Raw genomic sequence first — 288,358 nt, 5'->3', positions numbered from 1 at the left:
TGTAAGCAAGAGCAATGTCAGTCAACATGAGCGACACCACACACGTACATGGACACACGCTACACGCACACACACACACACACACACATAACCAGTGTTGGGTAAGTTACTCTCAAAAAGTAATAAATTACTAGTTACTAATTACATATTCAATAGTGTAATTAGATTACTGTACAAATTACTCTCTCCAAAAAGTATTTAGTTACTTATTACTAATTACTTTCTATATCCTTTATATCAACCTTGATTAGTTAAGTGATTCAAGGATAGACATGAAAGGGCTCGTTTAATTCATTCAAATAAATAATATTAAACTACATAAAGTTCTCTTATTAACTGACCAAAGTATTACAAATGTGAGAATAATATATTAAAGCGCAGATTTTAAAGTTAGACTCTGAATTTTGATGTCAATTCCACTATTGCACACACATACAGTATATTACACAAAGTATTTAGTTTAATTACATCACAAGTAACTAATTAAATTACTGAAAAAATAAGAGTAATCCCTTACTTTACTTTTTCAAGGGAAAAGTAATTAAATTACAGTAACTAATTACTTAGTAACTAGTTACACCCAACACTGCACATAACACAGTGCAGTCGACACGTCAGATTAAATCATTCAAAAATATGTGCAAGATTTTTAAGCACAGGTATATTCATATTCATAAAACACTTGTATATGATTGTCATTGTTTTGTTTAGCAACATATCATCTACAATATTACAGTTATTCATGTAATTTGTTTATATCATTTATATCATACTAAGAAGGTGACTCCTTCTTATTTCGTTTTAAATGTCCTGTAATCTTTACCCCTTTAGTCTTGTGTCTGGTCTCGTCCTCCAGGTGGTTTATGGCTGGTTTTGGGATTCTGGTTTGATCTGAAGCGGTGAGGACTGGAGAGGGTGTGGAGGAGACGGGGCTTGACTTTCCTTTTCCATTGACCGAACCATTCAGTCCTGTTTTTACAAATACACACTAGGTTATGATACAAAACCAACACATTTAAAATTTGAGTTCCGAAGGCTGTCTACGGAAAATATTTGAAGGCATAATTGCATTACAGTGAATCTGTGGAATTTAAGATATTGAACTATAGTAATGTTGTTCTGCATAGCAGCCTTGTGAATGAAACAATGTGCATAAAGAAAAGAACTAGCCTATATACACAAAACTGAATTAAATAAATCGAAAACTACAAGTGTGTAATGTTTCTGTTTACTGTATGTGGGTGGGACACGTGAATGCAGCTTATTAGATTTTGAAACAATTTTTCAGATTTCCCAAATTGGAAAACATTAATGTGAGTGTGACATGTCTGTGAAACCTGTGAGAAGTTCATTTCACGGGCACAACAGAGGTGTAAATTGATGTCTGCATGTAATTGACAAAAACAAATGTGGTCATGAACGTGTCAAAAATAATGACACCGGGAACCGAGTTATTATAATTTTGATTTGAGTTTTATTTAGTTTTATTAATATTTTCAATTAGCTTTTATTTTTAGATTTTTTGTTTTTATGTTAATTGAAGTTTTAGCAATTTTGGTATATGCTTTTGTCCTTTTATTTGAGGTTTATTTATTTGATTATTTTTATGTTGCTATATAAGATTAATTCATTTTTATTTTAGCTTTTGTTTATTATTATCATTTTAGTGCTTTAAACTTATTTCAGTTTATTTTTGAGGCAACATTTAAATTTTTCATTTAATTTAAGTTTTTCCAATCATTTTTAGGTCAACATTTTAATGGATTTTAATGAACAGAAGCGTTTTCAAAGTTTTAATTTTAGTAAACTAAAATAACCTTGACCGGGAAGAGTAAATACTGTGAAATACCAGCAGGCTTTTTCTGTTCTGAGGTGATACAGTATCACAACAGTTCACTATGAATGCTTTACTATAGATACAGTATCAGATGTCATACATTTATTCAGTTCAAATGAAACCAAAAGTACAGAATTAGTTATGTAGTTTTCAACATTTGGAGCACACCTCTAAATAAAACTTAAAAAGGTTATTCACAAGGATGCCACAGAAGAACCATTTTTGGTTCCCCTAAGAACCTTCAGTCACAGGTTTTTTCTTAACTTTTTATAGTCTGAAGAACCTCTAAAGAACCTTTACAAAAATATTCTTCATGAAACATCTTGTAGGATGTTTTAAAATGCTTTCTATGAGAGATTCTTCATGCACCTTGAGCAGGAGTAAATGTGTTCTTACTGGGAGCTCTGGACTGGATGAGATTCTGCTCCTGGTTTAGTGACGGCATGCTAAACAAAGCTGGCAGACCCAGAAGATGAGGAAATAAAACAGCTGACCCTTGACCCTGAGCATCTGCAAAACGCCAGCAATCTAAGAAAAGAGAGCAGCACAGAAGTGTGTGTGTGTGTGTAATTCGTACCAGTGCTTCCTTGCAGACTTTCATTATAAACATACTGAAGACGGTAAATCACACCACACATTATTTCCACAAGAGCTCGTCCCCTGTGTGCGCCTCCCACATACAAGACACACAGCTGCACAAACAAGACTCTAAATAACCATTTTATGACAAATAATAAACCTTCCGTGCCCTAGAACACACATGTAAGTGCAAATACATATAACAACCTCAGAAGCGTCACTTTTAGGCATCAAAACTGTCAACCGTTTTTCACTGTTTTCAAGTGTTGGTTGTCACAAAGTGTTTACAGAGGTGCGTGTGTGGCTCAAACTGAAGTTTCAGGCTTTTATAAATGTCACAGCGTCAGTGTGCGCCGTCGGCCTGATGGAGTGTGCACTAAAGGTGAATCATGCCACTCCAGTGAGTTTACAGGAAGAGTTCAAAATAAACGACAGAAGGAAAAACTTCAACGTGAAGAAATCAAGCTTACCAGTGTAACCTTTTTTTAAAGAGCCAAATCTAAAAACTGTTAATAAATACATAAATGAATAAAATATGAAAATTAACCAAAAATAAATAAAAACAAGTAGATAAAAACTTTACAGGAATATTGCTGTTGAGCAGAAATCTCTATATTTCATGATTTCAATTTTTTTTATAAATGTGACCCTGGACAACAAAACCAGTCTTATGGGTAAATATTTCAAAACTCAGATTTATACTTCGTCTAAAGGCTGAATACCTAAGCTTTCCATTGATGTATGATTTGTTAGGATCGAACAATATTCGGCCGAGATACAACTGTTTAAAACTCTTGAATCTGAGGGTGCCAAAAATCGGAATACTAAGAAAATCGCCTTTGAAGTTGTCCAAATGAAGTCCTTAGCATAGCATATTACGCACAAAAATAAAGTTTTGATATATTTAGGGTAGGAAATTTACAAAATATCTGGTAGCACTTTATTTTACAGTCCTGTTTCCCATTTACATACTGTGTAATAACTGTGTAATAACTAGGTACTAACCCTGAACCTACCCCTAAACTTACCATGTAGTTACCTTATATTACGCAGTACTTTCTTAGGTAAGTACACTGTAAGTACACTATACTGTAGGATATACACGTACTGTAAAATAAAGTGCAACCAAATATCTTCATGGAACATGATCTTTACTTTATATCCTAATGATTTTTGGCATAAAAGAAAAATCGATCATTTTGACCCATACAATGTTAAAAAAATTCCCGTGCTACTTATGACTGGTTTTGTGGTCCAGGGTCACAAATAATTATTATTGGTCACATTTCATGTTTGTGTTTGGTCAATTTATAATCAATGAAAATAATTAAAAAGACTTCGACAACACTGTGTTTAAATAAAAAAATTAAAAAACTTTTGGAGATATAAGGTCCAACAGCAACAATTATTCTAAACATATGACCATTTTTTCTACACCTGAACACAAAATTCTGTTAACCCCATTCTTGCATTCCTAGTGTCTCATTTTGAATGGTATTGAATGGTATTTGTGCCATTACCATGGTAAAACTACTGTAACTTGCATGATCTTGTGGCTCATCACTTTAACTTATTACACTTTAATGGTACCAAACCTGCAGGGAGAGACTGTGTCTAGGTTTTTAAATGTCTAAGCAGACTTTACCTGGTAAAGCTCCGAGCTGAGACCGAGCGGCCAGAGCCAAGGACATCCCCAGAGTTCCCAGACCTCCAAACTCAGATCGGACGGGAGCAGAGGAGTGATGCATCATGGGAAAAACCCCAGAAACTGAAGAAACTCCCAAGCCGTGATTGCCAAGCATTCCAAACAAATGCCCTGAGAAACATTTACCAAAAATCACAAGAATCACATCATGCGTGAATCACTGATAAAGCCCATCGAGAAATGTTCATTAGGGGCTGTCCATCAATTAAAAAACTACATAAAATGAATTACTTGATATGCAAATTAATGTACCGCATGAATGGCATCTGAATATTTGCTGTTAAAAATGAGACAATATTGAAGCAGACAACAATACTAAATAGACACAGAACACACAAAAGTGGGAAATTCAGAGGGCTGTGGTGTTTAAGGAGGCATTACTTTACAAAGAACATCTTTCTATACATTACCGATTTATTCTTAATTCACTTTCTAAATTAAAAACAGATCAGTTATCTTATCACTATATTATTGGGTTGTGCATCACTTCTTTAAAGCACACGCATAAATCTGAAGCTCTTTACAAACACTAAAGTCTCTGCTGAAGAGGACTGATGGCTTTTTTTTTTAAAGTCATTTACTGTTAAAGCTCCCGCGGGATTCGCTGAGGATAGAGGAAGACAAAAGCAGAACGCAGGAAAAACTCTCTTCAGGTTCCCAACAACCGTTACACAAAACACAAGAATTTGAATGTCATTCTAATGAGCTGCATATTTAGCGTCAGCTCCTCTGAGGCCCGGCCCGTCGACACAGGACGAGACGCTGAATATAAATGGTTGAAAAGATCCGCAGAAAGGCTGGTTAACAACCTCAAACCCCCCCCCCCCCACACCGCCGATGACATCTGCAAATAGCCTTTAAATATTAATGCACTCCACTCTTCAGAATAATCAAATCCGCCCGGCCGTCCAAGAGGTTCGAGAAATAAAACAAAGACTTTCACAAGATGCTTTTGTCTGTCATTAACTCAAAATGAGATTTAAAATTGTTCAAAAATCATGTTTTTTTATTATGTTATCATGTTTTGATTGTGTTTTATTGTGTTAGGTAGCTGTATTTTTTGAGTTATTATGTCTTAAATCAAAACAAACCAATTGCAGTTTGATTGATATTAATTGGAATGCACCAAAAAAACATTTTTAGTTATCTCATTTTGGAAATAAACTCTTCATTTGTTTAAAGTAATAATTCATGACAAATCTTACAACATCTTTCCATTCTGTCTTCCAATAAATGCGCTAATTTAATTACATCAACTGAAAATTCCAATAAACGTCAAACTTTCCATGCACGTCAGTATATTTTCTTAAATAATTACAATAATAAAAGTGTGAAGTTAAAAACTAACATAAAGACACAGACCTGTAAACTTGTAAGTCTTAATCCAAATATTATTTCCAAAGTTTACAAATGATGGAGCACACCTCCCTTACAAAAAATGACCATGGGTTTACAACAGTAACCATATTTTAACACGGTTATACAAATAGTAATCAATCTGCCAATTACAACATGTTAAATTTTCCTAAGCGCTCCGGTTAAATTAGGATACCTAGGTCATAAAATATCTTTGTGTATGTGTGTGTGTAGTGAATGAGTCAAATCCATAATTCATGAACGATGAACAAAACCTCTAACCGCTTTTTTTTTGCTCTAATAGAAAAAACCTCTCTTGACATTTCTTATCATGAGAGAGAACAAAGACGCAGGGAGCCCAAAAAAGCACAAATTGCAATTTATAAATTTGCATATTATTTTTTGGTCATGCTAATCTGACAGCGTGTGCGTTGACAGCAGATCTCCTCCCGCCTGGAAGATAATGACTGACCAGGATGAGTTCAGAATAAAAGGACATCACAGGGCTAAACAAGAGCAAAAGCTTGTCAGCAGATGTACGAGTCTGTTTAATTCTTGTTTATTAATGAAGCGGCTCGTGAATTTTTTTGCTGCACTGTCAGAAAAGCGCGAGACAGCTGCATTTAAGATTCACACAGCGTAGTATTGCTGCTTTCTAATAAGGTGTGTGTGTTTTTGAAAATAATAGACAGAAATAATAATAGACAGTATTTGTAGATAGAAATCTTCGGTACATTCCTTTATGTTATTCTGTAAATGTCGTCCAGATGTGTTTTCATACCTTTCTTATTGTTTGTGGTTGGTGAGGAGTCTCTGGGCTTCTCTTTGGATCTGATGGGGGTCTGACCAACGGTTGAGCGTTCCAGTCTCTCTGCAGACTCCATATCTGACAAACAAAAGATGCAAAATTGATCAGTAATCTATATTTATCAATGATCATTTTAATGGGCTTCAGTGAGGAGATAAGAGCATCTGTGATGTTGAGATGCCGCTGTTGTATTATGTGTTCATGTCAGTTCAGTAAATCAAAGTGTGAGCGTTGCAGACATGCACATCTATCACACGTGTCTTGCGTTCTGGTATCAGTGCACAACTAAACACCAGAATGACCCTGATGAAGGACACGTCTGCGGGAGAGAATCAGACGCATGATTTACATGAGAGACAAATCAGACCAGAGACACACACACTGTATTCAACCTGTCAACTCCGACAGTTACAGTACATTAGCTTTGGCTATAGTTTAAAATCCAAGAAAAAGTGACTGCATAGTGAATACATGACTTGTGAACATATACACTGATTATTGTCAAATCCAGTTCTTTCACTTACAGCCACAGGAAAAAATAAGGGACCGTTCCTAACTCAAGATGTATTGTGTCTGTTGAATTTCCACAAAATAAATCCTCAAGAGTGACATAAAGTCATCCAACAGCAATGTGAACGACTGACAGCATGAGAAGACACATGAAAACTGTGATCAAAATCGAGGTTAGCATATATAAAAAAAATATTTTGACCTTTTCCTAAATACATGTAAAAGTATTACTGTTGTATTGCTTAAAAGTGAATGTGAACTTGCTTTCTTTGCAGTATTTGGGGTCTTAAAGAAATACACAGCATCTCTTTTCTGTTATTTTCACCTGTTTCTCCAAATAAAATGCAAATAAATGCAAACAACAGAAACAATATTTTTATTTGAAATTTGGGAGAAATAGTTCTAAGAATGAAACAAAAATGATCATTTTGCCTAAACACATACCTATAAATAGCATATTTAGAAAAATTCAAATAATTTTGAAAGGGTCTGTTAATTTTTTCTGGGGTGAAATGTGACGTGGACATGCTTTCGTGAAAATCACCCATAAAGAGAAACTGAATGAAACCTGACGAATAATACATGAGAACATTCCGCTCAGCTTGTTTACAAACACATTTACATTATTCCTGCACTTCTTCTGTCCCTGGTGACATCACACCATCATGTGTGTGACAAGCAAATATGAAGATCCAAATTAAGGTCCTGAAACAAGACACAAACATCTCATTTATTTTTCATCTAATGCAGAAAGTGCACGAGAATTCAGCTTAGCTGTGTCTCTGGTGAATTTAACGGGCGGGGAATGAGTACACAGATATTAACACATTTTTGTGAGATTACAGCCTTTGCCAAAGTCATTAGAGTAAGCAGTCTAAATTACAGACATAAGGATATTAAAAATAAAAATGCTCAATCCTTCATTGAGAGACTCCTAATGATCTTCTACATTGTAACCAACCATCGTAATCAGAAAACAGTCAACACATTTCATTAAAAACAGAGCAGCGCTTCTATGCATGGATTTATTTGCATCATGTAAACAGGTGAGTGTTGGAAAATAAGCGGCAGAAGGGCGAGTTTTAAAGCTCAGAGGTTCACAAATGTTTTGAGATCGGACAAATGATTTTACAAAGAGCTAACATTTACCCAACCAAAATAAAAAACAAAATTTATTAATACCATAATTCATTAATGTTCAGCCAAAAATTACAATTCTTTCATCATTTACTCACTGTCATGTCATTCCAAACCCGTACGACTTTCAACGGTTTGCAGACCGTTGATAACCAAACAACACTGACCAATATTGACTTCATTATATCTGACCCTGGACAACCAAACCAGTCTGAAGGTTCAGTTTTTCGAAATTTAGATTTTTACATCACCTGAAAGCTGAATAAATAAGATTTCCATTGATGTAGGGTTTGTTAGAATAAGACGATATTTGGTTGAGACACAACTATTTGAAAATCTGGAATCCACGAGTGCAATCTAAATATTGACAAAATCGCCTTTAAAGTTGTCCAAATTAAGTCCTCAGCATAGCACTCACAAAAATAAAGTTTTGATAAATTTACGGTAGGAAATAACAGTCAGTTCTGGTCCTTGTTTCTGATTGGTTGAGCCGTGTTCTAAGCCGTTATCAAATACCCAGTAACCCACTGCTTATTGGGGCTTATTGCTTTATTTTAACTCACCCTTCGTGGCTCAAGGATTAAGGTGTTGCCAATAAATTTTCAAAAGAAGGTCAAAACCTCATAAAGACTTGCACTTGGCAACAGATTCAAATCCCAGAAGAATATGAGCCTGATCTGTGGAAATTAGTTTTGATAAAAAAAACGGCACATGCAAAAACATTTACCCTTGGGTAAAAGATCAAATGAGACTTGAGAAATCGCCCCATTTCTCCCATCAAAACAATTACACACAACCAACTTTTGTGTTGTTTCAAAGTTCTGATAAGTGTTGCAAACAGCAGGAAAAAACACAGCAAATACAAATAATGAAAAGAACATCCGATTCAAAATCCAAGTGCTTTAAATCAATAACAACAAAGCACAGAGGTCTTGAAATGTCTTTAAAGAAAGTAAAACCGCAAAAGAGTTTTGTTTTATATATTATTCATCTTTCATTATTGCAAATTGACCTAAATATCGACTCGTTATTTATTCTTTTTTTGTTCTCTATAGAATATTAAATTCTTAACAGACAATTTCAACAAACAGCACAACTCATATTCTTTGTTTTAATACAAATGTCAAACAAAATCCTCTTCTGTCATCAATTCAATGTATTCCAGTAAACCACGTACCACAGCACTGTGAATGTTAATGAACAAATGATTTTGTTAAAGTAATCAAAAATCATCAAGTATACTGTGCTAATGCCACCGGCCAACACACATTCATCTTTAAAGAGAAGAGACAACAACCAACTACTTTAAACACAAATGACTGTATTTAAAAGAAATATACAGTAGCTTTAAAAACAAGTGAAGACAACACAGAACGTGTCACTACATGGGTCCCTGTAGGCCATTTCTCATTATAAATTCAATATGATGCAAATGTGAACAGCAGCATTATTTTCAAATATTACAACATGAGATACAATTCCCAGGACGCATCTCACCAATTCTACATATGAGGAGTGTGTCTGAGGTGATCTATATACATTTATAAGAGACCTGATTAGTGTGTGTGCGTGTGTGTGTGTGTGTGTGTGTGTGTGTGTGTGTGTGGGTGTGTAAGTGTGTGTGTGTGCGTGCGTGTAGGTGTGTGTGAATGTGTAGGTGTGTGATGGTGTGCGTGTGTTCATGTTTGTATATCCCGGTGGGGACCTAAACCTGAATACACACCAACTCAAGGGGGACTCGTGTCACCGTGGGGACCAAAATTGAGGCCCCCATGGGCAAAAAAAGCTTATAAATTGTACAGAACGATATTTTTTAAAAATCTAAAAGTGCAAAAAGTTTTCTATGATCTTTAGGGTTAGGGATAGAGGATAAAATATACAGTTTGTACAGTATAAAAAACATTACGCCTATGGACTGTCCCCACGGAGATAATAAACCAGACATGGGCGTGTGTGTGCGTGCGTGCGTGCGTGTAGGTGTGTGTGTGAATGTGTGTAGGTGTGTGTGTGTGTGTGTGTGTGTGTAGGTGTGTGTGAAGGCATGTAGGTGTGTGTGTGTGTGTGTGTGTGTAGGTGCGTGTGTGTGTGTGTAGGTGTGTGTGGGTGTGTGTAGGTGCGTGTGTGCAGGTGTGTGTGTGTGTGTGTGTGTGGATGTGTGGATGTGTGTGTTGGTGTGTAGGTGTGTGTGTGTACTAGATGTGTGTGGGGGTGTGTAGGTGTGTGTGAAGGCATGTAGGTGTGTGTGTGTGTGTGTGTGTGTGTAGGTGCGTGTGTGTGTAGGTGTGTGTTGGTGTGTGTGTGTAGGTGTGTGTTGGTGTGTGTGTGTAGGTGTACTGGGTGTGTGGGGGCGTGTAGGTGCGTGTGAATGTGTAGGTGTGTGTGTGTGTGTGTATAGGTGTGTGTGTGTACTAGGTGTGCGTGCGTGTGTAATTTATACACAGTTTTTTAACAAGATACACTCTTACATTTACTTCTTCACACATCCTCTCTGCACAGCTAAATTCATAATATAATATTGTGTAGAATATATTTTTATTAAAAAAGAAACTATACCTCTGGTTATTGCAATAATTACACACCGCAGTACGACAGTGTGCATTCTGCTGCAGAAAGACACATCACGCATGTCAATGAGCCACGCCAATAAAAATCAACCGGAAACACATGCAAGTTACAACAGAACCTACATGTCCCTTTTCTGTACAATAACTTCCCTTTCTGAGCAAAAACACTCATGTCAGAGGAATTAGAGCTAATATACAGTAGAAGTCAAATGTGCAAAATCAGAGAACGTGTGTTATGTGTTTAAAGAGTGAGAGCTGGCTCACCATTGAACAGACTGTACAATACATCATTAGTTAATCCTTTAAATATCTCATTTAAAGATCAGGACGCTTTAGTCGCATTAATTATCCTAATTGTCAAACAAGATAAACAACAGGCGCAAACAAATTGCCTTTCAATTTCTTTAAAATATATTGTGAAGGATTTGGTTAACATAAAAGATTTGTACTGCTTATGATTGGGTACATGTTTGTTTGGTGAATTACACATGAACATAGGCTATAGTAAACAAGTGTAATTGTGTCGCATTAAATACGCGTGCGCGAGTAAAGTTTTATGAATCAGATGCAGTTGTTTGTTTCATTGCAATAGCATCACCTCTCCGGAGTCCTGACAATATGAATGTTGATCATTTTCCATGTCTCTTGTCAATAAAGCAAGGACAGTAATTGATCAGATCAGTCATGCAGGATTCTCCTGAGCGAGGAAGGTCATCTCTGCTCGTGCCCGCCAGCGTGAGGCCGATGGGGGGCGAATCAGCAGCGCTTCTTTCCGCCCGCCATTTTTCTTCGCTGACAAAGGCTCCATCTGCCACCGAGCCATTTGCAGCCTGAGAGTCAGAATATCAATGATTTCCAACCCTTCTGCACGTCTGTCTTCACCTTCATGTGATCTTCAGAGGCTCAATAAAGAGCTGACAGAGAGATTCTCTCCCTCACTCTCATCCCACTAAGTGCCATATGCGATGCTCAGAGACAAAGTGTTATTTTTGTGCTGATGCTGACATTTTGACTGCTGGTCTGTGCGGATGCAAAATTGACCAACAGATTCACCAACAGAGAAAAAGAAAGCACTCCCTGTTACAGGTACGTGCACAAAACTGCTGTCCAGACGCCGACTGACCAGACAGCGAGGCAGCAGTCTTCGGTTTGAACAAAACAGTAGCCAAAGAGCGGAAGTCATCTCTGATACTACAGCATGAACTCTGAGCATGGCCATTCGTTTTCTCTGACCTCAGACATATTCTCTCATGATGACTGTGTGTGCAAGTGCCGAGTTTGTCATCACTTTCTTCAGCGAGCGAAGCTTTACATCAGAACAAGGAATTCTCCCTTTTTGACTCCCACTCACAAAAACACTTTTTGCCCAGTCAAATATTTTTATTTAACTAGAAAAAAGTTTATTCATTTTAAAAGTTGCCATATTATAAGAAATATATTGTTTTTTAGTTTTTTCAATGCACATTTTGTCTAGTTTTAGTCATCTCGTGGCCCCCTTAGAAGTCAGCTGGGGCCCCCTTGTGGGCCCCGGCCCCCCTGTTGAGAACCACTGGTATAAAATATATTCAAAAGTTTTCACTTACTGTTGGTGACAGGCCTTTACTTTAGGTGTGTGACATCACTGTGACATCATCACTCAAGAGCCTGCAATCAACGCATGAAAAACAATTTTAGTGGTCTCTAAAAATCAAAATCAAGAGCTTTTCTTACACTGCTGGTAAATTGGCAATCGCTGTTTTCCTAATGTAAGCACAAACCTCAAAAAAGGCTGATTTGTGAAAAGAAAAAGATCTTTGCCATTTTACAATCAAAATGTTTGATCTAGTTTAGACATTTTACTAGACAAACAGGAAAAATATTAAGAAAATATTTTTAGCAGTGCTTTTATTTCTCTCATTCATTATAAATCAGATCATCCTGTTATATTGTATCAGTGAATACTGTCACATGTACAACTTGTCCCACATGTCCTGGACATCCTGCCAGTTTCTAATATTATCATATTAAATATCACCACACAGGAGTGTTTAGTAGAAGTGTTAAAGGAAATGAAGCCAAATGTCCTCCATCACATCTGCTATTGATTTCTCATACACACATTCATATATTTTCATCCTATCCATTAAAGAAAAAAACAAAGTATATACAAATAAAAAACAAACGTGTAATACCCTAATTTTCAACATTCACAATGTGTCCACAGTATGGAAGGTAAATCCTGCCAAATTTAAATAAATAAATTAAATGATGAAAATGAAAACCAGATGAACTATTTCATTATGCATAACTGCATGCACAATATGTGCCAAAATGAAAAATAAAATGAAATTATTTTATTTTCATTTTTATACTGACAATGAGTTGTCCCTGTCAAATTGAAAAAGAAAATGCAATTGGTGATTTGACATAAAATCTTGAGGTAAGACTGCCAATATGAAAATGAAAAGGCAAATGTGAACAAGCGCCTAACAAGGTCATTCGTATGGTTTGTTTTCCCCCACGGCATAGACAACAGATATGACGTTTTTGTGGGCGTTCCCAGTAAGGCAGACGCTCATCCACATCCACTGATTAACATGTAATTTGCATGACTTTGAAAAATGAAAATAATAATGAAAATCAAATAAAAGAGAAAATCAAATGAAAATAATAATGAAAATCAAATAAAAGAGAAAATCAAATGAAAATCAAACGTCACATTTTTATTTAAATTGTGTCAGCATTATTGCGTGAGCAACAAATGTTTTTGCAATTTCTATTTCACATTTGCCTTTTCATTTTCATCTCGTCTTGCCTCAAGATTTAAGTGAAAATGAAATGTCAAATCACCAATTTCAATTTATTTTTCATTTTGGCACATATTGTTCGGGCAGTTATGTATAATGAAATTGTTAACCTGGTCTTCCTCTTCATTTTCATTATTTAATTTAATTATTTAAATTTGGCAGGATTTACCTTCCATACACATGAGGTTATAATAAAATAGAAAATAACTCCATTGTGAATTGAATTAATGCTCCACAAAATGTCACTGATGTAAAAAACGTTATATGAGTAAATGCATGATAAAGAGACAACATTTTCAAACAGCAACATGGATACCTGTATTAATTATATTGGACTATTCGTTAAGGTGGATTAAATGGACCAACTAAATGGTCCAGTCTGTTACTGTGTGGTTTGATACTATTTGAAGAAAACCGCAAATACTGAGGTTTAATACCAAAGCAGCAATGCAAGACTGCAAAGTGTTTACAATGTTGGACACATTGGCGACGTGTTGGCTATCACACATTTGTGTACTTGTGTGTATACTGTTACTGTCCTAGGTCACTGCATACAATACTTGAAATCACTGCATGAAACCACAGGCCTGAATTTCCTTTCATTCAGCTCCAGACAGCACACTCTCAAATTACACATCATCATATGGAACAATCTGACTATATAGACCACAGACAGGGGGAAAGACAGGTAGGGAATAAGCATGCAGATGAAGTCAAGTCGTTCCGTATGGAATCTCGCTGCTCTGACATTTATGGAAATCACCACCAGATGAAGAAAACAGCCGAGGAAAGAAACAGATTGTGCTGCTGGGAAAGTGATTTTGAGTAATATTAATCAACCTGAAGGGTAAAAATCCTCCTGGAAAACCTACAGCAGACATGTTCATACGCCGCATTCTCCACGAGTGAGCAAACAAAAATGCTGAACGCGAATAAAATGTGCATTTACAAGTGTCGACATACATCTGTGAGAACGCTGAAGAAATAATAATGAGAAAATGTTCCGTTTTAGATGATCCACTTCTTAAACCTCCAGGGTTTGCATGCAAAGTGGTGCCGCAACGCTACATTATACATTTACATTTGTGCCGCATTGGGGGTCTAAATGCCGTCTTCAAGACCCCCAAACAGCTCAACAGAAGACAGACCACTCGAATCGCCCTGCAGGAGCTTGGCATTCTGATTAATGAGCGTAAGACTGTGAAGAGAGAACCAGAGGAAATATGATGGATGATAAAGTGAGGACGCATCACTAATACAGACAACCCTAAGCTTAATTTGCTTTAAACACTCCCAACAAAATACAGATTTTTTCTCCTTTCATCGCTGAAAGATTTAGATGGAACGGAGCGCTTACAGGGGGACCTCGCAGAAGAGCTACAAACTTGCCAATATTGCCAAAACACATCGCCAGGTATCCAAAACCCTGTACATCTCATCCAAAATAAAAACAGCAGCAAACCACCAGAATGTGACGCAGGGAATACTCTCAGATCCAAAAATAATGGACACATACATAAATTCTTCTAAGTTGGTTCAACTTTTTTTTAAAAAAGTTAACTGGTTGCTTTAAAATGTTGAGTTAATTCAACTTAAAAATATGAGTCAACATAACGAGTTTGCATCAAATTCATTGAGTTAACTAATATTTTTAGAGCAACCAGGTAACTTTTTTATTTATTTGAACCAACAATTGTTGTAGCATACAAGCTAATTCATGAAGGTTAAACAGCAACTTATAAACAGCCTAACAAGCAATAACCTTTATAAACAAAATGCATTATTTATTGAGCATGACTGTTTTATATTACTGTTGTCCTAATGGAACAACCAGTGTAACATGGATTGTTGCTTGATTTAAGCAAAGCTAAGCTGTTAACATTGGCTAATAGTCTCTATATCCACTCGACCATGAGCATCTGTATTCAAAGTGAATCTGTTCGGCACGCGAGTAACGTTCTCAATAATCAGGATCCGACTAGTGATGCTGTTAGCATTTAAAACTGCTGTTTCAAGCACTATTAACGTAACCTTGAGCTTCTTTCTGCCCGCTGAGAGAACAGCACCACATTCAAACGGCACCGTGATATTTTTCATCACATGCAAATAACCAATAACTGCAGGGTGTGTTTGCATGTGCTGCTGTTTTCAAGGATGAAAGTTTTAAATGAATCAATCTTGACCTTCTGACGAGTCTCTGGACAGATGCATTCACAGCATGCCATCACTGTAATCGCATATAAACATTTACTGTAAGAGCAGACGAATCCCAACTGCTTCTTTATATCACTGAAGGCTTGTTCAGGCCATGTTTAAACCATGTTTTTATTTCAATGGCAGAATGAAGGAAGACATCTGTAAGCGCTTTCATCGGATGAGATATTACACTACATTCATTTGCTTTGCTTTACAACATAAGTTTGAGGGAATTTTGTTTCATCTCCAAGTGTCTCTAGGTGTATATTGTTTCAAATGTTTCGGGGGAAGAATTAGGGCAATGAAATCTCACGTGATTATGTGAGCAGGATGCTGTTGCAAACAGATCGAATGCATCAGATTCATTCACAGCTGAGGTTTAACCTCATTTCACGGATCTCTCGTGGCTTTACAGAATAATGTCACGCTGGTAGAAGGACGCTGGGCACTCTCGCGTCTTCGGTTCAGACAGCGTCACCCAAACGGGCTGAGCATTTCCAGAGAGAAAGAAAAGCAGAGCGAGAGACCAGCTTGTGAATCTCACGAGAGAAAACACATGCCAAGTCCTATTTCATCCCATCAAAAGAGAAAAAAATCATATATTAAATATTTAAGTTTGGATAAAATGTATAAATAATAATAATAAATTATTTATAAAAATATATTAAATTTTTATTTTATATATTAAATATAAGATGCTGTAATTTGCTCAAATAAAATGAAGCCTGTATCAGGACTATTAAGGTTTTTTGCTTTCAATTATGTTCTTTGGATAAAATTTACAATTTCATGCAACTTCTGATATACACTACAGTAAACCTTTTTTTCCATTAGAAACGTGTGACAAAAATCCTGTCACAATGCAAAAAACCTAGTAGTCCTAAAAATAGGCTTTTGTTTTTTATACGAACTAGAATTTAGCTTATTCTATTATTTTGAATACTTTTGTGTTAAATTGTGACACGGACATGTCTTTTTCTTCATTTCTACATATATGCAGGTACGTACAGTATACTGTATAGAAGGGGAAACACATGTAATCGATTGCACATCACAAAAATGTCCAAAAACGTTCATTGTCATCTATGACAAATAAAAATGTATGGCCATGACAGCAGTGTTTTTTACTGTATTAAATCAAATGTCATCCTACAGGTGTGCTATGAGAGTCACTGGTGCACCTGTCACTCTGTTGGGGTCTCAGATCAGATCCTGATCAAATGCAGAAACCTATCAACCTCATTACAATCCACCAAAACTATACACACAACTACCTCAAAATGTACGAGTTCAATATTTCATCATACAGGGATAAACAACCAAGGTGATGTGATTGCTCAAGATGGCGTTTAAAGGGGAGAGAAAAATGGAGTATGCTGTCATGAAAATTAATAGGTCCATTTAAAACACACAAACAGCCAGTTAAACTCTCAGAAATGCTGGTTTTCAAAACATGTCTTTTCAGCTGGCTCTTTAAATATGCTTCATTTGAACCTTTGGGTGCATTCATTAACAAATCTCAATGTTTCAACTTCATAACAAGAATAGTATTCTAATGATCTATTCGGAGAGGGCTTCGCATACACTACGTGCGAGTTCAGTTAAAAACATGACATCAAGAGGACCCTCAGGGTCAAAGGTAACTGCCCACTGTCCTCACAATGCTGTGGAAAGCTTTACATGTAAAACGTAAATAATAAATGCTATTGTTAAATATTCAGAGAACGCGTGTGCGTTTACTGTATCATACAGAGTGTCTAATAATGACACAATGAATTGTCTTTACACAGAACTCAATGAAATCCAAACTTTGACACAAAACGCAAAAGTAGTATGGCTGAAGGTTGCGCAAACATGAAACGCTTTGGTGGTTTTGTTTCCTGTCCACAGAAAGCAATAAGTGTTTTCTCTCATAACTGTTTACAACAACAAACAGAGATACTCTGAAGCGTCACACCACAGACATCAAACAGCAGAGCTCGCGCACAAACAAACGCGTCGCGTTACAGAACATCTGCGCTGAAATGAATCAAACTCACCTTCAGCTTCACTCTAAATAATGTTTCTCATCCAGCGAGTTCATGAATGATAACCGATTAAATCCGATCCAATGAGTCCGACAGCTTTAGTGAGAGATGATACACGTCGATGAGCTGATCTGTGTGCGCGTGAATCTGTTAGTAAGACTGAAGTCTCTCTCTCTCTCTCACCTTCTGCGTGTGTGTGTGCGTAAATCCGTTAATACGACTGAATCTCTCTCTCTCAATGAAAAGTAGGCTGTGGAAACATTGCTCAGGTTAGTGTGGTAAAGGGTAAATTGATTGGTGCATGTTTCTGTATTTTGTTTTATTTGTTTATTTATGGAGGAATTAGTCTGATTGCATTATTTAGGGGGGTTATGCAATGGCTGTGTGTTGAAAATCAATCTCTCTTTCTTTCTGTCTGTCGGTCTTTGTAGGTACTGGTTGGTGTGTAAAGGTGTGTCTATTGCAGGGACCAGGTAGTAAAACCTGACATCCACCTGCACTGGAAATTGATTATTAAACCTACAAATGCACATTTGAAAATGTTAAAATGCCTAAATGTATCTGTGAGGTTTAGGTTTGGGGGTGTGGTCAGGGCGGGGATAGAAAATTAACATTAGGTCATTATAAAAAACAATAGAAGTCTATGGTAAGTCCCCACAAAGATGCCAAAAAAACATTCGTGTGTTTATATATTGTGAGGACCAAATGCCTCCACAATGATGGGGACCGGCACGTGATACCCACATTTCAATTCGTTTGTTAAACACACTACACGATGATTATTTGAAAACGTAAACGCAGGAAGGTTTCTGTGATGATTAGGTTTAGAGATGAAATGAGGTTACCCAACAAACAAGTGAATTCATAAAATTGTGTCATAGTATTTTTACAAAACACTAAACATTAGGCTCCTTAAAACCAGGTAAGTACATAAATCCACAGGGCTTGTGATTTCACTCTCTGCTCGTGTGTAGGAGACCAATATACTGACAAAGTCACTCCTGAATTAAAGATGTGAAAAATACCCTTATTCAGCTTCCAGAATTTAAAACAGGTTAGCTTGGCCGTTGACAGTCCTGAGAGCACATTGATTTTTACCCTCATATTCCTTTCACGAGCTGGTCTGTTTCTGCACCGCCGTTCAGATGGCGCATGGGACCAGCCTGTTTCTTTCATCAAACGCATTTGTCACCCACAGCAGTGAGATGCTGTGATTTTAATTGTATCGGGGAATCTTGATTGGGAAAAGCAGAGGGGGCAGAGCTCAAAGCAAATTCATTACCGCAGAGCCCGAGCTCTCGTCTGCATGCCGTGAAAATGTCAAGCTCACCTCGGTCATTTGTAAAGTAATAAACGCAAGCACAATGATGGCAAAGCTCGGCAGCGCTATACGGGGGGAGGGTAAATCTGCCCGTCTCCTTAAAAAGGAATTTAAAAAGAGTCTTGATTAGAAAGTATAATGAGGCCGTGAAGAACAGTGCAGAGGCTGATGGAAAACAAATTAATGCTGCCATTTCGTTTTAATTGCTATTTTTGCACATTAGTCCGCAGTGCATCCTGAGTAATGCTTGTCATTATCGTCCACAGGGCTCAGCTCAGAGTTATTGATTTTTACAAGACACATCAAGGGAATGCAGAGAGGAATCATTTTTTCCCTCAGTAAACACAAGAACCTTCTAGCACTTACACAAAAACGACAGAAGAAGACTAAAGGAAACATTTGATAGATGGAGTTCCGATCCTAGACGTCTGGGGGGCCCTAAGCAAACCTGTGAGGGGCCCTTGTACTAATAGTTAAAATGACATATAAACAACTGTAAACTATAAGAACTAAAAAAATACATCAATTAACACACTTAAACAAACGAAGACTAAAAGACAAAAAACAAAATGACTATAAACGATTAAGTATAAAATTTAATTTTGATTGACATGTAAATAATTCTTAACCTAAAGTAACGCGTGGCTCTGGAACCATCTAGCTTTCAAAAAACGAAACACTATAAAGCATGATAAATACAGTTTGCTCAAGAAAGCGAAGCATACAAAAACGCATCAATATGGCACAAACTGAAAAAATCATATTACGAAGTACAGTGGACAAATACAAAATGTGTAAATCTGTAAGCTACTTGTTTTTAAGTAATTCATTGCATAATTTGGTAAAACTAAAAAAGACTTTAAAATTGATATCAGCGTATCATGTCATAACCTGCCGGCCACTGCATGATATCCGAGTATGTAATTAAGTAAATGAAGTATTAAAAAGACATTTCGAAATAATTCCTCTAAAGTTGAATCTGCAAGTTATAAAACTAGCATCTTGTTTACAATAGTGTTTTTGATTCGGTACTCAAGGGGGCCCCCTGGTGTTGCAGGGCCCTATGCAATTTGCCTAGTCTGCGTATAGGAAGGATCGGCTCTGGACAGATGAGTCGTTTTCTGTTCTGTGGATACGTTTCGAACTCCGTGACTTCGCAGAAACAATGAAAAGAAAGATTCTGGTCAAGCTCAGGCCTTTTTTTATAATGGGACGAAGTTAAACACACAATGGAGGCATTTGTTATCTGTAATGATTTACATTAAGGTATCTCTGGTTTTGTCTCTCTGGTTAAATGTTCTCTTAATCAGGCGAATTGCTCTTTTAATGCTGATGAAACCAACAGAGGAATTCATTACTGTCAGATACAGTGCATCGAGATGGAGACATGGAAAATGTATTCAAACATTCAGACGATTCATCTCTCAATGGAGGTTTTGTGTTTGTAGTTTTAAATAATGAATGGCCTTTTAATTCATTGCACAATTTACATGTGCATATTAATAAATAATGCATTTGACCGAATGGAAAGGAGTGTTCAATGAGAGAATCTGATTTTGTGTGTCACCTGTTAATGTTGACTAAAATGGCGTTAAAAAACATTATTTTTATGCATGAAAATATTGAGCAAAAGTGTCAACTGTTTCTATGTCAAGTCACTACTTTTCTTTTCATCTTTTTAATGAAACACGATATAGATAGAAATTACAATACTTTCATCATTTACATAATCACACATTTCAATACATATAGAACCATGTGAACAGATCAATGGCTTTTTGGTGCTGTTTTGGTGCAGACACATTTCTTTGATTTATTCATCAAATATCAACACACACAGAAAACTCTGAGAACGAGGACAGTTATTGAGAGCAAAAATCTGGTTCGTGTGGAGATATTAAAGTGTTATCACATGACACCAGAAAACCTCTCCGCTTCTCTCATTACACATTAAGATGCAGGAGCAATATTCCATTAAAAAACACATACCGTCCAGTATGTAGACACAGCGTGTTGATGTGACATGATGAATGAATATGAATCACAGGACGTGAATTACCCAGAATTCTCTTGGGACAGTGTTGTAGTAGCTGCATCTTCTGAGGCTCTGTTAATTGGGAATCAGAGATGAAGATCACGCAGGAAACAGTGAAGCACAAGCAGAACACTAAAGGAAAATGAAGCTCTATTGTTAAACAATAATGAGTTTGACTAACTAAAGAAATGGAAAGGAACAGAAAAAAGCATACAACCAATTAACTGTTTATAATGTCTGGAGATTTCAATGTTTCCTGCATGATGGATGTTCTTGTCCCTCTGAAGGACCGGTAAATTTAATACAAACCCTGAGAGAATATCCATATGCTTCATAAAAGGTGTTTCATAAATCAATAAGCTGCAGGAATCTGTTTCATACTGTGATATTACTACATGTGAGACTATATATGTGTGTGTGTGTGTGTGCAATAATTGAAATGAATGAAAATACAATGTGTAAAACATGTTAAATAAATAGTTCAATTTATCCTTTTTTTATTTTTTTTATTTTAACAAATATAAATGTAATATTATGGTGGATGCCTTTCAGTTCTATGAATAATGTAAAAACTGTGCTATTAAACACCCAGTTAGAATGATATTGATACTTACCCTTTTGAATCAAACATAAACGGCAATACACTGAAAAATACAAAGCAAATGCTTAAATTTTTCATTTTGCAATTCCTTGCATGTGATTAATTAACCGTGTATTATATATTTTTTCAAATATATAAAATGATTTATTATGTTGACAGTTAAAACACAGGAAAATATATTTTCTGTGTGTAAGGGTTACATACTTACCAACTGAAAGCTCATGGAAGAGGTCTGTCTTGAATGGTTGATGTGTAAAAATGAATGTCTCTGCGTAGGAAACAAACCAGAGTTTTACTTTCAGATGCAAACACAAAGACGACACAAAAACGTCAAGTAGATTTTTTTTAGAATTCTTGTACATTTTTGCTTTTTTGTACGTTTATTTTTGTGTACATAGCAGTGATGATTAAAGTATTCTGTCTTGTCCGTGGAGAAACAATCAAGAAAGTTTTTTCATTGTATTCCTGACAAAGCACTTTGAGTTCGGCCGTGATCTTTTCATGAGTCACAGCGTTCTCTAGTGGTCAGCAGTGGCATCTCCAGGACATTTTTATCAGGGTGGTCAGATGGGGACGGTGAATGATTGATGGATGGCACATCAATAAGAGTGTAGCACAGCTGAAACTGTATAGCAGCAAGTTGATGAGAAAATTTGGCATACAAATGTAAAATTCCAAAACTTGCATGAATGGCATAGAATAAAAAAATCGGTAGCACTTTACAATACGGTTCTATTTGTTGACAATTAGTTAATGCATTAGCTAACATGAACTAACAATGAACTTTTCTTCTACAGCATTTATTAATCTTAGTTCATGTTAATTTCAGTATTTACTAATACATGTTTAAAATCCAAAGTTGTATCTGTTAACATTAGTTAATGCACCATGAACTAACATGAATAATTGTATAATTAATAACATTAACAAGGATTAATAAATGCTGGAAAAACTATTGTTCATTGTTAGTTAATGCATTTACTATTATTAACAAATATCTTATAAAAACCGTATTGTAAAGTGTTACCAAAGAAATCTAAGTAAAATATATAATAAATATATAATAATATCCTAGTGGGCAGTGCTCCGACATGTGGCGCGGTTGCGCATCGGGCGACGCTGGTTCGATTCCCGTCTCGTGGTCCTTTCCCGAACCCACCCCCTCCTCTCTCCCACTTCTCTTACTGTCCTCTCTATCAATAAGCTGTACAATTAAAGGCAAAACGCCAAAAACAAATCTTTAAAAAAAAATATGGACCAGGCAAAGCAGCCTGAGATGCATTGGGAAATTGACATTTTGAGGGTAGAACAATGACAGCGATCTATAAAAAGCTCAGCGGATAATGAATCTGTCCTCAATTAGCTGTTCCACTTCATCATCTGTCTGTCACTACACATGAAACACAAAGATTCAATAGGAAGAAACAGAACGTGATGAACATCTTCTCGTTGGTTCTAGAACACACAAGTCTTTATTCAGTCTTTATTAGTTTTAAAATGATCATTTTTATTAGCTTATCCCTCTAAGAAATGGCTTGTCGTTCATATATGGAAAAATAAAGATTTATTTAATGTTTACAGAATTTCATTAATAGATACAGAACACTATTGGTGGCAGATCCAAACTTTCAACAACAAAAACGTGCTTGGCAATCAAAACGCACAGCATTCATTATGAAGTGCTAACAGATACAATTTATCATGTTATATTTTCTGCTAAGAAAACTATTGAGACAGACAGAAAATGATTTGACTGTACAAGATAAATCTACTGTGAACAAACCTCCCATTTTAATTTCGTAACATATTTGGCACTCGCAACATAAACATGAGGCATTAAAGCTCAGTTAGTTCTGCAGCAGAGGAGAAATATTATTGGCTGTAATAATGTTCCTCATCCTTGTAGAAGCTTGACAGATGTGGCCTTTCTATACTATTATTGTATGGAAAATGTACAAGTTATTAGAAAACTGCCATGAGAATAATAGTACAACAGTATGTAAGTTTAAAATGACATCAGAATGACAAAATAACGGCAGCCTTTTTATTTTTAATAAACTATTCTTTACAGTAATAGGGACTAATTCCTCTAGTGTTATCGGATGACTTGACAGGTTTTGTCTAATCCGACTGTAGACAGTGTTTTTCTTTGTAGGACATAGCTGTGGAGCTCCCAGTGAAGGTGAAAAAGATCATAATCTTTCATACAGTCCTGCTGTGTCTTCTAACCTGGGCATGGCTATAAACAGAGATTTGAGCTCTTAAGGGATATCTTCGATTTCTTCGGCTTCCACTAAGCAGGTCTGATCAGCGGACGGAGATCCGAAGGGGGGGTGATACTCGGTGAGGTTGAGGATGGATGAGCCCGGGTTGTGCCTCTGCTGTAGAAACCAAACCACGGCAGAGACCACGAGAATCAACACCACACTGATGATGACCAGAGTTGAGAGGAGAGGACTACTCTCTACACAGCAGAAAGAGAGAAAACAAAACTGTGCTTAAAATTAAACACTGAAAATGTTTTTTTTTATCTTTCAGAATGTGTTAGCATTAAGGATATCTATAAACTAGTGTGCACCAAAAACAGCGACAAAAATCACATTTAGATAAAACAAATTCAAAAAAGTCCACCAATACATGTCAACAATCTTTATGACATCATTCTGCACTTTAGCTTCTTATTAAATTCCAGGCAGTAAGGTAAATTAAACACTACTGGGTATTTTAAAAGGGGAGGAGCCACGGTCACGATTATTTAATCGTCTCATCGCGATTGTTTGACCTCATCGTGCTGGTTTCAGATTATCGCAATTATTGCACATCTCTATAGAAGACACAAGGGGGAGCTGCAGTGCATCTGCATATTGCATATTTTAGTGTATATATTGTAACTTAAGTATGATAATACTGGTAAAATGTTCCAATAATCACTTAAAAAAAACCTTTAAAGCACATACCATAAAAAACTGTAGTACAATTTAATATTATTTAAAATAATCTCAATGTGAAAAACCAGCCTACCAAAATTTCATTAACATAGTAAAATTGTATTGTAGTCTTGCAAGTGAGAAAAGCTATTCTATGACTGATAGCATATTAATGGTGGCTTCAATTCACTCCTGATTGAACTCGTTTTACACGTATTTGGCGGCTGTATTATTGACATGTAAAAGCTTAGACCTTAAATATATGATGACCACATTTTTTAACAGAAAGTAAAACATAGGCTTATGTTCATAACAATATGGTCATTTCAAAGCCGAATCAAAAATGTATGAGAATTAAATGTCAAAGCCCTAAAACAGACAATTAATAGTCATAATCGTCAAAACCCTAAAACAGACAATAAATCGTCATAATCGCATCAGTGGATCTTTAAATGTCATCAATATTACAAAGTGATGCCATATCAATGAATTTGATTGGTTTTTGACATAAACACCACAAGAGACGACAAGAGCAGTGTTGTAAGTACTTACTTGGTGTGCTTGTCCAGGCGGCCTCTGAAAAACAAAAGAGCGAAAAACTTTGAAACTTTAGAAAGCGTTGCTTCTTAAAACACAACTAGGATTTATAGAATCGCATTTCTGCCAGGTCCTAATATTATTGGTAGATCTCAAGGAACACACAAGATCTATAAAAGTATGAGGTTTTATTACTAAGCTTTTATTCATTTGGCCATTTGGCAACAACTCTCAGTTTGGAAAATATAGCATTAACAGAAATACAAAAAACAATTTCAGATTGTGAATATGAATGTATTGTATGAAAAATGAAAAATCTATGTGTATGAGCATTGAACCTGAAAGATAATCTTACTCGTCTGACACACGACGCCATTCTCTGGCTCATCTGAGCAGCTGATATTTTCCCATTTTCCCGTGCTGGAGTGAAGAGCAACACACGTGTCCATGAGAGGAAGATCCATGTCATCTGAACCTCCAGCTTCCCAGTTTTTATACAGCAAAACACTGTCATCGTCATTCCACCTGAACACATCATCTACAGAAGATCAAGAAAGAGAATAAGGGAATGTTCTGCTTGTAACAAAACATGTTACAAACAAACAACAAAAAAAGAAAATATAGTGAAAACGCAGAATTAGCACCATTAGCATGTGACAGTCCTGTAAATGAACCCTAAGCATTCTCACACTCCTCATTTCTGAGCCCTGATTCACATCAAAGTTCACATTGTCTCCTGCTTCATTCTTCAGCGAGTCTTTCATCACGCAGCCAAAATAATCAGGTCTGATGCAAACATGTGGCGTGTAGAAGACCTTTCTGTAGTTTTCAAGGATCAGTGTGTTGTGTTGTTTCAATCTATAACCCCTTACGATCGGCCTCTAAAAAACAGGATTTCCGTGTGTTGTGAGGAGACGTGTGAAAATCGAGCTATGGGAAAACAGTTGGAAAGTTCATGTGCGGCCGTGTGTACAATATGACCATCTTTAAACAATAACATACTGAGCGACCATGTTGATATACTCAATTCAAATGGTTTTAACATTTAAAACCAAGCAATATATAGAAGAACATTCAAACTGTCAACTAATAAGACTGACTAGGCAACAGTCTGGTAAACAAGCCAAGGCCCCTGCCTCCAACAGATTAGTCACGTTCAGCTACATTCCAGAGAACAAAAACTGAACCAAATCCAATAATGTTCTTAACCGTCTACAGGTCACATTGGTGTTTGTCATTGAGAAAAATATATGACATCTTATGGAGCATTTGACGTCTCTACAAACGAGTTATTTTTGCAGTTCCTCTTTGGATCACTACAGACACAGAATAGATGCCCATACAGATGTCCAGACAGCTGTTCCGGTCTATGGAAAATCCACTTGACACAAATCTATTTAGTGGTAGACTCTGCACACGCATGCGTTGGAATGATAAACAAACTCACCGTCGCTGTCATAGTGCATTCCAAGCCAAATATTTACATTGCCCTTCCACACATTAGGGCTGTAATTGACAATGTAGTCATTTTCCTGAGCACTTTTAACCGTCAAGAGATCTAAAAACAAAAGTTAATGGGGTGTTAGATTGGCCACGCTGTCGTGTACAGTAAAATATTTCTATAGCCTATAATTTTGTGTTCTATACACCAGGAATAATTTACCATATCCTCCGCACACGAGCTTTGCAGCGTCAAAAGAATAGGTTTTGGCCACGTCCTCTGCTCCATGCACAAAGTGATAACAGTTCACACCAAATGGCAGCCATGTGCGCCCATCTGCTGGACAGTCTGTGTAGATATGACTGTATTAGATAACATCTCAAAAGATTTTGGTAAACAACACTGATGAAACTTGTTCAAAGACATTACAGACCTGAAAAAACATCAGTTATTGGTATTACAATCACATTGTGGATTCAACCCTTTCTTAAGGTTAAAGGGATACGTCACCCAACTACTATGGTAGTCAATGGGGGGCGAAATCTGTTTGGTTATAAGCATTCTTCCAAATATCTTTCTCTGTGATCATAAGAAGAAAGACATTTATACAGATTTGGAACAACTGGAAGGTGAGTAAATGATGACAGAATTTTCAATTTTGCGTGAAGTATCCCTTTAAGGATTAAACACATTTTAACAATTCATTTTTGAAATATTTTAAAGCAGAGCATAACCACAAAATGTATATTTTACACTATTTCAGTAGTGAGTATAAGGTTAGTACCATGGTAAATCTAAGATTTAGGGCTAGTACGTGCTTCTTGTGGGGAATAAAAAGCGAAAGATTACAGTTTTTCTCGATTGCTTAAACACATTTCTTGAAATTATGCCTCGTATTCTCAAAACAGTAAGTACAAATCCAAAACATCTCACCCAATTCCCCAAACATCCCATTTTCAGTTCAAAATGAAGCTCTCTTCTCAAAACCATTCAACCTTGCTGAAAAACCAAACTTTTCCCCCAGATATGACACACAAGCCCTCAAAAACACCCCCACTACAACATAGTCTTAGACACAGGTGAGATCAATTCAAAACACCCTTACTAAAATCTCTTATTGGGATTCAAGAATAATTTGACAGCTTAGAATATACAACATAAAAGAGTGCAGATAGAGCAAAATGCAAGAATGAGCTTTAGGAAAAAATAAAAAATTACACTACTGTAAAGTAGATGAAAATGATCTTACAAGACAAGAAAAGTTCAAAAACCAAAGAACAATATGAACTGGTCATGCAACACAATACAGTACACAACTGCACAAATTACATTTACATTCAGACATTTAGCAGATGCTTTTATCCAAAGCGACTTACAGAGAAGATAAAGGAAACAATACAGTAAAGCGATTTGTCAATAGGAGGCATTGTAAAAAATATGGCATCCTCTGCACCTTTGGCCCAATTTGGTAAAAGTATACTATTTTCTGCAAAAATACAGAACAGGTAAAAAGGCTACAAATGCACATTTGTAAACTTGACAATCACAAATTTGAGGGTGTACCCGTGCTACAGTTTACTGGATACAGAATAGTGAAATTTCTCTCATATAAAGTGTGTACTGTGATTATACTGTATGTTTACAGTAAGTAGTATAAAGCCCGGTAGATGATTCTAGGATGCACAATTACCTGTGCTCCTATTAATATTATCCTGAGATTCTGATTGGTGTGTCATCAGTTTTGCTACTGAATGTTTACTGATGGACAAATGTGTGCTATTTGAATTTACATCTTGACACTTCAGTTCATTATATTGTGTGTTTGTGTTTTCTGAATGAGAACATGGTTTTAAACCTTTGCAAAATGAGGCTGTTTTTGTGTGGGGTTTGTACAAGTTTGTGTATTGTTCTGAGAATGTGTTTATAGTTGTCAGAAAATGGTGAATTGTTTCATGAATTGTGTGTTAGCAATCGAGAAAAACTGTAACGTCGCAACTTCCTCTTTGATGTACGGCTGAAGTGGACCAGTATTTACCAGTCTATCGAACCCACTAAAGCTCGTGACAGGCAGCAGCACGTCACTTGAACTTGACTTTCAAACTTTCAAACACAATGTAGCTACAACAAATGTAACAAACAAGCTGTAAGTGTAACAAACTGTAACAAATAAGCTGTAACTGTAACAAACTGTAGTTGTGACAGTAGTGCTACAAATAAGTGCATGAATAAATTCACCCCTACTCCTAGTTCACTTACGCATTTACAACGCTGTTCGCATCGCCATTAAAACCAACTTAAGGATAGTCACGAGATTCGCGTTTCTCTCTTGACAAATGAAAAAATTACAAATGTAAAGTGTGACAAAAGTCACCGAACTCACCAGCATTTTCCTGTCCTCGCGTTAAATGAGAGGTTAAGAAAAGAAGAACGATGTTAAACAACGCATAGGAATGGCAATCCCTGTACGACACCATGTTTTCAGTGCAGTCCGAATATCATGGCTGCGTCACACGCGCGCGCACCCACACAAACAAAACACAACCAACCCTGATTTATGAGCATTACAAATAGTGAGGGTCACTTCAAATGTCCTCACAACTCTGTGTCTCCTAATCCTACTGGAAAAAAACAACTGAAACCATCAGAGAAATTCTATTGAATTTAATGATTAACTGTAACTGTAATGTTCTCTGTGGATCTCTACTGGTAATGTGTAGGGTTCTGGGGATGGGAACCAGAAGTGGGAAACAGCTGTATTATTATAGTATTTGTAATGGAAACCACTAGAATTATATACTTTTGTTCAGCAGATATGCCTCATAAACATTTTTAAACGTTGGTCCTTACAAGAGCAAAAATTGCAAGTAAGCTACATATAAAACTACAGCCCGTGCCTTGATTTGCAGTAAATGATTACACATAATAGATTCATGATAATGATTAGTCACAACAAAATAAGTTTTACTTCTGAAAACTAAACAAGACATGTGACGGAGAGTCTTATAACTATTAGTCTTGAGTCTGGCATATATTTAACTTGATTGGAGGAAATTTAAATCACATTGGAATTCATATACGTGACCAGCGACCCGTGTCTTGATATTATAATCCATGGCCGTTAGGTGGCGCAATGCTGGAGGTAAAGATCAGACGTTGACGTTTAGCAGCACCTGCTGGTAGATGCTGGAACTACACCATCTGATCCTTTCTGATTATATTTCTAGTAAAACTATGGTAATACAAATGGTAATCAATGCATCAAAACATGGTTAAATTGTTTTACAATAACAAAACCAAGGTCAATCTTAGTAAAAGCATAGCATTGTTAAGAATTACCTTTAAAAACTAAACATCTTAAGACATAGAATACAAAATGCAAATAATATGAATGATATTAGATATTTCAATTAAAAAATATGTTCATAAGTCATTGTCATATTTAACACAGAATAAAGAAGCACCACAATGAGTAATAATGTGTATTTTATGTTGTTTGGTAAACATTGCTACCTTACGTGCTATTGTCAGTATTAACACAGTTCTTTATAAAGTAATAAATGTAATGCAGTATCAAACAGCCTTTTTAATTATTAGAAAAATTTAATCTCAGTTTAGAAAAAACATTGGCAGTTTTGAGATGTAACTGTTACACGAAGATTTACATGTGATATGACCACTCTTCTCCAAACAGGAATGCTGGTAATATTACTGAAATGCTTACTAACAGCACAATATTCAGTAACAGTAAATAACGTTTATATTAAAACAAAGAACCAGAGTAACACGGAATGTACAATTGCTTGTATTATCGTAAAACTGAACAATTTCCAGGTATCCCGGAATAGAACTGGACCCAACACTCAGTCCAGGGCACCTCAGAGGCGCAAGGGGGGCATGGGCATGGTCACGTCCCGGAAGAACCGATGAACCAGGGCGTTTTTGGCAGAGATCCTCTTGTTGGGATCATAGTTCAGCATTTGGCCAAGGAGGTCTCTGCCGTCCTCATCCAGGGGTGGCACCACTTTAGACAGCTCCTGCCGTGCCCACTTCGGAAAGGAGGGTTTGTAGTCTGGCATCGTGGTGACCCCGGGCCACACAGACTCGTCTGGGGTGCCCAAGGTCCGGAAAATCCTGAAGAGCTGGTCTATTTCAGAATCCCCGGGAAACAATGCCCTTCTGGTGATCATTTCGGCAAAGATACAGCCCAGACTCCATATGTCAACCGCCGTGGAGTAATATTTACATCCCAGGAGGATCTCCGGAGCCCTGTACCACAAAGTCACCACCTCGTGCGTGTAAGTGCGCACTGGCACCCCAAACGCCCTCGCCAGCCCGAAGTCAGCCAGTTTGATCTCGCCCTGGGCGTTGATGAGCAGATTTTGAGGTTTGAGGTCCCTGTGGAGAACCCGATGAGAGTGACAGAAAGCCAAGCCTTGGAGCAACTGGAACAGGTAGCTCTTCACGAGCGCGAGGGATATGCCGGTGACGGAGGAGTCCATGAACCTCTTCAGGTCCTGGTGGAGGAACTCAAACACCAGGTAAAGTTTGTTTTCTGTGTGGATCACGTCGCGCAGCTTGACTATGTTGGGATGGTTGAGCTCCTTCAGCAGGGAAATCTCACGGATGGCGGTGCTCGGGACGCCTTCGGTCTCCGTGTCCAGTCTGATCTTCTTCAGCGCGACGGTCTCTCCGGTGATCTTGTTCTTGGCTTTATAAACCACCCCGTACGTTCCCTCGCCGATTTTCTCCACTTTCTGAAAAGATTCCATGTCAAACTTCTTATTCTAGTTAAAACAACGCGCACGACGCCTGTGCGTATTTTCAGTAGCACTCAGAAACATTAAAAACGTTGAGCAAATCGATAAAATGACAGGCGGATCGAGCTCATATCACAACAACGAACTGTCCCGCCAATTCTCCTTACGACGTCTGAGAGGACGTCATCTTTCTGCGGCGGTGCCGCGAGTCACGTGACGACTGCCGCCAGGATGACGGTTTTGACTAGAAGGGATACAGCTACATCCACTGGCATGCGCAATTCAATACTGCATAATTTTGGTCACGCTGAAAACAGATGATTCATATTTCTTTATTATTATAAGGTTAGGTTTAGGGTTGTGGTAGGTGTAAGCGTTAGCTAATGTAATTTATTGTAATTATATGGCGAGATTTTTCACCACTTCCGGCTGTAGCTGTATCCCTTCTAGCAACAGGATGACGCTGCTTTCTTTTTGACCACGCACAGATGTAATAAAAGCCTTCACGCATAATCATTTATTTTGCCCAAGTTACATTTTAAGCGTTGATTAGCAAAAACAGATAACTCCGTTTTTAAAAGATTTCAAAAATTATGTTTTTATTATGTGATCGTGTTTTTATAGTTTTATTGGGTCAAGTTAAAAAAAGTTTTTGCGAATGAACTTGCGAATGAATAAATTTTTTAAGAGAACTTAAAACATACTATTTACAAATAAAAGTTTAGATTTTGTGTTAATTTTGTATAAGCGGATGCTAAAATATTTATTATTTGATTGTGATAAAAAGTGTGTGTGGCACTATAGCATGTGCCGTTTATTTAAGAAAATCCAAAATAGCATTTGCGCAGAGGTTGACAAAAAGTATAAAAACTATTTCTCATTAACCCTTATCTAAATAATAATAACAATCAAATATTCGTTTTATAAGCTCTAATATTCAAATTCAGTAGCCTATTATTGAGAAAACAATTCGTTTTATTTTATTTGCAACATTATTTTCAAACAATGAGAAGGTAATTAGAAACATTTTTATTACAAATATTTGTAGTTGTTATTTATTTACTTCTTATTTATGTTAATCACAATTCATTTTATATTAAAATAAATATGAATTTTGCCTAAAAAAAACATCTTTATTTATTAATTAATTTAATCTGTATAGGAGGGGCGCAATCTTAAATCTTGCCTAGGTCACCAACAGAGGCTGGGCCGGCCCTGGCTGCAGTTACAGTCCAGTAGGGTGGCATCACCATAGACATGTATTTATTATGTCTATGTGCATCACACACAGCCCTTACTTCACACGCACGCACGCACGCACACACACGCAATGATACCACCTCGATATGTCTGTACCATGTTGACCATGCGATGCTGCAAAAACTTGAAAGTTTCTGAGAAATATCGTGTTTCATATACAAATTTTTCTTTTTTCAGTGACTATGTCTACTATTTTTTTTTAAGTTGTTTTAATATAATATGTTATAGATGTCACTAAAACTCGTCTTGTTTAGTTGCAGTAAGAAACCAGTTTCAGAAAATATCCACACTTCTGGGGCAATAAAATTCCCTCAAATCCTTTTTAATGTCTGGATAAGGATATTTTTGAATAAAAGACTCACAAAAACCTATTTCTATTTCAGATCTGAGAACGAGAAATCTATGAGCAATAGACAAAAACAGGTTTTGTAATGGCTGATGCACCAATATGCTTCCACAGTCCCAGAGGTTTAGAGACCACAAGAATGACAACAAGAATAAAACAAAAATTGTGTTTTTATTCAAAAGTCCTCAAAGAAATAAACAAAGCTTTATTAATCTACTCAAAACAAAGGGGGAAAGTTTTTTGGCTTAACCAAACACTCCAGAAAGAAAAAGAAAAATACAGAGGAAGGTTTCTAATAAACCAAACATACAAGTTACCACTGGCAAGCGTGTGGCACATGTAAAACACACACAGGAAAAAAATTACAAAATTAACTCTCATATAGATATCTCTATGAAAATCTTTTTCATTGTTTTCATTTTTCAAACAGTCTGTACAAAACTTCTCTCTTCATAAATTATTACTTTGTCATATAACTTAATGGCTGTCTAGTACATGGTTTTCCTATTCTTGAGCATTTCTCTCCGCACATGTACTTTCCAACCCTTTTGAGCCCGACGCAGATTGGCACTTTGGATTCAGATGTTACTAGCAGCATGACCCACACAAGAACTCCACAGTGACTCTCAGACGGTACCACAGACACACGCACACACGCTTCAAGAGCGGACGCGGTTGTGAGCTGAGCACCGTGGATTACACCGCATATGGAAAAACAGCAACGTCTCTGGAGCACAAAGTCTATGACTGACCTGTCATTTCAAACCCACACGCTGGTGTCTTTACTGTGAAACACAAAATGAGAATCTTCACACAGCACTGTTACATGGTGATCCCATCTGTCAAACTCTAGTAAACTTAAAGCACCATTAATGGGACAGTTCACCCTCAAATGAAAATTCATTGTTATGCTAAACCTGTGCGACTTTCTTCCGAACACAAAAGAAGATATTTCGAAGAACGTTGGTAACCAAACAACACTAGACCCCCTTGACTTGAGCAATGCGATTAGAAGGAAATCGACTGGTCTCCAGCTTCTCAGTTTTTCTCATGCAAAAAAAATTATCTAGTGCCTGTCCTGTAGTTTCAGAAGAGATCTCAACAATGTCTCAAAAATGTAGAAAGTTAGATTTGAAATTTCTCAAACATTTTCAGTAAAACTAGTTTAGTGACACATTAACACTAACACATTAGTCTTCTTTATTTTAACTTACTTATTTAAGTCGGAGCCGTCAGCCTTGTGGTTAGTGCTCCGACATATGGCGCTGTTGTGCTCCGGGCGACCCGAGTTCGAGTCCTGGCTCGTGGTACTATCCCGACCCCACCCCCTCTCTCACCCACTTCACTTCTTGTCCTGTCTCTCTTACTTCACTAATAAAGGCAAAAAGGCCAAAAAAACTTTTCGTGTCTTAAATTTTAGGAGAAAAATCTATATCTTTTTAAAAAGACACGACGGTGAATAAGTGATGACAACATGTTTATTTTGGGGTGAACTTCCCCTTTAAGTGGTCCATGTGCTAGGGTGCTATATTCCACAAGCTCCTCAGCCATTCGTCAGGTTTGTGTGTAAAATTTAGGCTCATGGGAAAAACACACCCTCCTCTTTTGTGTTCCACTGTAAAAATAACATTGATGGATTTGGAAAAACACGCGGTACTAAATATAACAACAGAACGTTCACGTGTAGACAAATGAACCTGTCACTCTCTCATTCTTACTTTCTTTTGCTATGGACTTCATGAACTACTGGAATATTCTGTGGTGAACAAGCAGCAGTTTTTGCTTCGAAACCATGAATCTGTATGATAGACCACACTAAAACACGTTCAACGCACAACGTTCCTTATAACGATAACGATAATAAAAAAAGTTTTTCTGAGAAAGAATAAGAGCATCAAAGTATTAAAAAAAAAACCTGAAAGAAATCAAGTGTATCTGGACAGCTCCTGAGCTGTCGTTTGGTCTGGAGGGGCGGGCTGAACCTGCTAGCCCGACCAATCAAAACAGAGGAGAACAAAACTCTGAGGTAGATAATGGTCAACAAGACCATCAGGTCAAAACACAGTCTTTTGGAAGACAACTTAATCAATAAAGTCCTGCTAAATGTATATTGTGATAAAAAAAATTCCTGTCAAACAATGTTTTTGCTGTGATCTACATGTGTATTGTTTCCAAGGCTCCGTTTCAAAACATAGTGAGCGGCCTGTATAGACAGCATTTTAAGGCATCACATGCGTGCTGTCCACTTTAAAAACGTTAAGTCATGGGATGAGCCTCTCGTTTATAAGGTCAGGTTGTTACCCACGTAGAGTGTTCGGATGCTGCCTTAGAAGACAGCAAGGTAGCCCACTAGGTTTCTAAACAGAGCCATACCTTCAACCCCGTCCGCTTTGCGTCTTCTAGTTTCACTTGTCTCCACTCTGTAGTGATGTTTTCATTAGATTGTGGCACTTGCTGGATCCGTCCTTCGTGCTATCCCCGTCAACACCTGAACAACTAAAGACAGCTGAATGCATATGTACAAAGAAGGCACGTTCTTCAAACCGCAATCTCGTCAGTTAAAAAGTCTCAGCATGGCCCGCCTTGAGAGAATATGACGTTATATCCTTGATTTTGCACGATTCGCTAGCTGACTGTCTTTGGTGAAGTAAACTGGAAAGTGCCGAGTTTTATTTATCTCCTAGAAACGAGCACTAAAACCTACACGTTCACCCCAACCCCCCCCCCTCCCCCGAGACCCTCCCTTAAAAGCCGTCATGGGAGGTTTACGAGAAACGCTCGCCCGCATCTGAACGTATACAACACACGATGTTCGGTCTTGACTGACAGGCCACACCCCCTCCCCAACAACTGGAATAAAAGTCAAAGGAATTCCCCATCCACGCAAGTTCAAGCTAAACTACAACACCAAGGTTTTTTTTCCAACAAAAACAAAGGCATTTCTCAAAAAACGTGATCGTTCAGCAGATTTTCTACCACATTCAAACAACCAAAGGATCATTACCTCTGATTATAAAAACATTAAATCCTATTAAAACGCCATCGATTTTATCACTCGAAACAGTTTGTACTCTAAAAGCAGATCAGAAAAAAAGCAAAACACCAAAATCCAAGCACAGCGGAAATTTTCATTTGCTAGATGCTAAAAAAGCCCTATTCATCAGCTGATTTACAAGGCATTAGCTGGCGTCTTGTCGCGCTCCTCTTAATCTACTGTACGGGAAAATTTAAGGCAAATTGTAAAAGACGAACCGATCGGTCAGACCGTCGGGATGTAGCACACGACAGAAAACACATCACCGACACTCACACGTCTGCCTCAGGATGTCCCTCAAAACAAACTAAAAGTGTTTCAGTACAAAAGAAAACAGAGAGAAAAAACACAAATCTGAAATAAAAGAATTACAATGGACATCTCATTAAGTTTCTTGGTAGAAAATAAGCATGGTTTCCTTACTAAAATAAAACTTTTCCCCCTATTTCATTGTTTTGTTTTGTCTTTGAGAGCTAGCGTCCTTTGATGAAACAAATCACTTATTTGCACCTAATGGAACCTATACCAAAATAGTTGAAGTAGTTTTATTACAAAACCGAGGAACTCATTGTAGGATCTGTGCAAATGTTGATTCATGGGTGGAGCCGGTCCTTCAGATGAAGGCGTTACTGATTCAGAGGTCGCTCTCGCTCACAATCCTGAAGAATCCTACGAGGCAAATGAAAGTAAATGAACTTTGAAGGAACAGTTCATACTAACACCACTCACTGTATGTTCCAGCTGTCCAGAATTGGGTAAAAATGTTTCTATGAAATGAAGGTTCGTGGTACCTCTGCATCACTTGTTTTGTTGATAGGGATACGGTGAATGATCGCTGCTGGATTCCACCTGGGATTGTGGACTGTTCTCCTAAAACACGTCAAGAAATGTTGAGATGCAAATTCACACGCCAACCCACTGCAACCACCGAGCGTATATCATGCATTTGATTGAAATGACTTGAGTTTGATCTTTTAGTGGTTACTCTAAAGCATTTCATGGAAGGTAAATCCTATGTGCTACATAAACAAAAAATGGTTAAAATACAGTTCGTAGTTCTATGTTTTGTGACATCACGTGTGTTTTTAGTTAAATATTAACAAACAAGTTAAAACAGCATTACATTGACATTCATTCATATAGCAGACACTTTGATTGTACAACAACAATGATTGTAGTTTACAAAGTTTTTTTCTAATACATTAAACAGAGCTACACTATGTTGTTTATTTCAGTACAGTATTGAGAAACATTTACTAGGCCTAATTAAATGCAAACATATATAACAGTTCTGGTTTTGGGGTGACTTTTGGTCTGCACATTTTATGAGATTCACTTGAGAAGATTTAAGGGCAGCTCCTCAGACAGCATCATCTCCTCCTGAACGCTTCTCCATTTATGGAGTTTCTGTCAGAAGGAAATACTTCAGGCTGGAGACGCAAGAAAATCAACACAAACCCACCTCGACAGAGACTCCAGGAGTCTGCATGTGTGTGTATGGGGTGATGTACGGACCCTGGAGAGCTGGACTAGCTGCCATAAACTACAACAGAGAGAGAGAGAAATAGTCACATGAAACCTGAACATGTGCTGACACAAACTGCTGTTGTGCGTTTTGTGTTGTTAAAAATAGAGCAAAATCATTTTCATGCCTTCAGCATTTTTTATTAGGTTATTTTGTGTATTTCTGCTAAGATCATCTTGACTTGGAATCCCTCTGTGTGCATAAATATTGATGCTGCAGAGTGCGAGTATAACACAAGTTTTATTATTGCATTTCTCACATATTGTCCTATACTATTCACAGAGTAAATTCTTCCATATGTTGGCTTTTAATTTTACAATTCACCACTAGATGACAACACGCTGCCAAAATCAGTCTCACATGAACTCCAACAATTGATAAATATAATTTTTTTCTGTTACTTCAGCAATAAAGTTATTATTTCTTAGTTGCATTGCAAGAACTAGTAGCTTTATATTTTGTGGAAAACTGGTAAATATGTTCTAGATATGAATGTGGTGTTCTACATCTTCACATGATTTAGTAATTGCTGTTAGCTAATATATATTATCCCGTGAGAGGAATGCAATTTAAGCTAAAATAGTTTATTTCCAATATTTCTATTTTTTCCTTCGACCATTTGTAAAAGTGAGTTGTTAGTGTGTGCTCAGCCTTCGGACAAAAACTCAGACATCAAAGTGAAATTCAAATAAGTTAAGCAAAGGATCAAAAATAGAATGAAATATAAAACAATAAAGTATATGTTAATAAAAATGGACTTAAATACAAGCAATAAAAAAAGGAGTAAATATTAAAAATAACATTTTAAGCAGAAGTTAATGAAGTTTATACTTTATCACGGTTAGGACACAAAATGCAAAAAACATGAGTGTTGAGCACTGAGTGATAATACTCACAGCTCCTGTGCTGCCCAATGAGAGGTGACTCATCTGCTGAGAGAGAGGACCCATCATGGACGTGGGCTGCAGTGACATGGATGGGTCTATGGAGGGCGATAGCACAGCTCCCTATGAAAGAACAGCAGCCATTACAGTCAACGAGCGGTTGGTACTGAAAATGTTTGTTGCCAATGAATTCACAACTTTTACTAAAGGTACTTTAAAGGTACGCATTCCCCTGCTGAAAAAAACCGAGAAACAATGGCAACATTACTGTATATGCTTTAATTCAAGCTGATCTACTGTTGATGTACTCAATTTCAGATAAGCCTGTATGAAAATGCCTTGGTGGTTGTGTGATTGTTTGTCATATAAAGGTAAAAACAAACTCTAATTGGTCAATACTTAAAATAAGCTGCAAACTAGCACAGATTTTATGCTGATTTTACGCACGCACACACACACACATCAGTACTTCCTCAGTTAAGATGACGTTCAGCTGGATGTCTCCCACACAAACACTGCTGAAGACTAGCATGAAAAACAGGAAACAAACACGCAGCACAGAACAAAGAGAAACTATAAAGACTTACCGGATGTTGTACGATGTATGGCTGATGGGTGACCCAGGACGGATTCTGTACCTGAACACAAACACACATACGGGTCAAGGAACAGAGGTCATTTATTCACCCTCATGTTATTGTATTTAATATTATTACTACAATAATACATATCATAATATACAATTATATCTAAAATTCACATTCTGTTTCACAAAAGAACGTCACAGAGGTTTACATCACAAGGAGCGATTTTTAATTTTCAGCTAAAAATTACCTTAAGATAAAACCTTAAAACAGCGTAATCTGAATTGGACGTTATGTTACCTGGTATGTGGACATAGGTGAGATGTATGGAGACATTGGAGTCTGTGTGATCATTCTGTTTGCAATACTGTAGGCGGTCGGATAGAATCTGCAGAGACAGAGAGTCAGTGAAAGGAAGCACATTAAATAAGATTATATGTATAGACCGCTTCATCGGATGCACGCGCCGGGACTGCACTTAACTTCCGGTCTGTGTTTGGCTAGTGTCTAATAAAATAACTATTTTTATTTTATGTATGTTAATATTAATTTGTATTATTTTATTTGTTTTGATTCATTGAATTTTGTTGTATGTTCATTTTATTAATTAAACAATTTGTTGAATGGGTCCTGCATGTACAGTAGTTTGGTTGCATTTAAAGGTGCAGTGAACTAGGACCACAATTTTAACCCGAGCTTTTAACGCCCTTGTTACTGAAATAACAACTGTTATTGACACGAGGCTCAGCGAACGGCAGGTCCTGGAATGCACCTTGAACACCGCCTCCACAGAAGAATATCAATGCCTACTTCTCGAGCCCTGCCCACTGGTTCGAGCATGACAGTACTGAACACAAGCTGCGCGAGTGTAAGCATCATGCCGTTAAAGATTGCAAAATATTGTGCAGTGCCTGGTTGTGGAAGAACACAGTCGCTGCATAACCTTCCTTCGGATTCCGACAGTAGGAATGCGTGGTTGAAGTTCATTTTTAAAGACGTTCCAGCTCACGTGGGGAAAACATTGAGCGTTTGTTCGCTTCATTTCAACGCGGATTCCTTGAACAAGTCTTTGCGGAGAGACTAAAATTAAAAAGCAGTGCTGTGCCGTCAATATTGGATCCGATAGGAATGGCGCAGCAATCTTATGTGAGTAAAACATATTTGTACCATGCGTCACTATTGCTTTGTTAGAGATCGCTTGATATGCCCTGATAGTATTACCTGGGGACCTCTAGTCATTTGTAATAATTGTAATCGGCATCTCTGTGATTGGGCGGGCTCATATATCATTTTTCAAGGCTTTATCCACCGTTTGCGAATAATGGAGTCTGTTTTGAAGTGTTTTGATATTATTTCTGGTGCTGGGTCATTTTGGCCGGGAGTCTACCGTTCGTTTATTTATCATGAAAACTATAACATTTGAGACCCGCGATCGCGGTGATCTTCTGTCCGGTTCGCGGGTCTTAAATGCTGACATGTACGGTCATATATCACTAAACACCATACAACTATAGGCTATACAAACTATACGCAAAGCCTTGCCATCACATCCGGGAAATAAGTCCGTAAATTTGAGTAAAATCAAGTTGCGTAACGTTACGTGTCTAACCAAATTCACAGAAGGCTCCAACTAAGTCAACTACGCAAGCTGCTATCCAATCATAGCAGTGGGCGTTTACTCCCAAGTCTTCTATGCGGCCCGCTCTTAAAAACCGAGCGTTTCTCCAGCCAGCCTCAAAACCCGTGTAGAAAGTAGCCTATCACTTATTGATTTTGATGTTTTCGAATGTAAAAACCATGCGGACGTCATAAGTAGACATCAGACAATAGTATAAAACAATAAAAACGGCCGGTTCACTGCACCTTTAAAGAAACCGTATGGTGCGTTGACATCTAGCGGTTGAGCTTGGTATCGCAGTCTAAATTCAAAATATTGAAGAGACAAGTTTGGCCAAGTAATGGTTCTTCTCGGTTTCTTTTGCTTGTTATCAGAAATAATCTACAGGCACTCTATTGTTTGTGAATGTGTACCGGAAGTTAAGGGCAGTCCACAAACGCGCGCATGCGCAGTAGCGTTTGTTTATGTTGTCACTTTGAAACCGTCTATAAGTAGAAAGGCTGTACATTGTGAATACAGATAAACACACATGTAAAGCTGCAAAGTGACTATATTCAGCCTATTTCCATCATAAAAATACAGTTTTAATTACAGTATTAAAAATACAATAATGATAAATGGCTTTAAGCGCCATGTGTCCATTAGAGGATATAGCAGGTGTGTTCCCGACATAAAGGCTATTTTGAAAGACATCTTTAAAAAGACCTTATAGCCAATATCTAAGACTAAGATAAGACTACTAAATATTTTTGTAGTTGGTTATGTGCAGTGATATAGACTAAAACATCTGTTCATCTAGCACCTCTTTATGAATTGTGTAATCATCATCTTAAGCAGTATTATGATGATACTAGCATTGTAAATCTGTTGATGTGGATTTTATATTAAAGTTGTCTCGTACCCATTTTGCATTGCAGCTGCGGTAGGGTCATATGTGAGGGTCATTCCAGTCTGTAAGAGAAAAACAGATCATTCCGATGAGTCAGAGCCGTGTTTCCATCTCCACACACAAACATACATACATACACAAACATACAGAATCCCTTACTTTTTCCAAAAGATCCATAATTTCAACCAAAGGGTCATTGTTACCAAGCAGCACATCAAAAATGTTTACACTTATGTATAAAATTAAATTTAAAGTTAAATGCCTAAAACTTTAAAACAAAAATAAAAACAAAGCTACAAGTTACTACAACATTCCAGGCTGTTTTTCTAGTTTTAAGTTTGCAGCCAAAAATTTTAAGTTGTCACGGTCATTTGCATATCAACAAATCTTTCAGCTCTGGTGTGTGGAAAAGAGTGAAGATGTGTGTTTAGCGTAGACAGAAACCTACATTTCTGTTTATTCAAGTGCTTTGATCTCCCTAGAATATTGTGAAATAATTTCTTTTTCATTGGTCTCATAACAGTGAACCCTGAACACAGTCCGTTTTGCACATATTACAGTAACTCAATTCCAAATCCTGTTGAAAGTCATCCCAAAATGCATTGTGACTGGAGTTTGCATTTCAGTGAAAATATCCATCCAATATAGTGGATGAAGAGAGAAATGTTGATGATAAATAAAATAAATTCAAAAGTAAAAATATAATATTTTAGCATATTAATAACTTATTTTTTCATTTTTAAATGCACTACATGCTGATGTCAAACCCAAAACTTCAAAATCAGACATCTACCATATATTTAGTACAAGCGCTATTTGTATGACACATGGAGTTGGTGTCTATGTAGTGCACTACAGATCGGCCAGTTATAATGTTCCATTTCATCTTTATAATGCAGCTGTCTACCTAGGCAGTAGACAGTTAGGCAGCTCTCTAGGTTTTACACCACAGACATAAACTGTGTTTTGATGGATAACACCAGGTGACAGTTTACACGCACGTCTCAGTATAACTCAGTGTTACAAACACTACATGACTGTATAATTGTAGCTTGTGTAAATACGCCCACCGACAGCAGACCGTGTTAGATCCCTGCTGTCTCTGTGCTAACGAGCTGTGGCAGGTAAAATATGGCCGCCGATATGAAGAAACACACAGCGCTAAAAAGCAACACTCACGAGTCTCGCCTCGCCGTCTCTCGCCCATCCTCGACCGTTCTGAATGTATTTATTGTGACTCTGCCGCTTCTTCTGTCCTCCATCTGCAAACTTACACAGCAACGGCTCTGACGGAGCTGAGACAAAGATAAAAAGAAAGAGAAATATGTCAAAAAAAAAAACACTATGTCTAAAACAAGTTCAGAAATAATCGAATATACTTTTCCCGTTTATATTTAGATTTATTTCATTCTAAAGAGTCAAGGGAAATAATATGTGCCAACTATCCGCCTGACTCTCCCACAGTGCCTGGAGAACAGACATCTCATTTGGAAGCTGTCCTCATATAATCCCCTTTCTTTCCTTTCTGACATGGTCAGTGGAGACTATTTCAGGCTAATAATCCAATTAAAATGCTTAGAGATGCCACGGCAGGCCGATATTCCCCTCAAACACACACACACACACACACACGCACACGCACACGCACACACACACACGCACGCACGCACACGCACGCACGCACATACACGCGCACACACACACGCACACACACACGCACACGCACACACACACGCACACACACACACACACACAGAGAGACAATGACAAACTAAACTCTTACTGATACATCGTCACTGTGTAGGATCTCACAGCATTTATCAATTCATCATTTTATGCAGCCGGTCTGAATCTATCCATCTACAGTGCACTAGATGTTCGGTACGGCTGAATGCCTCCGCCTCGTGACCGAAAGCTTGTTTCCATTTAGCCTCCGTCCAAGGCGAATCATTAGCAGGAAATGAATGAATGTGCTCGAACAAACAGTTAAAGACATTAGGCACATATACACACACACTTACCCATTACTCCGGCTGGAGTTTTGAGAAATTTCCCATTGAAGTGTGAGATGACAGCTTCACATTTCTCTGTTGACTCCATCCTACAGAAACATACAATGTTGTACATAAATGTATATTTATTAAAAATATATTTATAATGGGTGTATACAAATGGCTGCAGGTTAGTATTAATGCTGCTTTTTTAACCCAATCTGTGACTTCCGTCAATGCTCTGAAACAATGAAAATGAAAATTCTCTCATTATCTATCTACACACCGTTATGTCATTTCAACCTGTATGACTTTCTTCTGCAGAACACAAAAGAAAAAAATACAGGTTTTGAACAACATGACGGTGAATGAATGATAATAGAATTTTGATTTTGGTGAACTATATACAGTATATAGAGACCATTGTGATTGTTATAGATCATTGTGTTTATTAAGTGTGATAGCCTGGACATGTCTGGGCTAAATGTAACTACTGTAGATGTCTTACAGCATTTTAGTTCTTGTATTATTTTCAATCAACTTGGCAACTCTGGATGTTAAACTTGCCCCCTGTTCAATCTGATAAAACTGATAAATCAGATAAAGCTTCTGATTGCTCAAGATATTTTTCATTCAAGTGTGCTGAGGTTAGTACACTCCGTTTTTTACAGGCATGTAAATGCCATAAATTTACCAGGAGTTCAGTAAGAGTTTACTGGCTTTATTGTGTTGATTTGTCAGATACGCAGACGTGACTGGCATTCAGAATATGGAGCTTTCAGGGGTTTTACAGTAAATCTTATACAAACACACACAGACCCCCCCACACACACCTTACTACACCATTTACTAAACTGAACTATCCTTATTTTATTGCAGGATACATTTCCTACACTTAAAAGTTTCCTACACAATAAAAAGTTGAAATATTTAATAGACAGCAGGGCTGTACGTTAACTTTTTTTGCACATATCACCGGTGGTTTAAAGTTTTGTAGCACAAGCCAAACAGTTGTAACACAAGTATACGTCTGTTATCATGAAAAAAAACACATGTGCAGAACATCACATTAATAAACAGGTAAACAGGTAAAAAGGACATTAACGTTATACAAATGGATAAATTAGGGCCAAATAATTTTTAGTTTTTCCCAAATTCGTTTTTTCCCTTTTAATTTTTCTGACTTCTGTATTTTCAATGCTTTACTATACAGTAGTAAATACATTTGTCCATAATAGTATTTACTAAATTAGACTGCAGTAAAATTCTTGTGTACTATAGTTTATTTGAACCTTACTATAGTAAATGTTAAAGTATATTTTAGTGTTTACTACTGTTTATACATTTACAATTTAATTATTTTATCATATGGTTCAAATTAAGCATACTTTTATTTTGGCAGGTTGTTTGACAGTAGCTTCACTCAAACAGTGAAATGCTCGTAAAATAAACTTAGAACAACTCTGTGGATGAAGTTCATATGTTCATGTCCTCGTATAGTAAGATACAGACAATTCCACGAGTGTCACGCTTGTAACATGCTAAAGTGTGCAACTCGTTCACTCATTGACATGCAGAACAAGCAGAGGACATATTTAAATAAAGTAGTAGAATTCCGCTTTCGTGATTCCTTCCATATTTTCCCACAGATCATAGGGCTCTAGATCAATGTACTCGATGCAGCCAGAGAGATGGACTCGATTGCACTTCACACAAACATACATGTCACACTCTACAGCCCTGCACAGAATAATGTACTTATAACAATAAAGGCAGGTGTCACATGTACTAAATCAAGCTTTTTTTTAGCTAGTTGGACGTCACCCTAACAAACAGAATGAACGAGGTTACGTGAGATCTGGATGAGTTGATCTCAGATCGGACACAAGGACCGAGGAAGCCTCACCTTGCAAAACCGACCCCTCGGCTGGCCCCGTTGCTGTCTCGCAGGATGCGTGTGGACACGACCTGTCCGAAAGACTTCAGTATACCCTCCAACTCTTGCTCATCCATGGATAGCGGTAGGTTTGATATATATAGGTTAGTAGGGTCCTGTTCCTGTTGCTGTGGACAGAGAGAAAAAAAAAATATTATTTCTAACATCTAAAGCTTTCTAAGGTGTGAATTTGTTTTTGGTTGGTTAATCTTTCGGTTGTGTGTTACTGACGTGAGTGCAGTTTGCTCTTAGTAAACATCCCTTTTTCTGGTATCCAAAGTTACCAGCTTTACCTGTGATACGTGGTCATGACATTGAAGTTGAGAGATTAGATATAACAGCATACAGACAAGGTCAGTATCACACTAGCCTTTTGTTAACACACAACATGCGTACAAATAATGTGATTGTTTCCAATAATCAGAGTAAGGACTTAATCGCAGTAACATGTTTACATGACATGAGAACACCTCTTTGCTCCCGTTTACATGAAAGTTTTATTAGTCTGATTATTTGCTAAAATACACAGCACAAACAATGCTCTTAGGTACAGTAGGTGTGTTACTGGCTATCCTTTTAATATATTCGCGTCAAATGCTAAACGCCTTCATCCGGATTTGTTTCATAGTTATTCTGCTGTGATAAATATATAAACATGATGAAAATGCATCTGCAGCGTTTGTGTACGCTGTCATCACGTTCGCGCTGTTTGTGTATGAAGATAAGGAAAAGAGACTGCTGACAGCAAGTTGTGTTGACGGTAAAACTTCAGACTGTTTACCATGAATTTGCGCTTAAGGTGCATGACAGAAGCACATGCACACCTTGATCAGAGCAGCATAATGCGATTAAGGTGTTTACATGCCTTCATATTGTGATTAAAATCGGCGTATGCCACATATGTTACTTTGATTGTGCTTACTGCGATTATGAGCTTAATCGCATTATTTAGATCGAATGATTGCATTTCCATGAGGAAAAGTGTAATCGCAATATTGCCAAAATCCTATTATAATCGCATTATGAGGGTGCATGTAAACGTAGTCAATGTTAAAGTTCTGTCTATATGATTCAGGGCTTGACATTAAGCATTGTCACGTGGTTGTCCTTCGGACAATTAAATTTGTCATTCACTTGTCACTTGTTGACACACAGAACAGCCAGATGATGTATTTAATGTAAATAACATGATTCCGTGTCCGCATCTATGAACTCAATGCGGTGCACCATTGATTATTGTCACACACAAACGCAATTCCTAAAAACACACAGCTCCGTCTAATGCACCTATTCTTATTATTCTTAGCACAGGCTGATTTTTTCGTAGCACTGTTATTTTTACTAAAATTCTCTTTCACTTGCCCATACAAAACATTCACTTGTTCCGGACAGTCGGACAACTGTTAATGTCGAGCCCTGAATATGTTTGGATATATGCATTTAAAACGTTTGGTATCGCATTGTATCGTGTACTTCCATCATAAATGCCTTGATGTAAACAGAAAACCTAAAACCATTTTCTGTGATAATCCACATTATGCCACATAAACTTCTCTTGAACCCAGAACATGTACGCAAGAATAATCTCTTGATACGGTATGGCAGGTGTACAGCTATAGTCTGAACGGGTGCAAATGGTCACACCTGAGTTACAAACCTGCAAAAAGACCACAGACCCTTAAATCTTATCATACCGGTATTCAGTTTATTCACACACTGCTGGAGCTGCTCTCACAATGTACACACACCTTTATCAGATAACAGCAACACACCTGGGGCTCTGAAACCACAGGCCCTGTGCACCTGTCTGTCTGCGTGTGTTACAGTACAGCTGAACCTGTCTAATAATGACACAAGATTCCTCAAAAATGCTGAAAAAGCATTCAAGTACTTAGAAAGTACAGGTATCTTAAACACATAAGAAAAAAATCTCCAGAATCTCAAGCTAATAAACTGTCAGCATTAATATTGATGAGCTGATTTGCATGCGGCTCTCGGCCGGCCCCCATCCAAACGCTGAAGCATCAACTCATTTCCTGCTGTAGTTTCCCTTCCATCAGCAGAAAAGACAGAGAGAGAGAGAGAGAGAGACACTCCCCGGGGACAAAAGGGCCATTACATTAATATTCATTAACATCCAACTGAGCTCAATCTCCGGCAGAAAGAGATGAAAAAACAACATACAGGCACAACTCATACGCTGCCAGAAGATCAGCACAGACAGCACTACAAAGAAAAAAACAATGAGCACCGTTACCCAGAAGGCCACTGGCCATCACAGTCAACAGTCAGAAGAGGAAATGAGGGGGTGGAGATCCTGAGGAACTATCAAACTCATAACACATGCGAGATAGTGAATGACAATGTCTTTAAACGCAGGAGGACAGAGCAAACAGATCTAATGGATGGTGTTTTAAGGGCCTGTTTTTGAATAGCAAATAGATTCATGATGTGCATGGGTCGCTTCAGGGGAGTAACTCAAATGCTGCCATGCTTTTTAATTAACTTATCCTAACCAAAATCTAATTCCAGTGCCAGTGCTTTCCCTTATCGTCAGGGTACGGCTGCCCCTTTTCTTTCTTTTAAAGAGGCTGTAAACAACAGCTAGCCCAGGTTAGCACAAAAATAAAACACAACATATAATATTGCATCTTTGTAAACTCAAGTGAAATATCACACGGGTATCTTTTTTTTAATACAATAGACCAGAATATTTTTTCAACTTTGAGATGTCTTGACATTTAGCTCCATCAGACTTGCTGTGAACAGACCTTTAGGAAAGCAAAAGTCTGGCTAAATAAACTTGAGTGTGTATGTTTGTGTCAGCGGTTCCTACAGGACAACATTTGCTCTAATTGCCTCTGTTTTAGTTTAACAGGCTGAGACAACAACACTACAGGTAAACCATTCATGGGTTGATTTCCCCCAAAAGTAAAAACATGCCGACGGCGGCTTCCATCATGTGTCACTGCTAGCATTTTACTATCACGTGACTTGGGTAAAACAACACGTGTGGGTGTGTCAGACACAGATGACCTATAAGAGAAAGTGAGAGAACAGAATGTATATATTGTACATACTGTATGTGTGAAGAAATACATGGCTCTGCGTATGTACAGAGAAGACTAAATAAATCTCATTCTTCGATTGCAATGCCATAGTTTTTTTTACACAAAATTAGTTTAAATTAAAATGCTAAACAACTGATTTTACAATAAGACAACCGCACACCCCCGCTGCTCATTTTACAACAATATAGCATACTATGACGCATGATAATGCATTCTATGTCACACACTAGCGTTTAAAACACTAGTAAGTTGTCAGTCTTCAGTAAGCAGTAAGAGCTAGTGTTTCATTACAAACACGGCCAGACTGTGAGAGCAGGGGTCAGGTGTTACCAGGGGACTCTAGGGACATCCTGTCTGAGATATTGATGTCCACACATCTGTTAATATCATCAACAAGGTGAAAGATATATACATCCAAGGACATGCTGAGATGTGGAGGCCACAGAATGAGTGTATGAAAAACAACCGCCTCACACAGAACACACAAATCCACATCTGATTTACGTCAGTTCAGTCCGATTTCTTTACATTGACAGCACCAAGACACATTTGCAGTAAACAGATCAATATAAAACATGCAATCTAGTCTAGGCGTTTAAAGAAAAATGTATCAAACCCACAGGACTTTCTTTCATATGTGGTACAAAAAGTTAATTAATTCAGGAAAAACTCATCTCTTTCATAATATAAAAGTGAATCAGGATGGGGCCAAATAGCTCCAAAATTATAAAAAAAATCATAGATGGAGTCCATATGACTCGTGTGGTGCCAAAAGCTTTGTCACTAGGGCACAAAGAAAAGCAAACTCATTATTCACAGAATATCCGACGCAATTCTCAAATCAAAAACTGTATATTGTCTTCACACAAGCTATTGATTTTGGCGTGTCTCACGACCAAACATTATTGGCACCAGTCCTCATTCACTCATACTGTATTGAAACCAGTGATCCACGAATTAAATTCATACAGGTCAATTTTAATCATTTGTAAACTATTCCTATATAGAGGAGCCATATACAATTAACATTGTTGTGCTTTTGAAAAGATCTCAAGCGAGCACGATCTTCAGCCACATGGAAATAGTCTCAATATAATACAGTATCATAACATAACCATTCAATCTCTGAGTGCTGCAAATGTATTCCCGACACTACTTATGAAACATATAGTAATGAAGTATAAGACCAGAGAATGCCAACCAAAGCAGTTTAAATAAAACACCTAGATTGGCTTAGTTTACTGCGACATAATAGCATGAAAAGTGTTTTTAAGTCAGAGGAAGTGACGGCATTGAACCTGACAGTGTGTCCAAATTTACAACAATCTCCCTCCTGTAACAAAAGTCAGCATTAAACTCAAGATACATTCAACTAAACATCTTCAAACACAACAGGAAATGAAACAAGGTGTTAAAAACTGTGTTAACAGAAGTCACAAAAGAGCTGACTTGAAGAGCCTCGTGAAATCAAACTAAAGCTTTGTGACTTTTAGTCCATGTGTATCTTTGTGCTAGTGCACTTTAAAAAGTATGAAATATACTCTGACCAAACTTCATTCACTAGGAAATATACCACAGAAAAAAAGAAATAGGCTTGAAATATGGTCAATTCAGAATGACACGTTGACTTGACGCATGACCCTGTAATGTGTCACAGGAAATGAAGCCAACAGTGTCCCAATTAGTGGATCAAGGCCATTTCTGGCACCTAATCTAGTGAGCCTAATACACTGACTCGCGTCACAGACAACTAGGGCGTGGAATGAAACACACCTTGAGCGAGTTTCACATTTTTCAGGACTGGAGCCTCCAGGTTTCAAAAGCTGTTACCATGACAACGGACATTATTTACTTCCTTTTCTTTAGAGCAGAAATGTAAACCACCTTGATCTCCGGGTGCTGAGAAAGCCAGACAACACAATACTCAGCCAATTCATGGTCAGAGATGTTCAAATTTGGACATTTATGCAAGCAAATCTCATGAAAAAAAAGTACATTTTTCATAAAGAAAATGAAGCCCCCAAATGATTATTACTGTACCTAAACAAAATTATACAGTAAAAAATAAACATATAAATAAACAAAATATATTTGCTTAAATCTCAGGTGACCCTGAAATATTTTTGACCAGTTTCTTTCTCTTTATTTTTTTCAAGTTCAAGTGCATCTTTATCTTTACACTTTGTTGTCTGCTTGTGACGGTTCACATGTGATGCTGTGACTGACAAACATCACACAGTCACACTCACACTCACACTGACGTCACATGATCACAATGTGAAATGTGCATTCAGTCTGCCGCAGGTGTCCAGAAGAAGAGGTGTGCACGTGGTCTCTTACCTTTGCCATCTGAGCCTGTACTCCACTGGTCTTGAGCGCACTGACAGCTTTTTGAGCCGCGGCGGGGCTGTCGAAGTCCACAAAGCCATAACCTATGAAAGACAACCACAAAACTAACTTACATACACCTTCAAAAGAACAACATGCTCTCTAGACACACCCTGAGGTCAACAAAACACATTTTCCTAAAATGACTGTGTGAAACCTACAGTAAGTGTACTCAAATACAATGTTTTCCTGAGATCCTCCCCAATAATCCATGAAAAATCATTATTGAAAAAACAGTCAAACTGTTATACAGTATTTATATAATACATCTATTATGGCTTAAACTGTACATTAAAAGGCACACCGTGCACAGCACCCACCCTAATGTGACATAACCTTTACAAGAAAATGATTAAATCCAGAACATTTTGAAATGCTCTTATCTCAGATGATCTTAAAAGATACCAAAACATTTATGTAGCATTGACCTTGCGAGTTATTCTGTGTAGCTGACGCACAAACACGCAATTGTCAATGCATAAATGAGCACGTGTATTTAGAAAGCATGACGTGTGTATTGTGTGGAAATGCAAGTGGTTGTGGGCGGGGCCAATTTACAGGGTGGGGTTCTGGTTTAGGGGCCTTGAGTGTATCTTATCTAAACCTGTAAAACAAAGTGTGGGGTCAGTTATATATCAAAGAGCCCAGAGTGAAAGAACAGGACCACTGTCAGCGTTTGCGTCCTTTAACACGAACAATTAAACCTACACGGAAGCTGATCCAAGATCAGATCAGACTCTGCTTTCATGCTCCTCTGCCACAGCCGGTTGCTATATTTAATCAGCGAACAGGTCAAACCACAAACACAGTTTAAAACATCCTGATTTATAGCCATAATACACATGTGACGCACAAGACAGAAATATGTTCACAAAGCACGGCTAAAATAAAGGGAGGTGCCATTACAAACATTTGATAGCTGCTGCTGAGATAGCAGATCAAAACTGAATGACACAGTCTCTAATTCTCTCATTTAAAGGGGTCATATGGCACGATTACATGTTTTTCTGTGTCTTTGGTGTGTTATAAGTTGCCCATACATGTATTAGACACGTAAAATTGCAAAAATGAAAGTGTCGGAACAAAATATGCATTCTATCTAAAAGCAAATGCTCACCCAGACCTGCCTGAAACGCCTCGTGCAACCACACCCCCACAAATCTACATCAGTTCGTGGCATGATTTGACTGAGACTGCCCAAATGTATACGCAAGTAAGATGGGCGTACCTGTCAGTACAATTGAAGAGGAACCTGATGTTCCAAATATGGTAAGAGGCGTTACATTTCCATCACACGCTTGCAGTATTCGACCAATCACTACGCACTGGTTAACTGGCCAATCATAGCACACCTCGCTTTTCAGAGCCATGAGCTTTGTCAAAAATCTGCGTGTTTCAGAGAGGCGGGGCAAAGAGATACAAACATGCACGGTATGTGGAAAATACAGCGTTTTTGAACCTTAAATCGTGTATACACATTGCATTACATCTAAAACAACCGATAAATATTCGTTTTAGCAGTGACATATGACTCCTTTAATTCTCTCAATTTTTTAAGTAAATCTTATAACATTTTTCTACAATAAACTCTCTTTAAAACTGAAGTTTAAATCAGAGACGCTATAAAAAAAATCTATGTCAACACTCTCATACTCATAGGAGGTTGTGAAATTAAAATAATTTTCAAGAAACGTGATCACCAAATAAAAAGAGCATTTAAAATAAACAAAATATTGCTTCATTTTACATTACCCGCTAAATCATCACAAATATAAGGTGAACATCCAAACATCACCCAGTTTGAGAGTTTAGCAGTTTTATGTGAAAGTGAAAGTTTGGTTTAGCTGGTTTGACTGTGGGTTGTATCTTCTGTCACAAGTAGAATATTTGCATTTCTGTGTGTTTCTGATATTTCGCTTAACATTTTGTATTTGACTTCTGGTGACATTCATGCAGGGTAGACAGTGCTGAACTGCAGGAATCTAAGATGTGTAGCAAATTCCACAAACGCTCTCCTCGGTCTTGGCTGAAATTACTCGGCCCATAAATAATCCAGAGCGCTTTGACTAAGCCACGCGGGCCCTGAGGTGCCAGGCCCAGGAACAGAGCCAGATACACCGACCTTACAGTCCCTCAGGATCAAAACCTTCCCTGGAACAAACCCAACAATGCTAAAACTCACTCTCTTGAATGCTATTTTTGTCTGTAATTAACTGAACCTCCTTAAAACAAGTTACATTACATGTACATGATAAGCAAGACCTTTCAAGAGAATATATCTTTGTTTAAATTACTCTGTTATTTTTTTAAGTAAAATCTATTTACAAAAAAAGCACCAAAAATATGATGATATACTCTCTAAAAATAGGTTTTATTATTTACTTCTTGTTTGAACTTCTGTTATTTTTATGGGAAATTGTAAAATACTGATGAAAACTAGTGTGACGCTGTGCAGACATCACACTCAAGACATCAAAGGGAGGTCTGGAAACCAGCACCAGACAGACTGAATATCTGCTTCCGGATACAGACACCAGCATAGCTGTTCGATGACGCAATGCAGGTCACACACACTCAATGCAAACATGCTTGCATAAGCACTCACATATCAGATAAAGTGTGCTTAAAGATCACAGACTTGCATTTGTTTCAGTTTTGTAAATGAGTCAAATGGTAATCTGTTCATTTCAATCAAGTCAATATTGATGATTACTTTATAGAAACTTTAAGTGATAGTTCACCCAAAAATGGAAATTCTGTCATCATTTACTCACCCTTTTGTCATTTCAAACCTTTCTGACTTTCTTTCTCCAACAGAACACAAAAGAAAATATTTTGAACAAAGTTGGTAACCGAACAGCACTGAACCCCATTCACTTCTATTGTATGGACACAAAACCAATGCAAATGAATGGGGTCCAGTTAACAACATCTTTCAAAATATCTTATTTTGTGTTCTGTTGAAGAAAGAAAGTCATACTGGTTTGAAATGACAAGAGCGTGAGTAAATGATGACAGATTTTTTATTTTTGGGTGAACTAGCCCTTTAACAACCACATATCATGACTAAGAAACGTTCACAGAAGTCTCCTTACTAGCATTTTACATGCTTTTTAAGCAGGTAAATGCTGCTGTCTATTAGTGTGTATTGAATTTGTGCACAAAAATAAAGAAAATGAACAGGTGAGTGTGACATGCATTGCTCACAAAACCAGATGACCAGATTAAACCTGTGTGACCAGTAAAAATCGCAATGCAAACCCTTATGCATGCTGAAATGCATACTAGCATTTGCATGTAAAATGAAGTAAAAAATTGATATATGAGAGCATGTGCCTTTGTTATACATGTCTCATAGTAGGAAAATTACTTAATCTTTTTTTTTGTTCTGATAAACACAAAAGAAGACATTTTGAAGAATGTAGGACAACAAACAGTTCTGGGGCACTTTTGACTAGCATTGTATTTTTCCTACTATGGTAGTCAATGGGGGGAATCTGTCTGGTTATAAGCATTATTCCAAATATCTTTCTCTGTGTTCATCAGAACAAAGAAATTAATACAGATTTGGAAAAACTCGAAGGTGAGTAACTGATGACAGAATTTTCATATTTGGGTGAAGTATCCCTTTAATAAACACTGTGACGCCAGCATGACGCAAACACATTCTTCCTTCACCACAGCCAAAACTAATAAAAATGTCTGGAATTTGTTTCACTTAACAGATGCTGGTGTACAGTTCTGTTCAGTGTCACGATTCACAGGAAATCATTTCATCTGTCTGAGTATTACATTGAAACACATACTAAAGTAAAATTTTAGATAAAAGATTCTGAGCTGCACTAATAAAGAAACAGAACATACACCTACCTTTGCATTTGTTTGTGGTCTTGTCTAAGATGGCCTTGGTTGATACAATTTTTCCATACCTGTAAAAGAAACAGACAAATGTTTTACAAATTTTTAAACATCTACACAAACACCCACACACACAAGCCATTTTCTTGATAAAAATTATGGCTGGGAAAGGACAACATTTTCTCTCTACTGCCAAGCTAGAAATGAACTGTGAATCTGTGGAGGAAATATGCGGGCAATGTGATTGATTTATGAGGAGGTTATAAAAACTGCAGTGGAATGCTGCACGGCACGTGGATGAAAACATGACCTCTGACCTCAAGAGGAAAGACCAGTGTGACCTCACAAGCAAAGACTGCATGAGCAGACAAAAAAGGGTCATTAAGCTCATTCAAATAATAACCAAACATGAACGCGGATGACTGCTAAAGCCCGTGCCACTCTCCTTGGGACTGTGGTGACCTCATGTTCTCCTTCTCCTGAGGATGGAGGGTTTTCCACCGATTGACCTAATATTAATCAATTACGAGGATCTCGACTGCTAACTCCCCTTCTCCCTCATCGCCCTCGACCTGAGCAGCTTATGGATGCCGTGCTTCAATCAAACGCTTTGGGGTGTTGCGTGGTGAAAAAAAAGTAATTACTGTAAAGAGTGGCGCGAGGGCGGAGCTGCAATGACTGACAGATTGCAAACTGGCGTTCAAATCTTTCACCTTTTAACGATCCAATCAGTTGTCGGAGGATGAAATCAAGTCCTGCCCTAAAAAAAATTCTCATTTCAGAAGTCATTTAATTCGGGTATATGTCACGATACAGAAAAAAGTCAATCGCTACTTCCGTTTCATGCCGACTTTAAAGAAATAGTAATCACAAACTGAATGAAACACAAATAAGATTTGCAGACAGAGCAAATATGTTATGAAAAGACAACTGTCATACAGAGAGAACAGCACCATGGCGTTTACGGGTCTTTTTATGTGCCACACCGTCTGGTTTACTGGAAAACGATGAGGCCATCAGAAGGAAAAACACGTCCTATAAGACTGCTTCTCCATTAGCTTTTGCTGAAAATCTATTACAATTGAATTTCAGTGGCCAGACGATGCAGAGGAGGTAGGGAGACGGATAGAATATCGCTCCGGAGAGGAGGGAGGCTCACAACAATGTGACTGCCGTTTCACCTGCCATTTCAAGCCCAGTCCTGATCCCATTATAGAGTCTGCCTACAGCTCAGGTTACCCATCCAGCAGCCGTGTATTGATCTCTATAGTAGGAGTGCTGGACGATGCTTCATGAGCCAGCTTAAAGCCTAAAATTTTAGATTCGCGAATGTGTTGTTATAATTTTTTGTGACGTGTATGAAAAACATAGGCCTATTCTTCAAAAGATTTGTAATGATTTTTTTCTTTACTTACTACAGCTGCGAAATTCAGAAAAAGACAGAGAAGGGGTTTTGCAAGGCATTTCCTCTGCTTTCACGGAAATATGACTTACATGTACTGACATCAACTAGATGTTTTTTAAGAGTAACGAGGACATTTTTAAAGCATTTTCTTTAGCAAACATCAACCTAGCAGAATGAAATAAAAACTTTTAAACAACAGAAAACCACACCCTGATGAATGTATCAACACTAAACTTGCATTTCCTGAAATAAACACCAAATTTGAGCTAAGCCTCAGCTTCGGTTCCAAGAAACAAAATCCATCAAAGCTGTTTTTCCACTGCCATGACAATCTGGAGGCACATCAGCAAGCCCTTTCTATCTCTGCCCTGATATGATTCCTAGAGAAGTGCCCTGGAAAGGTCAAAGGACAAATAGCTTTAGGCTTAGGATGTTATTAGGCTAAATACAGCAAGGGGGTGAGATGATCATCACATCACTGAGTCACTCGTGTGTAAAACCAACAGTAATCCAGACTGTGAAACCGTCACAGCGTCCACAGATGAACTGTGTTGTTCTTCACATCGCAGGACACACATCTGACATCTACGCCGGGCATTCACTAAGTGGATGTCTTAAAGAAGTAAATGACACTTTTGATCAAACAATTGTGCAAGTTTGTTAAAAAGACACAATAGATTTAGGACACTAAATATTACGGCCAGCTATTGTGGCATAGATTCACATTACATGGCACAAGTTAAGACTGAAACCCAGTAAGACTAAGAGGCCATTGTTTTTCTATGTAAAAACGCATTTAACGGACGTGCATGACCGTTACACTCGCGTCTTTTGAAGCCCCTCGCACACGAGCGCCGCGTTTTTAAGACGCTGTCAAATTTAAAAAAATTAAACTTTTACATGCAGCGCTGCTCATCAATGTCAGTTCCAAAAGCAATGAACCAATCAAAAGAATTTGGAGATGGGGCAAACGTTGGCATGACAACTGTTTTAATTGACGGCAACATGGCGGAGGAGGCGCATAGTGGTTGTGTCCGGAAACCCGCGTCTCGAAACCCTCGCGTTCTAGGCTGTGCTTTTTAAAAAAACATATCTGAGCGCTTCGTCTCTTGCGTTTTTAGACATCTGAATGGCCCATAAGAATAAGACATGAATAGTTCAACATGTAAAATCTGATAAGTCCCATTTGAAGTTATTGTAATACAGCTGATACATGTATATACATACAGTATATGAGGAGTTTAATTCCAAAATGAGATAACTCCGTTTTTACATTGATTTTAAAATCATGTTTTTTTATTGTGCATTCCACTTAATATCAATCAAACTGCAGTTGGTTTGTTTTGATTTAAGCCATAATAACTCAAAAAATACAGCTAACTAACACAATAAAACCCAATAAAAACATGATAACATAATAAAAATTAAAAAAATTCTCTCATTTTGGAAACAAACTCTTCATATGTTTCCACATTACACTGTGTTCCCTCATTAGTCTAATCCATGTACTGCAAATAATGTAAAACCGTGTGCCCACTAATAGCAAAATATATCTACCATGATTTAAATGATATAGCAGAATCTCTACTAGTTGGCACATGCGTACTAAGCATCCTAACACCCAGCACACCTAAAAGAGACTACATGCTTTCTGTGACGTGACAATGACAAATGGAAATTCAGCCTTCTGCCCCTTAACAGACTGTGAATGTTTTCCTAATGAATAGAGAGACCGAATGAGCAGCAAAGTCAACATTTGTATGTGTGTGTGTGTGCCTGTTTGTGTAGGAGGAAGTTGAATGTCGGGCTCGGAGGAGGAAAATGAGATTTCAAAGTCACCTCAGTGGTCTTTCATCCAGACGCCATCAGCGATTCAGTAACACGATAATTCAGTTCTCTGATGGAGCCTGTTCTCTACAGTGAGGTGCCACAACAAACCTTGTGGTTCTGTGAAATCATCCATCTCTTACGTTGCATCTTTGTCCTTGAAGGTACTGCTGGACAGTATGACGGCAGAGATGTGTTAACCCATAGACATTGATGTACTGCTTATATGACGGTAGATACGTGGCTATCAGTGGTCTAAGTTACGCTAACAAAAATATTTGTATCGTGATATATTATAGTTACCATGAGATAAAATTATTCATACCAAAGCAAATCTCCACTTGCCGTCCTGAATAGCTTTTACTTTCTCACATGGTTTGTAACGTTCTGAAGTGTCATTTTTCTCTGTGGCGATGCAGTGTAATCTGTCAATCTCTTTACTATCTTCATTCACTGGAGACCTCTGAGGGCCGATTCTGTTCGAAAATCGCTTAAAATGACCCAATAGACTCAAAGTGCTCCGGCATATGCTTCATGTTTTATTGATAGCTCTCATCACAGAGGGGAATATCGCTAGTTTCTCCATAGAGAGTGCCTGAAATATGAAAGTTTATTCAGACAGAGTCAGGCTGTGATTACAATACTAAGACCAATGATGCTTTCTTTACTCATCAACAGAGGTCCCGTTAACTGAAAATTCTCTGGATTTTTTATACCAGTGACGGAAAAATCTGAAGGCTGTCTGTCATTTTGACGGATTACAATGAGGGCAGTTTGAAACTCCCCTTTTTGTCGAGTTGGTAGCATCCAATAATTTCTTTTCATCAGAACGTGAGTGCGGTGCGGAGCAAGGGGCGTGTACAATAGACTATGACGGCCTGCCACTGTCTAATTTTTTTCACCATAGTTTCAAAACGAACTGAAAATCTTTTTACACTTTTTATAATAACACAGCATCTCTAAAGTTATTTGTGGCGTTGTTTCTGGATCCGATTCTCCAAGGCTAGCATGCTGTCACTCAATCAGACGCCCGCGTCGCGTGCTCTCATATACACACACTGTGAGTTCCAAACGGGATATATCGTCCTCCGAAGGGCCCTTCGGGAAGGGGACACCACACAAAATGTCGCTCCAAATAAAGAGAAGATGATGTCGTTTTTATTGCTCCTTTTGCCAAGTGAATTTAAAACAGACACAATAAGAGATACAATTTTTCCCTCTAGAGTAGGGCATAGGGATGATCACTTCGAAATGGAACGCAGGGACAGGCACGCACAAACCAGTCGTGCGGTGTTTACAGTCTTTTTTCCTTCGGAGAGTGATAGTGACTAGCGTCATTTTGGATAAACCTTAACTGTGGAAAAATGTCTCTCTGTGTCTTCTCCGTTCATGACCAAACAGCAGCTTAGTTACTTGTAAGTGAATGAATGAATGACTGTCATTGTTACTGACTGGACATATGAACATAAACATTTGTCTGTAATTATTATTTTATGTCTGACAACAGAAACATTAAATATGTAAACTACTTTGGCATTATTGGGTATTCAGTTGTATTAAAACACAGTAAGTTCAGAGAGTAAACGCATGTACGTCGCGATGACGTCACAAACATGCTAATTAACACATAACATCACCTTGTACCATAGTGAAGGGTAAAAATAGATTATGACGGATTGTTTACTCTATCATCAGTATTTTTGGCATAATGGCGATTATTACCACAGAAAAAAAACATTTGCACAATCTGTTGTAATCCACACTATGATGCAAAACCTGTTAATATCTACTGCACACAAAACAGGACCCTTAACTTAAGACATTAAAACACAGTCTCAATTTCCAATCGTATCAGACTGACCTTAGATCTGACCAAGCAGACTCTACATCATTCATCAATCAATAAACTACACATGCTTTCATAAAGAAACTGAAAACGGACTGCGAGTGTGACCCTGTAAGCAACAATGTGAGTCTTGATCCAGTGGACACGGTCATCGATCTTCCGCAGCAGAACTTGGTTTAATGAGACACATCCAGAGAATGAGAGCGGCACGGCCCTGGTGTTCAGCACAGCCAATAAAAACCTCTCACAGCTTTACATCTAACTCTTGTGTTTTCTAATAGGACAATTCACCCAAAAATGAAGTGCTTTATCAGTTTACCCTCCTCTAGTCTGTGCTTCAAACAAAATCATCTCATGACTTCAGACGTCTTTGAATATAGCGCATAAAGCAATGTGTAATGGTGGTTTTTTTTGACAGAATCTGTCCGCATTTACTTTCTTCATATTGCATAGAGATGTGTTGATGTATTCACCACTAATATGACTTAACAGTATCAAATGAACAGTACCAGCAATTGCAGAGAAGCATAAAAATGGGAGGTGTTTAAGATTATTTTGTTTTGGAGTTTCAGATAAGTCATTATGAAATAGATATCAGCTCAGATTTTGGGTGTGAATCAGTCAGTAGGTAAATGATGAGAGAATTTTCATTTTTGGGTGAACTAATCCTTTAATTCGTGAAGCGCATTCACACACACACACACACACACACACACACACACACACACACACACACACACACACACACACACACACACACACACACACACACACACACACNCACACACACACACACACACACACACACACACACACACACACACACACACACACACACACACACACACACACACACACACACACACGCACGCACACATCCTTTAGCAATCTGAAGGTAAAGGGGATAAATCAATATCCAATCAATATCTCCAGTAATGAATGGTACTCACGGCTGGCAGAGCTTGACCAGGTCATGGTCGGTAGTTGACGGTGGCAAGCCTCGAATGTAAAGGTTCGTTTTGCTGAGCTGTTCCCATCCGGCTGTGCTGCTGCTACTGCTGCTGTGATTGGTGCTGTTGGTTCCAGGACTGGGCGGAGCCATTGGGTAGGAAGTAGGGCCAACAGGGGGCTACAAGAAGACACAAGATTTGGTCGGTCGGAAAATGTCAAACAAAACAGCCAAATAAAAAGTAAACAGTGATACGCTCTATGGTACTAGGGAGGAAATACACAAAAAACTAAGTATTTTCAAAAATCTAATTTATTCTACAAAACAAAGTGTAACTAAATCAGGGACATTGCGTTGCAAAATACATTTACATTTGACCTTTCTACATGTAAACGTTTCGATTTGACTTGGTTACTAAAACCATAAAGTACTGTAAATGAAATTTACATTTAATTTAAAGTGACAGTGCAATATTAACCTATGATTCATAGTCCTTAATTCTTAAACAATGACTATACGTTTGAAATATTCACATATATAAGGAAAAGGACTTGATTACATACTTCTTTAAGTGATTAAAGCTAATAGCTAAAACCAGGTGAGTTGTTATGACATTAGGACACGCCTTGTGAAACTGGGATTGTCCTGGGTAAACAGGGACAATGAGTTACCCGACTATTCACAGTCGTGAGATTACAGGATCTGAATGAGGAGTGTCACAGAGACAGTTAATCCCCTTTACACTGCAGCATTTATCGTAAGGATTAAGACGTTCTGGAACCAGCAATTTAGCTTTATTTATACCGTGCATTTCACATTGACAACAAAGAATGAATCAAACCAAAAGAACAGACAAAACAACAGTCTACCAATACGGCACATCATACATGTAACGCATTTAAACCCATTTCAAAAATGTTCAACGAAAATGCAGAAAAGTGCCGAAAATGCATGTTCTTAGTACCTCTTAATATTAAACATCTATTATAACCTAAAAGAACAAACACCAAGAGCCTTGCTTCCAACCAATGCTTCAAAATAGCACAAACAAAACCAGCAAAGAATGCTGTAGCTCTGATAAATCTGGCCCAGAAGCAAGTGTGCGTACAGAGGATCTTCTTCGTTCGGACATATTTGTCAGTGGTAGGTATCTGTCCACTGTAAGGATGAATATCTGGCAGCGCTTTGATCCATATCTGCAGTGCAGCCACAGCTCCTACAGAAAGCAGCTGTCAGCATAAAGTGGGTCCACAGGGGCCTAGAGTCTCTAACCCAGGAGCACAGCTAACGGAGAGGACGCTTCGAGAATCTTAAGGAAGTGTACGTGGCGCATAAAGCCGAAGAGTGAGCTATTTCTGAACACTTTTTTTATAAGAGTTTCATTTTGGACATTGTCACCTTCGCTGTAAAACAGGCTGGATATGTCCAAGCCCTCAATTGAAACTCGATATTTAATGCAGGTAAAACCTGAATGCTGAATCTATAATTCTGTAGAATAACCGAGCTCTATTGAACATTTACTCTACAGCCATTTCAAAAGCATCATTAGGAATACAGTGTAACTAAAGGATTAGTGGAACTTTTTATTCCAGTGGTGAACTTTGCATGCATGAGGGCTAATTGCATTTTGTGTAATTATGGGATGGATGGTTGCCTAGCAGCAAGCAGTTCAATTTGCAACATCCATTATGTAAGCACTGCTCATTTGACTTGGAGACTTAAAATTTCACAGGCGAGTCTCTTTCCTCATGGGAAATAGGCCTCAAGGACCAATAAGCTCAGACAAGGAATATTTCAGTATATGACAGTTTGGGTAAAGCTTTATTACTTTAAATAACTCATTCTCATGAACTGCTCATACAACAGGCCTCATGCAGGAAAAACAAGCCAGCGAATTTCTGTGCAAATCATTGATACATTCATTGATTTATGTTGAAATGGACTTGGACAAGAACGTAATCTCTTTCTGTGCCATGAACTAGGCATATTTTTGCATATCATCTTAAACGTGGCTTTTATATGTTTATTTTAACCAATGCAGGTGCATAAACAGAACATCAAAAACTTATATGAGTTACACCGTTTTTGTTTATTTCTAACACAAAATGTCTTCTGTGTCTGAGTGCTACAAATATAAAACTTCTATTTTATCAAAAGAACTTCAGCGGACCACAAGCCCAACACCATTAAAAGTCTTTGGGGAATTTTCGAACAGGCTGCATATCTGTTGAGGTCAATGATTCCCTGGCTTGATTCTTCGTACCATAAAAGAACTCTTGTGTGGCAATGACATCTCACTTCCGTTCTGCTTGTATGGACACAGATGTTTGGAGCTGTGGAGGTCTTCCTGCTCAAGTGCCCTCGGTGTTTAACAGTGATCATCAGTCGCACTCTTTTGTGGAAGTAACAAGGAGGAGGAAACGTTCGGAATCTGTGGAATGCTGCAGTTGCACAGTCCGCTAGACGAGCTCCAAAGAACGGAAAAGTGCCTTTCACAGTCTCTTCATTTACGCAACATCTTCACCACAAAATGAACAGAAAGTTAATTGTTCGCATACATTCCTTTGTTTAACTATCATTTGTTTTGAGTTTCCAATCAATGAATAGTTCACATAGGCTCATTGTTTCATAGGTGTGAACGACAAAAAAAACTCGTCACCTTTCCAGAAACAAGGAAGAAGCTGAGCTAAAGTGTGTCATTTTGGCTACATTAGCATCAGAAATGATGCACGAACCCTCCTCAAAAGAAGACTTGAATATGTGCAGCACACAAAACATTTTTTTTTTTTACTTTTTTTAATGGTTGATAGTATAAATCGCTGCCCGTGGCTCAGTTCAAAGCTCTGATATTTGGCTAAAGAAAAAAAATATTTTGTGTAACATACATAAAGTAAAACAACAAGGATCTGAATGACACCAGGTTGAGTAAAGGATCACAAAACATTCATTTTGGCTGAACTCTTTCTTTAATTCCCACACAGAGCAGAGACAGCACTGAAACCACTCATGATTGGCAGGTGCTGAAAAGCACAGATCTGAGCTCAATGCTGAACAGAATATCATTTTATTAAAGGCTACACACAAAGGGAGCATTTACGGCTCGGGACAAAGCCGGTGTCTAATTGAAATGACCTGACAACCCTGTGGCTACTCCTTCTGCCTTTGTCTAAACACATGGCATGATAAATGAGACCTGAGCTCAATAAACGTGCGAGTTATCGAAGGAATAGTTTTTCCAAAAAACGTATTTACTCATTTCTCTTGTCAATTATTTTTCCCATGGAAAACAATAGCAATTTTTAATCTTTAGAAAGATAGTTTCCATACAGCGACTTCATTTGTTGCTTTATGGAAAGGAAAACAAAATCAAACTTTAAACACAGTAAAAACACCATAAGACTCCATGAGTCATGCACTATAAGTCTGCTGAACCCACAGGCCATTTTAAATGTTAAAGTTGTTACTTCAATGCAAAACATTTTCCGCAATTACAAAGTTCTTTTGTAAATTGTAAATGTTTTTTACTCTTAAAAACATATATAACGTTATGGAAAATATATTACTAAAACATAATTTTGTTTTGTTGGTACAGGTTTCCCCACCGCCAACTCCTCAAGGAATTATTGGCACTACTAAAAATGTGTCTGTTTTTACTATGGAGTAAAATAAAGCTATTATCCTGTCAATTCAGGCGTTACAGCAGGACACGGTGGAAAAAGCACAGTGAGTCACGTTGTCGGTCAAACAGGAAGTCCTTGAAGCGTGCTAATCTCTTTAAACACTCACAGAATGAAGCGTTTAAAAGCATCACGTTTTGACCTGCCAAACTGCTCTTCATAAAGATGTTCGGCCAAAATTAAGGTTTCACAAATCTCTTGTAGGATACTGTGGGATATTTTGTCAACTTTTCTTCTTTCGGCCAGGATACTGGGACACATTTACATTTCGCACACAAAACAATTATGTATTTTTTTAAACTACATCATAACATGCAAGTCCGAGAAAACAAACATCTATTTATCATGTCTAAAGACTGTTTACAGACAGACCTCTCCAAAACCAAGACAAAACAGCTCATCTGATCACTGCGCTGCTGAACAGCCATTCCAAACAGGAAATGAGGCACCAACCGGGCTTACATGCAGACAAAGAACATCTTTGAGGACGAGAAACCAGTGTTTCCCCTGTAAGGTCCTCTGCCCTGACGAAACCCACACATTCCCAGAGTGGAACTGGCTTTTCTTAGGAACTAAAAACCTGTTTGTGTCTCACATCTGTTCGACTATTCCGCTCTGCGGGGAGAGACTGGCTTCTTATCAGAGCACCCCAGACCTACTCAGCCCATCATATCCGTGCTGGAAACACGCTGAACTTCCAGTAACCGCCCTCGCCCAGCAAGAGATCCTGCTCGGCTGCTAAACAGGGCTATGAATATCTGTATAATCCTCTTGAGTGGCTCCACATCGTTTTGCTCACCCACCCCCTCTTCTATTAAAAAATGTCAATCTCGTGTTGCTGATATTTCATCATTAGGAGATGCACTAAAAGTACACGACTGGCAACACACAAATTACAAAGGCTTCCGCAGCTGCTACAGCGACACTATCTAATTTCATTGTGAGTCACTGGGGTCACAATGTCACCGATTCCCATCCACACTGACCTCAGCATTACCTGTAATGGGGATCCCACAAAAAACATGCCACGCTCACATTTCAACCCCAAATAAAAAATAAGAAATTATACATTGCAACAAGATGCACACACCATGCATATTTGTTTTAGACTCATTTCCATTTTTGCCATTTAGCTAATATTTTTTATTATGCACATTCCCCCTGCCAAAAAATCTCATTACAGTAATACATCTGGACATTTCTCTTTCCAGTTTATTATTCCCAGTGTTAGTTATTAACACAGTATTTTATTTACTGCATCAAAATACAAAATACGGTTTAATTTTAAAAAGTCTACATTAAATGTAGAACAAGTATCATTATGAAAAATAACATTATTTTTCGCATTACAAATTCATAACGAGAATTCTGATGGGATCGTGTGCATAATTATGATGAAATGCAAAATATAATGTATTATTTCTTTAATCTGACAGGGACGTGAGATTCACCCAAAGGGAAATGGTGCAGGTCAAATGCATGCATGCATGGAGTCAGATTAGAGGAGACTTCAATGAAATACATCATACCAGACCACACACACACACACACACACACACACACACACACAAGAACACAGAGACACAATTAATTCACTGTGACTTCTGACCATTACAGTAAAGCAGATTAACATTTGAAGAGATGGGCAGGGCTGTGAATTTATATTCCCATCCCAATGTTGTGACGTGCACGAGACGCGTAAAAACTTGATTAAATACAGGCCTATTTTTAAACTCGTGGGACGGGTTTGATGGGGAGGGTGAAAGGGGTGTGCTAAAACTGCGAATGAGAACCAGCGCTGCACACACAATAAAATTAGAAGCTAACATAAGAAAACACACCCATCTGAGAGGGGAAATGACAGTTTTTCTTCACGGATTAGTTTCACGGCGCGAGGCTTTGGACACAAGTAGCCCTTCAGCTGTCAATCAAGCACAAGTCTCGCCTCAGACGTTGCGTGTATCTCCTACGTCGTTGTTTTACACCGAAAGTGCATTAGTGACACCGATATAGTTACCACAAACTACTGTCACCTCAAACCAACACTTTTACAGGTAAAAAATATAAGATTTTACCTGTTTACGGTTATACGACGTCCTCACTGTGTGGCCGGAATGGGCAAAAATCATTGTCAGCCCGCGGGTCTCCGCCGACGGATGAGTAGATTTCTAACAAATGCTTCTGTGATCAGATCACAGATCAGAGGGTAAAGTTGTATATCTGGCTCTATAAAACATAAGAGACCGAACGACGAAAAAATACAGTCGCACTTTCACGTTTCTTTAAGACCTAAGGGGAAATTTGCGAAGGGGAAGGGTGCGCAGCTAGTATCCCAGTGACTCTCGATGCTTTCGGCTCGCCCAAGCCCGTCTGTTCCGCTCAGTTCATTGATCTGCGGTGACTTCTCCAGAGAACTACACCTCCCACTATGGGCGCAACCATTGCGCACTTAACATGGGGGATCATGGTGATCCGCGGTGTAGATTTACACCCAGACAGCCTCTTCCTAAAAACATTACGACAGATTCTGTTAAGTTTATGTTTGTGCACTATGTCGTTGGTACAACAATATAGGTTTTGAATGAGTGGAGAAGACATTACATGATCGCCTCCCCCTCGGTTGGGTTTGGTTTCCTTTGACTTGCATGCTTCGCATTCCTGAGTGAGGCCATCAGGCACTGTGGTTTTACAAATTGATATGAGCTGTAGAGAGTAGGGACTGATTTTACACTGTGAAAGTGTAACTGAGATGAAAGTGTACCAATATATACAGATGGACCATTTTGGATGTGGCATTAAAAAGTAATGCCTATTTCATATTTGTTTACAGCCTTTTTGTGTGCAAATCTATTTTTAAAAGATATATATACTGTATATATAAATGGAAGAATAGAATATTAGTGACATCATCAAAACTTGTAAATAAATAACCCAAATGAAAATATGCAAATTATGTTATGAACATCAAAACAAATAAAACAAAGAAAAAAGACTTTTGAGAGCTCTGCACATTCAGATCATTTTCTCAGCTTACATGAGGTGCATGCTGGGATGCATTTTAAACAGCTTTGAAGGAGCTCTCTGGACACTTGATGGTTGCTTTCCCTTCGCTATCCAATCCAATCCACATCCAAATCCATCTTTTTATGTTTGAAGAACAAATTATACATAGGCAAAATTTATATTAACCATCAAAACTAATTTCATGCGTTTAATACCAATAAATAAAAATCATCAGTTTAGTCAAGTGTGTTTTAGACCAGCAGTGTATATTAATTTCCTCCCTCGCTCTGTCTCTTGGGCTATGATGAACTTAAAGTGCATCCTCAAATCTAAACACTCGACTTCCTGTTGTCTTCTAAAATAACTTCCCCTGAGCTCATCAGTTTTCGATTTCAGTTCGCCGTTTCGAGTATGAATTTGATCTTGGCAACACAGAAAACACATTGTGGTATCAATAATCCCCAGCTATGCCCGAGCGTGCTGAGACAGCACTTTATGTCAGATGGTTAAAATGTAAATAGGTCATTTACAATCCCGCAGAGAGCATGGAATCAGATCTTTGCCCTTGGAAAACATCCCCTGCTTTCTCAACAAAATCAGACTGGAAAACACCTGCTCTTTAAAACACATCAAACATGGGTAATACCAACACCATGCAGCCAAACTTCAGATCACTGAAGAAGTAATCAAATACTGGTGGTGGTGGTTGAGGAGAGACCCCCTCATATGATTGTAAAGCGCTTTGGGTGTACAGCAATACACAATAAAGCGCTATATAAATGCTTCATTCAAATAAATATTTGCTTTGTTGAATTACACTCAGAATATTTATCATCAACATCAAAGCAAGGTAAGACATTAACCAGGATTCTGGGTAAAAATGCCCTAATTATTCAAATGCATGGGTATAAAGGCCTCCTGTAGTGTATTTAATCTGTTATTTCACCCTAGACATATTTTATAATATTCTACTTAAGTTACAGGTTTAATGTTTGTGCAGACACTTTAGTGACCTAGACCTGCAGATCTCCATTCGCTGTGCCAGAGTTCTGGTTTTGTGAAGAAAAGTTGCTTTCGGATAAATTTATAAAAATATAAATGTAAGATTGTTCAAGAACATGGAAATAATATGAAGTGATGCATGACATTAAAAACTAAATTTAGGTACAAAAATATCCAGGAAAAACAAAAATTACATTGGAATGAAAAAGATGGTAAAAGGTATGGATCTGCATTAACAAACAAGCAGCTGCCAATTGAAAAGGATGTTTTTTGTGTTACAATTTTTTGCATAATACAAAGCTATATTATAGCCATTATTGCATAGATTGAGAATGCATTTAAATGAAACGACTCAGTGAAAGTGCTGGTCTTGGACTGTATTTTATATGGATTGAAAAAGGCACTCATAAAGTTGGCAAATGCCTCTGACAATCAATTCCACAAGAAACATACTGCCACTTAAAAAAGGTCATTTTAACACTACATTGAAAGCGTTTTGCCTCTAGTCATGATCTGCCTTGCTTTGCCACTTTGCCTTCTCTGTCACACACTTGGACGTTTTAAAATGGCCTAATTGATATAAAGTAGTAGATATGTTTTCCATCATTTGGGTATGTGGCGTGTGGATTAATGCGGCGTTTACAGTCAACGGACGTTTGGGGTTGTGATGGTGAACTGTTGCATGTGTGTGTGTGTGTGTGTGTGTGTGTGTGTGTGTGTGTGTGTGTGTGTGTGTGTGTGTGTGTGTGGCTGCCGACAGCGTGTTACAGGCAAATAAAGGAATAAAACGGCCTGAATCAGCAAAAGCGGAAGGTCAGAGTGCAAAATCAAATAATAGGTTTAATAGGAGTGGGTAGAAACTTGAAATCAGAAATATTTTTCTTGTGGATTGTTGCCTTAAAAATGGGCTGCAGGTCCGTTCTGGGAAAATTAGCCTAAATGCAATAATATGCAATAATTCATATAATCGTAAAAATAAGAGCTTCACGTTGTCTTTTGTTGCTTATTTCCTTGGTGCAAATTCATGTGTTGTTTGGAAAAAGCTGCCACTATTGACAGGTGTGTCATGCTCTCATTCTGAAACTACACAAGGTATAAAAATATGACTCCAGCTACTGTATATCAAATTTGCCTTCACTTTTTCCATCAACCACAATTTGTTTTGTGGGTGAAGAGCTTTTTTGTGGGTGAATTGAGATTTAGAAGACGTTCAATAACCACAGTCGAGTTGGCTATGGAGCATGTGACTCATTTGGTAAATTGTTGTGTCAATGCAGTCCATATTAATATGGATACATTCTATCGGTTGACTTTATTTCGTTAAATTTATTCTTTATTTGCTGTAATTGATGTCTACTGTAAAATGTGGGTCGTGCAGCAAAGCCAGTTGTGAATGCTGGTTTGTAAAATCAGAGATGTTTAACAAAACCTAGACAGCTTTAAACCTACATGGCAGCTCAGGAGGAAAGCAGACCACAAATCAGTCGTAAAGCAGATCTGCTAGACATGTTACAGCTGTCCGTGCTGAATACGCAGGGAAAACAAATGAAGACCGAAGCTGTAGCCTCCCCCACAGGCTATCAGAGTCGCCATATATCACACTCTACCCTGCCAACATGCGAACATACACAAGCGTGTGCATAAATCTGTGCACGCATGTATATTCACTGGCACATGCATGCTTTGCTATATCCTTCCTTCTCTTACCCCAATGTTTTCACAGAGCTTTTGCCCTACAACGAGGCAGGAGGGCGCAGGAAACAGGAGAACTCTGCTGCAACTCTGCTGCGTCTGAAGCACGTTTAAAGTCAGTACGCAACTGGCCCAGACCGCATTCTCCACATTCTCTTTGCCCTCGACTGTAATGGAGAACGTTTCAGCCTGTGACTTTCTCACACAGTTTTGTCTCGGCCCATTTGCGACGTGTAAAGAAAATGTTGCCATTTCTGTCCTGTTGAAACAGTGCTACACAACCTACCTTTCTGAATCTGCTGTCTCGCTCTAAACGAAGGCCCCATCTTCTCGGTGGAGGCCACATCGCAGTCGTCAACAGTGACAGCTTTAAATTTATCACGCGGTACGAAGCAGCATGTGTTTACTTGCGTGTGCGTGTCTGTCGCACAGGAAGACGCTCTCTCTTTCTCTCACAGCTAATCAGAGAGAGAGGGCGAGAGAGCGATGGAAAGAGAGAGAGCGAAGGAGAGTATAGCTGTTTGTGTTGATGTGTGAACGGAATGAAACTCTTGCTTAAATCACAGCCCAGTATCACGTGAAATATCAAGTGAAACACACTGTTTCACAATAAATCAAGCAGCACTGCTCTACAAAGAAAAGATGGCAAAAAAGTTTTTTCATATAAATCTTCAGCAACAAAATATCAATTTTGTAAAAAAAATCATTTCATATAAATCTTCAGCAACAAAATATCAATTTTGTAAAAAAACATTTTACATTTTGGCAATCTAAACTGAAACTGTACATCTGGCAATTAATTGAGAATGTTTAATTTTATAATAATAGAATTAATGCTTGCTTGTTTATTTGCAAAAAAAAAAAAGAAAACACGTGGATTGAGGCTCTGGGAGAGAGCCAATAAAAAAATAGAATTCATGACTATAATATTACTTGTGCATTTGCATGACACACAGCAACATTTCTCTTATGCATCCCACGCCTGTCACTTAAATAATCACAACACATTAAACTTCTCTGGAGTTTATCTGGAGGAAGAACACTCTAAAATGATTGCAAGCATCAAAACATGACAATCATTAAAATGCTACTATGTTTTGAAATTTTTAATAATTTGCAAATCTACTGAAAATCTTTTTGGAAAGAAAGTGACACAAGTTCTAACATCTTCATAAACTCTGTCTGTGAAACAAATGTCTCATTTCAAGTCTGTGTCATTTCACAGACAAATAAATGATCAAATTACTTGAGAGTTTGCTTTGTACGTCAGTAATGTCCTCCTTTCCATCATTCCTGCAGTAGTGACGGGCAGTGTGAATCTTGTGCGTAATGAGATGAGTAGCAGAATAAATCTTAAGAGAAACATTATATAACACGATGATGTTATAGAGACTGACAGTTGAAGGGGAGGAGTTCACGGATGCTCCGCCCAAGCCGTCTAACATACGTCATTTAAGATGGATAGTCAACAGGAAGATTTTAACTCAAGTTTATGAGAGCCGACTTTTAAAAAGAAAATGACCCACATTGATAAACTATTTACAATAAACACTGCAATATTTCATGAAAAAATAGGCATTGTAATTTTTTATTTCACTGGGACTTCTTGTCCACTGATACCCGAGCAAATAAATCTACCGCAGAATAAACGACATTGTAAAATCTCGGTTCACACATTTCTACCGTCACACAGTATATACCACCCAGCTCTTTCTGACGCTCTTCAAATAGCCTGTTACAGCGAATCTATTCCCCCCATTTGCTCTTCACATATTTACCTCCACATTTACTGAATCGTCTGTTTACACAAACGAACAAAGCCAGTCTATTAATACCAGAGCGGTCTCATTGACCTTGTCATTTAAACTGAAGGGCCATTTCGGGCTCTCCGGCTGTGTTTGCGAGACAGGCTCTTGGCAGGTCCCTTCACCAGCGGGGTGGGTATTATTGTGAACGAGACCCTCATTTTCCTCGAGTCAGAAAAGTTCCCAGAATGACTATCGTAGGGGAACAATTGGAATTCTTTCAGCTCGGCTCGCACATAATGAGCGTGCCGCGGTGCTGGTTAATTGTGAACATTCCACTGCCAGGCAACTCCTCTGACATTATTGTAAACATTGTATAGGGCTTTTTTAGGCCCTTCACAATGGCTTTGTTTGCAGGTTCTGAGTGTAATGTCCAATGGCAGTTAATGCGCTAGAACCCACCCCTTGATCAAAGACCCATGTTGACATGGCCAGCCCACCTACAAGCTAATGTTTATCTAGGAAATTCTTCTCGGCCTGTGAAAAACTGGTGGGTTTTGATTTTTTTGCTTTAAATTCATGTTTTTAATTTTACAAGATTATTTCTGAAAAATATATCTAGACTCATAATGTAAAACTATTGTTCACTTGAACCACATACAGTCATTTATACTTTTAGGTGTATTTTATGAAAATGTGTCAAGGTCACATTTCACCCTCAAAATAAAAAGGGAAATATTTAATTTTATCTTGCAGAAAGAAAACAAAGCCCACAAAAGCCCACTTTTTGCAGTCACAATTACGCAGTTAATCACAACCAAACACACATAAAGGCGTACAATTTTGTTGGAAATATCTTATTGACTTGATCAATACAAAGACAAACTGTTGGTTTCAAACCTTAAAGGACTCAAGGTGATGTAATAATAAATGGCCTTTTGTCCCTGTCAGAGCTTATCTTACAGAAGCATCTCAACTTGTTCCGTACCGTACAAGGGCATCCCGCCAAAAACAACAAACCAAAACAGCCATAAAATAAAAAAGTGCCCAGAACCAGCAAAGAAAACATTGGTGGAGGCAGAGCTTATGGTCATTTTACAGTCTTTTTTACAGTTCCTGAAACAAAGCTATTGAATGACTTGGATTACAGCCATATTTCTATGCATTTTGTTGTCCTTTTAACAGCTTGTTTAATGGTCACCATGAACCATTATATTACAAACTGCATAAAAATGTTCTAATGTTTCTCCTTTTATTTTGCAAAGAAAACAGTAGTCTACACATACAGTATGAATGTATATGTGGGGCTGATGTCTTTGTCTTAATGATTTTGGGGTGACCTACTCTAACTCTTAAAACAACTGGTGAAATCAAGAGTTGCTAATATATTAGCATTTTATATATTGCTTTTATTATATATTGCTTTTATAGGGCTTACATTAAGTATAACACATTAAAATCCAGGTTTTAATTCTAAAGTAGCTGTCAACACATTCAGTCATTCAACAATTAAACTATGATCGTTTTGTACTTTACAACAAAATGACAGTTACTGGCTCTCTATGGGACAAATTAGGATCATAAATGAAGTTCAAAAAATCGATGAGATGAGTGCTGAAGTTCATACACATCAGCCAGAACATGCACGATTGTCATGACACAAGAATTCGCTGCTTTAATCGAGAGAAAAACATAATGCCATAAATCGACAATCAGTATGTAAGTAAGTAATGTAAGTAAATACTGCATATAATACAGGGATTGAAAATGTACCTCAAAAACAAACTTACAGACGCGCAGACTGCAGTATCACCTCACAATAATACCGTAAACAGACTACTAAAAACGTCGACATATAAAGCGATATAAAACTCGTACCTTGGCATGCAGGTAATGAGGGTAGTAATAGGTATATTGGGGGTACATCTGTCTCCACACCTTGCCCATGAAGATTAGCGGTAAATTCAGTCGTGGAAATCACTCCTATGCGATACTTCACTTCCTATCAGAGGACTCTGGGACCTGCGCCCTGCTCGCGGAGGAAAAGACGTACGCAGCACAGCACTGCTGTCGACGCTGGACTGACGCTGGGCGGTGGATCTGCAGTGGAGCACATCAGACACCCTCCGATGCAATAGATGAGACTGAACTCATATATTATAAATCCCAAGCAAATAAACTTCTTCCTAAGCTGTAATCGTAAAGCACGCGAATAATAACAGTTCAAAGTCTGTGATAAACAGTAAAGTTTCACGTACCTATTTTAATAAATAAACAACACATTTCGTGTTCGTATAAAGTGATTTATTATTAGATGGGATAATTATTAAATGACATTTTACATAACATGTCAAATATATTAGTTGTTTTAAAAATCAAATTACCATACAAGTTATATATTTAAATATTTAAATAAAATACTTGTTTTTTACCCACGTTATTTATGATTCAAACAGGAAAGACTGGGGCTGGTTTATTATTAAAAGTAAGTTATACATCTATTTAACTCAGTATGAAAACTTGACACAAAACAAATTGTAGGACAACAAAACTATACATTGTATTACAACAAATAAGACAGTTAATACCTGAGCCGCTATTTATGACAAAATTTCCCCGTCCTGCGGTAACACCGTCCTGCGGTTTTTGCTTCAGTTACTGACTAACCTTTGCGATGTTTGCTTGCTTGGAAACAGTTTCTTTCTCTCTGTCTGTATTTATTCTTCATGCTAGTTTTAAAAACTCACATTCACAAAGGCTGTACGATAATGTCTTATAACGGCGCGTCAATCACACGCAGAGTAGTTTGTAGAAATTTCGCGACCGGCGCGTTAAGATCGTCTCGCGGTGGGTTGTGGGATTGATGGCGGCGCTCTGGCGTTCTGAGTGAGTTGCCTTGGCACTTCCTCCGCTACAGTGAAAAAAGGTTTGCTCCAGAAATAACAGGTGCATAATAGTGTGTTTTTTATGTTTAAAGCCTGTCCAGTTATTGGAAATATTAAACCTATGATGCTCACTTACAATTGAACGCTAAATATTGATTGACTACTTCGATTAGATTAGTTAGGCTATTTTACCCGGACATATCATACATGAAAATGAAAAATATTTTAGTATACTTTGCTATCGGCTATAACGTGGTAAAATTCCTACATAGGCCTATTCTAATGTTTTCCTCATAATAATGTTTAGGCTACTACAGTTTACCAATTTACTTTAGGCTACTTAATACTATACTATAGCCTACATACGCTAAGCATTTTTTTTGTAATTTGTTGTGATTAATATACTACAGTATACTATATTATATAGGGTATTTTTCGTGTTGGAATGTGTATATACGTGTATAAATACTACATACTGCACACATTATTTATGATTTAGTTTCAAATGTGATCTAATCTATTCCACAAAAGGGTTAAACACTGCACTCATATCAGGACTTTTTGAAGCCTGTAGTCTGGAGTCCAGCCAGTTGCTCTTGTGAGCTGCTTTTCCTGTTTAGCATCAGGAGACAGGAAGCATCATGCATATCTATGCGCCCTGCGAAGAAAGTCTGGACCAAAGCCTGCTGCGAAAATCATGAACCAGTGAGTTGGTGCATGCACCCATTAAAGATCTTAATCCACTTAATCTAGACAAGGGAGAAAGAGCAAAAGATGACTGCTAAAGCTAGAATCCTGTACTATGCATGGGCATTATATTCTTATTATATAACTTTTAGTTCAATAGCTGGCCTTTTCCAAGTTTAAATGTGGCCATTGTCTCGAAGGAAGTGCGTGCATGCGTTTTTAATCAGCAGTAATGACAGAATGAGACGCCCTGTATGAGGCGTGGGAAGGACCTCTACAGGTCACCTCTCGTCTCTCTATGCCTGTGTCGCCCAATTCATTAGCCGCTGGTCTTCTGCTCTGATAGTCACTTCCAGATGGAGCTGTATGACACTGTCATTTATCATCAGAAACACTCTTTCCTGAAATAAAGGTATAACACACACACTATCAAAGCGGGCATAACAGACTAGAGGCAGGTGGTAGAGAAGAATGACTGGTGATGGCATAAGATGAAAATTCAGAGAGCAGAAGTTATGGCATTATTATAAAGGATGGTAAAGACATTTGAAATTATTTGCATTATGCATGATAAGACCAGGCATACCATTTATGATTTATGTCTCTTTTATGTTAATGATGTATACATTGTCACAGATGTCTCTCCTGAAATAAAAATGAAACGCAAAAGAAACATGGATTGTATACTATTCAGTACAGCGCTATAATACAGTATGAATGCAGTATGAACTGGGTAAATAAATAACTGAGTTAATATTTATACAAAAATGTTGACATTGGATTATAAGATTTAGTATCTCGGTAAATCTAAGATCTTGTAAAATCTCAGTAAACAGTTCGAGACATGTTGAGGTCTGTTTTAAAACTCTTAAGGGGGATGTATATGAGATGATTTTTCCCAGGACACGCCATGCAGACATCTTGATTTCTCTTTTTATGTAATCTCACTGCTGTGTAAGAGAAAAAGTGGAGATATGAAATAGATATACAGTAATACCTGATCTCATCCCATGATTTACAAATAAAAGTAAATGCAGGAACATAGTAAGTTTCAAGGTTCATATGAAGTAACGCATCAGTGGACATGTGTCTTTTTGAGGACTTTTTATTTTGCTGAGCTGTGCGTTGTGTTGCCATTCTACAGAGCTCTCATTATTTGGCTTGTTTTTCTCTCTTGTCCATCAACTCTGTGACCTTTGTGATAGGCAAGGCTATTGGGCAGTCTGCTCCGTAGACCACACCCCCAGGAAGTTTAGAAAACAGCAGCAGAATTTTAAACAATAGAACAATCTCAGTGACATGGCCGTGAGCACAGTTAGATTTAAGGGACTTGAAATGATGATAATAATGAAGAAAACACCCGAAGGACATAATGTTTGCTTGACTAACATGATCTTTTTTATGATGATTGCATTACATTTATGCATTTGGCAGATGCTTTTATCCAAAGCGACTTACATTGCATTGTACTATACATTTGTTTCTGACTATGTGCAATCCCCTGGGATCGAACCAATGAACCAATCTGTTTCTTTTTAATAGGTTGGCGCACTGAAAGAAATATTATTCCATAAATAGGAGAAACTTTTGAGTTAAAATGATGTCAGTTGCATCTGTTTTAAAATAACAAAATAGAGCAGAAAATCAAGATCAAGAAATCCACTTTGTGTCAGTGTTCAGGAGATTTCTTTTAAATTTCTTGTAAAACTAGATTTTTCTATTTTCTGAAGAAATTTTGAGCATGCAGAACTCATTGCTAGTATGCCAGGGTGTTGTGGGTGATTGCCAGGGCGTTGGTATGCGGTTGCTAAGGTGTTCTGAGTGTTTTTAGTGTCAAACTTGCAGCTTGTGAGTAAGTGCAGCAGAGCTCTGTATCTCATTTCACTTAAACAGATTGTTTACATAGAAGCCTTAAAGGCATAGCGGAAAAAAATAGCTTGTTTACTTCTAAAAGGAGATGGAAAATGGTCATGGAAAAACTAAATTAAGGCAGCTTTTGGGGTAAAAAGAACTTTACTAACATTATGAGTTTACCGGTGAGTTAAATAATAATAATAATAATAAAACTATACTTAAAATCTTCCTAGCAATAAGACTCCTAACATTTCATTGTCTTTCTGTCGGCTCATGCTGTGGCTCTTTGAAATGAGACCTTTGAGTGTTCTCTCTGCATTCCAGAACAAGATTCCTCATTACGTCTCCCCTCCCTCGAGACTCTCAGCGGCCTGGCTCTCAGCGCTGCCCTTTCTCTGAGCCCCTCTCATCGCAGACCTACAGCAGTGTGTTTATTCTGTGGCCTCTCAGACATGCGGGGAAAAGCATCTGATGTGTCAAAGACTCGCCCGCACCGGTGTGTCAGCGTGTCGCTCTGATTGTGTCTGTAATGAGGGCGAGCGGAAGAATCTGAGAGAGAGAGAGAGAGAGAGCTTGATTGATAGAAACATAGATAAGGACCATTGATGTCAAAGTTCATTAATTGCACCTTTTCAAGTTACATGTTATGATTTTTAAAGACCAACACTGCTAACAAAAAGGAGGCAAATATAAAGCTGATATATATGTGATAGCTTTAATAAAATTTGATTATTTCATGGAGTTCTCAGTTTTACTTTAGTAAAAAAAATCCTAAATTTATATTAAAATCTTAAAAAATATTGACTTTTGATCACAGACTTGACCAATCTCAGCTCAGGTCGTGATACTGTTGAGATCTCTTCCGAAACTAAGAGACAATTGTGAGATTTCTGGCTGTTTTTCTCAGGAGAAATTTCTGAGAAGTTTCCATTTGCTCTCCATTTATTCTCAGGAGAAATCATTGAAATGTAAAGAGATATCATCAGTTTTTTCTCATTGTTTATAGCTGCTTTGCAAACACTTTAGTAATGCAATGAAGGTTTTGTCATGTCAGTGAAGCAGAAAAGATTATATTTGAAAATATGAGAAGTGGCAGAAAGAAACATGTAACTACTATAGATCAAAGCAGCTTGGGAAGACACTTTTCTAACACTAATGACGTCTGACGTGACTTCAAAAGAGCAAAGTGTAACTGTAACACTGACTACAGAAGTGTTATCAATGGATTGATGGAGCTCTTTCCACATGGAGAGTAGAACTAGTGAAGAATAATGAGGTGTGAGACCGTTGCACGTGATTCTGGATCTGTACCAAGACTTTCCAATTACCTTAGAGCACTGTTTCTCAAACTTTTTCTGCCATTCCCCACTTTGGAGGTACAGAAGGGTTCCGAGCCCCACCTGTCCCCAATCGCCCCAACAAAATGGTAATAAACTTTAGGTCCACTCAGTGTCTGTCTTAGTTTTGTCTGCTTGTGCCAAATTTCCAGTTCTCTTTTCATTCCATGTCACAAACTTATCCATTGCTAACTTTTATAACCGCTACCGCCTACCTCCTCTCCACATTAAAGTTTGTGTTCCACTTCAATTAACATTCCGACGTGAAATCATTCTCGTAGGCTACTATGGTTCCATGTGATATTTTCTTCGCAGTCTGATGTTGAATCTAAGGCTTACATTTAAATGGGCCGTTGTTTTGAGTGTATGGTCAATAAATAAAGGAATTAATAAAGATGGGCAAAAAAAACGACCAAATTTCCTCCCTTTTGTCACGTCTCTATTCGCCACACTTTGAGAACCGCTGCCTTAGAGGAAATTAAACAAATGAGGCAATTGTTCAAATCTATGAAGAGTATGGAGGTGTAAAATGAATGTAGATTGTAGAGGTCAAATAATCTGGATTTGAGTAAATGTGATGAGAAATGTTTGAGATCTTTAATAGTATTGACTTTTGATTGCAGACTTGAGAGATCTGAGCTCAGTTTGACACATTTACATTCATGCATATGGCAGACGCAAGCGACTTACATTGCATTATCCTATTCATTTTCTTTCTAAGTATGTGCAATCTCCTGGGATCCAACCCACAACCTTGGCGTTGTTAACGCCACGCTCTTACCACTGAGCTACAGGAAAGCTTTTTGAGATCTCTTCTGAAACTCTAATGACAGACATTTTGTGAGATTTCAGACTGTTTTTCTTCAGAGAAATATCTGCGATGCAGAAGACGTAAGAAAAGGTTTCCATTTTGCACTCCATCTACTGTAATCTCAGTGATGTCAAGGAGAAATGATTACAGTAAAACATTAAAGAGAACTCATTTGTGATTGTTCTTTTGTAAGGGTGAGAACAATGAATTATTTTAATACCATTTTAGTCTTATTTGGTTTATTTAGTTTGCATTGCAAAATATATCATTCACAGTTGAGGGTTTGCTTAATTGATAATAATGTCCTATCTCAGACCTTGAAGTTTCTTTATTTTTTTTATGCAAAAACACACACACACACACACACACACGCACGCACACACACACACACACACACACACACACACACACAGACACACACACACACACACACACAGACACACGCACACACACGCCACACACACACACACACACACACACACACACACACACACACACACACACACACACACACACACACACACACACACACAGAGTCCAGCTTGTCAATTGACTTGCATTGTTAAACTTCGGTAAGTTAGCAGTCAGAACACAAACATTATGTTTCAGCCACTGTAGTTTCTTTAGTTTCTTCTGTTTGAACAGAAAGTGCCGAGAGACGTTTTGTGTGTTTTCCCAACTCAAGCAAACAAGAACAGTAACTCACATTTGTCCCCAAAGTACACGCACAAACAGCTCTCGTTTAATTACAGGGAAGTGAATGCGTGTGTGGTGATTAAAGTGGGGCTTTGACCTGAAGGGAGGGTGTGGGAATGCTGTGTATGAGAGGGGAGAGATATGCAGGCCGGTGGGCAGATGGCTATGTTTGTTTACAGTTGCAAATCATTGCCCAGCAGAGGCGAGAGCTGTCAGGTCATTGATTGGAAAGCAGCAAGCGTTAGCTACTGTCACAACAACACGTTGCTCACAGGGTCCGATGGGGGGGTCTTTCAATGTTTCCCAAAAGCGTTATTTTCGAAGTAAAAAACATTCATAAATGATTATAAACTTGCTCTGAGTTTAGAAGACAATATAGGAAGACAAAATTCCCTTTTTTTAATATTTCTTAATATTTTATAAGACAAAATATTTCTTTTTCTGTTTAATCGTTTTATTTATTAAAACAAGAAGAGATTGCGAAATCACTTGAACAAGAGCAACATGGCGATTGTGTGCGAAAGAGTTGTAAAGAACAATAAGACACTTTTGGCCCAAACTCAGCACCTTTGGACCAGACTGCCTGTAACAATTCACTCAAGTTTGTCTTAATACTGAAACAGGCGTTGCTTCACCGTAAAACAATGTATGATGTAAGATTTCAAGAGCGTGACTTGGAGCAGTATAGTAAAGCCCGGCCAAGATGTGAGAGCTGTTTCTGAGAAACATTGTTAGGGCTGTATTTTTAATGCAGCTCAGATGGGGGACGTCGTTCTTAACTTTAATGATCTTTTGAATTCACCAAAGACTATAGATACAGCTCTGTTATGAAAGGGAAACTGCAGTGCTCTGTAAAGAAACAGAACTTCTGGTAGTCAGTTTAATTGTGGGGCTGAATTTTTGTGGGTTTTATTTTAACCTTAGCGAGTGATTTTATAGATGTCTGTCTTCAGTGTTGGGTTCAAGATAAAATTGCGCTTCAAAATAATAAAAAGCCAAGCTTAACATTTTAAGTAAACAGAAATCAAGCAATTACATTTTGACCTACTTTTTGCAACACAGGAAGGCTACAGTTTAGATGCAAATTCAAGGAATATTTTATCCATTATTCAATCACTCTCCTGTTGTAACGGTTTACTCCACACGAGATGATTCCAAACAATAATCCTTTAATAATACCCAAAACACAAGGACCAAAAGCTCTTTGGAGGACCAAAACACACACAAGTTACATTAAAGACTAAACAAAGAAAAGTGGCCAACAGAGAGTACATATAGTGTCGGGATGATGGGGTGCAGGTGTGAAAGTCAATAATCTCTGATGAGGGACAGGTGCAGGCAAAAACAAGGAGGGACAGGTGAGGGAGTGTGGCAAAAGAACATCATTGGGGCAAAAACGGGGAATACAGGACTAGGGACCAACAAAGGTGTCACACCTGTCATTTCAAACCTCATAATTTCTACTTTTTCATTATTTACTCAGCTGTTGTTGTGTGAAAAACGGCTTTATGAAGACCCGGCACACAGATTTTGGACATCAAGAGGGCAAATGATGTTTGCATTAAAATACTTTAATGATCCGTCCCCTTGAGGCATTTCAGGAATTCTTTTTGTGAATTAAATGTTGTCACTGTGCTGTAGATGAACAGTAAATGTATGGATATTTCCTAGAAGGCTTTTGGCAGAAGACCATAACATTTCAAAGCAAATCCTGAGGCAGTCATGTGGTGCCAGACAGCTATAAAAACAAAACAGTGCTTTGTAAAGGAGAGATGCATTTAAAGTAAAAGTGAATGAATGTTTGCATCTTTAGAAGTAAAGAAATATTCATCTGATAATCTTCTTCCTCCGGTCTTCTTTGTATACAAGGAAAATCAGAATCAGAAATGTTTGTTTTTTGTTTGCTTTGTGACGGTGTTTTAATGACGGTTAAGCACATCCCTCTATTCTCTTTATGGTGAGAACTTTTTGTCAGTTCAACAATAAAGAATTTATACTTCGTGGTAGCATTTGTGGTATCTGATGCTGGGAAAGGTAAATGCAACAAAGGAATTTGTGCATTTTAATAATGACAGTGAAATGAGAATTAACATTGACAATATTGGTAGGGCGTTTTATTGCCATCATGGCACACTGCAAAAACTCACAATTGTTTTAAGCGTAGACTTTATGTTGGGCAAATCTGCTTCATATCATGCGATGAAACATTTCTGAGGTTTATTTCATGCGATTCACAGCAAAAAAAAATTTAGGAGCATTTTACTGCCAAAATTGTGAAGTAATATACTGCTCTGTATCCTACTGACTTTTCATACTGCCAGAATGGTGTGCCAAGTTCCAAATTTGAACCCACTGACCCATTCTGCAGTTGTCTGTACTGAAGTCTTGCTGACAGCATACTTTGGCTTCAGACAGGACGAAGATCTGATTCAGGTTACTTTTTGTAAGCACCGCTCAGATGGTTTGGTTGATTTCCAGAGGTGATCGAACATAACTGGCTTTAATTGGATCATACAGCTGAGCAAAATATATAATATGAAACAAACAGAGGCCTGTACAACAAAAATATATATGTGTGTAACCCGTAGTCATAGAACATACATAAACGGTCATATTAACACATTCATGCCAACACAGAAAGAAAAATGCCTGTCTCAGAAACCATGATGAAGCAGTTCACCTCTCCATTTCCCCCGATACCATCATGAATTATTCAGTGTAACAGACTCAGAGGCATCAGACTAACCTGCTTTAGATTCCCATTCCATTACAGACCTCCACAGATCTTCACTTATATCAAATTATTACAGTGTGTACTGTGTATAAATAAACACAAACATTTTGTTCACAGGTTCTTATAAAGTCACAAACTTTGAGTTTGTTCAGCATCAACCACTTAATGTACAAACCCAAACACTGCTATTTAATTCTGTTTTTTGCATTTTTGTTCGATGCATTTTTTCTTTATATTTATACACAGTGAATGACGTGGCTACAACACTAATGCAGCATTTTACTTAAAAAGCCTTGAACTTAAATTACCTTCAATTATATTTAACACAATCTTTTTAATGCCTTGCAAGCTCTGCTGTTTTCTTCAGGAAATGAAAATCTCATCTGTCTTTCATTTCTGCAGAACAGGCCGATTGCTGCAATGTCTGTACTGTATGTGTTAAAAATAAAAACACATATGTTCATATAGAAACCAGCAGTTAGGGTGACTTGACTAAAATGCTTCTCGTGATCATTTTCTAAAATGAAAAAAAAGTATAAAATATAAAAAAAAGTGCCAATATATTACTTTTATTACTAAACAAACACTATGGAAAACTTTACATTTAAATGATTTGAACAAAAAATCAGCCAATAAGAGCCCAGGCCAAAAGAGATGTAACCCCTTTAATGTTGTTTAAATAGCAGGGTGAGTCCTTAAGAAACTTGATAAAATAACAAGAGAACATTACGTACAGTTTAATTTGTGTGATTTTTTACTAATATTCTAAAATGAAAGAGTAAATAAAGAAAAAAAAATGATTAGGAGACCCAAAACTTTTTAACTGTAGTCTAAGTGTTTTTCTTTTATAGCACGTTTGTAAGATCAAATTGTACTTCCCTTCAGTAAGAGAGCAGCCTTCAGTCCTGTCAGTCAAGAAGACAGGAATGCCAAACATCTGAGGAGCGTGTGTGCTGTTTAAATGTAAAGGTGGAGTCTGCTGAGGAGCTAAGATACCTTCCCTGAAAACCTTCCCTTTCCTTTGTGTAGATTGACTGATAAAACCACATGGTCTAAGCTCATAAAACCCCAATAAACCAAAAGGAAATCCTACAAAAGAGCATGTGAACATTATATCTGTGTAGATTTATACTTTAAATCTGCACTGCTTTCCTGGATGAAGATTAAGCAGATTTAGTCTCGGACCAAAAAGGATTTATAATGGTGAATTAATATTGACATTGTACTTTAATCCAGGACCAGACACCGGCTTTAGTTTGTCTCTGTGAATTTTTTTTTTCATTTTGTAAATTACCAACATTATAACGTGGTAAATGCTTTGCTTTTCTGATAGCTAATTTAATGTGAACATTCCATTTTAAATTATTTACAAGACTTCTAACACGGTAAACACGTGCCTTAGGCAGGGCATCTTTCCAGAGGATTGAAACAAACCTAAAGAGCCAATTAATGTGCAAGTGCCAAAAAGCAGAACAAGAACAAAGCAAAAGAGGAATGCTTATAATCCAGAAAAAAAATATTTTTATCCATCTGCTGACAGCAGGTCTTCTGGACATACAGAGAAATGTGTGAAGTCAAACATTAATTTATGCACCTGGGATAGCTACGCGTGTGTGGATTGTTGATATGCAGTATGCGCTGATAAGTACATACTGTGTGGTGGATGTCTCAACTGAGGAATGTGAAGAATGCAAACTCACTCTTTGGGCTACAGGTGAGGCAGTCTAAGGTGACGTGTTGGACAGATTTTACTGCGCTAAGCTTCTAAAACCAGACTGGTTCAGTTTCAGTATAATTGTGCTTAAAAAGGTGGCTGTGACTGCAAAGTGAATTCACCTCATTGAAGAATTATTTGTGAATCATACCTGTAGTGACACACCTAAATAGGGACAATTTAATTACTAACGGCAAAAAATACTTGTTAGGAAATGATCAAAATGAACAGAAAATGTTCAGCTTTGTAGCCGCAGATGCTGAATTGTTACATATTGAGTATATTTTGTTTTTCATGTTTTTCTAATCAAATTTTCCAACAAAGCATTGTGATAGCGGCACAAAGGTTGCGGGTTCGAATCTCAGGGAGCAAACATTAAAAATATGTAAATATTAAATACACTGTGAGTCACTCTTAATAAAAGTAACTGCTAAATGCATAAATATTACTATTGCCTTCATAACAACAAAAATATAATTTTTGGGACCAGTTGAAAACACATATTTTCATTAGAGGGGTCTTCAGAATCACGACAATGCCATTATCTGAATTTTTCAATGTGGCCTTACTCAATCATTTTGTTACCAAACCAACACTTGAGCACATAGCCTGAGGCAAAACCCCAAACCTCCTGTTGTAAATTCGAACCGAGTGTCACATGAGCAACACTGCCATCTAGAGGTCATGTCATGATGTAGACATCGCATCCGTGTGTGCGCGCGCGCTTGCGGCCATTTCTGTTTACGTTCTCAATCATGGAAAGGTTAAAGTTCTGCAGGCCGAAAAGGTCAAGTGCAATGAAATGGATGCTGTTTACACAGCCGAGCTACAAAGTAACTCAAATATTAGTCTGTGAGCCACTGCTTTTACCCAACATCTGCTATAATTCTCTGTATTTTTAATGACAGTGCTCAATGTATTCATTAAGTAATATTAAGCAGGTTTAGTAGAAAATGAAGCACTCACTAGTGATTGGTGTGCAGAGTGTACAGACATTTGTTACCTGATCCAGCTGCATTCTGTGACAGCACAGATGGCTGATGGCAAATCTCTGAATGTTTTTAATTCCACCAGCAGAAAATGAAAACACTTCCTTTACATCTTTGACAAGGCTTGTCTGTTCGTTCTGTATTGTGAAATGGTTGTTTTATGTTTTTAGAATTCAGTCGAATAATGTTTAAGTGTTAATAAATTGTGTTGTGTGGACACAAGCTATTTGCATGTATTTAAAATAGGCATATTTGCTCATTATATCACACCGATGTTGGAAACACAGGGGTTGGGGTTACTTTGTGGTTGAAGAAAAAATGTAAATGAAGAAATATTGATCATTTTCTAATAGGGATAGAAACAGTAGAATGACTTTATACATGAATGAATGAATGAGGCATTTATCTTTATACATGAATGAATGAGGCATTTATATAGCGCTTTATTGTGTACTCTTTACAATGCTCTTTACAATCATATGAGGGAGGTCTCTCCTCAACCACCACCAGTGTGCAGCTTCCACCTGGATGATGCTATGGATGAAGGCCAGTGCGGTCATCACACACCAGCTATAGGTGGAGAGGAGAGAGATATAGAGCCAATTCAGAGGGAGGGGATTATTAGGAGGCCTTGATTGACAAAGGCCAATGGAGGGAATCTGGCCAGGACACTGGGGTTACGCCCCTACTCTTAAAGGAGATTACTGGGACATTAGGACCCACACAGACCACAGCTTGAGCACCCCCTGGTGGACTCACTAACACCTCTTCCAGCAGCAAGCTAGCTTTCCCAGGAGGTCTCCCATCCAGGTACTGATCCAGGTGCTTAGCTTACATGTTAGTAGTCAACTAATTTCAAAGACAATTGAACAATTGTCTTGAACAATCTCTACACTGACAATAACACAATTATTAATAATGGCAATATATCTGTTATTTATTTATTTATATATCAAAACCTACAGCTTTGAACCCGGGTGAAATTTATAACAGACCAAACAACTCAGACAAGTGGGCCTGGACGCACACACACACTGGTTTCATTGTATTAGTGAGGACATCTCAGTGCCACAGTGGTTTTATACGGAGGTGTTGACATTTGCTAAACCCCAACCTTTATTCTAACCCCAAACCTCACATTCACATAAACATGTTGATATCAGATCTGAAGCAAAAGAACATTTGGATGATTTATAAGATCATAGACTTGCAGATTTCATAAGTCTAATTATATGTTTTATCCCCCGAGCCTAACCCTCACAGAAACGTGCATTGCATTGAATTAAGAGAAATTTGATCTTTATGTATGTAACTTTATCTTGTAAGCACCGGTAAAAGTTAAAGTCATAATGTTTAAATGTAAGAGAGAGGATTTCTGGCCCTTGCAAACTAAACCAGGACACACACACTTTGTCAATTTAAATGTGCTTTATGGCAAAAATGGCACATTTTGTATTGCACTTGCGGCTGCGTACAAGTATTTGGTGCAAATAGTATTTGAGTGCAAAATAAAATAAAATAGAATGTAAACAGATATTTACAAAAATTCTAATTTAAATAGCAGAAAACTATCAATTACACAAGTCTGCTACATGTAGACTAAAGGAAGTATATCAAGTCTCTCTATCTCTCTTTCTGTCACACACATACTCACTACTTATTTTTATAAATGGGGACATTCCACAGACTCAAATTGTTTTACCAGCTAGTTATAAATCTATAGTCAAATACAAATAGTTTATTTTTACAATACAAATATAAAATATTTACTATATTTCAAAGCGTTTTTGCTTTAAAGGACGTCCCCAGCAGGAGGTTTGGGGTTTGTCAGGTACGAATTTGTCGCCGAAATATGGTTAAGCAGACACACACAGGCACACAAGCGGAAGCGTGGCGATTGGTCGAGCTGTATGAAACGGAAGTTGATGGCGTGTTGTGGGGATTCCCCGAGGGAAGTTCCCAGCTCATTGTAAAACATGCAGAATGTACATTTGTATGAAATACTTCATTTCCTCCCGTTAAACGCAGAAATAAACCCTAGCATCGTCGCCATGTCCAAACTGCGTAGAAGTTTGTGTGTTTGGTCTGTTTTGGAGTGAAGGTGAGTCCGCGGCGGTGCACGCTATCAAGTGCACTTACTTCATCCACTTCGCTGTCTTCAAATGTTTTACGAGCAACTTTTGCTTTTGGTTGTTCCGACGTTCTGCTTTTGGACGTTTAATCGTGTTACTTTAGTGGTGGCCTTGGCGTTTTTGCACTTGTTTTATACATATTTTTAGTAAGTAAACTTTGCTGTGAAGTTTTGTGCTGTTTACATTTTCTGTTAATTTTTTTTCTCATTCTATCAAACTGAGTTTTGAAGCACGTTATTTTGGTTTAGGGCACAGGGAAGTTGTCACAAGGTCTGTTTCTCAGTAACTATATGGTTTTTAGACAAACCTTACACAAATGTGTGTGGTTTTGTGTACTGTTTTCAAACAGCTGCTTATGTTTGTGAATTCTGTTTTAAACTTGAATTACATTATGTTTTTGTAATGGTTGTTGGGTGGTAAAGAAAACACGGTAAAAACATAGTAAGACGTTTAGTTACTTCTGTAATGAGGGTAGATTTTAACAGAATGGTTGACCTGTGTATGTAGGGCAAGGGAAATTTTCACAAACGTCAGGTTGGACAGGTTTGTTAAGTGTGTTCCATATACATTTTATCAATTTATGAATTGCATTTTCTGTGGGCTAAAACAGTGTTAACTTTAACTTGCTTTTTCAAGAATCGATGTGTTTGGCTATTATTTTTGATATAAAGCCTCCCATTGTGAGAGCTTTACTTGGTGTGACGAAATATTGGGTCTTGACTTACGTTAAATGAACTATATCTTCAATTCTTGGGGAATATTAGTAGAAATGTTTTAAGCAAAACTATGTGCCTGACAGAAATTTAATTTCACAGATAAACCAACCCAGAGAAAGAAAGTTTCATAACCGACTCGCATTGTCAGTTTTATAGTCTGGACAAATGTGTTTTATTGGGATAACATCAAATCTTTCATTAGTGATATGATGTGTGTGTAAAATATATTTTATCCCTGATGGGAATAAGCACTGGATTTACCACAGTAAATATGTTATGTAATTTACAATTGTTTCACTATAACAACCATAGTTTAACAATTATCTATTTATATTTAAACTAAGGTAACACAAATGGTAATAAAAAAAAAACATGGTTGTAACACTTTATAAAACCGTAATTAAGTTTTTTAAGGGACAAATTTAAATACAATTTTATCAACTGCAACTATATCCCTGTTTGTACCTGTTAATAAGCAAAAATGTATAACATCTAGTAGTTTTAAATGTTTAGTTAAACTGTTTTGCAGTCTAAGAAAATATCACACGTTCAAAAACATCACAAAAACATCATATTGATAGAAGTTATAGTTATGGAGATAATAATAATTTGACATTGTCAGATTCTGTTATGAAGGCTAAATGTGCCTTCGATGTTACACTGGAATTTTCTTCGTAGTAGCTGTGTAGTGGGTTTCTGGTGTGTGTATCGCTGACCGTTCCAGTTTTAATCTCGATCCTCAGAGTATTTGTGCCTGCCTGGGACTGGAGCCCGGGACCGGCCCGTTCGGAATGTTACTGAAGGCCCCGGGATGGACAGGAACATCAGTGACCAGCTCAACAAAGCCTTTGAAGCGTACCGAAATGCATCTATTGAGAAAGATCTTGCCAAAAAGGAACTTCAGCACAAGGTTCTGTTCGGAAACAATCAGTTCCATTGAATTGTGCTTATTTTTTCAGTTTGTGTGTATGAAAGGGGAACGTCATTAACAGAAATGTGATGGTTTTGCAGACGGAGCAGTATCAGCGGCACACTTTGCAGTTGGAGAGAAAGATAGAAGAACAAGAAAAGATCATTTCGCATCTCAAAGCTCAACAGTGTTTACCTCACAAACATGCCGCAGGTATAAAAAATCAATGGTTTGCTGCTTTGTATAAGGTGAAGTTTGGTTGATTAGTGTGCCTGTGTTAATGTGTCTCTTCCTGGTCAAACTGTTTTAGGGGAGTTGACAGTCAGTGAGACTGCGTACAGAAAACAGGAAGCGGAGAGCTCACCTAGGGATCATCACCTTGACAACCAATCCACTTCCCACAGGACCAATCATTTCCTGGTGCGTCTCCTCATTTCATTAAAAGCGTTCCTGTAGCTCAGTAGGTTGCCCAAAGGTTGTAGGCTCGGTTTCCAGGGTCATATACTTTAAAATTGTACTGCGTCTGCCAAATGCATACATGTAAGTATAATGCATGTGAATTGAGTGCATCTTCAAAATGAGAGTTTTACACATTTTCTCAGAGAACGTGAAAATGTGCATGGAGTTATTTGTTCATTCGTTGTTTAAATGCACATTTGGTCCTGATGTAATTGTTCCAAAGGGCTTCTCTGACCATGACCCCAGACCTCCCACGGTATATTGTGTTTTCATTGTTAGCCGCCTGTAAGCGGAATACATTCCTAATAGCCGAGTTTGCAACGCTTTGCTAGTTATCCACAGTTCATTCGAGGGTTAAGTTGTGAGAAATGTGCGAAAAAGACGTAGTTCTCTCTCTTCACAGTTTGATATCATTTTTCATCGCTATCTGTCCATAGTGAGAATGTTTCTCTAATTGAATCTAGTGTGATAATTCTGCTCAATTGTCTTGAGCGTGGACATGTTTTGACCCACAGGGGGCACTAGAGCATAAGGCCCGGGCTGAGAGAATTGAGTTCTCTCCTCTGAAAGGAGGTGTCACTTTTTTAGATGGCTGTTACTCTAAGATATAGAAATAGCAGGTTGAAATGGCATTTTCACTTTCTCCTGAGCTTAATCTCAAGTAGATAATGGCCTCCGCGCTTCATTCAAAAGCTGTAGTGGCCTTAACTGGTGTATGGAAGAGAGATTTTAAAGCGTGATTAACTCCTTTCATAATAATGATAATGTTGGTAGTGTTATATGGATCCGCATTTATTATGGGGGTGTTATGCATGAATATTTATGAATAAATAAAGGAATTCTGTTTTGCTCAAAGCCTATTATAAGAACATCTAACGTAATAAGAATATACATTTCAAAACATGAATAGATATTAGATAAGTATAATTTACAGATCATGTAAGATTTGAAACACTTCTTTGCATTTACGTTTGCATTTACAAATCAATGTGTTTTAGTATTATTTAAAACAACATAATTCATACCCATTCATCTGCTGATATACTGCAGCAGTCACTTTAAAAAATGATATTCAAAATTGCTTTAGTCAATCTGTATATCTGTTTCTTTTCTTGCGCAGATGAACGACCCCACAGACCGTCCTGGAATGCTTCCCCATACGATATCAGCTGCTTGTGGAATAAAGAGGTACGAGATTCATATCACTTTACACAATTAATTATTAAAGAAGAATTTTACACTGCGGTCCCACAGGCACACCGACCAAAGTTTACACACCGCTTTAACAACTCGCTTCAGTCTGTTTATTTGAAGTTAGAGTTGGCAAAGCGCTGTTATTGGATTTGTTATATTTTTGAGTATATGAATAACGGCAAATAAATCTAATTTGGAGACAACACCTCATGAAATACTAGCGGTTTTAAGAGATCAGTTTAGTATTCTTAGTTTTTCGGAAGCAAAAGGGGAAGTGCACTGATCTGAAATCAGCTCTTTGAATCTCGTCAATAACTGTGAAGAGGTCAAATCGTTTCAGTTGTAGCTCAAAAATCACGTCACACATACAAGAGTTAGTTGTGGGTGAGGCCACAGTGTTCTTCAGGCACGACTGCAGTGTACACACAATGTACATAAGTTAAATAAAAATCACACAGAAGTGCCTTTAAATAAAAAACATAACTGGATGTTTATTTATTCGTCTGGTTATTTTTTTAAAAGGAAGCATGAGGTTCTGTAATGTGTCTTTCTCTTTGGCTCAGCGAGGACGTTCTGGGCGCTCTGCAGGATATTCAGGGGACTTTCCAGAGGATTCAAACTTTATCGAGACGGCAGAAAGATCACCTGAAGAGAATACACAACGGAAAGGAAACCACTAATGGTAACATCTTTTTTTTAATAAAGCTCATTTGCAAATTTGGACTAATGTCCTTTATTAAATTATAGCTGTTATACCACCTCACCCAAGCGCTTTTCTTTTGTATTCTAATTAAATTAGGTAAAATAATAACTGTGGACTTACAATTACTTTGGAAATGTCACAACAAATGAGTAATTATATAACTAGTAGTGTAGGGCAGCACGCGAGTAATTATACATTTCAGTGTTTGTTCCTGCATGCAATTAAAAGCAGAAAAGCTTGACGTGGAGCCACGGTGTCTCTTTGCTCTTTGCTCCAATGACCTCTGACCTCCGCGCAGCATTAAAATAGACTGAGCAGATGAACATGTTCAATTATCACTTTGATAAATGTTGTTTTTCAAGCGGTACACTGTTACACAATTACGTGTCCTCTGTGAAACGACTTGAGAAACAATACGCCAGTGAGATGTATTTTTGGATGTGGAAACTGCACAGAAAGGACGGCGTGTTTTTGCCCCACGCCACAGCCTTGTGCATTTAAATGTGATTAGTCCGACGCTGGTGTTTAGGGTTAAAGTTCTGAAACAGAAACAATTGGTTTTACGATTTTTCGAAACAGGCAAAAACTTTAAGACTTCATTTAAATACGGGACCTGAACCATATCTAGCGACCTGGGGTCTGATGTATAAATGCTTTGGCATTAAAATGTGTGTACTCGGTTCTCCATGCAGATATCAGAATTGAAAAAATACATTTAGCGTAAATATGTGCACACGGCGCACATTTAAGGATGTGTTTACGCAAGGTTTAGACACGAGACCTCAGGTTATTATTGAGGTTCATCTTTTTTGACTAAAACAAGCAAACAACCACCCGAAACACCTCAGAAAGCTCATAGCAGCGTGCTCGAACACTTTAAACCACATAACAACGCCCTGGCAAACACCTTTGCATTTTCATCCAAAAATATAGAAGCCTGATGTTGTATAATTCTGGATGGTGAGAAACAGATGCTGAGTGCCAATAATCCCATCACAAACCAGAAATGTGAAAATAAGAGCAGATTTATTGACACCGCTGTGGATATGTTATCAGGTTAACTTTTGATTTTAGGGCAATAATGGAAATAATAAATATTGCATCTGTTTAATTCGGGAATAAGTTAATGTTATTCTAACCCTCAGTTATAATGATATGAAAGTATTAAAGTATTCAAAAGGAGTCTGTGCAAATTGAAGTGATCATTTGCTGGTTATCTCTTAAAGGGATAGTTCACCCAAAAATGAAAATTCTGTCCTCATTTACTCACCCTGAGGTTGTTTCAAATCTGTCTCTGTTGAACACAAAGAAAGATATTTGGAAGAATGTTAGCAATTTTCAGTTCTGTGACATCATCCACTACCATAGTAGAAAAAAATATTGTATATTTTTTGTTCTGTTAAACTCAAAATGAGATATTTTGAAGAATATAGGAAAACAAACAGTTCTGGGGCACCTTTGACTACCATTTCATTTTTCCTGGTGTTCTAGGACTGAAAATTGCTAACATTCTTCCAAATATCTTTCTCTGTGTTCATCAGGACAAAGTAATTTATACAGGTATGAAATAACATGAGGTCGAGTAAATGATGACAGAATTTTCATTTTTTGGGTGAACTATCCATCTTGGTAAAGAAAAGTTCACCCAAAAATGAAAAATCTGACTTTCTTTCTTGTGCAGAACACAAAAGAAGATATTTTGAAAAATGTTGATAGCGGCATCGAACCCCATTCACTTCCATTGTATGGACACGAAACCATCATAACCTAGTCATAACCTATACAGGATTTAAATGACATGAGGGTTAAAGAAGTTTTATTTTTGTTTGAACTAGTTCAGACTGACATGCACATTTTGTTTTGTTGCTCAGCCAAAGGTGTGACTTAAATAGCATGTGAGTTGAATGAACTTGTCTTACATAGCTTTAATGAAAATCACGCTCAATTTCTTTGAATAGAAAATATTTCTGATAGTTCTGACATATTGCATATCGTCTCACTTTGTGTTTCATCAACTGTACAGGGTCAGAACAAAATGAGGGTGAATAAATAATGACACTAATGTCTGTTCTTGGCCAAACTGTTTCTTTATCATGTGATTCTGCCCTGGAAATACAAGCAGCGATGATCGAATACAATTGTTCCCCTGAAAACGATATCAACTTTGCTGCCCTTGTAAAATGACGTAAGATGCGTAGCGTATGAATTATGGATCTCGGTAATTGAGTCTGAGCATTTCTCTGATCATTATGATTTCATAACGTTACATTACCGGCTCCACTTGCCTGCTCGCTGACTTTGATCAGGATGCTCCGGAGACGAATTTCGACTTGTGTCAGTGATTTTAATTGGCTGGTGCAGTTGTTATGTTAGAGCAGTTCTCACTGCAATGTTTGGTGCTAAAATTGACAGAGTGGCTCATTAATAGTCAGCGTTGCATGGTGTGCATATCACTGCTGTGCTTCTATGCATTTGCATACTAATGTCCTTAAATCTATATGAGTATAAGGGAGCAGTTTAAAATCTGATTGCTTATCTGTTTCTGATCGTGTGAATTGTCTCCATCAGTTATGTGAATTTATTACACCTGACAGATTCTCTTCCGAGGTTCATTACATGTTGATATCCAGTCTTCAATCTATGAATTGTTTGTTAGGATTAAGGAAAGGATCACCAATCACAAGTGTAACGTCAGTGACGTGTAACCTGAAGAGTAGTTTTGATACAGTATGTTGGATCGGAAATAATAAATGAGTTTTTTTTAGAAGTGCTCCAAACCTTTTGTAATTGTGAGTTTACTCCACACCTCCTGAAACTTTTGTTTGATCAGCAGAAGCTTAATACAAAGTGATTTACAGGTTTGTGATGGTGAGAGAGGTTGGGTCAAAGGTCAGTGAGTGTAAAGGTGTTTAGATACACATACCCAAACTCTTCTCTTTTTCGTACTGCTTTTAGATTTCTGTATAAAAGTCCTCTTCGTGGAAAATGGGAAACGACACTTTTCGGTTTGCTGCATTGTGGCAGGTTCATAAAACAATCCAGTCTGAAAAAAGTGATGTTGACTTTCTCAATGCATGTTTCTGGTCTTATTGTGCATGATTCAAAGGTGCATGTTATCCCAAAAGCAACTATTTTTATTTTTTACTTGTTAAAGGTACGTGTTAAAAGGATAGTTCACCTAAAAATATAAATACAGGATTGGAATAATAACATGTGAGTGAATGAGTAAATGATGAAAATGTTTCATTTTTGTACAAACTATCCCTTCAGTGTGTTAGTTCTTTCATCCATGTTTATGTAATAACAGCCTTTATTCAAATAAACGGTCTCTTCACAGAGATGCTTTGAGTTCTGTTTTCATAGTACATCAAGCTGTTTTCCTTTTCAAAGATTAGAGAAAGTCGATTTGGCATGACCCTTGTCAAATACCAGACGTCACTGATCCTGCACAAATATGCGAACTGCTTTCAAATGTTCTTTTCCCATCTGTCTCCAGAGCAGTTTTCCATGCCCATACAGTGCACCGATGTCACTGGCGAACAGGCCGAGGTGTCCTTCTCCCCAGCACTGAGACCGGAGGTTTGTAGCGTCTCTGCTCCCCTCGCGTCACGCGGTGCTGATCCAGACGACGGCAGATTTGATTCTCTACGAGAACTGAGCGTCAAGTTCCCTCCGAGCCACACCGAGTATGAATTTCTGAACAGTACGCCAGATAAACGGATAGAGCTGCCTGTGCTCGGGCCAGGCCTGGAAGGCCACATACACCCTTTGAGGGAGGAGTCTTATCCGTCATATCCCGTCCACTCTTCGCCCACTCACACGTCTGCATCTTCAGCGTCGCTGGAAAATGTACGAGGACCCCAACAGGTGAGAGGGAAGTTCACACGCACGTTCCAAAATGAACACTTGCCAAGATTCATGTGTGAGTTAAATTACGTATGGCGAGGAATGGTCACATTATATAGGGTTTCATTTAAAAAAGTGTTTTAAAATAAAAATCTGTGCTAAAATGTATATAGAAAATATATAAAGTGCATACAAACATTGAGTAAAATGGTTCAATTATTTACTTATCGGCTTGTTAAATTCATTTCCAGTGTTGAATGAACTAAAACTGCCATCTTGGATTCTTTTTTTCTCAGTGAGCTTATCACGGTGCATTCTGGGATTGTTTTCTCTGAGAAGGGCGCCTTAGCATTTGGGCAAGGGATATTATCTTTTTAATTTTGTTAAATTGTTGAGTTGTCAGCTAACTAGGTTTTTTAACCGAGCTGTGTTAACATCAAACATTACGTGATGTTTATCACCTCTTTATGTACTTTGCTGTATCATAGGCAGATGCCCAAATAAAAAAAACTATTGTATTCTTTTTACCCAATTTTCACAGAAAAGATGATCCCATAATGCATTGCGGCATATCCACTCAGAGTGTATTTTACACAATATGTGTGTGTGCCGTGTAGTGTTATGCTCTTAACAAATGTTGGGTTGTTTCAACCATGTTTGAGTAAAATATGGACAAACTCAATCATTGTTTCATGGGTCCTTTTAACCCATAATGGGTCAAATATGGCCACTTAGTTTATTTAAACCTATGGATGGATTAAAACAGTCCAGCATTCTTTACAATTATTGTTTTTAACAAAGCGTTTATTGCAAATACAGAAAAAGGTACCAAGCTACATGCATGAATATAAAATGATCACACAAACCATCGTCTTCCTACAATAAAATCGACACAGGCTCAATATTATATTACTATATACATATTCATAAGTTGAGAAATTGCGAATGAAATCTGATAAAACAGATAAAGAAGATCCCTATTGTTTTTACCTGTGCATACGGAGAAGTGAGAATCTCGCACCTATTATATAAGCTTCACATCTGCATTGGGATTCAGCGTAAATCCATTTAAGATGTCAATTAGGATGTGCTAAGACCAGAGAGCTGTGAATCACATATCACAATCTGTGTTGTCGTACTATTACATTTGCTTCTGGGCTGTTCTTTTGCTTGTTTCTAGTTTTAAGCGTTGTGGATACTTATGCTGTGTTTTAAGAACCTGAAGAAATGCTGTATTGCTGGCAAACAGACATTATATATGAAACGGCTCTTACGAAGTGTAAATCCACCAGTTATTAGAAAAGAGCTGCAATGACTGTAGTCATTTTGTTGTTGTGACATTTGAAAAACACAGTGCTACACATGGGAAGATAGATGACAAGCTATTTTAGTTATCATGCGGCCACATTCAGTTCAAGAAATACGATGTCAGGGACAAGTTTAGTAAATAAGGCTTTGCTCGCCATCAGCCGACGTATTTTATTATCATTGAATGAATATTAAACAGGAGTGTCAAATTCATTTTGTTCTTACGATCGCCTTCGATCCTACAGTAATAATGAAGTTTCTTTGAGTCTTGCTAGACATGTGAAGCCATTTGGGTTTAGAAATATGAAAGAATTCGTCCACCCGACTACGAAAATTCTCTTATCATTTATTCACCATCATGACTTTCTTCCTTCTGCAGAACACTAAAGAAGACGTTTTGAAGAATGTTGGTAACCAAACAACATTGGCCCCCATTGACGTCCATTGTATGGACACCTAACCACAGAGACATTTCTCAAAATATCTTCTTTTGCATTTTGCAGAAGAATAAATGTAGTCAACATTTCTATATTTGGGTGCACTATCCCTTTAAGCGTTTGTCTTTCAATTGCACCTTTTTTTAAAGGGACAGTTCACCCAAAAATGAAAATTCTGTCATCATTAACTCATTCCCAGGTTGTTCCAAACCTGTATACATTTCTTTGTTCTGCTAAACACAAAGGAAGATATTTGGACAAATGTTAGTGACCAAACAGATCTCATCCCCCATTGACTCCCATAGTATTTATTTTACGTACTATGGCAGTAAATGGGGGATGAGATCTGTTAGGTTACTGACATTCTACCAAATATCTGCCATTGTGTTCAATAAAACAAAGAAATTTATACAGGGTGAGTAAATGATGACAGAATTTTTATTTTTGGGTGAACTATCCCTTTAAAACCTTGGACATATTTGCAACTGCGACCATATATCTCCAGATATGCGTGGCTATAATCCTGGCTTTTATTTGCCCAACTTTCTCTCATGCCAGCTAAACAAATGGATAATTGTCACAGATTCTGCCCTCGCTGCTTTCTAATGTTCTTTGTCTCCGTTCAGCCTTTTTGGACTCCAGACCTCCAGGACGCGTCGGGCCAGGCGTCGGGGACAGACGCTCAGCAGATGAACAGCCGAGAGAAGTGTGCCTTTTGCATGGATGATGTCCCCCCGAATCACATGTATAGCCACCTCAATTCACACTTCAAGAACAAAGCTGGCGATTGACCCGTGCGGGCGAGGGGCCGCCAGCAGGACTGCAAGAGCCTTTATTCTTGGCGTTTGTGGAGGAGCGCACTATCCGTCAGAACATATTTTCTCACGTACTTTAGTGACACGACGGAGAGCGCAGGCCTTACACAGTCTTTTATTTAATTAGGAGAACTTGAAACATTCAGCCTTTCCGACGACTGTCAGTTTACTACAATAAACACGTGCTTCCTTTAAAGTCATTTAATATGATGTGGCAATCGAAAAGACATGCACATGGCAGAGAATTTCTTTCTTTTTGTACTCATCTCATGGTTTGCAAGTACTCTTTGTGTGAGTTCACTTCAACAGTCTTCTGACCGTTTTACCTTTATACCACAGCCTGCGTTTAAAACATACTTCCCTAACATACTCACCTCTTATCTTTGCTCTTCATGTCTTAAATTAAAAACAAAACATGAACTTATGGAGTATTGTCATATTCTTACTGATGTCATGCAGTGTTTAAAGAAGAATAACTCTCTGCCTATTGCTTTATTGTGAGAGTAACTGTGTACTCGGCCGTCTGTTGTTACCTCCCCTTTTCTCAATTTACTTGAATTCACAGGACCTGGGTCAGACCTTTTTTTGAGTAGACCATACCACCATCAGAGAGCCTGGGACAACGCTTCTTGTCCATTTAGGTCACATCCAAAATCTGTTTTGTGGAAAGTAAGTGTCTATGTTGCATCACCTCACATTTTATTGTGTATATAGTAGCATATGTCTTACAAGCACGTTTATGTATGTCTTTATTCCATCCGCCATTAAAATGTATGCAATTTGTTAATCTATGCATCCCTGTTGTGATTTAGATTGTTGTTAGGCGAATATCTCCAGCGCTCGTGCGGCACATACAGTTTTTGCAACATGGTTGTAAGTATAGTGGTCACTGAATTTTTTTCTTTTGAAATGTTGTGGAAGTAATAACTCTTAATTGCTTTCATTTGATAACTTAATTTTAATTCGTACCACCTGTATGAAAGATCTGTTCAGAATGAGAAATAATTATTGCAACGATAAACACCATCTGGTCTAGGAGAGCACTCCTGCACAGGTATTACAAGCTCACTTCATAATTACACGCACAATTATCTTCTGATTTATAATGCGTTATTTTGTGGCCTTCTTCGTCTTAGATGCGCATTTAGGTCCTTGTGGTTGATCCACATGGATGAGCTAGAGCGACACGTGTTGAATGCAGAATCGACTAAAGGATATCTGTCCAGACTGCCCATCGTCTGGATGAGATGCTTAAATACCTCGAATACCAAAACATTCTAGCTGTGTTCTGTTTTCACACGCTCATAACACATTATAGCTCTAAACTGCAAGTGCGCTGGTGTACAGATGTGCTTGTGTTTGTATTGGAGGATCGAAAGCATGTCCTTGATGCCGCATTGGACTGTGGGTGTGGATAATTAGCAGTTGCGGAAACAGACGTAGAAATTCTCACTAATTCTGGTGATGATGCGTTAAGCAGAAAGGGAAACTTGTGTAGTGGCGCACGTGTGTTTGCGGTGAAGACCTTCTAGTGCCCTGCATTACAACATGCTAACACACACACGCAATAGATGAGCTGGTGTGAAGAGGAGGTACTAGATTATGTTGCTGTTTTTTTGTACTGGTAGACTTTCTTTGCACTAGGGGACGATTGGCTGATCGCTTATTACAGGCAGTTGGTCATTATTCCCGCGTTGACCCTTATGAAAATTAGACATGGTTTTATTATGGTAAAATTGTAGTAATGTTTTTGGCAAGCTGATTATCATTTGTATTACTATAGTTTTGCTAAAAGGATTGAACTTTGGGTCCTATAGAGAGACAATGGAATACAGTATTTGTGGTTACTTTGATTTAACTACAAATAAAACTCAAGTATGGTTACCATGGTTTATATTTTCAGAGATCTGGTTGTATATCTACTGTTCAACATACTTCATAAATAAGTGTACATGAAATACGTATTAGAATTGTAAATATTTTCATGTTTTGGGCCTTGGTTCCCATCCACCAGATGACATACATTAATTTACCATGGTTTATACCATACAGTTAAAGCAACAACACCAACAAAACATGGTTACTGACATAGTAATAAATACACCAAATAACCATGGCTGCTACACTTTTACCACAAAAAAAAAACCCTGGTTAATTTTCCTAAGGGATATCATAAGAGCCCAAATATATACACAAAAAAACGTAGTTTCCATTAAAACCAGTACAGTCCTCATTATAACCATTCAATCCATTTGAATTTATGACATAGAACTTCAAAATAAATTATTCAAGAGTTGGAATGATTGCATTATATAATTATTTTAAATTAGGCTACGCAAAATAGAATTTAAAAACGCAAAAAAGTTAACTTAAAATATCACGGTTTTGAATAAAACGTCATCTTTGAGCCAGAAGTATGATGAATTTTAGCACTTTTACTTAAAACTCTGTATTTGATCAATCGTAGTGCGATAGCTTAAACTGACGGACAGCAGCTCCCATATGCTTAACGATTGTTTTCCTCCTGTTTATTTTTATTTTTTTAACCAAACCCATGTTTTAATGATGCATAATTTCGCGATGTCTAGCGCGCCACGTTGCTTTGCAGCGAAAACAACACAACAACCGCCACACGTGACGAGCGCGCGCGCTCTCTTTGCCATGCTGAATATCGCATCTCGAAAGCGCGCAATGTGTTGCGCATAATGCACGACCCGTCTTGGATAAACAGACCGCTCAAATTTTCATCTCTCGCATTAAACCATGAATTTATTCTAAAAGACGAAAAATATGAACTCTCTCCCTAATGATCTCTCTCTCTCTCCCTCTCTCTCTCTTATTCTCTCTCTGGAGTCGTGGACAGATGCTTGTACATAATTACGTTGTCAGCGCTCGTTATTTGGAAGAGGAAAGCTGTACTGACAGTTTCTGGGTCCATGTGTTTTTTTGTCCTTGCTGTTGACTCAATTTTATGACGGCATAATGCAAAAAGTGCAAGACGAATATATCTTTCATTATGCAAAAGATCTATAGATCCCATTCATTCGCCGCGCATCCATTATCTGCAGTAAAGCAGGCCGTCCATTCATCAGCTTCAACACTTTCTAGGTGTATATTTTGGATGGAAGTACACCAGAAAAGGGTAGACAAGAGGAGGGTTATAGATTGAGAGGGAGAGGCAGCAGGCTGATTACGAGGTGTCAAAATTGCCAGGAGCAAAAAGGTGAAAGCAATCAGGGGTGAGAAGAGTGCAGCATTCGTGAGGGGCAACTAATTATCCAATTCATTTGTGGAGTGCTGCATTTGAGACTGAACGCTGACAGATTGGTGCGGAGGAGACGGGAGGTGTTAGAACAATGGAACCCGGCTCACCCTCATTATTGCCGCATGCTAATCAGCCGCTCCTCCGCCGCCGCTGCTGCTGCTGCTTCTGCACAGTTCAGGAAAACTAGCCTCATTCCAATGCGAAGTAAACTGAGAGAGAGAGAGAGAGAGAGAGAGAGAGAGAGAGAGAGACCCTCACGTAACTGTGTTGGCTCAAGTTCCCCCAACGCATGGACGAGCCAATAGGTTCAGTTCAAGCAGTATACGTTTATGCATCAAAGGCGACTTAAAGTACATTTCAAGTTTATATTTTGTCAGTAGGCCTACGTGGGTTCCCTGTGAAGTATTTCTTAAATCGTAGGACTATTTTAACAACTAACCTTTTCTAATATGTTTTTATATAGCTATCTTTATATAATAGTTACGTGTGTGTAAAAACAGTGTTTGGATAGTTTCTGTGTGTGAAAAATAGAAACCAAGAAGTCACGTTGAAAATGTAGAACGTTATAATTTATTTAATTAATTTCGATGCTAGCATTAAAATGAGGACCTGGATAATGACATTAAATTACCATCATTTGAAACATCTGTTGCTATTACATTTGTGTCTAATCTTTCCTCAATTAATGTTTCCTTATGTCCGACAGCATTACAGCACTAATGTGAATCAGCCTACCTGCGAGATGTGGATGTTTTTTTTTCTCTTTTTCTTGGTGTGCTGCATTAATAGCAATAATAATAATAATATTGATAATAATAATAATTATTATTATTATTTGAAATGATTGTTTCTATTTTATTATTATTTTTATTTTATTATTATTATTGTCCCATGCTAAATCCAAAACAGGAATGTCAAGTATCAAGAAATCTCTGTCAGATTTCCATTTAACCTTCGATTTATTTTCTTTTTCTCTAAATTATGTTTTCGATTCAAAAAAGCATTTTCTCGTATTTTGAAAACAGCAAATCTCTGAAAAAAGCTTAAACATAGCCTATAGGCTTTATTCAATTGCGCGAATAAAACAGATTTTTGACTTGTGTCTCGACAGTTTGAGACGCTGAGAATAATAATAAAAAGGTAAAGCTAAATTAAAAACGAGTAGGCGCGACTGCAAAATGTGCAACTTTGGAAACGAATTATTACATTTATTACAATTACATCCATATCATTGTGACATCACAGAGCGATAGATACAATGATTTACGTACTCAATAAAATGTTATTGAGGCGAAATATAACATCAGAACTATCTGGTTTTAATTGTGTGTATATATATATATATATATATTTTTTTTTTCTCTGTGCAAATAAATCCCTGACAAATCCTTGGTGGTGCTTCATTTAAAAATCAGACCATCCACATCGTTTACACTGTTCCCCATTGAGAAAGCATAATAGAAAACTTATCTTGATTATTTCGTCTTGTACAGCCAAATACTCACAAGCTGAGTGTAAGTGAGTGTCTGCACTGCGAGACTAATGCCAGATAACAGTCTGGGAGAGGAGAAGGGGAAAGATGGCGGAATTAATATGTAGTGTTAATTAACAGGAAGTCTGAGGCAGTCTCAGCATCAAAGTTTGATCAGAGGAAGTATAATTCCCACAGTATCATCCACACTGTTTGTAATGACTCCACCTTTTCATGCAAACATCTGACAGTGGAGGATACATTAGTAGAAGTCTGCGGTGCTGTTGTTTGTTGTGAAATCTATAGGAGCAGGTTGGATTGTAGTTGTTTTTATTATTAGCCTATACGTTTGGCTTTTAAGGTGACTACACTTACAGTATTTAGAGCTGCATTTTTTACGTAAATAATGCGTATAGCCTTCTCGTAATTGCAATGTCTTTTTTTAAGTTTTATACACAGTCCAAACAGAATTCGTTCCTACACCTATGAGAAATTTGTCCTGCAAGTAGATTTGTGTAAACCGAGATCTCAGCAGGTGTTGGAGTTCACTTGGCCGTCAGTTTATAGCCGCCCGATGCATCTCTTCATATCAAAGTCACGCATACGATCAACAACTTCTTTCAGGAACACATGTGAATGCTTGGGAGGCAGACCAAATATAAGGGCAAGAGAGGATAGAGCCACCCCGCAGTTTACGTTACCCGACATGCGCGCAACGGTCCCTCTCGGTTCAATGGAACGCGCTTCTTGCTCAATGTGTTGAAGCGAAAGGCTGCCTTCCGTAGGTCTCTGAGCAGTCCTGTCTGCTTTGTGTGTTTGTTTGCGAGCCCCCCGATTCTGGAGCACGGATTTGGCAGCCACAGCAAGTGATGACAGAGGCATTGGTGAGATCGCACCCAGAACCCCAGAGGACGCCACCGTTTCTAAGGAAGCGGCAGAAAAGAAGGCCTCATAGGCAGGGCATTGCTTCAGATAGCGTACTATATACTTGTTCATGTCAGCAATTTAGTGTTAACTGGAATGGCGATTGCAACGCCAAGGTCAGAAGTTCGATTCCCAGGGAACGCACACGTAGTGATAAAATAAGTGACTTTGGATGAAAGTGTCTGCCAAATGCATGAGGATTGGGCTTATAGTGTGTCATTTGTGTTTTTAAAATAAGGATTTCAGTTAAGAATATAATATTCTGACACAAAAACAGCATTACTAACCTTTTTTTTCTCTCGCATTTTTTAGGTTCTTGCAGGACGCACACCCAAATACAACAGCAGGTAGCCTATTTATGCGTAATATTAAAGTAAAGATTAAAATGTTAAAACAAAACAAAAAATCAAGAGGCATGTTGTACGCGAAACGTATCATTTTAGATTCTGTTTTGAAAATGTGTTTTTTTGCAATTTTTACATTCAGATTTTAGATGGTCAGTGCGACATTAACAGTACGAATTTTCCGTGTATATTTTATTGTTATGCTCATAAAACGAAAATTATTGTAAAGGATCGGACTAAAAATGCTTAAATAAATAAATGTCACACCGCAGAGCGCGGTATTTATGTTAGCTATCCATATTTATCCTCATGCTCATCTCGAACAAAAAAAGTATTTATTTATGTGAATTTTTCTCCATAATTATTTAACGCCGTTGTGATTATCATTACACTAACATTTCCAAAACAATTGTTAGATAGAAAATAACAACTAAACAAACGCAATCATAAAGTATAAGCAATACGGCTTTTTGTACGTTGAAGTGATATAAAGGGAATTTCTATTTGCTTAGATGCAGGCTTGCTTAAAGGAAGAGATTTAATGCACTGCAAGGGTTAAGGCAGCATGAGAGAATCCATTCTCGACTTAATGACCTGAGCCTGGCTGGGCGAGGACGGCAGGGAACGCGCTCTTGACTTGTACCGAATTTGCCAATTAACACCTCGGATAACAGGCAGCCTCGGAACATCAGGCGCGTTGGGAGGAGAGGCTCACATGCACTTTGTTTTCCATTCTTGGCCTGTTTCCTATAGCTGGGAGTCGTGTGTTGTAGCATCTTATGGTTTTGGAGACTGCTTCAGTCATCTGATGCGCACGGTCAGGCCGAACATATAGAAGCAGTTAAAGGGATGGCAAACAATTGTAATAAATGGCTATATTATAAAGCGCGTTTCTACAGCTGGAGAAATATTTGGCTTCCACTGTAGATTCATATCTAAGATAGATGGCGTGTTCATCTTATTCTTTTTTCCCTCTTATTTCTCCGTACTGATAGCGTTTGTTATTTTCACACCAGCCCATATGGCCGCTTGCAGCCTCAATTAGATCCACAATTCTGGTTTCCAAGACACTCGTCTCCGTCTCTCTCTCCCTCTCTCTTGCCTGGCTTCCTCTCCCTCTTTCTCTCTTTTGTTGCTCCTATTGAACAAATGAAGACTAACAGACTGATATCGTCTTGATCACAAAGTTAATTATTCAAAAATCTAGATCTTGACTCTGCTCTCCTTGGTTGAAGCACCCACTCCTCTCCAGCCTATTATTTTCTCACATGTTTATCAGACGACTAAACAACACCTTGGGCGGGTGTGAATTTTCAAGCCCCCAGTGAAATTCTCACCGGGCACCGGCTCTGTTTTTTCCTCCGAGTCCATTTACAGGTAGGAGAGAAGCACCGCTGCCAGGTCCTAATGACTGAGGCGCATAGAGCGGACCATCTGAAAACACCTTTCGGCCCGTGTCCTCGCATCAAGCTGGTAAAATGGCGCGTAATTGAATCCGCGCGCGTGGTTACCACTGGATGCACCGTTTTACCGCTCCACACGTTGTTTCGCGATTCATTAGCAGCTATTTCAACGGGATGCGATCATCAAAAGAAAGATACATAATTGATAGAGGTTCACACCGCAGCCAAAGGTGATATAATCTGTCTAACAATGTTCACAAATATGTGCCTTACTTCTGGGAGGGTAACACTTTGAGGTGCGAGTTGTGTTCGGATGAGGAGCGCAGGCCGCGTGGTTAACACGTCGGTGACAGCGCTGCCTTGCGCACCGTGCGCGCGTCGGCGGCCTCGCCACCGACCCTTTACGCGCGCCACGGACGCGGTGCCATTTCATCACAGCGCTAGTTCGGCTCACCTCTGAGGTTGCGAGATCGTAGCTCGCTTCGTCGAAGAGACGGGCCGAGAGAATGTGATCCGTGCTAGGGAGGTCCACACACCCGCATTCATTTATTTATGCAGTGTGAACAAACCATCTGGCCGTGGAGAAATTGAAAGTGGATGTAATCTGGCAGTCGCCGGAGTGTATGACTGGCACCTCCTGCAGTATTAGTGGAAGGACGGAATCATTAATGCTCAGACTGAAGCAGCACAAGCCTTTCAGTGACTGACTATGTAAAAACCCCTTCCATTTCTTGAAAGTCTCCCAAACTCCAGTTCCTGTACATTCACAAAATACATGTTAAATTTACTCTTAGTGTAGTGACTCAGATTAGTCTTCTCTAGTGAAGTCATGGCAGAAGGGCCTTATTTAGCAATATAATAGCACAGTTTCCAGTGCAGCATTAATACTCAATTACTAGTGCAAATATTAAGAATATTGATTATTTTCTCAACCAAGTTCATTAAGTGCCATCTTTCGACATAGATATGTAGCCACCAAGACGTGAACTGAGGTTAATGGTGGACCTGTACAGTGATACACAGAAGCTGGTAAATTGTAAAGTAATTAATTGTTATTTTTAATTTTCTTGATTTGTGTATACAGCAAAGTTTCATGTGCAACAGATCCGTTGAATATACAAACCAAATTCATTTGATGTTTTCTGTTCTTAAGGGTTTTAATTTAATGCAAAACAAATTTGCTGTCTTCTCTGCTCGCACATGGCTCTGTCAGGGGATGAGCTCGTGCAAATCTCCGCTGGCTCTACTGCGACAACAACCTGCAAAGTGCTCCCACAACCCTAATCTGCCCGTCAGGGACCCCACACCTCCCGAGCACAGCCGGCTTGTGTTGTTTTCCTGCGAGTCCTGCCTTCATTCTGTTGTGTTTGCATCTTGTAGGTCAGAATAAATTTATCACACAATCATGGGACGTGTGCAAAATAGCGCAAATACGTATGCAAGGCGACAAAACAGGAGTTGTGAACGTTTCACTAGCCTCTCTGTTGTTGCGGCGAACCAACTTCAACCATAAAAGCCAAGTCTGGATTTAAAGCTGAGAAGCAGGTGTGAAAAGTAATGAGACATCTATTCTCTTCTTTCGTCCCAAAGTTTTTTTGAAAAATATTCGAACCCTGTAGCAGATTTGTAGAGCACGAAAAGCCAGGTTCTGTCAAAAATGTACAGTACCTTATAGCTTTGTTTACATTGTAAGACGCCTAGTTTAAAAGCACTCGTGAGTTCCGAGATTTGCACAAAACGAAAACTTTGTATTGCGTGAGCATTCGTGTTTGGAATTTGCGTAGGTTTCTGGCCTGAGTCGCTTTGGCTAAAAGCGTATCAAACGCATGAATGTAATGTAAATGTGATGGAAGCTTTTTCATACCTACATCATGCAAATCAGCATCGCCAAAAGCCATGCAGTTGGCATATTACAAAAATAAACTCGATCTTAAAATGCTTGCGCCTGCTTTATATTTTTAGGTCAAAATGATTGCAGATAGCTTAGCAGCACACACACTGGACAGCTATCAAACACGGCTTATGTTAGTGCCATCCAGAAATCTCAGCTCCCCAGCCATGATGGCAGAAAAAGAGAGGGAGAGAGAAAGAGATGTGTGCTGGCAGGCTCTTCCATCTCCATTACTAAATAATACACTGTCTCTCTACAGGGACAAATAAAACCCTCAATGCTGAATATTTCAGCGATGGCTTGGATTTCATGTGTAGGCCTGACAATATTGATAGAGAAGCCAAAAAGATGCTTTACCAAAAGCCAATGACATGAGACTTGTTAAGTCGCTTTGGTTTCAGGAATGCAAGAGCAGTTTTTTACAATTCATTTATTTATATGATGCTTGAAAGGTAGAAACAATACTAACCGTAACATAAGCAAAGATATAAAGATTTAAGCAACTAATTTAAACATCGAGTTTTAACTTTGTGTTTTTTTATTTGTTTACTATTCAAATTTTCTTTGGTCCTCATTATCACAGCTGGCACATGTTCAACAAAATATGCAATATGTATTATCTCACATTGTAGGAATATTGTTTTTAAAGTAAAGCATTATCAATAGCATCAAAAAAGTATACGAGCTCAAGAAAGCCAGAGTCATGAAGTTTTTGTTTTCTTATTTCTGGCAGTCAAATTTTGGAGTGAGAAACAATGATTTATTTCCAAGTCAAAATTCATTTATCAACAAAACGTTCGCAGTTATAATCTTCAGTTTAATTCTCCACTTCAGTAGTGCACTAAAATGAAACCTTACTGGATGATGTCGGAGAGTGTACGAGGTCTGAAGGTTATCGATTGATCCTCTCCATCATGTCACCTCTGCAGTGTGTTGAGGTTTGGATTTTGTAAGATGAATGCTGCTATGATATATATGTCACCTGTATTTTGTGTGTCCAGCAGCAGGAGGCCTCGAGCCTGATTAGAAAATCTCACGGTGAACCTCAAGACTTTGAGGGAGATTTCACACTTGGTTGGATTGCTTGGTCCAAACCTGATTCTACTTCCCACACAGATCTTCTTCGTTGTGGTAATATTGGGGTCCAAACGATTGTGTAAGCAGCGTGTGAACGTGGTGTGTATAGGGTAGCTGTTTACCATAACACCCCAGAAAGTGAACACGTCGCCAAGTGCATTTTAAGTATGTATTGTCCATTTATTTGAATAAACTTTAGAAGGAAATAGCGTAGGAAATTCGCAATGAAAATGTGAAAAATGCCCATTCAAAAATCATGCCAGATTGAATTGATTCTGAATGTGAATTACTAACAATATCTATCCTAAATTTCAAATAAAAATATTGTTTCTTTTTGCATTTATTTTCAGAAAATGTAAACTTGAGAAACAGGTCAAAATAACAGAAAAGATGCTCTGTATTTTTTCAGACCTCAAATACCGTAAAGAAAACAAGTTTACATTCACTTTTAAGCAACACCACAGTCATATTTCTACATGAATGTAGGGAAAGGTCAAAAATATTTTTGATGTGATAACCTCGAGTTTACTCACAGTTTTCATGCGTCTTGTCATTCTGTCCATCTTGCACATTGCTGTTGGATGACTTTATGTCACTCCTGAGGTTTGATTTTGTTGAAATTTACAGACACTGGACTGGAATGACCACAATACATCTAGAAATGCTGATCAAGTATGGTGGTGGTGTAGATCTATGAGGTTTTGCAAAACGTGGAAATTTGGAAACCACACAGACAGACATAAAGGGCGAAGAAAAGAATTGATTTACGAAAAATGATAGTCAAGATGAAGGTACACGCCCAACAGCGACATTATGTAAATACCCCATATACGATCTGCATTAAGCATGTCTAGCATGTTAGCACGTCTGTATGTGCGAGCCTACATGCACACCCTCATAGGCGAATAGAGCAAATCTGCTTAAACAGTTCATCCGTGCCCTTCAACAGTTGTCATTTGCTCCTTCAAATACCTTTGTCATTGCACAGAGAAGCCTCAAATGAATGCGAAAAAAGGCACAGCAGCAGAGCAACGCAGTGCAAATTGCCTGACGATGAGGTGGCTAATCCCACTGCTAGTTTAATTGATACTTAAAGGCCTGCTATCTGCTCTGAAGTGCTGAGAGGCTACAAACCGCCTCGGCCAAGGTGTGGTAACAGGGTGAGTAACTGCAAGCGATGTTCTCCGTCTGCTAATGCTCTCTGCGGAGCGTCGGCGCTCTCTCCTGCACTCTCGCCCCTGCACGCTTGCATATCTTTAAATGCTGTCTAATGTTTTGGGGTGTCTTTTTGCACCTTCTTGGTGGTTCAGATATTGTCCGCTTAACTTCTGAGAAGTTGTCTGAGAGATGCTCGGACGAATGAGCAGAACGACAGGTGTGGGTGGTTCGAACGGGCTTGAAGTCTTCATGAAATCCAAATAAAGGTTTTTTGGCTTTTAGTGTGACTATATTAGTCTTAAGGGGATAGTTCACCCAAAAATGAAAATTTCTCATCATGTAGTCACTCTCGTGTTATTCTAAACCTGTATTTCCTTCTTCTGCAGAACACGAAAGAAGATATTTTGAAGAATGTTGGTAGCCAAACAATTGTAATTGTATAGAAAACCACTAACACTTTTCTCAAAATATCTTCTTTTGTGTTCCACAGAGGAAAGAGTCACATACAGGATTTGGAATGACATGAATGCGAATAAATGATGACAACATTTTTATTTGTGTGTGAACTATCCCTTTAAGGGTATTTATAAACAAGTGTGCTCTAAATCATTTTGAAAAAATACAGTCGCTCACATATATATCCAACATCATTGAACAAAGCTGTGCGTTTCAATGTAGTGGATATTTAAAGATGGAGCGTGTGATTTCTGTGCGTCACCAACAGAACTAAAACAAATTTCAAATCATCTTCCATATTTTGGACAAGCAGTTTACAACCAAAACTTGGTTGAGAGGTCATTGGTTGAGCCGTGTTTCGTCTGACCGCGCAAACAAACAAACTTCAATTCAGTTCGGTGGCAATGAAATGTTATTCTTTACCCTTACAGTGCATTAAACCAATTTACGAAGGCACACTCGCTCAAATGTTCTGTTTGAAGCCGTGTGTTCTTGCTCGAGGCGTAAAGCAGGAATCTTTAGAGCCATAATAGTTTTTACAGCAGTTTTTGGTTGTAAACTCATCATGTATGTTGTTCATTTGTCAAATTGCCTAACGACGTGTTTGTTTGAATTGCACTGCGAAGTCTTTAAAACAACGACTGGAGTCTTTTTTTACCCTTCCCCCACTCTCTCAACTTCAAGATGACTTTCTCCCACTAGAATTCAGGAATGATCATTAACCTTTTCTTTGGTCCCCCCTCCCCTCGCCAGGCTGTATCTCCTGTTCTGTTTGGTTCCTGGCCCCATATGCCACTTTCCTATTTCCTGGCTGAGGACAGCAGGGAGTCGCTCTATTATCACCTCCACTGAGCTGTCTTTGAATGTGAGAGGCAATTCCATTTCACTTTGCCATGGGGAGGAGGCGGCGGGCGAACTACCCGGCTCACAGAAATTGGCTAAGGGTTCATTTTTATAGACGCAGCAGCGCAAGGACGCCGCTCTTCCTCTTGTGTTACCGAGGTTGTCTGAATGCACTGCGCTGCTGCCACAATTGCCATCTTGAAAATTGCTCGATATGAGTTTTGACACGTGTAGAGATCAAGAGCATTTGTTTGTTTCAGATATAGGTGTCATTGCATTTAAATATTTCACATTCAGACGTGCATTTATATTTATGCTCGTGGCATTGCTATATGATAGGAAAATATGAAATAAGATTAAGTTTTAAGAGAATCTTGTTGAGCAAATTCAGGTCGACATATTTATGGCTAGCTACTCGAACAATAATACATCTATTTTAATGGCACAGAAATATGAAGGAAACTATGCAAGTCTATGCAAGTAGCACCGCAATAATAGTCATCATTTACTCATCCTACTGTTACATGAATTTCTTCTAAACGTCTTTTTTTTCCATACAGTGAAGGTGAATGGTGACCAAGATTTAATTTTGTTTTGCAAAGAAGTCGATATGAAGGTGAGTAAATAATGATATAATTTTAATTTACGGTCGAACGAGACATTTGTGTATTTTCTTAAAGAGACAGATCAGAATTTTTATTTTGGGGTGTATGTTTAGTCTAAAAGGCTATGAGATTTAACCTGATGCTTTGCAATGGTGTAAAGTGGCTACAGCGTACTATTTCTGCTATTCTGCATTTGCATACATAATGTATATACAACTACAATTCCACAGGAACTAGAAACCATTAGCGAACCCCAGGGCCCTCTAGGCCCTCTGTGATGACCTAGACTAAACTTTAAAATATTATTTTCAATAAAAGTTGGGCGATTATCCCTATTAGATATGTATATTTGACTTCTTGGATGCGGACTCTATCCACGTGAGATTTCCAAGTCTCACGAGAGTAATTCAAGATCACGGAGCAGTCGATGTCATACGCTGTCTGCGCAGCCTGCGCATGCTGCAAGAAGTTGAACGTGTGTTTACGTCGGGCGCCTTCTGTTAGCATACCGCTGGCTGACAGCACAGTAAATCAATGGGAGAGATTAATTTTGAGTGACAGTAAAACTGACCAATCATATCATCTTTCTAAACGGGCACGCTTTGTTTTTTGCTAACTTTCCGCCATCTGAGGGGTTGTTCACCAACAGTCTCGTAAAGCGGAAGAAGCACACGAAGTTGGTTGGCCAACCGCCAAATACTGAAAAAGAAGAAGAAATGCGGAAAACGTCATTCAAATGCAAAACAACACTAACAGCCTGTGGATGAACTTTGTTATCAAAGAGTACATAACAAGGGATTTTTAAGGTCCTACTTTGGTTTATGGAGTGTCCAACAACAAGTTTATGTACAGACAAGGTGTAAAAACACTATTATTTCGTAATAATAGGTAATTATTCTTACCTTACTTCTTGACTGAAGCTCAAATGGTTCGTTGTGCGATTCATCTGTCTAATCCCCTCTTTTCAGATGGCCTAGTCTGCTGTGATTGGTCTACTGCGAATGAGGCTCACGAGCTTCAGTGTTTGGGGGAGAACAGTGAAGTTTTCGCGGGCAGTCCTAGCAAAACATAGGCGGGGACTATATGTAGTGACGTAAATCCGCGGCGGTTTGCGAATCGGACTAGGGACGACTCGTTTGCGTGATTCAGAGTCGACTCCCTTTTTTCCAAGCCCATAACTTTTGTTATTCATTCACCTTCGGATTTACAACTTGGCAGACTGCTTACTTTCAAACACGTCAACATTACACACCGCATGAAATGTAATTTTCATGATCGCATGTTATGTACTCTTTAAGTCTGATAAACGTTCAAAACAACAGGAGGAGGACTTTATCAAGTAATTTGATGATCAAATTGTAAGTTATTTATGGTTTATTAGGCCGCCGTGCCTCAATTCATTTTGGTTGCTGATGCGAGCTTAATTTGAGACGAGTGATTTTGACCGGTCAGTCTTAAATTTAACATATTGTGCACATTTGCTGTTATTCTGCATAGCAGTGACATTTTATCAGATAAATGGTAAATTTACTACGGTCACGTGCACAGAGGGCCAAGGCTCAAACGTCACGGTTCGCTTCTGCTATAAACATTCGTATGCGTCCGAAATCGCATACTGTGACAGTAAGTACTGAATTTGAATAAGTACCTACCTATCGGCCGTTAAAACAGTACGTTCTATATAGTATGAGTGGGAGTAGTATGAATAGATTTCGGACATACTGCGTCCGCCATGTTTTATGGTCATGAGTATGCTCTTTGACCTATGACGTATTAACAACAACCTATACATGAGCGTTGATAAAACATATTTAGTCACGAGAAAGTCATTCATTGGCATTAAAAACGGACGTACGCCTCAAAGTTTTCCGCTATATTTATTTGATTTACTTTTGAAATTTGACCGTTGCTCAGCTCTCGTGGCATCATGGAATAGATAAGTGTCCACCCGATCCACACTCACGAATCTCGGCGAAAGTTGTAGTGGTATTTCTCGCCTACTGTTTTTTGCATACTGAGGTTTCGGACATACTATTCATGACTCATACTCATTTTCGCCTACTATATAGTATGGAAGTAGGTGATTTCGGACGCAGCCATAGTCTTGAATCTAGGCATTAATTGTTTTGTACTGTTAACATGTTCAGCTGTCTCAAATGTGAAGATCTGCAGTTCTCAGGACGGTCAGGGCCAGATATACAGCGTAAGCATCGCTTAACGGCACAACACACGGGCTAGAAAGGTTTCTCTGTCATTTAGGGTCCACCCAGATATGTTGAAATGCTGATGAAAAATGCACACGCTTCAAGCCATCGCTTGTCTTAAGCTAAAATTGATGTTTTATAAATAATTTCGACCCCGCAAACATCGGAGGCCACAATCACAGCGACTCACTGATATTCAGTTGGCATAAGTCGGTTTTAGTTTTTTTGTGCTTTTCATCTGAAATGGCTTAAAAAGTAGAGTTGCTGTGAATCTTTCATGACCCGGGCGTACAGGGGATGTTCTTGGCTGCAGACGCCTGACAGGGCTCGCTAGCATCAACAACAAAATGGTCACAAACCCCCGTTGCACTTCTTGGGTCACACGGCCTGATCAATATTTAAAGGAACCGGCGATGCGTTGAGCAACCGATAACGGGTCAATTTCAGGTGATAAAAGTGGGTTTTAGATGGGACGTTAAGCCTTTTCTTCGGTATGTGACATTATATCTTCACCATCATTTAGCCCTGTTAAACACATCAGTGATTTAGCTTCAGAAGACAGTTCTGCTGCTGACAGCGTGCAACAAATCCCTTATGAAAATTAAGCAGTAAAAGTGCAGTACACTTTAAAAAAAAGGTGATTCACGATGCCATAGAATAATGTTTTATGTCTTAATGGTTCCATAAAGAACCTTTACATCCAAAGAACCAAAAAGGTTCTTTGTGGCGAAAAAAAGGTCTTCAGATTATAAAAAAAGGTAAGAAAGAGATGGTTCTTTAAAGAACCTCGGACTGGTTGATTGATTACCATTTGTATGACCACAGTTTTACTACAAAAAATATGGTTACTATGGTAACCATTGTAGCGAAACCATGGTTAATTTGGGGTTTATTATAGTAATCATGGTTATTTGGTTTTATTTTACTTTTCACTTTAAAAACAGTGTTATATTTAAGTAAAAATAATTGTTAAAGACAGAATGATAAAATAAATTGTAATACTTCGGCATTAGGATATTGCTACAATTGTGACCAGATACTCTAATTGGCATAAACATACTTAATTTCTTAATTTAATAAATACAATGTTTCAGAAAAAAATTTGGGTGAACTTGTCAAATTTTTTTATTTTATTTTATATTTTTTTATTTTTATTTTTCGCAGTGCATTATGAGATTGCTTTAGAATTTATGTAGATGATTGTGCTGCCTAACATTTGGAACAGGCTTTGTGTTGGGATCCCTCCTGATGTCTAACCTTGCCAGCTCACTAAGATTTGAACCAGAGCCAGCATGTAATCTACAGACGCTACTAAACCAAGCGCATTCATGTAAAAATGTCATTATCTCAGTTGTTTGCAGAAGGAGAAAGTCACAGATCTTACCGTTTCCTTATGCACCATCACCTCGGGAGTGACTTCCATAAGGAAGCTAAAAGTGGAACAAGCCAACGCTAGAGGCTACAGATTATTTCTTTCTTTATTAATACACATTTATTAGGGCTCCTAATTAAATTGCAAATTAGTTCTGTGTCCATTGGTCTGTTATTGCTGATAATGTAGACATTATTATTAGACCAGGTTCAAGTGCAACCAAGAAGCTATAGTCTTGCAAAGCGACCCTTACCTCGCTTGTAAGGCCACTGTCCTCATTAGCCTCGCATTCATGGCTTCAGGTGTGGAAAACAAAGGCAATAAATTGCTCTAATTTGTGCTCTCAGGTCCACATTTGCATTAAAGAAGTGTTATTGATTTATTTTAATTAGGTGCATGTTTTAATTAACACTTCTTAAAACTAGTATTCAAAACTCATAATTTTTCTCAAATAATACGGATAATAATTTTTCAAATTGACTTAAGTTAGTCACAAAGGACACGGATCATTAAAGCGAGACCGGAAAGTTCTTCATTTGTAGTATACCAGTAGCAAAAAAAGCATATTCACTGCACGCGTGCCCGTCGCAGGTAAATCTGGCTCTTTTACTAGGCTGAGGTAGATATGACAAGGAGAACATAAGTGACACCTGAGCAGGGGACCTAAAAGGACATCAATAATGAGAGGTGTGGGAGTGCATCTCAGGGGACGACACGGGCCCGAGTCTGCTGCACAGAGGCTAATAAGGGTTTAAAAGCCACAACTGTCCACACAGCCCACGCCGGCCCACCACCCGTCTTTCTTTTCCAAAGAGACGGCTGATGTTTTTTGACAGGCCTCAGCTGTAGCGGCAGGGGACCGCGGCGGTCAGTGGTTATGTCAGCATCAAACAATGCAGCCCGCACCTTTAAAACGAGTCAGGCGTTGATTGGAATACGTGGCTGAAACGAGGAGATGCTCAGAATTTGACAAAGACGTCATATTTCAGCCCGTCTCCTTCATATGAATTTCAAAATGGCATCCGGCAAACAACTTATAAATAACTCAAGGGCCATCTTAAATGCACTCCCATGAAATTTTAAGCGACACTGTAATGTAAGCCACTACCTGTCATGAATCGCAAATAACCTTGGCCTCTCTTTCTGTCATCTCTCGCCGTGTTTACCCTGCTGTCCATCAGCGCGCGCTCTTTCTCTCGTGTTCTCGCGGAAAGCAATCTCTTCTGACTGGGGCAGACTTCCCCGTCCCCGTATCCGTGCTGGCAATAATTTTGTTGTCATTTTGCTGTGCGGTGACCACATCATTGATGTGACAGTGCCGGGCATTAAGTAAAATCCCAGGACTGGTGCTCACTTACAGAAGCTGCCTGGCTCTGTCGTTGACAGTGATTCGATTAGACCCGGCTGGCAAACGTGTTCCTCGCTGGCGAGACTTCGAAACAGAGCTTTGTGATTTCGGTGGTCCTCAAGCAACCTCTGGAAACTTTAATATATTGCGGTAATATTTTGTCCTTGTCTGTGGCGTCATGCGGCTCCAGGGGTGCGTTGGGTCGAACCAGCAGATGCCGGGTGATTAGTGGATTGAACTTGTTTCATTCGAGTGTTGTTGGCACTTTTTCTAATAAACGCCACGGTGAAGAATATGTGATATGACCCACCAGACTGTGTTTTCTTTAATATCACCATGACACTGTTATCATCACCTTCGGGTCATTAGGTTATCAGATTCATCATCCTCTCAAATTCTGGTTTCACACAAAAACGTTTGGAAATTCTTCCCGCAAAGCCATCCGAGAAACACATGTGCGACGCGAACAAAACAGCTGCTTGTGTGGGTCAGTGCGGTTTGTTTGTGCTCACCTGATGATGGAAAAGCTCTCTCTATACAACACAATGACTCCCCGAGGGAGCCGCTGGCCTTGCCGTTCCTAATCACGCCGGCCCCTCGGTGCTTGTGGCCACTGACTGCGTTAATAAGTGCAAAGTACAGGGAGCTAATACACAACAAAAGCAGAAGACAAAAAACAAGGACGGGGAGACAAACAAACTCTTAATTCGACAATAAGGCCTCGGAGCGAAGCCTGGCAGTAGACCGTTAAAGAGGAGGAGGAGGAGGAGGAGGAAAGAGGGAAGGCAAATAATCCTGTAATGAGGTGGAGAAGATGGCCGCTTGTCTTGCTGGTAGGGTGCAGGCAAGCCCGTGCTTGCACGTTTCAAGAGATTACTGGACCCCATTGCCCTAATATAATGACCCTTCTTGTTAGTAGCCTTGGAGAAGAAAGCCTCTTCATTAGAAATCAGAACAACTCACCTCGGCTTGCGTCCTTTTTTCAAGAAACGGGAGGTGTTCGCACCCCTAAACACATTTTCTTAGGTTGCGAATCATTTGGGACGTTACAAGGTGCATTGACATTAACCATAATGCATCTGAATATCTTATGTGGACTTTCATTTATGAGACGTCTATTGTAAACATGAAAGAACAATCATCTGTTCTGTTGAGATTATGATAGAGAACAAAAAAAATCAGTTTTATCAAAAACGAACCTCTTTCATATTGATGTGTTCCTCTGGCCTAATGAAAACCAATTTGACAGATGGAACTGATGCTTTTGAAGCGCTCTTCTAAAAATATTGCTACTGTTTGAGGTCAATCTAACCCTAGCAAAATAAATAAATAAATAAATTGACAGGCGTTTACAGCTATACTGTACACAACAATGAGGAGATTTTGGCATGTCAAAGTGCATGCTTTTTAATCATGGTTTAATACTTGGTCTCTCTAAGATGTGGAGGTCACAGGTCTGTTCTGATGTAAAAAAACAAACAAACAAAGCATAACGCAAATAATACATAATCTTGCATAGTGAGGATAGGAAAAAAATATGAGGGAAAAACGCTTCCCATTTCTTTTGTTGTTGACGTCAGAGGCAGTGCAGCCAATTAAACTGTACAATATTTTGGCGCAAATTCATCTGTCACTTGCTAATACGGCTAATACTAATACAATTTTTGGCCCTGTGTTTGTTCCATGTGTTAGGCTGGTAAATCACACTTCTGCTGTTGTTTATGCATTTACAAAATTGTCAATTTTCCTATTCAGCCTATGGCATGTTAATAATTTAGCATATTGTTGGGCTTAAGAAGTTCATTGTAGCATTAATGAATTTCAGTATTTGATGTGAAGGACATTTTTGTTTACACGATTTTTTTCACCACCTGATATCCGTAATCTTGATGGATCCGTAATATCCGGATCTTGGAGCAAAACCGATTTAATGTAATGTTGAACTTCATTTTTGAGCAATTAAAAGTGCATGATGGATTTAGGTGACACATGACACTATAGACATAGAGATGTCTTTCAGGCTCATCAAAGACTTCAGAGGTGCTTTCTAATCGGTCGTGTGGAGAGTCCGTTGTGGGGGTGAGACAGGTGAGATGAACTGATAAGAACAATCTATTTCAGTCTGGTGAGGAGAAGATAAGATGACCGCTGAGATCCTGACATAACTGTTACACCAGAACGGATGATTAGGTCAAACTTAAGAAACTAACGCTGAGATTTATGAAAAATTATTGCAATTACAACGAATACGTCTCTATCTGTAAATTAAATAAAACCAGTAATAATAATACGCGCGCAATTGTCACATCATCTCCATCATTTTATACATAGCCATGATGCTGATTTCCATAAAGTTGTCAGACGCATTTCTGTTATAAAACGGGATATTTGAGGTAAAAGTCACGTCCTTTTGTGGGGAGAGTCATTTGAATCTCATTCAATGCATGTCTCCATGAAAGGTTTATTAAAACTTTGCGTCTGCGCTGCTGTCGGCTGGCTCGTCTCCAGAAAGCGCAGAGCTGTCCAACAGCCAGCACATAAACAAGTCTTTCTCCTGGCCAATATAAAAATCCTCAAAATTCACAAAGAGTATTTTTGAAGAATGTACTGTCATGTAATTGTAATTATATGCTGATTTAATTTACATGCAGTTATAGCGTTTGCAATTAAATAAAATGGTTGTGATTAATCGTGTCTTATTGGCAGTGGCACACAAGATGCAATTTAGAGCTGTTAAAGCTGAAACATTCTCTCATTTTGATCAGACATATAATGGCTTTATTTGTTTTTTTAGATTGCCAAGTCACTTCAGATATAAATGAAATTTTAACGTACAATAGCATTACCAAAATGTGGTTGTATTTACTCATGCCTGGTTTTATTGTTTCAGGCATGTTTTGAAGCGTTAAGCGTTGAACTCGATGTAGTCCATCCACATAAAACATTTATTTGCCTTGGGACCGGTAAACAGATCTTCAAAAGGAGCCAATTATTTCACGCTATAACGCAAACATTTTAAGTATGAGGGGCGACGCGCGTTGCCTGTCACTTCAGACGTTTTAATAATGCATAATGACGTTTTCGGGCTTTCTTCTTGAGTTACTTTTACGCATAGATAAGTAGCCTGCATGTAGTCACACACGAGCTTGCGTTTGGGTACATTTAAATGAAAGACAATAGGGCATGCCATGACAAAAATGGTTTATTTGCGCTACTAAGTAGTAACCCGACACGAGTCTCAATGTTCACAGACTACAGTATACAAACACGGATGACCAGCAGAAGTGAATACACCGCGCCGCGCAAGCCTCCTTTATTACACTAATTAAGTTCTGTCTAATTAAATTATCATCACGTGTTAACCAATAGCAAAAAGTTGATTCATTAAGGATGCAAACCCAGGAATGGAAAGCTAAGTCTATTCTGATTTACAGGCTGGTGTCAATTGGCTAATTTGCTGTCTTGCACAAAGTAGCTCGAACCGCAGGAAGGCGTTTTCTCTCGCGCTCTCACGTCGGTAGCGTTAATTGCTATTTGTCATCGAGCGATGCAGCTCGATCGTTGCGTCTCTCCAGCTCTTGCGCGCTCCAAGAATTGCATGATTGTGGGCAGTGGCTACCCAAACGCAGAAGGATCTGAGCTCGCCTTACAGGACTACCCTATTATATTCATCAGCGACAACCTGGAGAGAAGTTCACCTCTGAAAAAAAACTCCGTAGGGATGACGAATCAGTCGGAGGCAGACAGTTTCGGCGACTCCAAGGACTCATCGGGGGACGTCCAGCGAGGCAAACTCTCTCCTGATCTTGACGGAGTCGCCGACAGTCGTCATAATTTCGATGGATCTGCAGGAGAAAGGTATCTCCTGTCTCAGTCCACTCAAGTTCAGCCGAGTCCCACCACCATGTTTCCTTATCCGAGTCAGCATGGACCGACGCACCCAGCTTTCTCCATCGGAAGCCCGAGCAGGTACATGGCTCACCATCCGGTGATAACGAACGGAGCCTACAACAGTCTGCTGAGCAACTCTTCGCCTCAAGGCTACCCGACCGCGGGCTACCCGTACGCGCAGCAGTATGGACACGCATATCAAGGGACGGCTTTTTACCAATTTTCCTCCGCTCAGGCCGGGCTCGTGCCTGGTAAAGCGCAGGTTTATCTCTGCAACAGGGCCCTGTGGCTTAAATTTCACAGGCATCAAACAGAGATGATTATTACGAAGCAAGGACGGTAGGTGATAAACGGCCAAAATCTCTTCTCAGTGTTATGCATTAGCCTATATGTTTCACTGTTTTCGCGTATGGATATAGTCGAACAAATTAGGCTCAATAACCTTGATTAAATTACGGCATAATTCTTCTTAATTATAGTAGTCTTTTGTTTTTGTGTGTGTATTTTTTGTTTAGAACAATTTGACGTTTATTCGGTTATTAAAATTAGATTAACTTCCCTTTTTATCGATTTTGCCCATGTATTTATTTTCTTTAGGCTTCAGTGATTTATGCATTCATTTTTACATTATTATTATTATTGCCTCAGGTTTGTTTTTACAAAAATATTTGAATCCCTTTAATAGTTTAAACGTAATTCTCAGTGTGGAACAGTTTACCTTAGTCTTAATTATTTGAAACTAACCTTAATTTCTTTAACCTTAGGCGAATGTTCCCGTTTTTGAGTTTCAATATATCTGGACTTGACCCGACGGCTCACTACAATATATTTGTTGACGTGATTCTTGCGGATCCAAATCATTGGCGTTTTCAGGGAGGAAAATGGGTCCCGTGCGGAAAGGCGGACACAAATGTAACGGGTGAGTTTAATAGAGGTTATTTATTATTATTGATAATGATGGCTGTATCATTATTTTTATCATTAGTATAATTCATTCGTATCATTCAATATAATTAATTTCTTCAATTTAGACGTAATTGATTATTCTTTTAAATAATATGCTCTTTTTAATTTGATTTATTTTTTTCTGTACAGGGAACAGGGTGTATATGCATCCAGATTCACCAAACACCGGTGCGCACTGGATGCGTCAAGAGATATCCTTTGGAAAGCTAAAACTAACCAATAACAAAGGAGCATCTAATAATACAGGACAGGTCGGTTATCATTTAGAGATGTAATCATTTAATTCATCATGCTGTAAAAATTTAAACAGCCAAAACGAACACTTTTGGGTTGCATTTAGCAATGTATGCGTATTTTTACACGTTTACTGTATAATACAAAATGCAATTCAAAATTGTCATTAGCTGGCAATGTTTAAATCTAAATTAGATGAATGTCGTATGATATCGAACATTCGTTTGCTGGCGTTCAAAGCGTGTTGAGGGTGAAGTAATGTCGTCTGACTCTCGTTTTTTCGCTTGAATTCATGCAGATGGTGGTCCTGCAGTCACTGCATAAATATCAGCCTCGCCTGCATGTGGTGCAGGTGAACGAGGACGGAACTGAGGACACGAGCCAACCCGGCCGGGTGCAGACTTTCACCTTCCCCGAGACGCAGTTTATCGCGGTCACCGCTTATCAAAACACTGACGTAAGAAATTAAGGAAAACTTTCATGTAAAATTTTTGCATGACTAAAAGGCTGCTGAAATATTGGAAATAATATGAAGTGTTAACATGCGCAAAAGTGTCACGTGTCTTAAAAATAAATACTGTGAGTTAAGTAAAAAACGTAAATAAAAACAATATTGAAATTAAGTGTCATATTCGGTTAAAATCAAACCCTAAAGGACAACAAAGAGTTTATTTATTTTTCTCTAAGAAAAAAGTTTTTGTTTATTTTCACAGATCACACAGCTAAAAATTGACCACAATCCATTTGCAAAAGGATTCCGTGATAATTACGACACGTAAGTCTATTTTTTTTCTTGATGGATAATATTTTACTCTAATAAAATGCATCCGTATTGACTTTAGCAAAATGTTCATGAACTCAGAAAGTCATATTACTATACTAACTATATACAACTATAAGCACATAAAATAATTGTGATCTTAAATGTTGGATATTATTTACGCATTAATTCTGTGCACATGATGTGATGAGACTTCTCACTGGTCGATGTACAAAAATAACGTTTTCTGATTAGCCTCATCACATAATGTTTCAGTTTTCGATATTTGACAATTGGTATATTTTAGCACAATTACGCACAGAAGGAAAATATCGTGTATTTCCATTCCATTCACGCAGCTTTATTTACGGCCTGTAATGTGCAACGTCTAACGTGTTTGTCCACCGTCTTTCTCCAGTGTCTACACGGGTTGCGACATCGATCGGCTGACGCCGTCCCCGGGTGACTCTCCGCGCTCTCAGATCATGCCTAGCGCGAGATATGCCATGACTGGTTCTTTCCTTCAGGACCAATTTGTCAGCTCTTATGCCAAGTCCCGCTTTCACCCTGGCGTCGGAGGCGCTCCTGGCACGGACCGCAGCGTCCCACTTAGTAACAGCTTGCTCTCCCCGCAACAAACCGAGGAGACCACGGTGGCCTCCCCGCAGCGATGGTTTGTCACCCCTGCCAACAACCGACTGGACTTTGCTGCCTCGGCATACGACGCCGCCGCGGCTGCTGATTTCGCCGGTAACGCGGCCACCCTTCTGTCGTACGCAGCTGCTGGAGTGAAAGCGCTGCCCCTGCCCGGGGCGGGATGCTCCAACAGACCTCTGGGGTATTACGGCGAGCCGCCGGGGTGGGGCACGCGCACCCCACCGCAATATTGCAGCAAGTCCAGCTCCGTCCTGTCGTGCTGGCCGTCCAACTCCGTAGGGACCCGAACGACCTCCTCAGGTTACCTGGTACCTTGCCTGGAGGATGGAGACGCCATCGCGCCAGAAAGGTCGCCGCTTGGCGGGGCGGACGAATCCAAACCGAAGGACCTGTCTGAATCCAGCTGGATAGAAACCCCATCTTCAATTAAGTCGATCGATTCGAGCGATTCTGGGATTTTTGAGCAAGCCAAGCGGAGGAGGATTTCACCATCTGCCACGCCGGTTTCAGAGACTTCGTCTCCATTAAAATCTGAAATGTTAACGCCGAGGGAATGCGAGAAAAACTGCTCCAAGGACATCGGCTACTACAGCTTTTACCCCCACAGTTAGAATCCGGAGAGAACTAATGCATGGTTCAGACGTGATTTATAATCTATTTATTTCTATTTATGTGCGTATTTATTTATCATTTGGCTGTTTATTAATACACTTGGCGCGTGCGTAAGGACGTACTCAAGCCTGCTTCGGTTTTAAATAAAAATCTGGACACTTGAGCAGAGATGTACGCCGTTTTCGTTTTCAAATGAACGATTTATTTAAGGGTTTACCCATTAAGCCTATTGTAAGTATGAGAAGAACTGTACATATTTGTACTTATCTATCCTTTTGTGGTTTTCTCGTTGTATGTTGATGTACAATGTGGAAAACGAATTAGCTTCATGTTTTATTGTACCTAGAAGACGTTCGTTCGAACAGCTATATATTCAATATTTCGATGTTTAAGAAAAAAGGATCCAACTCGTACAGGCTCCCTATACAAAACCTTGTTGGTCTAATTGAATTAGAAGCTGCTCACTTGTTGAAGAGCCACCAAAAAGAGTTCGTCTGCACTCTTAAAAATAAAGGTTCCCAAAAGGTCTGTCTGTATGGTTCCACAAAGAACCTTTAATGTCCAATGGGAAAAGGATCCAAGTCTATAAAAAGGTTAAAAAAAGAACTACGTTTGGCTAAAAACGTCTAGCACCTTTATATTTAAGAGTGTGGCAGACAGAATGATTGACGCATGTCTGTCAGAGATCCATTTTTATGTGAGCATTTAATGATGTTGCTTTTTAGAGTCGCGTTGTTTATTCGTAAATATCATAGTCGATAGTTTTATTGTTGGTGCCATTTCCATTTTGTGAACGTTGTTGTAAAGTTGTCAGGGCGTTTGTTTTTAACCATAAGAGCGTAAAATCATTACTTTTTCTAGAGATAAAAAAGCGTAGACGGCCACTTCACATTCAACCAACGAAAGCATTTTCATTTGTATATTATGGGCTGTTTTCTTATGGAAAAAAAGCGTTAGGCCTGCTAATGTGTAAAGGTAATGTATTTGTGGTGTGCTTATCTACAATAAATATGACCGAATGTGAAACCTTGGCAAAGAGACAAGATTCCCAATTCAGATATTTGTTTCAGAAGAGGTCCATCGATGGCATCAGTCAATGTCGATTTTGTTCCAGTGTTGTTGCCTTTACGATGCATTTGCATGATAAAATGCGCAAAATAAGCAAATTGTTCAGAAAAGCAATTCTTCTTATTATACGATACTCGTTTAATTTGACCGTGTTGCTGTAGGCCTATTATTTAGCCTACAACAGGCCAAAAATATTTAGACACTTGTATGAGTTTCATTGCATCAGCAAACAACATTAAACCATGAGACACAACACTATTGGCACAATAGTGTTGTTATTTTTCAATGTAAACAACCATCTACAGTGAGGGAAATAAGTATTTGATCCCCTGCTGATTTTGTAAGTTTGCCTACTTACAAACAAATGAAGGGTCTATAATTTTTATGGTGGGTTTATTTTAACTGATAGACACAGAATATTAAAAAAAATCAGGGGAAAAAAATGTTATATAAAGGTTATAAATTGATTTGCATTTCAGTCAGTGAAATAAGTATTTGATCCCCTACCAACTAGCAAGAATTCTGGCTCCACAGATTGGTTATGTGCCTATATGGACCACAGATTAGTCCTGTCACTTTAAGAAAGTACTCCTAAATCAGCTTGTTATGTATATAAAAGATGCCTGCCAACAGAATCTGTATCTTCCAGTTCAACCTCTCCAACACCATGGTCCAGACCAAATAGGTTTTAAAGGATGTCAGCGACAAGATTGGAGACCTGCACAAACCTTGAATAGGCTACAGACAGAAGCTTGGTGAGAAGGAGACAACTGTTGGTGTGATTATTTGGAAATAGAAGATATACAAAATAACTATCAAATGCCCTTGTTCTGGAGCTCCCTGCAATATTTCCCCAATGGGGTAAAGATGATCATGAGAAATGTTAAAGATCAGCCCAGAACTACACGGAAGAAGCCTGTTAATGATTTCAAGACAGTTGGGAACACAGTTAGCAAGCAAAACATTGGTAACACATTGGTAACACGCTATGCCACAGTAGACTGAAATCCTGAAGCACCCGCAAGGTCCTCCTGCCCAAGAAGGCCCGCCTGGCTCGTCTTAAGTTTGACAATGAACATAAAAATGATTCAGAAAAGGCTTTGGCGAAAGTGCTGGCACTGCTGTGAGACCAAAATGGACTCCTGTGTTTGGAGGGAGAGAAATGCTGACTATGAGCCCAAGAACATCATGTCTACAGAGAAGCACAGTGTTGGAAACATTCTGCTTTAGGGCTTTTTCTCTGCTACAGGTATACAGGATGACTTCACCGCATTGAGGGGCTGAGGGACGGGCCCATGTACCGTAAAATCTTGGACGAGAACCTCCTCCCCTTAACTAGGTCACTGAAGATGGGTCATGGATGAGCCTTTAACATGACAAAGACGCAAAACATATTGCCAAGACAACCAAATAGTGGCTTAAGGAGAAGCACATTAAATGTCCTAGCCAGTCTCTAGACCCTAGTCCTATAGAACCTCTGTGAAGGAGGCTAAAACTCCAATTTGCTGAGCGACAGCCAAGAAACCTTAAAGATTGACAGAGGAGTGGACTAAATGTATCCGGACACATGTGCAAACCTGGTGACCAACTATCAGAAATGTCTGACCTCTGTGCTTGCCAACAAGGGTTTCTCCACAAAGTACAAAGTTATGTTTTGCTTGGGGATCAAATACTTATTTCACTGACTGAAATGCAAATCAATTTATAACCTTTATATAACATTTTTTTCCCCTGATTTTTTTTAATATTCTGTGTCTATCAGTTAAAATAAACCCACCATAAAAATTATAGACCCTTCATTTGTTTGTAAGTAGGCAAACTTACAAAATCAGCAGGGGATCAAATACTTATTTCCCTCACTGTACATATTGTTCAATACGAATTAATTTTGATTTCTTTGTTAACAAAATAAAAATGTTTTTTTATATATTTGGTCAAACGTAAGTCATCATTTATAATTCTGAAAAATGATAATCATTGGTGTGGTGCTAACACGATTTGATTTTTTATTAGTGCAATAAAATAAATACATTTGAAGATATCCTTAATTTTAATGTCTACTGTATATTAGGCTACACATAAAATCTATACAAAACCTGGGTAGAATATAATAGTATATAACAATAAAACATTATCATAAATAAATGTTTAAATTAAATGTAAATTAATAAATCAACAAATCTTTCATCTTTATTTTTCTAATGGTCATGCAATTCATAAACGTAAATGCGCGTGGCATGCCAAGAACGAGTGCAGGCTATCACAAACGTAACATTTAGAGTACTTTTTAATTTCATCCACTAGGCTATTTAATAAATTGTCAATAGATGTGTGAAATCTCTGGAAAGCCACGTGGTCGCTTTGCTTTGCATTTTAGGTTGCATGTTCGTTTTCGTTTATCTTTATCTCTTTGGACTGAATCGTCAGCTAGTTGTCAGACTTACATTATTGGTACACAACGTAGAAAGAACACGACTCATTAAAAAAAAAGTTGGATGATGCCTCCCCGGTTTGCTGCCTCCTTGTGGCTCGGTGGTAGCTATTCTTCTGGTAAATAAGACAACCTTTTAAATATGTACTGTATATATAGAGCAAGATAGGGTCTAGTTTAATTACGTGGCTTTCCTCGTGGAAAGAACAACGTTTGATTTAGGAAATACATGATGCCATACAAAAGCCAATTTCAACCATTGTAAACCTCTAAGCCTGTATTACACACCTGTAAACACGAGAGGGCGACGTTGTAATGATGAATTCTATAGACCCGGACCCACTATGTTGAAGTAATGCATTGAACAATGTAATTATTTTTAAATTAAATAGACGTCATTCAATATGATTATGATTTTGAATTTTAACAATTAAAAAATAATTATCACAATTTAGTTGTAAAAGTTAACATTTAAAACAAAACCAATACTGTTTGGTCTACTTAAATTATATATGCCTTAATAAGGATGTCATAATCCAATCTATAAACACATTTTTTTTCAGGAAAATATGGACTGTTAAAAATATGGAAGTGAAAAATAGCCTGCAGTCCCAAAAATATACATATGAGTGGGAGGTCATTCCTGTAGCTGATGTAAAATGCATCTTTTTCTGGCCTCACTCACACATAGTTTAAAAAGTTCAGCTATAGTTGATGTCAGACAGTGGAAGTGCAAATGGCAGATTTTAAATGCCAGCTGGAGTTTTGTTGGCTATTAATACGGAAACATTAGCTTGAAAACAGAACTATTTAGACATGGTGTTATGAGCTCTAAGCAAATCCTTATACACTCTTAAAATTAAAGGGCGACGGAACATTTCTGTTACTCAAAAAGTTGTGTGGAAAAGGTTCCAAAGAATGTAAAAAACGAAACGCAAATCTTTAAAAGGACCCTTATGGAACCAAAGGGTTCTTCTAAAGTCCAGATGCAAGAACCTTTTCAAGCACTTTTTTTAAAGAGTGTACGAACATACAGCCCTTGTTTCTCCATTGCTTATTCTCTGATACCAAGTTCACCAGGTGAAAAATACCACTCTCTTAAGGCCCAGTGCAAGAAAACTGAGAGGCGCTTTAACAATATAATGCCCCCCTCCCCACGACTGCGTCACACGGCGGCTAACGTGCGCGTTTATGAGGGAGAATAAAATCTCCCCGTCGCCTCGACACTAATAATATTATTTCACTAAATATGTGAGCATCGTCTCTGCTTAACAGCGTGAACGCAGATCTGAGAGTGCGCAGAGACGCAGCTTCGCATTATCCGCGGACACCAGACGCGCGCATCACAGCCGACACATTCTACAGGTAAAGCAAGATGGACGCGAAGGACCAAGGCGCACAAATGGAGCCTCTGCTGCCGACGGTAAGATGCGTTTCGTTATTTAGCCTTCCTATACGCAGCTCTGGTGATCATATGGAGCACACATGCATCTCTGCGTCGGGTTGCATCTGTGCAATGCGAGCGCGGCGCGCATCATATGTTCTGGATTTTGGCACGCACGTCAGCTTGTGTGCTCTCGTTTCCCTTTGGGTGATTTACGCGTTGCAGTTATAGAAGAGCATAGGGCTCATATGATGCAGATGCTTGTACACTGTATGAATACATTTTGCACGTTCAACACCAGGACGGACGTGTTCCGCAACGCACTCGAGCATTGTTGAGTTTACCGGCTCTTTTCTTTTTAATGGAATATTATTGACTATAAAAATGTCTAAAACAAAACCAGTAAACAATCTAGATTTATTAAGAACAAATGTTGAACATAGGCTGATAATTTGCCACATACTGGTTTGAAAGAACTTACGTTTATTCCTGGTTACATATGTGCTTTGTGTTATGCTTTTTTTATTTTCATATATTTGAGGCGCGTCACACTGGCAGTCATGAAGTTATGGCCTATGCGGTTACTTCATAGTAGTTTCAGTGTTTGGTAAAAAGCAACAGTGCTGTTATATCAATTGTTTTCTGTATTATACTGTACAGCATAGACACAACAATAGGCAAGATGACTGAGGGATAGATGAATAAATAGAAAAATGGAAAAACTTTGATTACTTAAAGTCTGGTAATGCATCTAGCATTGTTTTTGCTCTGGTGAGTGCAATTTTATCAGAAGAGATCTGCGACCCATTTTTTTGTGTCACGACCCTGCTGTTGGTTACCCTTAAAGGGACATGCAGTTGTGTCACTGCTGGGTCAGAAAGATGGAGGATGCAGATGCCTCTTTCCAGCATCTCACAGTGAGATCACTCTGGTCAGGCTGAAATTGTGCATATTTAAACAGAATTTAAAGACAAACATTTAATTCTCTCATGCTCAAACTGTCACTGCCTCACGAGGGCTGCAGGCACGGCCTTTTGTTACTCATACTGTATCTCATGTTCTGCTCTCTTTCTGTTTGATGCGATGTTGACACCACAAGTTGCCTGGCTGAAGTTCATTTCTGAGATGGGTTGGTGACATTTACTGTCCAAATATGTTTAGATTGTGTGAGAATGCAGTACAGTTGAACGGACACCGAACTGAATTGATGTATAGTAAGACTGGCAGATGCAAAGTCCTTTTGGATCAAATGTATTTATTTATGAAAATTTGACACTGACTTGAGAACACACTTCCATGAATAATAGATCTCGTTTCGGGCTTATTTTGAATAAATTGGTTTATATAGTATATTAACATAGTACTTTTGATTTAGCAATTCTCTTCTAAAGACATTTCTATTGTATTTACAACAGGTATGTATATCTCAGCTGGTGCTGACCTGGTGTCTTAGAAATGGATTATAAACAACAATCTTATTTTTCATCATCTTCAAATGACGTAGAGTGATTGGCATTATATAGGATGGCCATTAAAGTACACATGCTGCTATCACAGGACAACATAATGATGGATTAAGCAAAGCTCTCTCCACTTAGACAAAGCTAAGCTTTATTATTAAGATTACAGAGAAAAAAACATTTTCTGCTCAGCGTGAGTCCTGAGCATAACAACAAAACTGCTCATTATTGCATAATGGAAAATAAACAGTGAGTTATATTCAGACTTACGTGTGATGACAGTGACTATGTCGGGGTAAATTGTGCCTCCAAGACAATGATAGGTGGAAAGCAATTGTGTGTTTTGTTTACAAGTATTCCATTGTTGGCTAGAAATCATTACATTTGCTGTTGGATGTGTCAGTAGTAGAAAGAATATGTGCATTTTTGATAATCCTCCAGAGATGCTCATGTAATGGTGAGATTAAGCGTCAAGGCTTCTGAGATGGTTTTAAAACTAATTGATGCTCTTTGTTGGATATTCAGGATTATTCTGCTTGAAAGGAGAGATGTGCTGGCACCTCATCTGTTCAGATATTCGGCCATTAAGGGGGTAAAATTAGACCCTACTTGTCCACATGATCTCTTGATCCTTGAATGGATCCACAGTTTTCCAGGGGTTTACGTGTCTATATGTATAACGGTATAGCTGTTTTATAGTATTTTGTTTTTTTAATGCAAACTTTATTTCTTAATGTCCAAAGTTTACCTAAGTATCAATTTAATGCGTGTTTATAAACCCAGCCACATTGGATCTCTGTTCATATATTATTTCATGTATACTGCATTGTATTGGCCATTGGCCACCCTGGCCTATAAATATATGCATCGCTGTTAGCTGTTAAAAAGGTCATAAAATGCATTTAAATAACAGGCACACGTAACATTATTTGCTCGCTTTGAAATTCCCTTTTTGAATATCTCTAGTAGAATCGTGATATATTAGATCGTGAGAGATTATCGCACTGTAATGTAGCAAAATAATTACCAGAATATGAGCAAATCTGACAGCATCACTGGTGACCCGGGTGTAGCCGAACGCCAATCTGTGCTAAATATGAGGAGTCATTAGAATTGTGTGTGAAAACAAATGTCACAGATTTAATATGCGAATATTTTTCATTTTGCAGGTGGTCACCCCTACTGGAGGACAAAGTGTGGTGAGTAGAATGTGTTATTGCTTTTTTCAATGATTGTATTTGTATTTATATTGTATTTATTTTTCTGTCCGTCTGTCACCGAGGTCCTTAGAAAAACTTTTAATGACTAAATTAATACTTTTCATTTTGGTCTTCCCAGTGTTTTTGTTGACATTACTGTCCATCACTAACTGCAGTAAATAAGATGCTGACAGCCTTTCAAACATTTCGTCCAAACTTTAGTCCCTTTAGTCCCAGAAGGGCAGATGTTACAGGTTTGTCATCTGCTGTGGTCACCTCACGCTCATGTGTCTCTTTCCTGCAGGATTTCAGGGACACAAATCCTTACAAACGTCAGCGTTTGCATTGATACAGTAATCCATCTGTGTATCAGAGATTTATAATCCACAGCATTATAGCGTGTTTGAAATCTTCATTCCCCTTTGATTGAACTATACATTGCTTTGAGATGAACTGCATTGTTTTTTGTATTTTCCTTTAATTAAACTTTGCACATATTCATTTGGCAGACACTTTGATCCAAAGCTATACATTTTATCACTATGTGTGTTCCCTGAAAATGGAACCCATGACTTTTTGCACTGCCAACACAATGCACTTCCAACTGAGCTCCAGGAAATTACAAACATTGTTTTGGCGTAAAACACTTTAAAAAAGTCTCTAATGGATTGCAACAAAAGATCATCCGAATTTGGCACTCGAAATGCAATCTCAACTGTTGTCTGAGAGCTTTGATAGTTCAGCAAAATTTGTGACACAGTTTTTGCTTGTAGCATCAGAATGGATGCGGGAGAATATTGCTTGTCTGGTGTGTACTTTTTTGGAGGATCTATTGACAGAGATGCACTATAATATACAGTATCCTGTATTATAACTATGTCTTCAGAGGTGTGTAAAGAGACCTAGCGACAATGAAGCGTTATGGTTTTATTATCTTAGAATGAGCTATTTCTATCTACGTACACCGCGGGTCTCCTTGCATGGAAGTCACCATGTTGGTTCTATGGTAGCCCTAAACAGACAAACTGCTCTACAGAGCGCGTTTCGTAAATACATGATCTACTTCGGCAAAGACGCAAAAACATGACGACATCTTATTCATGTGTCAGCCACCGTAGTGCTTTGAAAGAGATGGGTGAGTGAGCCGTTGATTGCAATTCGTAACCTCACAACTAGATGCCGCTAAATGTCATTCACTGGACCTTTAAGATATTATCCTAATTGGAAACAGAAACAGAGAGAGAGCACAAGGTCAGGCCTTTTTCTGACAGGTCAGCCCACAGCGAGCAATCCCAGCATACCTCTGGGGAGGAGGCGGGCAGATGCTGCTACACCAGAATGTGAAGCAGTTACACCCTGAGTGAGAGGCAGAAAGAGAGACAGAGTAAAGAATAAGGACAAAGAACTTTAAGTTTACATGCGGGTGACCCAGCTTGAGTGAGCTGTGTGTGTGTGTGTGTGTGTGTGTGTGTGCGTGTGTGTGTGTGTGTGCGCACGCTGAAGTTCAAGATCAGCCGGATCCGTGCACGCTGCGTGAGGTAAACCATCCTGTCCAATTCTGGAGACATGCAGCGTTTGGACCTTCGCACCAGACTGCTGTCTCAGGTATTACCTGCACGGTTTTGCATGTTTTACCTGGACTTCTGCTTTTGCAGTCATTCAGTAGTTTGCAGTAGTTTGGTGATGGAATCTCCGACTTAAAAAACGCTCACGTTGTAGAGTTTAGCAAGACATTCGCTTCATATGTGATGGTCATGTTGTTGAGATGCAATCCGTTAACGTTAATTTCATTGTAGCTGCATGCACTTTGATTCTTTCATGCGTTGAGTGTGTTCTTGAAAGATAACTATGAATGAAATACAAAATGCACGATACAGAGAGTTGAAACAGCAGTGAGCAGAGCTCTGTTTACAGTTCGATTTATTCTGTATAGTTGACGGCAATGCTTTAAAAGCAGATTGCAGCAGCGTTGTTCCTGTAATGCAGAGGATACGGCGCTGCATTGATCAGATGTGCGGCGTGTGTTGTGGAGGAGGGGTGCGCGAGGACTCAGCTGCTACAGTGAGAAACAGGTTAGCATGCTGCAGATGTCCGCAAAGACCTGCGACACAGCGGACAGACCGAATCCAGCGCAAATCTATGATGCTGTGGAGCGTCATGTCTGTTTTTCTCATGACAACACTTTCAAAAGGAAAAAGCATCCATTTGTTCAGGTGTGTTTAATAAGACGGATTTAGCAAATGTGCAGTGCTGTGAGTTCACAGGAGCCGGATTAACAGCATCACTCTCCTCCATCTGCCCAGTCGGGATGCCCAATGTTGTTTTCTGCTTCATCCAATTAAATCAATGGGATTCATAAGGGAAGTTCGCTAGTATCTGTCCTCGTGCTGTTTTAAAGCGCTCATGTCATGAGGAATCCAAATGTTCTTTGATCTTTTCAGATAAAACATTATACATTACACCATGCTGTAACACTGTGACATAACCACTATGAGACGAGTTTTAACAACAAGCTTGTTTTGCGCACGGTTAATAATTTAAGACGGTTTGGCCAATCAGAGCTCAGTGTTCTCAAAGTTTTATTCAACCGAACTGAGCAGTCAGCATTCTGAAATGCTGTACTCCAGTATTTAGATCCCATGACAGCAAATATGACACATATGAGGCCACAGTGTGCGTGTGACGTAAGTCTTCTAAAGCAGAGGTTTTCATCTTTGTCTTGAGGAATGTTTTATGTCTCCCTGTTTAACAGCTGATGAGTTGAATCAGGTGCTTTAAAGAGATAGACATGTAAAACATTCTGGGAGAGCAAGCCGGAGGACAGGAATTGAAACATGTAGAGTGTTTAACCACGTTTATTTATCAGCAGTCTGTAGTTTGGCAAAGTAGTTCAAATACAGTAAATCTTCACTTTATAAAATTAGTTACCTACACTAAATCTGTGAATTTTTATTTTTTTACATTTTTAACTAAACGTTCCGAATGACCCGATTCACAAAAGTGAATCAGACTTTACAAAGTTGATAGAAAAAAGGAATACAAAAAAAAGATTTATGAATCATGGTGTATTTTAAAATACACGGTATTGTTGCAAATCTTCCATAGGGTGTACACAAGCAAAACTATACAGTATGTATTGAAAACTGTCTGTGGGATTTTAATCTGACCCTTTCATCGGACACACGTGCCTGTCCTGAAGTCAACTTTCCGGTCTGTGTTTGGTGATTTTATAACAATTTATTTTATTTTTTAATTGATATTAATATTAATTTATACTAATATTTCAATGTATATTAATTGTATTAAACTAAATTAAAACTACTCACCAGTCATTGATTCTTTGCTGAGGTCTACCGGAAGTTAAGTTTGGGCCACATCAAGTTTGTTCATGTTGTTGCCGATGAAACCGTCTATATTCAGAGCTTTATTGAGTATGTGTGTCAAAATGTCTGTAAGATGTACTGTACATTAGCGGTAACTGTAAAAATGATTGTTTATGAGCCAAATAAAATTAAGCTGATTGCGCTTTTAGTTTTTGGGTAGAAATCCAAAGGTCTTTTCTTTGTATATTATCCTGAAAGTGAGATTATTGTGGAGAATAATGGACCATTATACAGAGAAACTGTGTTTCTAAACTGTGTTATACCCATTATTTAAAAAATAACGCCAAAGCGGTCCTGCCAACTGGAATCTATCTGATCCACAAAAGAATACGATTTATTTTGTCCTTTTGAAAAAGTCGTCCAAATTTGCAGCCTGTTAAGTCTTAAAATGAACAGTTCTGGATATCTTTTAATTCGAAGCCACTAACAAATCTATTGATTACCCACACAACTCTTCCAAGTTCCAGGTGAATTAATCAGAATCAGAATCAGAATCAGAATCAGAAGAGCTTTATTGCCAAGTGTGCTTGCACACACAAGGAATTTTCTTTGGTGTTGGAAGCTTCTAGTACAGACATTCAACACAATGACAATACAATATAATACGATTTACAGTCTAAAAGATTCTAAATTGTGCATATATAAAATAAAGACTATTTTACAGAAAATGGGGGATAATAACATATAAGAGACATTGTACAGGGTAGTATATAGTAGAATAAACATATTAACAGATTGTATGTACACTTGTGCAAATGGATAATTTAGTAAGTAGAGGTAGTGTTATATACATGTATACATAAGATGTAGATATAATAAGGCACTATAGTGCACACTATAGGAGTAGTGGAAGTGGAATATTGCTCTTAAGGAGCAGTTATCTGTTTAGGAGGGAGATTGCCTGGGGGAAGAAGCTGCTTCTGTGTCTGGAAGTCCTGGTGTTTGGTGCTCTAAAGCGCCGGCCAGAGGGCAGCAGATCAAAGAGTTTGTGTGCTGGGTGTGTGGAGTCAATGATGATTTTTCTTGCCCTGTTTTTCACTCTGGAATCGTACAGGTCCTGAAGTGTGGGCAGAGGAGCACCAATAATTTTCTCAGCACTACGAACTGTCCGTTGTAGTCTTCGTAGGTCTGATTTGGTGGCCGAGCCATACCAAACAGTAATTGAAGTGCACAGAACAGATTCGATGACCACTGAGTAGAACTGGGTCAGTAGCTCCTGTGGTAGGTTGAACTTCCTCAATTGACGGAGGAAGTATAACCTCTGCTGGGCCTTCTTTACAATGGAGTCTATGTGGGACTCCCACTTCAGGTCCTGAGAGATGGTGGAGCCCAGGAACCTGAATGACTCCACAGTATCCACAGTGCTGTCCAGGATGGTGAGGGGAGGAAGTGATGGAGGGTTCCTTCTGAAATCCACTATCATCTCCACTGTCTTGAATGCATTCAGCTCTAGGTTGTTTTGACTACACCAGGCAGCCAGCTGAGCAACCTCCTTTCTGTAGGCAGATTCATCACCGTCTTGAATAAGGCCAATGACTGTGGTGTCATCTGCAAACTTCAGGAGTTTGACAGAAGGGTCTGTAGAGGTGCATTCGTTTGTGTAGAGTGAATATAGCAGTGGAGAAAGAACACATCCTTGAGGAGCTCCGGTGCTGATGGTACATGTGCTGGATTTAAATTTTCCCAACCTCACTAGCTGCTGCCTGTTCGACAGGAAGTTAATAATCCACTGACAGGTAGAGGTTGGCACAGAGAGCTGGGTAAGCTTGGGCAGGAGGAGGTCTGGGATTATGGTGTTGAAGGCCGAGCTGAAGTCTACAAACAGGATCCTGACGTAAGTCCCTGGTCTGTCTAGGTGTTGTAGGATGTAATGCAGTCCCATGTTTACTGCATCGTCCACAGACCTGTTTGCTCGGTAAGCAAACTGGAGGGGATCAAGAAGTGGTCTGGTGATGTCCTTCAGGTGGGCCAGTACAAGTCTCTCAAATGACTTCATGACCACAGATGTTAAAGCAACAGGCCTGTAGTCATTAAGTCCAGATATTTTGGGTTTCTTCTGTACAGGGATGATGGTGGAGCGTTTGAAGCATGAAGGGACTTCACACTGCTCCAAAGATCTGTTAAAAATATTAGTGAAGATGGGCGACAGCTGCTCTGCACAGACTTTCAGGCAGGAGGGTGAGACATTGTCTGGGCCTGGTGCTTTTCTGATCTTTTGTTTGCGGAAAAGCTGGCAAACATCCTCTTCGCAGATCTTAAGTGCAGGTTGAATGTCAAGAGGAGGTGTTAATGGTATAGCAGAGATAGGGTCAGGGCGGGTGTGAAGGGTGAGACTCTGCATTTCAAAACGACAATAGAAGTCGTTCAGGTCGTCAGCCAGTCGTTGATTACCCATAGACTGAGGGGATGATGGCTTGTAGTTGGTAATGTCTTTCAGGCCTTTCCACACTGATGCAGGGTCGTTGGCTGAAAACTGGTTCTTCAGCTTTTCAGAGTAGCTTCTCTTAGCTGCTCTTATCTCCTTTGTCAGTGTGTTTTTGGCCTGATTATACAAGACTTTGTCCCCACTTCTGTAAGCATCTTCTTTGGCCTGACGAAGCTGTCTCAGTTTCATTGTAAACCATGGTTTGTCATTGTTGTATGTTAAGCGAGTCCTGGTGGGAATACACATGTCCTCACAGAAGCTGATGTAGGATGTCACTGTGTCAGTTAACTCATCCAGATCAGTGGCTGCAGCTTCAAAGACACTCCAATCCGTGCAGTCGAAACAGGCTTGTAAGGCCCGCTCTGTTTCGCTGCTCCATCTCTTTGCTGTTCTTGCTACAGGCTTGGCAGATTTAAGCTTCTGTCTGTAGGTCGGAAGAAGATGAACCAGGCAATGATCAGAGAGACCCAGAGCTGCTCTGGGAACAGAGTGGTATGCATCCCGTATTGTGGTGTAACAGTGATCCAGAATGTTGCTGTCTCTGGTGGGGCATGTGATATGCTGCCTGTATTTTGGCAGCTCACGGGAGAGGTTTGCTCTGTTAAAGTCCCCAATAATAATAATAAGAGAATCCGGGTGTTGCTGCTCCGTGTCAGTGATGTAATCCGCCAGCTGTTGCAGCGCCGCGCTCGCACAAGCATGTGGAGGAATGTAAACATTCACGAGAATAAATGAGGAAAACTCGCGTGGCGAATAAAAAGGTTTGCAGTTGATAGAGAACGCTTCTAAGTACGAAAAGCACATCTTCTTCAGTGTTGTTATATCTCTGCACCAACCTTCGTTTATATAAAAACATAATCCACCACCACACGTCTTCCCTGTTGACTCGGCAATGCGATCCGCTCTGAACAGCTGAAAACCCGGCAGATGTAACGCGCTGTCCGGTATGGTGTCATTGAGCCATGTTTCTGTGAAACACAGCGCAGCGGAGTTGGAAAAATCTTTGTTTGTCCTGGTGAGTAAGAGTATTTCGTCCGTTTTGTTGGTAAGGGAGCGGACATTCGCCAGGTGTATACTCGGCAGCGGGGTCCTAAATCCGCGTCGTCGGAGTCTGACGAGCGCACCCGCTCGCTTTCCCCGCTTGCGTCTTTTAGAGCGTTTGTACAGAGCTGCCGCTCCTCCGAGTAAAATGTCCAGTAAGACGTCTGAATTTTCAAAATTAGGGAAAATATTGATAGAAGGGCATTGCTTAATGTTAAGCAATTCGTCCCTGGTAAAGGTGATAGATGAAGAGTAGCTTAAAACAGGAAAAACAAACAAAAAAGACATAAGTACTAGAGCACTCCAAACCGAGGCAGCCATCCGCGGCGCCATCTTGAATGGTAAGAACTTCCCAACACCTGGAAACTCAACAGCAACCGGCCAGTCAGACTGGAACCAGTGACTTCATCCAGCTGTGGTCATTTTTATGTGCATCAGGACTGTAAATGTGTCGACAGTGATTTATACCCATCAACTACACTACCCGAAGCAGAAAACAACAAACATATAAAGGCTTGTTCAGATCTGAGTACACAGACATCCTGTAGTATTGGGTTAGTGACATGGAATCCGCACTGTTTATTGATTTGACAGAAGGATGTTCAGAACAGTCGCTCTGTGTTGACTGAAAGATGCAAAGCATCTATAGCCATCATACAAAAAATCACTAGTTTTGTTTTGTTGAGACACCCATATTTGTTGCTGAAAAGTTGTTTTGTGTTCACGAGGCTTATTGGAATTCTCAGTTGTGTTTCATTTAAGCATCCTAAAGTTTATTAACAGACAGATTTGACACAGAGAGAGTTTTGCCGTCCCCAATATGGCGGACTCATTGATGCATCACATTTGATCAAGCCTTCAATGCAGCAATGAACAAGACTTTTTTTGCTGTCGTGAGAATGTAAAGCCAAACCAGTAATTATTTGCAAATTATAAAGGTACGATCTCTCAGGATTGACCTCTAGAGATAAATTGATAATAAATACATCAACACCTCATGACTTGAAGAGGTGTTTACATTTTCTTTTCTGTGGGTTGTGTTTGTTGCACATCTTGGCTTGTGTGAGTGTGTCACTTTGTGTTTTTTCAGGATTACGCTGTAGCTTGTGCTGTTGTGGTTGTACATAAGAGGGGGGTTCAGGATAAGGGGATTGGACTTTATGCCGATTGCACGCTCTTTGTGTTTTTGGCAGGGAAAAGGCACTCGTCTGAATGAGAGAATGGTTGGTGTGTGCATACTGAACACAAGTCTTGACTGTATTCTAAAAAAATAGTAAAGTACGGTAAAACATACAGTCACCCAGATGACATCCTTTGACACTGATATAGGATAACAGATGCGGATCTATAGTATTGGAAGCTCAAAGGTCCCTAGTGTTTGTTAACATTAGTAAATGCATTAGTTACTTTGAGAAGTATAGTTTTCAGCATTTATTAATCTTTCAGTAATTCAGTAATAAATGTTGAAATGAACATGATGATGAACTATGATTATAAAGGCTGTAGATGTTTTGTTCATTGTTAGTTTGTGTTAGCAAATAATAATACTATCCTATTAGTGTTAGTGTTATCTAGTATATAGCTTGAATGCACTTTAAGTGGCTTTGGATAAAAGTCTGTCAATGCACAGGTTTAATTCATAGCTGCCTGTAGAAGGTGCCCTTGATGTTTTTTTTCTTCTGTAGACTTACGTCAGTATGGGGGCTGATGATGCATGAGATGTGTGTGTGTGTGAGCTAACGTCTACTGGCCACACACATACGCACGCACACATGCACGCACACGCACGCACGCACACACACACACACACACACACTTTTAATCTTCTTTTAACATTTAATGACTTGAAATAAATATTTAAACTAAAAATAAAAATTGTCATTTGTTCACCTTCATGTCATTAAAACCTGTATGACTCTTTCTTCTGTTGAACACAAAAGAAGATATTTTGAGAAATGTCTCAATGGTTTTGCATTCATATAATTGAAGTCAATTGAAAGTCCATGTTGTTTGGTTACCAACATTCTTCAAAATATCTTCTAAGGAAAGAAACTCATACAGGTTTGGATTGACACGAGGGTGTGTAAATGATAAACATTTTTTTTATATTTGAGTAAACTGTCCCTTCTTGGTCTGCATGATTATGTACACGTTATCTATTCAAATGTTGTGTTAAAGAAACGATTTAATAGCGATTGAATATCACCAAAAGGCTGATTCTGAGACACCTTTGTACCTGTAATATTTTAGCCACCCCTATTGAAGCACATTTAAGTTCTTATATAAAGACTGAGAGTTCCACCTTGCTACGCACCATCTGTTTACATAACAAAATATTTCTCAGTAATGAGGCGCTAAAACATCCGCATGTTACGTCTAACAGCTGGTCAGTAATGCTTTTCAGGACAAATGCCCAAATCCAACCTGCTTACTCAACGCTGATGCTGTCTGACAGGAAATCTTAGCAAGAAAAACAGGAAAACTCTTTTAACCTTATTTAGTAGGCTAATAGCCATTCTTGTGCACTTAAAGGGACAGTTCACCCGAAAATGAAAAGTCTGTCATCATTTACTCAGCCTGAATTTGTTCCAAACCTGTGTAAATTGTGTCGTTCTGCTAAACACTAGAGAAGATATTTGGAAGAATGTTTGTAACCAAACAGTTCTGGGGCAACAGTTCAAAACTATGGTAATCAATAGTGCCCCAGAACTGTTTGGTTTCCCACATTCTTCAAAATATCTTCTTGTGTGTTCAACAGAACCAGGAATAAACGGGATGCAACCAGGAGTAAACGATGACGGAATGTTTTATTTTTGGGTGAACTGTCACTTTAAGAAATGTCTTAATGTGATGCGAGTGAGAAACATAAACATGAAAGTCTTCATTGCTTGTGTTTTGTAAAAAGGTGCGAGAAAACATGTCCCTCATGATCAGAATTGTGAATGCAAAGCACTCTGGGTTCACATTATGTTCACTTTTGCATAATTTCACATATGAGGAGAAGCTGAAGCTGTTGACTGCATTTGTAACCATGGAAACGGTCTTGTAGTTGGAAAACCCTTTACATAGGAAACGATTTCTCTTCTTTTAAAGTAACAGTGCACCTTAAAATAAAAATTCTGTTGATATTTACTCACCCTCACATCACTCCAAACCTGTGTGCTGTTCCACCCAGCACCTTAGCAACCACCCAGAACGCCTTAGCAACCACACAAGAATGTGTTAAAAACCAGTAAGAACACATAAGCGACCAGTGTATGTAGTGTTTGCGTGTCTGTGAATATCTGTCTCAGTTGGGACAAAATGCTGATGGTGAGAGACACATTTATCATGCCCTGTCAGTCTGAGAAAGACCACGATGCTGACACCTCTCTCTCTCTCTTCCACAGAGACATGAAGATGAGGCTGTTGTGGATCGAGGAGGAAACTTGCTTAAAGCCCCCTTTGAGAAGGAGGATCTAGAAGGTAGAGACAGCACACATGTGTTTTCTTCACTGAATAACACTGACACACACGTGCACAAGACAATTCTTCAGTGGTGATAACAGGTTGTTAATAGCTCAGAACATCACATGTGTCCACACTGGATGTACAGTATCAGCACTGCTGTTATAATCTCTCTGTAATGGCCTGTAGCCGTCAGCTGATGGATGCCCTGTTTCTATTTTTGACGCACTGCAGAGCTACAGCAGACACTATTTTCCCCATCCGCCTGAAATGAAATATTTTATCACAGCCTGTGCAAGGCTGAACCGCTGAACATGCTGCATTACAAACTGTGTTGTGGTCTTGTGGACCATTTTTAGTTCTTGGTGTGGGAACTTCCTTTTGGTTTTTGTAATCTTTTAATTAAAAGTCCATGTTTGACATATGAATGTAACCACCGTTGTGATTGGTCACGTCAAGCTGAAGGGATATGACATTGGATGATCCAGTGTAAACACAATGTGATGGATGTTTATGACTTTTATACTGTACAGACTGTATATTCTGTCACCTAAACCTAACCCTTACACAAAACTGTCTACATTTGTACATTTTCGAGAAAAAATGTCCATTTGGTCTATTCCCATTCATTACAGTAACACAAGCACACGAACGCACAGACACAGGTTAGTTTTGTTATATTGCAGAGTAGATGTTATGGATTACTGTTTTCATACCAAGCTAGCATTATTTTCCAAACCCAACCCAAGTGGTACATGTTAGCCTGAGAGAAACGTCTGTGGGTGGAATATCAAGAGCACAACCTACCAACACGTCCTGACACAAGAGACACATATGTGTGTGTATTTAACTGTCTCTCTGACGGTGGGTGGATGTACACTTAGTATTTGAGTGCGTTTCACAAGGGAAAGAATTCAAATGAACATATACTCCCAGCATCTTCTCAAAGGACACACGTGACGTCAGTGATGCTCTTGCCCCTGTGTGCTATTTTTACCCTCTGCCGTCCGTCAGTGAGAAAGATCCAGCACATGTTTGTCTGACAAAGAGAATAATTACAGTATTTAAATGATAAAAATAAATGGGTCTGCCAGGCTCTTGGCATCTCTAAATAGAGACTCCATATCCTACACATTTCTAAAAATAATAATATGCTCCATTTTTATTTTTGTCACTTGTTTACCTCACAAAATTAGTTGGCAAAAAACGACAGTGTGTCGGTGAATATGGTTCTTGTTCTTATACACAAAATATACATAGAACGATCAAATGACTGCAATTTTATAGATATGGATTTATAGGTTCATATTTTGCTGATTTTGTTTGACTACAGCAGTCATTCTTCTGGATCTTGACTCGACGGGCTGGGACGATATATCGTGTAATTTTTATGCTCCGTTTCTCAATGAATTACTGTTAAATGCCGCCACATCCGAAAGCCAGATGGCGCTCCCGCGCAGGAACTCCGAATATGGGACACAGAAGAAGAACGATTTACACACGTAGGCTATGTCCGAAATCCCCCACTATACCCTCATTCACTATTCCCTACAATAGTTCACTAATATACAGTAGTCCACTTTAAAGTCCCAGTGAAATTAAAAATGACAATTCTTATTTTTTCATGAAATATTGCAGCGTTTATAGTAAATAGCTTATCAATGTCATTTCCTATTTAAAATTCATGTACCCTCATAATCTTCAGTTAAAATCTGAAAAATGCACTTCCGCCCTGAATTGACTATCCATCTGAAATGACGTAAATTAGACGGCTTGGCCGTCATCCGTTAACTCCTCCCCTTCAACCGTCAGTTTCATTTCAAAATCAATGCAACAGCTATTTTTACACATCCAAACAATTCGCAGTGAGAAACGCAAGCCACGCCCACTAATTTCCTCCTTTGAAATTGCTTTTAACTCGGAAATGTGTCAAAAACGGAAGTAAAACCGATCGCAACTTCCGGTTCACGAGGACTTTAAGGAGCGGTTGAAAACGAGGATGTTTGACAAGTGTTGCTTTTTCAAATGCACGTTACAAACGATTCAAAGGTGATTTTAGATCGAGCAGTACTTCCTACTAAACAAAGAGCCATAGTTCATGGAAGAGCTGTGCATAAAACACAGAATCGAATCCTTTGCGATTTCAGAATCGACGTAGACAGGTATAATGAGTGTGAATCGCGATATACATAATCACAGTTTGTCTGAGCCTCCTTAAATTCTTCCCAAAGCTGAGCTTCAGTTTACACCCCAAACACACATGCAACGTTTTTAATACATTTTAATTAGATTTTTAAATAAAGAGGGTGATCACTTTTGGCCACTACTGTATATCTTTACAGCTTCTTAAAGAACATGTCAAAGCTAACAGATGTTGACTAAAAACCACAAAACTCAGGCGAACTGTTAAGATGCTAATGTTTATCAGTACGGAAGCATCATGGCGAGTCATGACAGTGGTGGTGCTGATGCAGGAGTCATATGGCCTCTCTGTTCCCCTGCACTTCACATCACATCCTCGTAGATAAGACAGGCTGGCATTTCGTTTCCCAGATTTCTCTCCTCTTTAGGACGAGTGTCAGTAAGTGTTATGATATTCACAGAGGTACATGAAAATACCACATGTGACAGAAGAAAAACATTTGAATCTTGAGTCTTGAACTTCATCTTGCAGCATTCTTATAAAATTGTCAGTCTTAGAGAGCTTTGTAAATTGGATAAATAAGCCACTGGGGCATTTTTACGGAGCCATCACAGGAGGATGTACAGTATCACTCCCCATCTGATGTTATATAACGCAAAGAGACCAAGAGAATATATAGATTTAATATAAGCCTTCATCTCAATCCAACAATTTTAAACTGGCCAGAAAGCGGAAGTTATTTTCATTTAAATCTGTTTTGAACATATAAAGGCTTTATATCTTTATATGTTATGTGTGTGTACATGTTGCTTTGAATCCAATAATGTCAACAGGATTGTTCGAGGTATAGGGTATATATCTCAGTATGAAAAGCATTGTGTCTCTCAGAGGTCCTCACTAATATACTTTAAAAGCTCTGCATCTGTGTGTGTTTCCATGTAAGCCCATGAACAGATGTTATGTCTCAGCCCTGATGATAAAATCGGATAAAAAAGCTTTCTGTGAGTGTCATTTAGTGGTCCAGGTGGTTAAATTCTGTCTTTCTCATTCACATGCTGATGTCTGGAAATCCGATTGGATTACAGTGAACGATGTCTGTTTTTAACTTCCTGTGGAAAAATACTCCCATTCAGAAATACTCATATTTGACACAAAAAATGCATTTTTATTAAATGTTAAAAACATTCTATTCAGACATCCAATTTTACTCCTGAACAATGTTTCAAGCCCTCCTGAGGTGCCTTCCTAGACATCATTTAAGAAATCACAGCTGCATTCTTGAAGTTGTTTTATAATGAAGTACAGTATATATTTATTATTTTATTTTAACATAATTATCCTGCCTTCTTAAACACTTTCTTTTGACCAAGTTCAGAGGCCATAATGCATTGTGACAGACCAAGTTGCTTTTATCAACAGGTCACAGGACTCTGTATATCGGCGTTCATGTCCCTCTAGGAAGGAAAACACACAGACGACATCGTCACCATGGACACAGACACAGGAAGAGAAGCAGAGAGAGAGATTCAGGGGTCGAGGATGGACGCGAATCACCTTCATACAGTAATCTGCTCTACTTCTCTATCTGACAAATGTCTCGGTCATTGTTCAACAATAATACTAAACATCAGAGAGGGATAAAGATAGATTAAATGCGGTAAATAGATTCTTTATTTTTAAATTCTTTCAGGTAGCACTCTCTACTCTGCGTTATTGTCACATTTTTATTTTCTCTTTGATTCTCTGTTCTGTTTTTCTTTGAAGCTCTCTCTCTCCCTTCCTCCCCATCGCTCTCTTTCTCTCTCTCGCTCTGATTTGTGCACTTTGTGATCTAGTGAGTAAGTGCATGTTGCTCATTTATCAGGCCATCGGAGGCTGATGACTCAGTCTGTAAGAGAACATGAATTGCTGCAGAAGAATCAGATATAATACAGAATATAGGCCTACCAATCTCACTACTAGCTTATATAACTGTATTTATAGTTATGTTCTCATTATTCAGTGAGGTCAGAAAGAAGTCAGGGATTCAGGGTTTGATGTTGCATTGATTTATTAGTTCGATTACCAAAGAAAACAATGCACACATTTGCAGTTATAGTAATGCGCTTATGAGGAAATGCACAGGACCAGGCAATAAAATACAAAAGTACACCCACAAAATGTACATTTTATTCATGTACATAAGTCTTGCATGATCGTTTTAAATAGGTCTCTGATGCTGTAAGCTGATGTTGTGTGACCTCTAGCCTTTGCAGCTGGTTCTGTTCTGTGTTCTGGCACAGATACTCCATCACAGAGGGTTCAGTTTCTTCTGGGAACTGAAGATGATGACGAAGAACACATGCCACACGACCTCTTCACTGAGCTGGATGAAATCTGTCTCCGTGAGGGAGAAGATGCTGAGTGGAGAGAAACAGCCAGGTAGCCCAAGTGATCTCACAGCCAATCGGTGTTGACATCATAAAGTCACGTGACGTTAAGGGTCATGTGATTGGCTCAAAACATCCAGCAGCAGAACTATTAGGCTTGTTGGAGTTGACCCATACTAGACTGGCGAGATCAGCCAGTTGCAGGCGGCGGAGGAAATATATATATTTTTTATTTATATATAAATGAGTTAAGGAACTGACATTATTTTGTAATGTGTCAGTGTTATAGGTATACAATATTGGCCAAAAGTGAAAAATAAAAGTCCAAAAAAATGTCCAAATATAGAAAAATAATAATATTGTTTGCCTTATTTTTTGTGAGCTTTTAGTTTTGATTATTTTTCTATGTCAAATTTAAACCAATATTACCTCACACACTGTAGTTTGCCAAATAAATACCCATTTTAGTTTTATCGTTTCCCAATAAACCTCATGTTTGAAAGGTTTATTCAAACCTGATGGCTCATTAAAAGCAAAGATTGTACAAATATGTCCTCCAGACATCGCTTTTGAAAGCATGAGTAGTGTTTAATACATTACATCTGTTGAGCGGCATTATTCCAAGAGAGCTATTTACATTTACATTACATTTGTGCATTTGGCAGACGCTTTTTAAGCCTTATAGCTATAGTTGGATTACATGAACAACCATTGTTTGCGTTTGTACAAGGCTAAATAAATCTCTTATAATGATAACAGTTGCTACATTGTCATATGGCATCACGTTTTTAATTGCACATGCACAGTTTTTTATTTACATTTATTAACCAATGATGCTTTCATCTGTGGCGCTTGATAACAGCAGTATTTTGCAACAGCATTTTTTCTCAGCATCTCTGTCTGCAGGTCTCTGTTTCTTTAACTCTGTCCGTGTCTCGTTGTGCAGGTGGCTGAAGTTTGAAGAGGACGTGGAGGACGGGGGAGAGAGGTGGAGTAAACCCTACGTTGCCACTCTCTCTCTTCACAGTCTCTTTGAGCTCCGCAGCTGCATTATTAACGGAACCGTTATGCTCGATATGAGAGCCAGTTCTCTAGAGGAGATCGCCGGTAAAAACAACCTTCATGTCTACATAGAGAACTCCCTTCTAAGACAGCACCTTGGGTCAAAACCTCATGTGTGATTGATTTTGTTGGTTTTGCCTGCTATGTTGGATTATTTGTTTGCGCTGAGCTTGTTGCAGTGCCTTTGGCTAAAAGAAAGTGTTTTAGAAGGCCGCATCATTTTTTGTTTGCCGTATCTAATCGCATGAGATGCCTTTGTCAAATTATCAGGTTGTAATATGCTGTGGATGTGTCAGAAGAGATTGCTGACACATCGCTTAGATTGATCAACATCACCATCAATGTTTCTGACAATGTGGAGAACCGGAAAAGACTCAAATAAGGCAGAGATTAATTTGTTTGCCCAACAGTGATTCTAGCCATTTAATAATGCACATTAGCTCCATTAGCTAGCCATCATGACCCAGACTGATTTTGTGTTAAGAATTCATCATTTTATTGATTCTTTTTGTAAAAAATGAATTATTAACACTTCGCCGAAACATATGAGCGGAAAATAACCATACAACAGGAGATTCATTTTACATTTTAGAATTGCTATAAACATGCAGATATTTTGCTAATTATTGCTTAATCATATTTTATGGTAATATTAATTGGACAGTACACCCAAAAATGTAAATTCTGTCATCATTAATTCACCCTTATGTTATTCAAAACATGTAAATGACTTCTGTGTAAGACAAAAAGAAGATATTTTGAGAAATGTCAATGTTGTTTGGCTATCAACGTTCTTCAAAATATCTTCTTTTGTGTTCTGCAGAAGAAAGAAAGTCATTCAGGTTTGGAATAACTTGAGGGTGTGTAAATGATGAAAGAATTTTCATTCTTAGGTGAACTTTTAACAACAAGATGAAATTCGTTTTAAAATCATAAAATCTCACAATCGTCATAAAATATTGCACAAAAGGATTTATCCACTGTTTTTATCTGTTATGTTGTGTGTTGTATGTTTCAGACATGGTGTTGGATCAACAGGAGGTGGTTGGGCATCTAGAAGATGATGTTCGGAAGAAGATCAAAGACGCTCTTTTGAAGCAACATCACCATCAGAACCAGAAGAAACTAGCCAACCGCATTCCTATCGTCCGCTCGTTCGCTGACATCGGCAAGAGGCAATCTGAGACCAACTGCGTGGACAAAAACGGTATTTATTTTCCATTGCACAGTGAATGTGGGACTTTTGTAGATGACCTGTAAATAATATGTTGCAAGTGGGGACTTTTCAGACAAAGGTAGTGAATAATTGTGAAGATATTTTAGCCATCACAAGGCAAAGGCAGTCAATGTAGATTGAAGATGAATACAGAACAGAAGAACTAGTTGTTAATGCAGAGACACTGACAGCGTGTACTGTGTTAATAAATCATAAATTGCGACGACTCTGACTCTCTGTGTACTGTAGTGGCTCTCATCAGTCATGCTGTCTGGTGTTAAAACACATGAGAGAGAGAGAGAATACTTAACCATCATTTCATGGTTGTTTACTTACTAAAAGGATGTTAATAAGTGTCTGGTCTCAAATTTAATTTAATATCAAACAGGTAATATCACACAACCACATGAAGTCAAATCATTGCTATGAATTGAAGTCTTTTTTACAAACTTTTTATATTTTATTTTAGAAATGTTATCTTTGTCTTTTATCTTAACATTTTTTTGTGAATCTGGCTCCTGGAGTTACTCTTTCTGTACACACAAGGAACAAAAATGTACAAGATTCACTCCACATTTATTGTCATTTTGCTTGTGACTTCCACTGTCAATAAAATCGTCTTTAATTAAAATGAATCCCATTTGTGACCCTGGACCACAAAAGCAGTCATAAAAAGCACGGCTATATTAGAAGAGTTTGGTTCCAAAATGAGGACTCCGTTTTCAAGTTTTTCAAAAATCATGTTTTTTTATTGTGCATTCCAATTAATATCAATCAAACTGCAGTTGGTTTGTTTTGATTTAAGCCATAATAACTACAAAAATACAGCTGACTAACACAACAAAACACAATAAAAACATGATAACATAATAAAAAACATGATTTTTGAAATGTACAGTATATCTCATTTTGGAACCAAACTCTTCATTTGTAGCAGTAGCCAACTTTACATTGTAAAATTATAATTTTTCTTTTATGCCAAAAATTATTAGCATATTAAGTAAAGATCATGTTCCATGAAGATATTTTGTACCGTAAATATATCAAATCTTGATTTTTGTGAGTGGATGCAGCAAAATCGCCAACAAAAATGGCCAGAAACCCGCCTACAAACATTGCTCGCTGCTGCCCACCCTTTGGGAATTACCCACTCAAGTTTGGTATCTATGTAAAGCTTTCAGGTTCATCTGCCCTCGATGTCATTACACCGGTAAGCCAACAGAGAGCGATAAAACAAACCTGTTTCTTCTAAGAAACGGCCTGCAAGAGCGCCTCTGCTGGACAACTTTACAAGAGATTTTCTCAATATTTTGATGTTTTTTGCTCCCTCAGATTCCAGATTTACAAATAGTTGTATCTCGGCCAAATATTAACCATACATTAATGGAAAGCTTGGAATTGGCTTTCAGATGTTGTATAAATCTCAATTTCCAAAAATTGACCCGTATGACTGGTTTTGTGGTCCAGGGTCACATTTAACATTTCTTTTGACAGTCTCTTGCTGCATTCTGTGGAGCACAGATTCATTCAATGTCAGAGTTTGTGTCAGTGTTCTGTGTCAGAGTTTGTTTGTCTCTGCTGTCTTGTGTCATTTTCAAATAAATGTGTGTATGTGTCTGACAGGCGCTTCGTCTAATCTCTTTAAGTCTCCTCTGTGGCGATCAGTTCATTCTGATGGGGGTGACTGGCAGGTCTCATCCTGCTCTCCATGTTGGCTCCTCTGCTGCTCTTCTAGTGTCTCCATCACCTCACCTCTTCCCCCCTCATCCACATCCACTCACCTGACCCAGAACCTAAACTCCACAGGCGTCACCTTCTGCCTGGAAACAGACGACGGCTCGGATCCAGGCAACTTTTAACTTGAGAGACTTTCTGCTGTAGTTCTTCCTAAAACATAACCTGTGAAGGTGTTTATCTTGAGGAATAGGTTGCACGTGGCAAACACTGAATGTTAAAAAGCGGTGGAATGTAAATACACTTTTTGGCAGAAAAGTGAGTAGAGCTTCGAGATCTTAAAAACAAATAGCTCTGTCTCTACACCAGACGTGTATTGCTCTGCATTTTAAAGCTGTTTCCACTGGAAAATTTGAGATATAAATGCATTGTTTTTTAAATGTACTTTTTATGGGTTTTTTTATAGTTGTGCACAATGTTACCATTGCTACAAATGCATGTGTGCGTGGTTTGAAACCAAAGATGATTCAAATGAAAAAGAAAGCCAGAAACAGTTTTAATGCTGAACTTCAATAAAATCCGACCTAACCAGCTTCTCCGTTAGCCATGGATTTACTATAGTAAAAGTGTTTTTGGCACTTTCATTTACCATTTGTTTTACCATAATTTTGCAACAAATGCCATGGAAACAGGTTAATTGCATTCAATGTAAACAGTGCAACAAATATTATTCAGTTAAACTCAGTCCATCATCCTGGCTGAATGTATTTATTGGCATGTACCTCTTAAAAATGGTACTAAATGTCTATTATGTTAAAGTTTGTATGCTGTGTGTCTCAGTAGTTAAAAAGTGTTATTTTGCAGATATATATTTAATATGAGAGGAAGGTGAAGGCTAAGCAGAAATGTATCACCTTTATACAGGGCTTATGTTTAGGAAGTTTGCCAGCTTCCCACACGCTCACGCAAGACCACCAGACCCCTTCGCTCAGAACATCATTAATGCATTAATTCACCCAGCGTGCCGAGCCAAAGCCACATTAAAACAGCAGCGATAATGACTAATAAACACAACCTGTCTGTGACTGAGGGGTTTGGTGACGCTGCATCATGCATAGAGACGTTCAGTTTGCTTTTAGAGTAGAGCGCAATCTTTGATTTTCTGCTGATTATTTCTACTTTTAAAGATGTTTCAATCAGTCGTGTTGGTTGAAAGATGTCTGGAATCATAACAGACCCCCTTTGCAATCACCTCTCATACCGTCCATATTCTTCCATCATTCAAGACTCGTGAGACTCCACATTAAATCTTGAGATACAGCCAATGCGAAGTACTTGAGGGCAGAGCACCACCTGACCCCTTCATGCAATTTACATGAATGCATTTGGGTCATTTGACTCTCATACAAAGCAACTCAAAGCAATTCACCCAAAAATAAAAATCATTAACTCACCCTCGAGTTGTATCAATTTCTTTGGATATTTGGAAGAATGCTTGTAACCAAACAGTTCTTGGCCAACATTGACTACCATAGAAGGAAAAATGGCAACAGTTGTCAAAAGTGCTCCAGTTTGCTTTCCTACATTCTTCAAAATATCTTCTTTTGTGTTCAACAGAACAAAGACATTTATAAAGCTATTTTCCTACTGTGGTTGTCAATGGTGGCCAAGAACTGTTTGGTTACAAGCATTCTTCCAAAGATCGTTCTCTGAGCTCATCAGAACAAAGAAATTCATACAGATTTGGAACAACTCGAGGGGGAGTAAATGATGACAGAATTTTCATTTTTGGGTGAACTGTTTCTTTAAGTAAACAACTTTACCTTTGATAGATGCTCTAGCATTGGTTGTATTGATGGTAAGATTGTGCTCTCAGGGTTTCTGGAAAAAGTGCTATCTTCTGAGTTTTTACCCGAGCTGTATCATGTCTCTGTTTCTCCAGGGCAGATGATTTCCCCCCAGTCTCAACCCATCACCACAGAAGGCAAAAGTGACGTCAGCCGTGAGAACAGCGCAGTGGACTTCAGTAAGGTAATAGTGCAGAAGAATTTGTGAAGCAATCATCAACAATAATACAGAGGCCAAAATGATTTTCAACTCAAGATTGTTTTGTCATTTACTCACTTTCATGTGAATATTAATTCCCTGGTGAACATGAACGGTGATGTTCGGCAGAATGATTTACTTTTTCCAGTGGTTTATACTGTCGACAAAACAAGTATTAAAGCAATTTCTATCACTGCTGTACATGATAGCATTGTGTTCTGAATAAACTGAAATTGTTATTCGGTTCACTTTTATCATAATTGAATGGTGCTTTTTGGAGCACGGCATTATAATTCACTGTCGGCTGTCCCTGTGCTCAGAAATCTACTTTTGTGTTTTCAAAAAAAGGGTGAGGAACCTGAAATATAGAGATGAGGTTTTCGTCCTGGTTGTGCCTTTCAATTGCATGAAAGGTTCAGGACTTACAGTTCTGTAGGTTTATTTTGAACTGCCCCGGCTCTTTGCTCAGGGTGGAGGATTGGGATTTTAAAGTCACATTGTACCTAATGTCAGGTTTACATTGTTTATTGATTACACAAGTGTTACTGGTGTTAAGCGGGTCTTCTGCTCGTGATCTCATCAACGGATGCTGTACTGTCTGTGCTCATATGGGTCATGACAGGAGAGAGATGAAATCACATTATGAAACCTTACATAACATACAGCCTTTTGCATTATGCTGCATACATCATCTCTTTGTTTTTTATTTATTTATTTTACATCTTGACATACTATATGACCTGTATGATGTCTATGGCGACCAGTATAAGGAGACCTCTGTCTGATCTATCTATCTATCTATCTATCTATCTATCTATCTATCTATCTATCTATCTATCTATCTATCTATCTATCTATCTATCTATCTATCTATCTCCATCCATCCATCCATCCATCCATCCATCCATCCATCCATCCATCCATCCATCCATCCATCCATCCATCCATCCATCCATCCATCCATCCATCCAAACCTTCATTCATCCATCCAAACATTCATTCATCAAACATTCAGGTGTGTTGTGAATGATCTTGTGTGATTGTTTCTTTATAGATAGATCTGCACTTCATGAAGAAGATTCCTCCGGGTGCAGAGGCTTCCAATATCTTGGTTGGAGAGCTGGAGTTTCTTGACAGGCCTGTGGTGGCGTTTGTCCGTCTCTCTCCCGCCGTACTTCTGAACGGCCTGGCGGAGGTTCCCATCACTACCAGGTGACTGACTCACTTTCTGCGCTATTAGCTTTTTAACTGGTGGGTCGTGACCCAAAAATGTGTGGCAGGTCTTTTCTGGATGATACTACATGCAAATAATAAGCAACAACTATTCATATACTGTAAGTGTGCATAATATGGATAATAATTATCCATGAAATGGTTAGAAACTACTGAATAAATCACACGTTTGCTATTGTTTATACATTTACATATTGTCGTTTTCCTGAAACCTTTCGCATGATCATAATTTGAAGTATTTCCGACCCTTCTCAGCTCAATCATCCATTTCAATGTTCTTAACACATCTTCATTTTCTTTTGTACAATAAACAATTTGATTGTCATGTGGAATTTAGTAAAGCCATTTTAACGGATTCTCGATGGTAAAACAAAGACATAAGATCAATAAAATCAAATCAATATTGTTGTTATAGGTTTCTGTTCATCTTGCTGGGGCCGCTTGGAAAAGGAGCACAATATCACGAAATTGGCAGATCAATCGCGACGTTAATGACAGATGAGGTAAGAACAGATGCAATCTACGGCTCTAAACAGAGATCGTATTCAGTTTCACTCTGTGGATTTGATCCAGAGGAATGCAAGAAGAGGTGTACTTTCATTTTAGATTAGATGTGCTGCGTTTGTAGTCCTTGTTTCTCCTCTTTACTTAAAGGGATAGTTTATCAAAAAATGTACACAAAAAGAGATGAGCTAACAACTGCAGTCACCATTTTCTTTCAGTGAAGATAAGCAAGACACACTGAAAGTGAAGACTGAGGCTGTGCGAGGACGAGACACTTATAAAGTGTTTATTGCTTTACTGGAGTTGCTGTTAACCTGACTGAAGCTCTCTCGCGCTGACATGAAAACTCCTGAGGTCTTTCACAGCTCAGCAGAATCTCTCTCACTTAGTCTTGAGGTGGCAAGATACAGAACAGCCCTAATAACATGCAAATGACTGTTAATGAGCAAGAAAACCACCCGTGTGCCAGGCTGCTGGTTGATGTTGCTACGGCAACATCTTAAGATATACTCTTCAGGCTGCCGAGGAGTATAAAAATGTGAAAATCCACTTTTTTCAGGCTTACTGTATTTGAAGTGCACTACATTAACACATTTGGCAGGCATTTTTAGGCCTATCTGAAATGACTTGCATGGGAATCGAACCCACAAACTAACACGATGCTCTACCAACTGAGCTACAGAAACACAATTGATAGATTAAATTGTTAAATTAATTATTTACTTGAAATCTCATTTAAATCTCATCTGTGGTGAAGATCATTCACGTGAGATTAAATATGGCACATCATGTCTAAAAGGCCATTTCTGAATGAAACGTAAGCACATATGTTGTACTGGCAGAGAATGTAATCTCTGAATAACTCATTCAAAGCTATTGGGGAATATGTGCCGTTTGGGAATAGTTCATAAATCGCAGAATTACATGAGTAGATCGCAACATGATTTAAAGGGATACTTCACCCAAAACTGAAAATTCTGTCATCATTTACACACCCTCGTGTAATTTCATACCTGTATAAATGACTTTATGATGAACACAGAGAAAGATATTTGGAAGAATTGCAGCAATTTTTAGTTCTGGGGCATGATTGACTAACATAGTAGGAAAAATTTAGTGGTAGTCAAAGGTGCCCCAGAATGGTTTGTTTTCCCAAATTCTTCAAAATATCTCATTATGTGTTCAACAAAACAAATCAAAATACAATATTTTTCCTACTATGGTAGTAAATGATGTACCAGACCTGAAAATTACAAACGTTCTTCCAAATATCTTTCTCTGTTTTCATTGGAACAATTTATACAGGTCTGAAACAGCCTGAGGGTCAGTAAATGATGACAGAATTGTCATTTCTAGGTGAACTATCCCTTTAAATGTTCAGTTCAGCTGTTTCTTTAAAGGGGTCATATGGCGTGAACACGTCTTTGGTGTGTTACAAGTTGCCCATACATGTATTAGACGTGTAAAATTGCACAAATGAAAGTGTCGGAACAAAAGATGCGTTCTATCTAAAAGCGAATGCTCACCCAGACCTGCCTGAAACGCCTCGTGTAACCACACCCCCACAAATCTACGTCAGTTGGTGGTCTGATTTGACTAAGACTGCCCAAATGTATACGCAAGTAAGGTGGGCGTACCTGTCAGTACAATTGAAGAGGAACCTGATGTTCCAAATATGGTCAGAGGCGTTACATTTCCCTCACACGCTTGCAGTATTCGACCAATCACATATGCACTGGTTAACTGGCCAATCATAGCACACCTCGCTTTCCCGAGCCATGAGCTTTGTCAAAAATCTGCGTGTGTCAGAGAGGCGGAGCAAAGAGGAGATACAAACATGCACGGTATGTGGAAAATACAGCGTTTTTGAACCTTAAATCCTGTATACACATTGCATTACATCTAAAACCTTTAATCCTGATCAGTGTTGGGTAAGTTACTCTCAAAAAGTAATTAATTACTAGTTACTAATTACATATTCAATAGTGTAATTAGATTACTGTACAAATTACTCTCTCCAAAAAGTATTTAGTTACTTATTACTAATTACTTTCTATATCCTATCAACCTTGATTAGTTAAGTGATTCAAGGATAGGCATGAAAAGGCTCTTTTAATTCATTCAAATAAATAATATTAAACTACATAAAGTTCTCTTATTAACTGACCAAAGTATTACAAATGTGAGAATAATATATTAAAGCGCAGATTTTAAAGTTAGACTTTGAATTTTGATGTCAATTCCACTATTACACACATATATATTACACAATGTATTTAGTTTAATTACATCAAAAGTAACTAATTAAATTACAGGAAAAAATAAGAGTAATCCCTTACTTTACTTTTTCAAGGGGAAAGTAATTAAATTACAGTAACTAATTACTTAGTAACTAGTTACACCCCACACTGATCCTGATCTACATTATATTTTCTCACATCACATCTCCACGTTTCTTTTTTAACTGTAGTGTTCTTGAAATGTTGTTTTTCAGGTTTTCCATGATGTTGCCTATAAAGCTAAAGACCGCAATGATCTGATCGCTGGAATCGATGAATTTCTTGACCAGGTCACAGTTTTGCCCCCGGGAGAATGGGATCCATCTATCAGGATAGAGCCACCAAAAAACGTCCCGTCTCAGGTCAGCAACACTTGCCTTAAAACATCTATTCACAATACATTAAACCACAATTTGAATTCAACATCTCAAAAAATATTTGAACAACATTTAAAAAAAGAGTATGTTTGTAAAAACGTTCAATTTGTTGTGTAGATAATTCATATTAAAATATTTTCGTTTTTAATAAAATTCTTACCAGTTGTTAACGGGAAAAAACAATGTTTATACATTCAAATGTGTGTTATCTGCTACAGTTACAGTATGTGCACAGTACATACAGCAATCCTTGCATTATAATGTACAAGTGCATCATTTACTGCTCGCAATCTGTCTCTGTCGGGTTAGAAAGATTAAAAACAAGCATTAAACGGAAATAACCGATATAGAAAATATTAAAGAGAGGATTAAATGCAAGACCGCATAATAAAAATCTGAAAGCTGTGGATTGTTTTTCTGTGCTCTTTAGTCATCTAAATTATTGTTATACTGTATAAAACCTTCACTTTTCTTTCTCAAAAGTGGGTACAAAGTTGACTTGAAACAAAACACAGAGTTGCATCCAGGCAGACTTGTGCACCCTCGAAAGCGAAATTTAGTCTGTTGCTGTCAGATCTCCACTGACGTCTGATGCAGGGACAGAAGTGTTATACGCCTCTATATCCTCTCTCTGTTTGGTATGATAGGAGAAAAGGAAGATCCCTGGGGTGCCTAACGGAGAACTGGCAGCGACAGAAGAACATGGTGGTCATGGAGGCCCTGAGCTGCAGCGCACCGGGAGGTCAGTCTGGAGTGTGTGTGTGCGCGCGTGTGCGTGTGTGAACGTGTCATGTGTGGCTTTGTCAGTTCTTGTGAGATCGTTAGGAAAGACAAATCAAAGATGAGATCTCATTAACAGGAGAAATGTTTCTTCTAGACATCAGTGAAATCAATTTGAGAGACTTTTGCGGAGGTTTCTTGCTTTTGAGAATTGTCTGCTGAGAATACAACCCTCACGTTTCAAACCCAAACGCTGGGCCGAAACTGTCCGTATTTGACCCAATGATGTGTTTGAGATTAAATAGATGGAAGTTGTGGTCCGATTAGACAAAAGTCTGCATTAAAAGTCCTCAACATTGCTCATCATTGAACACACTACTTTCAGAGCTCTGTATTCTGTATGTCAACAACAAACTAATTTTGTTTCTCCCAATGATATTTAGAAGTAACACCTGGGCAATAAAATATTCCTCCGGGGAGCCGAATGATGTTAAAGGTCATATGACTCTTCTTCATTTAAAACTAATGACAAATTATACAGCAGAATATTGACGGTTTCATTCTGTGAAAGGAAGTGCCGTGCCACAGAGGACCAGGTTTTCAACTCTCCAGTGAACTGGACAGACGCCATGTTTGACATTTGGTCACACTCTTCCCGTTGAGTGACAGTTTTCACAACTTTGACTGACTTTCTCTCTTCTCACAACAATAATCCCTTCTGTTCTCAGATGGCTCTTTTGTCCCAAATGGTTTTCAGCGATCATGTCTGATCAGCCCTTATTCATATTTCTGTCCTAATCGTACATTCATCTCGTGTCGCGGTTTCATCTTTCTATATTTTTAGGTTTGGATGTGAGCTTTAGGTTTTTAAAATTTTTACAAACATGAGGAAGAACAGAATGTTTTTTTCAAGCTTATTTCCCTTCCTCAAAAATGTACTTAAATCACATATACACGTATACAGCATGTTGAGTATAATGCTTAAAAAAACCGCTAATTTGAAATGATCATTCATTCAGTTTTACTTCACATCTCTAAAGTTACCAGCTAACTGGCAAGTGACTCATTTACCAAATTTGTTTCATTTACCAAAGCCAATTTTTACTTGCATTTGAGGCTTGGCGAGTGTTTTTATACTTTGCTTAAAGTCTCTGTATGAATGTAAATCACCACATTTACTGTAAGGCAGTTTTCCGCCTCATTCAGAAGCTCAAAGGGCAATAGCAATAATAGTCTCTGTTTTGTTTTTTTCTGTCAGGGTGTTTGGTGGATTGTTTCTGGATGTGAAGAGAAAGTCTTCGCATTTCTTATCTGATTTCACCGATGCGTTCAGTCTTCAGTGTTTGGCCTCTTTTCTGTTTCTGTACTGCGCCTGTATGTCCCCTGTTATCACCTTCGGAGGACTGCTGGGAGAAGCCACGGAGGGACGCATAGTAAGACATGCACATGTTCGAACATCCACACAGAAACACTGTATATATTTAAAGAGATAGTGTCATTGTTTATTCATTCTCACGTCAATTAAACCTGAATGTGACTTTTTCTTCTGTGGAACACAAAAGAAGATATGTTGAGAAATGTCTCAGTGGTTTAGTGTCAATATTGCACAATGGAAGTCAATGGGGTTCAATGTTGTTTGATTCTTCAAAATGTGTCTTCTGATTTATTCAGACAAAGATGAGACTTCAGTCATGGCTCACCCACATGTCCTTCCGTATTTATACTGTATGATGTCATATTTTACTTGAATGGGAAAGCACTATAAATATGGTCTTATGAGGTCTTGAAAAATTAATTTCCGTTACAGCTTATACACAATGATCAGAAAAATGGCTACATTCTCCGTTGGCACTTGAATTTAGCACGTTGGGAAACACAATTGTCGCGATCACACCAACAAACGCCAACAATTATATGCACAATACATGCACTATAACAGACATCGAGCACACAGTATACTCTATTAAACATGCTGAGGGGTGTTCATTTTGTAAATGTTTTCAGTTCTGATCATTTAAATGAACAATATAATAACACACGTTCAACAGGGATGAAAACAAATATGAACTAGCCTTTAGATGCACATGTTGGTCTGCATCTTATCTTATCTGATGATTTTGATTATTATAGTGATTTCTGTGTGATATACTGTATTTCCAGAGTGCCATCGAGTCTCTGTTTGGAGCCTCTATGACTGGGATTGCTTACTCGCTGTTTGCTGGCCAGCCTCTCACTATACTGGGCAGCACTGGACCTGTCCTGGTGTTTGAGAAGATACTCTTCAAATTCTGCAAGTATGTCAAATATCATCCCGTGTTATATTTCTTAGTGCACACATGACTGCTATGACCGATTTCACACTTGAAGGATTGTTTGCACTGATATCTGTGTTTGACTATGAAGGAGTATACAAAGACCTTTCTACAAAGACCTTCATTTTATTGGTATGTGGTATGGCATGTCATCTCAAACACCTTAGCAACCAGCAATAAAACAGATTACCCACAAAACTAGCAGGTAATGCCCTAGCAACCACCTAGAACCTACAACACCATAGCAACCACATACCAAGGCCCTAACAACCAGACAGAACAACTTAGCAACTATAGCATCCCCATATCGAGCCCTAGCAACCACCCAGAACAACCTAGGAACTCGCTGGCAATGCCCTAGTAACCACCCACAACGTAGAATACCATAGCAACCACAGACTAAGACCCGATGAACCAGCCAGAATAACCTAGCAGCTCGCTGGAAATGCCCTAGCAACCACCCAGAACCTAGAATACCATAGCAACCACAGACTAAGACCTGCTTAACCAGCCAGAATAACCTACCAGCTCACTGGCAATGCCCTAGTAACCACCCACAACGTAGAATACCATAGCAACCACAGACTAAGACCCGATGAACCAGCCAGAATAACCTAGCAGGTCGCTGGAAATGCCCTAGCAACCACCCAGAACCTAGAATACCAAAGCAACCAAAGACTTAGAACCACATAGAATCGAGAATACCGTAACAACCGTGTACCAAGGCCCTAGCAACTTGCTGGCAATGTCATAGCAACCGCCGTAAACTTAAAATACCATAGAAACAACATACCAAGGCCATATAAACCACCTAGAGACTAGAATACCGCAGCAAATTACATACTAAGGCCTTAGCAACCGGCCAGAACAAACTAGCAACCAGCTGACAATGCCCTAGTAAGTGGCTACATAGGGCTCTACATAGCCTTCAGCTCACGGGCTCTGTGTTTGCAGGGAATATGGGCTGTCGTACCTGTCCCTCAGGGCATGTATCGGGCTGTGGACGGCCTTCCTCTGTCTGCTGCTGGTGGCCACTGACGCCAGTTCCCTGGTGTGCTACATAACCCGCTTTACAGAGGAGGCCTTCGCCTCGCTTATCTGCATCATCTTCATATATGAGGCCTTGGAGAAGCTCATACATCTCGGAGAGACATACCCCATCAACATGAACAACAATCTGGAGAAACTGACCTCATACAGGTGAGTTAAATAGACTTTAATATGGACCGTTGTGTTATTTTTCTGTATTTGTGATGATTGTGTTCCTACAGATGTTCCTGTATTGAGCCTGAAAGCCCCAGTAATGCCACTCTCCAGTACTGGGAGAAAAATAACATTTCCGCTTCTGAGATCTACTGGGAGGCTTTGGAGGTTCAGGTCAGTCGTGAGGCCAGAGGAGTGTGATGGACGTACATTACATAACATTTATACAGTACAGTACATAATGTTATACATTCCATTATACAACAGTGCTTTTAAGATCCTTTTTCATCAGCATGTGCATTCCCTTGGAATTAAACCCAGTGGTGTAGGGGGATTATATAGTATTTAATCTTTATCTTGGAATATTTGCATCGCCTTCCTTGCAAAGAGTAAGTAACAAAATGTTAATATTAATGCTTTTTTTAAATAAAAATGATATTTCCTCTGTCTAACACATTTCAGGACTGCATTGAGAAGAAAGGAGAATTTTTGGGGTCTGCTTGTGGTCCTCATGGTCCGTACATTCCCGATGTTCTCTTCTGGTCTGTGGTTCTGTTCTTCTCCACTGTGGCCATGTCAGCTTTCCTCAAAGAATTCAAGACCAGCCGTTACTTTCCCACGAAGGTACTGTGGTTATTCTCTCCTCACCGCAGTGAATCTTTATAACCCGTGACTGGTGTAGATGTTTGTGGACTGGCGCCCTCTAGTGTTACTGCAGGCTACTCTTATTTAAACCTGTATTTATCCCAAGTGAACAAAGTTCATAGTATGTAAATACTAAAAAACATAAATATATTTTGTATAGATTTTCTACATAATATCTTCTTTTTTCTATATTCTCCTCTATATGCACAGTCTTTGGAGTAAACCAGATTAACATTTCACTGCAAGTTGTACATGTTTACAAAGTGTATGTGACCAATAAAGTCTTGAATCTTGGCTAATGCATGTTTTCTGCAGGTGAGATCCCTCATCAGTGATTTTGCAGTCTTCATCACTATTGTTACAATGGTTCTGATGGACTACGCTATAGGGGTGCCTTCACCCAAACTGCAGGTTCCCAATGAGTTTAAGGTATGTGTCTGACTGAGTTTTAATGCAATTTTTAACGCATGGTGTACTTTGATTTTGGGCACAAATGAGGCAGGCCAATTTTTATTATATGAATTATTATATATGATATTATGGTATATTCAACATATGAGATATGCAATAAATCAGTGGACGGTAATACTAGCACCCCTGTGAGGAACTGAAGGCCTTAAGGCTCGACTTTAAGGAACATGTATGAAACATAATGTTTTTTCCCATATACCTAGCAAGGTTCCATAAAATAAACACTTAGCAACAAAAATGTAATGATATTGATACAAAAATATTATTCCTCCACCAAGCAATGTAGTTCTTCAGAAGCGGAGTGGTTGCTAAGCAACACAGACTCAGCAACACAGCAGTGGCGCAGTAATACTGATGTAATGAGGTCATGCTCATTGCAAAAAATCATGTTCTTAATCATTTTTTGTCTTGTTTTCCAACATAATTATTGAATAATTTTTAAAAGATTTCAGTTTTTATTTACATTTATGCATTTGGCAGACGCTTTTATCCAAAGCGACTTACATTGTATTGTACTATACATTTTGCTTCCGAGTATGTTTTCCATTTGGGTAAGAAAATTACTACTGTTTTTCCTTTTGAATATGATTATTTTTCGTACCCCATTGGCAAACATCACAACTACTTTACTTTTAATTTGACATTTTTAGTGACTGTATCGCATCAGTTCCCCTTGGTGTTATAGTAAACTTTTTGCTTTCATCTGGATTAAAAAACTATTTTTTTTAATAAAAAAAAAGTTGTGCTTGAAATGTTTGCACTTTATGTAAGATAAATATCACGGTTTAATATGTTCTAATTATCCAAATGCTGTATGTATTGCATTACAGTATATGTTTTAACAATCTTATTATATCTTCCAACATGTTTTCAGCCGACCCGTGATGACCGCGGGTGGTTTGTTAACCCGTTGGGTCCGAACCCGTGGTGGACGTGTGTGATCACGGTCATTCCTGCTCTCCTCTGCACCATCCTCATCTTTATGGACCAGCAGATCACAGCTGTGATCATCAACAGAAAGGAACACAAGCTCAAGGTTTGAAATATTATAAAACCCGCGCTACAGTTATCAATATATTTGCTCTGTTCATTAATATAATGTAATCTCTTCCAATCTCGGTCCTGGCAGAAAGGCTGTGGGTATCACCTGGATCTGTTCATGGTGGGCGTGATGCTGGGCGTCTGCTCTCTGATGGGACTGCCGTGGTTTGTGGCCGCGACCGTGCTGTCCATCAGTCACGTGAACAGTCTGAAACTAGAGTCAGGGTGTTCGGCACCCGGGGAGCAGCCGAAGTTTCTCGGCATTCGAGAGCAACGTGTGACGGGTCTCATGATCTTTCTCCTCATGGGCTGCTCTGTCTTCATGACCTCAGTGCTGAAGGTCTGCAGCTGTATAGTAACCTGTTATCACTTCTTAAGCAAAGGTTTCATCCATAAGAACTAAGTGTGAAATGTGCAGAATTGAAAAAGAATGCATACAGATGTTAAAACCAGGTGAAAACAAGCTGTTGGAGAGAAATGAATAAGTCACTTTTTATTCTCCTCAGTTCATTCCCATGCCAGTTCTGTATGGCGTTTTCCTCTACATGGGAGCGTCTTCTCTGCGAGGAATCCAGGTAATGAAGATTTAAGAACATGCATTAGCGGTTATCGTTCATGAAAGCTCACGTGAGGTCTAATGTATTCATTTCTCTTTAGTTTTTCGATCGTTTGCGGTTGTTCGGGATGCCGGCCAAACACCAGCCGGACTTTATTTACCTGAGACACGTTCCCTTGAGAAAGGTTCACCTGTTCACCATCATCCAGCTGAGCTGTCTGGTTCTCCTGTGGGTCATCAAAACCTCCAGGGCTGCCATCGTCTTTCCCATGATGGTTCATATATGCTAAACTTTACATGTGATATTACAAATATGTGTGTGGATGTAAATCAAACTTGCCCATCTTAGCTTTTCTTCACAGTTATATGTGATCAGCGATGAACTTGCTTGCTTGCCCGCAGGTTTTGGCTTTGGTCTTTATTCGGAAGCTGCTGGATTTCATCTTCACAAAAAGAGAGCTCAGCTGGCTCGATGACCTCATGCCCGAAAGCAAGAAGAAGAAGCTGGAGGACGCTAAGCGAGAGGTGAGCATCTATTGAAGGGTTTCCACAGTCATGAAGTACCTTGCCAACAGAAACAGTTGTTCAGGGGTTGATCTTTTATAGCGGAAGATTTGATGGAGTTGTGTATCAACTTGGCCTCAGATGTGTTTCCTAAATTAGCTCAGCAAAAATGAAAAGACAAACATATTAGAGAATTTGTTTAATGTACATTAAAAGTATGGAGGTGTAAAATTAATGTTGATTGTTGGGGTAAAATAATCTGGATTTGGGAAAATTTGATGAGAAATGTTTGAGTTCATATCGAGATCTTCAATAATATTGACTTTTGATTGCAGACTTGACAAATCTGAGCTCAGTTTGAGACATCGTTGAGATATCTTCTGAAACTCGAATGACAGACATTTGTGAGATTTCTGACTCTTTTTCTTAGAAGAAATGACTGAGACTCAGATCATGAGATTTAAAGGGGTCATATGTCATGGCTAAAACTAATATTATGGTTTGTTTTAGATGTAATGTGATGTGTATACACGATTTAAGGTTCAAAAACGCTGTATTTTCCACATACCGTGCATGTTTGTATCTCCTCTTTGCCCCACCTCTCTGAAACGAGCTGATTTTTAACAAAGCTCATGGCTCTGAAAAGCGAGGTGTGCTATGATTGGCCAGTTAACCAGTGCGTAGTGATTGGTGGAACACTGCAAGCGTGTGATGGAAATGTAACGCCTCTTACCATATTTGGAACATCAGGTTCCTCTTCAGTTGTACTGACAGGTACGCCCATCTTACTTGCGTATACATTTGGTAGGTCTCAGTCAAATCAGACCACGAACTGATGTAGATTTGTGGGGGTGTGGTTACACGAGGCGTTTCAGGCAGGTCTGGGTGAGCATTCGCTTTTAGATAGAACGCATCTTTTGTTCCCACACTTTCATTTGAACAATTTTATGGGCAACTTATAACACAGCAAAGACACAGAAAAACATGTAATCGCGCCATATGACCCCTTTAATGAAAATGATCCGTTTGCTCAACTGTGATTTTTCTTTCTTATGGGTGGAGATATAAGGGAATTTTAGAAGTGTGATTATATTTAGAGTGTGAAACTCTAAATATAAATGCTTTTTCAATAATTACATTACATTTAATCATTCGGCAGATGCTTTTATCCAAAGCTGCTTACAAGTAGGAGAGCATATAACATTTTGTCAACACGCTAAACTGTACCGATAGTTTACAAGGCCATGTTACCAAGAGGATTAAAGCTGAAGTAAGCAAGGGAGAGAATGAACAACATGAAAGACAATATATACTGTATAATATATATATATATATATATATATATATATATATACTGTATATATAAGAATTTGGTTCCAAAATGAGATAATTTTCAAAAATCATGTTTTTTTATGTTATGTTTTTATTGTATTTATTTTTGTTATTATGTCTTAAATCAAAACAAACCAACTTCAGTTTGATTGATATTAATTGGAATGCACAATAAAAAAACATGATTTGTGAAATATACAGTATATATACTGTACGTATATACACTTGTCCCAAAATATACACAGGTATTGGTTAGTGCATCATCTATATATTATTCTTTTGCAATGTTTGTGAAAAGATTTTTTTAAATCTTTTTACTAGTAATGTATGTCTATGTGAGTTACATAAACATCATTAGGGCAAAGGCAAATTTGTTCTTCGTGAAATGTTTTTCTGTTCATCTATGCTCTGCAATTTACTTGGATACACGCCCGAAAACCACGCATGCCAAATCTTAAGCGAAATTATCTGAGCAGTTCATGAGAAAATTTGAAAATGTCTTAACCCCCATCCGTTGCTAAGCAACCGCAATGCCAATCCATCCCATAATAACCTGCGTGTTGAAATTTGACTGAAAAACAAGAAAAATAATGGCTCGCTGTGAAAGCGTCTCAGCGTAGACCCCTAATAACACGCGTAATTAGTTTTTGGAAGACAATGTCTATATGACTGAATGACTTGTGCTTGCCTTTTATTTCTGTGAACTGTGAATGAAAGGAGAAGTTTTCTTCTGCGAGTTCTCGAGACTTCATAGAGGTTCTGCTTTAATGAGATAAGAGCTGAGTGATGAGGCTTTTTTATCTGCATTCAAAGACTTTCTGACCCCCTGGCAAATGAGCTCATATCTTTCTTCATGCTAAAATACGTTTCTTATTGAGAGACCCCGATTCACCCACCTATGTGTCTGAATGCATTTTCTTCATGCCAAACAAATGGAATATGAATCGATCTGCCAACATGTCCTTCAGCGGAGTTATTTAATCTCAAAGGGTCTCTGAAGTTCTCTTTGGCTAGACTGGAATGAAACTCTCTCTCTGTGTTTACTGCCAGGAGGAGCAAAGTATTTTGGCAGAGGAAGAAGCAGTGGTACAAGTGCCACTGGAGGGACATTACAAGTATGCACCAGCTTTTCCCAACTCATAGCATGCTATGTGAATGTTGTCAATCATTAAGCCATGTGTGACAGGAATTTAAGTAGGATAAATTAAATGAATAGTTCATTAGACTGATTATAGACTGTATCTATATTCATGTTGAAAGAGTCTGTTTTGTAATTCATTCAGATTCATTCAGATTCATTCAGTATTCATTTCTGTGATCATATTCCAGTTTGTGAATTATAACTGCTGGTGTTTGTGATGTTTTTAGAGATGATCCCTCCACTGTCAACATTACTGATGAGATGTCCAAAGGTTCCTTTGGAAAAACTTGGAACTCCAAAAACGATCCAAGCTCCAAAAGGTGCTAAATACTTTTTTGTAGGATGTTCTTTTCAAGCACATTAGTTTTAGGACTTTTTGTTAACTCCATAAAGTTAAAGGAGTAGTTCACTGTCTGTTTTAAACCTGTATGACTTTCTTCTGCAGAACACAAAAGAAGATATTTTGAAAAATGTTGGTAACAGAACAGCACAGCCCCCCCCCATTCACTTCTATTGTAACCCATGCAAGTGAATGGGGGCTGTGAAGAACATTCTTCAAAATATCTTTTGTGTTCTGTGGAAGGAAGGAAGAAATACAGGTTTAAACTGACAAGAGGGTGTGTAAATGATGACAGAATTTTCATTTGGAAGGTGAACTACTCCTTTAAGTGGTAGTGAAGTATAGGTGAAACTTATTTCTGAGGACGATTTGAGGATAATTGTGCTTTTTTGCTGATAACAGCTAGAGAAATGTATAATGAGACCCATATAGTTTTTACTTAAATACCACAGTCTGCTCAGGTGCCGTTTTTAGGCCTGGGATTTTTTTTATCCATCAAATCTGACCGTGGCACAACTAATGTGACTTGCGTTCTGTATCTGTAGGTTTAGGGGTTTATTCAATCTACTATAAATTAATATACATTGTTCTTAAATAGTTTCACCATATTACAGTGATTGTAGAAATTATGTTAACAATGTAGAATTTTTTTTACCATTTAAAATATATTTTATTTTTAATTAAATTTATAAAAGTAATGTTTTATGTTTTTTTTCATATTTCTTTATGTATTCTTCATTATAACACATCTTGACATCATTCTTTATTCTTTCTGTGTTATTAGCCTTCTTACCTAAATTTTTAGACTCTGCGCTCCAGAGGTAAGTCTATCGCCCACTAATCTGTTCTCATTGCAAACGTTTTTCTTTTTTCGCATGAAAACAAGTGTTTTGACCAAATTGGCAGCATTTGACACATCTGATTGTTTTCCGTTTGGAACGGGCCTTTACCATTGTGTCTCTCTCCAAAAACGTTTGAATTTACCCCAATTCACAATCCAGTGTGACAGTGGAAAACAATAAATCATTCACGTCTCTGTATGTGTCAGACAAAGACGGACAGCATGTGATAATCTGTTGTTTTACGACTCTGAATGGAAACCGTAATCAGCTGTAAGGGGATGAAGAATAAATGTGTGTCTGGCCTACTAGGTGTTAAACAGAGCTGTTTCACGTTAGAAAGTAAAAAAAAACTATTATTACTAAACAACTTCTAAAAGCTTAAATCTGTTTTTTTCTATGGAATAAAGGCATTCTTATACTATCTTTCTCTGCCTCATCTGTCCACCATGAACGTCCTTGATACAGATAAAGTGAATTACATACTCTACAATACTGTACTGTAAGTTTAGTGTAGTGACTCTTATTTTCTGTGTGATTTTACAGCGTGTTTAATAAAAGAACGCACAACAAACATCAATGGGAAGATGAAGAGAGCTGAAGACTTCACTCATTCACTGTGGTCTCACATGATTGTTTACCCAAAGCTGTTCAAATACCATTGTTTTTAAAGGAATAGTTCACCCAAAATATTAATTGTTAAATAAATATAACCACAGACTAACCCTAAGAGTTTCACAGTTGTATGATTACAAAACAAATTTGCTATACAGCATATACTGTGTGTAAAACGTTTTTTTTTTTTTTAAAGATGCCCCCAAACACACCTTGAACTTGAACGTGTATCACAATGATAAACTCTTGGGCTTATAGAAATATATCTTGTTTATATAGTAATACCAGCAAATAAAGATGTTAAATTGTCTTGTGTGAAAGATGTGAGGCAGAAAGTGATTTTTAAGAACTGTTCTGAACCTTTCTTTTAAGTTGTCATAAATCTTTTGTATTTTAAAAAATAGTAGGCCTACATAATTTATGAAACAACTCGTCTCTAAAAGTTTCAAACAGATGTTAAATATCTACAGCTATCAGTTCATAAAACTGTGTTTTAAAAAAAGCCACTTTACCATAAAACAGCATGCATAAATGTTTGTTTTGGGGTGATGAACTGCCTGCTTGCATAAAATCATAGGGCTGAGCAAAATATAAAATATGTATTTTAATATTTTTCAAGCCGTTTAAGATTTTATATCCTATGTATTTGCTTTTTTGTTTGAAGTTACACCACTGTATCCTCTGGGTTGCTTGAATTAGAAGCATCTGATAAATGGTGTACCACCATAATATACAAACCCGATTCCAAAAAAGTTGGGACACTGTACAAATTGTGAATAAAAACAGAATGCAATGATGTGGAAGTTTCAAATTTCAATATTTTATTCAGAATACAACATAGATGACATATCAAATGTTTAAACTGAGAGAATGTATCATTTTAAGGGAAAAATAAGTTGATTTTAAATTTCATGGCATCAACACATCTCAAAAAAGTTGGGACAAGGCCATGTTTACCACTGTGTGGCATCCCCTCTTCTTTTTATAACAGTCTGCAAACATCTGGGGACTGAGGAGACAAGTTGCTCAAGTTTAGGAATAGGAATGTTGTCCCATTCTTGTCTAATACAGACTTCTAGTTGCTCGACTGTCTTAGGTCTTCTTTGTCGCATCTTCCTCTTTATGATGCGCCAAATGTTTTCTATGGGTGAAAGATCTGGACTGCAGGCTGGCCATTTCAGTACCCGGATCCTTCTTCTACGCAGCCATGATGTTGTAATTGATGCAGTATGTGGTCTGGCATTGTCATGTTGGAAAATGCAAGGTCTTCCCTGAAAGAGACGACGTCTGGATGGGAGCATATTTTTTTCTAGAACTTGGATATACCTTTCAGCATTGATGGTGCCTTTCCAGATGTGTAAGCTGCCCATGCCACACGCACTCATGCAACCCCATACCATCAGAGATGCAGGCTTCTGAACTGAGCGCTGATAACAACTTGGGTTGTCCTAGTCCTCTTTAGTCCGGATGACATGGCGTCCCAGTTTTCCAAAAAGATCTTCAAATTTTGATTCGTCTGACCACAGAACAGTTTTCCACTTTGCCACAGTCCATTTTAAATGAGCCTTGGCCCAGAGAAAACGCCTGCGCTTCTGGATCATGTTTAGATATGGCTTCTTTTTTGACCTATAGAGTTTTAGCCGGCAACGGCGAATGGCACGGTAGATTGTGTTCACCGACAATGTTTTCTGGAAGTATTCCTGAGCCCATGTTGTGATTTCCATTACAGTAGCATTCCTGTATGTGATGCAGTGCCGTCTAAGGGCCCGAAGATCACGGGCATCCAGTATGGTTTTCCGGCCTTGACCCTTACGCACAGAGATTGTTCCAGATTCTCTGAATCTTTGGATGATATTATGCACTGTAGATGATGATAACTTCAAACCCTTTGCAATTTTTCTCTGAGAAACTCCTTTCTGATATTGCTCCACTATTTTTCGCCGCAGCATTGGGGGAATTGGTGATCCTCTGCCCATCTTGACTTCTGAGAGACACTGCCACTCTGAGAGGCTCTTTTTATAACCAATCATGTTGCCAATTGACCTAATAATTTGCAAATTGGTCCTCCAGCTGTTCCTTATATGTACATTTAACTTTTCCTGCCTCTTATTGCTACCTGTCCCAACTTTTTTGGAATGTGTAGCTCTCATGAAATCCAAAATGAGCCAATATTTGGCATGACATTTCAAAATGTCTCACTTTCAACATTTGATATGTTATCTATATTCTATTGTGAATAAAATATAAGTTTATGAGATTCGTAAATTATTGCATTCCTTTTTTATTCACAATTTGTACAGTGTCCCAACTTTTTTGGAATCGGGTTTGTACATAAAAACTGCTGTACTGTAAATCCTTGAAATACAGTACCTAAGAAAGCTGCTGGTGTGAAAGTGTAAATATTTAATCCGTCAAATCTGATAGGAATTTATATCTCTGTTTTAAAGGTTGTGTTTTATCTCTATGTTGATTTCAAGTGTAGGTGTGTTTTCATGCTAATAGTGATGGACAAACATGTACTGTATGAAGTCATATCACCTGCACATCAGGAAACTGTCTTCACAAATTATTTTTTTGCATTAACTGCATCGATGTACGCCAGATTACAAACTCTAGCTAAAGAACACAGCAATAGATTATTTCTACTGTACATGTTGAGATGCTCATGCAGTTATTTTCATAACGCCATATCTGTTGCTCGAGTATTTATAATGAAACAGACAAGAATTTAAATGCGACATAAATGTTAATACCATAAATACATTCAAATGTTTTGCTTTTGTTGTTGTGGATTCACACCCAGTCTGAATTTGAAGACAAAAGCATCTGTTTTTCTGTTGTCTTTTTTTCAATTCATATTTTATTTGATCAGTTTATTCAATATTCTGACTTTAGCTGAAGTCCTACTGGAAAATATCCATTTCTGTTGACTGTGTGTTGATGTTTCTGTAAACTAACTTGGTGTGAAAATTAAACTAAAGTATCACGATATCTTTCTCAGCGTGTGGTGTGATTTTTGAAACTTTTTGTGTGCTTTGTTTTTTTTCTGGTGTCTGTATGACACAAGCATTTCCTTCATTTACACTTGCATTTCACAAACTGAGAGAACTGCAAACTCTTTTTTATGTATGCTTTAACTTTTAAGAAGGAGCTTTTAAGAAAAACCTTTGCCATAGACTTCAATGACATGTAATGTTGATCAAATGCTCGTTTCACATTTTTGTTAATTTTGAGAGAACTTTCATCAGAGCCGTTTTTTTTAGAACAGAATAATTGTTTCTGTTATTTTCTGAAATGCAGAACAGTGCAAAGTCTGATGTCATGAGCAGCACCTTTCACGGGCGGGCATAAATCTTTTATATAAGTGAACCCATACTACACAAATACTATAGGGCTGTAAAACTATCTAGATGTATCGCATCCAGAATAAAAGTTTGTTTACATAATATATGTGTGTGTGTGTACTGTGCATATTAATGTTGTATTTATAAACACATACACATACATGCATATGTTTTAGAAAAATATATCATATAAAAATTAATAAACATTTATATATGATGTAAATCATTGGTAAATATAAATAAACACATGTAAATATTTTCAAAATGTGTGCATGTGTATGTGTATGTATATGTGTTTATAAATGAAGAGTTTGGTTCCAAAATGAGATCACTCACCCAAAAATCATGTTTTTTTATTGTGCATCCCAATTAATATCATTCAAACTGCAGTTGGTTTGTTTTGATTTAAGCCATAATAACTAAAAAAAAAACAGCTAACTAACACAATAAAAACATAACATAATAAAAAACATAATAAAAAACATGATTTTGGAAAAAGTTATCTCATTTTGGAACCAAACTCTTCAAATACAATTTTTTTAAAAATATAAAATTAATATGCACGGGACACAGTCACAAAGACGTATATTATGTAAAAACAAACTTTTATTGCGGATGCGATCAATCGTTTGACAGCCCTAAAAATACTAATGAAATATAGGCTACTGCTTTGGAAAAAATGACATGCAGAAATGCATCACAGCTGTCCTGGGGTGCGTTTCCCGTAGGATGCGTCATTGGGGAAATTAATGATGTAGTTACGACTGTCTCACGAAACCGTGGTAACTCTGTCGGAGATCAATTGTTTGAGCCAAGTTGGTTCAGTTGATGACGCCACGCAGGTGGTGGAGTAATGACGTCTACTAATACAATACGTTAAGATCGAATTAATGTCAAATTCATGCTGTAAATAACATACTTTGCATTTAAGGACTACTTTTGTTATTCTATTTTTGTTATCTGTTGTTTTATTTCACGATATTTCATTCATTTATGTGTCCTCCTACGCCATTCCGCCCAGGGATTCCCCAGGTCATGCGCATGCGCACTTTTCAAACAACAGCGCTTCTATTTTCTTGACAAACTAAAAGATGTAAAATTGAATTTGTATATATTTAGAATGATGGATATGAAATGCGCTGCGTGTTGCTTGCTTTGATCAAAATCTTGATGCATGTAACATGTCATAATAATAAGGAACGACGCTTATAACCACAGCTCTACATTTAGTCAGATATAGCAGACGCTTTTATCCAAAGCTCTACACCTGTAGTTCCAATCACGCAAGTTTGCGATGCTGCTTGCGATTGATCGTTGGAACGATGCATGGTTTTGGGAAACACTTAAATCGTTGAACTATCCTGGAACGACGGAACTTGCGACCATAGTTAGCTAACGACGCTTTTGGGAAGCGCACCCCTGATTGTTTAATGAGAGGGCGTGGCCTAACAGGAGAAATGCTTTTTTTACATCGTCTTGTTACTGAAAGTCTCTGTTACTTTGGAAGTCAAAAGATTAAATTGCACTTGTACAAATCTAACATAACAAGGGTAAGTACATTCTGCTTTATTTTGTTGACTTATTGGCTGTTTTTTTTCATAATCCCCAAGTTATCGTTTTGACAGTAGGCCTACGTCAGGCCCATACACGTAACTAAAGGCTTTTGCAAAATTGACCTGGCAATGATGTCACATGTATACAGGTTCTCTTTTATTTAATGAGCATGTTGTTGGCTTGATGCTTGTGCTAGACAGATGGTTTGCATCAGCAGCTGACAGACAGCTCAGAGAGAAATCTGCTCCCAGCGCTCTCTGTCATCTCTGGCGCTTGTGCCGGTTTTGTCTCGTTGAAGGACATGAGACGTGTCGTCCCCGTGTGCAGGATAATTGTCACATCTCCACTAAGCGTCTGTCAGTGTCATGTTTGATTCGTCGAGGAGGGTAGAAATGACATCGCTGTAGACCGCTCCACAGGGATTATGGGATAGATCTTCTGAAGCGGATGGCTGCGTGCAGGTAAAGCTCCGCTCATGCAGAACTCTGAACTCCGCTTGTATTGACAGAATGACGCGATTGCGTTTGACACACGGATATTCTGTTTGATTTTAGGTTTCCCACATGAGTTGTGTCTGATTTGAAGGATTTGTTTAGCTTGTTATGGTTATCTGACTGTTTTCTCGAAGGGGGTGTGAGGAATTATCAGGACGAATGTGTTGTTTTAAAAGGGAGGTTCTTTCTGAATGAGGGGTTTGTCTTAAACACTGTGTTACTCGATGTCCTGCCCTTGTTCTATTGAAGTCTGACACAGATATCAATTCCTCCATAAAGTACAAAACTAAACCAAAATGTTCTTAAAATCGATGCATACCAGCAATGCAAATGCATATTGCAACAATAGTAGTCGATTGTAGTCAGATTTTTGTAAACTGTAGGAGTTTGGAGGATGGGAGCCGTGTTACACATGTCCATGGTGATTTGGCTATATCATCTAACAAGTGACAGATGAATTTGTGACGATTCTGTAAAGTACTGTAGAATTTGATTGGATGTTCAGCCTTTGATGTCAACAACATCAAAACAAACATCAATTTATCAATGCAAGCCTTACACAATTGTATAATTACTGCTATATAAAATGATATAGTCATTTGCAATTCATATTTGCATTTGACGTTTTTTTTTCCTGTAGTCTGCAACACGATCAGAACAAACCTGCAACCCATTTTTAGGTCTTGAGTCATCAGCTGAACTAAGAATCTAGTAGAAGTTTTGGATATCAGCAGCATTTTAGAGTGTTATTTAGCTTTGTTGTTTTCATATCACAGAGCATTTCTCAATCTTGCCATTTCATTTAGACAACAGATTACAAATAAAATAGACACTGAAACCACAGTGCTTCATTTGAAAAGTTTTATTTGCATAATCCAATGACAAACAAATCATTAAAAAACACTATGGGGAATTGAGTTTTTCTGTCGTTCTCGAGCATCTTCAGTCTCGTCTTCCTCTCCCTGTTTTTAGCCAGGACACAAACTCTTTTGCTGCCTGGTCCTGTAGATAAGAGCTGATGTCACTGGTGTATGTGCCGTCTGCGTGCCGTCGTGAAGGAACTCTGAGGGGAAAACAGTGAATTATAAACAACACTCGTATGAAATTATTTTTGTGCTATATAGTCATTATAAACTTAAAAGTAGGTCAAAACTAGAAAGCATTACCCGCTTCTCTTAGAGTTCATTAACCACTGAACAAAGTCCTGCGCTCTCCTGGTCTCCAGGTATTTACTGTAATCGTTGGAGAAGGTTCCTTCCGAATGTCTCTTCATGTTGTTTAATTCCCTCGGGTCATTAAATAGTACGTCGTCGGACATAAGGCTAAAAGTCAGGAAAATTTTTGTTTTTAAGAAAAAAAGTGAAGTGAAAGTGAAAACATATTGAGTTATATTATAAGACATAAATTGAATGCAGACATATTACTGTATATACAGTAAAACTACTAATATTTATAAAAAATCATTCCTTATTACAGTAAAAAGATGCATCTTTGCATTAATAATAATTTGGAAGAGGAAATGAGATGCTAAATTTAAAAAATTGATATTAAAAAGTTTACAAAAATCTTTATAATCGTGCACACTTCAACATATAACATCAAAATCCCAAGTGCACAATTATTCAAGGTATCAATATCCATATAATTCTATCAGGTGTGCATTTTAGATGGAGAAAGGATTGAATGAAACTTGAATGACAGATTTTATCAGAATGATTGAGGTATCTTTTTACCTGGAGTTTTCTTCTGTGTCCTGGATGGGAATCTGAAGGCTGCTCTGGATCAACAGCAGAAGTAAAAGTCCAATGAAAGAGAAGATCCTTTTCATCATTTTACCTGAGGATACAGATCACCAGTTATTATCTTCCATTTACACGCTCTTCTAATAGTACAAAAGCATCGATCATCCTTGAGCTCACCTGGATTGTCTCGGGCTGTCACAGAGAAATCAAGTGAATCTTGATTTTGCCGCTGGTTTCTCCTCTTTGGCTCCCAGTGAGATTTCATGGCCCCTGTCTGATGTTCAGAGTCTTATATAGGGATGCCCAGGTGGCAAGAGCCACACACACACACACACACACACTTATTAGTTTCAATCCATTAATCGAGATTCCATCTGAACGCATGAGTGTATTTGAGCTGTTTAAAGAGAGATGGGGCAATAGTCAAACAAGCTAAAAAGGTTTACTTAAGAGTGAAAGTCAAACAGCATTCAGTCCTGTTAAAAATACAGAGAAAAGACAATAACTTTCAGGAAGAGGTAGCGGACGTTTAGAGTTCCAAGATATGATCTTCAGGTTTTTTACCTTTATGATGGAGATGGAAATCTGAATAAAATCAATTATAAACCTTTAGGAGTACTTCAACCAAAATGTTTCTCTGTGCACTGTCAAACAGCTGTGTCTATAAAAATCACAGATCAGGTGCCTTTAATGTCTCAGTTATTTCTCCTAGACAGTAACGAATTAATTCATTAATTAATGAACATTATCTGGAGAGCAAACAGATCATTAATGTCTCCATTAGAGTTTTGGATCTCAAACTGAGCCCAGATTTCTCAAGTCTGCAATCAAAAGCCGATTTTATTGAAGATCTCAATATAAACTCAAACATTTCTCATCAAATGTAAAAGGACTTTTGGACCCAAGATCATTTTTATTGAAAGTTAATACAGTACATACTGTAGATAAAAACGGATTGGTTATACAACTGTGAGTGAGAGAGAATATTTTGGCCCATTTTCCCAGAGGAAAAAGAGTATTTTAAATGTGTTTATGTGCTAAAAGTTACATGGATTTAGAGTATAGATATCAAACCTTATTTATATACTATACATAGCTTTCTCACTGACTTTTAAACCAGCAAGTTCAATAGTTTAACCACCAGATGGCACTGTTCCTAAATGCAATAAAGTATGATAGTCTTTTAATTGCATATACAAAAATACACACATAAAATATAAAAATGCCGTAGAAGACCCCGAATTATAATTTAAGACACAGACATTTTTCAAAAAAAATGTATCAGTTGAATAAAATACAAAACATTGAGTAAAAGGTCTCCAAACCAAGAATGTTTCATTTGATCAGTGTTCTTACAAACCACATGCTCAAATCACACATTCAATTCAGTGCATAAACACAACAGCACAAAACACGAATATAAAAATATTATAAAAACATGCCAACGTTCATATCAGGTCACATTCATGGTACAATCACAGCAATTTGATAAAAAAACAACTGATAGTACAAATTTCACACAAAAAATAATATCAATGTCATGTAAATTTGCTACACTTTCTTTTATCCCATCGACATGTTATGTATACACTACACACTAACACGAAGAGAGTCTTTAACAGTCTTCATACGTCCATTCATTTTTTGTCAGAGAAGCACTTTAGCAGAAAATGATTTAAGTGTGTGTACAGGTGGTAACGTGCTTTACCAGACAGACTGTGATCCTTGTCGGTGTACCACTAAAAACAGACATACAGTATGGGTACAGAAATACCAGAATGTCATAATATATTATCATATCAAATAGGTGAATCTCATCTAGACAATGTTGATTGGTTCTTATTATTGTTTGTCTTACAGTAAAAAAATTGTCATATACAGTATGTTGTCATGACCTCATACTCACCATCGCTTCAAAATCAATTTGACTTTCCACCAGGGCTTTAGAAATTTGGGCGGCCTGCTGGAAGTGAACATTATCTAGAGCAACAGAGATGATCAAATCAGTCATATAATCCATCAGATAACAAACAAACCTCTATAAACATTACAGATGTTCAGATGAAAATGTGTTTACCGTCTGCAGTTCCGTGGACCAGTAAGTATTGCAGTGACTCGAAGTTTTTTGCCCTGCTGGTCACTGTGGAGTTCTACAAACAAAAATGTACAACATACCAAAACCATTCGGTTTATAATTGAAACTGTTCATTTATTATAATCATTTATATTTATTATATAAAGACATATTTAGCCCACATAAGTTTACATTACTTTATAGCTGTCAGAGTTTTCTTCAGGCCGGTGCATGTACCTCTCTGTATAAACAGCATCTGTGAAACAGAGATATAAAATTCCTGTCATTCATTCTGTTGCTAAATGCATAATTAAGTGATGAATTCAGAAATACATAAAATGCACTTATTTAAGCATCAGAAATCAGTGACATCACATACCATAATACTCCCACTTAGCAACAGGAGCCACAGCAATTCCACATTTGAACAGGCCGCTCCCTGATCCCAGAACCATAGACGTCACATATCCACCATATGACTGTCAACAACACAAATGAAAGCATGTTAACATCTTTCAACGACACTTACTTGACCCTTGACTTCATCCCGCCATGTAATTTCTAATAATTGTATCCTAGTTTAGAAACAGAAAGTTTAAAACAGGTTTGTGGTTGCTAAGCGGTTGTTAGGGTACTGAGTGTATGCTAGGACATTGCTCGGGTGGTTTGGGTGCTGGCTATGATGTTGCTGAATGTTCTGAATGGTTGCCAGGTCAATTTTTTTATCTAGGGATTTTGGAAAATGTTTCCACAATAACAACATGTTCTTATTTCATCAGGCCAACACAATAAAACCAATCGTCAGAATTTGGAGATCTGTCACTTTGTATGGGGAAAAAGTTCCACTTACCCAACCCCATATTGCAATTCTATCTTCGTCAATAAAACCCATTTCAATGAATTTTCTGAAATGAGACACAGACATGCACGAAAAGCAATTAGTTCGAAGAAAATATAGCATTTGGGAAAATAACACAAATCTAATGTACATACTGTAATAGATAGCATAGCTATTAATATGATTAAATGAAACTCAAGTGACCTGCTTCACATCTTTTTGACGCAGGCTACATAACAAACAATTTCTTTCAATCTGTCCAATTTGACTCGCACCGGCCTCGTGTCTCTCGCGCATCTATGAGAGTTACATCACACTAAATGACCCGTCTGACTCACAGGCAGCAGGTGTGAGCAGGTGTCAGTGCCGAGCGCGTGTGCACATCGCTCCTTTGGCTCACCTCACGGCCGAGATCTGATCTTCCACCTCATACGTGCCCAGTCGCTCATAGATGGCATGCATTATCTCATCACCCTGGTAACCGCTTCCCCTGCCGTCAAAGCTAGCCACGACCACCTTCTCTGTGCTGCATAAGTACGTGGCCCACTCCAGTCTGAAAACATAGTCCGTGTTCTGGCTGGCTGGACCCCCATAGCTATATTTTAAACATAAAAAGATTAAAAAAAGACCTGAAAAAACCTGCTTTAATCAAATGTATTTTTATAATGAAGAGAAGGGTGACTTATTTATGACCAAAATTTTAAATGGCATTCTTCTGATTCTGGAGATGCATGCATTTGTCGAAAATTTGTACTCTCGTAAAACCAAATTACATGTTTCATTTCGCTCTTTTTTCATGCAACAGGGAATAATGAAAGGCATACGAAGACACACAGCCAAGTGTTTTCTCCAAAAGCACGGCACAACAATGGAAACTTACACGTCAATTAAAAGAGGATATTTTTTGGAGGAGTCAAAATCTGGAGGGAACATCATCTGATACCACAGATCTGTAAGAAGACCATCAAACAGCATTAGACAATCAGATTCTCAAACTACTCAGAACTTTAAATCGTTTTACATACTGAATCCGGCGATCTTCATCGTAGAGCGTTTGATAGTGGGCATGAGAAGTTCAGTAGTCAGAATGCTTTCCAATTTCTTATTGTCCTCCAGGACCTGAATCTCTAAAGAGATTCAAGAGTTTATTTCGAATCACTGAAAGATCGACCCCAAAACATGACAAAACAATTCTGTCATGATTCATTCATTAACTCTCAAGCCATTCCAATTTCCACACATGAAAAGTTTCTCTTTGAATGGAAAGAAATAACATCAAAGGTCTATCAGACGACATGAGGGCGAGTAAATAATGACAGAACGCTCATGTTTGGGTGAAATGATCCTTCATTAGCATATCAAATGGTTGGATTGTGTCACACAAACCTTTAACAGGACCTTTGTTGTCCATCAGTATAAATAGTGGAAGTCCAGGTCCTGTAAGATGAGTTTATTAGATCTAGGTTAGTGTCACCCTGTAACGTCTCCTCGGATCATCTGAGGTATCTCACTGCATGTTGTTTCATGCGAGCAGGTGTAAAAGTGTGTTCACTAACCATAACAGTCCATGCGGAAGTATGAGGCGTTGGTGCTGAAGTAAGCCGAGTTATATTGACATCTGTCCGGATGCAGAGAGCAGGTGATGCACTCAGGAGAAGAATGACCATCTATGGTGATAGAAATCCTGAAAAACAGATGTTTTTTTTAAAAGAGGTTTTATAAAAGCAATGAGAGATGAGAATCGTAAAAAAATGTGAAATGTATTGTTTCCCTCTTTTTTTAGGGGGAAGTTATGGTTTTAAGTTTTGTTTCAGAAATGATGGTCCTGAACTATTTAAAAAAAAATCCTCACAGTTTTTGGTGTAACTGGGCCTCTACTTAGCAAAACCATGGCAACCAGAATCAAAGTGACCGAACTGGTGACCACTAATTAAGAAATTATGCAATTTTTTATGATTATGATAAAATCTTATAAAAATCGAAATATTATTTATTATCTTACAGTTATAGTGCGCGACAGTAAAACATGTCATGCTTTCCTTAAAAAAAATTATATACTACAAGTTTATTTTATTAAGTATAAGTATAAGCTTAAGTATACTTTATGTATTACATACTAGTATGCTTGGAAGTGTACCATTTTAATACTACTTTTATAAATGTAATCCTACTTTTTAGTTTATAAAAGTATACTTTTAGGTATACTTTATGTTAAAGTCCCAGTGAAATTAAAAATGACAATTCTTATTTTTTCCTGAAATATTGCAGCGTTTATAGTAAATAGCTTATCAATGTGGGTCATTTTCTTTTTCAAATTCATGTACCCTCATAATCTTCAGTTAAAATCTGAAAATGCACTTCCGCCCTGAAATGACAATCCATCTCAAATGACGTAAATTAGACGGCTTGGGCGGAGCATCCGTTAACTCCTCCCCTTCAACTGTCAGTCTGCAGCCAGTTTCATTTCAAAATGCAACGGCTGTTTTTACACATCCAATCAATTCGCAGTGAAAAATGCAAGCCACGCCCACTCATTTTCTCCTTTGAAATTCCTTTTCACTCGGAAATGCGTCAGAATACGGAAATAAAAATGATCGCAACTTCTGGTTCAAGGGGACTTTAAGGGTAACACTTTGAGTACAGTTTACAACTACATTTTTTATCTCAGAAGTGCATAAAGTATATTTCTGAAATGTACACAAGTATCCATGACTGAAAGTATACTTTCTTTTTAAAAAAAGAAAAGTTTACTATAGCACACTTGAATGAACTTCTTTTAAAGCAAAAGGGTGACGTATAAGAAAGACAAAGTATGATTACTTGTAAAGGTTTCTCTGTCCGGGTCTTCCCATGTACTCATTACTCGCATAGTATCTGTGAAAAGAGCACACGTTCAAGGTGTATGGGAACATCTGAGCAACGAAACACATGAGAGGTGTTTTTTCATCTTTGTCATACTCACATAGCATCTTTGGTAACTGCAGAGATGTATATCACTTCCCATTTGCCTGAGGTAATGGCCGCTGCTTTTCCCTGCAAAACAGAGTTGACTGATCAACAACATGTAAGAACAGCGTTTCTTTAGTGTGTTACATTTCATTGTTATTGGCACATCTCAGCTCAGATATCCTCATGTCCCAAAACAAAAGAAAACTCACTCCATTCACGTAGTGGAGATGTTTGTAACCTCTGTCATCACTCATCACCTTGTAAAAACTCATGTTGTCTTTGGCAAAGTGTGGAGGTAAAGGGTAAAACTGTAAACACACACACACACACACACACACACACGCATCAAGATCTCACATCAGCGCCTTTAGCGAACATCGGGACAATTTAAAGGTTTTATGTGATGGCTGCAACTCACACGACCAATCCAGCCAGTTCTGCTCTTCTGCTCAAATTTCTGTTTAAAAAACAGAAAACTGTAGTTAGTACCCAAATAGTTTAATCTGGTCTGGATACCTTTATAAGAACTGGAATCTGACCGAGATTTCTTTCCAGCTGGTGCCGTCGTAGTCGTAGATCTGCAGGAGGACCCGGTCTTGTCTGCGAGGCACCCATTGAACGGCCAGACGTGTGTCTGTCACCCATGTGACTGAGCTCAGGTAGTGATCTCTGAGAAAGAGCAAAACAATCCCGGCGATGACGCTTATCTGCTGGTTTAGGACGCGACACGTTATTAGTGGGAAACGTAAGAAGGACGCACCCCACTCCGATGGGTTTCGGGACCACGACTTCTGAGCGTTTGGATGGATTTTCAGCATCGACCACAAACAGCTTTGCTCTGGGAATAACGCTGCCTGCCTTCGTGAAAAGAAATGACATCATATTACACATTTATTTGAAGTGGGCTACATGGACAGCACACGTCAACATGCAAAATGTTATCATGTCATCTTTAAAAAAAAAAAACACCGATGTATGATGAACTGTGAAGCAGTGAGATCTTTACTTTTGGGTAGGGGATCAATACTCTGGTGGGGTATTGCTCATCTCCATACATTGAGTATTCAATGTCGTGAACTCCAGTGTCATTTATTTGTATATACGCCAGATATTTCCCTTCTGGAGACCACGAAATGCCTTCATTGGAGGCGAAAATTTCCTCTGTGAGCAGAAATGAGAAACAGAGAATTAGGTGACAACAATAGGCTATATGTTAACAAAGAATGTGAATTTGTGAATGGATGAGTACCCTCATAAACCCAGTCTGGTATTCCATTGAGAATCTCATTCACTTTTCCATTATTGGTGACTTGTACTGGCTCAGCGGTGGCGTTTGTTTTGAGGTAAATGTTAAAATTCCAGACATAAGCCTTTGGGACAGACAATATCAAGGTATTAAAGATCAGAGGGTCATAATATGTCCCAGTTATCCTCACATTTGTGTGATAATGTATATATTTTGAAGATAGATTTATCATCTTCAACTCCGAGGTGGTTGGGCAACAATACACACTTGATCATAAAGAAGTCAATGTGAATTCACCTTCTTTCAAAAAGTGTTTGGTCTGTTTTATTTGTACTATTCTGTGAGGGCGAATTGTGTGATGAGTTTGAACAAAAGACTTTGTTTACATTTGGAAATCTCTCAGTTGGATGATGTTGGACAGTACAGAATGTCTGAGGTTTGTAACTCACCAGTTTATTTCCTTTTGGTGCCCAAACTAAGAGTTGTGTAACAGGTGGAATTTGACCCTTGGAGATAAATTCCCTGAAATGGAAAATGATACATACTTATGTGCGTAATTGGCAGGTGATATATTACATCCTGTGTATGACTCGTAATTATATTTTTATTGTGATAATGTGATTTTTTACTTACTGAGTCCCCATGCTGTACATATGATAGGATGCGTTGAAAGAATGTCTCCATTGCTGTTGAGGCAATTTGACTGGTTAGAGATGTGCTCTTTTAGCGTATTTATCTGGACGGTTATAATGATTTGGTGGTTTTACCTTTGAGTAGTTGCTCTCAAAGATGACAAACTGCCTGTCTGCAGACACAATGTAATCTGTGGCATCCACTTGAGCCTGTGAATCGAATCAAAAAGTGACAATAACACAACAAATGTAAGAGACGATGGATATGTTTGACATTCTTTAATGAGAATTCATGAAGAATGAATCATCTTACAAAAGTTGTGTTGCTTAGGAATATTGAACTCTTCATATTTTTAACGTTGTGCAGGTGAACGTGGCCCTCACTGGTTTTATGGAGGTATTCTGTGTCTGTTGGGGAATGAGACGGAGCATTGTGTGAGCACACATGTCGAGGCCAGTCAGAGTTTATTGCAATAAACATGAACCAGGTGTCTTCAGGCGTCGTACCTGATATCCAGCGGAGATTGTATGTTTTATACCTGATAGTATCATTGTAAAAATCGTCAAAAGAATATGTTCTCTTTGATACCGAATCTGCTCCTAAAACCACAGTGAGGGAAGAAAGTTCAATACTTTAGAAATAAGAATATAAATGAAAATGATAATTAGAAAAGTTAAACACAATATACAAATACAGTATATACAATTTAATATACTGCTACTAATAATACATTTTATTTAAAAATAAATATAAGAAAGAAACTATTTAAAAATGATATGCCGCAGCATAACACAATCTCACATTAATAATACAGTTTGTGCTCACACGAGGGCGCTGCTGCAAACATTTTACGTTCACATTTTACTTCAACTATTAGGAACTAGAGGATAAGGTAACAAGTTAATGTATTTGTTCTTCATTTTTATTTATTTAAATATTTTTATTAAAAAAAAATCTGTACAGTTATGATAAAATACACATTTTAAAAAGTCAATGAATTTAGCTGGAAATCGATGGAAAACAACACGAACCCTATTTCAGTATAAAAAAATAAAAGTTGCGAAGCGTCACTCACTGTTGACGTAAATTGCCGTGGCAATAACGACGAGCGTGATGACGACAACAGCGCCTCCCACCGCCACGCACACCTTGTTACAGCCCTACAGGTGAGGAGAACCATCATAAACAAACAAATGTGCCAGAACAGTGGCCGAATTACGCAAACTATCAGCATTAAACGCAGCATGCTCAACGTGTGTTAGCTTTAACGTATAACTATTTAAGTTTTTTTTGCTTAAAAAAAGACATAAAAATAAATACTGACCATAATAGTGCACGACTTTATAAAAGCGCATCAATCTTCATGAATCTTTGTTTGCTCGCGTTCGCTTCAATGCTTTTCAGCTACTGCGTATGCAAAGCGTCCAGGAAACAGACTGTATTAAACATACATCTTTAAAGTGCAAAGAGTTTCGTTGCGCTGTAATCCGTCCGATTGCAGTTTTTCAGGTTATAAAGGCGCTTCCTCCAATGTGTCATTCCTCAGCGTGAAGTAACGAACAGTCTTGCTCAGCATTTCGCATAACTTTCCGTGGAAGTGGCTTTTGGGGTGTGATTCACTCCTATAACTCTGTTGAGTGCGGGTGCATTGAGTTGAGCAGCACAGCTCGTCTGCATCGAGTGTCAGAGATATGCGATCGTGACACTGGGTGTTTCTTTTCATGTTCATTCATCGCTTTGTTACATTAAATACCGGTCCACATGTGAGACCACAGTGATTTTTCTGTTATGCATATTTTTTTTCCATTACAAACTATATGTTATGCATATCATAAATGTATGAACTGAATGAAAAGGTGAACTTTTTGAGATTTGAGAAGATCCCTTTGGGGTTGGCTGTAGTCCAGGGAGTGAATTTGGGCAGACCCCCAATTTCCATTTATTCATCCATGTAAGAATGCTTTGCACATTTCAAACCTAAATATGGTGGAATTATACATATATGTTATACAGCTATTATTTTTTATTTTGTGTCAGAAAATATAGACTGCTTTTCTTGCAGATTAAAATGATCCCAGGGTTCAGTCTTAAGTGTGGTCTCAGACGTTTTGACCCCATTGTATATGTACAGTTTAGAACGTGTATGTTTTATTATATCTTGTATACAATATTTAATTTAGTACTGTGTGTAGAGCACCTCAGGATACACCTCATGAAGCCGGATGAGAGTTTGCAGAGCTACTTAAGATCTTTTAAGATCTACAAAGTTCTTTCGTTTTTTGTCTCCAAATATTCATATATATATATATTATTATAGTTTTATATGTTAAAGTTCCGATGACTTCCGCATTACGCAAAAATGTTATCAGTAAAGAACTGCTGGGTGTGTCCATCCTGACTGGCAGTGTATGTGTTTAAGGAAGTGCTGTGATGCTGGCAAAACCTGTTCAGCTTTCTGGACTGAAGTCATGCATAATGAAAGGCGGTTTTATGACAGCTGTTGTCATGTTGGTGATGTTCGCTCAGGGCGCCGGTACCTCATGAGAACACCTGAACAGGTGTGTGAGAGTATGCCTCGCTGTCCCTGATGGTCTGTCTTTTTTTCATAAATGCATGAGTCATCATTATCATCAAATTTATTGCACATGTGAGAGAGAAACGTACAGTACATCAAGTGCCATTATTATTTATTAACTTTGAAAAGCACAAATACAAGACCCACCGCTGTAAATCATTAACGGAACTTAAACATCAGTAAATTAACAGAAATAAAAAGAAGGAATCTGAATTCAGATATAAGCATGAGAAGAGTGCAACGAATGTGCATGCAGCATAACAGATGTTGTTGTAACTACACATTAGAGATGATTTCATTGTATCAGAGATGAGTGTAAACATCCTTCTAGTCGGCATCACTGTCCTCGTCTCCCGAGCCCTCGGAAAAGAGATCCGCGTGCTGTGTGTAGTCAAACGCAGGGAAGCGTATGGGCAGCTCGCTCCATTTATCATACGTTTTCTTTTTAGTACCGTATGCGACCACGAAGTTCTTGATATGGAGACAGGGACACTCGATGCTTTTATAGAGCATCATTGAACCCCATGGCTGTGTAGAATTGAGACAAAACATTTCATATGAACACTGAAGTTATTAACAAAACTGCACTGTGCTTTGGATTAACAAAACCGGTCTGGACTCAAGTGTGGTTCTGTGACGTTCAGTCTCTTAATGTTGACATGAATAAATGAATTGTTTAAAACTGTGAAAAGAATTTGATTAAAGAAGATAGAAAGACGAACTGAAGTGCATACACACCCTTCCGCAATGTTTACACGCGATGACGCCGTTAGTCTCATAATCCAGCAGTCTCTCCTGCAGGGAGGTGTTCTCGCGTACTATAAACAGCTTACTGTCAAGTCAACCACAGATGTGTCATTACTATCCCCATCATCATCATCATCAGGACCCAGTGGACGTGTTTGCATGTCGGTTTACCTGAACTGATTGGTGACGTTGACATGGTGCATGTGGTCGATGACCTCAATATCTTCTCCGGAACAGACAAACTTGTTGCACTGTCTGCAGCTCAGACTGATTTTACATGGCGGTTCATTCATCATGCCCTTCTGCTGTTTCTTCTTCTTCTTGACCTTCTCTCCTATTATGGCTTGGAACTGAAACTCTTTGATCTGCACGAAACGTTCTTCTTTTATTAAAAACACGATCGCAGTGACTGTATAATATTGCATCATCCCACACTTGAGCATAATGTGGGAAAACAAGATTTCTGTGCACTACCTGTTAAAGCATTACATTGATCATATTTATACAATCCACTATACATTGGGTTTATATGATTTCTTTTTTTCAAGCATTAAAATTGGCCCAACCTCAGCAATGGGGATCTGAATTCTTGTCTCGAATTTGAAGGGTTAATGGTGTTTGTTTTCGACAGATATATATACGTTGCTGTACTGTTTGTAGTCTGTATATTACAGTATGTGAATTTGAAGTACAATCTCACTTTCTTCTCGTAGTCGGCTCGATTCATCTTGCACACTTTGGCGATGGCTTTGCTCATCATTTTCTCTCTGTACTCATTAACGCTCTCTCTCTCTGCCACCCCAGATCCTGACTCCGCCACCAGCGTGTAACTGCTGTCCTCGGCTCTCCCTCGACCTCTGGCCTGCGGAGAAGATGAACGTTCATCAGAGACCTCAAATTGTAAGTCTCTCATCACATCTGTGACCAGGCTGATACTACTGTGTGCTGACATCATTTTTAGCATCCTGAGAAATGTTCAGTTATGCACAGACACACCTGTATCATGGCGATCTCATTGGTCACGAGGCCGTAGCGTATGACAAAATTGCAGTCGGCGATATCCAGCCCTTCTTCCGCTACAGTGGTGGCGATCAGCAGGTTAATCTCGCCTTCGTGAAACTTGTTCAACACATCCTTCTGCTCCGCCTGTAGACCGTATCAAAACCCCCGTAAGGTGTGTAACACAACAACAGAAGAGGCAAGCAAGCAGAGTTTAAACTACTCTATCGACATCATTTGTGGCATAATGTCAATCGTTTTAATCTCTCAGTTTTAATAGTAAAGCTACAAAACTGAAACGAACATTGTGTTAACGTGAGACTACTGTAATACAATCACTGACGTGCGTCTGATGAAGTTATTTTCAGTCTTTTAATGCTGGTAAATGTAACGAGAATTTGCGATTGTTTCACGCAGTGGCAATATCGTATCGATTCCTTTGTGAAAAGTACAAAAACATGATTTTTTGTGGCCTTTATAGCTGTTTTGTTGATAGGATAGTGGTGAGTGAGACAGGAAATTATGGGACGAGAGAGAGGGGAACAGGAGCCAAGAAAGGACCACGAGCCGGGACACGAACTTGCACAGCATGTCGCCGACCAAAAAACAACAACCATGCGATTATTAGAAAAAAGCAAAAGTGAACGTTATTGCTTTGTACTTTTGATGTGTTTTTAACGTGAGGCTACTGAAATAGTCATAGATGTTGTCTTTAGTAAAGTTATTTTCTATCTTTCGATGCCGGTAAACCTCAGCCTGATCCCACAACTAATTTGTGTAAATTCGTATGATAAACATACTGTGTGATTATTAGACAAAATCAATAATAAAGTCCCACCCATGAACCTAACAGTCACTGGTGTGAAAGACAAATAATAATGCATACAAATAGCCACCTTGTAAAATTGTGCCAAGATGAGCATTCCAACTTAACAAACGACAATTTGGACAAATAACAATGGTGTAATGCATGTTCAAGTGCTTAAAGTGTTTTTCATTTTTTGCTTCTGAAAACTGTAACCAGAGATAAATCATTGTGCCACAAATAATGTCATTTACAGTATATTGTCAATTCAACCTTTAAATGAAGGCATAAGCAGAGAAATGTGTGACTGGGTTTGAGACGGTGCTTACAGCGGTCATGGGCTTCACCAGACTCTGATCTCCTCCTCCAATCAGATGACTCACTCTCACTCCGATTTCATCAAACTTGGGGTTTTCTTGAATCCACTGGCAGAGCGCGATGGCGCTGAGGCGGGTCCGTGTGAATATGATGCCTCTCGCCTTCTCTCTGGTGCTGAATTCCTTCAGGACGATTGCTTTCAGCTGCGCTAGGTTATTATTTTCATACTGCGGCTTCCCCATCAGCTCCTGGAGCTTCGCTTTTTTGTCTGTTGGGTGGAAGGAGAATAAGGCACAGAAACGGAGACTCAATGAACGCTTAAATGAGTAGTTTGGCCTGATTTTAAAGGAACAGTTTCGTCACCATTTACTTATTTTCATTTGGTGTGAACTGTTCGTTTACTAATCTACATGCTTTGCTATGATAGTTTATTAAATATGTGTAACTAGATTTTGCATAACATCTACCGGCTTTTTTGTTGCAACCATGCGTACCTTTAAACAAAGTGAAGAGGAATCGCTCCGTGTCCGTGATTGTGATTTTGTTGTCATCATCAGAGCTGGATTTTGTCTTGAGCTCTTCAGTGTGGTATTTGTCGAGGAAGCAGAACGCATCTGACATGCGTATGGTGTTGCTCTGATGAAGAGCCTCGTTGTATTGACGGAGATGTTCCGCACACACTCGAACTTTCTGATTCTCTTCTTTAGCAGCTGATGAAACAGAAACATGCACATTAGGTGCACGTATGATCTATACTCTCCGTTGGTGTGGACACTATAGTTGTATATACAGCAATTATCTTTATAGTTATTGTTCTAGGCTTTGACACCTCTTTAGTGAAGCATATTTGAAATGCATATGAAGAAATAGTTGTTGTGCTCAGAAATGCGTTCGAGTTGACTGCGTCACAGCGTTCGCTGCGCGCGATTAGGAATCGCAGTAAAATAGCAGTGTCTTCTTTCAAAAACAGTAAAGTGACCCTGTGAATACAGATGTTGCATAAGTGTGTGACTATATCAAATATCAAAAAAATGTTCAGTATGATGGTTACATGGTGATGAAATGATGGGTTGTGTCATCAGATGAAGAGCATATACTGTAGATGGCAGTTTGGTGTAGCAGGAGCGGTGTTAAAATATTAACCAATATCCAGAGGCCTCATTTATAGAATGTGGCCTAGAAACCGTCCTAAATTTGATTTTACGATCCTTTCTCAAAGTGCGTGCGTGCGATTCATAGAACGAACGTACGCACAGAAAACGCATGTACGCCTCTCTATCAGATGTTAAGTCTATAAATCCCAAACGGTCGTGGCACAGCCGACAGTTTCAGATCTCTTTTAATGATGTCTAATTAATGTCATGGATATATGAAAGAGCACCTGTCAACGTCCAAATCCTTTACGAGCGGCAAGAATGACTTATAAAGTGCGTACGTCTGCTCAGACCCTGACGTGGTGCTAAGCACTTTTCCACGTCAAAGACTGTTTTTATAAATATGAACGTTGTCGTAGATTTTTGCGTACGCACACTTGTGTGCGAATCTGTGCTGTAGATAGGACTTCATGGCTACTTCATGTGCTTCACTCGTTTCTTTTTTTCTGGCTTTTGGATTCGTTTAAAGTAAACATTACTTTTCAATTGTCATGCACAGAGCATAAATATGGTTGTGTTTTTAAAAGCAGTTGTGCTGTCTTACCATTCTGCTCTTTCTGTACCACCCACTGTTCATAGGTCTGTGTACCGGGCTCGCAGAGAGGCTTCAGCTCAGCGTGCGTGTGGATTTCATCCATGATCTTCTTAATCACGTCTCCAAACGGGTCCTTTAACACGCCACAGACATAGAACCTTTACTTGCATGAGATCCCACAAAATTAAAAGCAAAACTAGATTTTTACATTTCAATAGAAAAGGTGATAAAAGTGGTTGTCAGGGTGTAGCTTTGCAGGTAAAGTGTCATTTCTGTGCCACTATTGTCATCCAACTTATGATGATTTTTTCAAGCCCCATCTTACATTTTTGGAACAGGTAGCCCCGCCCCACTCGAACACGATTGGTTCAGCCTGTGTTGGCTCAGCTGGACCGCACAAACAAACGTTTGATGCTGCTAATGGTCCAGAAATCAGACACTTCACCTGCTCGGATTTCTTTGTGAAGTTTTAAGAGACGAGCAGAAATACCTCTTTCCTCTCTTCTGCTATTGCAATCTTTTTGTAAGGGTTTTTGGCCCCTTCCTCAGAAGTGTTTGTTTTTATCGTGAAGGCATCCAAATTTGCGCATATCTGTAATACATCAATATAATGAGACACAAACTCATGAATCCAATGCTTGAAATAAATAACAGTTGTGCTTTAACACATTACGCTCATTGCTATGGGGGTACACGTTGGTACCCTGAGAAACAAGCACAATAGTGGTAAAGCAGAGGCTCAGTTAAGCTCTGAATGATTTTTACTCTGGACAGAAAAGCATGTGAGGCATGCAGAGGTTTACGGGGCCTCGGGCACTGGGGCCGCGTGGAACATTGGAAACAGCTTGCAGTGCAGAGAAAAGTTAGAGATGTAGGAAAGAAGGGTGTGTAAGATGGTTTGAAGGAAGATAAGTGGTTTGGAAAGTGTCGATTTTGAGAAAAAAACTTTTTTCTGTGCGAATAAGCAGTTTCTTGTGTGTTTTTGGCAGTGAGAAAAGTGTATACACCACAGTATTTTGAGATCATGCTAAATCCCCTTTTGAAAATATATTGCATCCTTTTTCTGCGGGCCAGTATGGTTGCCAGATGTTGCTATACGCATAAGTTACAATTCAATTCAAATTTATTTCAGAGCGCTTAACACAATTTTGCATTGTTGCAAAGCCGCTGTATAGTATATACAGTACCAGTTAAAAGTTTGGAAACATTTGACTGAAATGTTTCTTTTAATAATCATAAACTTTTAATCTCAAGTTGTACAGTGCTTAATGTCTGAAATTACTTGTGTAGACAAAAATATAATTGTGCCAACATATGCATTTTATTTCTTTTATTTGAAAATAAAAAAATATCAAAAATACATTTTTGGTCAGAGCCCATTTGCGCATCGGTGGACCCGGGTTCGATTCCTGTCTCGTGGTCCTTTCCCGATCCCACCCCCTTCTCTCTACAAACTTTCTCACTGATCTATACAAATAAAGGAAAAAACGCCTACAAGAAATCTTAAAAAAAAAAATTGGATGACCTAGGTTGAGACCTCAAAAACCTGGCTGATAGAATGCCAAGAGAATGATTTTGCAAATTCCAGTTAAAGGGTTGTTTGATTTTAAATGCTTTGTCACAACATAATTCCCGGCTACAACTGTCCTACTCCATAGTTTTGATGAGTTTATTATTATTATAAAAAATCTAAATAAAGAATGAGTAAGTGCTTCCAAACTTTGGACCGGTTCTGTACATGTTCGTACAGACAAAAGAAAAAACTGAAAATTATGAAATATACAGAATACATTGTACTGTTGCAAAATAAATTCATATGATGTACATACTAAAATATGATTGTCTACAGTATAGGTCTGTGATGGGTTTGTAATGTCGTACCTGTAGAATGTGTTCCTCTGCTTTTTGCTGGGTCTTGGCTCCTCCCACTCCAGGTGAGGCGGTCAGGCCCAGAATCTGAGGGATGGGGACTGGACTGTTCTGCTGTTTGACCAGCTGCTGGTTCCGATGTTTTTGTTTCAGGTAGCGAATCATGATGTGGTTATATACGCCGCCTTTCTGCGTGTGATGGCATTCGTCAATAACCATCAGGCTAAATTCTGCAGGCATAAAAGTTCAATTCTGTTCAGTACACTTTTTGTTCCATAAAAGCTCAATGCGAAAAAAGACACATTTTTTGGGGGGGGCTTTTGAGGGCTCTTTTTGTAATGATATCTGTGTCACAATTCACGTCAGCCCAAATTTTATGATCGTAACAGCGCTTTATACTTGAAATATATATGAGTTATATAATGCGTAGTTAAAACGTCTTACATAAGAAAGAAAGCGAGCATGAGAACAAGAACAAGAATGCTTTGTCATTTTACCAGCATGTGTTTCTAATCGACAAAGGCGCACAAAACCCAATCTGGCTTGACACCTCCAGTCCACTCCCTTTGGCTCAGTTTACAGTATTTTTACCACGCTGCCTTCTGACATTCCCAGGGGCCTTTGAAAAAAGGTGGAAGTCTGCATTTCACAGACCTGACAAAGGCGGTGGGTGATGGGGCCCATTTTACAAACCAGACATTAAAGGTGCTGCCTGTTTGGCCCCTGAGGGCCGCGCTTGGATATGCTGTGGAACAGAGACTCTGAGACATTGACAGCAAATCTCTGCAGAATTGGATCAGCCAGAGAACCTCTCAGACATGTGGCCCGTAGACCAAAAAAAGAAAGGGTGTAAGAGCCAAACGGGAAAAAATCAACAAACAGCATATGCCACGGGGGGAATTTCCACCTTGCGGTGAGCGATGCCAGACAGACTCACATGAGAGTCGTGAGTCGAACCTGCCGCCGAAGACTGACGGGGAAGAAAGCTGTCACTTAAAACCTCTGAGGAAAAGCTTTGGTCTCGTTTCCATTCCAAGCGGAAGGTGAAACTGACTGAACTACGGTAGAAACCGTGAAGTAAATCTCCTAAATCAGTCAATGGAAAATGTGACGTACGTGATAATTTGATTCCGTCCTCGTCGCCGTTCTTGCCTTTGGCTAAAGAGTTTTCCAGAATCTGTGCCGTGCAAATGATGATGTCATTTTGCTCCACAATTTGTGGGAAGGAGATTTTGAGCTGCGATGCTCCGCTGACCGGTTTTACACAGTATTTGTGCTGTAGAAACTTCCCAAACTCAGCCTTGTAGTGCTGCTCGACCAGGGGCACCTGAAAAGATTTCAAACAAAAAGGATGTATAACACAAATGTAACTAGACAAGAAAAGTGTGTCGAGACAAATTTGGATGTTATAAAACTTTCTTAGAAAGTTAAAGAAGTTTTGATTCATTGCCTGTATAGGCACTCTGAATGGTGAGTGGTTGCCAGGGATTTCTGTATTCAATTAAATGTATTCCTCTTGCGCTTTTCACAACATTGCATTGTAGCCAAGCAGCTTTTTTAGTAGATAGTACAGATAGAAGACACAAAATAAAAACAGGACGTTTTAAAAATAAATAACACAGCATTATTTTTCAAACCATGAAACTGATAACATGCAAACTGATCGTCATATTGTAATATTGTAATTGCTTTCTAAAAAGAAAGATGACTAAATCATTTTTCTAAGTTGGTTAAGCATACTTATTCAGAACAGGCTGAATGTTTGTTCTGTGCCTGGTGCTTTAGGAGGCGTTGCATATTTGGTCTTTGATTATGTTGGCGTCGTAAAGTCAAAATATTACTTATCTTATCCTTTACGATTCTGAATTTCACCCTGTCAGCATCTCTGTTGATCTTTTCATTGTGGTGTTTTGAAACCAGTGTGTAGAAATACTATTCACGGTGTCACAGACACGGCTTAGCTTAAGCCAGGACTAAGCCTTAGTTGATATTTATGCCGCTTTTATAAAAATGCCTTCGAAAAATACATTACTGGTGTGCAGTAATGACAAAACAATGGCACTGATTTATTTTAAGATATTTCTGGCCATGTTATATTCAGTTAAGACCGGTCAAACATTCATTTTAGGCTGGGACTAGCCTTAAGCGTGTGTGTGAGTGTGTGAAACCGGGCCTAAATGTCACTTGTCATAAATGTCACTTTAAACGTGGCGTTTTCCTCTGAAGGGAATCCACTTTTCAAAGGAAATCTGTCGCTGTTAAAGTGCACCGCTGAAACTTTGAAGCGTGTTGAACTGATGTGTGTTTTCTGCTGCAACTCAACACTGATTCAGCAGAACAAAGTCCTTCAGTTTCAACTCCATACCCACAAAACCACTTCCACTTCTGCTTCTGGAGAATTTTTTCAGATTTTTAGAAATGAATTTCAGGCCCTTCTATACTTGGACTAATAATGTTATAACGTGGAATGATAATTTTTTTTCTTATTGTCATCATTAAAATGATAATTTAATGTAAATATTAAAATATTGTGTATTTTAGCTCTCACCTTGCTTAATTAAATTCGCAGCCTTATGTGGTTAATATCTGTTATATCCTTTTTTACTACTAAATGTAAACCAATAAATGCTGTGCTCCACTATGATGTGTCTCATATGGGTCTGATGGCACCTTGTTGACCAGAACGACAACTTTCCCAGGTTCTTCCATCCGCCTCCGACTCTCCAAATGTTCCCTTGTGATGTACACAGCAACTCTGGTTTTACCGCTTCCTGTTGGGAGGCAGACGATGATGTTCTTGCCCTCTAGGGCTGGTCTGGCCACCTCCATCTGATAGTCACGCAGCACAATTTCCCTACTGCTCGCTAAAAGAGAGAGAGAGAGCAGGAGAAACAGAAAGAACGGTCGAGTTACATACATAAAGCATGACAGAAGTGTATCTAGTGTAGAGGAGGTAGCGTCTGTTTGGTGGGGGGTGTCAGTCTACTGTTGCAGTTAGAGTTGTGTTTTCTTTATCCCTTACTGTGGTTAAAATAACATACTTTATTGCTCTCATCCTGCGGATTTACTGTTTGTGAGTTTTCTTTTGCTCGTAGACTCTTGAATCCTATAAAAGCTGTCGGTGTGCCAGTTGTATTATTCTGAGAGGTGATCTTTTTTGTCTTCCCTAATGTGCAGAAACGACCATTACTCGTTGATTTTAAATGTACGTTTTATATTCATGCATTTTTTGGACACTTTTTAAAAAAAACGACATTTAAAGGCGGGCTAAACGATTTCTGAAAACCGTTGTTTTTTGTAATCGACAACAAAAACACACTACAATGCAAAAGGAACACGCCCCTTCCTGCATTGCTCCGCCCTCAAAGGTGCCGCTCTTTCTACAGTCTTTCTAATGCCCGCTTGCTCTCTTCCCTCTATCCACATGAGCGGACACGCCCCTCACTGCTGATTGGCTACAAGTTTGTTTTGGTACTTGGCCCGAGTTTTCTAAAGCGTTTTTGAAAAAATACTAAACCTGCCTTTAAGGTTTACACATTTTATCGGTGTGTTTTCCATGGGAATCGAACCCACAACCTTTGTACTGCTAACACAATGCTCTACCAACTGAGCTTTGGCAGTAAAAAGAAATTCACCCTGTAAGAATTTCTGCGATTGTTGAATAAGACTGTTTGGTGTTGCTCAGAGGAGGACTCAAATGATTTGTATTTAGGAGAATTTAATCTTGACCAAGTCTGACCACAGCAAGAAACATTTGAGATCTCTCAAAGCAGCAAAGGAGATATAAAATTACTGACATCTTGGAAAGTAATTCCAATGTGGAAAGCAGGAGACCTCTGCAAGTCTCGATTTGCTCTCCATTCAGTCTCATTGCTGTCTAGGTGAAACATTGGAGATTTTAAATGTGTCTCGTCTTTCCTGAGTGTGACTTTAATCTAAATAGCATCTGTTTGCAATCAGGTGGAGCGTCTGATGTCAACGCTCCGAGAACATATGGAATGTATTCTCAAAGCTAATGAAGATAAGGGTCATTGAGGAGATTCACGACTCAGCCGCTCTCATTCACTAAACATCTCGTGTTTTAACTCAATCCATGTGGATTTTACTGCTGTAGTAAATCTGTTGCTGCAGTTTCCTGTGTAGATGTTGGTTGGTTGAACTTCTTTTCATCACCCCAACGTAACGCTAATCTGGGTCGTGTAGCTTTCCAAGCGTTTAAATTTACTGTTCGTTCTTGTGTTTATAAATCGGAAAATTTGAAGGTCCTAGAAAAGTCTAAGAACAACATGAGCTGTTTAATGAGTGTACCACCAATGATTAAGCTAAATGGCATTTTTGGCAGAAAAAGAGAACGTGAATAAATCATCAACAATCTTGAAGGATTACAGAAATTTAAAATAAAGTTTAACCATGATATTTGTCGTTAAAAATGTACAATAATAAAAGGGTATAAGGTTACAGGGCTGGGTAATATTTACAATATTTGTGAATACTTTGTTGTTTATTTAAAATTAACTAACGTGAAAGTTTTTATTTGGACAGAAAATATTTCAATCGTTTTTTACGGTTTCATTATTTATTTAGCAATGCTGTATATTAAGCAATAGCAATTGTAGATATTTAGCAATAATTCCCAGCCATAGGCAACACACTTATGAAAGCGCTTCTGCAAATAAAAAGTAGCTAAAATATTTTGTGAATGGAAAGATGTTTTTGAGGAAACCGCGTATACCCACACACCCCTTTGTGCGGTTACATTACAACACCAAACCTCTTCTCTCACTCCTTTCCCATCACTGGAGCACGATGCATTGTGGGACATTTTTTTTAAGACACGTATGCATTTTTACTCAAACAGATTTCTGCCACTTCCTCTTTCTCCTGCAGGCCATGACTTGATGACTTCAGTATGCGTTCAGATGATTCGGTCTGGAAAACGTGTCATCCCTGCATTTGGAGCAGAAATATTCCCTTCCAACGAGTGTGACTTAGGACACTCCTTTCAGGGAGGATGGTTGAACTCGGTGCGGTTTCTATAATCTTTATAATTATATCTCTTTGAACATAATTTCCTGTAGCTCACAGAAACATTTCTCAAGGCTGAATTGGAGTAATTAAAAGTCTTATGCGTGTACAAAAGTAATGAACCACAATGAAGCCGAGGGGTCAAAGGACAGATAGAGAGAACATCTTCTGTTCTGTCAAAGGCTGATCTGACCTATAATTTAACAAGTGTGCAGTTTGTACTGTATTATAAAGTGAGTTAGCTTGAATAACTCTATCAATATAGTGTTGTGTGGTGCGATTTGAGTTCCAGTGAAGTTTAACTGGACTAATTTCACCCGTCTTCACACTTTCTGAACATTGGCTTTTCCAATGATTTTTCAAGATTCAGAATTTAGGATTTGTTTCAGTTATGAGTTGAACTATGATTTAAACTTGCTATGCCATACAGGATGTTGAATTGCAATAACAGAAAGAGGAACTGACAGAATTACAGCTAAAATATGTTTAAAGTCCCAGTGAAATTAAAAATTACAATTCCTACTTGTTAATGAAATATTGCAGTGTTTATTGCAAATAGCTTATCAGTGTACATCAATTTCTTTTTAAAATTCATGTGCCCTCATAATCTTCAGTTAAAATCTGAATATGCACTTCCGCCCTCTAGTGACGATCCATCTCAAATGACGCAAGTTAGACGGCTTGGGCGGAGCATCTGTTAACTCCTCCTCTTCAACTGTCAGTCTGCTGCCAGTTTCATTTCAAAATGCAACTGCTGTTTTTATACATCCAATCAAATCGCAGTAAAAAACAAGCCACGCGCACGGTTTTTCTCATTCAAATTCCATTTCACTTGGAAATGCATCAGAATGCGGAAGTAAAAACGATCGCAACTTCCAGTTCACGGGGACTTTAACACAACCCCAAACCCCAAAATGGGCAGGAAGAGACAAAACTAGTTAGTTCCCCCAGATTCTAAACAAATCCTGTATCATGATGATGCATGAAATGAATGTTAATTTAAAAAAAATGAAATATTCTGTATATATGTATTATTAAATGTACTCTTAAATTATATGTATTATGTATGTATTCGGTATACAGTGGTATTTTAAATAGTTTTAAAAATTCATTTTATATTCCTGTAAATACAATTCTACATCCTGTTGGTAAATAAATTTAGTTTACAATCAGGAATTAAATAGTAATTTTAGCCTAGATCTTGCACATACATTACATCTGTAGTCTGACCTGTGACTCAAATGAGAATCACACGATTGTACCTGATTGTTCGTCGTCCTCTGTGAGATCTTCCTCCTCCATCTGTTCACCCTCTTCATACATATCGACATCTGAAAGAGAACATATCCGGCTAGTTCTCGAGAAAGAACTTGTTATTAAATGACCATTTTGTCATTATTTACTCAAACCTCTTAATAGCTTTCTTTGATCTCCTAAACCAAAATGCTTTTTTTTTTAAAGTTGTGTGTAACGAGGAAGGCGGGACGAGAGCCGTGAGGGAACGGTGCGAGGCCGGTGATGCGAATGATAATGAGCGTCAGCTGCGCGGTGCACCGGTCTTGCATCTCTCACGGAGGAGCTACGGAAGCATAAAAGGACGAGGACCAGGTCTTCCTCGTTACATTGTGTTTTGGGGATTTTTGGTTACAGTAGAAGTGGATGGTGACCCCCTTCTTAAATCATTGTTGTTTCACATATTACCAAAGAATGATTCAAAGAGAGTGCGTTTATAACCAACGATGCTTTATTTGGATACCAGTCTGCCAGTGTTCATTTTTATACAAAAGATTTTATTTTATGTAACCAAACCTGTTCGTATGCCTGTGTGACATTTGAAATACACTGTTGTGTGGGGTTATTTTATAACGCTTTTGTGTCGTAAAGCTTGAGAAGAGGTGGTCAACTCTACTCGCTTGTAACCTAAACGCCCTTTTTCGGGTTCTGAACATCAAAGAAAGCAATCAGTGGTTTGAACAACCGATGTTTGGATGAACTGTTCCTTTTTGTGTTTTGAATTTAACAATTATGATTCAAGATTTTTGAATCATACTAGAAAATATGTTCAATGTATCTCTCCAGACTTTGATACTGTACATACATTAAGTGTTCATGCAAATGGTTTTGTGGTGATATAAGCACATAGTTGTGAGTGTTACAGTTTTGTTAAATCGATAAAGGAGAATGTTTCAGATTCTACCTCCATTATCCGAGGAGGAAAGAGCTGATGTACCCAGACCACTGCTGTCCACACTGCTGTCCAGATCATCTGACAGAAGTGAGCTATTGGTAGAGAGAGTGGGGGGGAGGAAGGGCAAAGAGCCACGGAAGTCCGTTTCCATTTCCTTCAGTGCCGATGCACATGGCTGTTCATTCTCCTCCACTGTTCTCAGCTCGAAGGTGTCAACCGACATGGCTTCTGCCATGCACACAGATAATCAATACACAGATAACCAATACACAGATATATGGTTGCTAGGGAGTTGCTATGGGATAGCTGAGGTGTTCCAATTGTTTGCACACGCATGGCTTCCGGTTTCTAATCTGTTCTAACTTCTAAGTGATTGCTAGGGCAAAACTAAGTCAATAAATACCACCCTCTGGTATGTATATTATTTAGATCTAAAGAGCTAAATAAAACTTTCATTATAAGTCTTACAAGATTTCCTTTACATGTTCTTTCTTGTTTGTCCATTAAGATCAGATCGGTCTGATTTTTAATAAATTATTAATTTGGGGTGTCATTTAATTCTGTAGCACAAACATTGTGAGATTAAATACTTGTTTTTGATCATGATCAATAGAATGCAAATCAGTTTTGTATTGCCTGTTATTGCTGCTGTTATTTTAATGTAAACAATTTTTTAAAAATAAAAATAGGCAAAAAGTATTTTTATTTATTAAACCAATGTGCCCTGTGTGCTTAAAGCTCATGGGATTTAAAGCACTCATTCAGTGACGTTACTGAGAGTTTTATAATGTATTTGTAATGTTGTTTATAGATATTGATTTATTGTAGTTTCTTAAAAAATATTAACTAATAATGATATTATTATTATTATTAGTAATGGGGTGGCTGCTCCCTCAAAACTACTAAAAATGCACCAGAATTCGTAAATGAAAAAAAAAATTGTTTTCCAGTCTAAACATCTTATGTTACTTGAAATGTTACCCGTTAAACAGCTAACATTGCCTATTGGCACAATTTCAAAACTATAACGTTTATATGGGCTTATTTGGACTAGGAGTATACACAAAAACTAACAGTGGGTTATGCCGGCTAGAAATGTTTAGTCTGCAGTACTTTGGGGCATTTGACCTCTCCTGGTTTCCGGTTTCCAGCTCCTGTTTTTTTAGGAGAAGCTGTGACAGGTTAACGAGGAAACACTAATAATTTATCTGTCCCTTGAAATTTCTTGTGGAATGTATAAGAGGTTTTGATGGTATTTGTTTCTGAGTGATTCTCACCGTCTTCATTATTTGGCTCTCCCCGCAGCTCACGCGCTAGGCCGGGGTGTGCCGTGTCCTCCAGGGCCTTCAGGAATTTGGAAAACCAGCCAGTTTCGTTTTTGACCACCCGCGTGAGGAGCAAGCGAGCGCCAGAGGTGTTGCCTTGATTTTCAATGGCAGCCGTAATCTAGCAATAATGAACGAACAGTTAGTGTTTGACAGTATTGAGAGACATTGAGTGAGAGGCACATCATGTACAGGTACAGGTTCGGGTCAATCCTGTTATGCAAGTACCTTTTAAATCCATTGTTGTGAAACTAGTTAACATCTTTGTAAAATAATTTATCCAGTATATTAAGACATTGCGAAAGGGAAATTAAAATGATCAGAGGAAAGTCCCAAAGAACCTGCATTGCATGTCTGTCTGGTCTATTGCGCCCTCTGCTGATCGTAATCATTATTACATAAACATTGTAATTCTGGGTTAATTTAAAGGGACATTTCATCTAAAAACAAAAAATGACGTCATCATTCATTCACCCTCATTCAAACATAAATCATATATTTTATAAATAACACACAAAGTATATTTGATATATATTTAAAATAAATACATCAGCTGTTAACCATTAAAACCATTTCAAAATAACTTACTAATGTAGTGTGTTTTGGGGTGTTATCTATTGATTCTCATCCGTCAGATAACATCCCAGTAACATTACCAGTAGAGACCCATTAAAGTTTCTATTAAAACCAATGCAATGCCCATTATAACCATTCGATCTATGTCTGTGATTTTTTTCAGCAGTGGATACAGTAAGATCATTTGTTAATGCATGTAGCCTACATACTGACATTTTCCACATCCTCCTGTGTTAACAGTTCCAGTGAGAAGCAGTGCGCGGACACATCACGAGTTTTCATGTTGACCAGTGACAGACGCATCAGACCAATAAGCCGAATGCAGCTGTCGTTCTCCAACTCTTCTGTCGTGTTTGGCGGATTATTCTCCACATAATTTGCGGCGTGTTTGCAGCCGACAGTCTCCAGAGCAGTGATCAGTTCCCTCGACCAGCCTTTCACGTCGCGTATTTGAATGATTTCATCGATAAGAGTGGAAACCGCGCGCATGTTGCCATTCTGAGTCAATGAGGCCTTGATTCGACCCTTCTGCTCGTCTTCGAGGAAATGTAACAGGTCTAAAAGCGGCTGGACCTCGATAAGACGCTTCAGTCTGTCGCGGAAACTGTCTAGAACGTGACGCGTCGCGGCGTCTTGATCGCAGCTCATGTTTTCCGATCGGAATAAGAGATTAATGGTCGCTAACTATTGTATCTGTCACTGTCGGCATTCACCGATAGATCGTGCACAAGACACTGTGAGAGAATCCGTGCCGGGAAATGCCTTACACGGTTTACTTTCGGTTTCGTTTCTCCGCTCGGTTTCCAGACGTAATTCCTTCTATGGTTCCTTGAAGTTATAGTACAAGCAATTTGTTTTGTTTGCTTGTTTGCATATATATTTGTTTTGTTTGCTTGTTTGCATATATATATATATATATGCATGTGTGTTTGTGTATATATATATATATATAAAACCGAGCGGGAGAAACGGAAACCGAAAGTAAACCGTGTAAATCTATAATATATATATAATGTTGATATTCCCCCCACTTCAAATTGTTTGACTTTAATGAAAATGTTGCAATTTTGAGATTGTTGTATAAAAGATCAAAGGAAGAAACGATGCTATTGTATTACAGCCTTTTGCTCATATTACCAAATGCCAAAAAATACACTCACCTAAAGGATTATTAGGAACACCATACTAATACGGTGTTTGACCCCCTTTCGCCTTCAGAACTGCCTTAATTCTACGTGGCATTGATTCAACAAGGTGCTGAAAGCATTCTTTAGAAATGTTGGCCCATATTGATAGGATAGCATCTTGCAGTTGATGGAGATTTGTGGGATGCACATCCAGGGCACGAAGCTCCCGTTCCACCACATCCCAAAGATGTTCTATCGGGTTGAGATCTGGTGACTGTGGGGGCCATTCTAGTACAGTGAACTCATTGTCATGTTCAAGAAACCAATTTGAAATGATTCGAGCTTTGTGACATGGTGCATTATCCTGCTGGAAGTAGCCATTAGAGGATGGGTACATGGTGGTCATAAAGGGATGGACATGGTCAGAAACAATGCTCAGGTAGGCCGTGGCATTTAAACGATGCCCAATTGGCACTAAGGGGCCTAAAGTGTGCCAAGAAAACATCCCCCACACCATTACACCACCACCACCAGCCTGCACAGTGGTAACAAGGCATGATGGATCCATGTTCTCATTCTGTTTACGCCAAATTCTGACTCTACCATTTGAATGTCTCAACAGAAATCGAGACTCATCAGACCAGGCAACATTTTTCCAGTCTTCAACTGTCCAATTTTGGTGAGCTCGTGCAAATTGTAGCCTCTTTTTCCTATTTGTAGTGGAGATGAGTGGTACCCGGTGGGGTCTTCTGCTGTTGTAGCCCATCTGCCTCAAGGTTGTGCGTGTTGTGGCTTCACAAATGCTTTGCTGCATACCTCGGTTGTAACGAGTGGTTATTTCAGTCAAAGTTGCTCTTCTATCAGCTTGAATCAGTCGGCCCATTCTCCTCTGACCTCTAGCATCAACAAGGCATTTTCGCCCACAGGACTGCCGCATACTGGATGTTTTTCCCTTTTCACACCATTCTTTGTAAACCCTAGAAATGGTTGTGCGTGAAAATCCCAGTAACTGAGCAGATTGTGAAATACTCAGACCGGCCCGTCTGGCACCAACAACCATGCCACGCTCAAAATTGCTTAAATCACCTTTCTTTCCCATTCTGACATTCAGTTTGGAGTTCAGGAGATTGTCTTGACCAGGACCACACCCCTAAATGCATTGAAGCAACTGCCATGTGATTGGTTGATTAGATAATTGCATTAATGAGAAATTGAACAGGTGTTCCTAATAATCCTTTAGGTGAGTGTATATGTATATTAGTAAGTAAGTTTATTTATAAAGCATTATTTAAATTCAGCCTTCGCTGACCAAAGTGCTGTACAGAGACCACAATAAAATTACACAATCTGTCTAAAAAGTGAGCGAGACCATTGAGTAAAAATGTGATTTAAGCCTTGATTTAAAAACAGAAGTGGAAGGAGCACATTTAATATCAAGGGGGAGCTGGTTCCAAAGGTGAGGAGCAGCTACTATAAAAGCTCTGTCACATTTAGATTTTAGACGAGACCGTGGCCAAGACTGGAGTGATATGGTCATGTTTTTTTGTACCAGTCGGCAGCCTTGCTGCTGCATTCTGAACCAGCTAAAGCCAAGCTAAAGAAGACCGCGGAAGGCCAATATAGCAGTAGTCCAGGCGAGATGTGATGAAAGCGTGAATAACCTTTTCTAGATCATGAAAATCAAGAAAAGGTTTAAGCCTGGAGATGATTCTAAGTTGATAGAAGCTGTTCTCTATAACAGAGCTAATTTGTTAATTTGTAAATCCCAGGTTTTTTACATGTGGCTTAACAGGAGAAACAAGAGGGCCAAGATATTTGACCAAGGAGTTACGGTTTTTAGATGGGCCAAAAATAATAACCTCGGTTTTATTTTTATTGAGCTGTAGCTGTTAAGTTATTTGCCATCCAGCATTTCATTTCGTCCAGGCAGTCCAAAAGGAGCTGCAGTGAGGCTCTAGATTTAAGGGGAAGATATAGCTGGGAGTTATCGGCATAAAAATGAAAAGAAATATTATGTTTCTCTATGATACGTCCAAGGGGAAGCATATATAAGTTGAAAAGTAATGGTGCCAAAATAGAGCCTTGAGGGACTCCACAACTTACAGAAACGGCGGCAGAGGAAAAATGACCTATAGACACAGAGAAAGTCCTTGATTTAAGATAGGAGGAGACAGGAGAATATTGTGATCTATGGTATCAAGAGCGGCTGTGGGATCTAGTAGGATCAAAATTGCATTGTCACCCGAGTCTACAGTAGATAGCAAGTCATTCATAACTTTTAATAAAGCTGTTTCAGTGCTATGAAGACTTTTGAGGCCGGACTTAAAGGGTTCAAGTATTTCTACTGAGTTTAAAAAAGAGAGTAATTGAGACAGAGCGACTTTCTCCATAATCTTTGAAATGAATGGCAATTTAGAGATGGAACGATAATTGTTGAGGGAGTTTACATCAAGATTAAGTTTTTTGAGTACATCATGGGTTGAAATAGAAGTCTTCATCTGCATAACGATATCTCTTACGTTATAACGTTATACAGTAGGTGTAAAATTGTTGAAGGTTAATGTTATAGGTGGACAATGGGTCAGAGTGGATGGATAATCTGAAGAAAAAGAAGATCGAATAACTTTGATAAAAAAACTTTAAAAATGAGTTGATGGTTCAACATTGTGTGAAATACTGGGGTTGATGATTGAGTTTATTGTGCTAAAAAGGAATTTTGGGTGAATGGCAGTTTTTGCTAATAATGTCAGAAAAGTAGTCTGCTACCAAGTAGAATGAATATATATATTCATTCTTTGCACAACCTTTTCCCCACTTGATTAAACAAACTATTTTTTATCATAAATAATGTAATATAATAGGTAACAAACAATACACTTCCCTGCTGATAAAAAGGAATAAAACCACAGAAATTCTAGAATATGTAATGGTTATAATGGAAATTGTGTTGGGTTTTAATGGAAACAAATGCTCTCTGTGGCTTTACTGTTAGTCTGTTGGGTTTTATTGGTGGGATGTTTTCTGACGGATTGAAATAAACTATATATAAACACTAATATAATATAATATCATATACAGTATAATATAATAATACATTTAAAATGTTTGTTTTTAAATATGAATTAATTTACGTTGAATGAGCAGCAGAAATACCAATACAAAACTGATGTGCATTCTTTTTATTTATGTACTTATTTATACAGTTAGTCAAAAGTAATTGTCTAGAGCAAATGCATGAAATATATGATAATAAATCTTTAAACAGACACATGATAAAAAGTGTAAGTCCAAGTAAAACACTTGGATACAAAACGTTAATATTTGTATTTGTTTGGAGGTTATGTGCAAATGTTTGCAGTATTTTGAACAGTTTTAAACATGTTCAAATAAAAGGACACATCCCTGCCTATGAGGCCACACACACACACACACACACACAGGCTTTGGTTGACTATCCCCGTGGGGACAGTCTATAGGCGTAATGTTTTTATACTGTACAAACTGTATATTCTATCCCCTATCCCTAACCCTATCCCTAAACCTAAAGATCATAGAACACTTTTTGCATTTTTAGATTTGTAAAAAATATTGTACTGTACAATTTATTAGCTTTTTTGCCCTTGGGGACCTCAATTTTGTTCCCCACGGTGACACGAGTCCCCATGTGTTGGTGTGTATTCAGGTTTAGGTCCCCACCGGGATATACAAACATGAACACACACACACACACACACACACACGGCTTACAAACAAAAAATAAATAAATTAATAAAAAAGACAAACACACATGCAAAGAATCCACACACACGTGACAGGCACACAAGATAACGTTTATCATATTATGTTGTGTTATTGAGTCTTTTTATTATTAACAAAGTGCAGGAATTCTTCCTTTATACAGAGATCAATTATTAATACACATGATTAAAAATTCTGTGAGATTATTTGCATTTGGGTGCAATGCCCTAGTTCTTGAGAACAGGGACTGTGCAATTTGGTTAGTAAAACAAATAATTATTTGCTCCAAAATACAGTGTTGTACAGTGACATATAAAAATAAAATAAAAAGACCCGTTTCAACTGATACACATGTACAGGGTTTCCAAAGAGTTTATTGCACATAAAAAATCTGCCATTTCATTACTGGATATATACGTTGTACATACTGTTTAAACTAATAATATTAGTTTAAAGTATAAATTAAAGTTACAGAGAAGCAAAATAGACACAAAAACCTCTCCCTTTATTTAAAGGTAACAAACTTTATGATGTCAGCGTTTATATTTATCTTTGCAAAATAAATAAACAAATCAACCCTTTAGAGGACAGTTAATACAATACAATAAATGTATGAGTGTGTAGATCCAGTGTTTGACCGTTATTGCTACTATGGTTTGAGATGGAAACCTCTGTGACCTACATATTTGGAAAACAGTGAGTTTTGTTTCCTCTGTACCTTAAAGACATTAAATGTCAGTTCAAATGAACATTATCATAGCTGATCACAGTTGATCAATAGCTTATGAATGTACATATCCTATTTATAAATATGCATACAGTATACAGAGCTACATGTGAGACTAAAATGTACCTTGCAAACAGAGCCCACCCGTGACAATTTGTTGTGGAAATGAAATAGTGCACGCTCAGGGAAACACTTTTGTTAAGAGTTTTCTTTGCACCTATGTGAATTTATGCTATTTAAAATGTTTAGGTGCTTTATAAACTCTTGTTGTATGCCAGTGTGATACATTGTTTCATGTGATTGTTGCTAGTGTTTCTGGTTGGCTAGTTTTAGAATTGTGATTTTTTAAAGTTCATATTCCTTTGAGGGGGGCTGCTGATTTGTTCCGTATGCTAATGCTTTTCAAAGAAATGAATCTGTGTAATATTGTATGGCGTGCAGAGTTTGGTTCATGCTAGCATGAACAGGTGCAAATAAACAGTCAATTATAAGAGAACAGTGCATTCTTAGTTATTAGCCCTAGAGCATGCCAACACTAAACCTGCTTCCCAATATGTTGCAGTAAACATGCAACTAGTCAAACCTTCAACCATGCATCCTTTACTCACTTGTTAAAGTTGTCCTTGCCCAGGTAATGTATGTACATGGCAGTTACTTGTTTCCATTTGCAGAAACTTTTACTTTAGCATGACATTTGCATATGAATCCTTTGCTGCAGTAAAAGTCTGAGACCACTTTGGATTTAAATTTAAACACAAATCATGCTGGATAATGTGGATCATCAGGTTTTGTTTCAATGCTGCTGAGATTAAAGCAAAAGGGGGCACATCAGTTACCAAGAGTTCTCAAAATAATACATCTTTAAAGGGGTCATATGGCGCAATTACGTGTTTTTCTGTGTCTTTGGTGTGTTATAAGTTGCCCATGCATGTATTAGACACGTAAAATTGCAAAAATGAAAGTGTCGGAACAAAAGATGCATTCTATCTAAAAGCGAATGCTCACCCAGACCTGCCTGAAACGCCTCGTGTAACCACACCCCCACAAATCTACGTCAGTTGGTGGTCTGATTTGACTAAGACCGCCCAAATGTATACGCAAGTAAGGTGGGCGTACCTGTCAGTACAATTGAAGAGGAACCTGATGTTCCAAATATGGTAAGAGGCGTTACATTTCCCTCACACGCTTGCAGTATTCCACCAATCACTACGCACTGGTTAACTGGCCAATCATAGCACACCTCGCTTTCAGAGAGATGAGCTTTGTAAAAAATCTGCGCGTTTGAGAGAGGCGGGGCAAAGAGGAGATACAAACATGCATGTTTGTTAAGTATCTTAACAAACATAGTAGTTATGTCTTAAGGTAACGGACAAACAGACGAAAAACAACACATGTGTACAGTATCAGTGTACTGGATGGGTTTCATTCCTCTTAAAGCGACAGCAGCATATTCCTGCGGTCTGTTAAAAGTCAAGGAAATCACTCACTGCTTGTGACTCAATAGCTTCTGTAACTTCAATTATGATTCATCTTTATTTCATTTGTCCATATGCAATGTTGTGTTTTATTTGTTTACTTTAATCCATTTCTACCTTAAAAGGTATATATACAGTATCTTATTTCATTTTCTGCTTTGCTCTGTTGTTTTATTGGTGCGGTTACTTGTAGCTTGATTATTTGTTCTTATTTTTATTTGTCAGTAGTCCCTTTTCCCTGCACATAGCACAAACCGAACCGAAACCGTGACCCTAAAACCGTGACACAAACCGAACCGTGAGTAATTTGAACCGTTACACCCCTAGTGTCTACACATTGCATTACATCTAAAACAAACGATAATATTTGTTTTAGCCGTGTCATATGACCCCTTTAAGTTCAGAACTTTCACTTCAATTAAAATATTAATGCGTGATTTCAAACTTGATAATCTCAAATATACAATGGCCCGCCAGATGCTGTAAGCCATTAGTAATATCCTGATTCTTACACCAAAGTAGTACATGGTAACCTGTCCAGAAATTTCGATCATTCTTGTCTTAAAAAAACTTCCTGAAAATGGAAGTTTGGTTCATGGTTGGTCGGATCTTCGGCATCGAGGAGCACAATTTAGAAGGAAGTGACATCACAGAGGAAGCTAATGTCAAGGCCTAGAGGAGTGCCAGTGGAGAATCATAAGGTGCATTAGACCAATGCATGTTTTAAAATGTTCTCTCTGTTAAACTTCCAGGAAATGCAGAAGTTTTCTCAGGAAGTGCTGTGTGATGTCCTCAGTTTTCCTACTGCAGTCAGGAGAGTCAGTGCTGTTCTTTCAGTAGTCCTGGATCAGACAGAGGTCTGTGAAGAGCCACAGTTCCTGTTGCTACGCTGTTCAGCAGCGTGTCTGGAGGGGAAGATTGCTGAACTAGAAGCTGAGATTTGGAATGCGTGAGTGGAAGAGTCTGACTGTTTATTAAAGTGTATGTGGGAGCGGAGTTCTGTGATGGCTGTGGTGTCCCATAGCTCTGCTGTGGATTTGAGTCCATGAGAGACAGACCAGACGGAGAGTCTTTGGAATTGAAACGGGCGTTTGTCATGCTCAAAAAATCTGTGTTCTGTAAAAGAAAAATGTCTCATTTTTGAAAACGTAAAAGCAATGTTTTTACTTCAACAGTTAAAATGGACTTTATGTACAGTATTTGGTAAAGACGCTCTATGCAGCGCCATACGAGATTATATAAGTTAAAGGAATAGTTAACTATAAAATTAAAATTTCACGATAAATCACTCACCCGCATGTCATACAAGGTGTTAGTGTGTTTATTTCTTCTGTCGAAAACAAATTGAAGCTTTTGAGAAAAGCTTTCCATGGGTTCTTATCCATATGATGGACTTCAACAAGGGCTGTTGGTTAAGGTCCAACTTTCAGTTTCATCGCAGCTTCGAAAGGCTCTACACGACACCAGCCGATGAATAATAGTGTTGTCTAGAGAAACGATTAGTCATTTTTCGAGAAAAGGAAAAAAGTTTTTAAACATGAATACACGGCTTTCACTGCCTCGGAGTGCTTCCATGTAGCGCGTCCACGACTTAATCACGTTGGAAAGGTCACGCGTGACGTAAGCGAAAGTTCCGACCCAGTGTTTACGAGTGGAGAAAGAAGACCGTTCAAAAGTTCTTGGATGTTGAATGACACGTCACATGTCTTTGTGCAAGATTATTGTTTAAAATGGTCCGTTTGTGTGCATATCAGGGATGTTTAAATCTTTTGAAATCTATGTCACGCGTGACCTTTCCAATGAGATTGCGTAGTATGGAAGATGTTGATGTGGATCGTGGAGTCCGTGCAAGACGTGTTTTTATGTTTAAAAAGTATATCATGTTTTAGTTGTCTTGGAAAATGAATAATCGTTTCGCTAGACAACACCCTTAATTATCAGCTGGTGGCCAATGAATCTGAAATTTGGACCTTAACCAACAGCCCCCTGTTGAAGTGCATTATATGGAGAAGAACCTTGGGAACTTTTCTCAAAAGTCTCAATTTGTTTTCGACAGAGGAAATAAACACACGGACGGCTTGTATAACATTATGTGAATGTGAATTATCATGATATTTTAATTTTATAGTGAACTACTCCTTTAAGGATGCTTCACTACCTCAGCTTGTTTATGTTTTTATGGGATGGCTATACTGTGTGTAATAAATGCTGTGTTGTACCTGTGAGGTCGTGGAGGGTGATTGGCAGGTGGGTTCAGAAGCTACAGGCTGTACTCTGATGGCCGGTCTCTTGTAGTCTGTGAGGCTGCTGTAGGCCGGAGGTCCTAAACACGTCTGTCTCTGTAACAGCTGAAGGATGCTCTGGATGTCTGATGTCATCTGGGACTCCAACCTGGACAAAGAGTAGAGCTCTGTGAAAAAGCTGACCTTGGTCTATGAAATATTAAGCTTTAAGTTATTGTTCACAAAAATTCCAAACCACATTTGTTTTTTCAGTGGAAGTTTTTTTTGGGGGGGGGAGTAGGGCTGTCACGATATCAGATTTTTACTTCAAGATGAGCTTGGCCAAAACCATTCACAGTGGCGATATTATCATATCTATTGGAATAAATGAGCAAATAATGCCATCAGTCGAGTTCGTCTTTAATTTAGTTTATTTGATTTCTCCTTTTTGGCCAACAAATCACACAAAAAATATAAGCGTAAGGACTAGACAGAGAGAGTTTGTAACCTTCGCGGCTATTACGAAAGAACTATAAATGGGTGCCAATATTATCATATGTGTAGAATTAGCACAATATTGATAATCATGTTTTTTAATGTCATGGTTATTGTCGATAACGGTATACTGACACCCGTATTTTGGAGAACACTCTGACTGGCCCTCCTGTATGAATGTGGAGAGATGCAATGAGACTCCAAAATGACCTCCCAAACTTGATTTTCTTATTTATTTGTCATATATAGTTCACCTATCAATTATTGCATCTTAAGATGATGCACATCAGGCCTGACGTCATTGGTTCTCACATCTCTTGTGACTAAAAAGCACTGACCTGTCATCGTAGCTCTAAAGTCACCATAGGTTCAAATGATTTTGGAGATACAGTAACAACTTAAGTTTTATGTCCTCGGAAGACACAACAGTTGTGCCAGACCATGTTTGTTTGTCTTTTTGGAGCTTGATAGCGCCTAAATTCATCATATAGAAAACCGTGGCGATTATACAAAACGTCAGGACAGTGAGTTATAAGGGTTTGGAAAATACCACAGGGGTGAATAATGCCTGCTTTTTATTTTGAGTCAATTCCTGTTTTTCGTAAGCTTTGAACCTAGATTTAAATCTAAAAAGACATCATGAACTGTGAACACTGAGCTCCAGGTCAAAGAAAATCAACCTGTGAAATACACTGACGTCCACTGTTGTTGTACACTAGGGGGGGATCTTGCACCGATGCATGTATTCTGTCAGTGTCAATGTCTCTGAATTCTCCTTTTTAAAGTCCACGACGTTATCTGCTAAATTTGATTAAAGACATTATGTACAGTATTCTATGGGAGATGCCCATTTTTGTTTTCTTGTGAGGATTTACTGATCCATAAACACTCTTCCATTAAAACTGCCAGCTGACCATTCATGAACATTTCAAAAGCAACGGCTTTCATTATTAATATTCCTCAGAACTGGCACGGGACGCTTAAAAAGGTGTTATATTTTTATCCAGATAATGAAGGTCTGAGGAGGTAACAGCGAGGACGTGGGATCATTTGGAGTTCAATGGTGTGATATGAGGATAATGAGAGTTCTTCATATGAAATGTAAAGTGTGTGTGTGAGAGTGTGCGTGCGTGAAAGAGAGAGAGCGAGAGAGAGGGTATTAAACCAGAGAGCCCATTAACTGTAGATCTCAGTAAAAGAGAGATGATGTCATTGGAGGATGGAGGAGACATTTGATATCTATTGCCTCTGGCTGTCGTTCATGGATATGTATTCTAATGTATATAATATATGAATGAATTAATTCAGTATTTTAGTCAATATAATAAGATAAAATCGAATAGGGACGTGATCATTTACTTGAGAATGATCTTCCCCTGGCATGTTTCCAGTAGATGCGCTGTGCTTGAGGATGTGTGATATGAAGTCTGGCTGATGCCGTCTCTCTAAGCCAGCATTATTGCTAAAAATACCACCTGCTGTTATTCTGCCCACCCTTCTGCTTCTGTGTGTGCGTTTCTGTCTCTCATGCGTGTGCATGTTGTAATTGCTGTTATCTAAACTTGTTTTGTCAGCCGAGGCTAATTTTCATGTGCATGTGAATGAGATAACCAAGTGCAATGTTTTGTTTTGTAATGTTTATTACAGGGCAAACATCACCGGTCAGATTAGGTGTGCGTGGTTAAAGAATTGTATTGTAATGTGTACAGAAGCCCACGAGGTTCATCTCTCCTGGAAACAGAGTGTAATGTAGCGGAACAACACAACATCTGCCTCACAGAGAACCATTGAATTTACAGTATATACACGTGTGGCTAAAGTTTCACAGGCGTGGTGTGGCATAGTGATTCAATTGAACATTAAATCAACATTTGTTTTGCAGACAAATATGCCTCAATATAAAAAAGTAAAAGGGGCTGTAAATGTAGTTGCGTTTTACCTGCTCAGGTGTTGCTGCAGCTGGTCGAGTTTGTGCTCCACTTCTCCATATGTGATGTCACAGTCCAGATCATCGTCTTCTGTGCCGCGCTGCCCCGGCGTGGTCGTGTCCATGTGCCGTTTGGTTCCATCTGCTAACCATCCAGTGGTCTGTATACCTAAAACATGCATTAATACATGTTAACACACATGATTGTTTTTAAACGCATTAAAGGAGTAGTTCACCTTCAAAATGAAAAGTCTGTCATCATTTATACGCCTTCTTGTCATGTCAAACCTGTATGACTTTCTTTCTTCCGCAGAACACAAAAGAAGATATTTTGAAAAATGTTGGTAACAGAACAGCACAGCCTTCCATTCACTTCTATTGCAACCAATGCGAGTGAATTGGGGGCTGTTAACGACATTCTTCAAAATATCTTCTTTGTGTTCCGCGGAAGAAAGAAAGTGACAGAATTTTCATTTTGAAGGTGAACTACTCCTTTAATACAAAATAGTTAAATTCAAATTGATTTTGACTGGCTGTCAATGTTTTATTGTTCATCAAACAACATACTGTACATTTCTTTGTTCTGTACCATACTAGGAAAAGTTGCTTGCTAAATTTCTTTGTTCTGTTGAACACAAAAGAAGATATTTTAAAGAACGTAGGAAAGCACAAACAGTTCTGGGGCACTTTTGACTACACTGTTAAAAATAAAGGTGCTTAACAGGTTCTTCACAGGGATGCCATATATGCCATTTTTGGTTCCACAAAGAACCATTCAGCCAAAGGTTCTTTAGAACAACCTATTTATAATCTAAAGCACCTTTTTTGCCACAAAAAACCTTCACAAAGGTTCTTTGGATGTTAAAGTTTCTTTATGGAACCATTTAGCCAAAATGGTTCTTCTATGGCATCATGAAGCATCTTTATTTTTAAGAGTGTACCATTGTCATTATTCGTACTATGGTAGTCAATGGTGGCCAAGAACTGTTTGGTTACAAGCATTCTTCCTTATATATTTCTCTGTGTTCATAAGAACAAAGAAATCTATACAGATTTGAAACTCAAGGTTGAGTAAATGATAACAGAATTTTTGTTTTTGGGAGAACTGTCCCTTTAAACAGTGTTTTTTGTCCAGTATACGCTGATTTTATCAAATGCATTTATTCTTGTTTTTCCTCGCTGTCCTTTTTCCGAGCAGACCTGTGACCCACCAGTTAGAAACCACTGTGTTAAACAACAGCTTGTAAGTGAGAAAGAACCGAGAAAGTGTGTTCGCGTGTAAAGGGTGTTGTCTCGGTGTTGGCGCTTGTGTAGGTGTGTTATATTGCTGTGATTCTTGTATCAGTGAGACTCAGGACTAATAGAAACACTAAAGCCAGTGGTTATCTCTCAAACACACCTGCTCCTATCAGAGCCAAGAGCACATCGATCGGAACGGCTGCTTCCGCGCGAGACGGTCATTTACGTCTGATCAGAGACTGTGAAGGAACCAGAAATGACCAATTAGATTCGTCCTAAACAAATTCAGCTTTATAGATGGTCTGATGTGAACTGTGCAGGTTTTCCATTCAAGAGCTGGCAGGTGTGGTTTTCTGTTCTGTTTTGATGTGTTTTCCAAGTGTTTTGGTGTTTATCCAAAGACTTGACAGGACTACTTGTCTCAACAGGCACGATTTTGGTTTGCTTCTTGATATTGTAGGTGGTATTGAGGGAGGGACAGCATTTTATTGTACCAAAATGTGAATACGCCCCAGCACTCTTCAAAAATGAAGTTGCTTGAAAGATCCTTCACAGAAAAATGCCATAGAAGAATCATTTTTGGTTCCACAAAGAACCATTCATTCAAAGTTTCTTTAAAGAACTTTCTCTTTCTTACATTTTTATAATCTGAAGACCCTTTTTTCAACACAAAGACGTATGTTTAAGGTTCTCTATGGAACCATTCAGACCAAAAAGGTTCTTCTATGGCACTATGAAGCACCATTATTTTTAAGAGCGTGCGCATCAGGGGCTTGACTTATAAAAGTTGTCCTCACAGAATGGGGATTTTTCACACAATTTCCACACACATGTCAGGATTGTAAACATAAACTTAGCTTAAAAATGTGCGCATCATACAGACATTCTTGATTGCAAGCACAATTTATGAATGACATCCATGCAACGTTTTGGTCTGGTTTTTTTAAAGAGAAAAACTGTTTATCTTCTTAGTAAAATGACACATTTTTGTATAGGAGGAAATGTACTCCCATCCCCGCTATTATTCTCACAATAATAGTAAAACCTGAAATCATCTACATTATTTATTACATTTAAGCCATTCTCCTTCGAGACCATTGGTTGGTCTTAATAAATATAATGTGGACCTTTATATAAAAAGGATTATGTAGATGGTTATCATAGGGTCAGGTTTAAGGATAGCGGATATAAAACATCAATAGCTCAGTATTCAACAGTCAATAGAAAGATATAAAAACACGTGTGTGTGTGTGTGTGTTATTTTTCAATGGCAATCCTCTTCAGCGCTTATGTGGATGGTTGGGGAGGCATTAGCTGGCTTGGCTGTAGCATGGAGAGGGAACATTGTGTGCTTGTTGAGGAGAGTCGGGGAATAGCTGCCCAGCGGATTTTCCTAAAGCCTGTAAAAAGGGCCGTACTGTGCCTTAAGCTCCTGAAAGACCCTGTTTTACCACAGTCTCTCTCTCTCTCTCTCCCTCTGTCATCATGTTGCTTCAGTCTGGATTTAGGAACAGACTGATTTGATCAATACTTTTTGTTTGTTTTTTGGCGTTGAAGCTTTCTGAAACGAGTACAAAGATCAGTAGTGTCTAAAAGACCATTGTAGAATAAACCGTTTCATTTATAAAGCTACAGTAAAAGTTTGTTTGTCTTCTCTGAAAGGCACAGAATGCAGAAAGCACTTCATATATTAATCATCTGGTGGCGATCAGGACCGGTTTGCATTATATTACTTTTTATTACATTTATGCATTGGCAGATGCTTTTATCCGAAATGTCACTCAAATCACTCAAGGTAGATTTGACCAACATGTGTGTTCCCTGAAGATCAAACACATATGCATATGCTTTAGTAGAAATAGTTCCACCATAAAGATATTGCAATAGTAATATTAGATTTATATGACATGGATTTATATGACATCACTGCATTGTACATCTGTCTAAAACGAAATAGCGAGTGAAAGATGATGCGAATCGCAAAGAATTCGCTGATTCGTGAGTATTAACACACCTATCTCACCATTACCGCACAGTCTGCGTTCCATGTGTTCATCTGGAGAGACGAAGCCGGGTGTGGACGTGCAGCTGTGTACTGATGGATCCTCCATTATTCCTGCTCCCAGAAGACTTTGATGTTCCTCTCTGGAGGTGTGGCGGTCCTCTGAGCTTCTCTTAGAGCTGAGCCGAGACTCTCGACGTTCCTTCCTGAACTCGCTGTCCGTTTCTTTCAGACTTTCCCCTGAGGGATGATAATCAGTGTAGGTCAGGGGTACGAAGCGTCCTCGAGGTCCAGGACAGACCAAACGGAAAATAACAATGCAATCCGAAAAAAGGAGAAAGAGCACAGACTGATTGTAGATATTATCGAGAATCTGGCTGTATTCAAATAAAGGATTTATGCATTTTCTTCTGTGTTATAAAGAAAAATGTAATGCTGCAACCTTGGAATACAGAATATCTTTCAAGCCTTGGTGTAAGTGGTGATTGTAGTAAACACTGTCTATTATTATGTCAATAAACATAGCAGACGGTTTTTATACTTTTTTTTATACTTTAAGCACCCAATAAAGGTTGCAAATGAATGTCTTAATATAAAAAAGTGGAGGGATTTGTGAGAAATTACTCTAGTAAGACAGCTAAAGTGTTTGACTCATTACTTTGTCTTCAGACTGTATTTATGATCAATACGTTGCAAAACAAATCAGTCCTACAACGTTTCAGTACATTAAACAACATGAAACTGTTTATACCTCATAACAGGCTTCAATGAAGGAGAAAATGTTTCATACGAGAACACTGGCTTTCTCTTCAGGTTGTGTTTTTGTTGCCTTAACACGACGAGTGGTATGTGGGAGAAAATTGGTTTTCTTTGGTCGTTGTGCTAAAATAAGCCACATTAAAGGCTCCGCAAATTTAGTCATTCTATCAGATTTCAGGGTTCAGCCCTAAAAGCACATGCTGTACAAACTAACAAAAGCATATCCCGAGAAATGCGAACCAAAGCGATAATTCGCTAGTGCCACGTTAAAATCAACAGATCATATTTACCTTTGGAGGGTTTGCGTTTGAAGGAAATCTTCCTCCGACTCTTTGAATCCTCTCCGTCAGAATCACTGGCTTGTGAATATGTTGCCTGTTTGTGACATACAATCATTTACTGTAGTGACGGATCAACATGAAAACCATTCAAGTTTCTTTTTTTACCTTTGTATTGTTGTCATCTCTCAGGTTAAAGGTCAGCTCCAGATTGGTGAGGAAAGAGTCGGCAAACTCCGGATACATGTCCAGAACCTCCAGCAGCTCCTCTCGCTGGATCGTGTGCAGGTCACAGTAGCTCAGAGCTCTCACGTCTGCGTTAGATTTACCGGGTTTGGCGTACAGGTGAATCATCTCTCCAAATATGTCATTCTTCCCTGAAGAATGAAGGACAGGTTCAGTGTCTGTGTGATGCAACCAAATGTCAAGTTATCTGGAACTGGCATCAACTGGCAAAAGATTTATCGAAGGCACTTATGCAAACTAGATATTCAAAGTTATTTCTGTAAAATACTCTTGAACTTGTTTACGTTTTAAATTGTCGCTAATTTCGTCTGTTTTCACCGGTCAGAGACGGACGCTGTTGTGCAATTGTGGGATTTTCAGTGTTTGCGTGTGTGGGGATGGGGTCAGTTTGGGTCAGAATCTGTGCATGTGGATTATCAGAGTTCAGCTCCCATGTAGGGATTATGAATCGCATCATATCAGGTATACTGTTTCTTCTCCCTACCTCTCCTCCTTTTATCATCTTTCTTCACCTCATCTCTCTTCTTCCTCTTATACTCCTCCTCTTGACCTCACCTCATATCCTTTCCTCTTTGTTTTCCTCATATGATCTTTTTTCCTCCTCGTCCACCTCCTATCATTTCTCTTCCTCTCTGCAACACTTCCCACTCCACCTCTCTCTGCCCCCATTCTTCATCTTATCTTAAAACTAAAATGCAAAAGCGTTTTTAATCAAAAAAGATAAAAATGTAAAAACACTCCATCAAAATATATTGGCAATCTAGCAGTCGATGTTTATCTCTGAAAGTCGGAGTGCTCTCAGCTTGGCCACTTGGTTAAATGTCAGACCCTCAGTACTGACCGAGCTGCAGGTGACATTAAACCCAATCGGTTCAAACTCAGCGGTTCATTAGGGAGTTGACACTTCTCTACAATCTCTCCATGAAGATGACACAAGGCATTGTGGGTATTTTCAGTAGACCAGCGGTGAGATGAGAATCTTTCGCAATGGGTCCAAAGAACATTTACTCACTCTGAACCAATCACAATGAACGTAAATAATGCCTGAGGCTGTATAGACCGCTTCATCGGACGCGCGTGCGCCTGACCCCCAGTTTACTTCCGGTTTGTGTTTGGCTAGTGTCTTATAATATAACTATTTATATTTCATTTAATTTATGTTCATAGTAATTTGTATTATTATTTAACTGTATAATAATTGTATGAAATAAACGATTTGTTGAATTTTGTTGTATGTTCATTTTATTAAACAATTTGTTGAATGGGTCGTGTAGTTTTGTCGCATTTAAAGAAACCGTATGTTACACTGACATCTAGCTGTTGAGTTTGGTATCGCAAGTCTAAAATCAAAATATTGGAGAGTTTAGCCAAGTAACGGCGGTTCTTCTCGGTTTCTTTTGATTGTTATCAGAAATAATCTACAGGCACTCTTTGTTTGTGAATGTGTACCGGACGTTCAGTTGGGGTCACAAAAGTGAGCATCGCAGTAAATGACAGAAATTTTAATTTTCAGCTCACTATTTATCATCATCGTGTGGCTTTTTAGTCAAGTAAGCAATTTCAATGGATTTGTCTTAAAATAGTATGTTAAAACATACATATTTGTGTATATATAAATATATAGACAATTTATGTACTGTGAAGCATTCAGTATGTAATTAATAATTCATGGCACATGTAAAAATACTGTAGTATTTTAACTATAGTAAACCAAAGATATTAATATCAACAAAATGTTCCACTGACGTTACAATGAATGGCGAGGAATGCAATGGTCAATGTGGCCGAAGTCCCGCCTTCCAGTAAAACGAGCCAATCGTCAATCAATAAAAACTGACGATTCTCTGGGGCGGGGCTCTTGTGAGGCGTTTGCCAGCCTGTGCGCAGCATGCAGGCGACCTCGAAAAAGGTGATTTTTAGCGCAATTTAAGCTTCGAAAACCAAAGTTATTTTAGAGTTCATGTCATGTTGAATTATTAATCGGAAATATGCTGATTAATTGTGATTTTTGGCCAGTGATTTTTGAAATATCTGCCTTCTCCTATCAAGTAGTGACTGTGGACTTGCTATGACGTCAGTAACTGCCCAGAGGCGTTGCAAACATGGCCGCCGAGTGGCACGACTTCCATAAACAGACGGAGTAAACTGTAGTCAATTTTAGTATAATGAGGTATGTAACAGTAATTGCTACACCTTGTTAATGTATTCTACAGTATACACTAGTGAGTTAATAAACTAGTATATATAGGCTACTTGGTCAATACTTGTACTATAGTAAGGTTCATTGAATTTTACTACAGTTTACTATAGTAAAGTATACTGCAGTATTTTTTTCATTTGGGTGTCAAGATTATCTACCACTTGCCAATTAAGTCCATTTTAAGTCAATATAATGTTTTTTAAATCACTATAGTTATTTTACTATACTGTATGTGACCCTGGACCAGTCATAAGCACGGGTATATTTGTAGCAATAGCCATATGGGTCAAATTGATAGATTTTTCTTTTACGCCAAAAATCATTTGGATATTAAGTGAAGCTCATGTTCCATTAAGATATTTTGTAAATTTCCTACTGTAAATATTTCAAAACTTTATTTTTGTGAGTGGATGCAGAAAAATTGCAAACAAAAATGGCCGGAAACACGGCTACAAACTTAGCTCGCTGATGCCCTCTCTTTGGGAGTTACTTACTCAAGTCTGGTATCTATGTAAAGTTAGAAGTTCAGGTTCATCTTCTCTCCTCAACGTTATTAGAGCGGTAAGCCTGTAACCTGTTTCTTCTTAATCTGTTCTTAATATATAAAGTATATCTAACATATTTTACACGTTATCTCATCTGTACAGTAAAATATGGGGGGCGGCAGTTCTTAAAATGGGTTTACGGGGGGCGCGACCATGAAAAGGTTGACTCTGATGTGTTCTCCATAAGCAATGTGAGCTATAAAAAGCCCAGTCCAGCTCTGAACTCTCTCTCCTGCGTATTGAAGATGCCAAACACATCCAGGGGCCGCCACTTAATAGAAATGTCAGATGTCTCTTATCAGATATCCCAAGTCCTGGGGTTCCAGACACAGAATGCAACACAAAGCAAAGTCCCCAAAGACAGTCCAGGCTTGTTTCAACGATCATCTGTTTGACATTTTATCATATTGTGAAAGAAAATCATGTATTCATTTCACTGCGCCTTTTGATTTCAACACACAGCAAACTGCACCCTGGGCACCTCTGCTATCGGCTGCTGTGTTTAAGCGTGTGAGGACAACGCCACATCTGCCCTCTGGGAGATATAGCGTGTACCGTCTCTTTTGTTGCTAAACGCCCACGTCAGTAAACAGCATGTCTAGGCAGAGAGTTGTGCAAAGGATGTGACCGGGGTAACGCCTTCATAACTCACACTTTCACATCCTGTTGTACAAAAGAAGATAGTAACCAAACAACACTGAACCCCATTGACTTAACTTGTATGAACACAAAGCCACGGAGACATTTCTCAAAATATCTTCTTGTGTCTCATACAGGTCTTGAATCACACGACGGTGAATAAATGATGACAGAATTTTTATTTTGGTACACTCTCTTTACTGGTGCATAGTGAGCTGATTTATTGTTTTACACCCATAGTGATTCCTGTGTGAATACATATCTGTGCATTAAATAGTTGAATTCTTACCCAGAATGGCCACCACAATGTCGTCCTTAAGGATCTCGAGGGATCCCCGAGACAAGAAGTATAGAGCGGTGAGGACGTCCCCACAGTGCACGAGAGTATCTCCAGGTGGTGCGTGGGTAGTTTTGAAGTGTATAGCGAGAGCACGCAGACAGCCTTTAGTGGCGCCTCTGAACGCTTTGCATCCCTCAAGCAGGCTTTGATTTAGATGCAGACAAATATCTGCTTGCAAACACTCTGGAAAGCCTTTTAAGACCTGCAGGTAAACATGAGCAGAAGGTGAGCGTCATTCAACTCTTTCCATTATCAGCGGAGATTAAAGAAACCGCTTGAGTGCATAACATTACCCACAATTACAGTCTCATTATTGTGAGGTGACATGGTGTGCTGCTTTCCACAACATCTTCAATGTGATGAACCGTGAACATGTTGCTAAGTTTGTGACTCTGATTCGCATCAAAATACGAATGATGGGTAAAATGCGGGGTCAGTTTTAAATCGGATTGAAAATTAATATACGTCATATTGAATGATTCATGTATTTATAATCATTTCTCGATGCATCATGGGGTTTGATTGTCATGGTGATACTACTTTAGAAATAGAAAAGAAGTCATTTTAGACAACACAGTTTGGTCTGTTTTTAATGACTAGCAATGACAATGGTCTTGATATAATATACGTATAAGGAAAAGAATACATAGGCTCTTCTTAAAAAGAACAAACGTGTATTTTCCCCCACAATTCCATTTAAAAATATGTTTGGTGGGTCTTGAGAAGTTTGGGAAGCCCTGTCTTTAAAGACTCACTAATGTTTGGAACAGAGCTAAGCTTTCTTTGCTGCTAAAAATGTGGAAGTAATCAAGAACTTTTTCACTTAAACCTTGACCGACTGAGCAAACGGTCTAAATTGACCATGGCTGTCAATGCACACATGCCATTTACTGTGCTGATATTACCAGTACGATCATTCATTAAAACACAGAATAATGAGACTTTGAGAATGGCAAACAAACAGAGAAGAATCTGTTTCTTAGCAACATGCAGACCTGCTGAAACATGTGCAACTTTTATCTTGAAGTGAGAATGAAAAAAGGCCCCTAATGCATCTAATGCACGCTCATTCATGCCAGCATTGAAGCCACTGGGGCTGGGTGATATAGCTTGAGAGTTAAATAACATTACAATAAAATTAAGAAGCATTGTGGTTATATTATCCCCGTTTTGAGCATTATTAAATGAATAGAATTTTTTTATATTGTGCATTAAACATTGAAATCTAATTTTGAATCAATATCATAATGTGTCTCTACTCGGAGAAAAATGCCTTTTCAAGCCAAATTCAGAGCACATATCTGCACTGATTATTGAGTAACACTTTACAGTAAGGTAGTTAACATTAGTAAATGCATTGGGGAACATGCACTAACAAAAAGTAATGTAGTTTTTAGCGTTTATTGATATTTGTAAATGTTGGTTTAGGGATAGTTCACCCCAAAATGAAAAGTCTGTAATTATTTTCTCACCCTCTTGACACTTCAAACCTGTATCCTTTCTATTTTCTGCAAAACACAAAAGTAGATATTTTGAAGAATGTCGGTAACAGAAAACCGTCGGTCCCCATCAGTGTTGGGTAAGTTACTCTGAAAAAGTAATTAATTACTAGTTACTAATTACATATTCAACAGTGTAATTAGATTACTGTACAAATTACTCTCTCCAAAAAGTATTTAGTATTACTAATTACTTTCTAAATCCTATATCAACCTTGATTAGTTAAGTGATTCAAGGATAGGCATGAAACGGCTCTTTTAATTCATTCAAATAAATAATATTAAACTACATAAAGTACTCTTATTAACTGACCAAAGTATTACAAATGTGAGAATAACATATTAAAGCGCAGATTTTAAAGTTAGACTTTGAATTTTGATGTCAATTCCACTATTGCACACACATATATTACACAAAGTATTTAGTTTAATTACATCAAAAGTAACTAATTAAATTACAGAAAAAATAAGAGTAATCCCTTACTTTACTTTTTCAAGGAAAAGTAATTAAATTACATTAACTAATTACTTAGTAACTAGTTACACCCAACACTGGTCCCCATTGACTTGCAATGGTTTTCTGTCGATACAGTAGAAGTCAATGGAGACCAACGGTTTTTGGTTACCAACATTCTTCAAAATATCTTCTGTGTTCTGCAGAAAAAAAGAAAGCAATACAGGTTTGAAATGACAAGAGGGTGTATTGACAGAATTTTCAATTTGGGGTGAGCTATCCCTTTAATACACAGTTATGTTCGTCTCTGTGCAAATACTGTTAACAGATACAACTTTTTTTAATGTTTAGTAAATGCTGAAATTAACATGAATCAGATAAATAAATGATGTCAAAGTATTGATCATTTTACTTCATGCATTTTCTAATGTTAACAAAACAACCTTGTTGTAAAGAGTAACCGAATATTGCTATACTATAAGTAGTTTTAGCTGTATTGCCCAACCCTAAATACGCTTCTGAAATGTTTTTCTTAGCAGTAACGAATGCAAAATATATGCTCATGCGCTGTATGTGATCTGAGATGGAGTTATTAAAATATGATTATCAATAATAGTCATAGACATGAATGGAGATGAGTCCTGAGATAATATAAATACCTCCTGTTCTTCCCAGCGTGGTGAGGTTGTTCCATTTTATAGAGGCAGATACAGAGAGAGACACATGTTGCTTTCAGTACATTAATCCAGAGATTTGTGATGACATTGTTAAATAACAGCATCATTTAATTTTCAAAACGAAAAATGATTGACTAGGCACCATAAATGGCTACAGAAGACATTGATGGTCATGTGCAGTAATTCTGTAATACATTTATGGCTCTTTTTGGCATTTTTACAGCATGACAGTCCTGTTTTATTTTTAATAGAGCATTCTGTTTACACAGACATTGTATCCAGGAGAAGAATAACTTCACACGCACCGTGTTCATGTCGATGCCGTTGGTGTATGTCCACGAGTGTTGGAAGTACTCCTCCAGTCTCTGCCGGAGTGGATTCGGGATCTGATGGAAGCGGATGAACTCTTTGACACGGAGCATCTGCGTGTGGTATCGCGCTGTACCTGAATACAGCCGCTGGATGATGGCCGAAACGTTACCGAAGATGCTGGCGTACATTAAAGCTGGAGAAGAATCATTAGGGAGGTATTATTGTTTCATGTGCGTTTAGCAGATATTTCTGATATGTAGAAGAGAATTCACTGAATGCTTTTACACAAAATATTTTACAGTTTCGTTTTTTGCACATTTACTCAATAACTACCTGCAATTCACACTGTTAATTTAATTTAAAGAGGTCACCACGGTCATGTGCACACCAGGCATGCCTGTGATTGGTTAAAGGGATACTTCACCCAGAAAGGAAAATTCTGTCATCGTTTACTCACCTTCGAGTTGTTCCAAATCTTTATAAATTTCTTTGTTCTGATGAACACGGAGAAAGATATTTGGAAGAACGCTTATAACCAAACAGATCTTGCCCCCCATTGACTACCATAGTAGGAAAAAATACTTTATCTTTTATCTCTTTAACACACAAGACGACATTTTGAAGAATGTAGGACATCAAACAGTTCTGGGGCACTTTTGACTACCATTGTTTTTTTCCTACTATGGGAGTCAATGGGGGGCAAGATCTGTCTGGTTATAAGCATTCTTCCAAATATCCTTCTCTGTTTTCATCAGAACAACGAAATTTATACAGATTTGGAACAACTCGAAGTTGAGTAAATGATGACAGAATTTTCATTTTTGGGTGAAGTATCCCTTTAAACCTGTGATTATTAGTTAAAAGGCAGCCATTACATAATCTCAATTATCCTAGTACACATGGACTTAATGCAAAACTCTTTTTTTCATGAAAAAGACAATAAATACAATAAAAGTTTTCCAAGTTGCATATTGGAGCTGAGATTAAATCAGGAGAAATACTTTTCAGATGTCTGGGATATTTAGGGGCAGTTTCCCGGACAGGGATTAATTTAAGACAGAACTAGGCCTTAGTTAAATTAGGATATTTAAGTCATTTTTAAAAACATACTTAACAAAAAACGTACTGGTGTGCATCATAAGACAGAACAATCGCACTGATATATTTTAAGATATGTCAGTTTAAATTGTTGTCGATCAAGACACCTCTAAAACCGCCCCTTCAAATTCATTGCAGTCATCTCAGGACATGCACCACAATTGATTTCGATTTTGATTGATTTCGATTATACTTTCCAAAGTTTCCCTCTCAAAACAAATTGGACTGCAATGCATTTTTAATCAAGAAATTGACATTTAGTTCATGTTAGAATCCTGTCATTATTTACCCAAAGAAAAAAACTGCATACGGGCTGCTTGTGTAGGATAAATATATCTGCAAGCCTTCTTTAAAATGCATGAAAGTAAAGATGACAGCAAATGGGTTTGGAACATCGTGATGCTGAGTAAATATTGGCAGAATTTTTATTTTTACTATCATTAAAGCTATTTGCATTATTTTTCAGACTTACATCCAATAAGCATGACACAGATGGAGAAGATCTTCTCAGAGTTGGTGTTTGGAGACACGTTTCCGAAGCCCACGCTGGTCAGCGAACTAAAGGTGAAGTACAGGGCAGTGACATATTTATCCTTTATGGACGGGCCAGAACTGGGGTCGCTGTAGTTGTATCTTTTCCCAATGGACACCCCGAGATTGTCAAGCCAGCCAATCTTATGGTCCAGGTATGGCCTCTCCACATTTCCAATGGCGTACCAGATGCAGGCAAGCCAATGAGCGATAAGAGCAAATATACACATGAGGAGCATCAAAACCGCCGCACCGTATTCAGAGTAACGGTCCAGCTTCCTGGCAACACGAACCAATCGCAGAAGTCGCGCCGTCTTCAATAGACCAATTAGAGTTGTTGTCTTGTGAAAAGAGAGAGAAGGTGAGCATTAGGATCTATTATAACCGTCACATTTACATTCATGCATTTGGCATATGCTTTTACACAAAGCATTTGAGCCTTACAAAATGTTAAATGCTTTGAATAAAATAGTCGCCAGAACCCGTGACCCCAGTCAAGTACGTCGGGTAAGTATTTAGGAGACAGTTTTCAAATTTCAGTGAATGATTCCTTTAAGACATCTTACTGTGGGGGCAGTCTAGTTGACAAACATGCTATGATGTAACACCATCGGGAATATACAACATAATCTCACGGCAAAAACGTAACTATTTTACGATGTGGCTAATTTCGGCATATTCAAAATTAGTACGATTTCCTTTCGCGCCAGTGATGTTGGGTTAAGGGGCGGAGCTTGCTTTTTTCTAGTCATCAAACGTACGATTCACAACATAAGGATTCATACAGATTAGCCGCCTCGTAAAAAATAGTTACGGATTCCACATTTTAAACAATAGTCATTTTTATATGTTTACATTACATTTTGATTGTGATTCATTGACCAAAAAACTGAAAATAAACCAAATTAAATATAAATTTGATTTAATTTCATTATTTGTGATAATATATTTATTGTGAATTCTTTGGGATACGGTAATCATGTCGTGAAAATCTGATATTGTGACGGCCCTAGCTGAGAAACACATTGTACCCACAGCTTTTTTGCATCGACTTCCACACTAATTCATATTTTGTTAATCGTGTTTAATTTGATCCCATTACACACTGCAGCGCCGGCTAACACCAGAGATCCATCTCATCAAAATTTCGCACCGCGAGGATAAAATAAACACCCGACATGAGAGACATGGGTAATGAGCTTCAGCAGTCGTGCTGGGTCTATGTCGTGGTCCTGGCTCAGAGACAGGAGATAAATCTTCATTTGTGGGTAGAATCTGAATAAAGACAAAGTGCTCGGGGTCCCTACGGTACAGTATCTACAGCTCGACCCTACTGAGAGATCATTTGTTTCGTTTTCAATTACACCGCGGCCTCACAAAGTTGATGTTTGAACCCAGAGCTGATATTTTTAGAAAGCGTCTTAATAGATGCGTCTGACAGCAATGCCTGGCGCTCGCTGACAGTGTGTTCTCGAGCTCGCATGCAGAGCGAAGCATGTGATTTTCTCTTGTTGAGAAGTGCGGACAAAGCTGCGTATCTGACACCAGCACCCATTAAAAACTCATTAGCGGCTTCTGTTCACACCGAGTTATAGCAGGACATGACGATAGAATGGACGCTGAATTATACGACTGTTCATCAAACTCTCTCTGCTTTTGACCTCATGCGAATAAAACAGACATTGACTTCAATCCAGAGCGAAGGGGGCCTTTTTATCAGGTGCTGACCTCTGGTATCGTGGCTTATGTGCTGATGAACAAGGCTGAAACCTGCTGTACTCACTTTTTTAATATGTCGCTAGACCTGTCAGTATCGGTTTATATGAGTTTAAAGCTCTGTGGCGTTAATGCTCACATTAATAATGTAAACTGATAGAGCTAGAGGCCATCAAGTGTGAACACGCCCAACCACGACCCGTTCAATGCTGTTTCATAGAAAACCGGGTGGAAAACATTTCTTTTTTAATGCATGGTACTCCTTGCATTGGTCCATCTAATTAAACACGTTCTTTGTTATTTGAGTGTAAATATATAATTCTATATCTTTAATAAAAATGCATATATTGTAATCTTTTAAAGCTGTTTAAAATAATACACACACACATATATATACAGTATATAGCCGTGGAAAAAAATTAGGAGCCCATTTCAAAACTATGTTTCTGTTCAAATTCAGTTTTTTAAATATACTATTTATAGGTATGCGTTTAGGTAAAATGATCCTTTTTGTTTTACTCTGTGAACTACTGACAATATTTTTCTCAAATTTTAAATATTTTTATTTTTTTGCATTTATTTGCAGACAATGAAAACTGGAGAAACGGGTGAAAATAACAGAAAAGATACTGCAAAGAAAACAATTCACTTTTAACCAATACAACAGTAATATTTGTGCATGTATTTTATTTTATGTGATAACCTTAATATTTATTACAGTTTTCAAGTGTCTTGTCATGCTGTCAGTCTTTCACATTGCTGTTGGATCACTCCTTTATATCACTCCTGAGGTTTGATTTTCTTGAAATTCAACAGACACTGGACTGAAATGACCACAATACATCATTAAACGATGTACACATTAAATTAAAATTTGGAATGGTTATTTTTTTCCGCGGCTGTATATATCTATTTGTTTATTTTTAACCGCTTTAAAACTTAAAAATATACCAAGATCGTATCTTTTAATATCGTGTGTTTCTATCACTTGGCCTCAGTTGTAAGCAGAGACGGATGTTAAAGTGCCTGCAGTAAATGTGAGCGCAGATGCTGCGAGCGTGAGGGCTGTTGAACGGCTGTGTGGAGGAGATTGGCTTGTTCATCTTCGGCAGCGCATGTTTTTGGTTTTAGAAGGATTGTAACGCACAAAAAGAAAATATGATTTAAGACAAAGCAATATACTTGAAAAACAATCAGGGTACCTGTGTCCGTAGTCTAAAAATATATTGCATGCCATCCAATGACACTATAAAATGTCAACAAGAGAAACTGGCTGAAGATTTCAAAGGCCGTGTTGTTCTTGTGTCCTCGGGATGCACGAGGATGCGAGTGACACAGATGCCGGGAAACCATATGTCTTGATATGCCGGGCGATTGTGATTGGCCTCTGACGGGATATTGGCCACATAAACAAGCAAACGGCTTGCTATTGCTGTAAGCTGTTCAATCAGCGCCTCTCTCATCTTCATCATCATCATTGATTCCCATTTGGTAAACCGCTAATCCCAATAAATGGATTCAGAAATGAGGGCCATTCAGAAAAAAAGAAAACCCGCATACAGTACATTACAATGCTGTAATCCCAGATTCGCTGAAATGGGTGTGTAGTCGCAAGAATGAGCCGCCCACCCGAGGCTAAGTGCTTTCTGATCTACTTTGAAAAACTGCTCTATCTGATCTGATCTGCAGAATGGACAACTAGTCCAAACAATTCAATACATATTTGGGTAAACAAATAACGAAATAGTCTAGATCAGGGGTTTAAAATGACCCTTTAATCTTAAAAACATTTTGGTTTGGCTTTATTTTGTAATCTTCTGCTTCCAAGGTCTTTTAATACCCCTGTCTCATTTGCATCAATTAAATGATAAAGTTAGTTGTCGTCACTTACTTCGTCAGACCCCGAGCCGAATATAAGCAGGTCGAAGGGAATGGCCGCCACCATGTCTATAAGGAACCAGCCTTTAAAGTAATGGATGGCGATCTTCCCCGGATGGCTCACGACCTCCTCGTTCAAGTTCACGTACGTGGTGCGGAAGTTAATGAGGATGTCGATGATGAACATGATGTCCACTATTAAGTCCACGACGTTGAGGGGGTTGCATGAGTAGCCACATTCTCGTCTTTTTTGCTCCTCGCGATCGTTGAGCAGGAAGGCAGCGGAGTAAGGAGTTAAAATGGCCGTGTAAATGACCAACAGGAGTATGAGCCAGTCCCAGACTGCTTTGAAAGGGCTGTAGTGCAGTATTGTGAACTTGTCGATGCGTGCCGTCTGAAGCTTGTACTCGGGCAGCACGTCTGCACCGAGCGACAGGACCTAAAACAGAAAAGACGTTAGATTGTGTGCCTGCAGTGAGAATCTGATTCATAATCGACCGCAATTTGTTCTTTGTTGAATTATTGTCTGTCAAGAGAAAAAACAAAATGTCTATCTACTGTAGCATATATCCCATTATTGGTTTGACATATTTTGGGGCCTATAAATATTAGAAATGTTAACGGAATCAAATATTCGATTCGGAGGACTTTTATTGTTTATTGTTTTTACTTGACAGCTGTCCGTCAAATCACAAGTGTCTCGAATCATTCCCTCTCGTTGTCATTATTTCATTCCAGCTGATGCAATATTTCACGGAGACAGTCAGATCTTCACATTTTCACATCAAGTGTACTGTCTCTGGGAGCCTGCGAGCAAGGCATAAATATTCATATCTTTAGAGTTGTCTATACTGGCAGAAATGGTCATCTTACATTACCTTTTTGTCATCCATTCCAGGTTAATTCTGTTAAAAAGTTGTCTAGGATTTAGTATCCCGCTCGAGGGCTAAACAGTAAACAAGACTTCTGCCAAATGTTACAGGAAATGATTTAAGAGCAAAACCCGTTTAGTGCTGTTCTCAGTGCTTTTTTCTCACTACTTTTTTTTTTTTTTTACCGAATTTGGAGTTACTGACTCTTTATAATGTTGTTTATTTCTCCATATACCCATATTAAACTGATTTTATTTCTTTGACAGCAATAGTTCGTATAGTGAAATTTTGTAAATATATTTTGTGTGCTTAAACAATAGAATAAAGTTAAACACTACACTACAGGTTAAAAAACTAATAAATAAAACAAAAAACGACACTATTTCATTTAGGTGTCTTTTGTAATCTAAACTATTCAGAAAAAACTCTGTACTGGGTTGTTTCCACGTCACTAGCCGGGTTTCCATCCAAACGTGATGCAAATCTTTGTAAAGTTCGCAATAACAGAAGGAAAATCAAAAGCAAATTGGTGCGTTTCCATCAAGTCTGGATCATGGTGGTATTGGTAACCTAGTAACCAACAGTAAATAAAAAAGATCCGGAAACCAGAAAGACACCATCAGTGGTAACAGCCGCTTAGTCCCGTGGGTTTTTCGGCGTTCAAACCCAAACGATTTTCACTGGCGATGAGCCGAGTTAACATGCAAATTCACTCCCTGACATAGATGACGCTTAGTGAAAAACAGAAATACCCCGGTACACTAGGTGGCGCTGCGCAACTTTATGCTTCTGACACTCGCTTGTCATAATTTGCTTTTTTGCGAATTAAGGGATTTTATTTCGAAAATTGCCATTTCCATCACTCGTTTCTGATGTGAAACTTCAAGATGCGCATAAAACCAGGGTGATGGAAACCGGCTACTGTCTCCCAGCATCAGTTGCATTTGTTACATTAGTTTTGCGTTTTTTCTTTGGATGAATATAAATTCTGTTACAGTGAAGCATATTTTTTAAGCATTTCTATTGCACAGGTGTTGAATCAAAGCTTAAACATAAAGATGACATTAATTAATAACCGTGATAAGTGTTATGTTAATACTACACACACAATATTATAAATAATAATTTATGGTTGACACATCAACATAGTAGGTTGCATCCGTTTAACGTTGAGCTTTTACAGCCACAATGGTTACAAACGGTCTGGTTGCCTCCCTACGCTCGTATTGAATGTGATTCATTGACCAAAAAAAGAGAAAAGACAAAATAAACTAAAAAAGAATTTGACTGGCAGCATCATTTAATATAATTTCAACAGATTTTGCAAGAATGTTATTTTGAGTTTTCTTGACCACGATGTGTAGTGAAAATCTGATATTGTGACAGGCCTAAACACATTGTTTTTCTATACAATATTAAGGTTTACTCTTTACCATTTGCAAAGCCATCAAATATCAGAAATAATTTAGAAACGGCATTGGAATGATAATAGTGAGTAATCCAGTCAGTGTGTGTCTGTGATGGAGTTCTTCATCTTTCTACAGGAGTTAACCAACTTGGACAGTCAGCAAATGAGGCGGCTTTTCTTCCTAAATACTTCATTAGAAATCATGACGCCAGCTATATCAGTTGCCTAAATCTATTTTTTCTCTCTCCTAAGAAAGTGATGAATTATGTATCTCCTCCTCTCGTCCGGCTCTCACTCGAGCAGGCAGGTTGGAAAGGTAATGTGAGAATCAATCAGATGTGACATTAAACTAAATGACCTCTGAGGAGTCGACGTTTGCTGCCGGAGCACTTCTGATGGACCGCTGGTGTTCTCTGGATGGGGTGTCATCGACTTCAATGTGTCCTGTTTCCATCACAGCTGCTCGAGATGCGGATACATTTAACGCCAGGTTTGACTCGACATGTTCTATCTTGTCCTGCGGTCTGACTTTTCTAGAGGTTATTTAAACCTAACAACATATCACACAGTTGCTCTGACTTTCAGAACCTAGTAGGACAGTTTGTTACCTAAATTACACTTCAAATGTATTTCTTTGTATTCATTACCAAAAAACGAAGATTGTCAAATTTTCCACCCTCTTTCAAAAATAAGTATAATTCAGATTCATTTGATTAAGTATACTTAAGCAAATTTCAATTATACTTTAAACTAAACTAGTACTAGTATTAAGTGTTGATATTTCAGTTAGGGTCTAAATAGTCCCACTTTTTAGTTTTTGGGAAGTATACTTTGAGTGTAACAGTAGTTAACTTAAGTTTCACAACTTTTCTGAGAAGTATAAAGTATATTTCTGAGTAGCTAAAAAGTAGACTGAAAGTAAACTTGGTATACTTTGTTTGGAAGCATTTTTTTGTATTCTGGGATTGCTTTTACTTTTAAGGACAAATGCAATGCTGACTTAGAATTTGGTCAAAAAAGTCCAAATCTCTTACAAAGATATCCGCCTCAAACAGCCAAGTCTATGATGGCCGCTCTAGGATTTGGTGTCTGTGTGCGTCCGCGTGCGTGCAAACAGCCGAATCGAGCTTTCAAGAACCCGAGGGGAAAGTTCAATTTACACTTGGTCTCACACGCACAAACTGTTTCAGCGATACATCTTGACATTATTTGGAGATATTTTTCCCCGGGGTCTTGTGCTCAGATGGTCTTTTGATACGCTTTCAGTGTCAAAGCAACAAAAAAAGATGCTAAATGCGAGCATGCGACGGGAACTCAGAATAAATTGTGATGTTTACATTGTATTTGAATATCCCTCAGGTTAGTTCTCATTAGCATTGATTTGCATGAAAAACTCTTACTTACTGTTGAGTTTCCAAACAAAATCCTGAAGCACCTGACACACTGAATATTTCGGATTACATTCTTGACACGTTTTTGCACATTATGGTGCACATCTTCACCTTATTCAACCGTTAAAGTCGTCATGAAACGCTGTTTAAACCGGTTTACATTCATAATCTGACGTGCATCGTACAGGTGGAGCATTAGGATGTGAACAGTCTCACCTGCGTGACCTTCTCTGTGACATTGTGAGTTCTGTCTTTGACCTTGGGTGCGATGATGGTTTTCTCGGAGGACGGAGGAGAGGGTGCTTTCTTGTCATTGGCCTCAGAGAAGTTGAGAGCGATGAGAGGAATCTTGTTAATGGTGCTGTATTTGTTTAGGTTCGAGTCGGAGGTCGATCCTAGATAACTGGACTTGAAATGGTTGAATGGACCTGACAGTAAGAAAAGCAACATTGTAAATATTATAGTATAATATGATTGTTTGTTCTTTTACTGTTATTCATAAATGTCACCATTTACCATCATATTGCTGTTTCTGACATGTCATATTTTAAAACCATCCTTTACTCGTGGTAAATGAATGTAACACGCTGCCTCTCTTGCCTATCTCAGGTTAAAGAAGAGAAATACTCTCAGAAGACGAAAGTGGCTGTCGTGATTAACAGCCGCCTGAAGTCATTCAGCGTGTAGCATTGATTTTCTGTCCCGACCGCGAGTCCGCACATCAGTCTCATTTAGTGGAATGTGAAAGGAAAGTTCCCGTCTCAAGTCTGAACAATTTAGTCATTCTAATCCACCTGAACGCAGGTAGGTTATTGAAATCACAGCGAATATTCTGCATGAACTAATCAGAAAGCAGTGGAGAGGTGAAATCAGGTTGAAGATGAAACAGCATGAGGTCCCAGACACCGTGATGGACGCTTCTACTCAGTATTCTCAAAACGCTTTTGGAGAAAGATGACAGGTCTGATCTAAATCTCTAAATGCCCATTCATACCAAAAATAAAAATTCTGTCATCATTTCCTCACCTTCGAGTCGTCCCAAATCTGTATAAATTTCTTGTTCTGATGAACACAGAGAAAGATATTTGAAAGAATGCTTATTACCAAATAGTTCTTGGATCCCATTGACTACCATAGTAGGAAAAAATACTTTATAATTTTCTTTGTTCTGTTGAACACAAAATAAGATATTTTGAAGAATGTAGGACATCAAACAGTTCTGGGGCACTTTGGACTGCCATTGTCATTTTTCCTACTATGGGAGTCAATGGCATCCAAGAACTGTTTGGTTACAAGCATTCCTCCAAATATCTTTCTCTGTGTTCGACCCAACAAAGACATTTATATAGGTTTGGAACAACTAGAGAGCGAGTAATTCATGACAGAATTTTCATTTTTGGGTGAACTGTCTTTTTAACACCCAAAAAAGCATGTTTTATACCCTGTGCTAATTTGACCTGCTCTTGGTAGATTGTCATTATGGGAATGAGATATTGCGCCTGTGCTTTTTCATTTGTGCCTGGTCAGTAAATCACCAGCAGAAAAATTTCCACTCCCATCGCCACTTTTTCAAAATTCTTTAAAAAATATTACTAATACTATTTTGCTCTTTTTAGTTAATCTGGCCCCCAAGAATCTAGTACTTTCTTTTAGTACACTGAAAAAAAACTAGTAGGATTTACTTAAAATAACTGTGTCACTCACAAAAACTTGCCACAAACAATTAAGTAAATCCTACTAGTTGTGTACTTTTTTAAATTAATTTTTATGTAAAAATACTTGATTGGAATTTAGGTTAGATTAGATTTTTAATGTACGCAAGTATTATTGGTCAAAAACATGACATTTACATATATATGAAATGTAGTGGAGTGAGAAGTTTGATGCTTTATAATGTAGTGAAATAAATATTAAAAAAAATAAAAAACATACGGTAACTTATTAAGTACAGATACTTAAAAAAATGTACTTCACTACTGTCCACCTTTGATGTTTCTTTGCACTTTCTGTTTGATCTATTGGAACAATACAATGGAATGGTTGTGACAGTTGTATTGTTCCAAAAATCATACATGGAAAGAAAAAAATGATGGTAGGGTTTCAAACAAACACTCACAAAAGCGGTGCTTCATTTCATATTTTGGTTCTGTAAAACGACTCCATATCAAAACAAATGATTACCCCAAAAGGCCCAGGGTCATTCATTACGATGGCATTATGACTGCCACAAGATTGCTGTTAGACTTGATCATTTGTCAAGAAAATCTATTAAATCACTAAATCTGTTTTCTTGAATCTGGTGTAAATAATGTCTACACTAATGGGCAAACAGTAATGATGTTTGAACACATTACCTGAAAACACTTCAGCTTCTGAATGCTTTGACAGATACAGATCTGAAGTACAGAAAATGGCTAGAGAACAGGGTCGAAACGTCTGAGACCACTTGAGAAAATATCCCTCCCTCTGTCTGAGCGGAAAGAGCATAAATCATGATTCACAGATGTAATTAAACTAAATTCTATTAGCAATCTAAGAGAAAGGAGCTCTTTGTCCCACCCCTTCATGTTTCAATAAGAAAGAAAACAACTGAAAACTAAATCGTACATGTGATGTCTGTATGTTTCCAGTACTTACCTTCACTTGCCTGCCTGTCAAAAAACATCCGTTTGGAGTTCGCGCTGAGCCCTTCGATGTCATGGACGGATGAAGCTCGTCGTCTGCTGCACACGCTGTTTCTAGAGATGGACTGGGCCAGGAAGGTGGTGGACTGAGCCTGGGATGGACTGGGACGGTCCCAGGTCTGTTTGGGGGACGAGTGGTCGAGGGGAACAGACAGTGGAGAGGAATGAGGGCTGGAACTGATGAGCGCTTGCGTGTCATTGGTCTCCGCCGGACTGCAGGGGTCTTTTGTGGGCGAGCGGACGTCCGTCGCGGCCGTAGAGTCTTCACTGGCCCTGGGCGTGTCCACCAGGACCGTGTCTGGATCCTCCTGGGGGAGGGATTGTTTACTGGTCCCCAACAGCTTCAACGATGGCAGGCGGAAGTGGAAGAATCTTCCTTTTCCTGGAGGACGTATGGAAATACAAGATGAGGTTCTGCTGGCAGATGAGGTATGTTCACAGAAATGCAACAAACTTTGACATAAAAGCTACAAGTGAAATGTGTATCATTGCAAGACGCATTCCGATTCATGTATTGTTTTTTTTTTAAGTATACAATATACATTATGCACTATGCAGTATTTTATTGAATCAATTCAACAACTTATTCAAAACAATTTACAGTAATTGAGGACATACCATTAAATATATTTTTGTCTATTTTATTTGTAACGAAAATATTGACCGTCAGTTTTGATGAGAGATTGTGACGCTATTTTATAGTATTTTTAAAGTGGCCATTGCATTGACTGTAATAAGTTGACTAGCTGATCTGGACACATGAAAAAAAGAGGTTACCCCAAAAATAAAAGCAATTATACTCACACTCATGCCATCCCAGATGTATATGACCGTCTAGCTTTAGCTTAACACAAATATGTTTCAAAAATATATTTGTCACTTCATATACACTGCGTTCCAAATTATTATGCAAATGATATCTTTCTCTGGTTTTCCTAATTTGTCGATGCAAATGACAGTCAGTATAATTTTCAAGTAATCAACAGTTAGGGTACATTTGGAATTTTATTGAACAAACCTCCCACTGACAACAGTATTTATTTAAAAATTGAAAAACTCAAAATGCACTGTTCCAAATTATTATGCACAACAGAGTTTGAAAACATTTCATAGGTTGTAAAAAACTGAAAATGGTCATTTGTTGAATTTGCAGCATTAGGAGGTCATATTTACTGAAATCAAAAGCTATTTCAATCAAAAACATCCTAACAGGGCAAGTTACATGCTAACATAGGACCCCTTCTTTGATATCACCTTCACAATTCTTGCATCCATTGAACTTGTGAGTTTTTGGATTGTTTCTGATTGAATTTCTTTGCAGGATGTCAGAATAGCCTCCCAGAGCTGCTGTTTTGATGCTAACTGCCTCCCACCATCATAGATCTTTCGCTTGAGGATGCTCCAAAGGTTCTCAATAGGGTTGAGGTCAGGGGAGGATGGTGGCCACACCATGAGTTTCTCTCCTTTTATGCCCATAGCAGCCAATGACACAGAGGTATTCTTTGCAGCATGAGATGGTGCATTGTCATGCATGAAGATGATTTTGCTACTGAAGGCATGGTTCTTCTTTTTGTACCATGGAAGAAAGTGCTCAGTCAGAAACTCTACATACCTTGCAGAGTTCATTTTCACACCTTCAGGGACCCTAAAGGGGCCCACCAGCTGTCTCCCCATGATTCCAGCCCAAAACATGACTCCGCCACCTCCTTGCTGACGTCGCAGCCTTGTTGGGACATGGTGGCCATCCACCAACCATCCACTACTCCATCCATCTGGACCATCCAGGGTTGCACGGCACTCATCAGTAAACAAGACTGTTTGAAAATTAGTCTTCATGTATGTGTGGGCCCACTGCAACCGTTTCTGCTTGTGAGCATTGGTTAGGGGTGGCCGAATAGTAGGTTTATGCACAACTGCAAGCATCTGGAGGATCCTACACCTTGAGGTTTTCGGGACTCCCGAGGCACCAGCAGCTTCAAATACCTGTTTGCTGCTTTGCAATGGCATTTTTGCAGCTGCTCTCTTAATCCGATGAATTTGTCTGGAAGAAAACTTCCTCATTCTGCCTTTATCTGCACGAACCCTTCTGTGCTCTGAATCAGCCACAAATCTCTTCACAGTACGATGATCTCGCTTAAGTTTTCGTGAAATATCTAATGTTTTCATACCTTGTCCAAGACATTGCACTATTTGACGCTTTTCGGCAGCAGACAGATCCTTTTTCTTTCCCATATTGCTTGAAACCTGTGGCCTGCTTAATAATGTGGAACGTCCTTCTTAAGTAGTTTTCCTTTAATTGGGCTCACCTGGCAAACTACTTATCACAGGTGTCTGAGATTGATTTCAGTGATCCAAAGAGCACTGAGACACAATACCATCCATAAGTTTAATTGAACAATATAAAATTAAATGTTTACGACACTTAAATCCAATTTGCATAATAATTTGGAACGCAGTGTACAGATATAGGTCGCAACTTGTTGAAGCGCCAAAAAGTGCGCGCATTATAAAAGTAATTAAAGTAAAGCAATTCAAATGACTGAAGTGAGTGAATAAATGTCTTCTGAAGTGAAACGATGTGTAAAAAAATATATTGATAAAATAATTCATAAAAAGAATAGAACAAAATATATGAATAAAAATAAAACAAAATTAATAAAACATTGAATTAAATATAATCTTGATCTTATTTAGCAAAATTGAACACACAAGCGCTAAATTCAAATATAATGGTAAAAAATTGAATTTACTTAAGTTGGGACCTATACATGTACATAAAGGGAGATGTTTTTATTTTAAAAAATCTTTGTGTTCAACGGAACAATGAAAGTCTTATAGATCTGGGATGGCATAAGCGGGAGTAAATGACGTGAGAATTTTCATTTTTGAGTGAATTAGTCCTTAAAGAGTAACTATGACCTTAAAATGACATTTCATGCAGTGTGTAATGTCGCTGTGTGTGAATGTGAGCAGTCGGCCAAGTTGTAAAGCCGAAAGTGAACGAATAACAAAGTTATTGGCTTGGGAACAAAGGAGTCGACTCTGAATCACGCGAACGAGTCGTCTGTCGTTCTAATTTCAGTTCCGTGTCAGATTTGTGTCACTCGGTGTAATGCTACGTTCCATTTGCGACGCTGTACACTGTAGACCAATCACAGCAGACTAGACCATCTGTCCAATCAAATCAGAGTAGGCTGACAGAAAGGAAGTGATTAGACAGATGAATCGATGAACGAATCATTTGAGAGTCAGTCAAGAAGCAAGGTACTGCCTATTACTAGAAAATGAAAGTGTTTTCACACCGTGTATGTACGTAAACTTGTTGTTGAACACTCCATAAACCAAAGTAGGCCAAAATATTTACTCTTTAATGACCAAATCCAACACATTCACAGCACATGGTTAGCTTTCATCCTTATGCTAACAGCGCATTGCCCTCAGGAGAACAGCGGTCTGACATATGGCTCATTTGCTCGGCCCTGCCCTTAATTTTCCCAACAGCCTTTGGTCTGAATTCATGGTCAGTGTGGACAGTTTTAATTAGCAGCTCCTCAACATGTTTTTTTTTTGTGTGTGACTGGATGTGATCAAACAAATCCACATCTTCCCGGGAGAATTTAGTGTTTCCTCTAGAGTACATCTCTGCTTTGAAGAGTAAAAGCAGTGCGTCTAGTTTTCAGTAAAGAAGAGAAAGCGATCTGATCCAAGACTAACTCAAGTGTGTTTCGCTAAAGTCCAGTCGCAAGACGAAATCACCTACTTCAATACTATATAGTATACAAAAATCTGTATTCTTCTGCCGTGCAGTCAGTCACAGGAAACTTTTATATGTGGTATATATGTGGCCAAATTAACACTTTCGTACAGGGACCAATTCTCACAATTAACTAGTTTCTTACTAGCATGCATATTATTAGCATATTGGCTGTTTGTCAGTACTTATAAAGCACACATTCTGCATAATAATATTCTACATCCCTAATCCTACCCAATACTTAAACCTAACAACTACCTTACTAACTATTAATAAGCACCAGATTAGTAGTTTATTGAGGCAAAAGTCGTAGTTAATGGTTTGTTAATAGCGAGAATTGGACCTTAAAATAAAAGGTGACCATTAACTTATTATTCATGTGTCTATACAATAGAAGTGAATGGGGTCCAGTGCTGTTCGGTTACCAGCTTTGTTCAAAATGTTTTCTTTTCTGCGGAAGAAAGAAAGTCATAAAGGTTTGAAATGACAAGAGGGTGAGTAAATGATGACAGAATTCTCATTTTTGAGGATCACTTAATCACTTTAAAAGCTTATCGCCAGCGTTTTTCGAGACGTTTTTCAACGTTCATACCCAGCGATTTTCACTGGCGATGAGCCGAGTGAACGTAAAAATTCACTCCCTGACATAGATGGCGCTTAATGAAAAACGGAAATTCCCCGGTACACAAGGTGGCGCTGCGCAACTTTATGCTTCTGACACTCGCTTGACGCAAAAGAAGAATTCATCTTGCTTCCTCTTCGTCAGTGTGTGCTCAGCAACACCGTTTTGTGCTTGAGCGCCACCAAGTCGTGTTTTACTGTAACTTCAGCAGCTCCAGGCACGTGAACAAAAGCGGCAATCTCATTGGTCGGCCAGTTTTTAATGCGGTGCGTCAAACCAAAACAAACGAGCCCGAGACGTTAAAAAAAGTCTGCCGTTTTACGCGTCGGTGTTCGCGGCAATCGCGCCGCCCGATTCGCGTCATTCGCACCGCCTGCCGCGAGTGTCTTTGCATTGACTTTGTGTGTAATTTACTTGCGCAAAGCGCTTACTTCGCGTTTGGTGTCAAACGTCGACGTCCCAGTGTGGACGAGCCTTAAGACATTACCAGAATCAGAATCAGAAGAGCTTTATTGCCAAGTGTGCTTGCACACACAAGGAATTTTCTTTGGTGTTGGAAGCTAGTACAGACATTCAACACAATGACAATACAATATAATACGATTTACAGTCTAAAAGATTCTAAATTGTGCATATATAAAATAAAGACTATTTTACAGATGATAGTTACAGATTTTTACAGTAGATGCATTACATTAAGCAGATGTGCAGGGACGACCAATTCAGCGTTTATAACTCACGTGCCGACAGAATGACCTGAGCCGCTCGATTAAAAGCTTTTTGGCAAATGTCAGCACACCTCATTCAGCACAATGGGGTTTAAAACAGGTGCACCTGTAAAACAAAGGCAGGTGCGCTCAGTCAGAACTGAGGCGTTCACCTGCCGACTGCTGATGAGAAACCCCCGCTGTAGGCGCAGATGCCACGCGTGTGAACGTAAACGCTACTCGGGAGGGCAGGTTCGGCTGATCAATCACAAAGCCAGAGCTGAACGAGAGCCAGCGGCCGGGAGTACGAGGACTCGCCTTCTGTCACCGCCGCCTGCCACGCGTGTTGATGCGCTCCTGACAGTTACACATGACACAGCGCTCCCGGGGGTCCAGGCAGGTGTAGACACATCTTTGTTACTTTATTGTTTTGTATCCTGAACTGTATTTTGGAGCGCTGTCTCACAGAGCAAAGATCCTGACACAAGTAAGAGGTCAAACCAAAGGCTATAAACATCATTTACACTGCGAAGAGCAGTGAGACATCAGGCTTTGTAATACTGAGTGATGTTGACGGCAAGAAAGTCAGTCTGAGTGGAGAGGTTAATTAAACATAATGAGATATTAAACCATCACAGACTCTTGCCCTGTTCTTCCTGTGACTGTCAGCACATTACACTCAATCATGTGCTCGCTCGCTCTCTCTCTCTCTGCTTTTATTTCCATCATTCATTCTGCCTCTCTCTCTCTCTCTGTGTGTGTGTCAGTCTATTCAAGATTCAAAAGCTTTACTGCGAGGTAAGTCATTACATTGCCAAAGCATATAAACAAACATTTTACGCAATTTTTTTACATTTTTATCACACAAATGCTGATTCAAAAATAAAAATCCTGTCATCATTTACTCGCCCTCTTGTCATTTTAAACGCGTATGACTTTCTTCCTTCCGCAGAACACAAAAGAAGATATTTTGAAGAATGTTGTTAACCGGACCCCATTCACTTTCGCATTGGTTTTGTTTCAACAATAGATGTGAATGGGGGCCGGTGCTGTTCGGTTACCAACTTTCTTCAGAATATCTTCTTTTGTGCCCTGCGGATGAAAGAAAGATATACAGGTTTGAAAGAACAAGAGGGTGAGTAAATGATGACAGAATTTTCATTTTTGTGTGAACTGTGACTTTAAAGTATATAAGAATCTGTCAGTGGGCCCTATTTTCACGATCTAAGCGCGTGGTCTAAAGCGCAAGTGCACTCAGGGTGTGTCCGAATCCACTTTTGCTAGTTTAACGACGGGAAAACGGTCGATGCCCGGGCGCATGGTCCAAACGGTTGTCCCGATTCTCTTGATGAGTAATGGGTCATTTTTGGGCGTAATGTGCAGTAAACCAATCGGAGTCTCATCTCCCTTTCCCTTTAAGAGCCAGTTGCGCTCACAACACGGCGTATTCACTATTTACACGGCGGAATTTGCAAGAGCAAAGACTGGACGCTTCTCTAGAGAGGAAACGCATCTACAGGACAAGCCGGATTTTTATCTTTATGTCCACAATAATCATCTTTTACATTGCACTCCATTTATTTTTATATTTGGCATGTTTGTGGGCGCTTCCCTCTGTGTAATAAATAAAGTGAAAGCGCGTTGTGGACCCGCCCAGAGGCGCATTTTCTACTAACGCGCTCTTTAAATAACAAAAACATATTGCGCCATTGACTTTAGACCAGGTTTGAGTTGGTCTATGACACCTCTTTTTTAGACCAACACGCCCATGGGCGCTCAAATGAGCGCAAATGCATTTGCTATTTAAACAACGCAGCGCAGGATGGGAAAATGAGAACTGCGTCGGGCTGAAACTAGCAAAAACACTTGCGCTGTGCCTTGCGCCGGGTGTATGATAGGGCCCTTTGTGTGTTTTACAGCGTTTCGTGGTTGTTTGGCTGGTTGTCCTTTTTTCATCAATTATTCGGGTTACGATCTTTTTGGTGTTAGTCAGTTGGGGGTAAAAATGTTTCCTTGATTTGTGTATAATTTGGGCTCCAGTGAGTTCCACTGGATTTTGTGTGCTCTCTTTATTATCTCCATCTGTAAAGACATTGTCCTCAAATATTTTCCTTTTGTCAAATGTGTATTGCTTTTTACATATATTTTTATTATTCAAATAAAAATCATGAAATATGGACATGGTTTCAAAAAGACAGCAGCGATATAAATATTTACTCATTATTATTATTATTTTTTGTTACTGTATCTGTGTCTTGTCAATTTTCAACCCGTCTGTGCACTGGAAGCTTCTTTTCTCAGCCGAATATAAAATGTGACATTCTCAAAGATATCCTGGTTACTCTTTTCCATACAATGGAAGTAAATAAGGACTCATGAAGGTGAGAACTGTGCGTTTGTGTGACTTATTATCAATCTGCACTAGTTTTTGCATCAGATCAAATCAGACTGATTTCTTTTTCTTTCAGCATACTGGAAGAACTGGGCAGACATCTAAAGATGTGGTTAGGAAACGGAAGTTGTTGAGCTGTGTTTTTATCCCATGTGGGCTATGGGATAATATTCTGATGGTTATATGCACATGTAATATCCAGTTTGTCTTCTCTTTTTTGTTTAATCCAGATATATAGTTTTGTCTAAAGAGAAAATTAAATGGCTCTATAGTAGTATATCTGAGCACTTGTTTGATTCTGAAGGTCATATGCGGTTTGGTTTGTAGGATTTAATGTACATTAGCATGTAAATGACTTTGTGTTTGATTGGTGTTGACATATGGTAATGAAGCATAATAGATTTGTGCAGTCTGAGCATGTGTCTCATTCACACTGATAGAGTTTCTATTTCAGTATATACTAGAACCTGGGGATTACATCCCATGATTTCTGTGCTTTCATTTGTTGCTATGATACTGTAAGGTATATAATTGTTTTAATTTTTGCCCCTAAAAGTCACTTCTGTCTTAAAAAACATTTTGCCTAATTGTGTTGCATGTTTTGGTTAGTGTTTTACCATTCCTTTGATTTAAATGGGATTTTCAAGACTAATTTTGTCAGCAATGACTGTGATTTGAGAATAATCTCCATTAAATCAAATATTTTCCTATACTTTACTATTTTATTATATTTAATGCCATCCAACAGAACAAAAAAACAAACAAAATGTGACTGGTTGCTGTTCATGTCTGTCCGCCCAAACGTCTGGTTAGTATGGAATGACAAAGCAATAATGTTGTTTTCTTCGGAATAAAGTACGCAACTTTCCTGCCTCCTGAGACAACACCTTATATTTCACCATTGGATTTTAAAGGTGACTTTAATCAGATTTGCATCCTTTAGACGGCATTACCGACTCATGAACACACTAAACCTGACTCACAAACACATTGCTGGTGCACTAGTTAAGGTAGCGTGTTCACTGAATTTGGGTTCAGGCGATATTGTAACGCCAAAAATTTAGAGTTTAGTAGAGAGTGCTTGTTGAAGTTCACTCTCTATGACGCCCAGAGACATCAAACATTCAGCGACATTCTCCGCTAAAAATAACCTTCACCTAGAGCGGCGCGCCGTGCTGAGTGAGGATTTCAGAAATGAAAGTCCACCTGGGGCCTGAGCCGTACACGACCGCACCAGCCCCGCGGACATGCAAACATGCATCATCATCACAATGATTGTCCGGCCTGCAGCGTGTTTCACAGTGAGACGGAGCAGAGATGGAAGTTATCGTGATGATAAAGACCACCCCCAGCCCTTTTAAAGACAAAAGAGAGTTTAACGCCATACAACTTGTGAGTACCGGGTAAATTGTATGAGTGCTTGTGAGGAAAAAACAAATCACTAAATTTGCCAAATTTAAGTCGTTTATTTGTTGAATGTCTTAGAAAGATATTTAGAGTTTTGTGAGAGTGGCAGGACAGTACATTTGTTTAGTTTTCGATCCGTGGAATAATCTGTTCTAAAAGTGAGTCACAGCAAATTTGCGCTAACTTTTTTCTGTACAGCTGCTCTGTTCTTTGGTGTATCCTAAATTTCAGAAGAAAAACTTCTTACATCCACTATGCTTTACAGAAAAAATAATGTTTTACACGTGTGATCCCACACTGCAAAAACTATTTTCTTACTTAGTATTTTTTTGTCTTGTTTTAGAGTAGAAATACTAAGCGTTCTTAAATCAAGATACTTGATAAGCAACTTGACTTCTTTAAGTCTTGTTTTCTTAAAAATGCATCAAAATCAAGTCCGTTTTTGCTTACAGGAACTACATAAATAAATATTTGCCAACAAGATTGTTTTTCCTACCCCATTGACAGATTTGTTTCTTGTAAGCCAAACTTGATATATTGTTAATATATATCTTTTTCAAGTGAATGTATACTGATTTAAGAATGTTTAGGTATTTGTACTGAAAAGCGAGATCATTTTTTGCAGTACATGTGGAAACCATGTCACAGGTTTCACATGTGACCCCGTTTTGCGCATGTGAATTTTTCATGTGGCTTTACTCTAAGGGACATAAAGTAAAGCCAACCTGTCATTGGTTACTTTACATGTCAATCAAATAGCCTTCCGAGTTTCTTCTTGTCTAAGCGGTTCTTGGACAGAATACACTCAGTGTGGAGTCCTGTAGGACAGCGTGCTATCATTTGAGAGAACAGAAAGACGACCATATTGGATTTAATCTCATTCTCCATGCAGACAGCTAAATCTGCACACGCTGATAAGCATGTTAAATCCTTTATTGATAAGAGGCCAATTATAAAACCGCAGAGAGCAGAAGATGCCAACATCCCAACTGTTTCTGAGCAGTCCCGGTGTGATCCTCCTGTCTCATTAACATGCAGTGATGATGAACGCCCCACTGCGCTCAGATGATCCGCACGCGGGCCAGAGAAAGTTCTTCCTGTTCTCAACACTGCCAGGTAGCAGGATTACCACGGCTGGTTTAGCTCAGCTCAGACGCCATGCCCACGGACCGCTGGCTGAACGTCTGATGCATACGCCACAGTATATAACCTAATGCGAGTGTATGGTGCGTTTTTGGTGTTGGTGTGGTTGCCATAGATGTTTGAAGCTAACTTTATCTCCTCCCCCCTTCAGGTCTGAGGTTTAATAGAATGTTGCCCAAATATTACAGTATGTCTGCATTTATGTCTTTTTAAAATAATAATTTTCAGCCTCACAATATTCACAACATGGAGCTTAGAACAGCATCTTTTTTTACAAAGTTTCTTTTTTTATCGGCATCTCTTTTTAACACAGTATCTTAGGACAAATGTGCAATTTTATACTCTATTGGATGAATATAATTATTTTGAATAATTGGTATAATTTTCAGTATAGATCTTTTTGTATCTACCGCCTATTCTTAAATGCCTTTTTTGTACACAAATTGTGAAAAGCACTAAAGAAATAAAACCAAAATGAATATCAGCCAGGGCTTATAGAAACATATTAAATAAACACAATATAAACTATCATCACCAATACAATATTGTGAGGCTGAATATAGAGAGGCCAATATATGATCCCAACAAAACCTTCCTCGATTAACACACAGTGTAAAATGTTCAGTATAATCACGGTGACTTTAACTAGTTTACATTACGCAAGTCATCCAAAATAGGTCATTGATTTTAACTTAGTTTTTTAAGTTAGAGTAACTCAACGTTGGCCAAAAATGTAAAATAACCATTTGAACCAATTTGATTGTGCTTAAAAATGTAAGGCAGCAAAAAGCATGCTTTAAAGTGCCAAAGATGATATGATGGGAATCAACAGCCAGCAGATTCAGTGTGTTTCCTACACACACTTTCTAGAAACAAGAAATAAAAAAGCACAGTTCAGACTCACTGATGTCAGATTTGGCAGGCGGGGTGAGGTTCAGTCTTTCTGTGGAGTCATTGTTCTCGTCGAGAACACAATCGAAGTTCAGGATGAACATCATGACGACGCCTTCTTCGTTCTTCACAGGGATGATGTGAGTGTTGCAGAGGAATTCTGAACCTATAGATTGAAACGGTAAAAAATAAAAACACATTTCGTTTTGGAAAGCGCGCTACGTTTCATCTTGTTAACACCCCCATCTGTTGTGTGGATTTCCTCTAGCGTGTTAATGAAGACATACGGCCCGAAGCCCAGATGAAGAGCTGTGAATGGAAATACAGAGATCACTGAGGATTTCAAACTGCCAAATGAATGATGCTTCAATTGAGAACACGGTAACTTACTGCACTTATCACCAAAAGCACACTCTTAAAAAAGCGATGCCATAAAAGAACAATTTTTAGTTCCACAAAGAACCATTCAGTCAAAGGTTCTTTAAAGAACCGTCTTTTTCTTACCTTTTTATAATCTGAAGAACCTTTTTCGACCACAAAGAACCTTTTTGAAACGGATGTTAGCTTCGAAAGTATGAAACCACTTAGACAAAAAAGGTTTCTCTATGGCATCGTGATGCACTTTTATTTTGTGCATTTTAAAGGATTTTAGTGAGTAACTGACTTCAATTGAGCCCGTTTCTAACCCAAAGCTGTCATGGTGTTTCAGAAAATGTAGAATACAGTGATATGGACTTTTAGGTAATGTTATATATCATTGAAATACTTGTGCTGAAGATATAAAATTACAGAATATCATGAATATCCAATACTGTTTGACACCAACAGGCAACTCACTCTTTACATCTCACAAGTAGTGCAAAACCTGTCATTCAAAAATCAAAATGCTGATAGCACGCATCATCTGTAATAAGGGGATGCTGTTTTTAGAAAAGAAATACTAAACAAAATACCATCATTTGCAAGGTGTGCAGGAAGACAATGGCGACAAAAGTTGGTAGCACACACAACCAATCTTTCACATCGCCTTAAAATTTGTAGGAAGTCCATCCAAATCTTGTTTTTTGTTAAAAGCACCTTTTTTAATTACTCTGGAGCAAAAGCAAAAATATCAAGATAGACTCCATTTCAAGTAGTTTCAAATTTTGCACAGATATTGATATATTACTTAATAATTATATTATTCATTATTATTATAATGATTAAATAATTATAATTATATTATATAATTATATATGAATAATATTATTAGATTTTGTAGGTACAGTAAATCACACTGCCCAACATTTAAGATACAGTACATTCATGGTGTTTTTGTGTCCATTCTTTGTATTTGCATGAAATTATTTTTCAAAAGGTAAATTATTCAACATTTCTCAATTTTTGTATTCCAGGCAAAATGTGTTCGGAATGACATAAAGGCAAGTAAATGATCAAATCGTCATTATTGGATGAATAGATTCATTTAACCGGTGGATATCTGTTCTTACATTACACTATTAAAAAATTTCACAAACGATATCAGTCACTTGTTTTTTATTTTTGACAAATAAGCATTAAACCCGGGGGATATTATACAACCATCCACTGACAACATACGTCATATTTCATACACAATAACACACGTCACATCAACTCATCAGCACAGCTTAGTCACGGCTCTTTATTGAATTACGAACATTATTTATTTAATAATCCCTGAATACTTGATGACAACGTACATCCGCGGAACAGACGGTAAATTACAGAAATACTCTCTTCTGAAAACCACCCCTGGAGCTGGATGTACGCCAGAGGATGTAACTGTGGATAAATGTGGTGAATCTGACCCAGAGGTCAAAGGTCAGAGTCCGTGCTGCTCTCTGCAGGCTCATCCTCGTTTGCCTGCCCTTACTCCACAGACAATTGCCTGCGTGCTGTATGACAGAAAGCAGAGCTCTAAAGCACAATGAATTTGTCCACTCGGACATCGGTGTTCTTTTTTTTAGTCCAATCCATCCTTATCTCTCTCTCATTGAGTCCACGGCCAAAGCACCGTTAGAGATGAAAGGATACAAAAATGCTTCGCAGGCTCCAGATATCTGCTGCGCGAGAGGATTATTAATGTTTGGGTGTCTGACCAGGACAAATATGCTTGTGTTTTGTCGGCTTTGATGGTTTTTGTAAATGAAAACAAATGTAGAATATACAGCCGCAGAAAAAAATCAAGAGACCATTCCAAATTTTCATTTAATGAGCATTTCTAGATGTATTGTGGCCATTCCAGTCTGAATTGAATAAAAATAATTATTGAACTTTTCCTAAATACATATACAAATATTACTGTTGTATTGTTTAAAAGTGAATATGAACTTGTTTTCTTTGCTGTATTTGAGACCTGAAAAAATACAGAGCCTGTTTCACCAATTTTTATTTTCCGCAAATAGAAACAATATTTTTTCCCAAATTTGGGAGAATATTGTTAGCAGTTCACAAAATAAAACAAAAATGATAATTTTACCTAAACCCATACCTATAAATAGTAAAAAACATTTTTTTTAAATGGTCTCTTAATTTTTTACGCTGCTGTAGGGATAGAATATAGAATTAGGTTTTTTTTGACATCCTATGGTTACTATGAACTGTTACTATATGATCTTCATAACCATTTTAACTTTTGTGTTTTTATGTATTTATGAATTTGAAATATAAATATAAAGCGATTTTCTTTAGCAAGTGGTGATTTTTATTTGAATTTTGTACTTTAGCTTCTCATCAGATTCCAGGCTGTGAGGAAAACTAAACAATTTTGGCTCATTAAAAAGGGACAGGACCACTTACTATCTCCTCCTTACTTTGTTTCATTACGTAATTCATTACGAAATAACGTAAATGTATCAAAATCCGCACATTTTAAAGCACTTCAAGGGGTCTTTAAATTCTTTTTTAGATTGCTGTTCTGAAACATTTCAGATTATTGTACTTGGCCTTTAAAATGCTCTGTAAAAATAGTGTTTCGGTTGATACTGTATGCTCATTTTTTGCCTCTCATGTCCACAGCCACACTCGGCAGGAAGCAAATATATCCCTTTTAAATGCTGACAGCACTAAAGGTCATATACTGTAGGTCACACGCAGTGGATTATGGTGAGAGAGCGACATGAATGTGGAGGACTAAGCATTTCTTACATCTCAAACACTACATCAACGTCTTCTGCACAGACAGGCATCATTAATATTATTAACACAAAACGCATAAGAAAACGGATTAAATGAGGTGTGAAGTGTTTTCGTCTAATGCTGTTTAATCTATACGCTCAATATTATCAAAAGGGCATCCGGACTGAAAGTGGCTTTGAAAATCTTCTGAAGATGAAAAATGTCATGACCTGACCATGAGAAGGTATGATCTCTGCGTTCAACCTTTTACTACATCTAAGCACTTATAGGCCGGTTTCACAGACAAGGCTTAAAGCCACAATATGGAATATTTGGACCGCTAGATGGCGCACTTTCGAAACAACAACAAAACGCGAAGCTAAATGACGTTATGTAGGAGAGTGGAATTACGAGACATGTCGTTTTCACCATCCAGAGGCGTATGGAGATCGCCCATCATGTTCACGGACGAGGTAATGAATTTATTTTATGTCATCGTAATGAATTAGCTTGCAAGAAACGTGGAATGTAATGCTACGTTAGCCCGCGACTGATATTGGACTTTGTCCATTGATTTGGTAGCGTAATGCTACACAGTTTTACGTGTTTAAAACAGTCATACGGTCGTCGTTTAAAAAGTAAATTGGAACGAACCCACAGCATTTACAAGTAACGTTATTGGCTACATATTTTTGTGTGACATATACTGTATTTAATAGGGTAACTGCATTCATAACTATTCAAATGATCTGTGCATGAGTATTTCGTGTACAATAAAAAAAATGTGCTATTAAAACATGCGAGAGCGGAGTCTGTGTTGAGTCCAAGTTGGTCGCGAAGCTCTCTCCATTTAAAAAACGCCACGCCGATATTAATCCTTGTTTTATTTCTTCGTTTGTCCATAAGCCTGCTTGCCTCATTGGCCTACGTTTACACTTTTTTGGGTTTCCTTTACCCACCAAAGAGTAATCGTGATCCATAATAACAGAACAACAGATGCTGCGTCCCAGATGCTGTAACCACTTCCGCATGTGCGTGTTGCCGTAGTTTCTACAACCGGAAACTGAGGGTAGTGCGGAGCAGCGGATATTAAGTCACTGATATGCGACAAACACAAGGGAGACAAGGGACGGGCCATTATTTTAAATAGGAATTTCTCTGGATTTGCACATTCTTGGGAACATTTGGGATAATGTAAGTACACAACTGCATGAAATATATCACACTGTGCAAGTGATTTTTGGATATTTCATAACAAAATTCGGTAACACTTTACAATAAGGTGCTATTATTTAACATTAGTAAATGCATTAGCTAACGTTAGATAACAATGAACAATTTATTTTTTCAGCATTTATTAATCCTTGTTAATGTTAGTTTATGTCAGTACAGTTATTCATGTTAATTCATGATGCATTAACTAATGTTAACAGTGACCATGTTTGATTTTAATAATGTATTAGTAAATGCTGAAATGAACACGAATTAACATTAATAAGTGATGTATTAGTATTGTCCATTGTTAGATCATTTTAGCTAATGCATTAACTAATTGTTAATAAATAGCACCTTATTGTAAAGTGTTACCCAAAATTCTTCCATATTGTGGCTTTAAGGCTAGTCCCAGACTGAAATGAATGTGTGACTTGCTCATAAATATCTTAAAATATATCGGTGCCATTGTTTTGTCGCAACATGCACACCATTAATGTATTCTTCCAAGGCATTTTTATAAAAGCGACATAAATATCTTAATTCAACTGAGGCATAGTCCTGGTTTAAGCTAAACCGTGTCTGTGAAACCGGGCCACCGTATCGAAAAAATGCTCAAATATCTAACTAAAAGTGGTTTAATAAAAAACGAAAGTGGAATATATGACCAATATGACCTGATCGGACTCTTTACGACTTTCATGGTTAATTCAGATTAAACTCTGAAGGAGATGTTCAAGTGTTTGGATTACATTGGTGGACTGATGCTCTGCAATCTTAGAACCGACGGCAGATCTTCCTCCACATCCCAGATCTCAGAACAGGCTAAAAAAATAGAGGCCAAACTTGACAAATGGAAACGTCAACATGAATGTGGATTGAATTCCAAGACGGCTCCCAGTTCTCCGAGGTTTCTCTGGTTCTGAGCAGTCCAGCTGAAGTCTGCCACTGCTAATGTGCTCCAGCACGAGCCGGTTAAATTTAGTCAGACAGCCATCATACTGCTAATGAACGCCGGTGACGGCCGCTTCCGAGACGGAGAGAGAGAACTGAACGTGTGTGAGAGCTTTTCAAAGCCAGACTGAGACGAACAGACACGTTCCGCGGTGATGATCATCAGATCTGTCTGCTTACTACATGGTGGGAAACAGGAGGGGTTTGTTAACAGCAGCCGTCTTCCACGACTCACAGTGTTGGTTTATAAATCACGAAAGCTAAGATTACGAGTGAATTATGCCCACCGAAACACATTTTACCATTGAGCAATTGTAGACAAGACCTTTAAAAGGATAGTTCACAAAAAAGAAAAATCTTTACTCACATTCTTCTGCACAACACAAAAGAAGATATTTGGAAGAATGTTGGTAGCCAAACAGATTCCATTGACTTGCACTGATGGGTAAATGATGAAATCATTTGAATTTCTGGGATTAGTTGAAGTTATTGTATTAGTTAGACACTTTCGTCAGCATTTTGAGACCGTGAGGCATTCATTTTCTTTCTGATTCATAAAGAGTCATAAGTTCTTGCGAGTTCATTATTTATGGTGGTAAAGTCGTATCATTTATGTTTCACAATGCTTCCAGTCACTAATGACAGCACGATGGCTCTTTCTGTAATTAATAATGGAGGACAGACATGGATCCTGCTGGTCTGTCTGTTTGGCGTTTTGTTGGCCCAGTTTCAGTCGGGTTTCTCATATTGCCGCTCTACATCATGTAGTGTTCCAACAGTACCACTTTACAACTGAAAAACACAAGTCAGTCCTGTTCTACTGGACCTGGAACCTTTAAACTTGTGGTAACACTTAACAATAAGATCAAATTCATTAACCTTAGTTAACAGACACCCCAAACTACCATGAGCAACATATTTTACTGCGCAATCTTGGATTATGTTTCTATAATGTTTCTATAAAGTATATAGAATTTTTTTCAAGCATGGTTCATTGTTAGTTTATGTAAACTAATGTAGTTAATGTTACCAAACTTGATTATTGACATAATGACAAGAAAATGAACAGGGTTGAAATAAAAATCTAAAATGAGTTGTTTAGTGAGAATACACGGGTGTTAACTTTGATCTTTACATGAAAAACTGTATTTAATCATACTGATTTCAGTAATTAACTAAACCGTTTAACTAAAACTTGGTGGTGGTGGTGGTGTTTGTGCAGAATGATGTTACTATGGAAACTTTTTATTTCATAAACTATAACAGGATGGAAAGTGGGGTTGATGACCTGGTAAAAAAACCTGCGAGTTGACTAATAATTAAACAACTAATAATTTGACTAAATTTAATGTGCTCGGGCGCAGAATAAATGTAATTCTTGCAGTTGATATGCGCTCGAGCAGATGTCTGGATGTTTCACGTGGCTCATCAGGAAGGATTAAAGATAATTATATAGTAAGTGTTTGGTGTCATTAACTCGACAGTAAACTGTGTGTAATTGGTCTCTGGTATCTCATCAGGATAAACGACACCACAGACGACATTACACTGATAAAAGATCCCGTAAACGTAGTGATGGAGAAGATCCGGTGTCCTGATGGAGGTCACGTTAAGAGAAAGACGTCAAGAAAGTCACAGCCAAGAGAGATGGACTAGTCTCATGTTATTAGATGTCATTGTTTTCAAACAGCCAGTCCTGTAGCTCAATGGTTAGAGCACGGCGAAGCAACGCCAAGGTCATGGGTTCGATCCCAGGGATTGCACATACTCAAAAACAAATGTACAGGCTATAAAGCAATGTAAGTTGCTTCGGATAAAAGCGCCTGCCAAATGCGTAACTGTATTATAGTTTTGTAATCTGTTTAATGGGTTTTATGGGAAAAAAGAAATGGACAACAGTCCAAATATTATGTGCTGTTTTTGTGATTTACAAGTGAGATGTTGATGGCTAGTTTGATTCTTTGTGATTGTGGTTGGTTGTTTTTTTTGGGTTAAGTACAGCGTTAAAGCCTCTTGTTGTGATGTGGGCAACAGTAGTTACAGTTTCTGGCTTGAATCACTGTTTGTTTTGGGCTTTGAGAACAGAGGCAGATGGACAAACGCTAGTTCAATGAAGAGGTCTCTTGACATCCTGTACCACGCTGAAAGTCACCTGTAACAAAGCTTGGCACGTCCGCGCGCTCATGTATACACATACAGCGGCCAAAAGTAATGTCCGGAAGGAATATTTGCACGTGATTTGCTTTTAATGCTCCTTTATGTTCAAGCAAACCATCAAAATATGATGTGCATGGTATCAAAGGGACAAAATAATAAACTTGTAAGAATTTTTTGGCAGCTGCCAAACTTTAAAGGCAGACTATAGCATTTGAGGAAATATGGGTTTTATTCTAATACACAAACATGCATATACAAATAAAAATGTGTTGTTATTTTTAGCTAAGCCTCCTTAAATTCTCCTTATAGTTTACATTCCTTATAGTTTGCATAGAACATTTTTAATACTTTATTTTAATATCTTTAGTAATTTACACTCCAGACTATAAAAAAGTGAGAAAAGGATGGTTCCTTATAGAACCTTTGACTGAATGGTTCTCTGTGGAACCAAAAATGGTTCTTCTATCTATGGCATCGCTGTGAAGAACCTTTTAAAGCGATAGTTCACCCAAAACACCCTCAGGTTGTTCCAAATCTGTAAAATGTCTTTGTTCTGCTAAAAACAAATAAAGATATTTGGAAGAATGTCAGTGAGCAAACAAATCGCACCCCTCATTGACTCCCGTAGTATTTTACCTACTCTGGCAGTAAATGGGGGATGAGATCTGTTCGGTTACTGACATTCTTCCAAATATCCTTATTTGTTTTTAGCAGAACAAATAACTTTTTACAGATTTGGAACAACCTGAGGGTGAGTAAATGATGACAGAAGTTTCTTTTTTGCGTGAACTATCCCTTGAAGCACCTTTATTTTTTAAGAGTTTACTGTATGGGATATATGCACACGGAGCGATGACGTCCTTCCGCTAAAATCTCTGCCAGCTCCGTTACATTCTGTGCCATAGGGAACAATGGCGTTTCGCTTCAGGATGCACATAGGATTACGATCAACAACGTGAGTCTAATTATTCAAACACTTCAGGCAACCAAACAACCAAAAAGGAGAAGCACTTCAGGCTATCCGTTTCAAGGTACATCAACAAATATGGAAAAAAGCAAGTGGACTTTTGCACTTACATGTACCGCATGACAGACGTCTTCAGCCTCACTGACTCGCTGTTTTTCCAGCTCACTACACACTTTCTGTTCCCCGGGGCCTTCAGCATCCAACACGTCAGTTAGGAACTCCTCGGCTTCACTCGCACACTACACTCAGCTGTCAAGATGATGTTAACAAAACACTCATTCATTCATAATCTAACTAACCCTCTATTCACAAATAAACAGTGACCGCCTGATCTGAGACCTGTACAGTATGCTATACTGGACAGTATGATATTTTCAATATTACGATTGCTCAAATGTAAGTATTAACAATGTGCTACTTCAGGAAGTGAGCTTTAACTTTGCTTTTGCTTTAACAAGTGATCGGTTTTACAGTTGTCCATAGATCCCACATGACAAAAAATTGTATTATACTTTTGTATTTACTGTATCGCACTGTAGTGTTCCTGAGTCCTACTATAATATACAACTACAGTGTACTTCAATTTACTACAGTAAACAATTATGTTTTTTTAAACAAATTCCTAACATTTTCTTATCAACTAAAACTTTTTTATTGTTGTTGAAAAGGTTATAAGCAGATTTGCCATTCAGATTCAGATATTCTCAAACTGGCCTATTTACAGTATCAATCTTTTACTAACTGAGATATCAAACTGTAACTGAATTCGCTCTCTAGAATAACATCAACACTAAGATCAACCTAAGAGACCCCAATTTTTCCCAGTTTAAAACCGCCGCTGTACTGGGACCAGTGTGAAAACAAATAAAGGTGCTTCAAGGGATAGTTCACGCAAAAATGAAAACTTCTGTCATCATTTACTCACCCTCGGGTTGTTCCAAATCTGTAAAAAGTTATTTGTTCTGCTAAAAACAAATAAGGATATTTGGAAGAATGTCAGTAACCGAACAGATCTCATCCCCCATTTACTGCCAGAGTAGGGAAAATACTACGGGAGTCAATGGGGGATGAGATTTGTTTGCTCACTGACATTCTTCCAAATATCTTTATTTGTTTTTAGCAGAACAAAGACATTTTACAGATTTGAAACAACCTGAGGGTGAGTAAATGATGACAGAATTTTCATTTTTGGGTGAACTATCGCTTTAAATGGTTCTTCACAGCGATGCCATAGATAGAAGAACCATTTTTGCTTCCACAGAGAACCATTCAGTCAAAGTGTGCACATCTATCCGTTTCTTCCATTTGGAAATGGTCACTCACTGCTCCGAGACCTGCGTGCCCATGTGAAATTGAAGCGTCAATGACTCTCACTTTGAAACTGAGAACAGATAGAAACTAATTGCAGTGTGTTTTGGACTTCGCTGCAGTCTCGTGCACTGAAAAGGCTGCTTATATAAACATAGTTCCTCTTTCAAGATGATGGAAATTTCATTAGATTGCTATTTCCACCATCAATAATTAAAACATTGTGGCACATCGAAGACATCAATACACAAGTATGCATTTCACTCAAGACGTTCTGGAGGAAAGCTTGTTGGCCTACACCCTCAGGGTCCAAAATAAACCTTGTGCCACACCTACCAATGACAGGTGAATCAAGAGCGCCATAAATATTTCATTCAACTGTGTTTTGCACTATTTTATACAAATGAATTATTTAGCTGTTGTCTATTTGTGACAAAAAGCATCGCTCAAGACGACTTCTGTCACTGCCCGAGGACAAATTTTATTTTATTGCTCGAATGTTGCTCATTTGTTGCTCAGTTGTGTTTTATCTAAAAATCTACTTGTTTCTCATAAAATAGAAACAAAGTCGACAATTGTTAAAATACATGAAGTGCATGTAGGTGTAAACTGAATATTGTAGAGGTCAAATAATCGGGATTTGGGTAAATTTAATGAGAAATGTTCGAGTTCATATTGAGATCTTCAATAATATTGACTTTTGATTGCAGACTTGACAAATCTGATGGAGACATTTGTGAGATTTCTGCCTCTTTTCTTATGAGAAATACATTATATGAGATGCAGATGAGACTTAAGCAAAAGTTTCCATATGCTCTCCATTTCATCTCATATCTATCTAGGACTTCAATATTTCAATATTTAATTTTCTTATAGGCATGACATCACCTGTCATGAACAGTGTTGGGTGTAACTAGCTACCAAGTAATTATTAGTACTGTTACTTATTTAATTACTTTTCCCTTGAAGTAAAGTAAAGGATTACTCTTGTTTTCCTTATTACAGTTACTTCTGATGTAATTAAACTAAATACTGTGTGCAATAGTGGAATTGACATCAAAATGCAAAGTCTAAATCCTTGCTTTAATGTATAATTCTCACATTAGTAATACTTTGGTCAGTTAATAAGAGTATGTTATGTAGTTTTATATTATTTATTTAAATGAATTAAAAGAGCCGTTTCACGTCTATCCTTGAATCACGTAACTAATCAAGGTTGATATAAAGGATATAGAAAGTAATAAGTAATTAAATACTTTTTGGAGAGAGTAATTTGTGCAGTAATCTAATTACACTTTTGAATATGTCGTTAGTAACTAGTAATTAATTACTTTTCAGAGTAACTTGCCCAACACTGGTCATGAAACATTTACTCTATTCATGGAGTCTTCTTTTTGGTTTGTATTTATAATAGCAAATACGGCCACAGTGCTGCAACATCATCTTACAGACTTTATTCAGAGGCAGATGCGACGGGTCCAAACGTGATGATCTTTAATAGAAACCTGCACTTCATTATCAGACCGAGTGTCATGACAGGAGCTGAGCGGTGCTTTAAAACATGCCATAGTCTCATCGTTCCCGTTACGCCAAACATTATTTGCAACGCATTACAAGGTGACAAAGCAATTGCCTACAAGAGCAACGTGATCTTTTTCGCCCAAAAGTAAAAATCAGAAGATGCTAAATAAACACCTTTTCCCAGACCCCTCTTGTAATTTCTCTAAAAAGCCACTTTGTCCTCCTCGGACACGGGCGAGTGACGTGCTGCATCCCCAGGGGGAGATTTGGTTTTATTCGCTGGTTGAGTTACGGCTTGTGAAGGCATTAGGCTAAATATAGGCCCCTAATGGTCATACCTTCAGGAAAGACTATGTGAAGTCATTACCGAGCGAAGGGATGGATTTCACTCTGTAACTCCCTCCACCGAGAGGCTCTTTATATGCTAGACAAGCCATCAGAGTCTAATGACCGCAGGTGAAGAGTGCAGCTTCCTCATTCGCGCTTGTGTTTTTAACCGTAATGCAATTTAAAGGTGACGGCTCAGTGTTACAGCAGCTGAGATCCATTATGGTAGAGAAAGCCAACGAGAGTCTAAGCAATCGAATTCTGAATGAACACACGAGAGAATCTGATTACGGCGTACGCTTGGGTAATCTCGATCAGATAACTACTTTAATCCACTGATGTTGAACATCGCTTCTGCGGAAGCGCATGAGTATCTCTGAGAGAGGTGCTTCCTAAACTTCTTACCGTGACTTATCCCTCCAAACAATTAACATCCTTCTGTGTACTTCCTCAGTTTCAGCAAAATCAAACCTCAGGCAATGTGACAAAGTCATCCAACAGCAATGTGAAAGTCTGTCAGCATGACAAGACACATGAAAGCTGTGATAAAAATCCAGGTTATCACTTAAAAAAACATTTTTGACCTTTATAAATACATGTAGAAATATGACTATTGTATTGCTTAAACGTGAATATGAACTTGTTTTCTTTGCAGTATTTGAGGTATAAAAAATATACAGAGCATATTTACTGTTATTTTCACCTGTTTCTCCAGTTTTCATTTTCTGCAATTTTCTAGAAACAATATTTTTATTTGAAATTTGGGAGAAATATTCTTAGTGGTTCACAAAATCAAACACAAACGATCATTTTACCTTAACACATACCTATAAATAGTAAATTATGAAATAATGTTCTCTTAATTTCCGCTGCTGTTTATTTATGTTGATATTATATATTTATATTGATATTAAAAATGAACAAAAGTATACACAAAATACTGTAGCAGACTATAGTACTTTACTATAGTAAACTGTATTAAAATATCCTATAGTATTTACTATTGTAAATATTGTGAAGATATTACCACCTCTATTTACTATTGTAAATATTATACTGTTGTACGTACAGTATGATCTATCTAGCAATTTTAGTATAGTTTACTATAGTAAATATTTTAATATCCTACAGTTTTTTTCTCTATACTATGTTATATATTGCATATGTTGTACTGTTTTATAGTAGTAATAATAGACAAATACCACATATAGTATAATAGACACTTTCTATTGAGTCGGTTTTATTTTTGGTTTTCTTCATGCTAGTAAGTTAGATAACCTACTTTCAGAAAGGTACCGAGTCAGGGCATAGTCACGAGAGGCGGTAATATCTTCACAGCGTGATGCTCTTTAAAGAGACACTAAATCTCACTAACCTCTCATGTGATTTAAGTGAAGATGAGCATGCGCATGTTGTAAAAAATAAGTAAAACAAAAAGATAAAAACAAAACACCAGTGAATCTTTATGTATTGGTGGTACTAAAAAATGTAAGAGACAATTAAAACTCAATGGCCATGAGAAGACAGTAGACATTTCTTTTTCCCCAGTGTATCTCTCTAATGCATTCTGACTGTGTTGATGTTGTGGGGCTGTTTTGTGCCGTGGGATTCGACCAATCAGAGACAAGCAATGGAGGAGGGGATCCGGGGTCTGGTGGCCATGTGGCTCGCTGTGGTTTTACCGGGGCAACTGCCAGGCAGACAGCACTGGCCTACTTTCATTTCTCATCAGCGCTGCTTCATGTCGCCCTTCAGACGGATCACCCATCACGCCCACTCTATGAGCAAACCCATTGGCTGTTCCACTCACGCAGGATTGTGATGATATCCTCTACTGGGAGGTTTGATGTGTCATGTTTTGAAATGGTTGAAGGCATTTGTCACATTCTTATATTCCGTTCCTCATCTATGTCTTGAAGCAGTGTTTTGTTAAAATTGCAACTCGGTATGTTATGTAATGTGCAATCACTCTTTATAAGATCACGCATTCTACACAAAGTGACTTTCAGTGCCTCCGAGCTATACATTTTTTCAGCGTGTGCATTCCCTGGGGATCAAACTTATGATTTTGGTGTTCTTGTGCCACGGTCTATACTTTAGTTTATTGATGTAAAATATATAAAAAACATTTTAAAAAAACTGCTATTGAATGATCGTTTTCTAAATACTGGTCGGGGTCTTTATGAGTGTCAACAAGTACCCTTCGCAGGTATTATATGAAGATGGGAAGGACTTTAGACACGTTCAGACTTAATAAAAAAAACGTAATCTGGTATATCATTCCGCAAATAAAATAATCCACCAAAAATCTTATGTCAGGAAAGAAGTATCTGAAACAATATTCTAGTTAGTTAGCAGTTGATTTAGCTAAAAATGTAATAAAAATATATATTTTTATAAATGATCATTCATATAAATATATTTATTATATATATCATATATTTATTTTTGTTTTCTCTTTTAGTTGGACTTGATGGAAGCAAACCAAAAGATGAGAAATGCATGATAAGTCTGAATTCAGAGCAGAAAAGCTTTGCGTTATGTAACGCTCGAGTTCAAAACAAAAGACTCAAAATACCAAAATACCAAAACTAGTATTATGTAAGCAATGTTAAGTCTGTCGATCAGTTTTGCAAAACAAACCCCAGCAGGTTTAAAGGTTGGCGAAACACCCTGAAGGACTTTATTCTGTTGTTGACCGACTGACTGTATATTATCACACCTAAATCAAATAGATTAATACATGAACCTAAAATATTGATTTAAATAGATATTTTATTAGATTACATGAACATTACATGTACTATCAAATATCATTATCAAATATTTCACCGCTGAATGTGAATGCTGCTAAATCGACCAATTAGAATCAAGTATTCCAAAGAATGTAACAAAAACAGATGATTGATTCATAAATGTTTATTATTAACATTAATTAAATTAAACTAGTTGGCTTAGTATGTGCCATCATACGAAGATGTTGTCTACATCACGACAGCTCAGTTTCATATGCAGCCTTTCTTCTGCTGATCTGACTTCAAGTCAGTGGAAGGACAATCTAGAGCAATGATCTAAAATTCCCAAGAAAGGTTTGCCGCTCTAAAAGCTTTCGTTCTAAAAACGGATTGTATAATGGAACCACTACGCTCTCTGTTTCACCCTTTCCATGTGCCAGTCAGATTAGATCTGGCTTCAGAAGGGCTGAGAGGAGGAGTGCGGGGCGATGCTGGCAGCGGTAGAGGAACAGATGGTTTAGGTTGCCTCTGGATGGCTTTCAAAAAGGGTTCCCTTAGTCGAGCGGGTCTGTTTCATTAGCAGCGCCGTCCTGATGTACATATGCCCTTATTAATCTCATCTTCATATGCTGCTCCTGAAGTAATGCTCTGGGCTCTTATTATTTGTGCCGAATGAAAGTAAATGTGATGAACTTTAAGCAGAGTATATGGTGAATACATAAGATTATTTTCTATATGAAACCTCCAGTTTCGATGTACTTTAATGGGGCATTAAGCAAATGGGTGTTTTACAATGATACTCCACCCAAAAATTAAAATGAAGTTGTTCCAAACCTGTATACATTTCTTTGTTCTGTTGAACACAAAGAAAGATATTTGGAAAAATGTTGGAAAATCTAGAACTGTTTGCTAAATGACTAAATTATTCAAAATATCTTACTTGGTGTTCAACAGAACAAAAAAAATGATACAATAATTTTTCCTACTATCGTAGTCAATGAAGCACATTTTTTCAAATATCTTTATTTGTGTTCAACAGAACAAAGAAATGTATACAGGTTTGGAACAACTTGAGGGTGAGTAAATGATGACAGAATTTTCACTTTTTGGGTGGAGTGTCCCTTTAAGATTTTCCTATAATCAAAACATTTTTATTTGACCAAATTATCCAACATAATCTTATTGCAATTCATAACTATTTTACATGGTTGCATTGGTGGCTAATGCATATCAATTCATACAATCTCTTCATGTTTTCGTATGATCTGCTTTTGCCCCGGTGACTTTTGTGTTTATGGTTGGATGCGTGTTTTTTATAATAGTACAATGTTGTATGTGTTTTATATGTATATGAGATCTACTGTAATTAAATCCAAATGGTAAAGATCTTACTGTACAACTACTCCCTTTTGAGTGTGTTTTAAGGAACAGTAAAGGAGGAACATGTAAAAAATAAGTTGATGCTTGAATTAAATATAACCGAGACCTTTTATTTCTGAGAAATAAAATCCTCTGAAAATGCTCACCTTTTGCTGGAACTCCAATGTTCTTACATTTCTTAAAAAATGGCAACTTTAGAGGCATCACACCAGGATTGATATTGTGTCAGCAAACACTAATGGTTCTCATTGGTCACATGACTGATTATGACATCATCTCCTTTTGTGTTTTACAGAGGAAAGACCGTAATTCTTGGTTGGAAGGACACATGGGATGAGTACAGTCTATGAAGTTTTCGTTTTTGAAACTTCAGTCCGTAACTTGTGCCTTTCTGTCATCATCTCTTTTTGAAACATAAAATTGCAGGTTACTTTACGCACTAATCCTTTGCGTAAAAAAGTCAAATGATGGCAAACTTTCTTGAAAAAGGTCTCTGACGGCGCATCATTATCTTACTGTTGTTCACCACTGATTTTTTCTGTACTATTGCTCAGTAGCTGGTTTATTTTTCGTTTGAAAACTTATGAATCGCTGTCTTATACGAAAGCATTTGATGTCATTTTTAGGAAAGCTTAGATTTTAATATATTCAGGTACCTGTCAGCACTTCTGTATTTATTCATAACAAGAACACAATGTCCACCCGTGTCACACCAGTGACAACTCGGGAGAGCGCTGTTGTCATGACACCTGATCTGAAATTAAACTCGATATGTTTTGAATGATAACACCATTAGCTGTATTCTGATTGGCTGACCGCTCTCACTCTCTCTGCCAGACGCACTTGACTTTGACCCAGCCAAACACACGCCACTATTTCATAACAGATGCTAGAGTAACCAAAGAGGTGATGGACCTTTAATAATGCATGCCGGCCTTTTGAGGAGCAACCATCCCGCACCTGCTGTTACGCTGTACCTGCAGAGCCCTTAACCATCTGCCTTCACCTGTGGATGAGAGAGAGACCAGGTTCGAGCCCCCAAGGCCCAACCCATCACGGTGAGTGATACCCGGCGATTGTCTGTGGCGGCGCTAGGGGTGGGCTAAGGGGGCTGAAGCCCCGAATGTTTTCAGTAAAGCACCGAATGTTTTATTACCATGCCGTGTACGAATCACTTAGGGGCCGTTTACATTTTGAATCTTTTGCACGTCTACCCATGGGCAAATGTGAGTGGGTCCTTCTTCTTGGGAAAAAAAAAACATTTACGCTGCGTCCGAAATCGCCTACTTCCATACTATATAGTAGGCGAAAATGAGTATGAGTCATGAACAGTATGTCCGAAACCTCAGTATGCAAAAAACAGTAGGCGAGAAATACCCGGATGGTCTACAACTTCCGCCGAGATTCGTGAGTGTGGATCGGATGGTCACTTATCTATCCCATGATGCCACGGGAGCCGAGCAACGGTCAAATTTCAAAAGTAAATCAAATAAATATAGCGGAAAACTTTAAGGCGGACGTCCGTTTTTAATGTAAGTGCCAATAAATGAATTTCTCGTCACTAAATGTTTTTATCAACGCTCACGTATAGGTTGTTGTTAATACGTTGTCTTATTATTATTTTTGTATAGTGTATATTGTGCACTTACTTGTTTACCTTGCTGTGTCAAAACGGAATGAAGTTTAATTTATATGAGCTCGTCAATATCAATCTAATTGAGGTAACCAAACAAATGAAAGAGGCGGGATTTGCTACTGACAGAAGCCGAGGTTAAGGTCCGCTTTAACTGTGAAAGAGCCGGCGCGATGAAAGCAGCTAAACGTTTAATGTTTGATAACTGTTTTATCATAGAATTGTTAGGGCCATTCACATGTTGCACGTAAAAACACGTTTTCTCTTTCTTTTTTTGTTTAAGTTATATTTTAGGGGCGTTTTGCCTTTATGTGATAGGACAGTGGAGAAAAGACAGGAAAGCTTTGGTTAGAGACCGGGGAGTGGGACCGGCAAAAGACGCTTGAGACGGGAATCGTGCTGCAAGCGCACTGGCACTATATGTCAGAGCACTAACCACAGGGTTATAAGCGCAGACGCTTTCTCCCTCTTTCTGGCACTTGGGAGTTTGCGCTCCCTTGGGGTCTGCCGTTACTATTTGAGCGCATTAACATTTAAATAACAAACCTGAGTAAACAACCAATGTCCAGTAATGCGCAACGCGGTCGCGAACAGACCGAGGTGCCCCGTTAAAAGTTTTTGCATATGGGCCTGGACCTGACTTGCTACGCCACTGTATTGGAACACATATGTGGAGGTCTCTGGGCTAAGCCCCGGATATCCACTCATCCCTTAGAACCGCCCCTGGTGAGTGTGTGTGTTTGTGCAAGTGAGCCAGCAAGCTAAGGAGTGAGTGTGAGAGAGAGAGAGAGAGTGTGTGTGTGTGTTCATGTTTGTATATCCCGGTGGGGACCTAAACCTGAATGCACACCAACTCAAGGGGGACTCGTGTCACCGTGGGGACCAAAATTGAGGTCCCCACGGGCAAAAAAGCTTATAAATTGTATGCTGGTTAGGTATGTTTTGATGGTTTTTTTTCAGCAGGGTAGAGTCGAAAAGCGGAGTAGTTATTACAGAAACAAATTTATTTAAGTATTGTTTTTTGTCATCTCTGTCCCCACCACTTTTCAAAACATGTTACGCCACTGTCAGACTCTGTTCATGAACACCTCTAACACGCAACCTCATAAATAAACAATAAATACACATCTCAGCTTTGCGTGAGTGTCATAAACCATCATGAGCTGGCGGTGTCAGGGCACGCTGGTGTAGAGATTCCATTAACACTGCACACGTGCTGACAACTCCATATGCTCCACAACAGCGTTCTGACATCAGAGCCCATTACCCACAAACCCCTTCATCCGCACCGCGCTCTGGAAGTCCTAAATAAACTCTCCTTACCCGGGGTCACGACAGATTTGCGGTGCGGTCATGTGTGTTGTCGGCTGAACGAGACCGCGGAATGAGTCTGGGCTCGCAGACACACATTGATTTGCTTCCACAGCGACTTAGGGATTGCAAATCGATTCGATGTAAAGCTGCTTGTTAAAACGGTGTTCGGGGGCAAGAGGTGTCTTGTGTGAAGTCTTTACGAATGCCATCTTCTCTCAGTGAGAGCGATGAAGAAGGGTGATGTAATGTGAAACTGCAGAGCAGGACGTGTCCTAAACAAGTCTAGACAAGGAAGAACTTGTTAAAGTTATTAAAGGGATAGTTCACCCAAAATTAAAAAAATATTTTTAGCATTTATTCATGTCATTCCAAACTTGTATGAGTTTCTTTCTGCTGCAGAACACAAAAGAAGATATTTTGAAGAATGTTGGTAACCAAACAACACTTGGCCTCCATTGACTTGAATTGTATGAACACAAAACCAGAAAGGCATTTCTCAAAATGTCTTCTTTGGTGTTCCACTGAACCACGTGAGGGTGAATAAATCCTAACAGAATTTATTTTTGGGTGATCTGTACCTTTAAGTCATTGTATGTCTTTATTTTGGCTTTATGCATTGTTTAAAGTTGTATTTGAACATGAATGATATTGATATTGTGTTAAATTGTATTGTTAGTTGTTTTTTTTATTAAAAATTGTATTATTTTTAATGAATATTTTACATTTATTTGTGCTGTTGGTGGTGCACTATGCAAATGTGCACTTTTTTGCAATATTCAAACTGGATATAGCATTTTTATTTGCCATGTTTTTAATATAGAGATACTCAATTTCTCCACCGTTACGCTAGCCGATTATTCACAGTGATATCTGCCGATACCGATTCTGAAGATTACATTTATATTTCTTACCTTTTTGAATGTGATTAATTCATATAATTACTATCGACTATTAATATTGAACATCAAAATGGTGATGTTTCTTAACATTTTCTATATACAGAGCACAGATTTGTTGCATTGTCCTGTCCTCTTTAAGACTGACAGGATATATCAGCCCTCATCATCGGCTGTTTACAAACTAAATCGCTTATATCGACCGATACCGATTATTGGCCGATATATCGGTGCATCTCTAATTTAATATATACCATATTTCTGGCAAATTTCAGTTGTATTGTGAAAGTATTCGATTTTGGTTTATACCAGCCGCCTCTAGGATCTATAACACGGTAACCTGTTTAGGATTTGTCGAGCAAAACAAAGCCTCTGAGATGGTGATCAGCTCATTTCAAAGGCGCTCGGTGTCTTAAACAGGATCAGTCCTCTTCATCGAGGTGCTTTATCTCTCTCAAATTTAATTACACCTTCTTTATAATTCATATCATCAGATGAAGAGCCAGCACCAGGTTGGTAGAGTCGGGCTGATGTCTCAGGTGAGCTCAGCTGATGTGATGTATTGTTGGCCGTGTGTACAGAGTGTTGAGTTTCACTCTCGACTGATAGCTCTCTTTAACCCAACCTCTAATGATTCCTTAATGAGACTCGGTCTGCCTTTAGCCCCACTTTTACACCAGTAAAAACTCTTCTCAATAACATCCATGTACAGGGGAAATAGCTGTTTAAATAACCTTCCTTTTCACACCCGCTGCTATTGAATTGCTTTATTCGTCTGAAACGGCAAAGGCGATAATGATGGCACCTCTGCTATTAAACAAAAGATTTTTATACATACATCTCTAGCTGGGGCTATTAGAATTGTTATAGACCTTCTCTATGAGCAGGGGGAACCATTGACTTACTCGTTCTCCCCGTATGTGGCTTTTTATGATGCCTGTAGTGTGGTTAACCCCTTTAGATATGATACCTTTACATTTATGCATTTGGCAGATGCTTTTATCCAAAGGGATCGAACCCACGACCTTGCCGTTGTTAGTGCCATGCACTTACCACTGAGCGTCAGGAATAATTAAATTTTCATTGTTTTCTTCCCTTTTCTAGCTATTCAGAACAAATGACATGGTTATAATTCAAAAAGCATTCTCTTAAGTAACCAAAAACCAATGCTGTTAAGATGCATGGAATTCGTATTTATTTCTAACATTGTTTTTGTTTTCCCTACAGGAAGGAGAAACGCTAAATAGATGCTCAAGTTGTGCACATTTTCTCATGCATCTGGATTTTTATCTGGATCTACGATAAGTAAATTGTTGTCGTTGTTCTACGATCGACTTATAACATCGTTTAGCAGTTAATTGAGAATATACGATCATTGCCATATGGCAACTCGGAGCCATTATAGACAAATTGCTGTGTTGCCATATGGCAGCTCGGTAGCACAATGGAATTGCACTAATGCTTTTCCTCATTACGGGTTTTCATTGATAGAGGCATGAATTATATTAGTGCATTTACTTCATTACTTGAAAGCGTATAATATGGTTGTATTTATGTTGACACAATTATGATTTATTTTCATGCAATCAAATCAAAACTAGAATTTGAAATGTTCTAAAAGAAAGGCAAATCACTGCTGTCCTTCTGAAACCTTGTATCTCCATATTTCGTGCCATATTTTTGGCCATAATAAGTCATTATTATTAGGCACTCTTTGTGTTTGTCACTGGGTTTTGCAAATATCCAACCAATAAAAACCTCATTAAGTATAAAAAACCTCATTAAATACAAATATCCAACCAATAAAAACCTTAAAAAGTGCCAGTCAACTATGACAACACAGTATTTAATCATTTAAAAAGTAACGTGTTTCTTTCCATTTCCTGAATAACTGCGAATTTGGACATCCGAGGTTTCAAAAGGACAGCGACGAAATGTTACTTGTTACATGGTGTTGTGTGCGGTTGCCAGGGCATTGCTACACATATCGAGTGGTTGCTGGTGGGTTGTTATGCAGTTGCTAGGCTGTTGCTAGGGAGACATCCAAGTCTCTATAAAGTTCTGGATTCTACTTTAGAGACAGTTCTGTAACGTATGCTGTGGTGGGGCTAGTTTTTAATCTTAAAATAGATGTGTCTTGTCACACAAACAAAGTATGCAATAGTAGGTTATGGATTGAACAAACCAAAAGCATAAGCAATAGAAACAGTGCTTGCTTTAAAGTAACATTTATGATAACATATTTTACATCAGAAATCCAAGTCAAAGTGTAATGGAAAGCAATATTCCATCATTAGAGCATAATTCACACTTTAGAGAGACAGAGACCTCATGGTTCATCTAACACACGCAGACCTTTGGCTCATCAGTTGTGTATCTTTCTGCGTAACTGTTCAAACGCTGCTAACATGAAGCGAGAGGAAACGGATCCGAGCTCTGAAAACAGACGCTGGCGTGTGTGTTTTCTTTAATCCTGTGTGTTTGAGGAGATTGGACAGGCTGAGGGCTGAATTTGACTGAGTAGCTCTAGGCGGGTGTAAGGATGCCCACATTAGAGCGTGTGCTTGACTGCACACTTCAGCTGAAATCAGCTTTCCTCCACACTAAATGAGACGCTTACAATATTGAAGAGAGAGAGAGAGATTTTCCAGTGACACACTCTCATTTCTTTCCATTTCAAGACCTTGTGAGCTGCCTACCTAGACAGCATTTAAGACATCACAGTCACACTCACACTCCTGACAGCATAATTCAGCTATCTTCATAGATATCTTCTTTTTGACAAATGCTAAGCCAGTACCGTAAATATCCTTCACAGACAAGACAATCCCAGAATGCATCATGTCAAGCTCAAGGAAAAAAAACATGGTGAAAACTACAATCAGCAGTGGAGAGTATTTTTAAGACAGTACGGTTTGACAGACATTTTTTGGGTACCGATGACCCAAAAGCAAAGCCAGTTTAGACTTACCGTCCTTGCGGTGGTACGTGATGGTCACCTTCCGTTCCTCTGACCCCAGGAGTGCTTGAGCCACCTGGGCAATCGCATGTCGCTTTGTTTGCTCCCCGTGCAGAAAGTCACACGTACAAGGCTTCTGCATGATGTCCGGCCGTGAGAATCCTGTCATCTCGCAGAATGAGTCATTACAGTAAATAATAGCACAGTTCTGGACCCGGGCATTAGCTATGATAAACTTCTTATCTGTAAAAACAAGCAAGCACAACACGTGTAAGAATTCCAAATGTGTGTTTGGTACATATGGCAACCCATGGGTTTTTCTAGAAAATTGCTGGGTTGTTTCAACTCATGGTTGGGTTAAATTTGGACGTTTACACCCAACGGTTGGGTTTGCCCACATTTTACCCAACTATATACTGTATATATCATTAATAATTTTATTATACTTTAAAATGTGTTACTAGACTTTATTATTTTATTTGATAATTTTCCAATATATCAACATAAAAACGTACATATGTGTACGTATATAAACCTTGCATTGCATAAAGACGTAAAAAAAGATATATACCGTGTACACAGTATACAGTACGTGTAGTGGGTCGACTCTGCGCGTGTTTTATCTCAATAGGAGCATGCTGTCATTCATACATTTCAATGCTATAACGCTGTGCATGTAAACATGGTCTTTTACAGATGTAACTGAACTGTAAACAGCAGCGATAAAAGCAAAAGCAAAGCTGTCGTGTGCCAGTCTTCATGTTTCCACAAAGAATGATATCCATTATCAGGAGAGCCTTTGTGTGCGTCTCTCTCTTTGTCCCTGACATTTCTCTGATCCCCTAATGATTCTCAAAATAATATTAGATTACATGTACAAGTTATGTTCTATAGACTGCAATGCTGTTGTTTCTGTATCGTTGTTGCGCTTTAAACCTCTATATTAAACCATATAGAACAAACCAAACAAAACTGGAGATTGAACAAAAAGAGACAATTATTTACTCTTTCTAAATGTTCAGGCTTAAACCTGCAAGCTGTATGCATTACTTCTTTATCACAACTATGAAAAGAAACGAGTATATATTTGATGTGTTTTACTTACTCTGTCCCTCGAATTTCCGTATTATTATTCCAAGAAACGTGTTTTGAGGAGCGACATGACCTCTCCTTACAGGCATGATGACAACAGTCTTTAGATGTGCGCACGAAAACCCGTTTTCCTCCACAAAGTTACATCTGAACCACGAGCTCTTTGTCAGATGTAGCGCGCGATCTCTCCACTTTCGGCCACCTTTTGTTGATGTTAACTCAGATACGGTGGTTGTGGTCACACGCGTGTCGGAACCTTGGCTGAACTCCCCGAACCCGACACCGAGAGGAATCGGACGCGAGGACGACTCGGGTGAGATTCGGGTGGAGAAGCATCGCTGTCCGCGGATGGATGGAGTCCCGTGGTGGTGCTGAACGCGAACGGAAGACTGTGTGTTTATCCGCCTCTAGGGGCTGTGGCTGAGCTCCTCCGCCCCAGACTGAAACCAAACTCACCCCGGCGCAGATTCAGGCACATTGCGCTCGTTCCGTCCATGACGCGTAAAGGGGGCAGAGTCACTGAGCTCGTGACTCTCTGCAGTTTTAGTAACCGAGTAGCTTAAAGTTCGATTCAGTCGTTTTTCCATAGCATTTTTACAATGTGCATTGTTACGAAGTAGCTTGAACAAATTTCAGACAAAAATCAGAAAATATTACACATGTAATTCCTATAGCTAAAGGTAATGTAATTCCCATTGCTCGCTTTGTAGAGCTTTTTGCATTAGCAACTCAATGGTTGTGCATTTGAATCCCAAGAGGCATGCACTGTATTTCACTTCGGATAAAAGCATCTGCCAAATGCATATCTGTATTTGTAAGAAAATAGAAATAGATCTGACATTTGAAAAAAAAAAACAAGGGTTGCAAAAAATGTACACGAAAAAGACTAAGAGGTTTTTTTTAATTCAAGCAAACATAATAATTCGCCATATAAATGGCATTTTTCAGCATGTGTCTATTGTAAAATAACTACAGCCGCAAATCAAGTGACCTGTCCATGGTGCTGAACACGCTCCTGATCCGGCCTCCCCCGTATCCCTACCCTGAATGACCACCAGGCCTCTATTTCACTAACCCTTAGTACCCAGACCTCGTAACCAGGATGCAAATTTACTGAATGGGCTTTTCCACCGCTGGGCGTTTGCATTAATCCATAGATGCCCTACTGGAGATTTCAAGCTAATCGCCAAGCTCGTGCTGCATGTGCGCAGCTTCAATTGCAGTGAAAAAAGAAACCGAGAGAGATTGAAGACTGAAACATCTGTCCCAGTATTTCTGTGAGGGCTGAAAACCCATCTGCTCCATTGAGAAAAACAAGGGGCCGGACAGCATTGAAATGCAAACAACTGAAACAACAACAAAAAGCCCTTCACCTCACCTGCTGCTCTTTTCCCAAAATGCCCCGTCACATTTCAGCCTTACTCAATGTTTGGTTTTGTTAAAGGCTTGTTTATCAGACATGTTAATGACAAAATTCCCAAGTTGTACAGTTACCACAACCCACACAAAAAAAGGTTGATGAACCTAAGGCAAAGAAGCCCTTTAAAACACATCACAGAGTTATTGCTTTGGGTTTAGCACTGATGTTGACACTGTTGGCGATGCTGATGCTTACAGAAAGCACTGGACGGGCATACTGTTGCTATAGTAACCCACTCAGACCAATAAGATGTTGTCCAAATTATCTAACTTTAAGGTTGAATGCTCTTAGAAAATGCCACTAAAAACAACAGGAATAAAAACTAAAGTAAAAAAGTCCAGATGCATTACAGCAATGCCAATATTGTCACAAATGCAAAACCATTGCAATAGTCCCGTTATGCTTCGTTTTTTGCACTTATATGTGTATTTTTCTTTAGATTTTGAGATGCGGTGTCATAAGTGAAAACATAATGGTGACAACAGATCTGGTTCGCCATCCTTCTCAAAAGTCGAATGGTTTCCAGCACAGTTCAGCCGCTGCGGTAATGTACGTTTCTGAGAGTATAGCAACAGCATGAATGTTTCAGGCCGCTCTCAGCTTTTCCTCGAGTGAGTAGTGAGAGCTCTGTATGTGTGTGCGCTGAGCTGTCTGTCACGAGGAGATACAGAAGCGCTCGAAAGATCCGAGAGCCTGTAATTTAGACCTAATGCAAGAAAATCACACCGAGATTGATATTCTCCCGGCACAAATGTGCGTGTGGAAGAACAGCATGAGCACACAGATGCTTGATATTGTGTGAAATATAGAGAGATGGTGCATAGTCGCCAAACCCTAGGCCATACAAACCTTTTAGGACGGACAAAATGAAATGTGTCCTATCATAAATGTTTAACCAGTGAAGGTCAGCAGCTGATGTACATGAACTGACAGAGTTCATGCAAACGAAATTGCACGATGTACTTTCATCAGTACAGCCCTGTTGACTCTGGGGTGTGAGTTGACGCCGGGTAAAGGGGATGTTACTAATCCTGCGTGTGAGATTTAAATGAATCACAGCGTGAGAGAGAGCCTGTTATGATCTACAGTACTCCCCATCTGGACAAGCCATTTCAAGCACAGCAGAGACATTTTGATGTGAGAACTGTGTATCATTCGTAGGCTCTTAATATGAATATTGGCATCTGACAATTAGTTTTCAAGTTGATCAAATTAGATCCAAACAGTTTCAACAAATGAAACTTCCTAAATCACAATTAATAAACTCTCCCTGTTTATCATAAACATTTACTCAGTAACTTTTAATCAAAGTAACTGAGTTTAGCTGTGACATGTCAGAGGAGATCTGGCCCTCCCGGCTAAGAGTTTTTTTTCTCCATTTATTCATCATTGGAGTTTGGGTTCCTCGCCACAGGGCAGTGTTGGCAGGCTTGCTCACCGGGAGACTGCATTTATTAGATATTATTTACTAGAATGATCTTGCTTGTTCTATAAACACCATGCACTGTGCTGTGTTTTACATTTTCTGTGTTTTTCTCCTGTAAAGCTGCTTTGGAACAATCCACACTGTGAAAAGCGCTATATAAATAAAATTGAATTGAATCAAAGTTGAGTTTCAAGTTTATTTATCACGTATATAATCATAATCATATAATCACAGTTAGAAAATAAGATACAGAACATGTCACTGGGACGGTACTCTTCAAAATGGTCCTAATATAGACCGTTTAGGTACATATATTTACTATATACATTTGTTATGTCCCTTTTGATGTACTAGTATGCACACTTTAGATGCAAAGGTGTACTTTTTGTAAGGGTACCACCCATAGACTGTATAAAACATGGACGTTGAAGCCAAAAGTGGGCGGAGCCGGTCGTCGCCATCTTGGCAGCGCGTAACTTCCGGATAATAAAAAATGCCTGTCACTCAACTGGCCACGCTCTTAATTATGCAGAATTTTAAGGCTTAATATCATCTAAACGGATGAGTTATAAAAATATTCACCCCCTCACAGTTGTCATGAAGGGCAAAATTAGCTATATAGACCAAAATAAATTTTTGTACCAGGCTGTAGACATGTTTTTCTATGCTAAAAAGTTGGGCATTTTAACACGGGGCTCCAGCTCAATGAGATTCTGCTGTTTTGGAGCCAGTCTCTTGCGGCCAGTCAATGAATTGCAGTTTACGTCACTTCCGTGTTGGTTTCACGAGAGAGACCGGAAGGTTGCCGCTCGGTTCCACCCCACCGACATCTTTTGTATCCTTTTTCTTGCAGAGTGCAAACATTATAAAGACATGTTAGGATTTCTTTCTGAAAAAAATAATTACATTTAGAAGCTTAAAATGAAAAGTTTTGATGAAAAATAAATTTGATGTTGTCTGAATGTTAGATAAAGGCGTCTTAGTTTACGCCCTGAGAGTTGGTTTGTGCTTTCTACATTTTCTTTTGTGAAGTGAATTTCTGAGTGTCATGACCATTAAATCCTCAGAATTCAAAAGCTATTAAGAAATCAAAATGGTTAATTAAGCCTATGTGTGTTGTTGGGCCTAAGGAATGTGTACTATTTTATATTTATACATCTTTAATGGTTAGGGACACTTTTGCACTTTGCACGATTTAAGTACAGTGTTTAGTGTTCCTTAATGTCCACTATCAAAATCTAGGTCCTGAACTAAAGCAAAGTCTAGTGTCTTTGAGGCTATAGATAGTCTGATTGATCGGTACGCTGCTAAATACAGGTACGCCAGAACGAGGACATCTCTAAACAGAGCCGGGTAAACAGAGCGATGTCGCTGTCGTGTTTGACCTTCAATATATAAATGTTTAAACTTTGCAATGTTTGCCACACAGGGACGACACTGAAGCAACCGTGTCAATCTGGATGGACCGGGCAGGTACACTGGGGCCCAAAGAGTGTCTTTGAAATTTCATTTTTGTTATATAACAGTCTGTCGGCGCTTCAAGACAATGAGCAAACAATCCCAAACTGCCTTTGTAACCCTCTCGCAATGTCTTAGAAACCAGACATCCTAGCCGCTGCATAGCCCTTAGTATAGCCTTAGCAACCACACAGAATGCCTTAGTAACCGCATAGCATCCTTCTAGTAACTACCCTGGTTCCCTAGCAACCAGTCAGATCACCATAGGCACACCCTGATAGGCATCTGGAACTTCACAGCATCACGGCAGTGGGTTCTCGTGTGCAACCACTACACGTATGTTCTACTGAAAACAAACTCTTCTTCGTGACAGGCTGCGATTGGACGTTCATTTTCTCTTAATCTTTGGGAATGAGAAGCGATTGAAAAGCAGCAGGAGAGAGGAGCAGCGAGTCCACCTCTCACATCAGGGAGCCCATCTCTGTGATGCTGAGACCACTTCTCGTCTGTACCTCTGATGTCTCTCACCTCAATCTCTCATCGTCTCTCTCCGTCTCCGTCTCATCTGCTGCCGTCCAAGCTCGATGCCGTCAGCCTTTTCTAGAGCAATACAACACACGGATTTGTTTGGGCTATATCTCTCTTTCCCTTCTCCCTGTCTGTCTTTCTCTGCCCTGTTGTCGTTTCACTTTCAAAACAGCTGGTCTGGATTAAATGGAAAAATATAGATGAAAAAAAACGCAAGAGCAGGCCGTGCTGTCATTGAATGAAGCTCTGTTACCCGCTCTTCTTTCCACTAAATGTGAGCTAAACTTTTAAGACGGTTACACAACGTACAGTTTTGAGTCGTAATTCTGATCCACGTTATGACGTAAAGCTTTTGCAAAATGCAGATGAACGCCCACCTCAGACTACAAATAGATTAACTATTTTTTCCCCAAATGAGCACATACATTTTTTATGCACGTTTTTTAAAATTGATATGCATCTTTCCATGTTTCCATCCCATTTTTAAGCAAATGTGCAAAACATACGTGGATGGAAACATTACTGGCGTTATCATTCAACTTTGACGTCCTTTACATAGTTTTTTTAACTAGCAACCAGACATTGTTTTTAAGAAATATTGTCCGATATTGCACTTATAAAAAATTCTCCAAAATGTCCTTAGCAAGTTGGATTTGGGCTCTTTACACAAAGTAAAAACGCGCGTGTATGCAGGCCTTGTTTTGAATACAATTCAACCCAAAGCTTCTCTCTGTGCTTTTTTCCATTCATTTAGAGGTGATAAGCGTCTCACCATGCAAGAGGTTCTATCTTTAGAGAGGAGAGACTGTGTCCCGTGGGAAGAGGCCACAATGTACACTTGCAAGAACAGACACATCCCGCCTGTCACGCGCTGATAGCACAGCCACCCCGTAATAAAAGTCTTCCGTCTCTCTCCTCTATTCTCTCGTTCGCCGTCTTGTCAGCTGTCAGCTACAGATGGTGACATAGCCAGCATAAACGTTTTCTTGTTTTTATCTCTCTCTCTGTCATCGCCTTTCCTTTTACCTCCGACACCATTCCTTTGTGTTGTATCACCTGCTGGTTTAACATTCTGTGATTTAGAGAGAGACTTTGAGGGTGGGATCTCTCTGATGAGGTTATCTGGGTTGGTGAAAGGGCATGGCAACCCCCATGTCCTCAAGTCTGGCGTCTCTCCAGCGCCGCCCTACTGGAGAAATTGTCCGCTAGATTGAAAACACATGTTAGCACTTAATACCACAACTGATAACATGCTTGAGTGTTGCACATGGCAGCTTCTGTCTATTAAAACAATTTACAGGAATCTCTGCAGACAATATCAAAGTTTCCCTATTAACAATGTACACCAATAACAATGATTATATGACTGTGCAAACGAAGAGTTTGGTTCCAAAATGAGATAACTCCGTTTTTCAATCATCTGTTTTTTATCATGTTTTTATTGTGTTAGTTAGCAGTATTTTTTATTAATAAAAAATATATATTATTCTGTTATTACGGCTTAAATCAAAACAACCAACTGCAGTTTGATTGATATGAATTGGAATGCACAATAAAAAACATGATTTTTGAAACAGTTTAGTTATCTCATTTTGGAACCAAAAATATACTATAACTATATGATTTTTGGTTAAGATGAATCAACATCATCTCATAAATGAATGAAATGTACACATGAATGACAGGAATCACCGTTCACATGAATGAAATCATGTCTGTGGATTAACAGGAAGCAGGATTACCTGTGATGATTGTGTACAGTACAATTAGGTCAGACACACACAGGTCTCTCTGCTCCTGTATGAATGTAGAAACTCATGTATTTTTAGACCTGGGCTGACGGGGCTGTAGTCCCGAATCTTTTCTGGGTAACCCTGGATGTTTTTCAGGCACAAGGGTAAAGTATACACATTTTTGTATGGGTCATTATTGGACAAGCTTCCGTACATCAGTGTTTAACTTGGCAACATTCTCACCAAAAAAGTGCACAATTTTATATTTTTATTTTGCATTTCATCCACCAGAACTCCTAATGTAAAGAATTTCATGTTTTGTTTTTATTATTTATTTATTTTGTATTATTGCTTAAAAATATACAGTACTAAGTACAGAAAATATAAATAAAATAACCAGGGGTAAAGAGTAAATAAATCCTATTAACAAATTAAGAGAATTATATAACATTAAAAAAAGAAAAAAAGGATCATTTTTGAACAGAGTTTTTATTCTGAGACAATTTAATGTACAGTAGGTATTTTTCAAATTCTTTCATAAAAATCCTTTCTTCAGCAGAAGACAAAAGATATTTTGAAAACTGTTGGTCCCCAGTGACTTGCATTGATTTTGTGTCTATAGAAGTCCCTGGGGACCAACGTTTTTGGTTACCAACATTTTTCAAAATAGCTTCTTTTGTGTTTTGCAGAAGAAAGAAAATCACTCAGGTTTAAAATGACAACAGGGTGAGTAATTGATGACAGAATTTACATTTTGAAGGTGAACAGTTCCTTTAAAAAGATAATTCACACAGAAATGAATATTCTGTCACCATGAGGCTGTTCCAAACCTTTATTAATTTGTTTGTTCTGCTGAACAGAAAGGAAGATATTTGGAAGAATGTCAGTAACCGAACAGATCTCATCCCTCATTTACTGCCATAGTAGGGAACATAAATACTATGGGATTCAATTTGGGATGAGATCTGTTTGGTGACTGATATTCTTCCTAATTTATTTCTCTGTGTTCATCTGAACAAATAAATGTATACAATCTGAGGGTGAGTAAATGATGACATCATTTTCATTTTTGGGTGAACTATCCCTTTAAGTCGAGCAAGACCCGAGAACTTTTTGTATTTCTCACTTTTGTCTGTCATGTTGCGCATCGTTAACCATGAACAATATCGATTCATTTTTGTGAAAATCAAGGCTGATTTTTAAAACACATTTATGACCTCACGCCTCAGAGTCTGTGTCTTTGATTTATGGCTAACGACTTTAAACTTCTGAACACATATTTGTCCCACTGTGTTATCAAACACAAAACCAAGCTCAATGTACTGTGTGTTTTCAATGGGCTTGTTACCTCACCCTCATCTGTGTCTGACCTGGCCCCCGCCATTGCACACGTAACCATAGTAACCGCCCTGCACCATCACAGCCTGCTTTTCCTCAATGCAAATTGACTTTGTGCTTCAAAAGACTCCCAGATCCTCAACCCGTCACAGCGTGATCAGAAAACTGCCCTTCCCAATGAAACAGCCCAGATACAATGTCACATTTCCACAGTGAAATGATTCTGACTTTCTGCTCAGGTGTGTGAGTGTTTACTTCACAGGTTCTCAATCGGATGCGTCAGGTCTCTTCTTACAGGGTTCTGGACAGCAAGGAAGGTATGTGAAATGCAACTCAGAACAGTGCAACTTTTACTATGGGAGGAAAACTCACTATTAATTCACTTGCAGGAATGATACACATGGGTTGTGTTCATGCTGTGAATTATTAGCTGCTAATAGTATAAAAACTATTGAAATTCTGAAGATGTTAAGAAAACAAAATTGCCAGTTGAATAAAAATTGGCAAGTTAATGAAAGTGACTTATTTGTCAGATATGGTGACCTATACCCGAAATGTGACCTCTGCATTTAACCCATCCAGGGAGTAGTGAACACACGCAAAGCAAGTCGTGAACACACGTACACCCGGAGCAGTGGGCAGCTATCACTGCAACGCCCGGGGAGTAAGGTGAGGGTAAAGTGAATCCACAGTGGTCATATGACTTTTGTATTTATGGCAGAACAAAGTGTTAGAATAAAATGATCCACACACGCACACTGTTTGTCTGTCTGTAGCGTGGCCCTTGGAGGACCGTGGGATTGTGGGTAGTCTGTCTGTCTCCACAACACTACGTCTGGCCGGCAGCCAAAGAGACATCTCTAAGGGTGTTTCTACACTTGAGTCCTTTTTCAAAGAACCAAAATCAATTAAGTTGACCAAAAAAGAAAAGAGTGAAAAAGATCCCAGTTATAGTCACACTGCCTCCCCATGTCTCAGTTTGGTTTCTTTTTGAAGAGATCTTAAGAGCCAAAGGTCTTGTACAACACCCTCAGACCCTCAGTTTCTTCAATGCAATAAGATTTCAATTAATACTGAAATGCACTATACTACCCTTTCCTTTAACAATATTAAAAGTGAACTAGAAGTTTGGGGAAAAGATGCCAGATGTTATTTATAGTATAGATATTTTTAGAGTGATTCTAGGAACATCATCATGTCAATGTGATAAAAGGTCTTTCAAGCAACCCTTCTTTGACTCATTTTTTTATGATGCATTTGTTGGGTGGAAAAACGTCTGGGTTCTTGCTGCCATCTGGTGGCCGTTGTGCCGCGGTACATTTAGCAGCCACGCTACCAGTCTGAAGCAGACGCAGTATGATAAACCTCATCATAACCCTTTTTATATCGTTTTAATTTTAAACACAATGTGAACAAACATTACATGTTCATTTTAATAAAGTGAACTACTACAACTCACAAAACATGTGAAAAATATTTCCTTTCTTTTGGCCTAACGAGTGTGTCGAGAAACTTTCTGAAAGCTACTTTCCAAGCATGCAGTGGTAAGATAGCTACATATGAAATAACACGAAAGCAACAAACATTTTAACAGATGGGTGTAACTAGTTACTAAGTAATTAGTTTCTGTAATTTAATTACTTTTCCCTTGAAAAAGTAAAGTAAGGGATTACTCTTATTTTTTCTGTAATTTAATTTCAGTTATTTCTTTTGTAATTAAACTAAATACTTTGTGTAATATATGTGTGCAATAGTGGAATTGACATCAAAATTCAAAGTCTAACTTTAAAATCCTTGCTTTCTCACATATGTAATACTTTGGTCAGTTAAGAGTACTTTATGTAGGCCTAGTTTAATATTATTTGATTGAATGAATTAAATAAGCCCTTTCATGTCTATCCTTGAATCACTTAACTAATCAAGGTTGATGTAGGATATAGAAAGTAATTAGTAATAAGTAACTAAATACTTTTTGGAGAGAGTAATTTGTACAGTAATCTAATTACACTATTGAATATGTAATTAGTAACTAGTAATTAATTACTTTTTCAGAGTAACTTACCCAACACTGGATGCAACACACCCAGTTGACACTGACCTTTCACCCGTTCCCTTTTTGACCTATGACATACAGCAGCCAAAATGCTTTACCAGGGTGTTGTTGAACACTGTAGAATTCACCACAAAGGAACATAATTCTTAGTACACTTATATACTTAGACATGTTTTATTTTTTAAATGTCTGAGACTGCACCTCCGCTCCCGAACACTTTTAGGTTAAACTGCGCAGGTGTTGCGCATGCGCGTTGTCATGCTGTGTTTTCAGCTGCTGTTTTTGAAATCGGACATTTTGGATATTTTATACGTTTTTATAAAAAACAAACGTGTCAGCTTATCCGGAAGTTTTACACAAACGACCGTCTCTTGTCTTTGGCAAACGTTTTGCTGGTGCGTGAGGTACAAATGAAGTGTACTTGGGTGAGAAGGCAAAGTTTTATGAGCGTGTTTAGGAGACACAAATGTGAAGAAACCAAGGAAGGTAAATACGTATTTTTCTAGAAATAGTGTTGTATTATAAAACAAGCTTGAACGTTCAGTCTGAGTAAATAGGTAATTGTAAATGTATCATTAGTTTTCCTTACGAAACAAAACTAGTCAAACCATGGTTAATTTTCGTATTTTATTGTATTGCCATAAAACAGTTTTAAGAATGGCAAAATGCTTAATTTTAACTTTTGAGTTTTTTTATTTTTGTCATGTCTTACTCAGTGTTTTAGACCTAATTGGGAAAATATGAACGCATCATTTTGTAATGTTGTGTAATGTGATTTGGTTCGTAGCCATCAGGGGCAGCAAAGAGACCCTTTACTCTCATTCATAAAGCAATTATGTAGTGTGCACTGTGGATTTAACTTGTTTTAATTCTGCTTTAATGGGCAATGAAAATGCCTCCCTGAGTCATTTCTATAAGGATCTGAATGAAACGAATTATAAGAGCTTTACTGAGTCTAGAAACCACGCGGAGAACTCTTTGTGTTAATGACTTGAGTTATTGTAAACACAAATACATATGCATGCATGCACATGCCTTTATATCCTGCTATTTAACGATGTACAGTGTTGTGAATAATATACATGTGCTTTGCATTGTGTAAGATGGCTTTCAAATTTCACCAACACTTTCAGTTTTTTGGTGATGCTAAGGCATGTATTACTGTTTGTATTGCACATGGTGTTGGCAATGTGTCATAAACCTGTATCTTTCCTTGCTGTTACGTTTTAGGCAGGTGGTTGTCTTGACTATGAAAGCAACGCCTATAGCAGCGCATTAATAGCAACTACCCACAACACCTATGTTACTGTCCCAAGTTGTCTCTGTGTTATTAATTGCGTCTCACATTCACATAATGTTTTAAAGAAATGCTTTACATCAAAGTGGATAAAAACATCATATCCTCATTTCCAGTCGAAAATAATAGGCCTATACAGAAATCTCAGGGCACAGTTAAACTAGGCCATGTTTAGGGGCTTTCGTGATAATATCATTATTATCCAGACATATTACAAGTAAAAATTAGCTCATATGCTGGAGAAGCTCATCACCTCCTCTAGTATGATTGTACCCATTAGAGTCATGAAACAGGCCCCTGATGGATGAAAAAAGGCCTAGTATCAACACGATTCCTTACAGAAACACACTGTTTTACAGGCAGCCACTGACTGTATTATCTTTAATAAAAAAGAAAAATACCAGTCATAAAGAAAATAGCCTCCCCCACAGAATAGTTCATTTTCCTGCCCGCAGAAGCTATTAGTTTCTCCCACTGCAGAGCAATTTACATCTTCATAAACAATTACAGTCCTGCTTGGGCAATTTACGCCATTGTTTTAAGCACATCGCGCAGCCAAAATTAATATTCCAGGCCGATGGAGCAGAAGTGGAGGGGTCATTAGCTGAGCGCTCAGATTCACGCCGTCTGCCTGGGAGAAGCCCACCAAATGTTGTGCCATAAAATACAGTAAACCTCCTACTACACATTCAGGATCTACTGATAAATCCTCTAAAATTATTAATAGGCCATTAACGTTAATAGAAGTCTGCGTTAGGCTTGTTCTTGTGTCGTGAACAGGAAGAGAATTTAGCATGTGAATGAGATTCCTAAATTAGCAGATAGACGTATTAAATATTTATGCTGGCACCGTATGAGATGGTTCATAGTGTCTTTAAAAGCGGCGGAACAATGCTAATGTAAATCCTTCATGGTGTGCTGTGAAAACAGCAGAAAAAATTACGAATACGAGCTTACAATGGAAGAGCATTAAATAAAGGATTTAAAAAGAGAGGGAAAATGAAAGCAAGCCAGGATGTGTAGTTGACAAAAAAAAAAACGTTCATGTGTCCTATGGTGTGACATAGGAAAAATGTAGAAAAAAAACTACCACTGAAGATAAATCTCTCTTAGGCCGTGTTCACATTTGACTTCTTCGTTGAAGCTACTAGCGTCTGTTTTACATTATAATTCTATGGAGTAAACCGTGTTTTCAAAAAATGTCCGGAGTGCTTTTTTAAACGCCAGCGCCTTTTTCTGCAGGCAGTGCAGGTTGCAAAAAGTTCAACTTTTCAGAAAAAAAACGCCTTACGTCAAGCACCTTTTTCACAGCTAATCAATGACAGAGACCTGTCGTTTCCATAACAACATGCAAGAAACGTGGTTGGTCGAGAGAAGGCTCAAGCTCGAAAAAATAAAATGGCGGCCGAAACGCCCGTTGGAGTATAAATTTAAGTTTAATTTTCACTTTCAATGATTGCATGTCTAGCGAGAAATTCAATTCAATTTTATTTATATAGAGCTTTTCACAATGTGCATTGTTCCAAAGCAGCTTTACAGGAGCAAATAAGAAAAACACAGAAAGGTAAAACACAGCACAGTGCATGGTGTTTATAGACCAAGCAAGATCATTATAATAAATAATATCTAATAAATAAATGAATAAATAAATAAATAAATGAGTAGAAATGAGTATTGTAGTTTTTAAATATGTGATTGGTTAGTGCAAAGACGCTCTCCGTTTATCATTCAAATAGACTTCCGATACGCTGCCTATGAAGCCTGTCTCTTTAATGGCTGGTATACACTACAAGACTTTTAAAATCTGAACAGATTTTTTTTAAACTAGACATCATACACTTGCAGACTTTTTGAAATTTTCAGACAGAAACACACTAACTGATTAAATCTGCAGACTGGCACAGACTTTCGGCAACAGGTCCAGTCTGAAAATCTGGGCAAAATCTGAGTAAAAGTTGATAGTTGAAGATTGCCGGCTGCTATTTGTAACCACAACGCTGTGAGCGTTAACTAAAAAAGCTCCACTGTCAATATTTTCTTTTCAAAAAATAAGTCAAATGTGAACACGGCCTTAGGCTGTTTTATATAAATATTAATATTAATGACAGTTTGTTTTCTAAATTTTTGCTATCACACACCATAGGACACATGGTACGGTTTATTTGTCAATGTAATACCTCGTTCTGAATGCCACTTTGGGGTTGTTGGAGCGCCCCTCAGAAAGGGCTTTTTCCTTGTCATATTTCAGAACTGAAGATGATTGGTGCTTAAGTGACTTCTTGATTTAAATTGAAAGTAAACCCTTACCTGTCCATTACTATCACAACCTTCCACAAACACAAACCTACGTGCACACCCATCCTCCTCTTTCTGTTCTCGCATTGACCTCTGTCAATCACAGAAAGAGTAGGTGTATGACGTCGGATCTCTTCTCTTATTGGTTGGAAGTTTCTTATGATGCTGTTTGATGCTTCTCAACCGGTTTACTCTTACATTTCTGTAAGCTATATATTATAAAAAAATAATGCTTAGAAATGTTCAAAACCGTAGTCTGGGTTGTATTTATTCATTTTTATAGGTCATAGTTTTTTGTAGGCATAGCTTGGCTTTTATTCTCCATGTGCTTTGTGGGTTGCTTTTTCTTCGGATAAAACTTGTTGAATAATGGTGATCTTGTACTTTTTGTCTGGAAACATTTTATAAGTTTATACAGAAACTGTTTAGGCTATATATTTTGTTGCATTTCATTTTTGCAATGAGGATTCACAACACCATCAGAACAATTGACTTGATCTGTGATGGGCATTATTTATAAATGTGAAGTTTCATTTTGTGGCACAAGGGGGCAGTGCTTGGTAAACAAAAGTGACAGTTGTCATCACATCTCTCTTTGGTGTCCTCTTCATAATGGCCCCATATGGTAAAGAGGCCAGTTTAAGATTTCTTTCCTCAACTCTTTTCAAACCTAGTGGTTCCCTGTGGAAATCTGTCGGGTTATGATAATATTTTATAAAAATTGCATTGTCTTAAATCCAGGTTTTTCTCAGACAAAGGTGTGAGGGAAATGCCAAGGTATGTAACATTCATATCATTTAAATAATAAATCAGCGTAAGGTAAAGACTGTGGCGCGACTTTATGAATATTTAAAACGTGGAGTTTACAGATCAGAATGTTGACAGTGGACGAATACTAATTTTCCTGCTCCTGCTATCTGATGAGGGGTTAAACTAGACGCTGGATACATTATTCATTTTCTTTCTTCCTGTTATTTTCGCACCTTTGATAGGTTTTCTTTGGTCAGGCCACTTCTGTATATTTTACTGTTTTATCTGAAAAACAGCGGGGGGGGAAAAAGAATTTCCCCTGAAATATTAATATATCAGAATCTTGGCATGTCAATGAGAGAACAGACAGGTAGAGTGTGTTTTACATAACAATTCAGGTGAAGATAAAGTTCACCTCCCCGCGAACACAGCCGGCAGCGCCAAATGTCTCCGGTCCATGTGTGTCCACTATTAAACTAGCCGTGGACGCATGGTAATTTGGGTTGTAAATGGGTAAACACTGCGGCGAGCGGAAAGAGCCGGACGGATGTGTAGAGCAGGGTTCCCACGGCCATGGAAAATCTTAAATATATGAGAATTTTAAAATCATCCAGTCCTATAAAAGACATTTTTATTATAGACGGTTTCATGGCAACAATATAAACAAATGTTGGCCTAAACTTAACTTCCGGTAGACTTCCGCACAGAATCAATGACTGCGGAGTAGTTTTATTGAATTTAAAACAATTCATGTACAATAAAATATGAATATACAGTAAATGAATATAATTAAATATAAAATAAATTGTTAGATTATAACCAAACACAGGCCAGAAGTTAACTTCGGGCTAGTTGTGTGCGTCCGATGAAGCGGTCTATAATTAGTTTTCTTTTAAAATTACAAGTGTTTGGACATCTAAACCACATTTTATCGAACAAGTAAAATATTAAATTGATTTGAGGATATCAATAATGCAGAACTCAGTTTAAAGCTCCAATTCCTAACTTTTTGGGTTAAAAATAAACAACAAATTGTTAAGTAGGCTACATTAAAATCTGTGTTCAAAGCTGTCTCCTTACCAAGATTCTTAAAAAATAATGACTTATTGAAATTGATTTATATATTTAGCTAGCTGTCAAGTCAGATTTCGTGGGAAATGTCATGAATGTTATGTAAAGTCACCTTCAGTTGTATGTTTCAAACAGAGATGGCAATAGAGAAAAGAGAGCTATGGATTGCAGCTTTAACTTTTCTTCAAATTTTTGCAAAGACTGTTCGGAGGATATTACATTTTTTGTGGATATCCTAGCAGAGCAATCACAAGTGTATTTCATCACATTAACTTACTGTTTGATTCCCGGAAAGTGTCCGTTTTACCATTTTAAAAGACTAGCACTTCACACACAGCTGGCAATACAACCCAAATGATTGCTGAAGTCCAGAAATCGCACATGATGGAAAATTCATCGGTGAAAAACCCTGACGGATTCCAGCGGACGCAGAGCGTTTCTTGCGTTATCTGTTACTGCTTTGCAAGCGAGAGGAAACATATTGTCTCTTTTGTAGGATCATAATTCCTGTTCTTTCTTTGGGAAGGTGTTTTACTTGAAAATGAAAAAAAGACTATAGCAGAGAGAACGGGGTGGGGTGAAGAAGAGCTGGATAAAATCGATTCAATGTAAATTATTAAGGGTGAAGGAATGCAGCTGCCCCCCCCACAGTCATCCAGAGGCCAGAGCCAAACTCGGCAGATAGACAAGCTGGCAGGTGCACTGAAGTCTCTCTCTCTCTCTCTCTCTCTCTGTCTGTCTGTCTCTCTCTCATTAGTGGCTGGGAGTCGGGGTTCCCTACGAGTGGGGAGGCAGAGATCTCTGTGGGGGAGAGATGGCCGGGCACCTCGCATCTCGGCCAGCCCGGTCCACATGTTCTTCCTCTCTCCCTGGAAGCTCATTAGTATGAGCACTGATGCATAAGAGCTAGTCATTAGCTGAGCTCTCTCTTTTACCTCTCTAACACCCCTCCATGTCTCTGTCTGTGTCTGTCTGCTCACTCCCCCTCCAACACACTAGTCCAGCATCACCGTATACAACAAACAGGGCCGTCTTCTCTTCTCCTGTCTTTTTAGTTTGGGTCTGAAATCAAATCTTTGTTATTTGTTTTGTACGGCACTCCAGTTGCTTCACATAATTTGAACTGTATAACAATATTTTCTCTCTCTCTCACTCTCGCTCTCTCTCTCTCTGCTTTCTTCTTTTCTCTTAATCACTCTTATTTTTATTTATTTTTACACATTTTCTGTAGTTTTTTATTCATGTATATTTATTTCTTTTTAAATGACTATGAATCATTTTTTTCTTGTATTTTTTTTAAACTGCCTCATTTTTTCTCCTTGAAAATGGTTAAATAGAGTCTTTGAAACTCTCATTCTTTAGCTTTCTTTGCTGATCTCCTTGTCCTCTCCTCTCATTCCGTTCTTCTCTCTACTTCTGTCTTCTGCTCTCCTCTCATTCTCTCCTATTTTGTTCTCCTCTCACCGTCTTCTATCTTCTATTCTTCTCTCATTCCCTCCCTTCTTTTGTCCTTCTTTCACTCTCTCTTCTGATCTTCTTCATTGACTACGTTAACATGCGCATCAATATTGCGATTATTTCCAATGATCAGAGTAAGGACTTAATCGCAGAAACATGTTTACATGACATGAGAACACCTCTTTGCTCCTGTTTACATGGACGTCTGATTATTTGCTAATACACAGCACAAACGATGATCTCAGATACAGTAGGTGTGTGTTACTCGCTATCCTTTTCAAATATACGCATCAAATGCAAAACACCATTATGTGGATGTATTTTATGGTTATTCGGCGCCGTGATGAATATAGAAATATGATGGAAAATGTCTCCGCAATGGTTGTGTACGCTGTCATCACGTTCGCGTTGTTTCGGTAAGAAAAGAAGCAGAGATTGCTGACATCAAGTTGTGTTTTAAGGTAAAACTTCAGACTGTCATGTTTACCATCAATTTGGGCTTAAGGTGCGTGACAAGCACATGCACACCTTGATCAGAGCAGCATAATGCGATTAAGGTGTTTACATGCCTTCATATTGCGATTACATATGTTACTTTGATTATGTTTACTGCGATTATGAGCTTAATCACATTATTTAAATCGAATGATTGCGTTGACATGAGGTAAAGTGTAATCGCAGTATTGCCCCAATCCTATTATAATCGCATTATGAGGGTGCATGTAAACGTAGTCATCGTCTTCTCTCTCTCTTCTCATTTTCTCTTTGGCTCTCCTCTCATTCTACCCGCATCTCTGATCTTGTTTTCTCCTCTCTTCTGTTGTTCTCTTGTTGTTTTCTCTTTTTACTTTTCGTTTCTTTCCTCCTATTTTCGAACTCTCTTCTCTCATTCTCAGCTGCTCTTCTCTCTTCTCACTCTCTTCTCTCCCGTCTCATAAGATGAAATAACAGAGAGTGCAGCTTTGAGCCAATTTGGACGTGGATCTTTTTTGATGGAGTCCATCTTCCAAAGCAGTGAGTAAACATTAACGCTTGACCAGGATCTCATCCTCTCTCTCTCTCTCTCTCTCTCTCTCTCTCTCTCTCTTTCTGGATTGAAGTGGGGGGTATTTGCAGTAGCTGCAGGCTGAAGCCCTCAGTGGTGACCAATCACAGAAAGGCTCTCAGTAAATAAGATCCCTCTCTCTCTCTCTCTTGTTCGTTCTCTGCTGTAGGGTCTGGTGGTAAATAATGTCTGGTGAGAACAGCGTGCCCGTGAGCAGGGTTAGATCTGGAGCACAGAACACTCCTGGGGTTCCATCAGTTCTAGTCATTCTCTCTCTTTCTCTTTGTTTCATTCCTGTCTTTCCTTGGCTTGACACATACACAATGCACGTGACACCTGCTTTCCAACTGCTCACAGAAACACACACAGGGTTCCCCCCCCACACACACCAGGGATGCACAAAATCTTCGAATTTTCTCACTTTCAGTGCATGAGTTGGAATTTAAATTGATTTGACCCCACAAGAACTTGACCTGGAATTTGAATTTTCGAGATTACTTGAATTGCAGTTCACAAATTTCAATTTTATCAGTTGACAGTTCAGTTAGTCATAATTTTTGTAACAAATATACGATGTTGAATAATAATGGATATGATTAATTATGATTTTGATTTATTCTTTGATGTGCTTTTTCTTCTTTTGCTCCCAAAATGCTCTTCCCACTGAGATCAGACATGCTGACTCT

At 38.3% G+C, this 288,358-nt stretch overlaps 11 protein-coding genes and 4 long non-coding RNA genes across 30 annotated transcripts in view; 7 read left to right on the top strand and 8 right to left on the bottom strand.

Moving 5' to 3' along the window:
- LOC130555835 (bromodomain adjacent to zinc finger domain protein 2B) overlaps positions 1–17,672 on the bottom strand; it is a 36,865-nt gene extending 19,193 nt beyond the window's left edge. For 4 of the 5 annotated variants that reach the window (XM_057336334.1, XM_057336336.1, XM_057336338.1 and 1 more), the window contains exons 1-5: positions 17,518–17,672; positions 6,259–6,363; positions 4,062–4,232; positions 2,234–2,365; positions 824–969 (exon numbers count right to left, since the gene is read on the bottom strand). In XM_057336334.1, the coding sequence (XP_057192317.1) occupies positions 824–969; positions 2,234–2,365; positions 4,062–4,232; positions 6,259–6,361 (552 nt within the window). In that variant the 5' untranslated portion in view covers positions 6,362–6,363; positions 17,518–17,672. Of the gene's footprint in view, positions 1–823; positions 970–2,233; positions 2,366–4,061; positions 4,233–6,258; positions 6,364–12,079; positions 12,141–17,517 lie in introns of all 5 variants that reach the window. The other variant, XM_057336335.1, reaches the window with a different exon arrangement.
- A 5,337-nt stretch (positions 17,673–23,009) lies between these two features.
- On the bottom strand, positions 23,010–28,880 carry cd302 (CD302 molecule). Its single transcript, XM_057336686.1, has 6 exons — positions 28,748–28,880; positions 26,590–26,715; positions 26,374–26,484; positions 25,282–25,464; positions 24,942–24,965; positions 23,010–23,926 (listed from the first exon to the last, which is right to left on the bottom strand). Exons 1-6 carry the CDS (start codon positions 28,839–28,841, stop codon positions 23,724–23,726), a joined length of 741 nt encoding a protein of 246 aa, XP_057192669.1. The 5' UTR covers positions 28,842–28,880; the 3' UTR covers positions 23,010–23,723.
- A 905-nt stretch (positions 28,881–29,785) lies between these two features.
- On the bottom strand, positions 29,786–31,297 carry cdk2 (cyclin dependent kinase 2). The gene has a single exon (XM_057336685.1). It carries the CDS (start codon positions 31,134–31,136, stop codon positions 30,243–30,245), a length of 894 nt encoding a protein of 297 aa, XP_057192668.1. The 5' UTR covers positions 31,137–31,297; the 3' UTR covers positions 29,786–30,242.
- A 1,585-nt stretch (positions 31,298–32,882) lies between these two features.
- On the bottom strand, positions 32,883–73,698 carry LOC130555629 (RNA-binding motif, single-stranded-interacting protein 1). Of its 3 annotated transcripts, none has more exons than XM_057336008.1 (14): positions 73,533–73,698; positions 60,537–60,715; positions 54,521–54,579; positions 50,603–50,694; positions 45,162–45,319; positions 43,286–43,365; positions 42,444–42,559; positions 41,277–41,326; positions 39,058–39,145; positions 38,761–38,811; positions 38,186–38,296; positions 37,227–37,307; positions 36,556–36,634; positions 32,883–36,433 (listed from the first exon to the last, which is right to left on the bottom strand). In XM_057336008.1, exons 1-13 carry the CDS (start codon positions 73,599–73,601, stop codon positions 36,563–36,565), a joined length of 1,206 nt encoding a protein of 401 aa, XP_057191991.1. In that variant the 5' UTR covers positions 73,602–73,698; the 3' UTR covers positions 32,883–36,433; positions 36,556–36,562. The 3 variants fall into 3 exon arrangements, with proteins under 3 accessions (XP_057191991.1, XP_057191992.1, XP_057191993.1); XM_057336009.1 differs by lacking the exon at positions 73,533–73,698 and adding an exon at positions 70,196–70,320; XM_057336010.1 differs by lacking the exon at positions 73,533–73,698 and adding an exon at positions 66,288–66,612.
- A 13,593-nt stretch (positions 73,699–87,291) lies between these two features.
- tank (TRAF family member-associated NFKB activator) lies at positions 87,292–98,667 on the top strand. 2 transcript variants are annotated; one of them, XM_057336126.1, is made up of 8 exons: positions 87,292–87,462; positions 88,953–89,119; positions 89,221–89,332; positions 89,430–89,539; positions 90,699–90,766; positions 91,336–91,454; positions 94,972–95,342; positions 97,693–98,667. In XM_057336126.1, the coding sequence occupies exons 2-8, from the start codon at positions 89,021–89,023 to the stop codon at positions 97,855–97,857; spliced, it is 1,044 nt and encodes a 347-aa protein (XP_057192109.1). In that variant the 5' UTR covers positions 87,292–87,462; positions 88,953–89,020; the 3' UTR covers positions 97,858–98,667. The 2 variants fall into 2 exon arrangements, with proteins under 2 accessions (XP_057192109.1, XP_057192110.1); XM_057336127.1 differs by lacking the exon at positions 87,292–87,462 and adding an exon at positions 87,516–87,639.
- Positions 98,668–119,501: 20,834 nt separating this feature from the next.
- On the top strand, positions 119,502–124,728 carry tbr1b (T-box brain transcription factor 1b). The gene is made up of 6 exons (XM_057335451.1): positions 119,502–120,472; positions 120,898–121,052; positions 121,229–121,350; positions 121,632–121,790; positions 122,047–122,108; positions 122,512–124,728. Exons 1-6 carry the CDS (start codon positions 119,790–119,792, stop codon positions 123,359–123,361), a joined length of 2,031 nt encoding a protein of 676 aa, XP_057191434.1. The 5' UTR covers positions 119,502–119,789; the 3' UTR covers positions 123,362–124,728.
- A 3,291-nt stretch (positions 124,729–128,019) lies between these two features.
- Positions 128,020–170,807, top strand: slc4a10b (solute carrier family 4 member 10b). Of its 3 annotated transcripts, XM_057335450.1 has the most exons (27): positions 128,020–128,284; positions 130,875–130,904; positions 141,143–141,218; positions 144,763–144,906; positions 145,599–145,764; positions 146,659–146,819; positions 147,793–147,981; positions 151,607–151,695; positions 152,765–152,922; positions 153,359–153,446; positions 155,942–156,088; positions 156,751–156,845; positions 158,082–158,256; positions 158,984–159,117; positions 160,090–160,335; positions 160,407–160,512; positions 160,801–160,962; positions 161,299–161,412; positions 162,329–162,490; positions 162,584–162,835; positions 163,002–163,070; positions 163,153–163,326; positions 163,454–163,576; positions 165,938–166,002; positions 166,256–166,348; positions 167,153–167,189; positions 167,754–170,807. In XM_057335450.1, the coding sequence occupies exons 1-26, from the start codon at positions 128,237–128,239 to the stop codon at positions 167,163–167,165; spliced, it is 3,279 nt and encodes a 1,092-aa protein (XP_057191433.1). In that variant the 5' UTR covers positions 128,020–128,236; the 3' UTR covers positions 167,166–167,189; positions 167,754–170,807. The 3 variants fall into 3 exon arrangements, with proteins under 3 accessions (XP_057191433.1, XP_057191432.1, XP_057191431.1); XM_057335449.1 differs by lacking the exon at positions 167,153–167,189 and having other exon boundaries at positions 145,626–145,764; XM_057335448.1 differs by lacking the exon at positions 167,153–167,189.
- A 2,208-nt stretch (positions 170,808–173,015) lies between these two features.
- Positions 173,016–223,785, top strand: LOC130555929 (uncharacterized). 2 transcript variants are annotated; one of them, XR_008963162.1, is made up of 4 exons: positions 173,016–173,181; positions 186,823–186,918; positions 212,544–212,682; positions 223,671–223,763. It is a non-coding gene; the product is annotated as an uncharacterized LOC130555929 (long non-coding RNA). The 2 variants fall into 2 exon arrangements; XR_008963161.1 differs by lacking the exon at positions 212,544–212,682 and having other exon boundaries at positions 223,671–223,785.
- gcgb (glucagon b) lies at positions 174,062–175,271 on the bottom strand. Its single transcript, XM_057336493.1, has 4 exons — positions 175,134–175,271; positions 174,948–175,050; positions 174,381–174,536; positions 174,062–174,277 (listed from the first exon to the last, which is right to left on the bottom strand). The coding sequence occupies exons 1-4, from the start codon at positions 175,219–175,221 to the stop codon at positions 174,157–174,159; spliced, it is 468 nt and encodes a 155-aa protein (XP_057192476.1). The 5' UTR covers positions 175,222–175,271; the 3' UTR covers positions 174,062–174,156.
- fap (fibroblast activation protein, alpha) lies at positions 175,795–184,372 on the bottom strand. The gene is made up of 26 exons (XM_057336492.1): positions 184,021–184,372; positions 183,772–183,856; positions 183,203–183,295; positions 183,009–183,103; positions 182,831–182,905; positions 182,697–182,749; positions 182,513–182,585; positions 182,067–182,187; positions 181,824–181,978; positions 181,578–181,675; positions 181,357–181,486; positions 181,236–181,274; positions 181,027–181,125; positions 180,831–180,901; positions 180,689–180,742; positions 179,425–179,552; positions 179,255–179,305; positions 178,894–178,995; positions 178,749–178,818; positions 178,269–178,463; positions 177,881–177,935; positions 177,410–177,509; positions 177,228–177,286; positions 177,034–177,106; positions 176,863–176,936; positions 175,795–176,695 (listed from the first exon to the last, which is right to left on the bottom strand). Exons 1-26 carry the CDS (start codon positions 184,021–184,023, stop codon positions 176,594–176,596), a joined length of 2,253 nt encoding a protein of 750 aa, XP_057192475.1. The 5' UTR covers positions 184,024–184,372; the 3' UTR covers positions 175,795–176,593.
- On the bottom strand, positions 185,325–201,585 carry ifih1 (interferon induced with helicase C domain 1). Of its 2 annotated transcripts, none has more exons than XM_057336490.1 (16): positions 201,026–201,585; positions 200,189–200,357; positions 198,921–199,139; positions 197,986–198,054; positions 194,369–194,562; positions 192,815–193,025; positions 191,711–191,928; positions 190,320–190,421; positions 189,839–189,962; positions 188,635–188,850; positions 188,152–188,408; positions 187,015–187,164; positions 186,719–186,880; positions 186,190–186,383; positions 186,010–186,103; positions 185,325–185,799 (listed from the first exon to the last, which is right to left on the bottom strand). In XM_057336490.1, the coding sequence occupies exons 1-16, from the start codon at positions 201,458–201,460 to the stop codon at positions 185,599–185,601; spliced, it is 3,015 nt and encodes a 1,004-aa protein (XP_057192473.1). In that variant the 5' UTR covers positions 201,461–201,585; the 3' UTR covers positions 185,325–185,598. The 2 variants fall into 2 exon arrangements, with proteins under 2 accessions (XP_057192473.1, XP_057192474.1); XM_057336491.1 differs by having other exon boundaries at positions 198,921–199,136.
- LOC130555923 (potassium voltage-gated channel subfamily H member 7-like) lies at positions 206,032–270,375 on the bottom strand. 3 transcript variants are annotated; one of them, XM_057336488.1, is made up of 15 exons: positions 269,814–270,372; positions 268,721–268,951; positions 246,221–246,373; positions 235,245–235,673; positions 232,824–233,035; positions 228,950–229,375; positions 225,284–225,683; positions 223,707–223,906; positions 220,721–220,973; positions 216,970–217,178; positions 216,814–216,898; positions 215,786–216,004; positions 212,536–212,692; positions 210,099–210,270; positions 206,032–208,995 (listed from the first exon to the last, which is right to left on the bottom strand). In XM_057336488.1, the coding sequence occupies exons 1-15, from the start codon at positions 269,887–269,889 to the stop codon at positions 208,699–208,701; spliced, it is 3,519 nt and encodes a 1,172-aa protein (XP_057192471.1). In that variant the 5' UTR covers positions 269,890–270,372; the 3' UTR covers positions 206,032–208,698. The 3 variants fall into 3 exon arrangements, 2 of the variants coding, with proteins under 2 accessions (XP_057192471.1, XP_057192470.1); XM_057336487.1 differs by having other exon boundaries at positions 215,777–216,004; positions 269,814–270,371; XR_008963157.1 differs by lacking the exons at positions 206,032–208,995; positions 210,099–210,270 and adding an exon at positions 213,923–214,001 and having other exon boundaries at positions 212,590–212,692; positions 269,814–270,375.
- LOC130555928 (uncharacterized) lies at positions 229,261–235,337 on the top strand. 2 transcript variants are annotated; one of them, XR_008963159.1, is made up of 4 exons: positions 229,261–231,706; positions 232,983–233,041; positions 233,217–233,411; positions 235,238–235,337. It is a non-coding gene; the product is annotated as an uncharacterized LOC130555928 (long non-coding RNA). The 2 variants fall into 2 exon arrangements; XR_008963160.1 differs by having other exon boundaries at positions 232,983–233,058.
- Positions 235,610–246,214, top strand: LOC130555927 (uncharacterized). The gene is made up of 4 exons (XR_008963158.1): positions 235,610–235,720; positions 241,142–241,172; positions 242,663–242,755; positions 242,843–246,214. It is a non-coding gene; the product is annotated as an uncharacterized LOC130555927 (long non-coding RNA).
- LOC130555931 (uncharacterized) lies at positions 246,238–250,881 on the top strand. Of its 2 annotated transcripts, none has more exons than XR_008963164.1 (3): positions 246,238–246,347; positions 246,476–246,588; positions 247,602–250,881. It is a non-coding gene; the product is annotated as an uncharacterized LOC130555931 (long non-coding RNA). The 2 variants fall into 2 exon arrangements; XR_008963163.1 differs by having other exon boundaries at positions 246,287–246,388.
- Positions 270,376–288,358: the final 17,983 nt, after the last annotated feature.

Source organism: Triplophysa rosa, linkage group LG6, assembly GCF_024868665.1.
Source record: "Triplophysa rosa linkage group LG6, Trosa_1v2, whole genome shotgun sequence".
Lineage (NCBI taxonomy): Eukaryota > Metazoa > Chordata > Actinopteri > Cypriniformes > Nemacheilidae > Triplophysa > Triplophysa rosa.
The sequence above is the reverse complement of the archived record's forward strand: the minus strand, read 5'-3'. Positions and strand labels throughout refer to the sequence as shown.

Bases quoted from the DNA above. Each gene is read 5' to 3' on its own strand.
- cdk2 (XM_057336685.1), bottom strand. From the start codon at position 31,136: ATGGAATCTTTTCAGAAAGTGGAGAAAATCGGCGAGGGAACGTACGGG.
- tbr1b (XM_057335451.1), top strand. From the start codon at position 119,790: ATGCAGCTCGATCGTTGCGTCTCTCCAGCTCTTGCGCGCTCCAAGAAT. The intron at 120,473-120,897 runs GTAGGTGATAAA...CTTTAACCTTAG, and splicing joins ATTATTACGAAGCAAGGACG to GCGAATGTTCCCGTTTTTGA. The intron at 122,109-122,511 runs GTAAGTCTATTT...GTCTTTCTCCAG, and splicing joins TTCCGTGATAATTACGACAC to TGTCTACACGGGTTGCGACA.
- slc4a10b (XM_057335448.1), top strand. From the start codon at position 128,237: ATGGACGCGAAGGACCAAGGCGCACAAATGGAGCCTCTGCTGCCGACG. The intron at 156,846-158,081 runs GTCAGTCTGGAG...TTTTTCTGTCAG, and splicing joins GAGCTGCAGCGCACCGGGAG to GGTGTTTGGTGGATTGTTTC. The intron at 161,413-162,328 runs GTATGTGTCTGA...ACATGTTTTCAG, and splicing joins AGGTTCCCAATGAGTTTAAG to CCGACCCGTGATGACCGCGG.
- LOC130555923 (XM_057336487.1), bottom strand. From the start codon at position 269,889: ATGCCTGTAAGGAGAGGTCATGTCGCTCCTCAAAACACGTTTCTTGGA. The intron at 268,952-269,813 runs GTAAGTAAAACA...TTGTTTTTACAG, and splicing joins ACGGAAATTCGAGGGACAGA to ATAAGAAGTTTATCATAGCT. The intron at 208,996-210,098 runs GTACAACACAGC...TTTCTTTTACAG, and splicing joins CACCCTCCACGACCTCACAG to AACACAGATTTTTTGAGCAT.
- LOC130555629 (XM_057336008.1), bottom strand. From the start codon at position 73,601: ATGGGCAAGGTGTGGAGACAGATGTACCCCCAATATACCTATTACTAC. The intron at 38,812-39,057 runs GTAACATAACGT...GTTTGTGTTCAG, and splicing joins CACCTATGTCCACATACCAG to GTACAGAATCCGTCCTGGGT. The intron at 38,297-38,760 runs GTAAGTCTTTAT...GTTCTTTCATAG, and splicing joins CATACATCGTACAACATCCG to GGAGCTGTGCTATCGCCCTC.
- fap (XM_057336492.1), bottom strand. The intron at 181,275-181,356 runs GTCAGATTCCAG...TTTTTTAAACAG, and splicing joins CCAGCTGGAAAGAAATCTCG to AAATTTGAGCAGAAGAGCAG. The intron at 177,936-178,268 runs GTGAGCCAAAGG...GTCTCATTTCAG, and splicing joins GATCAGATCTCGGCCGTGAG to AAAATTCATTGAAATGGGTT.
- cd302 (XM_057336686.1), bottom strand. From the start codon at position 28,841: ATGGTGTCGTACAGGGATTGCCATTCCTATGCGTTGTTTAACATCGTT. The intron at 25,465-26,373 runs GTGAGTTTGTTT...GATCTTCTGTAG, and splicing joins AATGCACTATGACAGCGACG to ATGATGTGTTCAGGTGGAAT. The intron at 24,966-25,281 runs GTAAGATTATCT...TTTGTTTTTCAG, and splicing joins TGGCGTCGTGTGTCAGACGA to AGGCCGCCTGGACAAGCACA.
- tank (XM_057336126.1), top strand. From the start codon at position 89,021: ATGGACAGGAACATCAGTGACCAGCTCAACAAAGCCTTTGAAGCGTAC. The intron at 89,120-89,220 runs GTTCTGTTCGGA...ATGGTTTTGCAG, and splicing joins AAAAGGAACTTCAGCACAAG to ACGGAGCAGTATCAGCGGCA. The intron at 95,343-97,692 runs GTGAGAGGGAAG...GTCTCCGTTCAG, and splicing joins ATGTACGAGGACCCCAACAG to CCTTTTTGGACTCCAGACCT.
- gcgb (XM_057336493.1), bottom strand. From the start codon at position 175,221: ATGAAATCTCACTGGGAGCCAAAGAGGAGAAACCAGCGGCAAAATCAA. The intron at 175,051-175,133 runs GTGAGCTCAAGG...CTGTATCCTCAG, and splicing joins GACAGCCCGAGACAATCCAG to GTAAAATGATGAAAAGGATC. The intron at 174,537-174,947 runs GTAAAAAGATAC...CCTGACTTTTAG, and splicing joins GACACAGAAGAAAACTCCAG to CCTTATGTCCGACGACGTAC.
- ifih1 (XM_057336490.1), bottom strand. From the start codon at position 201,460: ATGAGCTGCGATCAAGACGCCGCGACGCGTCACGTTCTAGACAGTTTC. The intron at 200,358-201,025 runs GTCAGTATGTAG...CATTATTGCTAG, and splicing joins CACAGGAGGATGTGGAAAAT to ATTACGGCTGCCATTGAAAA. The intron at 186,384-186,718 runs GTGAGATTGTAC...CGTTTCGTGCAG, and splicing joins GAGCCGACTACGAGAAGAAA to ATCAAAGAGTTTCAGTTCCA.